General features: G+C 44.3%; 8 protein-coding genes, 1 long non-coding RNA gene, 2 other non-coding genes and 2 pseudogenes across 20 annotated transcripts; 5 read left to right on the forward strand and 8 right to left on the reverse strand.

Annotated features, from left to right (window-relative positions):
• Positions 1-2806: 2806 nt before the first annotated feature.
• Positions 2807-28787, reverse strand: LOC121578048 (rho-related BTB domain-containing protein 3). Its single transcript, XM_041892123.2, has 12 exons — positions 28242-28787; positions 27480-27708; positions 19992-20184; positions 17781-17938; positions 17224-17332; positions 15296-15700; positions 11339-11448; positions 10450-10555; positions 9141-9314; positions 7607-7773; positions 5173-5269; positions 2807-4328 (listed from the first exon to the last, which is right to left on the reverse strand). Coding segments are annotated over exons 1-12 (1869 nt in total). The 5' UTR covers positions 28244-28787; the 3' UTR covers positions 2807-4209.
• An 11988-nt stretch (positions 28788-40775) lies between these two features.
• LOC121578050 lies at positions 40776-42799 on the reverse strand. 2 transcript variants are annotated; one of them, XR_006002731.2, is made up of 3 exons: positions 42407-42799; positions 41382-41433; positions 40776-40864 (listed from the first exon to the last, which is right to left on the reverse strand). It is a non-coding gene; the product is annotated as an uncharacterized LOC121578050 (long non-coding RNA). The 2 variants fall into 2 exon arrangements; XR_006002732.1 differs by lacking the exon at positions 42407-42799 and adding an exon at positions 41872-41899.
• A 152-nt stretch (positions 42800-42951) lies between these two features.
• nudt2 (nudix (nucleoside diphosphate linked moiety X)-type motif 2) lies at positions 42952-47141 on the forward strand. Of its 3 annotated transcripts, none has more exons than XM_041892124.2 (3): positions 42952-43040; positions 45595-45727; positions 46268-47141. In XM_041892124.2, the coding sequence occupies exons 1-3, from the start codon at positions 43038-43040 to the stop codon at positions 46588-46590; spliced, it is 459 nt and encodes a 152-aa protein (XP_041748058.1). In that variant the 5' UTR covers positions 42952-43037; the 3' UTR covers positions 46591-47141. The 3 variants fall into 3 exon arrangements, with proteins under 3 accessions (XP_041748058.1, XP_041748059.1, XP_041748060.1); XM_041892125.2 differs by lacking the exon at positions 42952-43040 and adding an exon at positions 43092-43607; XM_041892126.2 differs by lacking the exon at positions 42952-43040 and adding an exon at positions 43092-43437.
• Positions 47142-61135: 13994 nt separating this feature from the next.
• Positions 61136-78421, reverse strand: LOC121578052 (ubiquitin-conjugating enzyme E2 R2). Of its 2 annotated transcripts, none has more exons than XM_041892128.2 (6): positions 78100-78421; positions 76961-77150; positions 73848-73934; positions 73644-73741; positions 72616-72750; positions 61136-64272 (listed from the first exon to the last, which is right to left on the reverse strand). In XM_041892128.2, the coding sequence occupies exons 2-6, from the start codon at positions 77135-77137 to the stop codon at positions 63978-63980; spliced, it is 792 nt and encodes a 263-aa protein (XP_041748062.1). In that variant the 5' UTR covers positions 77138-77150; positions 78100-78421; the 3' UTR covers positions 61136-63977. The 2 variants fall into 2 exon arrangements, with proteins under 2 accessions (XP_041748062.1, XP_041748061.1); XM_041892127.2 differs by having other exon boundaries at positions 77796-78421.
• Positions 63401-63561, reverse strand: LOC121578845 (annotated as a pseudogene).
• Positions 78422-81815: 3394 nt separating the features above from the next.
• On the forward strand, positions 81816-100589 carry LOC121578053 (ubiquitin-associated protein 1). The gene is made up of 7 exons (XM_041892129.2): positions 81816-81985; positions 93831-93871; positions 93985-94109; positions 94429-95193; positions 95378-95530; positions 96267-96368; positions 97959-100589. Exons 2-7 carry the CDS (start codon positions 93838-93840, stop codon positions 98097-98099), a joined length of 1320 nt encoding a protein of 439 aa, XP_041748063.2. The 5' UTR covers positions 81816-81985; positions 93831-93837; the 3' UTR covers positions 98100-100589.
• A 19194-nt stretch (positions 100590-119783) lies between these two features.
• On the forward strand, positions 119784-141718 carry dcaf12 (DDB1 and CUL4 associated factor 12). 3 transcript variants are annotated; one of them, XM_045223835.1, is made up of 10 exons: positions 119786-120220; positions 124693-124980; positions 125167-125433; positions 125585-125645; positions 125782-125975; positions 126094-126159; positions 135346-135508; positions 135676-135687; positions 136466-136644; positions 139363-141718. In XM_045223835.1, exons 1-10 carry the CDS (start codon positions 120158-120160, stop codon positions 139519-139521), a joined length of 1452 nt encoding a protein of 483 aa, XP_045079770.1. In that variant the 5' UTR covers positions 119786-120157; the 3' UTR covers positions 139522-141718. The 3 variants fall into 3 exon arrangements, with proteins under 3 accessions (XP_045079772.1, XP_045079770.1, XP_041748065.1); XM_041892131.2 differs by lacking the exon at positions 135676-135687; XM_045223837.1 differs by lacking the exons at positions 136466-136644; positions 139363-141718 and having other exon boundaries at positions 119784-120220; positions 135676-136067.
• A 295-nt stretch (positions 141719-142013) lies between these two features.
• Positions 142014-169727, forward strand: LOC121578055 (ubiquitin-associated protein 2). 2 transcript variants are annotated; one of them, XM_041892132.2, is made up of 27 exons: positions 142014-142102; positions 143627-143764; positions 143966-144043; positions 144532-144642; positions 147750-147915; positions 149953-150087; positions 150177-150243; positions 150380-150477; positions 150724-150776; positions 151073-151143; positions 151462-151612; positions 151781-152072; positions 152532-152794; positions 153137-153336; positions 153656-153926; positions 154251-154287; positions 154427-154589; positions 162481-162529; positions 162634-162955; positions 163061-163152; positions 166624-166674; positions 166787-166877; positions 167087-167455; positions 167565-167669; positions 168236-168306; positions 168555-168737; positions 168978-169727. In XM_041892132.2, exons 2-27 carry the CDS (start codon positions 143669-143671, stop codon positions 169071-169073), a joined length of 3681 nt encoding a protein of 1226 aa, XP_041748066.1. In that variant the 5' UTR covers positions 142014-142102; positions 143627-143668; the 3' UTR covers positions 169074-169727. The 2 variants fall into 2 exon arrangements, with proteins under 2 accessions (XP_041748066.1, XP_041748067.1); XM_041892133.2 differs by having other exon boundaries at positions 149953-150036.
• Positions 169728-171043: 1316 nt separating this feature from the next.
• On the reverse strand, positions 171044-176220 carry LOC121578445 (nucleolar protein 56). The gene is made up of 10 exons (XM_045224112.1): positions 176158-176220; positions 175943-176057; positions 175644-175697; positions 175119-175317; positions 174684-174862; positions 174238-174389; positions 173936-174036; positions 173491-173639; positions 173098-173257; positions 171044-171242 (listed from the first exon to the last, which is right to left on the reverse strand). The coding sequence occupies exons 1-10, from the start codon at positions 176218-176220 to the stop codon at positions 171044-171046; spliced, it is 1371 nt and encodes a 456-aa protein (XP_045080047.1).
• LOC121578838 lies at positions 171666-171733 on the reverse strand. Its single transcript, XR_006002839.1, has one exon. It is a non-coding gene; the product is annotated as a small nucleolar RNA SNORD57 (small nucleolar RNA).
• On the reverse strand, positions 174503-174628 carry LOC121578839. Its single transcript, XR_006002840.1, has one exon. It is a non-coding gene; the product is annotated as a small nucleolar RNA SNORA26 (small nucleolar RNA).
• Positions 176221-179271: 3051 nt separating the features above from the next.
• LOC121578446 lies at positions 179272-194562 on the reverse strand (annotated as a pseudogene).
• Positions 194563-246134: 51572 nt separating this feature from the next.
• Positions 246135-251230, forward strand: mlnl (motilin-like). 3 transcript variants are annotated; one of them, XM_041893007.1, is made up of 5 exons: positions 246135-246214; positions 247017-247152; positions 247904-248011; positions 248456-248564; positions 251102-251230. In XM_041893007.1, exons 2-5 carry the CDS (start codon positions 247033-247035, stop codon positions 251107-251109), a joined length of 345 nt encoding a protein of 114 aa, XP_041748941.1. In that variant the 5' UTR covers positions 246135-246214; positions 247017-247032; the 3' UTR covers positions 251110-251230. The 3 variants fall into 3 exon arrangements, with proteins under 3 accessions (XP_041748941.1, XP_041748942.1, XP_041748943.1); XM_041893008.1 differs by having other exon boundaries at positions 246163-246218; XM_041893009.1 differs by having other exon boundaries at positions 246165-246214; positions 247022-247152.
• The last annotated feature ends 11871 nt before the right edge of the window (positions 251231-263101 follow it).

Below are 263101 nucleotides of genomic sequence, written 5' to 3' on the forward strand. Positions count from 1 at the left end.
AAGAAACACGAGCAATGGACATTAGACCGGTGGAAATGTGTCCTTTGGTCTGGAGTCCAAATTTGATATTTTTGGTTCCAACCGCCGTTTCTTTGTGAGACGTGATGTGGGTGAACGGTTGATCTCCGCATGTGTGGTTCCCACTGTGAAGCATGGAGGAGGAGGTGTGATGTCAGTAGTGGTTTCTTTGCAGCAATTATCAAATCAAATCAAATTGTATTTGCCACATGCGCCGAATACAACAGATGTAGACATTACAGTGAAATGCTTACTTACAAGCCCTTAACCAACAATGCAGTTTTTTAAAGAAAACTGTAAAATAAAGTGTTAATTAAGAAAAATAAAAGCAAATAGCTATAGCAGTAGGGAGGCTATATACAGGGGGGTACCGGTACAGAGTCAATGTGCGGGGGCACCGGCTAGTCGAGGTAATTGAGGTGGGTAGAGTTAAAGTGACTATACATAAATAGTCAACAGAGTAGCAGCAGCGTAATGGAGGGGGATGGGGGGGGGCAGTGTAAATAGTCCGGGTAGCCATGGCTTGGGGGTAGAAGCTGTTGAGAAGCCTTTTGGACCTAGACTTGGCGCTCCGGTACCGCTTGCCGTGCAGTAGCAGAGAGAACAGTCTATGACTAGGGTGGCTTGAGTCTTTGACAATTTTTAGGGCCTTCCTCTGACACCGCCTGGTATAGAGGTCCTGGAAGGAAGCTTGACCCCAGTGATGTACTGGGCCGTACGCACTACCCTCTGTAGAGCCTTGCAGTCAGGGGCCGAGCTGTTGCCATACCAGGCGGCGATGCAACCAGTCAGGATGCTCTCTGGTGCAGCTGTATAACTTTTTGAGGATCTGAGGACCCATGCCAAATCTTTTCAGTCTCCTGAGGGGGAATAGGCTTTGTCGTGCCCTCTTCACGACTGTCTTGGTGTGTTTGGACCATGATAGTTCGTTGGTGATGTGGACAACTAGGAACTTGAAGCTCTCAACCTGTTCCACTACAGCCCGTCGATGAGAATGGGGGCGTGCTCAGTCCACTTTTTTTTTTCCCTGTAGTCCACAATCATCTCCTTTGTCTTGATCACGTTGAGGGAGAGGTTGTTTATCCTGGCACCACACGGCCAGGTCTCTGACCTCCTCCCTATAGGCTGTTTCATCGTTGTCGTTGATCAGGCCTACCACTGTTGTGTCGTCGGCAAACTTAATGATGGTGTTGGAGTCGTGCCTGGCCATGCAGTCATGGGTGAACAGGGAGTACAGGAGGGGACTGAGCACGCACCCCTGAGGGGCCCCCGTGTTGAGGATCAGTGTGGCAGATGTGTTGTTACCTACCCTTACCACCTGGGGGCGGCCCAGTAATTAATAGTAATTAACCCTTAGGATAGGGAGGGGAGGACATGTATGACAGCCAGGCACTTATATTTGCAATATAAGTAGTTATGAGCCAATGGGAATCTATTAGGCATTTATACAGTAATTTTTCTGCTTTATCTAATAAATGTGTTTATTCATTCACAACTAGGATGTTGCTGGGCCCAGCACAGGCATTGTGTTCTTCTGGTACCATTGCTGTGGGAATGGATGCTAAGCTTAGCAGAGACAGCTCAGGGGTGAATGCAGTGGAGGTAGGAATAAAAGAGAGACAGATGTATTGCCAGTTCCTTAATATGTTGGCTCTATATGTAATAGCAATTAACACTTAGGAGTGACAGACAGACCGAGAAGATGCAGAGACAGGGAGGTAACAGAGGCACAGTTATAGTGGTGAGTTGTATCTCCAGTGGTACTTTTACATGTTGTATTTTGTCTTAAACATGAGCGAGTAAAAAAAAAAAAAAATGGAAGACTGTTTCACTGGTATAGTAAATGTTTAGAAATGCTGTACTAAACATGTGTATGTGACCAATAAAATTTTATTTGATACTATAGTGTACTGCAGCCATACTCAACTGGTGGACCCAGAACAGGGTCAATACAGACCGCGGGTCCCGACTTAAAAAACTCAAGTCAGACTTTTAACTTGCTGCTGTTGACAATTGTAATAGTACAATGCACAAGCATCAATTTCGAAATTAATTTGGTAGTGCATAGGCATATTTCCTCTTATGTCATTTACTGACAGACCCTAGAGCTATTTTTAACCTGACAGAAATGTCCAGTTCAATTACTGGACATAGCTGGTTAGCTATCTAAATATTGTAGTTGTCATGCCCAGGGACCTTGACCTCCAGGGGGCCCACATTGATTTTGTTGAGTCGCTCAGGTATCATAACACACACAAGACATGGCAAAATGTGTAGAATTGCAAGATATTTGCTTTAAAACTGAAAGGTTTTCTCTCTGCCCCATGGCAAAATGTGTAGAATTGCAAGGAATGAGCTTTAAAATGGCAACATTTCTAAAAAGGGGTGGGAACAGTTTGGTGTCGCTTCGTCGCGACGTGGGGGTTTGTTACTGAGACGATAAATGACAATATCCATCCGGACCTTTGCCATCTAAGAAATATGTGTGACCGGACCTTCTCAAATAGTAGTAGAGTACCCCTGGTGTACTGCCTATGTCCTGTAGTATTACTGGCAGAGTGTGTAAGCGGCATTGGGGGGGTTAGAAATTCTTTGAAGTCATATATTGTGTGTATGAATGAATTTATACAGTTTAAATTCAAGACAAGCAACTAAGCTTCAGCCTAATCTTCAACACATGACGTACTGTATGTGCATTATTAATGCATACTAACACACACTCGTGACTGAAGACATCTCGTACCGAGCAGATGCACAATAATGATTCAGTAGGCGGTGTGCCAACGTGTTCTTCTAAAACATGTTTTTATTCTGAGTGAATCAGAGGTCACAATTATCACTGTACACAACCATCCCCCATAGCCGGCAGGCCACCAAATAAAACACGCTGCACCCTCTAGTCTCCACATGCTGGGTGCCTTACGCAGTTAGCTCTACTCCAGACATAACAAAACCCCCCCTGGTACAGACAGTACACATTACAAAAATAGTTGCAGCACTGTCAAATTATAATCTCATGGCAAAAAAAATACACATTTGAGGTGTGGTCAAACCAGAGGCGTTGTTTGGCTAGGGTTTCAATGAACGTGTGTTTTAAGTCTCCAGGTGCCCCAATGCTGTTAAACATAGGTGCTCTCTTATGAGGATTTAGCATTGCAGAAGAACCCAGTAAGACAACCATGTAGGACCACTATGTACTCACAGTTATGGTGGCCTCGTCCCAAATCAACTCCTATAGCTCTAGACATTTCTTGATGAACCATTACAGATATGAAAGAAGGGGACATTAACACATGTAGGGTGTAGTGCCTTGGGGTTGATTTGGGACAGGAGGATTGTGTCCATAGATTAAATAGACATCCTCTATAGACGCACAATCACCGGTCACGTTCATTAGACAGAACACTCCCAAACGTTTTAATGCGTTTCAGCCTGTTCCTTTGAACGTTTCCCGTGCACATATGTTCAATTGAGCACCGTATTCGCGTAAATAAAAATATATGTATCTCCTGTGTGGAGATGGCAAAGATGATCATTGTCCATTCTACATGGATACAGTTATTTGCCTTAAAGGGTTATGGTTAGTCATGGACACAGCCATTTTTCTACCGATAATCTCCAGGCCATAGATACAGTCCTCCATAGACAGGTCATGTTTTTTGCAGCTGCACAGTGCCTGGAGAAGGATTTACATCTCAGGAACCACATAAGTATGATATAGGAATCTTCTGAACTATGCAGCCACCACTACTGCCAAGAAGATAAACCTGGAATGTAGCCATTTTCGTTTTTCCACCCTAGTCTGCTGTCATTTGAAATTCTCCCTGGTTAAATAGATTGGTCATTTTGTCCCAAAGACACATTCACGTGTTGGTCTTCAAGGACCAGGGTGCGTCAGTCTTTTATTTCACCTCTCGTTGATGTCACCTTTTGACCTTTGCTCCATGCTCAACCCTCTAGGTCCTCTTTTCCCGAACTGTCTAGCTGTCTGTCCCCCTTATTCACTGTACAATTGAGGCAGATAGCTCAGAATTAAAGTCTGGTTTGTTTATAGAGTCTTCTCTCATTCTCTCGCAACTCCTCCCCGCCACCCTTCTCCCCCTCTTCTTTGTCCTCTGTCTCTCGCCCCACACCTTCCACTTCTCCTCTCCGCCTCTCACTACTTCTCCAGGGTGTGGCGGCGGGTGGGTGTCACATGACGAGGCAGCGGGACTTCTTGAGTTTGCGTCGGCGCTGCTGATACTCGCTCAGCTCCTGCAGGTAGCCTCGGGATGGCCAGCGCAGTCTCTCCACCTGTTCCCGCTCCTCATCTGTCGACCGAGACAACAAAAACACAAGGTTGCCGGGACGATATCACCATGGCGACATCATGTCAACCGCACACACACACACAGTGCCAGTATTTATTTTTCTGTCATTGCCTAAACCAACATTTTAATATAGCCATCGAGCCCCCTGCATGTTCTGCCTGATACCCCTGTGCTTCCACCTGAGAACTGCACCAGTGTGAATAATCATGTGTAGTAGGCCTACTGTCTAGTCTTTGTATTGTGTATCTCTTCACTTATGCCCTTCCAGACCCGTCCATTTGACCTTATATATGCACTTGTGTACGATGACAACATTGTTAATGGAAATAAACCTGTTCTAGATGCTACTAAAAGTGCCATGTGTGCTTATTTAACCAGTGTGTGTCTTCTAAATCTGTCATAACCAGGGATCTAGTGGCTTGACAGGCTTTAGGAAAGGTAAACGCCAATTTAGCATGGTAGGTTTGCAAGCCCTATTTACAAAATGGGAAGGACCTTGATATATATATTTTTTTTTTCATGCTTTAGAAATCCACTATTCCACCACATCTGCCCCCTTTCAGAATGTATATGTCTTCTACTTAATAATCTGCGCTATTATAACAGACAGTATGCCTACTGAATGTGTTTGCACTTCACCTGAACCCTTCATCATATGATATACAAAAAGCTGTTATTAAAAAGCCATTAGCTTTCACAGCTGGCATTAGCCTTAGCGTATGGTGACACTCATGCGGGTCCAATTGCTCAGTTGGTGGAAGCATGGGGCTTGCAACATCAGTCATACTTAGTCAGTAGCTTTGAGTTATCAATATGTCCTGTAATCTGCCAGATGGTTTCTCACCTGAGAGCTCCAGGAAGTCGGGCTTGTGGCTGAAGATTAGGTAGTTATTGGCTATGAAGTGGAGTAGCCATACATACAGCTGCTCTGCATTGTGGCACTGTGAGAGAGAAATACGGGGAGGGGAACAGTGACCACGTTTACATGCGCACAGTGTTCTTGATAGTAAGTAGCTCATCCAGTTTAAGGTCTTATTCGGGATAAGCTGTTTACATACACCTTTTGATATCCCGTTCACGAGTATCCCTGTATCGATGAATAAACAGAATATTCGTAATTTAAATGGCATAGTTACTGAAATATGGACACTGACTGTAGGCCTATAACCTCTCACATGTACCGTAATATAATTAACTTCTGCAGAATTATGCATTTCTTGCATTAAAATTATAGACAAATGTTAATTTTGTCTCGGGAACATGAGTGGAGAAATATGATTTCTTTCTTTCAGCATCTCTTGAGAAAATGCGAATGTGCTGTAATGTGTTATCTTTGACACTTGTGCAAGCAGACAGTATTTCAACCGCATAAAATATGCACACAAGACCTACTGAAGTCTTATCAGAAACGTGTTTCATCGTTTTCTCAGCTTTTCATTCCCTTAAAACCGGTCAAACTGATGACATTTGGACATTTTGCACAGGAAACTTTCCACTGTTTTTGAGTTATTGCGTTTTCTCCCCGGTCCCTAAACGAAAGACAACTTTACCGGTGTTAACTAGATTACTAATTAACTATATCGACGTAAGACATTATTCTAATGAGCACTACTTTATTTTAGTCTCATAGGGCAACAAGTTATGACAGAAGAGAAGCTGCATGTATCTAACTATAGTTGACAAATAAATGGCCTACCAAATGTCGGAAATTATAAACAGAAACGTGTCTAAATTAGGGGTGAAAGTAGGCTATATGGTCCAGTACGGAGTATCAGCAAAATAAATTATTATGGTGGATCGAACTGCGCAGGTAGCCTACTTTTTGAAATGATTTGTTTGACAATCAGATGAAAACGTCACCGCACAACATCCATGATATGCGGAACTGAACCTGCGCAGACCTTGAAAAACAACAGGAAACGGGCTAACATGTTTACATGCCATAGGATCAAGTCTAAAATAGGCATAGCCCAGGCTTCTTATTCAGGTTTCTCATAACCGGGATAAAAAAAATGCAGGGTTATTGTAAACGGGATATGATGTTTATATGCATCAACTCAAAAACAGAATACTTGAGTATCCCGAATAATAACGGGATATTGGTGCGCATGTAAACGTGTGTCAGTGTCAGCTATTTGGGAAAATATGTACTGTGTAACGATTGAAGATTATGTATTCTGCCCTGTGTATTCTAAAAAGAGAGTGATATGGAGAAGGGAAGTCAGCTATTTGCAGCTTTTAAAATTGATTCTGCCTTATATTCTAACACCAACAATGACTTCCACATGGAAAGTGTAATTTTCCAACTGTGTGCAATGTGCATGCATGCTTATGCTCTCCTTGCCTCAAGAGCTTTTTAACCAATGGTTTGAAAGAGCTGTATAGGTGACAGCGCAATGGTAGAAACGCTTCACAGTTTAGGATACAAGTGGCTTTCACCAACCAAATCCTGACAGGTTTGTGGTAAAAAAAAAATACTATCATTATTTAATTATTTCTCTCTTTATTGGCATAGTTATAAACCTTGTTGAAACCTTGGGGTGCATCTCAATAGTCTGAAGTGTTTTCCTCTCCTTGTCTCATCTCTCTGGAAAGCGATGTGGTGGATGCTGCTGGAGATAAGCTCGTGTGTCAGTGCAGATAAGGAATGGATACAAGCAGAGGAATATTATTTAGACCCATGGTCTTCGTCAGCTAAGGATAGACCCATGGTCTTCGTCAGCTAAGGACAGACCCATGGTCTTCATCAGCTAAAGAAAGACCCATGGTCTTCATCAGATAAGGAGAGATGCATGGTCTTCATCAGCTAAGGATAGACCCATGGTCTTCGTCAGATAAGGAGAGACCCATGGTCTTCGTCAGGTAGTGAAGGAAAGGAGGCCATTGAGGATTGTGGGAGCTAGCCACATACACAGAAGAGAGAACACATACACACACTCTCTTGCTGAATACCAAATCCTTCCCCTAGGCCAGGGCTGTTCAACTCTGGTCCTGGAGGGCCAAAACACTTCTGGTTTTCATCCCTCCATCAGACCAGAGACTGATTCAGACCTGGGACACCATGTGAGTGTAATTCACTACCAGGTAAAAACATAAACCAGAAGGGATTTGGCCCTGCTCTAGGCACTCCTGTATATCTGAATATGAGAATATGGGTATGAGAATCTTCACCATATTGCTTACACCGATCCAATGTTTCAGATCTATAGGAGTGTGGAGAGGGTAAGGGGTCGGGGTCGATTTGGAATTGAGAATATATCTCTCACACACACACTCACCTTAGCCCTGCGGAGAAGGCGGATCACACTGATGCCGGTTGATGCCAGCTCTCGGCTAGGCATGCTCTGGAGGTAGGCACACACACACACCTCACACAGGTGCTGTAGACGCTTCACCTGGTACATCTCTGCACAGACCATCACGGCCATGGCCTGCAATACACTGGCTGGACACACACACAGAGACTCTGTCAAACATACTGGAGCTTCGTTTAGAAAATGATCATACTCATATTTGATTGTAAATTGTGGTTGAAATGCACACTGTTGTGATTTATAACACACGCACACCGTGGTGAAATGCCTCCATTTGCTGTACTGTCAATCATATCACATTACACAGCTGGGAAACATATACCAACCCCAAGATAACATCACAAACACACAAAGTCCCCCCTTCAAACAAATCGGCCTATGGTACTATCCATCATATCACAGTGTCCACTCCAATTGCTCTTGATCTTCCCCCAGCCTGTCAATCATTTTGGGGGAACTGTCAGTCATATCCCTCTGGGCCTTACGAGACACTGTTTGTCCCATCTGAGAGTGTAAATCCACCGCCATTAATTTCACAGCCTGTACTGAGCAGCATTGAGGACCCGAGGCTTGTTCACTGATAGGTTGCAGATAGAAATACAACGCATGGAACAGGCGGTTCTCATTCTATCCACGTGACAGAGGATTGTGTGTGCTCTATTTATTACATTTCTATCTTAACTTTAGAATTCTGTTCAGCTGGGAGCGCAAGCTTTTGCTCCAGCCCTGCTGAATCACACCTGCTTCTAGGGAATCAGCTGCTCATAATAAGGACCTTCATTTGCTGAATCCAAGTGTTAGTTAGAGCAGGGTTTCCCAAACTTGGTCCTGGGCCCCTTCCTTGGTGCACGTTAAATTTTCTGCCCTATTACTACACAGCTGATTCAAATAACCAACTCATCAAGCTTGAAATCCTGAGTTAGAGCAGTGATTCCCAACTCCAGTCCTCGAGTACCCCCAACACACATTTTTGTTGTATCCCCGGACACAAAACAACTGATTCAACTCATTGAGGTCTTGATGATTAGTTGACAAGTTGAATCAGGTGTGCTTGTCCAGGGTGACAACAACAATGTATAATGTTAGGGGTATTCGAGGACTGGAGTTGGAAAACACTGAGTGAGATCAAGGCTGGAGCAAAAGCCTGCATACTCCTTAGCTGTCCAGGAGGAGGGTCAGCCACCCCTGGGCTGTGTGCGAAAAATGTTCTAGCCCTCAAATCCTTGCTTAATCCGTCCATGTTTCCTCCATTACTCACACTCCCCTCATAGCTCATTGGAGGAGAGGATCCACAGTCCCTCTCTCGGCCCTGCTCTTCCAATGAACTTAGAGAGTGAGGCGAGGAATTGAGGAAACAAGGGCGGAGGAAGCAAGGATTTGACACCTACCAGTAGTAATGTTTTCAGACACAGAAGTCTAAGGCCCACATCTACCCAGAAATGGGTGGGCCCCGGCCTATAATGTGCCTGTTTTTGTTACTGCACTGCAGTGGACCCACCGGGACAGCAGGTGTCAGTGTAAAGGTACTCCAGGAAGGAGAGGAAGGTGTCAGAGGAGACTCCGTGGATGGGCACCACCCGACTCCGTGCCTCCGCGTACTTCCCGCTGAACATAGCCGCCATGACATCACAGCGGGCCACCAGGACCGCCCGGTGAGCCAGTAACACACTCCCTGAAACACACAGTCTGTTTGTTAATTGAATCCTTATTTTGACCAGGTTACTGAGAATCAGAATCCATTCTCCTTTATACAGTCTCCTTCACAGCAACACCTCAAGGAAGAGTTGCTGGAGGAGAGGGGTTGAATGGTGGTTCAGGTGAAGAGAGCGCTTTTTCGGTAACCCGTTGCTAATCGTTTCCCTGACATACCCTGGTTATAAGAGGGAAGGTTTTCACAATCCAGCTGAGGATAATAGCTACAGCAATTGTCTGTTTCTTGTACTTTACTGACAAGCCTCCACATTACAGCTTCACATCAACCAATCACATCTACCGAATTATCTTCTCATACACAGTCTAGGTGCAAGGTGAATTTAATCTAAAACTATCATAGTTATGAATTGATGCCTTTCAGGAATGGGTCATTTGAATTCACCCGCTATAAAGCATGACATAATGGTTGTCCTGAAGTATTTTCCATCTAATGACAGGCATTGTTACACTTATGAAAGTGCTCTCTACAGTTGGATGCAGCGCAGGTGAAGAACGTGCAGCAAAGTGGATATTTGAAGTGTCAGGAGCATATAAAGAAAAATGTATTTCATTACATGGGTTATTGGAGATGATTGCTAATGCTTGGCGTCACCATGCAAGAGTTTCTCATATTAACAATGTACCATTACTGCAGCAAAGGAAGTTAAATAAATGAAGGCACACATCTGTAAACATAATATCAGGGTGTCTTTAACATTACTGAGCGTTTATACCCCCAAAAATATAAAATAATTGTACAAAATGACATGAATTGTGCATACATTTCTAAAGGACCTTCTAGCACTGTGGTTATTGTATAGCAAGTGTATGTCATATGAATCGCCCTGAATTATGTTGACGGCATTTTGTCTCTGTGGTGCAGTAATGAAATGGATTGCCTCCCTGAGAGCCCCCAATGAAGGAATCAGCTAATCATGTGTAATAAAAAAAGGTGACCTGGCACTACATTGTGTGTGGTGTGATGTGATGTGTGGTGTGATGTGATGTGTGGTGTGATGTGATGTGTGGTGTGTGTGATGTGTGGTGTGATGTGTGGTGTGATGTGCGGTGTGATGTGCGGTGTGATGTGTGGTGTGATGTGTGTGCGAACTTGCCTTGCACCATAAAAATGACATCAGAGTAGAGAGGAGAGTTGAAGAGGTTGACCAGAGACTGAGGACCAAGCTGGGCGGCCCGGGCGTTGGGCGTGTCCCTGGGGCCCTACAAACACACACACATAGATGCGCACATGCATACATACAGGCACAAGTGTTCACACACAAACACATACACAGGAACATGTGTGCACACAAACACAAAACACACACACACACACAGCATGGGTTAAGTCTGAAAATTCCGCCACTGTTGCTGTTTACTAGCATTAGTGCAATTTCATTCTGAGCTTCCACACCCAGCTCCCCCGTGGCATCGACATAGCCTGTCTAACAGCCTGTCTCAGCAGCAGGTAACTTCACTGTCCCTGGCCTCACTGCCAAGACCGCCTCAATGGAGCTGGCTAATGCTGAAACAGACTGGCAGGCAGGCTCGTTTCCAGAGCAGTCTGCATATCAAAGTCATGGCTTCATTATGCTGCATTTTGTTATAACATCGCACGGATCATTGATTTTCAGCTGCTTAGTCAATTCCAGTGATGGATTGAAACCAAACATATGAAATGCTCCTCGATAAGAACGAGTGCAAAAGTGACACTTCGCTTTTGATGGAATTGAAAAACAATTAACTTAATCCTCGTAACCAGATCTAATTATGACCCTGCATGTCACGTGTCTCTCCTGATGTTAAGTCCCACATCCCATTCCCTTGGCTCAATCTGAGAGTATACTCTATCCCAAATTAATCAGTTAGTGCACTGCTTTTGACCAGAGCCACGTATTGCGCTATATCAGGGATAGGGTGTGTGTGTGCACACGTGCATGCATGTGTGTGTGTGTGCGCGCACATGCGTTTGTGTGTGTGTATCTGTTCAAGCCTCTGGGTCACCTTGTCTCTGCCCAGGAAGGAGCGGATGCGGTCCATGAGTTGAGCCACGGCCAGAGAGTTGTTCAGCTTCTCCCCCATGGCTTCCTGGAGGTGCTCCCACTCCCACGCCCCTGGATCACACCAGAACCACAGGCACACAAACACTCATGTATACCACAGAAACAGACAGACATATATAAACACTCACATACACTACCGGTCAAAAGTTTTAGAACACCTACTCATTCAAGGGTTTTTCTTTAGTTTTACTATTTTCTACATTGTAGAATAATAGTGAAGACATCAAAACTATGAAATAACACATATGGAATCGTGTAGTAACCAAAAAAAGTGTTAAACAAATCAAAATATATTTTATATTTGAGATTCTTCATATAGCCACCCTTTGCCTTGATGACAGCTTTGCACACTCTTGGCATTCTCTCAACCAGCTTCACCAGGAATGCTTTTCCAACAGTCTTGAAGGAGTTCCCACATATGCTGAGCACTTGTTGGCTGCTTTTCCTTCACTCTGCGGTACGACTCATCCCAAACCATCTCAATTTGGTTGAGGTCGGGGGATTGTGGAGGCCAGGTCATCTGATGCAGCACTCCATCACTCTCCTACTTGGTAAAATAGCCCTTACAAAGCCTGGAGGTATGTTGGGTCATTGTCCTGTTGAAAAACAAATGATAGTCCCACTAAGCCCAAACCAGATGGGATGGCGTATCACTGAAGAATGCTGTGGTAGCCATGCTGGTTAAGTGTTCCTTGAATTCTAAATAAATCACAGACAGTGTCACCAGCAAAGCACCCCCACACCATCACACCTCCTCCTCCATACTTTACGGTGGGAAATACACATGCGGAGATAATCCGTTCACCCACACCGTGTCTCACAAAGACACGGCGGTTGGAACCAAAAATCCAGACCAAAGGACAAATGTCCTCCGGTCTAATGTCCATTGCTCATGTTTCTTGGCCCAAGCAAGTCTCTTCTTCTGATTGGTGTCCTTTAGTAGTGGTTTCTTTGCAGAAATTCGACTGTGAAGGCCTGATTCACACAGTCTCCTCTGAACAGTTGATGTTGAGATGTGTCTGTTACTTGAACTCTGAAGCATTTAATTGGGCTGCAATTTCTGATGCTGGTACTCTAATTAACTTATTCTCTGCATCAGAGGTAACTCTGGGTCTTCCTTTCCTGTGGCGGTCCTCATGAGAGCCAGTTTCATCATAGCGCTTGATGGTTTTTGCGACTGCACTTTGCGACTGCACTTTTTTGCGACTGCACAGTAATGATGGACTGTCGATTCTCTTTGCTTATTTGAGCTGTTATTGCCATAATATGGACTTAGTCTTTTACCAAATAGGGCTATCTTCTGTATACCCCCCCACATGATTCCATATGTGTTCTTTCATAGTTTTTATGTCTTCACTATTATTCTACAATGTAGAAAATAGTACAAATAAAGAAAAACCCTTGAATGAGTAGGTGTTCTAAAACTTTTGACCAATAGTGTATATATATTTATACCATAGAACCTCTATGATAATCATATATACAGTTGAAGTCGTAAATTTACATACACCTTAGCCAAATACATTTAAACTCAGTTTTTCACAATTCCTGACATTTAGTCCTAGTAAAAATTCCCTGTCTTAGGTCAGCTAGGATCACCACTTTATTTTAAGAATGTGGATGTTGGGCCCTCATACCACCCTCATGGAGTCTGTTTCTACGGCCTCCTCCACGTCTCCTGATGTACTGGCCTGTCTCCTGGTAGCGCCTCCATGCTCTGGACACTACGCTGACAGACACAGCAAATCTTCTTGCCACAGCTCGCATTGATGTGCCATCCTGGATGAGCTGCACTACCTGAGCCACTTGTGTGGGTTGTAGACTCCGTCTCATGCTACCACTAGAGTGAAAGCACCGCCAGCATTCAAAAGTGACCAAAACATCAGCCAGGAAGCATAGGAACTGAGAAGTGGTCTGTGGTCACCACCTGCAGAACCACTTCTTTATTGGGGGTGTCTTGCTAATTGCCTATAATTTCCACCTGTTGTCTATTCCATTTGCACAACAGCATGTGAAATGTATTGTCAATCAGTGTTGCTTCCTAAGTGGACAGTTTGATTTCACAGAAGTGTGATTGACTTGGAGTTACATTGTGTTGTTTAAGTGTTCCCTTGATTTTTTTGAGCAGTGTATAATACTCATATCACAGAAACAGACTCAAATAAACTATATAGACGCTAATACTAATATACGTATAGGCTACAACACAAACACTAAGGGCTCTATTCAATCTGTTTCGCTGAAGCGTTACAGATTGCGGCTAGAAATGTAAAGGTAATTTCTTATCACAGAGCCAAAGTCACTGCTGCTGAGAAAGTGCACTGCACACGCTGAGACATTTCCACTACTCACATTCACAACTGTTACACTGAGATGAATGGTCACAGACATATTTTAACCTTAATTCAGAGTAGATATTTAACTGAGTTTTTGGAAAACTTGACAGTTGTTTAGTCCCAGGGTCCTTAGCTTAGTGATAAGCTTTGTGGGCACTATGGTGTTGAATGCTGAGCTGTAGACAATGAACAGCATTCTCACATAGGTGTTCCTTTTGTCCAGGTGGGAAAGGGCAGTGTGGAGTGCGATTGAGATTGCGTCATCTGTGGATCTGTTGGGGCGGTATGCGAATTGGAGTGGGTCTAGGATTTCTGGGATGATGGTGTTGATGTGAGCCATAACCAGCCTTTCAAAGCACTTCATGGCTACCGACGTGAACGTTACGGGGCGGTAGTCATTTAGGCAGGTTACCGTCGCTTTCTTGGGCACAGGGAGATTTGTCCGTCAGATTGCCAGATGGTGAAGCATGATTCATCACGCCAGAGAACGCGTTTCCACTGCTCCAGAGTCCAATGGCGGCGAGCTTTACACCACTCCAGCCGATGCTTGGCATTGCGCATGGTGATCTCAGGCTTGTATGCGGCTGCTCGGCCATGAAACCCATTTCATGAAGCTCCCGACGAACAGTTATTGTGCTGACGTTGCTTCCAGAGACAGTTTGGAACTCGGTAGTGAGTGATGCAACTGAGGACAGACCATTTTTACACACTACGTGCTTCAGCACTCAGCGGTCCCATTCTGTGAGCTTGTGTGGCCTACCACTTCGTGGCTGAGCCGTTGTTGCTCCTAGACGTTTCCACTTCACAATAACAGCACTTACAGTTGACCGGGGCAGCTCTAGCAGGGCAGAAACTTGAGGAACTGACTTGTTGGAAAGGTGGCATCCTATGACGGTGCTTCGTTGAAAGTCACTGAGCTCTTCAGTAAGGCCATTCTACTGTCAGTGTTTGTCTGTGGAGATTGCATGGCTGTGTGCTCAGTTTTATACACCTGTCAGCAACGGGTGTGGCTGAAATAGCCAAATCCACTAATTTGAAGGGGTGTCCACATACTTTTGTATATATAGTGTACATGTACATATAACCTCAATCAATCACCCAACTACCTTGTACCCCAGTACACTGACTCGGTACCAGTACTCCTTGTATACAGCCTGTATATAGCCTCATTATTGTTATTTTATTGTGTATTCTATTATTTTACTATATTATTTTTATCTATTTGCTAATTTTCTTTCTTTTTAACTGCATTGTTGGGAAAGGGCTCGTAAGTAAGCATTTCACAGTAAAGTATACACTTGTTGTATTCGGCACGTGACAAATAAAATTGTATTTTATTTGAAACACACATAATGGAGACTGCAGATAGTCGTAACAGTAGGTTTCATACAGCGATGGTAAATGATTCATTGTAAAAGAAGACAACATTATCTCACTTAGCTACAGCCTCGCTCTCTATCTCTGCTCCACATGCTTAAAGCAATTGCAACGTAATTATTTTTCCAGTAACTTTTAAATTGAAGCTTGTTTCAAAGCGAACAGCACTTGAACCAGTCGTTTACCTCGGTAGAGGAACATGAGTGTCTCCCACAGGCACAGGCACAGCAGCGGGTCCTTCACCACCAGGCGTGATATCCGTCCGGCCAGATGCCCATCGGGCCGCGACCCGTCCTCCATGCCCATACCCCCATCCCAGGTGGAGAGCAGTGATGGGGGTCCCATGTCTCCCCGGCCGTCCCCCCGGCAGGCGCAGCGCGAGATGGGTCTCTCACTGGCCTTGGGCCCCAGCAGCAGCTGTCTGAAGTAGGGGCTGACAGCACAGAGCACGGCGGCGTGCCCCCAGCCCAGCTCCTTCCCAGAGTCCCCAGAGTAGAAGGCTACATCGGCAAACTGGACGCCGCGCTCCAGCAGCCACTGTAGGTCCTGAGAGAAGCTGGACTCCTCCACTCGGATGGGGGGAAGACGTGCTGGAGGGATGGAGTGAAGGATGGGTTCAGGGGAGGGGGAGTCAGGGGTGAAAAGGGAAGAGATGAGATGAGTGTCGGAATGAGAGCAAAGAGAGTAAAAGCATAGAGGGAAAATGAGAGTTAGTGTCAACATCATTAAGTATGCGGCTCAGAGAGAGAGATAATGGAGGGAAAGGGGTTGAAAGAGGGGGTGGAAGAACAAAGGATTAATGAGAGAAATATAGAGAGGGAGGGAGAACAGAAAGATCATCAGACAGTTAGTTTAGGGAGTTGGGCGTGGGAATGAGGGATGAGGGAAAAGCAGAGTATTAAGTAGAAGGTAAACAGAGCGAGAGACAGATTAGGGGGTTCCCAGTGTTAAGGTAAATCAATGTCCTATTATAATCCTATTTATGCTTATTCCACGCTGCACCCTTGTGCACCTCATCACTTTTTTTATTGCCACTCAGTTTTGCCCTGGTATACAGGAAAGGTTGTCCAGGAATCAATGCACTTCATATTTAATGGATGTTGCACTACACAGAGAGAGAGTTAAGTAGAGTTGGACGGGCCCCAGGCAAGCCAGCCAGCCAGCCAGCCAGCCAGCCCATCCACCCACCTACTTTGGCAGTGCTGCTCTTCACTGTCAATCACCAAGTCAAAGTTCATCAGACATAGTGGCTAAATGGCAAGGATGCTATATTTAGTATGTTTACTGTAGCTTAGCTGTGTGCTCTGTACATGAACACAGATAGGTGTAGTATTTGTACTACACATTTACAGGAATAAACAAACAAAGAATGAACACTATAGGGTGAGGGGCTGATTAACAGATCATTCTAAACTTTGATAAAGCAATGAAAGTTTGTGTTCTATATTGAGAAAAGGAAGCAAATGTCCACTCACAGTTTGCTACTCCCAAAATGTGATCTTCTATTGAAGCTTAAGATACAGCGACAACGTTTCAACAATGTTTCAACCAACATTATATGATCTTCGTCAGGTCACCTGTGTATTGATGTATTATCACTAAGCTTCAGTCGAAAATCCCATTTGGGGGCGGGAAACTCCCAAATAATTTGTTTAACTCCTCTGGCATGTTTGGATGTGCGCAATTGCTCTCTTTTCATAATTCCAAATTAATCTCATGAGCTAAAAATAGTCCTGGTATTCTCATTTCAGATCTCACAGACCTTGAATCCATGCAAAATAAATCCCCCAAAAGTAAGGCATCTATTATATTGGACCAGTTGTAGAAATGTTGTAATTTGACTATTCTGTGTCTACTATACATTTGGTTAAAACACCCAACTGTGTAATTGATTGGTTAAAATGTAGTCGCATACGGTTGGGTGATTATGAGAAGAAATAGTAAAATATAATTCTAAACATCTAGTAGCATGTTTATAACAACAGTAGCATGTGCAGTGAGAACAAGAAAGGGTTGAGAATTAAACCCTGAGGAACACCACAAGTAAAGTTGATATAATAGACACATAGAACTGATTTAAAGGTGCCCCTCTTCTAGTATTACAGTCTCTCACCTGGTTGTTCCAGATGAGGGGGGCGGGGCTCATTCAGCTTGTTGCCCCGCCTCTTTTCTGGACGCTCGTTGGCCTTCTGCTTCAAACATTGAATCATGAAGTACTCCAGCTGAATACATACACAAACACACCCTAGTTAGCATAAACATACACACCAAGATAAAATTGTGACATAATTGAAACACAGCAGGCAGTCCCATTCTTATCTCCACTAGCACTATGGCCAATAACATAACATTCTGCCATCTACATCAGGGATGAGCAAATCCAGTACTCAGGGGCCGGAATGGTGTCACACTGTTTCCTGATCCCTAACAAACACAGATGATTAAACTAATTGCATTCTATACTGAAGATCATATGATTAGTTGATTAATGGAGTCAGGTGTGTTAGCTTTGGCTGGGACAAAGGTGTGACACCAATCAGGCCCCTGAGGACTGGAGTTGCATCCCTGATCTACATCATCAATGATGAATGATAACATAGATTACACACCAGTCATAAATCACACCATCAAACAATGATCCGTTCATAACTGGCAGATGCTGACACTCACCACGCTGCCAAAGTAGCGGCTCACAAAGACATGGTTGAGGGAGGGTAGCTCCAGATAAGTGGCCCCCAGGTCCCTAGAGAGCTGCAGGCCCTCGCTGTGGGGGACACAGCTGCTCCAGTCTGATGCACATAGGGGGCATGTGCAGGGGGGCCCCTCATCTAGACAGTGAGGGGACAGGAGAGGTGAGTGAGACAGGATTAAATATACCTCCTCTAAACGTACACCACAGGAGGCTGCTGAAGGGAGGACGGCTCATAATTATGGCCGGAACAAAGCGAAAGGAATTGTATCAAACACATGGACACCATGTATTTGATGTATTTGATACCATTCCACTATTCCACTCCGGCCATTTCCAGAAGCCCGTCCTCCCCAATTAAGGTGCCACCAACCTCCTGTGACGTACACACACTCAGTGCACAAAAACATGGTCTCACCCACAAAACTTCCAGCAGAACATCTCAAAATTATATTTTATCCACCATAGATATAACCACATACTGACATTCAGATAGATTTACAATGCATGCATAGGCATACCCTGCATACGCATTCTGTAGCCTACATGCAGAGAAACCAAGTCAGAAAGCGAGAATATGAAGAAATAATTCAGTATCTATCAGAATCCAAAATGTGTGTACACACAGCAGTGTTCTAGAATATTGGACTGTTCATACTTTTCGAATTCTCAGCGTGGCTCAAGCAATTTCGCCAATCGTCACCCCATTCAAATGAATAGAGGACATGTACGCAGAGGCACGTTGGTTGGGAATTTTGGGGAGGTGTGCGGTTGGGCTTTGAGTCCCCAGCGGATGGTGGTCTCAGAGCCACGCAGCTATGTCACAATGGGACGCCGGATTATCGCGTCTCTGCGTCTGTGGACACTGGATTACGTTTAAGAGGGAAATGTAGGGAGAAGTAAAAATATGTGGCGAAGGAGCCAGAGAGAGAGACAGAGTGGGGCGTTCTGCTCAGTGCCAAATGCAAGGAATAAATAACTCTGCTAATAAAACTGCAGTCATAGAGAAAGGTAGACACTGTCTGTGGTGCGTTTGTGTGTGTGTGTGTGTGTGTGTGTTTGTTTCCGTGCGTGTGTGTGCTTGCGTGTGTGTGTGTACGGGACATGTGCTGCAATGATTTTGCCCTAGGTCACCTAACCAAGGCAACAGGAAACACAACTGCACACAGCTGTCATCAGCCACATTCATTTGGGGATAGCTTTAGCACAGACAATAAAGCAATTACAAAAAAATACAAAAACATAGTGTCAGATCCACCACTATCCCACAAGCCCCCTCTCTCACCACCAAAGAGTTAACAAATACTATTATCATCTTGCAATGAAGCTCTGGCAAGATCTTAAAGTATCTCACAGAGCTAAAAATAACCCATCATGAATGTGGTGTATTTGTTTACACCACTGAAATAAAAAAGATGGTGACACACAGAAGCACAGACATGATGATGGTTAATACTTTGCTAGTTTAACACCACTGACCTGGGCAATACCAGGTTCACTGTACCACTCAAAGCATGTGTGTGTGTGTGTGTGTGTGTGTGTGTGTGTGTGCGTGCGTGTCAGGGTTTGGACATTGCCTACTTCTTTCTTGCACTAGATTATGCTTGGTTTGTTTGTTGTTTTAGCCATGAAGACACATTACTTAAATGCAAAAGCCTGGGGCCTGTTTGAGATGTAATCATAAAATGAGAATCATCCTCTTAACTGAAAAGACAAATCCACTCCTTCAGCCATTTCCTCTGCTCCTACAGTATGTAATGTAGTCATATTTCCAAAAGACACAAAATGCTAAAGATTAGATTTTTGGATTATATTAGTTGAGTTTCAGTTTATTGCATCGTAACAGAGTTATGTCAGATGGCATTAACATGGTTGGAAGCCATAACCTATTATGACTGGTGTGAGAAGCCTCATATCCAATCAATGTCAGTGTTTCTATAAGTGCTATGAGGCAACCATTGACTGCAGTGGATTGTAAGACTGCCGAGCAAAACTTCCCCACTCGACTCATTATACAAAATGTCATCTTTATTTAACCATACAAAATGTCATCTTTATTTAACCAGGCAGGTCAATGATGATGACCTGGCATGTGGTAAGTACACGGCAATACAAATTACAGCACAAGCAGACAACACTTCACAACAGGACAAAATGGTGTTGTGGTCAAGGATAGACCAATGTTATCTCACCATTTAGGCGGGCGCCCACGGCAACCAGAATGACAGGCATGCCCCAGTGGTGTAGGAGGGGGCGGAGTCTAGGGGCGTATCCGTTGCGCACTTGCTGGAAGGCCAGCTTGTCGTTGACCGAGTACTTGATGACCAGGATGTCAGCCTGTTCTAGAACGCTCCGCACGCCAGTCCAGTCACTGTCCAACAGATCCTGTCCACACACACACACCAATCTCATTAGGAATGCATGAACATTACAGGGGCCATTTCCCGGACCCAGATTAAGCCTCATCCTGGACTAAAAATAAATGCAAATTGAGACTCGCTATCAGACCTGGGTTCAAGTACTATTTAGTTGTGCTTGATTCAGTTTGCCTGTCTTAAAGGAACCAATAGAGTGGCCTCAAAAAGTTATACCCCACCCATCTGGTACTCCAGGCAGGCTAAAGCCAACGCTCACATATTTAAGAGATTTCAAATAGTATTTGAACCCAGGTCTGGCCTAAACCAAACAGGCCCTAAAGGTTTTATACCGGAAAAAGATTGAAAATAGTAAAAGTAGCTGTGGTATGCTAAATTACATACTATCTCATCTACGCCCTCAGAGAAGAAGTGGTTAGATTTGTTACACTGCCCTTGCTGAAAACCGTTTTGGAATTCAAAATGCGGTTTCATCTCAAGAACACGTGTCAAAATCAAGCTAGCCGGGTAAACAAACACCAACGGTGGCTTGCAGAGTGACTCACTAACTCCTTTATGATGACAATGGTCTTGGGACAAAACAAAGGCCTTTCTTCCCTGCCTGCTTATTGGACTGGCTTGGCCCCTGATAACCTCCGTCTGTCTCCACTAATCAAATCTATCCTGAAAGGGAAAAGATTAGCCACCGTTGTGGAGAAGACAAAGCTCAGCTTATTTCCAGCCATTCTACACATTTTGTCATGGGGTGCAGAGAACATTTTGCAGTTTTAAAACTAATCTATACATTTTACCATGTCTAATGTGTATTCATGTGATATTTGAGTGACTTGAACATTACTACAAAATCTATGGGCTACAAAACCTAGCAAAAAAACGTAGCTGACATGGCCTAGTTAAATTTAAAAAATGTTTTAGTAATTTAGCAGACGCTCTTATCCAGAGCGACTTACATGAGCAATTAGGGTTAAGTGCCTTGCTTAAGGGCACATCGACAGATTTTTCACCTAGCACAACGCTCTTACCCACTAAGCTACCTGCCGCCCTAGTTGATCTGGATATTTCTGACAAGTTGTAAATAGCTCTCTAAGGTGCTTCATTCTATAGGACACCTGATATCTCCAGGAGTGATAAGTATATTTTCTGTCTTTATCTGTGGTTGTTTAGTACTGTCTTTTTGCTAGCTAGGGCCATCTACTTTAAGTGCTGCCTGTCTTCCCAGTAGTCTACTTGGTGTGTGAACTGCTGAAGGCTCATAACTTGCAGATGATTGTTGACACATCAACCAAGATTAAGGGGTAGTGCAATTTGTTACTTGTTTTGTTAACCAGTTGCTGTATTGGAGGGGGAGTGGTTTCTCCTCTCCTAGGCAATCAGCAATTAGTACAGGGAGGTGTGCTCTTCACCTCTGCTAGGCAATTAGCAATTAGTGTTAGTAATTCAGTCTGGTTTCTCAGCAGCAGGTGTAAGTGGTGGTCTCGTCGGCAAAACAAAGACTGTTCAGTGGAGTTATTTGAGGAAGGAAAGAGAGGAAGGCTCCACACCACTCTCTCACTTATCTTACCTAGTTACACTACATGACCAAAAGTATGTGGACACCTGCTTGTCGAACATCTCATTCCAAAATCATGGGCATTAATATGGAGTTGGTCCCCCCTTTGCTGCTATAACAGCCTCCACTCTTCTGGGAAGGCTTTCCACTAGATGTTGGAACATTAATGCAGGAACTTGCTTCCATTCAGCCGCAAGAGCATTAGTGAGGTTGGGCACTGATGTTGGGCGATTAGGCCTGGCTCGCAGTCTGCGTTACAATTCATTCCAAAGGAGTTTGATGGGATTGAGGTCAGGGCTCTGTGCAGGCCAGTCAAGTTCTTCCACACCGATCTAGACAAACCATTTCTGTTTGGACCTCGCTTTGTGCACGGGGGCATTGTCATGCTGAAACAGGAAAGGACCTTCCCCAAACTGTTGCCACAAAGTTGGAAGCACAGAATTGTCTAGAATTTCATTGTATGCTGTAGCGTTAAGATTTCCGTTCACTGGAACTAAGGGCCTAGCCCGAACCATGAAAAACAGCTCCAGACCATTATTCCTCCTCCACCAAACTTTACAGTTGGCACTAAGCATTCGGTGTTGTCTTGGCATCCGCCAAACCCAGATTAGTCCGTCGGACTGCCAGATGGTGAAGCGTGATTCATCACTCCAGATAATTAATTTCCACTGCTCCAGAGTCCAATGGCGGTGAGCTTTACACCACTCCAGCCGACGCTTGGCATTGTGCATGGTGATCTTAGGCTTGTGTGCGGCAGCTCGGCCATGGAAACCCATTTCATGAAGCTCCCGACGAACAGGTATTGTGCTGACGTTGCTGCCAGAGGAAGTTTGGAACTCGGTAGTGAGTGTTGCAACCGAGTATAGACGATTTTTACGTGCTACGCACTTCAGCACTCGGCGGTCCCGTTCTGTGAGCTTGTGTGGCATACCACTTTGTGGCTGAGCTGTTGTTGCTCCTAGACGTTTCCACTTCACAATAAGCGGGCAGCACAAATTTGAAGAACTGACTTGATGTAAAGGTGGCATCCTATGACGGTGCCACGTTGAAAGTCACTGAGCTCTTCAGTACGGGCCATTCTACTGCCAATGTTTGTCTATGGAGATAGCATGGCTGTGTGCTCGATTTTATACACCTGTTAGCATTGGGTGTGGCTGAAATACCCGAATCCACTAATTTGAAGGGGTGTCCACATACTTTTGTGTATATATAGTGTATTTTCTGATGATCTCCTTTTGCTCTTTTGTGGCTTTGTCAACTATGTGTATTTTCTCTATACCTGTTCGCTCCTCTCCCTGTAGGCTTTACAGACGCTCCCCAGCCCTTGGCTGCAACCCTTCTATACTTAACAAAAATATAAACACAACATGCAACAATTTCTAAGATTTTACTGAGTTACAGTTCATATGAGGAATTCAGTCAATTGAAATCAATTCTTTAGGCCCTAATCTAAGAATTTCATATGACTGGGAATACAGATATGCACCTGTTGGTCACAATGAGCCTCTGTGCATTCAAATTGCCATCGATAAAATGCAATTGTGTTCGTTGTCCGTAGATTATGCCTGCCCATACCATAACCACACCGGCACCATGGGGCACTCTGTTCACAACGTTGACATCAGCAAACCGCTCGCTCCCAGACGACGCCATACACGTGGTCTGCGGTTGTGAGGCGGCCAAATTCTCTAAAACGACGTTGTAGGTGGCATATAGTAGAGAAACTAACGTTCAATTTTCTGGCAACAGCTCTGGTGGACATTCCTGCAGTCAGCATGCCAATTGCATGCTCCCTCAACTTGAAACATCTGTGGCATTGTGTTGTGTGACAAAACTGCACATTTTAGAGTGGCCTTTTATTGACCCCAGCACAAGGTGCACCTGTGTAATGACCATGCTGTTTAATCAGCTTCTTGATATGCCACACCTGTCAGGTGGATGGATTATCTTGGCAAAGGAGAAATGCTCACTAACACGGATGTAAACAATTTGTGCACAAAATTTGAGAGAAATAAGCTTTCTGTGCATATGGAACATTTCTGGGATCTTTTATTTCAGCTCATGAAACATGGGACCAACACTTTACATGTTGCGTTTATATTTTAGTTCAGTGTAAATTTAGTGTACCCTGTGCGCACAACCCATGTGGAGTTCTGGGTCTTTGGCAGTGTTTGGAACTGCCGATCTGCAGTCAAGAACGCAGAGTTCATCTCAGCCTATGCTGCCCTCCAGTCCCTTGACTTTTTGGCCCTGACGGAGACATGGATGATCCCAGAGAACACTGCTACTCCAGCTGCTCTCTCTTCATCCGACTACGTTTTCTCTCATAGACCAAGAGCATCTGGTCGTCGCGGTGGTGGCACAGGATTACTAATTTCTCCAACTGGACATTTTCTCTTTTCTCCCTCTCTCACCTGTCCATCTCCTCATTTGAATTCCATGCTGTCACTGTCACTTGTCCACTCAAGTTTAACATTGTTGTAATCTATGTAATCTGTGCCCTTGGAGAGTTCCTCAATGAGCTTGACACCTTGATAAACTAATTTCCTAACGATGGCTCTTCGTACTTGAAGACATCAACCTCACAACGTTTCCCAATTTCTTTCCAACTCTCTCTTTGCCCTCCTTGCCTCTTTTGATCTCAGCCTTTCCCAATCCCCTCCAACTCACAAAGCAGGCAATACGCTTGACCTCATCTTTACTAGAGTCTGTTCTCCTACTAATCTCACTGCAACCCCCCTCCAGGTCTCTGATCACTACTTTGTTTCCATTTCTGTCTCCCTTTCTCCAACCCTAGCCACTCAGCCTCTACCCAGATGGTCATGCGCCGTCACAATCTTCGCTCTCTCTCTCCCACTACTCTCTCCTCTTCTCTCCTATCAACTCTCCCTTCTGCTAAATCCTTCTCCCTCCTGTCTCCGGATTCTGCCTCTTCGACCCTACTCTCCTCCCTTTCCGCATCCTATGACTCGCACTGTCCCCTTTCCTCCCGGCCGGCTCGGCCCTCTCCTCCTGCTCCATGGTTGAGTGACTCATTGCGCGCTTACAGGACAAGGCTGCGGGCAGCTGAGCGAAAATTTAGGAAAACTAAACTTCCAGAGGACCAATCATATTTTCCCTCCCTCCTCTCTACCTTCTCTTCCTATGTATCTGCTGCTAAAGCCACTTTCTATCACTCTAAATGTCAAGGTTCTGCCTCTAACCCTAGGAAACTATTTTCTACCTTCTCCTCCCTCCTTAATCCTCCACCCCCTCCCTCCTCCCTCTTTGTGGACGACTTTGTCATCCACTTTGAAAAGAAGGTTGACGACATCCGCTCCTCATTCACTCAGCCTATTGAGTCCACTGGTCCCAGTCACACAGAACTACCGTACGCCTTGATCTCTTTCTGCCCTCTCTCTCCAGACGAAATCCTGTGACTGGTGAGGTCTGGCCGCCCGACAATCTGCCCGCTCGACCCCAACCCCCCTTCCTTCTACAGACCATCTATGGAGATCTTCTCACTTCCCTCATCAACTCATCCCTGACCACTGGCTGCATCCCCTCTTACACTGGCTGCATCCCCTCTGGCCCGAGTCACTCCCCTCCTCAAGTAACCAACAGTCGACTCATCTGACGTCAAAAACTATAGACATGTATCCCTTCTTTCTTTTCTTTCCAAAACACTTGAGCGTGCTGTCTCTGATCAACTCTCTCGTTATCTCTCTCAGAATGATATTCTTGACCCTAACCAGTCAGGCTTCAAAACGGGTCACACAACCGAGACTGCTCTTCTCTGTGTCACAGAGTCTCTCCTCACTGCCAAAGCTGACGCTCTGTCCTCATCCTCCTAGATCTATCCGCTGCCTTCGACACTGTGGACCATCAGATCCTCCTCTCCACCCTCTCATGGCTGGGCGTCTCAGGCTCTGTACACTCTTCGATTGCATCCTACCTGGCAGGCCGCTCCTACCAGGTGACGTGGAGAGGATCTGTGTCTGCACCACGTACTCTCACTACTGGTGTCCCCCAGGGCTCGGTTCTAGGCCCTCTCCTCTTCTCTCTATACACCAAGTCACTCGGCTCCGTCATATCCTCACGTGGTCTCTCCTATCATTGCTATGCAGATGACACTCAACTACTTTTCTCCTTCCCCCCTTCTGACACCCAGGTGGAGATACGCATCTCTGCGTGCCTGGCAGATATCTCAGCTTGGATGTTAGCCCACCACCTCAAGCTCAACCTTGACAAAATGGAGCTGCTCTTCCTCCCAGGGAAGGCCTGCCTGCTCAAAGACTTCTCCATCACAGTTGCCAACTCCACAGTGTCGCCCTTCCAGAGTGCAAAGAACCTTGGCGTGACCCTGGACAACACCCTGTCGTTCTCTTCAAACATCAAAGCAGTGACTCACTGCTGCAGGTTCATGCTCTACAACATCCGTAGAGTACGACCCTACCTCACACAGGAAGTGGTGCAGTTCCTAATCCAGGCACTTGTCATCTCCGGTCTGGACTTCTGCCACTCGCTGTTGGCTGGGCTCCCCGCTTGTGCCATCAAACCCCTGCAATTTATCCAGAACACAGCAGCCCACCTGCTTTTCAACCTTCCCAAGTTCTCCCATGTCACCCCGCTCCTCCTCACACTCCACTGGCTTCCAGTTGAAGCTTGCATCCAATACAAGACTATGGTGCTTGCCTATGGAGCAGCAACTGCCTCTACACCCTCAAACCCTATATCCCAACCCGAGGACTCCGTTCTGCGACCTCTGGTCTCTTGGCCCTCCCACCCCTATGGGAGGGCAGCTCCCACTCAGCCCAGTCCATGCTCTTCTCTGTCCTGGCACCCCAATGGTGGAACCAGCTGTCATGTGTACCAACAGTGTATCATTCAGACTGTGTGGTGTGTATCAACAGTGTATCATTCAGACTGTGTGGTGTGTATCGTATCGCTCAGACTGTGTGGTGTGTATCGTATCACTCAGACTGTGTGGTGTGTATCGTATCACTCCGACTGTGTGGTGTGTATCATATCGTTCAGACTGTGTGGTGTGTATCGTATCGTTCAGACTGTGGTGCGTATCCTATTGTAGGTTTGGAGTATGGTTAGTTTCATTTGGCTGGACGCCATCTTTTCCAGACGACAGAGTGAGGTAATAATAATTTAAACCCACTAAACACAACATGAGGTATTGACTGAATAGAAGGTTTGACATGTTCCTGAGCCAACACTTGCACTTGACTCTTCCACCCCCCTCTAGCTCTGACTTTGCTGATAGCTACTTTATTGAGGAAAAGTGTACTTAATATGCCTGTGATATGTGGTTGTCCCACCTAGCTATTTTAAGATGAACGCACTAACTGTAAGTCGCTCTGGATAAGAGTGTCTACTAAATGACTAAAATGCAAATGACAAGAGAAAAACTGGTGAAATTGCACCTTGTGCATTCTACTATTACAATTTTCAAGAGTAAGTTGAAAGCCATACTGAGTTCCTTTAAATAAAAAAAAAGGGGGGGGACAACATTTATTAGGATGTCCTTGTCTTCCTACTTGTCTGTTTTAACTCTCAATCCTTTCTTATCACCATACAGAACTGTGCACGTCGTTTGGTCTCACTTGCATCACTCTCTAACCCTCTTTCTTGTACTGCCCCTTTTCCAGCCTCCCTTCCCTTTACTCTATCACAGCCCCCCACACACTCACCCACCCTAACAGCTCCAGGGCCAAACCTACATAACAACCCTGTGACTCACCACACACACACACACACACACACACCCAGCTAGGGCAGTCCTGCACCACCACAGTGACGTCTCCGAACACACGGGATGTGTACTCCATGAAGGCCGGGTTGGACAGACTGCTCTCCTCAGGTCCTCCAGCCACGGCTCCATGGCCCAAGTAGCTCCACAGCAGGCCCCCCTGGAGCTGGCCCTGACCCATGGCCTCTTCCCCGGGCCCCACTCCCCCGGGGGACTCGCTGCCCAGCGCAACAATATGAATGGACCTGTAAGCAAAGCACACCAGAGGGGGAAACCGTGAAAGTCAGACCCATTAGGAACCAGACAAGCAGAGATGACCTGACAGATAGGGTTTGCAGCCTGGTACACCATGGGGGTGAATGTGATGTATCTCTCAAATGCATTGATGTATGCAGCAAAGGAGGGAATGTAATTTAGGGGGAAAGTGTGGTGAACGTGTCTCTAATGCTGTGCCTGTGAGGGATGCAGCAAGGAGGGAATTAAGAAGTGCATTTTTCCCCTTATTATACATGTCTATCACGGAGACAATGCATCACATTGTGTCATTGAGCGAATGACACTGACAGGCGATGCTCCATCTGAATTTTTTAGATGAGAAAATAATTGGAGGAGAATTCCATTATTATTATTATTATTATTATTATAAATATTATTATTATTATCATTGGGCAATTATCCTATAGCCTATTTTTTTGGGGGAAAAAGTGTGGTGCAAGCACATAAATGCGAGGGGAATGCATCCTTTGCATCATTTCAGGAGGTACAGAGAGCAACTTACATGGTCACCACGGTTTTCCGCTGGTCAATGCCTCTTGAGCACGTTCTCCCCCAATGCGTTTTCACATGAGTCCGCAGTGAAAGGCTTTTCCGCAATGAGTCTCGGGTACAGGGACGCTAATCCCTCATATCGGTGGCTCGCTCCCCACGATCACGTTTGGATAGTTGTATTTCCTTCTCGTTTTTCATTCATAAAGCAAAACCTCCTACAGTTTAAGGTATTGTCCGGTCCGCATAGAGACGCTGCGTCCTGGCAGGCAATAATGTAAACATGGACTACCAATGCGCTAAAAAAAGAAACAAGTTGTAAATCGGTAAAAAAAAAAAATAGGCGGAGAAAGCAGAACCGGAGGATCATACCACCGCTCGATCCAATGAAAATTGACGTCACCTTATTAAACAAAGTCCCCTGGGCAGATGAAGAAAAGTGGGGAGATAATGTACAGAGAGAGACTGAGCGCAAGAGAGGGGAAGGGAGAAGAGACTGGGAAAGAGCAACAGACCGTGCTGCTGGAGAGAGTGGACGCGCCTGACTCAGCAACAAACATTAGACACACACATAGAGTACGTGCACACACATACACACACGACAACAGCAGCACACATCCACAAATGACGCGCAGCGCAAATTGCATTGTTTTTGTGGTCCTCTTAATTGATAGAGCATGGCGCTTGTAACGCCAGGGTAGTGGGTTCGATCCCCGGGACCACCCATACGTAAAAAGGTATACGCACATGACTGTAAGTCGCTTTGGATAAAAGCGTCTGCTAAATGGCATATTATTATTATTATTATTTATGTCCACTCATTTCGCGGCCCGCTCAACACACCCACTGTTTTCTCCATAGTCTGTACAAAAAAAAAATTTAAACTCGCCCGTTGGTTGACCTAATCTTATGTATTCTGATTATTCCAGCTGATAATAATGAATGCAAGGGATGGAGTTTCCCAACATGGTCTTAGATTTGCATTATTCAGTGGCTGTGAACACAAATGAATCCAACAACAGAAGCTAAATTAGGAGGGATTATCGTCAAAACATGGCACATCGACAAAATGACAAACATTGGACCACTCTATTCTCACTATAATAATATAGTGATTGCAAGATAATCGTCCATTCCAACATTGCGCCTCTCAGCAATCTATGATCATGTATAATGTTTAAGACTAATTTACTCTCCCAATCAATGTATGGAATTGACTTGCAATACCTGAAGTCGTGACATGATCGCCAATAGGGCCTATACACCAAGACACCATGCGCACACCGAGACACTGTGCCTTATGCAATGATAATGACGTGATAATGGCATGGTAATGGTATGATAATGAAGCAGTGTTGAAGCTAGTTTATATGCTAATTAGGCTTGAGTCTATGGAATTATTAGTATTGATTGATGCAGTGTCATACTGTAGTCACTTTTAATGAGTTATGTGTGGTAGGTAAAGTCCCCTTTGGACAAACCCCAGGATCTTAAGGGGGTTGTTCACTCTTGGGGACAGACTTGAAGACAAATCAAATCAAATTGTATTTGTCACATGCGCCGAATACAACAGGTGTAGACCTTACCATGAAATGCTTACAGGCCCTTAACCAACAATGCAGTTCAAGAAATAGAGTTAAGAAAATATTTACTAAATAAACTAAAACATTTAATAAAAAGGAACACAATAAAATAACAATAACGAGGCTATATACAGGGTATACAGGGGGTAATTTGTACATGTACAGTGAGGGAAAAAAGTATTTGATCCCCTGCTGGTTTTGTACGTTTGCCCACTGACAAAGACATGATCAGTCTATAATTTTAATGGTAGGTTTATTTGAACAGTGAGAGACAGAATAACAACAAAAAAATCCAGAAAAACGCATGTCAAAAATGTTATAAATTGATTTGCATTTTAATGAGGGAAATAAGTATTTGACCCCTCTGCAAAACATGACTTAGTACTTGGTGGCAAAACCCTTGTTGGCAATCACAGAGGTCAGACGTTTCTTGTAGTTGGCCACCAGGTTTGCACACATCTCAGGAGGGATTTTGTCCCACTCCTCTTTGCAGATCTTCTCCAAGTCATTAAGGTTTTGAGCCTGACGTTTGGCAACTCGAACCTTCAGCTCCCTCCACAGATTTTCTATGGGATTAAGGTCTGGAGACTGGCTAGGCCACTCCAGGACCTTAATGTGCTTCTTCTTGAGCCACTCCTTTGTTGCCTTGGCCGTATGTTTTGGGTCATTGTCATGCTGGAATACCCATCCACGACCCATTTTCAATGCCCTGGCTGAGGGAAGGAAGTTCTCACCCAAGATTTGACGGTACATGGCGCCGTCCATCATCCCTTTGATGCGGTGAAGTTGTCCTGTCCCCTTAGCAGAAAAACACCCCCAAAGCATAATGTTTCCACCTCCATGTTTGACGGTGGGGATGGTGTTCTTGGGGTCATAGGCAGCATTCCTCCTCCTCCAAACACGGCGAGTTGAGTTTATGCCAAAGAGCTCGATTTTGGTCTCATCTGACCACAACACTTTCACCCAGTTCTCCTCTGAATCATTCAGATGTTCATTGGCAAACTTCAGACGGCCCTGTATATGTGCTTTCTTGAGCAGGGGGACCTTGCGGGCACTGCAGGATTTCAGTCCTTCACGGCGTAGTGTGTTACCAATTGTTTTCTTGGTGACTATGGTCCCAGCTGCCTTGAGATCATTGACAAGATCCTCCCGTGTAGTTCTGGGCTGATTCCTCACCGTTCTCATGATCATTGCAACTCCACGAGGTGAGATCTTGCATGGAGCCCCAGGACGAGGGAGATTGACAGTTCTTTTGTGTTTCTTCCATTTGCGAATAATCACCAACTGTTGTCACCTTCTCACCAAGCTGCTTGGCGATGGTCTTGTAGCCCATTCCAGCCTTGTGTAGGTCTACAATCTTGTCCCTGACATCCTTGGAGAGCTCTTTGGTCTTGGCCATGGTGGAGAGTTTGGAATCTGATTGATTGATTGCTTCTGTGGACAGGTGTCTTTTATACAGGTAACAAGCTGAGATTAGGAGGACTCCCTTTAAGAGTGTGCTCCTAATCTCAGCTCGTTACCTGTATAAAAGACACCTGGGAGCCAGAAATCTTTCTGATTGAGAGGGGGTCAAATACTTATTTCCCTCATTAAAATGCAAATCACTTTATAACATTTTTGACATGTGTTTTTCTTTTTCTTTGTTGTTATTCTGTCTCTCACTGTTCAAATAAACCTACCATTAAAATTATAGACTGATAATGTCTTTGTCAGTGGGCAAACTTACAAAATCAGCAGGGGATCAAAGTGACTATGCATAGATAATAAACAGCCAGTAGCAGTAGTGTAAAAACAAAGGGGGGTTCAATGTAAATAGTCCGGGTGGCCATTTGATTAATTGTGCAGCAGTCTTATGGCTTGGAGGTAGCCATTAGGCCTATATGTAACAGGGGTTGTTCGGTGAACCACGCTCGTGTGATGAGTACCTTGTGAGACCTGATTGGTGTTCTGACTTGGATGGATCTCTGCGAGGAAGAAGAGGTCAAAGGGGGGTGAAGTGTAATGCAGGTGTTTCAGCTTTCGTGATGTGTAGCCTTTAGCTTAGTAGGCTAACACAGTCTTCTGCATAGAAGACCAGGGTTCAAACCCAGTTGGTAAACTCAGACCTGCACTATGACTGACATAGCTAATCATGTTTTCTATTTTATATTCATGCGAAAATGTAAAGTTTCCATCAACCTCGCGCGCAATGTAGACATTAAAGTACGCTGCAGTTCGCGGTAGAGTAGTGGGTGAAACCATTCACTTCAGGAAAAGGGGTGATATAAATAAAGTTTCCTTTAATTTTGTGTTACTGAATTCATACAAATATTTGCTGCCATTGTAGTAAGGTTGGTAATACGAGAGGTCTTCGGACTTACCATTTGTTGTACTATTTTATTTTGAAAGAACAACTAGTGGGTTTGGAGTGCTTCTCCCCTATTTGGGAAGTTGGTCTGCCTGCTCCTCAGTCTGAGAGAGATATTCTGAGAGAAGGTTCGTGTCTCCTTCCTCTGTATATAAAAACTGTTTAAAACTGTATAACGTAAGTGTTTTTGGAAAACAGGTTCATATATCCTAAAGTCAATAGCAAATGTGGCTATGTATATATTTATTTTGCCGTTAATGTATTGAAGACCTACACTGCTCAAAAAAATAAAGGGAACACTAAAATAACACATCCTAGATCTGAAATGAATGAAATAATCTTATTAAATACTTTTTTCTTTACATAGTTGAATGTGCTGACAACAAAATCACACAAAAATTATCAATGGAAATCAAATTTATCAACCCATGGAGGTCTGGATTTGGAGTCACCCTCAAAATTAAAGTGGAAAACCACACTACAGGCTGATCCAACTTTGATGTAATGTCCTTAAAACAAGTCAAAATGAGGCTCAGTAGTGTGTGTGGCCTCCACGTGCCTGTATGACCTCCCTACAACGCCTGGGCATGCTCCTGATGAGGTGGGGGATGGTCTCCTGAGGGATCTCCTCCCAGACCTGGACTAAAGCATCCGCCAACTCCTGGACAGTCTGTGGTGCAACGTCGCGTTGGCGGATGGAGCGAGACATGATGTCCCAGATGTGCTCAATTGGATTCAGGTCTGGGGAACGGGCGGGCCAGTCCATAGCATCAATGCCTTCCTCTTGCAGGAACTGCCACATGAGGTCTAGCATTGTCTTGCATTAGGAGGAACCCAGGGCCAACCGCACCAGCATATGGTCTCACAAGGGGTCTGAGGATCTCATCTCGGTACCTAATGGCAGTCAGGCTACCTCTGGCGAGCACATGGAGGGCTGTGCGGCCCCCCAAAGAAATGCCACCCCACACCATGACTGACCCACCGCCAAACCGGTCATGCTGGAGGATGTTGCAGGCAGCAGAACGTTCTCCACGGCGTCTCCAGACTCTGTCACATCTGTCACGTGCTCAGTGTGAACGTGCTCAGCTTTCATCTGTGAAGAGCACAGGGCGCCAGTGGCGAATTTGCCAATCTTGGTGTTCTCTGGCAAATGCCAAACGTCCTGCACGGTGTTGGGCTGTAAGCACAACCCCCACCTGTGGACGTCGGGCCCTCATACCACCCTCATGGAGTCTGTTTCTGACCGTTTGAGCAGATACATGCACATTTGTGGCCTGCTGGAGGTCATTTTGCAGGGCTCTGGCAGTGCTCCTCCTGCTCCTCCTTGCACAAAGATGGAGGTAGCAGTCCTGCTGCTGGGTTGTTGCCCTCCTACGGCCTCCTCCACGTCTCCTGATGTACTGGCCTGTCTCCTGGTAGCGCCTCCATGCTCTGGACACTACGCTGACAGACACAGCAAATCTTCTTGCCACAGCTCGCATTGATGTGCCATCATGGATGAGCTGCACTACCTGAGCCACTTGTGTGGGTTGTAGACTCCGTCTCATGCTACCACTAGAGTGAAAGCACCGCCAGCATTCAAAAGTGACCAAAACATCAGCCAGGAAGCATAGGAACTGAGAAGTGGTCTTTGGTCACCACCTGCAAAATCCGTCCTTTATTGGGGGTGTCTTGCTAATTGCCTATAATTTCCACCTGTTGTCTATTCCATTTGCACAACAGCATGTGACATTTATTGTCAATCAGTGTTGCTTCCTAAGTGGACAGTTTGATTTCACAGAAGTGTGATTGACTTGGAGTTACATTGTGTTGTTTAAGTGTTCCCTTGATTTTTTTTAGCAGTGTATTTCAGCAAGTGAACCAAGTTTTTTCTGGTTTAGCTAGCCATGTTAATGTTGAGCTAAGTAGCACCGATGGTCACTGCACTACAACGTCACGCTAGCTATTGCCAGCAGGTGATTCGCTAGCAGTTGACTTATTGAAATTAAGTGAATGTTTATTTTCTTACTACCTTGAAAGGTTTATATAAAAGGGTTGTACTTGTGCTCTGTATTTATGGATTAATTTTACCTCACATTGAGGGTATGTATCACTTGGCTCTGTCATATCCTCACATGGTCTCTCCTATCATTGCTACACAGACGACACACAATTAATTTTCTCCTTTCCCCCTTCTGATAACCAGGTGGCGAATCGCATCTACATGTCTGGCAGACATATCAGTGTGGATGTCGGATCACCACCTCAAGCTGAACCTCGGCAAGATGGAGCTGCTCTTCCTCCCGGGGAAGGACTGCCCGCTCCATGATCTCTCCATCACGGTTGACAACTCCATTGTGTCCTCCTCCCAGAGTGCAAAGAACCTTGGCGTCACCCTGGACAACACCCTGTCGTTCTCCGCTAACATCAAAGCGGTGACCCGATCCTGCAGGTTCATGCTCTACAACATTCGCAGAGTACGACCCTACCTTACACAGAAAGCGGCACAGGTCCTAATCCAGGCACTTGTCATCTCCCGTCTGGATTACTGCAACTCGCTGTTGGCTGGGCTCCCTGCCTTTGCCATTAAACCCCTACAACTTATCCAGAACGCTGCAGCCCGTCTGGTGTTCAACCTTCCCAAGTTCTCTCATGTCACCCCGCTCCTCCGCACACTCCACTGGCTTCCAGTTGAGGCTCGCATCTACTACAAGACCATGGTGCTTGCCTACGGAGCTGTGAGGGGAACGGCACCTCCTTACCTTCAGGCTCTGATCAGACCCTACACCCAAACGAGTGCACTACGTTCATCCACCTCTGGCCTGCTAGCTCCCCTACCTCTACGGAAGCACAGTTCCCGCTCAGCCCAGTCAAAGCTATTCGCTGCTCTGGCACCCCAATGGTGGAACAAGCTCCCCCACGACGCCAGGACAGCGGAGTCACTGACCACCTTCCGGAGACACTTGAAACCCTACCTCTTTAAGGAATACCTGGAATAGTATAAAGTAATCCTTCTTCCCCCACCCCCCCCTTTTAAAAATTGTTGTCCCACTGGCTATCATAAGTTGAATGCACCAATTTGTAAGTCGCTCTGGATAAGAGCGTCTGCTAAATGATGTAAATGTACTGTTGCTCCTATCTAAAAGATATCCTGTGTCCTACCTAACCAGTGAACGTGTGGCTGTGACCGTCCTGTCAATGCCTGTCATCACTGTTTGATATATTTTACTGCAGGTATGCTTTTCTGTATTTTTGTTATTTTCTAAACACAACGCATGTATACTATACGATCACTTTGTGGATTCAGTCTGAGAGAGATATTCTGAGAGCAGAGAACGTGTGGCTTTGACCGTCCTGTCAATGCCTGTCATCATTGTTTGATATATTTCATTGCAGATAAAAACCGAGTCAACCTGAAGTGTGGGTGTCCGTGTGCCTTTCTTCTGGGGGGTTATGTGAAGTTGGTTACACCTTCAAAAGAAACAGTCGCAAACTTTGCATTGGAATGGTTACCAAATGTGCCCTTGTCTGTAACCAAATAAAGCCTAAGAGCCTATTAGCCTACCTTTCCATGGCATGACTCCCCTAAAAATAACATATATAATTCAGCATTGTTTGATTGTGCACGCCTATGTTTGTGAATAGCATTACCATATTATAATATTTCATTTCTTAGTTATTATCGTGCTCAGCTTTATGTTACCTTGGGCATTTGTTATGTCTTGACGCAGTGCAATGCGTCACATAAGGGCTTGTGGCTCTATCCGCGTGCATCGGAGGTTACTGCAGGTCAGCAGAAGAAAACAGGATCATTCACGCACGAGAGCATATTAATATGCCCCCACACAAATTCCCGGACCACTGCCTTCTGCTTTTCCATGGGTGATAGAGTACAACTAGGCCTATCACTCTCAACTCTAAGCATAATAATGCTCCTTTGTGGTGAGAAATTGGCTGGTAATATGTGGATTCGATATTCAAAAGGGACAAAGGAGATAGTTTTATGCACAATTTTATTTTCTTCTAAATAGTACCAGATAGGGGTTCTTTGTCTTGTAACCATAGCGGAACTCTTTTTGGTGCTACAGTATACAGTTGGGAAAAAAAGTATTTAGTCAGCCACCAATTGTGCAACTTCTCCCACTTAAAAAGATGAGAGGCCTGTAATTTTCATCATAGGTACACGTCAACTATGACAGACAAAATGAGAATTTTTTTTCCAGAAAATCACATTGTAGGATTTTTTATGAATTTATTTGCAAATTATGGTGGAAAATAAGTATTTGGTCAATAACAAAAGTTTCTCAATACTTTGTTATATACCCTTTGTTGGCAATGACACAGGTCAAACGTTTTCTGTAAGTCTTCACAAGGTTTTCACACACTGTTGCTGGTATTTTGGCCCATTCCTCCATGCAGTGATGTTTTGGGGCTGTCGCTGGGCAACACGGACTTTCAACTCCCTCCAAAGATTTTCTATGGGGTTGAGATCTGGAGACTGGCTAGGCCACTCCAGGACCTTGAAATGCTTCTTACGAAGCCACTCCTTCGTTGCCCGGGCGGTGTGTTTGGGATCATTGTCATGCTGAAAGACCCAGCCACGTTTCATCTTCAATGCCCTTGCTGATGGAAGGAGGTTTTCACTCAAAATCTCACAATACATGGCCCCATTCATTCTTTCCTTTACACGGATCAGTCGTCCCTGGTCCCTTTGCAGAAAAACAGCCCCAAAGCATGATGTTTCCACCCCCATGCTTCACAGTAGGTATGGTGTTCTTTGGATGCAACTCAGCATTCTTTGTCCTCCAAACACGACGAGTTGAGTTTTTACCAAAAAGTTCTATTTTGGTTTCATCTGACCATATGACATTCTCCCAATCCTCTTCTGGATCATCCAAATGCACTCTAGTAAACTTCAGACGGGCCTGGACATGTACTGGCTTAAGCAGGGGGACACGTCTGGCACTGCAGGATTTGAGTCCCTGGCGGCGTAGTGTGTTACTGATGGTAGGCTTTGTTACTTTGGTCCCAGCTCTCTGCAGGTCATTCACTAGGTCCCCCCGTGTGGTTCTGGGATTTTTGCTCACCGTTCTTGTGATCATTTTGACCCCACGGGGTGAGATCTTGCGTGGAGCCCCAGATCGAGGGAGATTATCAGTGGTCTTGTATGTCTTCCATTTCCTAATAATTGCTCCCACAGTTGATTTCTTCAAACCAAGCTGCTTACCTATTGCAGATTCAGTCTTCCCAGCCTGGTGCAGGTCTACAATTTTGTTTCTGGTGTCCTTTGACAGCTCTTTGGTCTTGGCCATAGTGGAGTTTCAGGTGCCATTAATACAGGTAACGAGTGGAGGACAGAGGAGCCTCTTAAAGAAGAAGTTACAGGTCTGTGAGAGCCAGAAATCTTGCTTGTTTGTAGGTGACCAAATACTTATTTTCCACCATAATTAGCAAATAAATTCATTAAAAATCCTACAATGTGATTTTCTGTAGAAAAAAAATCTCAATTTGTCTGTCATAGTTGACGTGTACCTATGATGAAAATTACAGGCCTCTCTCATCTTTTTAAGTGGGAGAACTTGCACAATTGGTGGCTGACTAAATACTTTTTCCCCCACTGTATAGAACCCTTTTTTAAAGGTTCAATAAAGAACCATGCTCACAAGGTTCTAAATGGAACCTGTATGGTGCTATAAAGAACCCTTTCCTAAGGTTCTACAAAGAACCATTAAAAAATGTTCTATATACCACCAAAACAGGGTTCCACTATGGTTACAACCCTTTTTGGGCTATACAGAATCCTTTTTTATGGTACTTTATATAGCCTTTATGGAGAAGGGTTCTATAAAGAACCTTTCTCAATCTCAAAAGTTTCTTTGTAGATTATTTTGAAAAACCATACAGGGTTTTTTATTCTGGTCAGCCATATTATATTATTAAAATTCCATTGGTGTTATTATTGTGTTAAATTGAATCAAGTGAACTACCTCTGGAACAGCTGGGGGTCCCTGAGGAGAGAATTGAGAACCACTGACTGATTTAGTCAACCGTTCTCAATTGAAACAATTCCATTCACTGGCCATAGTCATATCTAATATAACGATGCATAACACAACAGATTAGATAAAACGGAATGAGCTGTGAGCAAACCACTCTCCAAAATATTCTAATGAGCTACCTACACTACATTTTAATTATCACTAAAAGATCAAAGAACCCTTTTGTGAGCTGCAAAGCACCATTGAAGAGCTCAAAGTGTTATTTGAGTCATTATGGTTCCACATTGAACCATCACCCTTCCCAAAGAACGCTCATCTTTTTGTGTGTACTGTCACCTCTTTAGTTTGAATTTGAAATCGCATTGCATTATTCTATAGGCTATAGCCTGGCAGGGAGATTGAAGCCTGGTGACTTAATCATGTCATAGGGCCATTTATTTGGCCTTGAAATTACACTGAACAAAAATATAAATGCAACATGTAAAGTGTTGGTCCCATGTTTCATGAGTTGAAATAAAAGATCTCCCAAAATGTTCCAGATGCACAAAAAGCTTATTTCTCTCAAATTTGTTGCACAAATCCATGTTAGTGAGCATTTCTCCTTTGCCAAGATAATCCATCCACCTGACAGGTGTGGCATATCAAGAAGCTGATTAAACAGCATGATCATTACACAGGTGCACCCTCTGCTGGGGACAATAAAAAGCCACTCTAAAATGTGCAGTTTTGTCACACAACAATGCCACAGATGTCTCAAGTTTTAAGGGAGCGTGCAATTGGCATGCTGACTGCAGGAATGTCCAACAGAGCTGTTGCCAGATAATTTAATGTTTGTTTCTCTACCATAGGCTGCCTCCAATGTCGTTTTAGATAATTTGGCTGAGGAGTATTTCTGTCTGTAATAAAGCCCTTTTTGGAAAGCATGGGACCAGTCTCACAACTCCCACGTCGACCGAGGACTGATGAGTTGCTATGCGCACTAGGTCAGGGTTTCCCAAACTCGGTCTTGGGACCCCAAGGGGTGTGGTTTTTGCCTTAGCACTACACAGCTGATTCAAATAATCAACTAATCATCAAGCTTTGAACATCTGAATCAGCTGTGCAGTGTTAGGGCAAAAACAAAACGTCACCTCTTGGTGTCCCCAGGACAGAGTTTGGGAAACCTTGCATTAGAGAACCACTTCAAATGTAGAATCATATATTTTTGTACATAGTTTGAATCAATGGGCTAGTTTTCCTTTCCACACATTCAGTTTAATGGTAACAATATAAATATGTATTCCTAAGAACAAGAGAGAGGGCATTTCAATGCTGCTGTAAAGCACTGAATACACATCTTATGTAGGCCTGCTTACTCATCCTTTTTGGAACATATGGTCCTCTGTAGCTCAGCTGGTAGAGCACGGCGCTTGTAACGCCAAGGTAGTGGGTTCGATCCCCGGGACCACCCATACACAAAAATGTATGCACGCATGACTGTAAGTCGCTTTGGATAAAAGTGTCTGCTAAATGGCATATTATATTATTATATGGCCATTAGATTATAGGCTGCTACAGATGTAGGATCTTAATTTGATCACCCTGTTGTTGCAGGAAACATCCTGTACAGCAGTATATACAAACTTGTAGTGTCTTCAAGGTTTTAAAAGGCTTATCAAATTTGTAATTTCCACTTTAAAATTTCAGACTTGATTTGCCCGAACTAAAAAGACATCAAACCATGCAAAAATGATAATTATAATCCACACACTAATTCACATTTCCTGTTGCTGCGGGATTCTTTTCCTTCTGTGAGAAACTGTTTGGAATCAGCACTCATTTTATTAGCTGAACCACAGGAGTCTTGTGCGTTCCAGGCAGTGGAGGCTGCTGAGGGGAGGATGGCTCATAATAATGGCTGGAACAGAGCAAATGGAAACCATGTGTTTGATGTATTTGATACCATTCCACTCATTATGCTCCAGCCATTATCACAAGTCTGTCCTCCCCAATTAAGATGCCACCAACCTCCTGTGTTTCCTGGTAGACTTAACTCATCCAACTTGAGAAGGCGATACAATTCACAAGTTAAATGTTCACAAAAAAAACAGAAACCCCTATCCCACACATTAAGGACGGAGACATGTAATTGGTAGCTTTTAGACTTAGTTCAGTCAAATCCTGCCTTTAGCATTTTTATGTCAGTGATCCGATTTGCCGCTTAAGCATCTGGACATGAATCAAATGTCAAAGGTCAATGTTGCCATTAATACTTCATCCCCATTTGAATACAAGCAAACTTTAGGAAAACCCCCAACTGTATATTAATAGTTTGACGTGGCTTCCTCTCCTTGCCTCCTTCACCTTCCCTTCAGATCAGTGCAGATGAGAAAGCGAGGAGAGGAAGCAACTTTAGACTATTGACTTGCAGCCCATCAGTCCATCAGGAGGTTGTGGCCTTAGATTTCTTAGCGGCATCTTCGGCCTCCATTCTCTCTCTCTCTACTTTGCCCTTCTCTCCCTGAAAGTAGTCAGATTCGATAAAACGGGACACGTGGGACAGTGTGACATAGACGTCCCCATCGGTCTCGGTCACAGTGTGGACTCTTTGCTTGATGCCCTTGGAGTACCACCTTGGTGTGGGCAGAGGGTCATAGGGGTTGGTGGCTCTGTAGATGCTCTCCCCCTCGGCGAGAGAGATCTTGTACTTGTGCTTTGGACACACAATGCACAGTTTGCCGTCAAATTCCTGCAAGAAGAACCAAATGAAGACGATAAGGTCTTTATCGATTTAGATTTAGATTGAGCGTATATGTACAGAGGAAAAGATATGTCGCTAGCAGAGGAGGCTGATGGGAGGAGCTATAGGAGGACGGGCTCATTGTAATGGCTGGAATGGAATTAATGGAACGGTATCAAAAATATTGAAACCATATGTTTGACTCCGTTCCATTCATTTGATTACAGCCATTATAACGAGACAGTCTTCCTATAGCTCCTCCCACCAGCCTCCTCTGGTCGCTAGTACCTTGTTTCCAACCAAGGTGCATGAATAGAGGAGCAAACTGAAAATGTGAAAGATATTCATCGATGTTGACAGTTACCAACCTGGCACACCACACAAACACAGACACAGACACACACAAACAGCGACCCTGGAGCCGTTTGGGGTTTGTGTGCCTTGCTCAAGGGCACCAGGGCTATAGGTGGCACCTGAGATATTGATTACAGCAAAGATTAAATAGATTTATCTGGATCAAGCTTACAATACTAGGTCATTCACCGCTATGTCTCCATTTTGCAACGGTCCTCCAGCATCTGTCCAAAGAGCAGAAGATCAGAGTATTGCAGAATAAGCAAACAGTTTATTTTACATTACATTTTAGTCATTTAGCAGACGCTCTTAGCCAGAGCGACTTACAGGAGCAATTAGGGTTACGTGCCTTGCTCAAGGGCATATCGGCAGACTTTTCACCTAGTCGGCTCAGGGATTAGAACCAGCAACCTTTCGGTTACTGGCACAACGCTCTTAACCACTAAGGGAAAATGACGTAAATCTACCACAGTGGTCGAGAGATACGCCCCAAGTGCATTTATTTACTTACAATAGATTGATAGCACTTTATTATTATTATGTATTTTTTAACACCTTTTTCTCCCCAATTTCGTGACATCCAATTGGTAGTTAGTCTCGTCCCATCAGTGGGGAGAACAAGTATTTGATACACTGCCGATTTTGCAGGTTTTCCTACTTACAAAGCATGTAGAGGTCTGTAATTTTTATCATAGGTACACTTCAACTGTGAGAGACGGAATCTAAAACAAAAATCCAGAAAATCACATTGTATGATTTTTAAGTAATTAATTTGCATTTTATTGCATGACAAAAGTATTTGATACATCAGAAAATCAGAACTTAATATTTGGTACAGAAACCTTTGTTTGCAATTACAGAGATCATACGTTTCCTGTAGATCTTGACCAGGTTTTCACACACTGCAGCAGTGATTCTAACATGCATTGACTGAGCGGGTTGAATACTAATCTAATCAAGATATATTAGTCTTTTATTTCCCATAAATAAAAAATTAAATATAGATATTTCTTCCACTTTACAGAGTATTTTGTGTTAATCGTTGACAAAATATTAGTAAAGGGGTGTGAATACTTTCTGAAGGCACTGTAGATACCAGCCCATAATCAGTTGGCTCTCTCCCTCCCTTTTCTCCTTAATAAAGTAAAAACACATTTCAATTTTTAAAAATTATGTCATATAGTCTTTTATTTTTACCTTGGTAGCAGCTTGTTCTCCTCTCTTACTGAAGTTGTAATTAACTCATTTGAGAAGCACCCAGTGGCCTGGTCTAATAAGGAAGTACCATGTTGTTATCTTGTCCCTCCAGCCCCTTTCAGTTGGCCATATCTACCAATTTCACTCTCCCGAGTGAGCACGTTGTTTTTATCTCTAACACAAGGTGGATATTCACATAGACAGACTAGAATGTTTGCTGTAAGATATATTAAAAAACATATCAGTATTATATAGTAAATGGGTTAATTGTTATCAGTCATTGCATGAATTCCGTGATTTCATAATACAAATACCATCTTAACTATCAACATATTAACTTTGTTAAGTCTTTGAGATATGCGCTGTCATTTTTGTTGTTTTTAATTAATTAATGAGTTTCTATTTTTATTTTTTATCCAACGTAATGATAACATTTTGAGAGCGGACCTTTCTATCAGTACTCAGCATGAACACCCCGGACTTATTTTTTTAGCGTACCCCGGACTTATTTTTTTAGCGTACCACTTGCCTTAGCCATTCCAGATATTAGAGAAAGGAGGAGATAGGAATCCCATTGGCAATGAATGGCGAAACATAACGCCCAATCGCCACGCAATCCCTTCTCAAAGTCATGGTGAGTCGAGAAACCTGGCATTTTCCTCGAAAATACGTAATGTCACGATTCCAAAGCTATACGATATTACAGAGAACAAGTTAATTATCTCACATCTCTGAAAATATTTGTAATGTTGTACTTCTTGTTCACAAAACTAATGTTGGGGTTTTGAGGTAGCGCCCAATGGACTCTCTTTCACGCCTTGAAGGAAAGCTCCCCTTGTCCCCAAGTTGCCCAAAATGCACCGCGCGGCGCATTGACGACGCATAGGCAACGTACACAATGGGCGTGAATACTAATCCATTGCAGTTTTCCATCTCCTCAAAAGTATCTCTGGACATTCAGCCTACATCCACGCTATCCTGGATTTGGGACATCCCTACCACCATTTAAATTGCAATTTAAATTGGTTAAGGTAAGGGATAAGGGTTAGGGGCGTCCCAAGAATAGCACGGACTATTCAGCCAATCGGAACGCGAAATTAGAATGAGGAAAGCTACGTTCAAGACTGCCTGAAATCAAGAAAAGTTCATCAACACCTGCGCTTCTTACAAGCATTTCTGATTTAACTTGAGTAATTTCACAGTAAGTCAGTGTAGTGAATGGTTATAACTTATTTTAGAAACTCATTGTAGACTATTGTGAGAACAAGCTAACCAGCAATGGACGAAATTCACTGCTTCCCAGCGACTATTTTTTCATGAGAATTTGTAATGCTAGTTACCGCAGTCAGTGTTAACCGTTTATGGTTATGGCGAGACATAATGTGGAATTATTGCTTTGTGTTGTATATGTTTATTTGGGGGCATTACTAAAATCCTGAAAAATTTAGCTATATAGCGTGCTGCATTTTAAAGATAAGCTACTGTATGTACAGTAACCACGAACTCATAGGCTAGTTTCAGTAGCCAATGATTCAACAACATATTAGTCATTCAAATCAATGTGTTCTCTACTAGGCCTAGTACAGCCCACCCTAATTGTTCAATAACAAAACGTAACCCCAAAACTACCTTGGAGTGTCATGAAGTAAATCATCATGAAGTTAATGTTTGAGTGACCATAAATGCATTTGTGTATTCGTAAAGAGAGAGGCGAATGCATAGTGCATTCGTAAAGTATTCAGACCCCTTAACTTTTTCCACATTTTGTTACTTTACAGCCTTATTCTAAAATTGATTATTGTTTTTCCTAATCAATCTACACACAATACCCCATAATGACAAAGCGAAAACAGGTTTTTAGAAATTTTAGCAAATGTATTAAAAATAAAAAAACATAATACAATACATAAGTATTCAGACCCTTTGCTATGAGACTCGAAATTGAGCTCAGGTGCATTCTGTTTCCATTGATCATCCTTGAGATGTTTCTACAACTTGATTGTAGTCCACCTGTGGTAAGGCACACACCTGTCTATATAAGGTCCCACAGTTGACAGTGCATGTCAGAGCAAAAACCAAGCCATGAGGTCAAAGGAATTGTCCATAGTGCTCAGAGACAGGATTGTGTCGAGGAACAGATCTGGGGAAGGGTATAAAAAAATGTCTGCAGCATTGAAGGTCCCCAAGAACACAGTGGCTTCCATAATTCTTAAATGGAAGAAGTTTGGAACCACCAAGACTCTTCTTAGAGCTGGCCGCCCGGCCAGGGAGGTGACCAAGAACAGGATGGACACTCTGACAGAGCTCCAGAGTTCCTCTGCAGCACTCCACCAATCAAGCCTTTATGGTAGTGTGGCCAGACGGAAGCCACTCCTCAGTAAAAGGCACATGACAGCCCACTTGGAGTTTGCCAAAAGGCACCTAAAGGACTCTCAGACCATGAGAAACAAGATCCTCTGGTCTGATGAAACCAAGATTGAACTCTGGCCTGAATGCCAAGCGTCACTTCTGGAGGAAACCAGGCACCGCTCATCACATGGCCAATACCATCCCTACGGTGAAGGTTGGTGGTGGCAGCATCATGCTCTGGAGATGTTTTTCAGCAGCAGGGACTGGGAGACTAGTCAGGATCGAGGGAAAGATGAACGGCGCAAAGTACAGAGGTCCTTGATGAAAACCTGTTCCAGAGCGCTCAGGACCTCAGACTGGGACGAGGGTTCCCCTTCCAATAGGACAACAACCCTAAGCACACAGCCAAGGCAACGCAGTGGCTTGATCGAACATCTCTGGAGAGACCTGAAAATAGCTGTGCAATGACGCTCCCCCTGACAGAGCTTGAGAGGATCTGCAAAGAAGAATGGGAGAAACTCCCCAAATACAAGTGTGCCAAGCTTGTAGCGTCATACCCAAGAAGACTCGAGGCTGTAATCGCTGCCAGACGTGCTTCAACAAAGTACTGAGTAGAGGGTCTGAATACTTACGTATTTTTTAAAAACATTTGCTAAAATTTCTAAAAACCTGTTTTTGCTTTGTCATTATGGGGTATTGTGTGTAGATTGATGAGGGGGGAGGGAACCATTTAATCCATTTTAGAATAAGGCTTAACGTATCAAAATGTGGAAAAAAGTGAAGGGGTCTGAATACTTTCCGAATGCACTGTGAGGGTAATGTCTATGTCTGTGCTTCAGGAGGTGATGGCGTTGCGTGCGTGTGGATTCATTGTGTTTCGTCGGATGTCACAGTCTTCGGTTCCCCAGGACAACATCGAGTACCTCCTCTTACAGACTTCATATGGCAAGCACCACTGGACCCCACCCAAAGGTATGGTGCATATCAGTGGCATGTTCGTTTTCATACCCTCTAGGCCTGTTATAACAGGCATAATATCACTCTTATGAGGGTCATAAGGGTCTATTGATGGCAGGCTACATATTTTAGTAGCTAACACTTTGCTTGAGGTGTAGCCTACTGTCAATAGTCCCCTTGTGAGAGTTTTATAAGTGTGACATTACATTATGCCTGTTAAAACAGACCTAGAGTATGAAAATCAACATGCCACTCATGGCATCTGACCCATGTCATGTTTTGTGACACGTTCTCTAATGTGCAGAATAAGGTGTAGAATTCATGCTCTATTCTACCTTGCACTATCTTTGGTCCCATACCAAATCGAGAAACACAACAATACATTTTGTTATGTCGTGCTGGGTCGTATTCATTAGGGCACACCGTAGCAAAACATTTTGTAACAGAAAATGAAAAAGAAGAGATTCTGATTGGTCAAGGCCAGGAAGTCCCTCCCTATTTGTCTGTTTTCTTTTGTTTGGTGTCCAATGAACACAACCCTGTGCTGGTCTCTAGGCCACGTGGACCCTGGGGAGGATGATTTCACCACCGCTCTGAGGGAGACGCAGGAGGAAGCAGGGCTGGGGGAGGAGCATCTGCAGGTGGTAGATGGCTTTCTCCAGGAGCTGTGCTACGAGGTGAGAGGGCGGCCCAAGACGGTTCTGTACTGGCTCGCGGAGCTGAGGGACCCCAAGATGGCCGTCACGTTGTCGGAGGAGCACCAGGACTACCGCTGGGCCAAGCTGGAGGAGGCCTGCTCCCTGGCCCAGTACAAAGACCTGCAGAACACCCTGAGGGCAGCACAGCAACACCTAGACGCAGAGCAGGGGAAACATTAAGACACTACTGCACACTATGCTGTGCTAGGAATTGTGAAGAGCAAGCTGCAAAAGCAAGTCTCTAGCTTTCAAAAAGCAGTGAGTAGATCACTTTATGAATGGAAAAGGGTTTGTTCATGTGTTTGTAACCTTGTCTCCAGGCTATTGGGCACAGATGCACGAGACTAGTGTCTGTGGGTCTGCACAGTCTTGATAATAAATGGAACAGAAAGTGTGAATCTAAAGTGAGTTATAATTCCTAATTCTATGGTGGGAATTTGGTCTGAGCAAGTCATTGGACCCCTGTGTCACATACTTATACCCCCAAGGAACTGCCACCAAACTAATAGTCAGAAAAGTTTTTAATGTGTTAACATTGTGTGATGACCAATAACCTATTTGTCTTGCATTTTAAACAAGATTAAAAACAATCCCTTAAAATATGGACCTTTCATTACATAACTTGAGCGTTGACTCACCAGGCTTTCACCCTTACTCCTGAGATATTTATGGAAAATATACAGTAATATGATTTTGATTTATGATCACAATAAATGAGTTGGCACATGTCAGCAGTAGTTGCCTTTTCCAATTAACTATCACATAGTTGTGTGTAAACCTCGGCTGCACTGTCAAAGATGTGATCCTGCAACAAAACATCACCACTAGGGGGAGACAACAAGTTGAATTTCACAGGAGGTGCACAATTCAGTCTCAGGTCAGCTAGGGCACCGTTCAACCAGTGGCTCATTTCATGCTTGAGAAACCAGATGGAGGTACTTTTGACAATGATGAATATTTAAGGTAAAATGAGCAGCCCAACATCCAATGGGGACTCATGCACCCCTGTTGCCCAACATCCAATGGGGACACATGCACCCCTGTTGTAAACTTATTCAAGAAAAGCCCTAGAGCATTGACTCAATTCAAGTCCCCAGACCTACCAGTTCCAATGGCTTCCTCAGCAAGTTCTCGTGAATGCAAAAGGACATGGTTAATTTCACCTGAAGTTAATTTTCTGTTAAACTGTTTGTTTCCTTTGAAAGTCGGACAAGAAGTTGCAGTAAACTCATTGTGGTATTTAATTTTTTTCCTACACCAGACCTTTCACTCTTCTTTCCATAATTGCATAGCCTAATAGTTAGGAATTGCATTACAATGGTGAGAGGTGGAGGGCTGAGAGAGGGAAGGAGGGAGAGGGGAAACAGAGAGAGAAAGCTTGAGAGAGGATGAGAGTTTAGATTGATCAGGGACCGACTATGTGTACTTAACTACTGTTGCCTTACAATGATTGAACCAGGAAAGAAAATAACATTCTTAATTTCCCCCCTTTTCCAAGTCCAAAGATTGAAACCTGAACAAATTTTTTTTAAATAGTTTTTTCCTGCTTTTCAGTGCAAGGCAAACAAAGAAACACCTGATCCTCAGGTGAGAAGGAATGTGATTTTGGGTAATGAAAGGAGAAAGGATGTCCAAAAAATAACTACTGTAGAAAAAAGGTATTGTCCACTGACTGACTGCTGCTTGAGCTTTAAATTAAGATTATAGTTACAAAAAAAATGCTTTGGCAGATTACCATGTGAGAGTTAGATTTTGACCCAGGAATCCGTTTTTTGCCAACCCATCCCACTTCAGGGTCCAGGCAGCGTCAGGTCAGGATACCCTTCAACCCTCTGTGAAGAACTAAGTAATATCCTGACTGCATAATCATAGAAAGGGCTACATGCTCTGAACTATGCTATAAAGATGTAAGAGTGCATTTTGTGCTGCCCCAAACAGGGATCGAACTAGTAACCTTCTATACAACACCACTTGTAAATCAAAGCCAACCATCTTGGCTTCTCTGTAGCTCAGCTGGTAGAGCACGGCGCTTGTAACGCCAAGGTAGTGGGTTCGATCCCCGGGACCACCCATACACAAAAATGTATGCACGCATGACTGTAAGTCGCTTTGGATAAAAGCGTCTGCTAAATGGCATATTATTATTATATCTTAGGCAACAGAGCAAGAGATAATCCGGTCACTCTATGCACAACAGTTGTCGTTAGATCTCAGGGTGAGGGTCACTGATTTACTCCAGCCAACATGCTACAGGCGAGTTTCACATCCACTATACAAACTATTGTTCTAACCAATGTTATTCATATAAAGTTAATGTTTAACTCAGGATGGCAGAAATCCACATCCAAGGAACTGCAATTAGGAAGGAGTGAAGACAACCTGGTCTCATAGACTTTGGATAAAAGCGTCTGCTAAATGGCATATTATTATTATTATTATTATTAGACGTAACATAGTAAAGGTAAATCCGGGAAAATCAAATTACTATGACATGTTACGTTTGGTATGGTTACATTTTACTTTTTAAAAAACATTTTTAGTCATTTAGCAGACGCTCTTATCCAGAGCGACTTACAGTTATACATACTGGCCCCCCGTGGGAATCGAACCCACAACCCTGGCATTGCAAACGCCATGCTCTACCAACTGAGCTACATCCCTGCCGGCCATTCCCTCCCCTACCCTGGACAACTTGTGCGCCGCCCCATGGGTCTCCCGGTCACGACCGGCTACGACAGAGCCTGGATTCGAACCAGGATCTCTAGTGGCACAGCTAGCACTGCGATGCAGTGCCTTAGACCACTGCGCCACTCTCCTTACATAAGGCAGATGGTTAGTTAAGGCAAAAACGAAAGTAGCTACTTTGCGACTACTTAGCATGTTAACTAACCCCAACCCTTTTAGCTAACCCTTCCCCTAAAACTAACCTTAACCCCTAGAGGGAGGCCCCGCTCTCTTGCTTTCCCAGATGTTCAGTTAATTTCATTCCGATCTCCTTTGCATTATTGTAGCCTTTTCTGTAGCCTGTCAACTATGTCTGTCCATCCCTGTTCTCTCCTCTCTGCACAGGCCATACAAATGCTTCACACCACGTGGCTGCTGCCACTCTAATCTGGTGGTCCCTGCCCGCACGACCCACATGGAGTTCCAGGTCTCCGGCAGCCTCTGGAACTGCCGTTCTGCGGCCAACAAGGCAGAGTTCATCTCAGCCTATGCTACCCTCCAGTCCCTCGACTTCTTGGCGCTGACGGAAACATGGATTACCACAGAAAACACTGCTACTCCTACTGCTCTTTCCTCGTCTGATCATGTGTTCTCGCATACCCCGAGAGCATCTGGTCAGCGCGGCGGTGGCATAGGAATCCTCATCTCTCCCAAGTGGACATTCTCTCTTTTTCCCCTGACCCATCTGTCTATCTCCTCATTTGAATTCCATGCTGTCACAGTCACTAGCCCATTCAAGCTTAACATCCTTGTCATTTATCGCCCTCCAGGATCCCTTGGAGAGTTCATCAATGAGCTTGACGCCTTGATAAGTTCCTTTCCTGAGGATGGCTCACCCCTCACAGTTCTGGGTGACTTTAACTCCCTACGTCTGCCTTTGACTCATTTCTCTCTGCCTCCTTCTTTCCACTCCTTTCCTCTTTTGACCTCACCCTCTCTCCGTCCCCCCCTACTCACAAGGCAGGCAATACGCTTGACCTCATCTTTACTAGATGCTGTTCTTCTACTAATCTCACACCAACTCCCCTCTAAGTCTCCGACCACTACTTTGTATCCTTTTCTCTCTCGCTCTCCTCCAACACTACTCACTCTGCCCCTACTCAGATGGTAATGTGCCGTCGCAACTTTCGCTCTCTCTCTCCCGCTACTCAATCCTCTTCCATCCTATCAACTCTTCCCTCTGCTAAATCCTTCTCCCTCCGATCTCCTGATTCTGCCTCCTCAACCCTCCTCTCCTCCCTTTCTGCATCTTTTGATTCTCTATGTCCCCTATCCTCCCGGCCGGCTCGGTCCTCCCCTCCTGCTCCGTGGCTTGACGACTCATTGCGAGCTCACAGAAGAGGGCTCTGGGCAGCCGAGCGGAAATGGAGGAAAACTAGACTCCCTGCGGACCTGTCATCTTTTCACTCCCTCCTCTCTACATTCTCTTCCTCTGTTTCCGCTGCTAAAGCCACTTTCTACCACTCTAAATTTCAAGCATCTGCCTCTAACCCTAGGAAGCTCTTTGCCACCTTCTCCTCCCTGCTGAATCCTCCTCCCCCTCCCCCTCCCTCCTCCCTCTCTGTGGATGACTTCGTCAACCATTTTGAAAAGAAGGTTGACGACATCCGATCCTCATTTATTAAGTCAAATGACACCGCTGGTCCTGCTCACACTGCCCTACCCTATGCTTTGACTTCTTTCTCCCTTTTCTCTCCAGATGAAATCTTGTGACTTGTGATGGCCAACAACCTGCCCGCTTGACCCTATCCCCTCCTCTCTTCTCTAGACCATTTCCGGAGACCTTCTCCCTTACCTCACCTCGCTGATCAACTCATCCTTGACCGCTGGCTATGTCCCTTCCGTCTTCAAGAGAGCGAGAGTTGCACCCCTCCTCAAAAAACCTACACTCGATCCCTCCGATGTCAACAACTACAGACCAGTATCCCTTCTTTCTTTTCTCTCCAAAACTCTTGAGCGTACCGTCTCTAGCCAACTCTCCTGCTATCTCTCTCAGAATGACCTTCTTGGTCCAAACCAGTCAGGTTTCAAGACTGGTCATTCAACTGAGACTTCTCTTCTCTGTGTCACGGAGGCTCTCCGCACTGCTAAAGCTAACTCTCTCTCCTCTGCTCTTATCCTTCTAGACCTATCTGCTGCCTTTGATACTGTGAACCATCAGATCCTCCTCTCCACCCTCTCCGAGTTGGGCATCTCCGGCGCTGCTCACTCTTGGATTGCGTCCTACCTGACAGGTCGCTCTTACCAGGTGGCGTGGCGAGAATCTGTCTCCGCACCACATGCTCTCACCACTGGTTGTCCCCCAGGGCTCCGTTCTAGGCCCTCTCCTATTCTCTCTATACACCAAGTCACTTGGCTCTGTAATATCCTCACATGGTCTCTCCTATCATTGCTACGCAGACGACACACAATTAATTTTCTCCTTTCCCCCTTCTGATAACCAGGTGGCGAATCACATCTCTGCATGTCTGGCAGATATATCTGCATGCATTATTTGGTGTTTTTCATTGCATACTACACTCAACGGAAAACCCCACACGTCATCACGCAACAGACGTCATCAGAGCGCGCAACAGAACCGTGTACTGCCTACACTCGGTTTGTTGTTTTTATGAAATCGTTTTTAAATCATAGCTAAAGTTTGCATTGCTACTGATTCCGCGACGCGGTCAGCCTTTACGGCTGGGACCGCAAGTTTGTGTCCCAGATTCCTGGTTACCAACAACGACGAGACGACCTACAGAGAGGAGCAAGCTGGAAGTTGGATGTCTCTCATGGCTTCGCTCATCCCTGGATGTACCACCTGCCAGTACCTGAGCCAGAGAGTCGCTGAACTGGAGGGGAGAGTATCTGTCTTGCGCCAGATCAAGGAGGATGAAGAACTCCTGGACTCCATGGTTGCACAAACCACCAAAATCGACGACGTCACCTGCCCCTGGCTCGGCACCTCCACTTATGGGGAGCCTGTAACGGAGAAACTCCATTCGGTTCCCTTAAATGAGCCATGGCCCAGGCTAGGAGCTAAATCGAAGGGCCCGGTCTGTTCCACCCCTTCTGCTCCGCCTCATGATGCCTGGATTGCTGTCCGGGGAGTAAAGCACCCCAGGAAACGGAATCCATCAAATGTTTCGGAAGTGCTACAATTGGGGAGGAGATTCAAGGTCCTGGAAGACCTGGAAGTGCATTCCAATCATACTGTACAGGGTCCCTCCGCTACATCTCTACTGCTGCCGTCTCACTCTCAGGTGGAAGTGCCCAAGCACACTCATCTGCGCTCCTTGCCTACCGCTAGATCGTCAGTCTCAGCTGCTAGCCCCCCTCAACCTGCTAGGAGGCAGATCACCCGGGAGAGGCCCCGTCATTTACCCAATAAACCCATCTGTAGTCCTTCCGTTCTCGTGGTGGGTTCATCCATGGTCCGAAACGTTTCAATCCGGAAAGCTGAGACTTTCTGCTACCCTAGCACTAGGATCCCTGACCTAAATTCCATGCTACCGCTACTTATTAGCAAGCACTCCGCCGCTTCAACTGTCATTGTCCATGTTGGGTCAAATGACATTAAACTCCAGCAGTCAGAGAAATTGAGAGACGATTTTAAAACATTGATAAATACGCTGCTGGAATCTAGGAAGCAGTGTGTTGTTTCCGGTCCTTTTCCATCCCCACGCTACACGGATATGGTTTTTAGTCGTATACGCCAATTACACACCTGGCTTAAGGGATACTGCTGCACGATGGGAATTCCTTTTGTGGATAACTTTGCAGCTTTTACAGACCGACCAGGTCTATTTCTTCGGGACAATTTACATCTTAACAGGTATGGCTCCAGCATCCTCTCCACCAACATTTACATTTACATTTACGTCATTTAGCAGACGCTCTTATCCAGAGCGACTTACAAATTATGTCTCTTACTCTTGCCTCATGTAGAGCCTTTGATACCTGACGTTGTGTATTTTCGGGGGTTGACTTTTGGGATTGTACGCTCCCCTATCAGACTATGTTCAATGCTCCTCTCCCAGTTTCATTAATTAGTCCCTCAATTGCAAATATGGAACAAACTTCAGCTAACAACCTTTCTGCAATTCCTAGATTATTGTCCAATCACCGTATTGCGAATACTACTTACATGCAGAGAGGTATTGTTAGTAGTAATCTTGTCCCCATAAAATTGAGCCCTGTCAATAGCTCAAAAATGGTTTATTGCTCATTCAGTGCAGCTTCAGGTGTTACCTTGGATACTCCATCTGATATGAATTCCCGTAGCAATGGCATTGGAATAATTCATTTGAATGCTAGAAGCCTGATCCAAAAGTTGGACTTTATTGAAATGTTGGTCTCACAATCAAATGTTGACGTACTGATTGTATCTGAATCGTAGCTGTGTGATTTTGTGCCTGATTCAGATGTTCAGTTGATTGGGTACAATATTTATAGAGCTGATAGAGTTGGTGGTATCGCGATTTATGTAAAATGCTGCTTAAATGTTTCTGTGTCCATATCAACCTCTGTCCCAAAGCAATATGAATGTCTAGTTTTAAATGTGGTACTTGGTAATAATGCTCATTTAACTCTAGCAGGGGTATATCGCCCCCCCCCAGCTCCTCCTTGTACTCTATGCAAAGTATCTGATATACTGTCTAATTATGCAAACTCAGAATTACTGATTTTGGGAGATTTTAACCTGGATTTCACCAGTATCCAATAAATTAAAATATATTTGTACTGAGCTAAATCTAACTCAGCTGATAACTAAACCAACCCGTCCCAACTATAAGAATCCAGTAAAATCTACTCTACTAGACATTATTCTAACAAATACCCCCCCATAAATACACAGCCAGTGGGGTTTTTTCAAATGATATTAGTGACCACTGCTCTATTGCTTGTATTAGAGATACCAGGCTGAAACACTCTGATCCCTGTATAATCTCTAAGAGAAATTATAAACATTTCTCACAGCAAGCTTTTATCCTTGACTTATATCACTATGAGCTTTTATCCATTTGCTGCTTTCTGGACCCAGTTTTAGCCCTTGCTTTTTTCTCTTCTATTGTTACCTCTATGTCTGATAAACATGCCCGCTTAAGATTCACAGAGTAAAAAACTGAACCAGTTCTTGGTTCTCTCCTGAATTGTCAGGTCTTTTTATGCAAAAGAATCGGGCCTGGGCCTTGGCGAGGAAAACAGGTACTCCAGCTGATTGGCTGTTTTTTAGGCAATTGAGAAATAAATGTACTGCAGCTGTCAAAAAGGCAAAATCAAATTACTTCCTTAATGCTATGACAGATTCTGCAGGAGATCCTGCAAAATTCTGGAAAACCGTTAATTCACTGAAACGGGGGAATTCTGCTGTTTCTCTTCCTAAGCAAATTATCTCAGACTCCTGTATTCTAAGTGAAAAAAAATGATATTTGTGATGCTTTTAATAAGCATTTCATCTCTGCAGGTTTTTTATTTGAAAAGAAAAGTAGCCATTGTGGTACTGGCCAGTTAGTAGATTTTTCGTCTTGCTTTTCAACCGTTGCTCTGAAAAATGGTAACCCTGTTTTTAGTTTCCAGAAAATAACTGAAGCAGAGGTTCTAGCTGCCCTGTGTGCCATTGATACTAAGAGATCCTTAGGCGCTGACAATTTAGACCCATACTTACTTAAGTGTGCTGCACCTATCATTGCTGGTTCAGTGACACACATTTTTAATCTAACATTAAGCACAGGAAATATCCCTAAGGTGTGGAAAGCAGCTTTTGTTCTGCCATTACATAAGGGAGGTGACGGTAGTGATTTGGATAACTATCGACCCATCTCTAGGCTCCCTTGTCTGGCAAAGATCCTAGAATCTATAGTCAACAAACAGTTACAATCTTTTCTTTCTGTTAACTGTATTTTTAGCACCAATCAATCTGGTTTTAGATCTAAACACAGTACCACATCGGCCACTATGCTTGTTGTAAATGATATTGCAAATGCCTTAGATGATAGAAAGCACTGTGCTGCGTTGTTTGTAGATTTGTCAAAAGCTTTTGACACTGTAGACCATGCTATACTTTTGAGTAAGCTGTCATCTATAGGACTGGGCACTGATGCCTGTCGATGGTTTTATGACTATCTTAAAGATAGAACTCAGGCCGTCATGGTCGACAGGGGGTCAAGTCTGACCCCTTACAGTTACCTAAAGGGGTCCCTCAGGGTTCAATAATTGGCCCACTATTGTTCTCACTTTATATAAACAACATTGGTGATGATATCAGATATTGTAAATTCCATTTATATGCAGATGACACAGTGATGTACTCTATTGCTCCAACAGCGGACCAAGCTTTAATGCAGTTGGAGTCTGATTTTAGGATACTACAGGAGTCTCTTTTACAGCTTAAACTTGTTTTAAACGCTAAGAAAACAAATGTCATGTTTTTTTCTAGGTCTAAACTCTCAATTAGAAACACTTTTGTAATCACTAGCTTGGATGGTACTCAAATCAAACAGGTCTCTGCATATAAATACTTAGGGGTATGGTTAGATGATAGGCTTTCTTTTAAAAAACATGTTACTGAATTGGGAAAAAAGCACAAATTCAAGATAGGGTTCCTTTACAGAAACAGGGCTTGTCTGTCCTCCGTAAATAGAAAACAAATTGTGCAGGCTACTTTTATGTCCGTTTTAGATTATGGTGATATTATCTATATGCATGCATCGGCAAACACATTAAAACCACTGGATGCTATTTACCATTGTGCACTCAGGTTTATCACAGGTGATAGTTAAAAAACTCATCACTGTTTCCTATATCAACATGTGGGTTGGGCCTCTCTATCTGTGAGGCGAGAGCAACATGCTCTCTTATTTATTTATAAAGCACTTCTTTTAAAGCTACCTCCAAATATATCATCATTAATTTCCACTAGATATACTAATTTTAAAACCAGATCACAGATGTGGATTACATTAGAGACTTCTGTGGTCTCCACAGAGTTGGGTAGGACTGCCTTCAGTTCTTTGCACCTTATTTATGGAACAAACTGCAGATCCAACTTAAGATAGACACTCTGGTGTCCCTTTCCCATTTAATTTTTTTTATGGAGGATCAATATGATGTTGTCTGTGATTGTTTCTGTTGAATTGTGTTTTTGTTTTGTATGTTTGAAATGTTCTTGTTTGTATGTCTAAAACTGTACATGTCAACATGTTTACACAGGGCACAGCTGTATAAGAGATCCAGGTCTCAGTCTGTTTTTCCCTGTTAAAATAAAGATTTTAAAAAATATATATATCAGTATGGATGTCGGATCACCACCTCAAGCTGAACCTCGGCAAGACGGAGCTGCTCTTCCTCCCGGGGAAGGACTGCCCGCTCCATGATCTCGCCATCACGGTTGACAACTCCATTGTGTCCTCCTCCCAGAGTGCAAAGAACCTTGGCGTCACCCTGGACAACACCCTGTCGTTCTCCGCTAACATCAAAGCGGTGACCCGATCCTGCAGGTTCATGCTCGACAACATTCGCAGAGTACGACCCTACCTTACACAGAAAGCGGCACAGGTCCTAATCCAGGCACTTGTCATCTCCCATCTGGATTACTGCAACTCGCTGTTGGCTGGGCTCCCTGCCTGTGCCATTAAACCCCTACAACTTATCCAGAACGCTGAAGCCCGTCTGGTGTTCAACCTTCCCAAGTTCTCTCATGTCACCCCGCTCCTCCCCACACTCCACTGGCTTCCAGTTGAGGCTCGCATCTACTACAAGACCATGGTGCTTGCCTACGGCGCTGTGAGGGGAACGGCACCTCCTTACCTTCAGGCTCTGATCAGATCCTACACCCAAACGAGGGCACTACGTTCATCCACCTCTGGCCTGCTAGCCCCCCTACCTCTACGGAAGCGCAGTTCCCGCTCAGTCCAGTCAAAGCTATTCGCTGCTCTGGCACCCCAATGTTGGAACAAGCTCCCCCACGACGCCAGGACAGCGGAGTCACTGACCACCTTCTGGACACACTTGAAACCGTACCTCTTTAAGGAATACCTGGAATAGTATAAAAGTAATCCTTCTACCCCCCCCGCCCCGCCCGCCCCCGCCCCCATCCCTCCATTTAAAAAAAAGTGTTTGTCCCACTGGCTATCATAAGTTGAATGCACCAATTTGTAAGTCGCTCGATAAGAGCGTCTGCTAAATGATGTAAATGTAAATGTAGCCTAGATAACGGTAGCTAGCTAGCTAACATTAGTCAGCCACCAATTGTGCAAGTTCTCCCACTTAAAAAGATGAGAGGCCTGTAATTTTTATCATAGGTACACGTCAACTATGACAGACAAAATGAGAAAAAAAATCCAGAAAATCACATTGTAGGATTTTTAATGAATTTATTTGCAAATTATGGTGGAAAATAAGTATTTGGTCAATAACAAAAGTTTCTCAATACTTTGTTATATACCCTTTGTTGGCAATGACACAGGTCAAACGTTTTCTGTAAGTCTTCACAAGGTTTTCACACACTGTTGCTGGTATTTTGACACATTCCTCCATGCAGATCTCCTCTAGAGCAGTGATGTTTTGGGGCTGTCGCTGGGCAACACGGACTTTCAACTCCCTCCAAAGATTTTCTATGGGGTTGAGATCTGGAGACTGGCTAGGCCACTCCAGGACCTTGAAATGCTTCTTACGAAGCCAGTCCTTCGTTGCCCGGGCGGTGTGTTTGGGATCATTGTCACGCTGAAAGACCCAGCCACGTTTCATCTTCAATGCCCTTGCTGATGGAAGGAGGTTTTCACTCAAAATCTCACGAAACATGGCCCCATTCATTCTTTCCTTTACACGGATCAGTCGTCCAGGTCCCTTTGCAGAAAAACAGCCCCAAAGCATGATGTTTCCACCCCCATGCTTCACAGTAGGTATGGTGTTCTTTGGATGCAACTCAGCATTCTTTGTCCTCCAAACACAACGAGTTGAGTTTTTACCAAAAAGTTCTATTTTGGTTTCATCTGACCATATGACATTCTCCCAATCCTCTTCTGGATCATCCAAATGCACTCTAGCAAACTTCAGACGGGCCTGGACATGTACTGGCTTAAGCAGGGGGACACGTCTGGCACTGCAGGATTTGAGTCCCTGGCGGCGTAGTGTGTTACTGATGGTAGGCTTTGTTCCTTTGGTCCCAGCTCTCTGCAGGTCATTCACTAGGTCCCCCCCCGTGTGGTTCTGGGATTTTTGCTCACCGTTCTTCATTTTGACCCCACGGGGTGAGATCTTGCGTGGAGCCCCAGATCGAGGGAGATTATCAGTGGTCTTGTATGTCTTCCATTTCCTAATAATTGCTCACACAGTTGATTTCTTCAAACCAAGCTGCTTACCTATTGCAGATTCAGTCTTCCCAGCCTGGTGCAGGTCTACAATTTTGTTTCTGTTGTCCTTTGACAGCTCTTTGGTCTTGGCCATAGTGGAGTTTGGAGTGTGACTGTTTGAGGTTGTGAACAGGTGTCTTTTATACTGATAACAAGTTCAAACAGGTGCCATTAATACAGGTAACGAGTGGAGGACAGAGGAGCCTCTTAAAGAAGAAGTTACAGGTCTGTGAGAGCCAGAAATCTTGCTTGTTTGTAGGTGACCAAATACTTATTTTCCACCATAATTTGCAAATAATTCATTAAAAATCCTACAATGTGATTTTCAGGATTTTTTTTTCTAGTTTTGTCTGTCATAGTTAACGTGTACCTATGATGAAAATTACAGGCCTCTCTCATCTTTTTAAGTGGGAGAACTTGCACAATTGGTGGCTGACTAAATACTTTTTTCCCCCACTGTATCTAGAATTCGTAACATATTGTACGTTTTGCAAATTCATAACATAATACGAATTGTAATTCGTAACATATCATACGAAATGTGTGATGGACATCCACAAATTAATACACACCATACGAAACGCAACATATCATACTAAATTGAGTCTCAGCTTTACGTACATAATAATACAAAATGCTTTGAGACCAGGTTGGTGAAGAATGTATTTATCGCATGGGTCTTTCCCTTCTTTATCTGATGCAAATTAATCAAAACTTCCTCCAGCCTTGCCGTCTCAAGGATCCTGTTGAAAACCTATTTAAAGCAGCCAGTCAAGACTCGGCTCTGCAGTCTACTCTACAAACTGGTATCAGCAACTAAACTTTTGTCTCAGTGGCATAGTATTCATGCAGGTGATGATGATGAGGGTGTTTATGCCATGCTTCTCTCTGCTCTTCTCCTTCTCTCTCTCCTCCCTCCTGTGATCTCTCATGTGGTGGAGATGTTCAGTGACGTTTCAGAGTGTCAGGGGTTCTTCATGGAGGAGATGACTCCAAATATCTCAGGTATTTTGGTTGATGGGAACGTCCTGGACCAGAACCGCTTCATGCCAATTTGCAAGTTGTACAAGAACAACTACAGGTATGCAACCCTCTACGACACCAAAAAATTGATCCCTGTGTTCTCAGCCTACACCTTCACTGGTGCTATTAAAAGGCAGACCAAAAGTACCATGGATGATAGAACCCCAGCTTGACGGGGGAAACAACGAGACAATGAGTCTGGAGTCAGAATTTGTAAATTACACACACCAGGCAGTGAACAAGGACTATAGGAACTCACCGAATACAACTGGGGTGAACAGAGGTCACCTGTTCCCAAATTTGCACACGTCTGACAACAACACCAAGATTTCCCGAGTGGCGCAGTGGTCTAAGGCACTGCATCGCAGTACTAGCTGTGCCACTAGAGATCCTGGTTCGAATCCAGGCTCTGTCGTAGCCGGCCGTGACCGGGAGACCCATGGGGCGGCGCACAATTGGCCCATCGTCATCCAGGGTAGGGGAGGGAATGGCCGGCAGGGATGTAGCTCAGTTGGTAGAGCATGGCGTTTGCAACACCAGGGTTGTGGGTTCGATTCCCACAGGGGGCCAGTATGAAAAAATAAAAAGAGAGTGAACATCCCGTCTCTCCTGTGGACTGCCTACTGTTGTTTCAATAGCAAGGTGGGACAGACTGGACAGTGGATGTCTGAACGACAGGGAGGAACCCCATAAAAAAGACTTGCCCCCGAAAACCCTGGCAGAGCTGCATGACATGCTGAACTCATTCTACCCAGGTGGTGTCCGGCTGTTTCCAGAGCACTGTCCGAGAGATTTTATGTCTGAGGACAGGGGACTTAAAAACCTTGAAGACTGTGAGTGTCTCTCTGCCTCCCCCTCCCGCCACTACCAGCATTGTTACTACTGCTCACTCTCGCGGACATCTGGGGTTCAAAGATCATCCCCTGCCTGCTCTTTGTTTGTGGGTCCTGGTGATGATGTGGTCCGCATTGTAAGCATAGAAATGTTTCTCATTTGACCTGTGCTTGAGTGAAGTTAATCAACCTCATTCAGAAATTATTTAAATATTTTCTTTAACATCAAGAGTATTTTAAATGCCAAGACGATCATCCAACTTTGTCTATGCAATGGAATTTGGTTTTAAATGTATATTTTTGGGGGGGTTCTAAATGTATATTCCGATACACCAACACCAATTAAATGTTTTCTTGTGAATGTGTAGTTAACATGGTTTGACTCATTTGATCGATCAGGGTAATGCCATTTTTTAAACGTCAGAAATTGTATCACTACATTATGAAGTAATAGATCTTAATAAAGTAATAAATAAATAAAAAATGGGCAGTTTTGTGTGGTAGATCCAGTGAGAAACGTGGGCGTTTTGATACTTCCAAGATGAGGATACCTTAATTAACTTGTTCCAACCTGTTTATGTCAAATCAATGTTTACTATGTAGTGGAACCCTTGCGTTCACCTATACAATTGTGTTGGATCTGTTATTATAGTTCAAGGAAGAAATATGCACATGAAAACTACAGGGCCTCTCTTTTCTACAACTTACTGCTTTTCAAAATGATTTGTCATTGTCATACTTTAAGAAATGGGAGAACCAAAGTACAGCAGCTGCTTTCTAAGAAACAGAAATGAGTTTCAGACAATTCTGTCCATTCAACAACATTTTTATAATATAAATTTTATAAGTGACATTTGCATCCTCACAACACAATAGGAAGAGGAAATTAAATGAAACAAACTACAAAACAAAAGGAGGACTGCATCGTCCATATCACTGGCTGTGGGAACAGTTGACAATTGTTATTCTTTGTCCAAATGTGACCATTTTCAGCCTCAGAGGGAAAAGCTCCTCAAAACACTAGTACACACACTTCGCAATAGTGCGATTCTGACAGCTTAGCATGTGGTCCTTCTAATCAAGTGTCATTTTGGCCTACGATTCAGAACCAGGTAAACGCTGTTCCAACTGCCTCCTCCTAGTCAATACGCAGAAGGCAAAGGTCAGTGAGAATGAGAACGATGCATCTCAATACTCAATGGCTTCCTTCCAAGTGGAAATGTATCCAATCCTTTCACCTATCAGTGATCATGAAGAAAAGGGGGTGAAGAGAGGAAGCCATTTTAGAGTATTGAGACACGGTTCACCCCGGTCGTTGACATCATATCCCTGAACGTCCAGTGGCTGAGGAGAAGAACAATCCATTTGTGATCCATCAGTCAACTCATTTTTTGACTTGAAGCCAGCCCCAGATCAACAGAGCAAGGGAGGAGAAAAGTTATTGTTTTGATTCTGTTAGTCTTCCTCAGACTGATTTGTCAAGTTTCTCCCTTATAGTTCTTAAAAACAGGACATACTTCACACATCCATAACTGACTGATGGTTGTAGCGTTACTGGAAGTGGTCATGAAACATTTCCTTGGCATACAATCCAGGCCAGCACCTACATGTGAGTGCAAGGTGTAACAGGTGTTCCATTGAACGGGGTAATGGTAAAACACACACGCACAGAAACACGTGAAAGCTGCAGGCCTAATGAGCACAGTTGATGGGTTGACTTGACTGTGATGTCACCTCACTTACACAACTTAAGCATTGCTACATAGGGCCTATGCTGTTCTTCAGCCCAAGTATTTGCAGAGGAGTTCCAAGAAGCATAATTTTTCACTCAGAAAATGCAATGGTGCTCCATGTGTAACTCTGAATCACAAATGCAGCATGTGCTCTGTCACAGCTTAGCAAAATCTACTTTCCTGGCTGATACATGTTGTTGATGACTAAATGTGCTCTTTTAGCTATATGTGCTAACTAACAAACAATGGCTAATGCCTTTTGGCATGTGTAAATAGTTTATTAAAATACAGAACACCACTTATTCAACTTCACTTTCCATTTTGACCACCTGACTGGCTTGCATACTAGAATTCCAGGAGTTTGCGCCAATTCCAAGAAAGCATATCAAGCATACGATGAGACTGGTCTAGTTTAGTTTTGTGAAGCATGGCCAACAGAACAGGGCAACACAGAAAGAACAAAGATAAGGAAACCCTGAAAGGAGGTTGGAGGGAAAAAAGGTAGAGGAGACATGTGGATCGATAGTGTTGTTGGAGATTTGAAGTTCCCTCTGTAAACACATACAACACCTGGAAGAATAAAAACACATCCATCAAAACAATACCAAGCTCAAGCTGAGGAGCAGTTTGAGTGTGAGCCCTCTCCAGGGATATAGTAGTAAAGAAATAAGGTGGGTAAACGCTGAATAGGTGCCAACAACGCTTTTCACAACATATAGAGGTGCGTAGACGGCGTTAAGGTGCGTTTATCCTCCACTACATCCCTAGTTCTCTCCCAGTGAGAGTCTATGGAGGCCCTGAGGTTTGGAAGTAGGGAAAGAATAGACGGATGGAGAGAGGGAAGGAGGGAGAGGAAGATGTAACACTCCTCTGGTTCTGTGTCCTAGACAGCACATCCTCTCAGTGCCCCATAAAGGCTCATAGTCATAAAGGAACATCGTAGCATAACGTTTTGCTACGGAAAACAAAAATGAGCATTTCTTACTGGACAATTGAAGATGGTAGTCCATCCCTGTTTCAGTCCATTTTGGTACCTAATGAACACCCCCCAGCTTTGGAGGGGTCAGAGTTCAGAGGTGAAACAGGAGGTGTGGTGTGAAGGCGTGGTCGGTCAGGGGGACAAAAAACAAAATGAAAGATTACCAGGGTATGAAGAGGCCAAGAGGGGACCAAGTTCGGTGAGTTTGGTTTGAAAAAGAAAAATTTAAGCCCGGAACATTCTTATAACAAATACATCTAGTGACATGACAAAACACAGACAGTTGTTGGACATACACAAAAGCAACCGCACCCAAAATTGTAATGCAACACAAACAACACATTTCATTTAGCAGCATCTTTTTTTGTGTGCTCCGTTCCCGGAGGCACTGCAATAACAGGTGGTTCCGTAGAGCAGACAGAGTAAGACCATTTTCCATCTCCCCGTTCTAAAATTCTGTTCAGATATTAAACTGACAAGAACAGATACTACACTTGATCTTAGCCTAAAGGCAGAGATTATCTGCACATTTTGCAACAAAACAAGCTCCCGTGGGCTCGGATGTTTGTTTGTGTTTATGTTCACCAACTGTCTTCTATCAAGCTATCAGACCAGGGAGGCAGGCTTTGAATATGTGACCATCGAATAAGGAAACCAAAAGCATGCGGTAAAGTCAAATTTCAAAAGGAGAAATAAATAAAAAATATCATTTAACTATACAAATTATATTCGCTGAGATATTCGCTTTTTTTGTGGTTGTAGACACCTTTAATTGGAATCCACTCAAATTGAGGAGTCCTAGTTGTCCAGTTATTATTTTGCTATTAATGCACCAGAAGATGTGTATTTTAGGGGATGTTCTAAGCTTAACAGGATCAGAAGGGAGGCTAGGATAGGACGTAGCAGGGTGTAAGGCGTCAATTTGGGGCGTCCATCATCATCAAGAGTCCTCGTTCCCAGAATCCTCCTGGTCATCGTCATAGCAGCGAGTAGTGACGCCTCCTTCTCCTCCGCTGGTCCCACCTGCCTCTCCTCCTGACTCCATGTCATTCTCTTCCTCATCTTCATCATCTTCTTCCTCCTCCTCCATGTCATCGTCGTAGAGATCGTCGTAGAGCAGGTCTGAGCTGCTGTCCTGGGAGGGAACCCGGGTCTGGACGCAGTACTCTGCCAGCGTGGTGGGAACCTTGACACCGTCGCGCTCCGCCTCTGCCACTGTGGACACCACCTGCTTCCTGTGGGAGGGGAAGAGGAGTCATAAAGGTCTCACTCACTGTGTATGTGTGTGTGTGTGTGTGTGTGCGTGCGTGCGTGCGTGCATGCGTGTGTGGTAGGGCTGTCCCCGACTAAAAACAATCTTGGTCGACCGAGAGTCGTCCTGTTCTTTCGACCAATCGATTGGTCGAAAGGTTTAAACTTAGACAGACACACCCTATGTGTTTGAATAAAACCAACTACATATGCACTGAGCTTGTCTGATGCTTTAAGCACAATTAAGACACAAATGACTCAAAGGGCCTGATGGTCACACTGTGTTAAAAAGATGACAGCGAGTGCCTGTGTGACTGGTGCATGTTGTCTCGCTCTCCTCCCTACTGCAGTGAAAAGGCACCACAGCACAGCAAGTGTTTATTGCGCTGTCCTGCTGAAGCTGCAACATAATTTCAGCCATTTCGTTTCTTACTTGTTTCTGACTGAAAAGTTTGTTTAGGAACAACATTCCCTATTCCCGCAACCCTTGCTTTCTTTATGTGAAACATGCAAGCGTCGCATGCATGTGACCAATAGGGCCTGACCTATAGCCTACCACTTTCACATCAAGCTAAATGGATGCGGAGGACATTATTTTTTTATTTAAACAGGCAAATGTTTACTGGTTGCTCAGGAGTGAAAAGGGGAGACATTTGACTTAGTTGTGGAAACTATTGGAGCTCTAGAAAAAGGGAGGGTATAGGAGCAAGCGTTGCGTGAGTATTGTGTGTGCCAATCAGTTACTGTTAGAGTACAATATTATTACTTTTTCCTGACCATTTGGAAGTGTAAACACTAAACAAATAACTGTACCAGAGAGAGTATGTTCTAAAAATATATATATATATATATATATATATATATATATATATATATATATACACACACACAGTGGGGAGAACAAGTATTTGATACACTGCCGATTTTGCAGGTTTTCCTACTTACAAAGCATGTAGAGGTCTGTAATTTTTATCATAGGTACACTTCAACTGTGAGAGACGGAATCTAAAACAAAAATCCAGAAAATCACATTGTATGATTTTAAAGTAATTAATTTGCATTTTATTGCATGACATAAGTATTTGATCACCTACCAACCAGTAAGAATTCCGGCTCTCACAGATCTGTTAGTTTTTGTTTAAGAAGCCCTCCTGTTCTCTACTCATTACCTGTATTAACTGCACCTGTTTGAACTTGTTACCTGTATAAAAGACACCTGTCCACACACTCAATCAAACAGACTCCAACCTCTCCACAATGGCCAAGACCAGAGAGCTGTGTAAGGACATCAGGGATAAAATTGTAGACCTGCACAAGGCTGGGATGGGCTACAGGACAATAGGCAAGCAGCTTGGTGAGAAGGCAACAACTGTTGGCCCAATTATTAGAAAATGGAAGAAGCTCAAGATGACGGTCAATCACCCTCGGTCTGGGGCTCCATCCAAGATCTCACCTCGTGGGGCATCAATGATCATGAGGAAGGTGAGGGATCAGCCCAGAACTACACGGCAGGACCTGGTCAATGACCTGAAGAGAGCTGGGACCACAGTCTCAAAGAAAACCATTAGTAACACACTACGCCGTCATGGATTAAAATCCTGCAGCGCACGCAAGGTCCCCCTGCTCAAGCCAGCGCATGTCCAGGCCCGTCTGAAGTTTGCCAATGACCATCTGGATGATCCAGAGGAGGAATGGGAGAAGGTCATGTGGTCTGATGAGACAAAAATATAGCTTTTGGTCTAAACTCCACTCGCCGTGTTTGGAGGAAGAAGAAGGATGAGTACAACCCCAAGAACACCATCCCAACCGTGAAGCATGGAGGTGGAAACATCATTCTTTGGGGATGCTTTTCTGCAAAAGGGACAGGACGACTGCACCGTATTGAGGGGAGGATGGATGTGGCCATGTATCGCGAGATCTTGGCCAACAACCTCCTTCCCTCAGTAAGAGCATTGAAGATGGGTCGTGGCTGGGTCTTCCAGCATGACAACGACCCGAAACACACAGCCAGGGCAACTAAGGAGTGGCTCCGTAAGAAGCATCTCAAGGTCCTGGAGTGGCCTAGCCAGTCTCCAGACCTGAACCCAATAGAACATCTTTGGAGGGGAGCTGAAAGGTGCGACAGCCCCCGAAACCTGAAGGATCTGGAGAAGGTCTGTATGGAGGAGTGGGCCAAAATCCCTGCTGCAGTGTGTGCAAACCTGGTCAAGACCTACAGGAAACGTGATGATCTCTGTAATTGCAAACAAAGGTTTCTGTACCAAATATTAAGTTCTGCTTTTCTGATGTATCAAATACTTATGTCATGCAATAAAATGCAAATTAATTACTTAAAAATCATACAATGTGATTTTCTGGATTTTTGTTTTAGATTCCGTCTCTCACAGTTGAAGTGTACCTATGATAAAAATTACAGACCTCTACATGCTTTGTAAGTAGGAAAACCTGCAAAATCGGCAGTGTATCAAATACTTGTTCTCCCCACTGTGTGTGTATATATATATACACAGTGAGGGAAAAAAGTATTTGATCCCCTGCTGATTTTGTACGTTTGCCCACTGACAAAGACATGATCAGTCTATAATTTTAATGGTAGGTTTATTTGAACAGTGAGAGACAGAATAACAACAAAAAAATCCAGAAAACGCATGTCAAAAATGTTATAAATTGATTTGTATTTTAATGAGGAAAATAAGTATTTGACCCCTCTGCAAAACATGACTTAGTACATGGTGGCAAAACCCTTGTTGGCAATCACAGAGGTCAGACGTTTCTTGTAGTTGGCCACCAGGTTTGCACACATCTCAGGAGGGATTTTGTCCCACTCCTCTTTGCAGATCTTCTCCGACCTTCAACTCCCTCCAGAGATTTTCTATGGGATTAAGGTCTGGAGACTGGCTAGGCCACTCCAGGACCTTCATGTGCTTCTTCTTGAGCCACTCCTTTGTTGCCTTGGCCGTGTGTTTTGAGTCATTGTCATGCTGGAGTACCCATCCACAACCCATTTTCAATGCCCTGGCTGAGGGAAGGAGGTTCTCACCCAAGATTTGATGGTACATGTCCCCGTCCATCGTCCCTTTGATGCGGTGAAGTTGTCCTGTCCCCTTAGCAGAAAAACACTCCCAAAGCATAATGTTTCCACTTCCATGTTTGACGGTGGGGATGGTGTTCTTGGGGTCATAGGCAGCATTCCTCCTCCTCCAAACACGGCGAGTTGAGTTGATGCCAAAGAGCTCGATTTTGGTCTCATCTGACCACAACACTTTCACCCAGTTCTCCTCTGAATCATTCAGATGTTCATTGGCAAACTTCAGACGGGCCTGTATATGTGCTTTCTTGAGCAGGGGGACCTTGCGGGCGCTGCAGGATTTCAGTCCTTCACGGCGTAGTGTGTTACCAATTGTTTTCTTGGTGACTATGGTCCCAGCTGCCTTGAGATCATTGACAAGATCCTCCCGTGTAGTTCTGGGCTGATTCCTCACCGTTCTCATGATCATTGCAACTCCACGAGGTGAGATCTTGCATGGAACCCCACGCCGAGGGAGATTGACAGTTATTTTGTGTTTCTTCCATTTGCGAATAATCGCACCAACTGTTGTCACCTTCTCACCAAGCTGCTTGGTGATGGTCTTGTTGCCCATTCCAGCCGTGTGTAGGTCTACAATCTTGTCCCTGACATCCTTGGAGAGCTCTTTGGTCTTGGCCATGGTGGAGAGTTTGGAATCTGATTGATTGATTGCTTCTGTGGACAGGTGTCTTTTATACAGGTAACAAACTGAGATTAGGAGCACTCCCTTTATGAGTGTGCTCCTAATCTCAGTTTGTTACCTGTATAAAAGACACCTGGGAGCCAGAAATCTTTCTGATTGAGAGGGGGTCAGATACTTATTTCCCTCATTAAAATGCAAATCAATTTAACATTTTTAACATGCGTTTTTCTGGTATTTTTTGTTGTTATTCTGTCTCTCACTGTTTAAATAAACCTACCATTGAAATGATAGACTGATCATTTCTTTGTCAGTGGGCAAACGTACAAAATCAGCAAGGGATCAAATACTTTTTCCCCCTCACTGTATATATATACACACACATACACACACACAGTTGAAGTCGGAAGTTTACATACACCTTAGCCAAATACATTTAAAAACTCAGTTTTTCACAATTCCTGACATTTAATCCTAGTAAAAAATGTCTTAGGTCAGTTAGGATCACCACTTTATTTAAGAATGTGAAATGTCAGAATAATAGTAGAGAGAATGATTTCTTTCAGCTTTTATTTCTTTCATCATATTCCCAGTGGATCAGAAGTTTACATACACTCAATTAGTATTTGGTAGCATTGCCTTTAAATTGTTCACTTGCGTCAAACGTTTCAGGTAGCCATTTTGCCACAACTTTGGAAGTATGCTTGGGGTCATTGTCCATTTGGAAGACCCATTTGCGACCAAGCTTTAACTTCCTGACTGATGTCTTGAGATGTTGCTTCAATATATCCACATAATTTTCCTTCCTCATGATGCCATCTATTTTGTGAAGTACACCAGTCCCTCCTGCAGCAAAGCACCCCCACAGCATGATGCTGCCACCCCCGTGCTTCACGGTTAGGATGGTGTTCTTCGGCTTGCAAGTGTCCCCCTTTTTCCTCCAAACATAACGATGGTCATTATGGCCAAACAGTTCTATTTTTGTTTCATCAGACCAGAGGACATTTCTCCAAAAAGTATGATCTTTGTCCCCATGTGCAGTTGCAAACCGTAGTCTGTCTTTTTAATGGCGGATTTGGAGCAGTGGCTTCTTCCTTGCTGAGCGGCCTTTCAGGTTATGTCGATATAGGACTCGTTTTACTGTGGATATAGATACTTTTGTACCTGTTTCCTCCAGCATCTTCACAAGGTCTTTTGCTGTTGTTCTGGGATTGATTTGCACTTTTCGCACCAAAGTACGTTCAACTCTAGGAGACAGAACACGGCTTCCTTCCTGAGCGGTATGATGTCTGCGTGGTCCCATGGTGTTTATACTTGCTTACTATTGTTTGTACAGATGAACGTGGTACCTTCAGGCGTTTGGAAATTGCTCCAAACATTTTTTCTGAGGTCTTGGCTGATTTATTTTGATTTTCCCATGATGTCAAGCAAAGAGGCACTGAGTTTGAAGGTAGGCCTTGAAATACACTGCTCAAAAAAATAAAGGGAACACTTAAACAACACAATGTAACTCCAAGTCAATCACACTACTGTGAAATCAAACTGTCCACTTAGGAAGCAACACTGATTGACAATAAATTTCACATGCTGTTGTGCAAATGGAATAGACAAAAGGTGGAAATTATAGGCAATTAGCAAGACACCCCCAATAAAGGACTGGTTTTGCAGGTGGTGACCACAGACCTCTTCTCAGTTCCTATGCTTCCTTGCTGATGTTTTGGTCACTTTTGAATGCTGGTGGTGCTTTCACTCTAGTGGTAGCATGAGACGGAGTCTACAACCCACACAAGTGGCTCAGGTAGTGCAGCTCATCCAGGATGGCACATCAATGCGAGCTGTGGCAAGAAGGTTTGCTGTGTCTGTCAGCGTAGTGTCCAGAGCATGGAGGCGCTACCAGGAGACAGTCCAGTACATCAGGAGACGTGGAGGAGGCCGTAGGAGGGCAACAACCCAGCAGCAGGACTGCTACCTCCGCCTTTGTGCAAGGAGGAGCAGGAGGAGCACTGCCAGAGCCCTGCAAAATGACCTCCAGCAGGCCACAAATGTGTATGTGTCTGCTCAAACGGTCAGAAACAGACTCCATGAGGGTGGTATGAGGGCCCGACGTCCACAGGTGGGGGTTGTGCTTACAGCCCAACACCGTGCAGGACGTTTGGCATTTGCCAGAGAACACCAAGATTGGCAAATTCGCCACTGGCGCCCTGTGCTCTTCACAGATGAAAGCAGGTTCACACTGAGCACGTGACAGACGTGACAGAGTCTGGAGACGCCCGTGGAGAACGTTCTGCTGCCTGCAACATCCTCCAGCATGACCGGTTTGGCGGTGGGTCAGTCATGGTGTGGGGTTGCATTTCTTTGGGGGGCCGCACAGCCCTCCATGTGCTCGCCAGAGTTAGCCTGACTGCCATTAGGTACCGAGATGAGATCCTCAGACCCCTTGTGAGACCATATGCTGGTGCGGTTGGCCCTGGGTTCCTCCTAATGCAAGACAATGCTAGACCTCATGTGGCTGGAGTGTGTCAGCAGTTCCTGCAAGAGGAAGGCATTGATGCTATGGACTGGCCCGCCTGTTCCCCAGACCTGAATCCAATTGAGCACATCTGGGACATCATGTCTCGCTCCATCCACCAACGCCACGTTGCACCACAGACTGTCCAGGAGTTGGCAGATGCTTTAGTCCAGGTCTGGGAGGAGATCCCTCATCAGGAGCATGCCCAGGCGTTGTAGGGAGGTCATACAGGCACGTGGAGGCCACACACACTACTGAGCCTCATTTTTACTTGTTTTAAGGACATTACATCAAAGTTGGATCAGCCTGTAGTGTGGTTTTCCACTTTAATTTTGAGGGTGACTCCAAATCCAGACCTCCATGGGTTGATAAATTTGATTTCCATTGATAATTTGTGTGTGATTTTGTTGTCAGCACATTCAACTATGTAAAGAAAAAAGTATTTAATAAGATTATTTCATTCATTCAGATCTAGAATGTGTTCTTTTAGTGTTCATTTTATTTTTTTTGAGCAGTGTACATCCACAGGTACACCTCCAATTGACTCAAATGATGTCAATTAGCCTATCAGAAGCGTCTAAAGCCATGACATTATTTTCTGGAATTTTCCAAGCTGTTTAAAGGCACAGCCAACTTAATGTATGTAAACTTCTGACCCACTGGAATTGTGATACAGTGAATTATAAGTGAAATAATCTGTCTGTAAACAATTATTGGAAAAATGACTTGTGTCATGCACAAAGTACAGTAGATGTCCTAACCGACATATATATATATATATATATATATATATAGCCTTTACTACAGCAGACTAAAAACAGTTGCATGCATTCGTGAAGTGCAGATTATTTATTGTTTAGGCTAATTATTCAAAGCTCCCTTTGTTATTTAATTGTAAAACTAAAATGCTTGATTTCATTTCAAAGCATGAATGTCTCATATGCTGTGTGATGGCATGAACAAATTAATAATTGATTGATACAGTTGCCTATACATTGAAATATAGGCCTAAGTAAGTTATGGTAATAAGACTAAACAGGACGCGCTCTTAGGCCTACAGCTCGATGGTGGTTATACAAGGCTACTATACAAAGCCTACTAATGATAACGACAATACTTATTATTATAATGATGATCATAATAGTAATTGTAATAATAACAATAAGAAGGAGACCAAGAAAAAGGAGGGTATAGGAGCGAGAGCTGTGTGCATATTATTTGTTACAAACAGGTGCTGTTAGACTACAGTATTATTTTTCTGCCTGTTTGGAACGGTGTAAACATTAAATAAATTATAAGTAATACCAGTCTGTTCTAACGGAAAGAAATTGTAAAGCCTTTATTACATTATAGCAATGATTAAAAACAGCCGAATCTGTGAAATTGCTTTATCCGACATTTTGCCTTTGCATGAGGCTTGGTGTTCACGGAATCATTAGGCTATTAAACAAACAGGCAACAGAAGCAAGATCTGTCTTATTTCTGTAGATATATGGATGATTTATAAAGCCAGGCACACACATTTAACAGTTAGGCTATTGATTATAGACCTAATTAAGTTGCGGTTTCTTTCCTCTCTCCTCAATTTTCTTAGATAATTAGGCTAAGGCAAGGGCTGTTTCCTCGTCTCTGCTGCTGCTGCCTCCGCCGCATTGTTCTCAAACCCAATATACTGGTTAACATTGCTATAATGCACATAGCAACATAGGGAACAAAATATTATGTTTCAGAACCGCAGACAGTGCAGGAGAAAGCGCATGTTATAAAATAATATTAGATTTTTTAGTGTTGCACCGTTATTCTTACATAATATAACCATATACAATTTCAGTATCACGTCTTAGAGTGATGGACTGTGCCATCCCCACAGCCTCCACAATGGATTAGTCCACTGAGACAGCCGCAAATCAGACAGGTGTCTTATGCACCATGAAAAAAATTGAAATAATTGCGACTGCTCGACTAAAGAAATCTAGGTCGACCAACAGCCTATCGACCAAACAATCGACTAGTTGACTAAATGGGGTCAGCACTAGTGTGTGGGTAGGCCAACTTGTTTCTTGTGAAAAGGGTAATCAATGGTTGGGTTAGTATGCTTGTGTTCTTCCTACCTGATAATCTCTGAGTATTCCTTGTCCTTGCCCTTGCTGTCCCTCCACTTGCGGAACATAACGGAGGCGTCCACGTTGGCCGGTGAGAAGGTGTTGGGCTCATTCAGCAGAGAGATCACACTCAGCAAAATGGTCCTGTACACACACAGGTTAATAATCTGACGTTATGTCCTCTAAAACATATCCATTACCTGACTATTACCTTTACAGTGTATCGTTTACCTTAGCTTACCTTCTAAGTAACGTGGCCTTCATTTCCTTGAGTGGGTGAGTTATCTGACCTGACATCCTCTGAGAGCAGTGTTACCTCACCATCCCCCCGTGTGGCTCCATTAGATGCTACTTCCTCTCTGGGTGGTTGGTTAAACACACACTCAGAACTTTCAACCTGCCCCGGGGGTTGAGGAAGTGTCTCACCGACTGCCATGTGTCATCTTTTGACACTTTTACTGCTGTTAGGGTCTGTGTCTTTCCTGAGCTCTGCATTTAAAAAATGTGACACGCATTTGAGCAGTTTTGATGACACTCCATATTGTCTTTTTGTCTCCCCCAAATATTTGGTAGGTTGTGATGTCAATGGCTCTTTCTTTCTGTAATCCAGTTTCACTTGTATCAACTTATATTGTAAATGTTGATTGTCTTTTTGTGGAAAAGTGTTAAAAATGGGTAAACGTAAAATCTAATTGTATTTGTCACATGCGCCGAATACAACTGGTGTAGACTTTACCGTGAAATGCTTGCTTACGAGTCCTTCCCAATGATGCAGAGTTTTAAAATAAAATAGTAACACAAATACACACGAATGGAGCACCAATGAAGTGAGCTAGACCAACCTACATCAAATACATCTAATCAATTATTTCAAATATGTAAAAACACTTATTGGTTTATAGCTTGACCCGCGTGCAAGGTGGGGGGAGTTTTTACTTTTGGGACTATGCCATTGGTTCTGTTGTTCCATTGAGCTAAATGAAGCAAACCTCAAGTATTTATATGTGTTGAACCAGGTTTGGAGCTAGGTGAGGTACCTGACATTCTGAGTGGGGTTCCACCTCTCTGAGGGGAGCTCCCCGCTCTGGGGGTCGTCGACGGGAGGGTGAAGGATGGAGATGCACACGTCGCCGTTCTGTTGGAACACAACGACCAGTCAATAACTTCTGGATGGAGAAAACTCTCCAAATATGTTTGGATTCATATACATTGGGAATACATTAACTAGGCTTAACTCTTACCTCGTAGATGTTGGGATGCCACATCTTGGTGAGAAAACGGAAGGTCGGAGGGGAGTAGGGGTAGTCAATGGGGAACTTGATGTGAGACTGACAGAGAGACACAGAAATGGGCATCAGCTTCAAACATTTAATTTATTTGACAGACAAATAACCCTGACAATTACAGTTAGATACAATTCTGCATGAGAATGATCCTGGTTTGTAGGTCATTTTAGTGTGTATGAGTTACTGGGTGCCAAGTGTGTGTGTGCCTGCACGTGTACATGCACAGAAGTACGTGCATGCATGTGTGACTAAATGTATTTCTCTATCGCTACCTCACACCTCTCTAAAATAATTGTGCCGATTCAGCAAAATCCAAATCACACAGAGCTTGTTACAGTGGGGAAAAAAAGTATTTAGTCAGCCACCAATTGTGCAAGTTCTCCCACTTAAAAAGATGAGAGAGGCCTGTAATTTTCATCATAGGTACACGTCAACTATGACAGACAAATTGAGGAAAAAAATTCCAGAAAATCACATAGTAGGATTTTTTATGAATTTATTTGCAAATTATGGTGGAAAATAAGTATTTGGTCACCTACAAACAAGCAAGATTTCTGGCTCTCACAGACCTCTAACTTCTTCTTTAAGAGGCTCCTCTGTCCTCCACTCGTTACCTGTATTAATGGCACCTGTTTGAACTTGTTATCAGTATAAAAGACACCTGCCCACAAGCTCAAACAGTCACACTCCAAACTCCACTATGGCCAAGACCAAAGAGCTGTCAAAGGACACCAGAAACAATATTGTAGACCTGCACCAGGCTGGGAAGACTGAATCTGCAATAGGTAAGCAGCTTGGTTTGAAGAAATCAACTGTGGGAGCAATTATTAGGAAATGGAAGGCATACAAGACCACTGATAATCTCCCTCGATCTGGGGCTCCACGAAAGATCTCACCCCGTGGAGTCAAAATGATCACAAGACCGGTGAGCAAAAATCCCAGAACCACACGGGGGGGACCTAGTGAATGACCTGCAGAGAGCTGGGACCAAAGTAACAAAGCCTACCATCAGTAACACACTACGCCGCCAGGGACTTAAATCCTGCAGTGCCAGACGTGTCCCCCTGCTTAAGCCAGTACATGTCCAGGCCCGTGCTAGAGTGCATTTGGATGATCCAGAAGAGGATTGGGAGAATGTCATATGGTCAGATGAAACCAAAATATAACTTTTTGGTAAAAACTCAACTCGTCGTGTTTGGAGGACAAAGAATGCTGAGTTGCATCCAAAGAACACCATACCTACTGTGAAGCATGGGGGGTGGAAACATCATGCTTTGGGGCTGTTTTTCTGCAAAGGGACCAGGACGACTGATTCGTGTAAAGGAAAGAATGAATGGGGCCATGTATCGTGAGATTTTGAGTGAAAACCTCCTTCCATCAGCAAGGGCATTGAAGATGAAACGTGGCTGGGTCTTTCAGTATGACAATGATCCCAAACACACCGCCCGGGCAACGAAGGAGTGGCTTCGTAAGAAGCATTTCAAGGTCCTGGAATGGCCTAGCCAGTCTCCAGATCTCAACCCCATAGAAAATCTTTGGAGGGAGTTGAAAGTCCGTGTTGGCCAGCGACAGCCCCAAAACATCACTGCTCTAGAGGAGATCTGCATGGAGGAATGGGCCAAAATACCAGCAACAGTGTGTGAAAACCTTGTGAAGACTTACAGAAAACGTTTGACCTGTGTCATTGCCAACAAAGGGTATATAACAAAGTATTGAGAAACTTTTGTTATTGACCAAATACTTATTTTCCACCATAATTTGCAAATAAATTCATTAAAAATCATACAATGTGATTTTCTGGAATTTTTTTCCTCATTTTGTCTGTCATAGTTGACGTGTACCTATGATGAAAATTACAGGCCTCTCTCATCTTTTTAAGTGGGAGAACTTGCACAATTGGTGGCTGACTAAATACTTTTTTTCCCCACTGTATATGTGCTAAATTCCAGGCCTGTGACATCATCACGCCATCATAGCCATTCAATTGGACACAAATATACTGCCTCTCTCCACTGTGTGTAATCCACTATATAACTGATTCCACTATCAAAATGAAACCAAAAAGAAGTGTGAGAACATTCTGTCAAGGAGCCCGAGCCCTTCGGGGAGCACTGCTCTGCTTCCACTCAGATAACATTATCACCATTTCAAAACATGCCCTGTGCAGACATGATGAGGTCAGTGAGCTTTACTTTTGATACTCTTCACTGTGCTCCCCTTTTGGATAAGTTCCCTGTACAGCGCCTAGATTTACTTTTCTAAACAGAGTACCTATAACATGTGCAAACAGTAGCTTACTTGTTATAGGCATACCCCTGCCTCAACCGCTAGCTGAAAACCTAGTCTACAAATCCAGAAAAGGTTGGAATGTGATGTCATAATGACATCATTTTATGATTGTAAACAGGATTTATGGTTGAGAAGGCATCATAACTAGATAACAGCATATTTGTGTTGTTATCTGGTAAGACCGGTTGTTATCTGGTCCGATAGCCAGACTAAAACCTGATAAATACACATTTGTGGTTGCTAAAAATACATTTACACAACTTCCTTTTACAACCAGTATACAACATGACCCTGACATCACTCACAAAATATGTTAGAATGATCATTGCATCGATGTCAATGCAATCAGTTTTGCCCAGTTGGAAGAGTCTGCATGCCCTGGCCTGGCCATGGGCACTCTCTCACCAGACTGATATGTTAATGTGGAGGACTAGCCACACTGAATAAGTTATACAGGGAAAAAGGAGAGGAGCCTCATCATGCCCTTCTCTCTCTACCTCTCACTCTCTACGCTGAGGTGCCATTTATATCTGTCCACAGCTAAAAATAGGAGTCTAGAGCATAACGATCACACTGCAAGGGGGAAAGAGGCTGGGTAGGGAGGGGGAGAGTGGGAGAAAGGAAGACTGAGAAAGAGTGACAAGGAGTGAGAGAGAAAGGAGGGAGAAACATCTGAACACGTCATACACACACGCACAAACATGTTACACAACTATGCAACAAAGCAGCGTGTTGTGCATCCCATGAATGACCCTCCTTTCCCTCCACAGTTGCCTCACCTTAAAGTAGCCTCCCTCGTACAGTGTGTTGGGGGGGCCAAAGATGGCCACCTCCCAGTTGTAAAGGTCTGACTCCTCCACCAGGCCGATGCGGAAGCCCTCCACCGGCTGCTCCTGCAGGGACTTGAGCTCCATCATCAGGGCCTTCTGGGAACTGGGAGTTGAATGGTGGGCCATGGCTATCCCACTTCTGACACCAGTCGGCACATAAAGAGGGTGAGGGGGGAATGAGGGAAAATGGAGAGAGGACAGAGGGATGTTCAGGTAACTTTAAAAAGTGTACTTCGCTCAAATTTGGGAATTTCCTCCTTGTGGGTTGGATAATTTATTTACGTTTAAATAATGGCACAACCAAATTAAACAATGCCGAGTTCACATGCCTGAACTAGGAAACTCGGAAATGTCAGACTTCAACCAGTTAGTAAGTCGGAAATTTCCGAGTTTCCTAGTTCCAACAAGCACATGAACGTTGCACAATAACTGGGCCTTGTTGGCTTACTGGCTACAATAAATACATAGGCCTGTAACAATATTAGACATGCATGTATAAGGGAGGCGGTCATGCTGGAAACTCTCCCGGGACCTAAGGAGCTATATCAACAAACAATAGTTTAACTTCGAAGAGATTTATGAATTAGGCTATTAAGGAAAAGTTGCATGCAGTTTGAGTACAGAGATGGAAATGACGAGACTGGCAAACGGCAACATATGTAATCATTAGTTACGAATTCAAAGCAGGACAAGCTCTGTATTCGTGTAGCAAAGCCTGGCGCTGTCTGCAACGATTAGGCATTTGACAACTCAAATGGATTCAAATTAATGAAACACGAATTACCTCTATCCACTCAGCGTTTGTACTATATTGTTCTGTTTCAATGGGATAAAGCGAGACGATTCTTTAGTAGCTAACTGTTGAAGTACATACACAGTCAAATCATTGGCACATAAAGTTTTGTGTTGACAGTGTTCTATCAAGCTAGTCGACAGGAACACAGTGAAACAATTGTCCTCGCGTGGTATTTTTCTTCTTTGTGCCACTGTTTGAACTTGGCGTGGGGGTAAACACAAACGTCAGGACACTATTTGAGCCATTCTTGGGTCCAAAACACTAGCGACGAATTGCTCTCGCTGACATTTACCCAGTCTCCCCTGGTTAACGTTAGCCCCCGTTTGGACAGACAGTCGCTCAGCTGACCCGCTGGTTGTTTGTTTGTTTATCTGCTCTTTTCTGGCAGCTCGAACTTCTCCCCACGTCAGCTCAACCCCCACCAAGTAACTTGAAAAAAGAAACAGCCTTCTCTCTCCACAACATTTCCTCCACCGCCAAGTCGAGAGGTCTGTAATTTATCGAGCTAACTTTCGTGGAAAAGGCAGTCCGTCGAAGCTTTGCACTTACGAACTACACTGAATTTGATCGATTTCTATTTCCACCCCATCGATGCTTCCGGCTATCATTGCGCGTGTCTGTCTCTCCACGACGTACTTGCGTAGCTAGACTCACGTCCGACATGCGCGGTCCTCTTAGATGTGCACATTTGTTCCTGTTTGGCAGGTTTTGTAATGCAATGACAGTTTACATCATTTAATGTAATTTAGGCCTATAGTTTTTCCTCATGTATAATTTACAGATATTGTTGAGACAATGGACTTTCAATAGTGACAACAAAATATGGTGAATTGGAACCCATGCACAGATTCTAATCTAGCACAGGGTTTCCCAAACTTTGTCATTTGGGCCTCTCCTGGGTGCACGTTTTGGTTTTTGCCCTAGCACTACACAGCTGATTCAAATAACCAACTCATCATCAAGTTTTGATTATTTGAATCAGCTGTGTAGTGCCTGGGCCAACATCAAAACGTGCACCCAGTGGGCCCCAGGGCCGAGTTTGGGAAACCCTGATCTAGGGGATAAAACCCTCAATGGTAATTGATCTGTATAGGCCTACCCCATTTCAAACTCGTACCATTAAAGCAAAAACAAAACAAGTTAGTCACTCTAGAACATGTTAGAATGCTTACCCTAGTCTTGTCACCAACGAGAGGTGCGTGTGTGATTATTTTTGGTGTGCCTGAGAAAGCATTATCGAATCCAAGAGATGGTGCATGCCAGAGCCTTCAGAAAGTATTCATACCCCTTGACTCATTCCAAACGTTGTTGTTACAGCCTGAATTCAAAATGGATTCAATTGATTTTTCTCTCTCACCCATCTACACACAATAACCCATAATGACAAAGTGAAAACATGTTCTTAGAAAGGTTAGCAAATTCATTGAAAATGAAATACAGAATTATCTAATTTACATAAGTATTCACACCCCTGAGTCAATACATTGTAGAAGCACCTTTTGGCAGTGATTATGTCTGTGAGTCTAAACTGTAACTCGGCCACTCAGGAACATTCACTGTCTTTTTGGTAGGCAACTCCAGTGTAGATTTGGCCTTGTGTTTTAGGTTATTGTCCTGCTGAAAGGTGAATTCATCTCCCAGAGTCTGGGGGAAAGCAGACTGAATCAGGTTTTCCTCTCGGATTTTGCCTGTGCTTAGCTCCATTACGTTAATTTTTTATCCTGAACAATTCCCTAGTCCTTAACGATTACAAGCATAACCATAACATGATGCAGCCACCACTATGCTTGAAAATATGGATAGTGGTACTCAGTAATGTGTTGCATTGGATTTGCCAGAAACATAACACTTTGTATTCAGGACAAAAAGTGAATTGCATTTTTTGCAATATTACTTAGCGCCTTGTTGCAAACAGGATGCATGTTTTGGAATATTTGTATTATGTACAAGCTTCCTTCTTTTCACTCTGTCAATTAGGTTAGTATTGTGGAGTAACTACAATGTTGTTGTTCCATCTTCAGTTTTCTCCTATCACAGCCATTAAACTGTAACTGTTTTAAAGTCACCATTGGCCTTATGGTGAAATCCTCTCCGTCAACTGACTTAGGAAGGACACCTGTATCTTTGTAGTGACTGGTTGTATTGATACACCATCCAAAGTGTAATTAATAACTTCACCATGCTCAAAGGGATATTCAATATCTACTTTTTTTTTTTTTTTAGCCATCTACCAATAGGTGCCCTTCATTGCGAGGCATTGGAAAACCTCCCTGGTGTTTGTGGTTGAATCTGTGTTTGAAATTCACTGCTCGACTGAGGGACACTTACATATAATTGTGTGTGTGGGTACAGAGATAAGGTAATCATTCAAAAATCATGTTAAAGACTATAATCGTACACAGAATGAGTCCATGCAACTTATTATGTGACTTGTTAAGCACCTATTTACTGCTGATCGTATTTAGGCTCGCAATAACAAAGGGGTTGAATACTTATTGACTCAAGACATTTCAGCTTTTAATGTTTAATTAATAAAAAATCAAATAAAATAAAAACATAATTCCACTTTGACATTTTGGGGTATTGTGTGTAGGCCAGTGATTTAATTGTAATTTTTTATCCATTTTAAATTCAGGCTGTAACAACAAAATGTGGAAAAAGTCAAGTGGTGTGAATACTTTCTGAAGGCACTGTATATGGCTCTGATGTATGCTACACAAATTAATGGGAAGGATAGACAATCCAAAATGATGAAATATATAGATTTCTCAATCATTAGGTATTGAGGGATTTTCCTTAGCTGGATCTTTGCATCATATAGGCTACTGTGGGACAGTACACTTGCATTTGACTGTTGATGATGATGACATCACCATTGATTTCATTCCATCAGTTCTGATTTTATCACCATTCTCCTTGATCAAAGCTTTGGAAGGAATGGAAGGCCAGTGTGGCTGATCTTAGTTTCATTAAACGCACAATCTGGGATATTACCTGCTGTTCAATGGTCATTTAAATTAGCATGTCATATTGTAGCGAATTTAGACTAACACCCAGCCATTTCGTCAAGAGACGCAGGATTGAGTTGGGCTTCCCCCCGAATTCGTTATGTTGGCATTAGAAGTGGGATGGTTCCCCGGTATGGCCATTGAAAGTATGTCCCAACGGTATGGGCACAAGGGACTTGTAAGAGTGAAGCATGGGGACATGTTTTTAAAATGAAGGGTGTAGGGTAGTGACCTTGGTACAACACCTTACCTGGACCTCTTTGTGTAACGCATAAGGTGTTGGACTAACAGTCGCATGGACCTGGGTTTGGATTTGAGAGTGGTTACATTTCCCCAGCCCCATCCCTTAACTTTATACCAAACCAAACCTCAGGATTGTGGCTTTAGTGCTATTTTGTTCTGAAAAGGTCTTCATGCATAATGCTGAAGTATCTCATGGTGATAGGCTTTTGGGCAATATCCTACCCACATTGGATCCCCAGCTAGTCACTGTTTCATGAAAATTATCAATAAACTCAACAACATTGGCATGGTTATGGTTAGGGCTCTCAAGGTAACACTAACCGTGCTTTCCATGTAAACACTTGACTGACTGGCCATCATGGTCTCCTGATATTCGAAGGGATTAAATAATTAATGAATCCAGAGTAGGATGACAAAAATTCTATAAAGAAAATGTCTGGGAACATCTCTTCAGTGTAGCCAAGGATGATAGACAAAAAAATACTATACATTGCACTGGCATGTGACATTTTTTGATTTAATTGTTTTATGTTTTTTCAATTACATTTAGTGTTTTCTGAGAGAAATTACATTCGTTGTCCAATTTCTGTTATGGTTGTATAATACAAAAGTGTATACATTTCCATTTCCAAAACGTACACAACCAACTTATGTGCAATTCAATGTAATGAGAGAATGCTGTGAATAAAATTGCAGGGCACCCTGTATGTTTATTTATCTACACTTGTGTCGTCATGAAGTGAAAACGTGACTTCAAACAGGAACCATAGGAAGGAAGGCGAATAAATCAAGATGGCGTCCCACTATGAGGCAGGAAAGAGATTTCGATTCCAATAACATTTATTTTAATATACAGTTTAAATAAGGTGTCTTTGCGGGGAAGTGTACATACGTTTTTGGAGAGGCAAGACGGAGCAGATACTACTGGTAAGAGGGTTAATGGAAGATGTTATCCCAGTTCTCTTTCAGGGGCGGTGGCAGAGAGGGAGTGAACGAGCCAGCAGCAGGCCACCAAACTAACGTTAGCTAGCTACCTAAAATGTGAACATCGGATATTGACCATTTCTGATTGTCTGTGTTCCAGACTTTTAGTTAAGGTCTACGTTAACTTGTGGGTTATTTCGTGTCAGCTATCTAACTAGCTGGTAATAAAGTGAGTTAGTTAATTTGTAGCTAACGTATTAACCTTAGCTAACTACTAGCTAGTCTGACTAAGTTGGCGCACTATTATGTTAGCGTGCTATCTTGCTCCTCTTGAATGATCTTAATCTAACAGTTACTCACTAATTGTTTTCCAAGCATAAATCACTCAAAATACCAGCAAACTAGGTAGACAACCGAGCTAACGTTTGCTAGCTAGCTCTGTCAGAATGGCTAGAAAAGTACCCCTTAATTTACATTTACATTTTAGTCATTTAGCAGACGCTCTTATCCAGAGCGACTTACAGGAGCAATTAGGGTTAAGTGCCTTGCTCAAGGGCACATCGACAGATTTTTCACCTAGTCGGCTCGGGGATTAGAACCAGCGACCTTTCGGTTACTGGCACAACGCTCTTAACCACTAAGCTACCTGCCGCCCATCTTAATGTAGACTGTCATAGCTAGTTACGTTTTCGACTACGTTCTTTACACATCACATCTATGTAATTAATTACTTAACTAGTTACTGGTATGTTACTTTATAAAAAGTTGTAGCTACTCTTGCTACCTCTGATGTGGATGAGTCATGTAAGTATGACTCGTTCAATGTTTCCAAGATAAGATTACAGTTGGCTAGCTATAGCTGCTTGAAAATGTCACGTGTTTTTGTTGATTAGGGTTTGAGTAAAGTACACTAAGTTATGTTGCTAAGGACGGTTGGACATTGCATCGACATTCAGACTGATCGAGCTATATCTTGCTCCATGGTACGCCAATGAGTCATCCCATGACTTGCCTAAAAAGTGTTGTGATCCCAAAGTACACAAATACTGAATTTGTGAATGAGGTCTGAGTGTTAGTGAGCCCCTCTGTCCGTAAATAATAATAATTTTCAATAAGAAAATCGTTGCCGTCTGGTTTTCTTAATATAAGGAATTTCATGTATACCTTTTACTGAGTACTGTTCCCACTACATTATATTTAAAAACAGATACTTTTAGACTTTTACTCAAGTATTATTTTACTGGGTGCCTTTCACTTTTACTTGAGTCATTTTCTATTAAGGTATCTTTACTTTTACTCAAGTATGACAATTGAGTTACTTTTTCCACAACTGAGTATAAAGGCAATGGATCAATGCTTGCTGAACAGTGGTGTGGGCTAGGAAACTAGTCTTGCCACTCACTAAACTATGTGCGTTGTTTCGTGCTGATATGCAGATTTTTACAACTCATCCAATCCATTGTATAGACTACTACTTGCTTTGTCTACGCAGTAGGCCACCAGACACCAGCCCTTAAACCTCAAGGTGTAGGCTAGAGCTATTTTGTTGAGTAAGGTGCATTACTGTCATCTCTTAGGCCTATTTATGTTCAGAGTAGACTCCTGCTGCCAAAAAGTGATTAAGTCTGCAATTTGTGGTTGGCTGGGGGGGAGCTCAAGCTTGTGTATTAGCTATTTTCTTGGTAGTAGTAGGCCTATTCATTGGAGCAGCTGCTTCTGTTTGTTCTGCCTAAGCAAATACCAGGCCAACATAAAACATATTTTACTTGTCACTTGATTTGTAAAACAACAGGTATAGACTAACAGTGAAATGCTTACTTACAGGCCCTTCCCAGCAATGCAGAATACAATAAAATATATAGTACCAGTCAAAAGTTTGGACACACCTACTCATTCAAGTGTTTTTCTTTATTTTTTACTATTTTCTACATTGTATAATAATAGTGAAGACATCAACACTATGAAATAACACATATGGAATCATGTAGTAACCAAAAAAGTGTTAAACAAATCAAAATATATTTTATATTTGAGTTTCTTCAAATAGCCACCCTTTGCCTTGATGACAGCTTTGCACACTCTTGGCATTCTCTCAACCAGCTTCACCTGGAATGCTTTTCCAACAGTCTTGAAGGAGTTCCCACATATGCTGAGCACTTGTTGGCTGCTTTTCCTTCACTCTGCGGTCCGACTCATCCCAAACCATCGCAATTCGGTTGAGTTCGGGGTATTGTGGAGGCCAGGTCATCTGATGCAGCACTCCAACACTCCGTGTTGGTCAAATAGCCCTTACACAGCCTGAAGGTGTGTTTTGGGTCATTGTCCTGTTGAAAAACAAATGATAGTCCCATGAGTGCAAACCAGATGGGATGGCGTATCACTGCAGCATACTGTGGTAGCCATGCTGGTTAAGTGTAAATCACAGACAGTGTCACCAGCAAAGCACCATCACACCACCTCCTCCATGCTTCACGGTGGGAACCATACATGCGGAGATCATCCGTTCACCTACTCTGCATCTCACAAAGACATGGCGGTTGGAACCAAAAATCTCAAGTTTGGACTCATCAGACCAAAGACAAATTTCCACCAGTCTAATTTCCATTGCTTGTGTTTCCTGGGCAAAGCAAGTCTCTTCTTCTTATTGGTGTCCTTTAGTAGTGGTTTCTTTGCAGCAATTCAACCATGAAGGCCTGATTCACACAGTCTCCTCTGAACAGTTGATGTTGAGATGTTTATGTTACTTGAACTCTGTGAAGCATTTATTTTGGCTGCAATTTCTGAGGCTGGTAACTCGAATGAACTTATCCTCTGCAGCAGAGGTAACTCTGGGTCTTCCTTTCCTGTGGCGGTCCTCATGAGAGCCAGTTTCATCATAGCGCTTGATGGTTTTTGCGACTGCGCTTGAAGAAACTTTCAAAGTTGAAATTGTCCAGATTCACTGACCTTCATGTCTTAAAGTAATGATGGACTGTCGTTTCTCTTTGCTTATTTGAGCTGTTCTTGCCATAATATGGACTTGGTCTTTTACCAAATAGGGCTATCTTCTGTATACCACCCCTACCTTGTCACAACACAACTGATTGGCTCAAACACATTAAGAAGGAAAGAAATTCCACAAATTAACTTTTAACAAGGCACACCTGTTAATTGAAATGCATTCCAAGTGACTACCTCATGAAGCTGGTTGAGAGAATGCCAAGAGTGTGCAAAGCTGTCAAGGCAAAAGGGTGGCTATTTGAAGAATCTCAAATATAAAATATATTTGGAGTTGTTTAACACTTTTTTTGTTTACTACATGATTCCATATGTGTTATTTCATAGTTATGTCTTCACTATTATTCACAATGTAGAAAATAGTAAAAAAGAATGAAAAACCCTGGAATGAGTAGGTGTCCAAACTTTTGACTGGTACTGTGTATACAAAAAATAGTAACACAAGGAATAAATACAGTAAGTTTACATATACCTTAGCCAAATACATTTAAACTCAGTTTTTCACAATTCCTGACATTTAATCCTAGTAAAAATGCCCTGTCTTATGTCAGTTAGGATCACCACTTTGTTTTAAGAATGTGAAATGTCAGAATAATGGTAGAATAATGTTATTTATTTCATCACATTCCTGCTTTTTCAGGTCTGCCCACAAATGTTCTATAGGATTGAGGTCAGGGCTTTGTGATGGCCACTCCAATACCTTGACTTTGTTGTCTTTAAGCCATTTTGCCCCAACTTTGGAAGTATGCTTGGGGTCATTGTCCATTTGGAAGACCCATTTGTGTCCAAGCTTTAACTTCCTGACTGATGTCTTGAGATGTTGCTTCAATATATCCACATAATTTTCCTTCCTCATGATGCCATCTATTTTATGAAGTGCACCGGCCCCTCCTGCAGCAAAGCACCCCCACAGCATGATACTGCCACCCCTGTGCTTCACGGTTGGGATGGTGTTCTTTGGCTTGCAAGCAACCCCCTTTTTCCTCCAAACATAACAATGGTCATTATGGCCAAACAGTTATATTTTTGTTCCATCAGACCAGAGGACATTTCTCCAAAAAGTATGATCTTTGTCCCCATGTGCAGTTGCAAACCGTTGTCTGGCTTTTTTATGGCGGTTTTGGAGCAGTGGCTTCTTCCTTGCTGAGTGGCCTTTCAGGTTATGTCGATATAGGACTCGTTTTACTGTGGATATAGATACTTTTGTACCTGTTTCCTCCAGCATCTTCACAAGGTCCTTAGCTGTTTTTCTGGGATTGATTTGCACTTTTTGCACCAAAGTACATTCATCTCTAGGAGACAGAACGCGGCTCCTTCCTGAGCGGTATGACGGCTGCGTGGTCCCATGGTGTGTATACTTGCGTACTATTGTTTGTACAGATGAACGTGGTACCTTCAGGCGTTTGGAAATTGCTCCCAAGGATGAACCAGACTTGTGGAGGTCTACAATACACTAAGGCACAGTCAACTTAGTGTATGTAAACCTCTGACCCACTGGAATTGTGATACACTTAATTATAAGTGAAATAATCTCTCTCTAAACAATTGTTGGAAAAATGACTTGTCATGCACAAAGTAGATGTCCTAGCCGACTTGCCAAAACTATAGTTTGTTAACAAGACATTTGTGGAGTGGTTGAAAAACAAGTTTTAATGACTCCAACCTAAGTGTATGTAAACTTCCGTCTTCAACTGTACACAATGAGCAATGATAGCTTAGCTATATACAGTGGGGAGAACAAGTATTTGATACACTGCCGATTTTGCAGGTTTTCCTACTTACAAAGCATGTAGAGGTCTGTAATTTTTATCATAGGTACACTTCAACTGTGAGAGACGGAATCTAAAACAAAAATCCAGAAAATCACATTGTATGATTTTAAAGTAATTAATTTGCATTTTATTGCATGACAAAAGTATTTGATACATCAGAAAAGCAGAACTTAATATTTGGTACAGAAACCTTTGTTTGCAATTACAGAGATCATACGTTTCCTGTAGGTCTTGACCAGGTTTGCACACACTGCAGCAGGGATTTTGGCCCACTCCTCCATACAGACCTTCTCCAGATCCTTCAGGTTTCGGGGCTGTCGCTGGGCAATACGGACTTTCAGCTCCCTCCAAAGATTTTCTATTGGGTTCAGGTCTGGAGACTGGCTAGGCCACTCCAGGACCTTGAGATGCTTCTTACGGAGCCACTCCTTAGTTGCCCTGGCTGTGTGTTTCGGTCGTTGTCATGCTGGAAGACCCAGCCACGACCCATCTTCAATGCTCTTACTGAGGGAAGGAGGTTGTTGGCCAAGATCTCGCGATACATGGCCCCATCCATCCTCCCCTCAATACGGTGCAGTCGTCCTGTCCCCTTTGCAGAAAAGCATCCCCAAAGAATGATGTTTCCACCTCCATGCTTCACGGTTGGGATGGTGTTCTTGGGGTTGTACTCATCCTTCTTCTTCCTCCAAACACGGCGAGTGGAGTTTAGACCAAAAAGCTCTATTTTTGTCTCATCAGACCACATGACCTTCTCCCATTCCTCCTCTGGATCATCCAGATGGTCATTGGCAAACTTCAGACGGGCCTGGACATGCGCTGGCTTGAGCAGGGGGACCTTGTGTGCGCTGCATGATTTTAATCCATGACGGTGTAGTGTGTTACTAATGGTTAACTTTGAGACTGTGGTCACAGCTCTCTTCAGGTCATTGACCAGGTCCTGCCGTGTAGTTCTGGGCTGATCCCTCACCTTCCTCATGATTATTGATGCCCCACGAGGTGAGATCTTGCATGGAGCCCCAGACCGAGGGTGATTGACCGTCATCTTGAACTTCTTCCATTTTCTAATAATTGCACCAACAGTTGTTTCCTTCTCACCAAGCTGCTTGCCTATTGTCCTGTAGTCCATCCCAGCCTTGTGCAGGTCTAAAATTGTATCCCTGATGTCCTTACACAGCTCTCTGGTCTTGGCCATTGTGGAGAGGTTGGAGTCTGTTTGATTGAGTGTGTGGACAGGTGTCTTTTATACAGGTAATGAGTTCAAACAGGTGCAGTTAATACAGGTAATGAGTGGAGAACAGGAGGGCTTCTTAAAGAAAAACTAACAGGTCTGTGAGAGCCGGAATTCTTACTGGTTGGTAGGTGATCAAATACTTATGTCATGCAATAAAATGCAAATTAATTACTTAAAAATCATACAATGTGATTTTCTGGATTTTTTAGATTCCGTCTCTCACAGTTGAAGTGTACCTATGATAAAAATTACAGACCTCTACATGCTTTGTAAGTAGGAAAACCTGCAAAATCGGCAGTGTATCAAATACTTGTTCTCCCCACTGTACATGGGGTACCAGTACAGAGTTGATGTACAGTGGTACGAGGAAATTGAGGTAGATATGTACATATACAGTGCCTTCAGAAAGTATTCACACACCTTTACTTTTTCCACATTTCTTAGTGTTACGATACTGTCATTTTCTTTTGGTTGATTTTTTTCAAAATTCTATAAGGTCTGACAAAATGGTTGTTGATCATTGCTAGACAACCATTTTCATGTCTTGCCATAGATTTTCATGCATATTTAAGTAAACTGTAACTACTCGGCCACTCAGGAACATTCACTGTCTTGTTAAGCAACGCCAGTGTAGATTTGGCCTTGTGTTTTAGGTTATTGTCCTGCTGAAAGGTGAATTAATCTCACAGTGTCTGGTGGAAAGCAGACTGAACCAAGTTTTCCTCTAGGATTTTGCCTGTGCTTAGCTCCATTCCGTTTAATGTTTTTATCATGAACAATTCCCCAGTCCGTAAGCTGGAAGATGGTCAGACTGTTCTCTCTGCTACCGCACGGCAAACGGTACCGGAGCACTAGGTCTGGGACCAAAAAGCTCCTGAACAGCTTCTACCCCCAAGCCATAAGACTGCTAAATAGTTAACCAAATACATTACATTACCAAAAGTATGTGGACACCTGCTTGTCGAACTTCTCATTCCAAAATCATGGCCATTAACATGGAGTTGGTCCCCCTTTTTGCTGCTATAACAGCCTCCACTCTTCTGGGAAGGCTTTCCGCTAGATGTTGAAACATTGATGCGGGGACTTGCTTCCATTCAGCCACGAGTATTAGTGAGGTCGGACACTGATGTTGGGCGATTAGGCCTGGCTCGCAGTCAGTGTTCCAATTCATCCCAAAGGTGTTGGATGGGGTTGAGGTCAGGGCTCTGTGCAGGCCAGTCAAGTTCTTCCACACCGATCTCGACAAAACATTTCTGTATGGACCTCACTTTGTGCATTGGGGCATTGTCATACTGAAACAGGAAAGGGCCTTTCCCAAACTGTTGCCACAAAGTTGGAAGTACAGAATCATCTAGAATGTCATTTTATGCTCTAGCATTAAGATTTCCCTTCATTGGAACTAAGGGGCCTAGACCGAACCATGGCCTAGCCCCAGACCATTATTCCTCCTCCACCAAACTTTACAGTTGGCACTATGAATTGGGGCAGCTAGCTTTCTCCTGGCATCCGCCAAACCCAGATTTGTCCGTCGGACTGATTCATCACTTCAGCGTGATTCATCACTCCAGAGAATGCATTTCCACTGCTCCAGAGTCCAATGGCGGCGAGCTTTACACCACTCCAGCCGACGCTTGGCATTTCGCATGGTTATCTTAGGCTTTTGTGCGGCCGTTCAGCCGTAGAAACCCATTTCATGAAGCTCCAGACGAACAGTTCTTGTGCTGACTTTGCTTCAAGAGGTAATTTGGAACTCGGTAGTGAGTGTTGCAACCGAGGACTGACGAATTTTACGCTCTTCAGCACTTGGCAGTCCCGTTCTGTGAGCTTGTGTGGCCTACCACTTTGCAGCTGAGCCGTTGTTGCTCCTAGACGTTTCCACTTCACAATAACATCACTTACAGTTGACCGGGGCAGCTCTTGCAGGGCAGAAATTTGTCAAACTGACTTGTTGGAAATGTGGCATCCTAAGACGGTACCACATTGGAAGTCACTGAGCTCTTCAGCAAGGCCTTTCTACTGCCAATGTTAGTCTATAGAGATTGCATGGCTGTGTGCTCAATGTTTATACACCTGTCAGCAACGGGTGTGGCTGAAATAGCCGAATCGACTAATTTGAAGGGGTGTCCACATACTTTTGAATATATAGTATAGCTACCCGGACTGTCTACATTGACTCTTTTTGACTCTGCACACACAATGTACTACACACACACAACACGTACACAATGCACACATTCGTCACGCACACTTTACACACTTCCACACTCATCACATACGCTGCTGCTACTGTCTTATCTATCCTGTTGCCTCGTCACTTTACTGGGGAGTTTTTCAGGATAAAAAAAGAAATGCAATGGTGCTAAGCACAGGCAAAATCCTAGAGGAAAACTAGTTTGTCTGCTTTCCACCAGGCACAGGGAGATGAATTCACCTTTCAGCAGGACGATAACATAAAACAAGGCCACATCTACACGAGTTGCTTACCAAGAAGACTGTGAATGTTCCTGAGTGGCTGAGGTAGATTTAAGTCAAAACTCCGTCAAGAACTGAAAGTGGTTGTCTAGCAATGATCAACAACCATTTTGAAAGAGCTTGAAGAATTTGGCAAAGAATAATGGGCTAAAGTTGCACAATCCAGGTGTGGAAAGCTCTTAGACTTATCCAGAAAGACTTACAGCTGTAATCGCTGCCAAAGGTGCTTCTGCAAAGTATTGATTCAGGAGTGTGAATACTTATGTAAATTACACATTTTTGTATTTCATTTTCAATACATTAGTAAAAATGTAAAAACGTGTTTTTACTTTGTCATTATGGGGTATTGTGTGTAGCTGGCTGAAAATGTTTTAATAAAAATCAATTTTGAATTCCGTCTATTGCTTTAACACAACAAAATGTGGAATAAGTCAAGGGGTATAAATACTTTCTGAAAGCACTGTAATATGCCCCCATGGACATGCCACTGTTTCTACAGAGGATGGCTGTATGGTAACTTTTTGGGAGAGGGGGCTCCCCAGTTGCCTGGCTACTCAGACTCCATGCTCTGGCTAAACACTGCGCTACGCCCACAGACTTTCATTTCTTCTCCGCAATGAGTCTGAATCTGAGTACCTCCCCAAAGGCTTCACCGAATGCGAACACATTCGGGGGCCATCTGATTGGTCCAGAAACGATGGGTTGGGCCAGAGCCAGAACATACGTGGGTAAAGCGACAGTTTGAAAATTCGTCATTGGCTTTTATACTCTGATTGGTTAGAGACTGTCCAATCGCCGATTACTTTGTTTTGTACCACACCACTCGTCACTACAAACAACTTCTATGATGTCAGACTAAAGTATGTAGCGAATGACAGAGCAGCGGAAGAATTTGGTGTGAGTCATCAGGCTAGGTCCCCAACAGCGCATCTTATCATCATGCTGCGCTGGTCAGGTATGGCCAGGCTGGGATAGAGTTTACAGTGCATTTGGAAAGTATTCAGACCCCTTGACTTTTTCCACATTTTGTTAAGCATTATTCTAAAATGGATTAAATAAATAAAAATCCTCATCAATCTACACACAATACCCCATAATGACAAAGTCGAAAACAGGTTTTTAGAAATGTTTGCACATTTATTAAAATATAAAAAATACCTTATTTACATAGTACTCAGACCCTTTGCTATGAGACTCGAAATTGAGCTCAGGTGCATCCTGTTTCCATTGATCATCCTTGAAATGTTTCTACAACTTGATTGGAGTTCACCTGTGGTAAATTAAATTGATTGGACATGATTTGGAAAGGCACACACCTGTTTATATAAGTTCCCACAGTTGACAGTGCATGTCAGAGCAAAAACCAAGCCATGAGGTCGAAGGAATTGTCCGTAGAGCTCCGAGACAGGATTGTGTTGAGGCACAGATCTGAGGAAGGGTATCAAAAAAATACTGCAGCATTGAAGGTCCCCAAGAACACAGTGGCCTCCATTATTCTTAAATGGAAGAAGTTTGGAACCACCAACACTCTTCCTAGAGCTGGCAGCCCGGGCAAAAAGAGCAATCGGGGGAGAAGGGCCTTGGTCAGGGAGGTGACCAAGATCCCGGTGGTCACTCTTGACAGCGCTCCAGAGTTCCTCTTTGGAGATGGGAGAACCTTCCAGAAGGACAACCATCTCTGCAGCACTCCACCAATCAGACCTTTATGGTAGAGTGGCCAAATGGAAGCCACTCCTCAGTAAAAGGAACATGACGGCCCGCTTGGAGTTTACCAAAAGGTACCTAAAGGACTCTGACCATGAGAAACAAGATTCTCTGGTCTGATGAAACCAAGATTGAACTATTTGGCCCCTAAGCACACAGCCAAGACACTGCAGGAGTGGCTTTGGGACAAGTCTCAATGTCCTTGAGTGGCCCACTTGAACCCGATCGATCATCTCTGAGAGACCTGAAAATAGCTGTGCAGCGACGCTCCCCATCCAACCTGACAAAGCTTGAGAGGATCTGCAGAGAAGAATGGGAAAAACTCCCCAAATACAGGTGTGCCAAGCTTGTAGCGTCATACTGAAGAAGACCCGAAGCTGTAATCACTGCCAAAGGTGCTTCAACAAAGTACTGAGTAAAGGGTCTGAATACTTATGTAAATGTTATTTTTCTGTTTTTTTTAATTCATTTGCCAAGATTTCTAAAAAACCAGTTTTTGCTTTGTCGTTATGGGGTATTGTGTGTAGATTGAGGGATAACATAACACATTTTTTTTCTTTTAGAATAAGGATGTAACAAAATGTGGAAAAAGTCAAGGGGTCTGAATACTTTCCGAACTCACTGTAAAATGGATATGGTGTTGATGTCTTGGTTTTGTCCTGTTTCAGGGTGTTTTCACACTTGGTCCCTTTCAGTCATTTTTTGTGTGCAGTGTGAACACTCCAAATGAACTCAGACCCTTAAAAAGAGCCCCCGAACTGAATTAATCTCGAGAGGTGGTCTGAGTTTGGTTCTCTTGAATTCTGCAGTCCGGTTCCCTTTTTTGTACAATGTGAACACAAAGCTCCCCAGGTTTGCTTGTCATTATTCCCGCACCACACACTAGACTACTGCAACACCTTTTCCCATAAACCCTCAAATTGGTGTAACAAAAGCAAGAAGATAATGTGCAGGTTCGGCTGAAAATATTTGCTGTTTTTGGATATTGATTAGCGATTGTCAACGACCCACAGAAATGTCAAAATTTGTTGAATTTATAGTTCAGATGATTTGTTTGCAATATGTGATCATAGGCTGTTTGTTGATTGTGGGGTTTGAATAGTGTGAAGACTACATATTTGGTTAGAATCACAATCTATTCTAGCTCTTTAAAGGGGTAGTAGCCTACCTTGGGTGTACAATTTTCAATTACAGCATTATTTATTCTGCAGTTATTCTATTGCTATTTATTCTGTTACCAATCCAGTTGACACATTAATAGCGTCTTCTGATTACAATTATTAGGTCTCATATTCTAACTAAATGCAGGCAATCTATTAGCTTTCAAAATGTAAGTACCTATATCTAGCTGTCCAATAATGTATTCCTACATGTTGTAAAAACCCAGAGTGCATGTTGGAAAAATCTTGGTTCCTTTCTAAACATAGCAATGTGAATGCAGAGGACTCTGTCCACAAAATAGATGAAGTGAACTGGCAAATAGTTGAATTCTCAAAGGCAAGGACAGTGTGAACACAGAGAACAGAGTTCTTTTGCTGTTTTTTTTTTTTTACTCCAGAGTTCATTTTAAGAGGACTGAGATCGGTTATTTTAAAGAGGACTGTGTGAAAACACCCTCACTGCTTCCACTAAGGCATCTCTCACTCATTCAAGAGCCCTGTGTGTTTTACAGACTCTAAATGGCTGCGAGGAAGTCTGATACCCACAACAATGGTGAGTGTGTCTGTCTTTCAGCCACTTCCTCTTTTCTCATTTTGTTTAATTTATTCCTGCGTTTGCATCATGGTGTCATTTTTCATTTAGGCCTTCTCAACCTGTTTTTCCAGGACCCATCAGCTACCTTGATGACGTTCCCTTTAAAATCAACAATAAGTTCCGCTGCCCTGCCAAAGTGGGCCTTCCTGTTGGCTTCTGCCTGCCTGACTGTGGCTCTGTGCTCGCAGACCTGCAGGTAAGTCTTCGGACTTATGGCATTGTTGCATTAAGCGTTTCAATGACTGTGATGCTTGGTGGTGATTTTTATTGCATCCCCGTAATATTAGTCTGTATTAGGGGGGCACCTCTGTAAATATTGAAATGTCTTGGTCCAATCCATCCCATTATTTGTTGGGCACTGAGCTGTGTCATTTGAACCCTGGTTGCATCAGTAATGTGGACATACCCATCAGACCTAATCACCTGGGTTGATTAATCTCCATTCCTTTAGTCCCGTGTCTACTGCTGCTCACTAACTAGTCCTGCTGGTTGTCTCTCTTCTCTGGGCACTGCAGTATGACTTCTCCCTGGAGAGGCGGAGTGTGCGCTGGGGGGTGGAGCTGGCCGAGGCCAGGGCAGCGGAGGTCCGAGCTGGAGAGACGGCCAGGACGGAGCTGGAGAGCAGGGAGCACTCGCCCCCCGCCCAGGACCCTGACGGAGGATTGGCCGGCGGGGGGAAGAGGCCCCGCCCCGCCGAGGAGCAGGACGCTCTCCCGCCTGCAATGAACCCGCTGATGGCCGCCCTGCGCCACAACGCTATCCTCACCCCGCTGCCCGCCCCCGCCAGGCAGAACGCTCCTAGCATCCCTGAGCCACAGTACCTTAACCTGGCTGACTTTGAGCGCGAGGAGGACCCCTTTGACAAGCTGGAGCTCAAGACACTGGACGATAGGGAGGAGCTGCGCAACATCCTCCAGAGCCAGCAGCAGTCTGAGGAACCCCAGCCCGAGCCGGCATCACGAGGCAGCACCCCTCCACCCCAGCTCTCCGCCACCAGCCTTCCGGCCAAAACGGCCTTTGCCCACAAACCCAACGGACTGGTGGCGCTACTGGACATGGACACAGTGGGGGGTATGGCCCAGGGACAGACAATGGATCCCGACCGGCCCTGCAACATCCGCTCGCTCACCTTCCCCAAGCTGTCGGACCCCGGGGACTTGTCATGTGACTCCTACTCTCCAGCCCCTGTACCACCTAGCCTATCCAACGGCAGCCCACCGGCACCCCAGCAGAAGACAGAGGAGCCACCCAGGCACACCCAACATGGGGCACCAAATCAGGTGATCTTACACACACACACACAAAGTGTAGTGGGCCTTGCTTAGTTTCAATGACTAAATGTATTGCTTAATTCTTTCAAACTTCTGAAAAGTTTAGAAGTTTTTGGACCAGAATAATAGGCTTTTTTTGGACTCTTAAACAGATATGATGCTTTAAAAACTCTCTCTCTCTCTCTCTGCATAGATAAATGCAGGTCCTCCCCCTCTCTCGTGCGGAGCGGCGCTGCTCAACTTGTCCCCCAGTGGGCGGCAATGTGTGGAGACCGTCGTGGCCATGGGCTACACCTACGAAGGGGTCCTGCGGGCCATGCAGAGGCAAGGCCAGAATGTGGAGCAGGTATGCCCCTCTGCTCTCCCTCATCCCTGCCACAGAAGCCTAGGCCCGTTTTCTCTACGCAGATCTCTTATAAAGAAATGTTCGATTTGATTCTGTGATGTCACCCACTCACTGCCTATTGCGCCCGAAGAATTCTCTGTGTGTCATGGATGACTGAAGTCATCAGGTGCCAGCATTATGTGATTGTCTGTGTTCACAAGAAGGTCCACCAGGCAACAAGATGAGGATGGTGGTTGTGAATAAATGAATTGCAAAACACACCATCCACGGCCTTGGTTTAATGCCTCAACACTATGATTGCATTGCAGTGAATGATTACAGTAATACTGTAGGAGACACTCGTTAGGGGCTTGTTAACTGTGAATAAACATTGGCTAACAATGTAATGACACACAGTGGTAGTTGATATGTTTGCCAGTTAGCTTTGTTGGCTACCTAAATGACTCAAATTGAAAAATGTATCCTCAAGCATCACGCAAGTACAATATTTTATGTGAATTTAGCTATCCCTCTAATCAACAAAGAATATTAATGTATTTCTATTAAATTCCAACAGTAGCTATTTCATGAATTTTGTCATTGGAAGGAATCTTGGAGGTGAATTTGGTCACCATCATATTTGCAGTCATAATTATCTTTCTCTCGGCTTGTAACACCACCTAGCAGATAAACAGTTTGGAATTGCACATGAAGCCCACACCTAAAGATCAACTTTGTCTGTCATCCTGTGACCCAGGTGCTGGAGTACCTGTTTACTCATGCGCGTCTTTGTGAGCGGGGATTTGAGCCCAGTGCCGTAGAGGAGTGCTTAGAGATGTACCAGTGCTCTGAAGAGAAGGTGAGTCCACCCACAGTCTCTACCATCACATACACTGATATGCATGTTTATACACATTAACTCAACATGCAGAATCAAAGACGCAGCTAGGACCGCTAGCTAACTCCATTATCTCTGATGATGAAACACAGAAATGTTGAGTGGCCTAAGGTAGGGTTCACTTCCAGTTTTCCCTGTACTTAAATACACCAAGCATGTGCCGCTCTCCTCCCTCCACCTTTCTTCTCAAATGTGTGGCGGTCTCGGGAAATCCTTCATATCGTGAAATTGACTATTTCTGAAAATTACAAACTGTCCCAAATCCAGATATTCTTAAATCACTGATGTCTTTTATCAGACTGAGTTGTGAGCTTTTTAAAATTGACTTCAGCCAAAATAAAATAAAAAGTATTGGTAGCCATTTGATTAGCAAGTCAAGGGGTGTGAATACTTTCTGAAGGCACTGAGTATACCAAACATTGCACTGTAGAGGCAAGTAAAATAGTACAGTACTAGTGTGCAAAAGCAAATAAAGTGACAGGGTAGTGTCGTGTGACTGCGACCTGGTGTTGTTGAAGGCCCGGATGGCAGTGGGCAAGAAGGTTTGAATTCATATTGATATTAATTCATTTGACTCTCTCTCTCTGACAAACACACAGATCTCTAACACACACAAACCACTAGGTCATCATTCTTACCTTAGCCGAGTGCTCCATGGTGAAGCCCGCCTTGGATCCAGCACTGGCCACCATATCCATGAGGCTGCCCATTCCCTTCACCATCTTGCCTTGAGACTGATTTTATCAGTCTTTATTTATTTGCGTCCATATTAAAGTAGATAGTCATGGAGACCCAAATGTTGAGACCATGCAAAGTAATTATTGATTAGAGGTAATTTGGAGCTCAAAGTAATGACAACTAACTAGCTAAATCAAACAAAATGCAACATCGCTATTTATCTGAGAAGTCCGCTGTCAGCTTCAACGATGATTGATGACTAATTGGAAAACGGGAAGACTGCGTTTGCTACTACTAGGCTGAAAGGAGCCCAATCCCAATTTGCACCCCTTCTCACCTGTGCGCTCGTTCCCAACACCTCAATGATTTAAAGCAGCGGCTCAAAATGACATGGCTAACGAATGACAGCAAGATGCTTCCAACAAGTTTAGGATAGGGATTTGATTGCATTGCTACCTTAAAATAAAATCAGAACTGCAGAAATGACTGCAATACTGTTAATATATTTAGTATAATTGTTCATGTCATTTTGGCGAGCTGATAGGCCTACATGCTGATCAAGCAACATCAGAAGGAAGTGTGAAGCTCTTTTATGAACGTTAGCGCCTGCGTACGGCTACTTGTAGGCAAAATGAAAATCCGACCCACATGTATTCATAACTACATTGTTGATTGTAAATGATAACTTTATATTACTAACTAGATAGCTTATTATTCTGTCTAATCCAGCCTAATTTCATTGATCTGTTCGGGTTCCTTGCAAATGTTTTTTTTTAAACAATCCATTTATCTGATTTTTCAAGTTAAATTGTACAGAAACAATCCGTAACAAGAATTCCCAATTACAATGTATGTTTTTCATGATTTCCTCAGTCCTTAGAGTTCCTGTCGTTGATGACGCGGTTTGGCGAGATGGGCTTTGAAAGGGACACCATCAAGGAGGTGCTGCTGGTGCACAACAATGACCAGGAAAAGGCTCTGGAGGACCTCATGTCCCGCGCCACAGCCAGCTGAGCCCCCCCAACCATCCACCCACATGCTCCTTGCTGGCTTCCTCCCAGTACTACCCTCCCACCCCACACACCCACAATCCCCCCCATGTTCCAAAGGTGTTACAGCACAGAGGGGAGAACTCCCACCCAACGCAGCTCATGACTTCCACTCATGATCCCACTCTGTTCCACTCTCACACAGTGACTCCAAGCGAGCATACGCGTACACTTCCACGTCTATTCTTCTGTTCTTAGAGTGTGGGGCAGGGGTAAATGGAAGAATATGAGCACCTGCGAATTGAGGGGGTTGGTTTGTGCTGACCACACCAGGGAACCTTGCCTGTTTTACTTTTCCTAGCTTGTCAATCAACGTGTGTGCACTGTGATGGTTGGAAAGGTGGTGTGAACTTCCCAAAGGAGCGTAGAGGAGGTGACCCAATGCTGGACAGCACTTTGATGAGTGTCTGACTCTGTGGGTGGGGACAATGGACCCAGAACTGGGAGGAACCACTAGCCAGGCTCTACTTTCTACAGATGCGCAGTTAACACTGACGCTCCCGGCTAACTAAGCTGCCATCTTCCGCTGCCCAGCGTAGGCCTACAAAATGGTAGAGGGGAGGGGACGCCAAGCGTGACTAACTGACCGACTGACGGCCAGAACCTAAAAACACAACTGGCATCATCGCAGAACAGTGAACTGACTCCAAGAAGTGCCCCCTCTGTTCCCGCGACTGGCGTTCACCGATCTCCCTCTGTCATATTTTCTCTGCTGTCGTTTTGCTTGTTAATTTGTCATTCTTTTTTCCTGAGTCCTTGTATAGAGATCCTCTTTCTTTGCTTTCTGTTTTAGGAACTGCATTAACAGACCCTTAAAAAAATATATATATATATATATAACTGCTACTACTGCCCGTTGGCTCATCTTGCACTGGAACGGACCAGTGGAGAAGAGGTGGTCATTTATTTAGCAGGAAACATCATGTCCAAACGCATACAAACACTCACTGGCACAGAGAAGTGTGACAAACTGCACAGACACACACACCTTACCAACATAGATATTGACTTATTTAAAATTACATTGACATTTAATAATAAAGAGATCAATGTGATAAAAAATGTGAACCTTGTATGAGAAGCAAGCACTATGATGCAAGTGGTGCTTTGAAACGGTCCCTATTGGTTTTGATTCAGACTGAATCAGAAAAATAATGGAAATGTTTAGGTTGTTTTGCAACCAAACCTTTTGTGCAATATGCTTTATGATATGTGACTGACTGGCATCTTTTTGAGACCCAGTGAGCTTTTGGGTCTGAGCAATGAGCAACTCCCAAAATGACGGATTGCCTTTGCTGGTGACACGCTCACTAGAGGAGGAAATCTGAAGAAAACATTTGATTTCATTGTTTGTCATTTACTCTCCTCATTATTGAAGTTCAGGCTCCGCTATCAACTATGATTGTGGTGTTTGTCTGACTCGTGGTCACACACATTCATGCTGATCTGAATGTGTTTTCGCCTCTGCCTGGTGTCATGCATAGGAGTCGAACTGGCAAATCTTCCAAGAACGGGTCAGAAGATCAAACAGCTTGTCAGTTAGATATTAACCAAATTTGTTAGGGTGATATTTTATTTTCTAATTGTACTACATATGTTTTCAACTCTCATTGACCCTTTTATTTTGACTACTGACCTGTGTGAGTCTACAGGTATTTTTGAAGTGCGATGATGATGCTCTTAATCTTGTGTGCAAAAATGTCCTCTCCCAACCAACCAGCCAGTTGATTCACGCTTCATGATTACTGTAATGGCCAATGTCTTTATAATACAACAGTCTTGATCTCTCTCTGGTAATCAAGGGGATCTCATGTGACACATTACAACATTTAAGAGTTGAATTTAAGATTAAGGGCTGAAAAGTTTAATGCAATACATGGGAACATGACTGAAAATTGGCACTAAGCTCCGAGGTTGTACCTAGTTCTACCATCTGAAGACGTGAACGAACGATTGTTACGAACGATTTACAAAATCACATAGGCCTACTATTGTAAGAAGAATCTGTTATTGGGAGCATACTGTCTGTAGAGTTTGATCTTTGTATTGATAATATGTTGCCAATATGTGTGTGAGTGACAGAGGAGAGCAGACAGAAGGGGCTTTCTGGCTTAAGACACTGGACCCTACGACGTTAACAGAGCGCTTTGTACACCAAAATGTCAGTCGGAACCGGTCCAGAACTACTCAAAGTCCTCTAAATGGGTGTCTTAACATCTGAGATAAAAACACCCCAGATTCCATTATGCATTAGGATAGCGTCTAAACGCGAGGCCACCTCCAGACCAACATGTTGCCTCCTGATAACTGGTACATTTCCTTTCAACACGACTGGCGTTCCTGGTAGCTCCTGAAATGTGATTTTAAAAATGTAAGTTTCCTCCTGAATCATTTGGCAGTTCTTCAATGTGATTAAACTTACACATCTTTTCAATGGTGTGGCTGTTACTATTTATTAGGTGTGTGGGTCGTTTTTAGCCGTGGTTATTGGAAAACAAGGAATTTGTTTGTACTGATGCAGATTAGAAATGATCAATATTTCATAAATGGGGTTAAGCAGTGTGGTGTTTCTCACCTGGTGTGTACAGCAACACAATGGTATGGCAACAATTGTTAGAAGCGACAATAACAATGCAAAGAGATGATTGTCCCCTGAACATTATGGGTAACGGCAAGAAAAAGTGGTCAGCAGAAAAAACAATAATGGAGCCTTATTTTTGCTGTCTCAGTCAAAGCAGATGAGCTGTTCTGTTCATATACCATTACTAACTTTGATATCACAGAGCATATAACAGCACGGTTCAGGCTCTCTGCTACTTTTGTTCCATACCTGGTTCCATTTTGGAACCTTACCTTTTGAAAATGCCGGAGTGTAAAATGCCTTCTAGGACCTGTGAACGCCACAAGTACTGTAGCCTGGTCTCAGATCTGCTTTTGTTCTCTTGCCAACTCCAATGCTGTCATTGTCAAGGCAAACATTAGGCATGATAATAGTGACGAGTTCGTATGATAGCACCGACAGACTGGCACTCAGGCACGACGGCACCGACAGACTGGCACTCAGGAAACACCAAAGGGAACTAGACCGAAATGGAACTAGGCTGAAAGTGAGCTAAAAGCCATGACATGACAATGTAGGCCATGACCTATATTTTTATTTCCTGTGCGCTTCCTAAATATGCCATTTTTCTTTTACTATTCCTGATCTTGACAGCAGTGTTGGGAATATAGACTTTGGTGATCAGACTAGATTATGTATTTTATTGGCATGTCGTGACCAGTTGCTCCAATGTTCCAAGGCAGCAGAGGTTGCCTCAGACTGATCAACTTTCCCAACCCTGACCCCTGTATGATCTAGTCACTATTCTCTTGTGTAATGTAGCCCAATATTGGACTAAAGGAGCCTAACATTACTCCTTATAGTCCAAGGACCTTACATGTTCTGTGTAAAGGGAAATTGGCTCTGGAAGCCAAAGCAGTCAAATACTCCATCTAAACGTGAATCGATTCTCAATTGCGGTTCTAGAAACACAAATCCCTCTACTTTCATATCACATCAAACTAATTTCACAAATGCTAAATACACACCTACTGTACACTGTTTTAACCGGGTTCAACACAGTTGCAGCCGACAGCATTTTTCAGTGACAACACGTTTGTGGCATCCTTCTTACGCTAATTGGTACAGGTTGTCCACGCCGTCTTCAGTCTGTTTTCCGTAAACAAACGCTGTAACATAGAAATATGACCGCGTGGGAACATTAACCCTAACCCTATAAAGGTGTGTATCCATTTTCTTTTGTTTTTTGAAAATTATTTCTCGCTGATATGAAAGATAAGGTCCTTATGCTTCCAAAACCGTGTTAATGTTCAGACCGAGCGTCGGAGTCTCTTAACAAAACTCTCCTATACAGAAGACGCCTTCATCCAATGATTTATGTGTAATGTAATGGATCTGAGAGTCATGATCAAGGGCTAGTGTAACGGTGCAATAACATCATGAACAGGCAAACGCCATTTGTTTATTTGGATCCCCATTCGCTTTTGCAGAAGCAGCAGCTACTCTTCCTGGGGTCCACAAAAAACACATGACAAAGTAACAAGTGGTACACTGATACACAAGGACAGTCACACAAATTTAAAATACAATGATATACAAACAATACAACAAGTTATAATACAAACAATACAACAAAACGTCACATCACAGTCCCAGCAGTTCTGAGATGTTTAGTAATATTTTTAAAGGTAATTTTGCTGTTTGTAAATGGAGATGGAAGGGAGTTCCATGCGATCATGGCTCTGTATAATACTGTGTATTGCCGTGAATTCGTTTTGGACTTGGGGATTGTAAAGATCCCGTGGTGACAACTCCACGGTGTCCCCATCCCAGAGTGCAAATAATCTTGGCGTGACCCTGGACAACACCCTGTCGTTCTCTACAAACATCAAAGCAGTGACTCGTCATCTCCCGTCTAGACTACTGCAACTCGCTGTTGGCTGGGCACTCTGCTTGTCCCATTAAACCCCTGCAATTTATCCAGAATGCTGCAGCCCCCCTTGGTATTCAGCCTTCCCAAAATTCTCCCATGTCACCCCGCTCCTCTCCACACTCCACTGGCTTCCAGTCGAAGCTCCCATCCACTAAAAGACCATGGCACTTGCTTATGGAGCAGCAAGAGGAACTGCCCCTCGCTACTTTCAGGGTCTGCTCAAAACCTACACCCCAACCCGAGTACGCCGTTCTGCCACCTCTGGTCTCTTGGCCCTCCCACCCTTACGGAAGGGCAAAATGTAAAGTGTCGGTCCCATGTTTCATGAGCTGAAATAAAAGATCCCAGAAATGTTCCATATGCACAAAAAGCGTATTTCTCTCAAATGTTGTGCACAAATTTGTTTACATCCCTGTCAGTGAACATTTCTCCTTTGCCAAGATAATCCATCCACCTGACAGGTGTGGCACATCAAAAAGCTGATTAAACAGCATGATCACTACACAGGTGCACCTTCTGCTTGGGACAATAAAAGACCACTCTCAAATATGCAGTTTTTTCACACAATGCCACAGAGGTCTCAAGTTTTGAGGGAGCGTCTAATTGGCATGCTGACTGCAGGAATGTCCACCAGAGCTGTTGCCAGAGAATTTAATGTTAATTTCTAGACCATAAGCCGCCTCCAACTTGGTTTTAGAGAATTTGGCAGTATGTCCAACCGGCATCACAACCGCGGACCACGTGTAACCACGCCAACCCAGGACCTCCACATCCGGCTTCTTCACCTGTGGGATCGTCTGAGACCAGCCACCCGGACAGCTGATGAAACTGTGGGTTTGCACACGAAACTGTCTCAGGGAAGCTCATTTGCATGCTCGTCGTCCTCACTAGGGTCTTGACCTTACTGCAGTTCGGCGTAGTATCCGACTTCAGTGGGCAAATGCTCACCTTCGATGGCCACTGGCACGCTGGAGAAGTGTGCTCTTCACGGATGAATCCCGGTTTCAACTGTACCAGGCAGATGGCAGATAGCTTGTATGGCGTCGTGTGGGCGAGCGGTTTGCTTATGTCAACGTTGTGAACAGAGTTCCCCATGGTGGCGGTGGGGTTATGGTATGGGAAGGCATAAGCTACGGACAACTAATTTTTGTTCAGTGTGTGTATGTGTGTGTATACAGTTGAAGTCGGAAGTTTACATACACTTAGGTTGGAGTCATTTAAAACTTGTTTTTCAACCACTCCACACATTTATTGTTAACAAACTATCGTTTTGGCAAGTCGGCTAGGACATCTACTTTGTGCATGACACAAGTAATTTTTCCAACAATTGTTTACAGACAGATTATTTCACTTATAATTCACTGTATCACAATTTCAGTGGGTCAGAAGTTTACATACACTAAGTTGACTGTGCCTTTAAACAGCTTGGAAAATTCCAGAAAATGTCATGGCTTTAGAAGCTTCTGATAGGCTAATTTACATTATTTGAGTCAATTGGAGGTGTACCTGTGGATGTACAGTGGGGAGAACAAGTATTTGATACACTGCCGATTTTGCAGGTTTTCCTACTTACAAAGCATGTAGAGGTCTGTAGTTTTTATCATAGGTACACTTCAACTGTGAGAGACGGAATTTTAAAAAGAAATCCAGAAAATCACATTGTATGATTTTTAAGTAATTAATTTGCATTTTATTGCATGACATAAGTATTTGATACATCAGAAAAGCAGAACTTAATATTTGGTACAGAAACCTTTGTTTGCAATTAGAGATCATACGTTTCCTGTAGGTCTTGACCAGGTTTGCACACACTGCAGCAGGGATTTTGGCCCAGTCCTCCATACAGACCTTCTCCAGATCCTTCAGGTTTCGGGGCTGTCGCTGGGCAATACGGACTTTCAGCTCCCTCCAAAGATTTTCTATTGGGTTCAGGTCTGGAGACTGGCTAGGCCACTCCAGGACCTTGAGATGCTTCTTACGGAGCCACTCCTTAGTTGCCCTGGCTGTGTGTTTCGGGTCGTTGTCATGCTGGAAGACCCAGCCACGACCCATCTTCAATGCTGGCCAAGGAGGTTGTTGGCCAAGATCTCACGATACATGGCCCCATCCATCCTCCCCTCAATACGGTGCAGTCCTCCTGTCCCCTTTGCAGAAAAGCATCCCCAAAGAATGATGTTTCCACCTCCATGCTTCATGGTTGGGATGGTGTTCTTGGGGTTGTACTCATCCTTCTTCTTCCTCCGGACACGGCGAGTGGAGTTTAGACCAAAAAGCTATATTTTTGTCTCATCAGACCACATGACCTTCTCCCATTCCTCCTCTGGATCATCCAGATGGTCATTGGCAAACTTCAGACGGGTTTGGACATGCGCTGGCTTGAGCAGGGGGACCTTGCGTGCGCTGCAGGATTTTAATCCATGACGGCGTAGTGTGTTACTAATGGTTTTCTTTGAGACTGTGGTCCCAGCTCTCTTCAGGTGATTGACCAGGTCCTGCCGTGTAGTTCTGGGCTGATCCCTCACCTTCCTCATGATCACTGATGCCCCACGAGGTGAGATCTCGCATGGAACCCCAGACCGAGGGTGATTGACCGTCATCTTGAACTTCTTCCATTTTCTAATAATTGCGCCAACAGTTGTTGCCTTCTCACCAAGCTGCTTGCCTATTGTCCTGTAGCCCATCCCAGCCTTGTGCAGGTCTACAATTTTATCCATGATGTCCTTACACAGCTCTCTGGTCTTGGCCATTGTGGAGAGGTTGGAGTCTGTTTGATTGAGTGTGTGGACAGGTGTCTTTTATACAGGTAATTAGTTCAAACAGGTGCAGTTAATACAGGTAATGAGTGGAGAACACTTAAATACTTATGTCATGCAATAAAATGCAAATTAATTACTTAAAAATCATACAATGTGATTTTCTGGATTTTTGTTTTAGATTCCGTCTCTCACAGTTGAAGTGTACCTATGATAAAAATTACAGACCTCTATATGCTTTGTAAGTAGGAAAACCTGCAAAATCGGCAGTGTATCAAATACTTGTTCTCCCCACTGTATTTCAAGGCCTACCTTCAAACTCTTTGCTTGACATCATGGGAAAATCAAAAGAAATCAGCCAAGACCTCAGAAAAGTCTGGTTCATTGTTGGGAGCAATTTCCAAACGCCTGAAGGTACCACGTTCATCTGTACGAACAATAGTACGTAAGTATAAACACCATGGGACCACGCAGCCATCATACCACTCAGGAAGGAGACGCGTTCTGTCTCCTAGAGATGAACGTACTTTGGTGCGAAAAGTGCAAATCAATCACATTTTTTGAGAAATTTCCTCTGGTCTGATTAAACAAAAATAGAACTGTTTGGCCATAATGACCATCGTTATGTTTGGAGGAAAATGGGGGATGCTTGCAAGCCAAAGAACATCATCCCAACCGTGAAGCACGGGGGTGGCAGCATCATGCTGTGGGGGTGCTTTGCTGCAGGAGGGACTTGTGCACTTCACAAAATAGATGGCATCATGAGGAAGGAAAATTATGTGGATATATTGAAGCAACATCTCAAGACATTAGTCAGGAAGTTAAAGCTTGGTCGCAAATGGTTCTTCCAAATGGACAATGACCCCAAGCATACTTCCAAAGTTGTGGCAAAATGGCTTAAGGACAACAAAGTCAAGGTATTGGAGTGGCCATCACAAAGCCCTGACCTCAATCCTATAGAAAATGTGTGGGCAGAACTGAAAAAGTGTGTGCAAGCAAGGAGGCCTACAAACCTGACTCAGTTACACCAGCTCTATCAAGAGGAATCGGCCAAAATTCACCCAACTTATTGTGGGAAGCTTGTGGAAGGCTACCCGAAACGTTTGACCCAAGTTAAACAATTTAAAGGCAATGCTACCAAATACTAATTGACTGTATGTAAACTTCTGACCCACTGGGAATGTGATGAAAGAAATAAAAGCTGAAATAAATAATTCTCTCTACTATTGTTTTGACATTTCTGATAGAAGAATTTGTATGTGTAAAGTAATGACTAAAGTATTTCCACCCCGATACTGTATAAATGTGTAAACTGTGTTAGAGTTATAAGACAATAAAACCACTAACAGGGAAGATGGGTAGAAACTGTTGGAGACGAACATTCCATAGTAAGGGGGACCTAGAAACTGCTTTAAATAAATATTATATTCTGTGGAAAATCACAGGCCGCCTAAAGGTGGGCGGAGCAAATTCCTTTGTGTGAAGGTATATAAAAAGGCTGTGTGTTTTTAGCGCCAGAGCTCTCATGAATAAAAATGCTGATCTATTGCAGACTGGAGAATTTGTTTAATTCATTATTAACTAGAGTCTTACAACCTCTGGGAATTATTCAAAGCTTAACAGTTGAGTTGAACTATTAGAGATATAAATTCTCGTGACAATTTCACATTCTTAAAATAAAGTGGTGATCCTAACTGACCTAAGACAGGGAAATTTTACTAGGATTAAATGTCAGGAATGGTGAAAACAGAGTTTAAATGTATTTGGCTAAGGTGTACAGTGTGGGAAAAAAGTATTTGATCCTCTGCTGATTTTGTACGTTTGCCCACTGACAGAGAAATGATCAGTCTATAATTTTAATGGTAGGTTTATTTGAACAGTGAGAGACAGAATAACAACAAAAATCCAGAAAAAACGCATGTCAAAAATGTTATAAATTGATTTGCATTTTAATGAGGGAAATAAGTATTTGACCCCCTCTCAATCAGAAAGATTTCTGGCTCCCAGGTGTCTTTTATACAGGTAACGAGCTGATATTAGGAGCACCACTCTTAAAGGGAGTGCTCCTAATCTCAGCTTGTTACCTGTATAAAAGACACCTGTCCACAGAAGCAATCAATCAATCAGATTCCAAACTCTCCACCATGGCCTCTCCAAGGATGTCAGGGACAAGATTGTAGACCTACACAAGGCTGGAATGGGCTACAAGACCATCGCCAAGCAGCTTGGTGAGAAGGTGACAACAGTTGGTGCGATTATTCGCAAATGGAAGAAACACAAAAGAACTGTCAATCTCCCTCGGCCTGGGGCTCCAGGCAAGATCTCACCTCGTGGAGTTGCAATGATCATGAGAACGGTGAGGAATCAGCCCAGAACTACATGGGAGGATCTTGTCAATGATCTCAAGGCAGCTGGGACCATAGTCACCAAGAAAACAATTGGTAACACACTACGCCGTGAAGGACTGATATCCTGCAGCGCCCGCAAGGTCCCCCTGCTCAAGAAAGCACATATACAGGCCCATCTGAAGTTTGCCAATGAACATCTGAATGATTCAGAGGAGAACTGGGTGAAAGTGTTGTGGTCAGATGAGACCAAAATCGAGCTCTTTGGCATCAACTCAACTCGCCGTGTTTTGAAGAGGAGGAATGCTGCCTATGACCGCGAGAACACCATCCCTACCGTCAAACATGCAGATGGAAACATTATGCTTTGGGGGTGTTTTTCTGCTAAGGGGACAGGACAACTTCACCGCATCAAAGGGACGATGGACGGGCCATGTACCGTCAAATCTTGGGTGAGAACCTCCTTCCCTCAGCCAGGGCATTGAAAATGGGTTGTGGATGGGTATTCCAGCATGACAATGACCCAAAACACACGGCCAAGGCAACAAAGGAGTGGCTCAAGAAGAAGCACATTAAAGTCCTGGAGTGGCCTAGCCAGTCTCCAGACCTTAATCCCATAGAAAATCTGTGGAGGGAGCTGAAGGTTCGAGTTGCCAAACGTCAGCCTCGAAACCTTAATGACTTGGAGAAGATCTGCAAAGAGGAGTGGGACAAAATCCCTCCTGAGATGTGTGCAAACCTGGTGGCCAACTACAAGAAATGTCTGACCTCTGTGATTGCCAACAAGGGTTTTGCCACCAAGTACTAAGTCATGTTTTGCAGTGGGGTCAAATACTTATTTCCCTCATTAAAATGGGTAGAAGGATTACTGTTATACTATTCCAGGTATTCCTTAAAGAGGTAGGGTTTCAAGTGTCTCCGGAAGGTGGTTAGTGACTCCGCTGTCCTGGCGTCGTGGGGGAGCTTGTTTCACCATTGGGGTGCCAGAGTAGCGAATAGCTTTGACTGGGCTGAGCGGGAACTGTTCTTCCGTAGAGGTAGGGGGGCTAGCAGGCCAGAGGTGGATGAACGTAGTGCCCTCGTTTGGGTGTAGGGTCTGATCAGAGCCTGAAGGTAAGGAGGTGCCGTTCCCCTCACAGCTCCGTAGGCAAGCACCATGGTTTTGTAGTAGATGCAAGCTTCAACTGGAAGCCAGTGGAGTGTGCGAAGGAGCGGGGTGACATGAGAGAACTTGGGAAGGTTGAACACCAGATGGGCTGCAGCATTCTGGATAAGTTGTAGGGGTTTAATGGCACAGGCAGGGAGCCCAGCCAACAGCGAGTTGCAGTAATCCAGACGGGAGATGACAAGTGCCTGGATTAGGACCTGTGCCGCTTTCTGTGTAAGGTAGGGTCGTACTCTGCGAATGTTGTCGAGCATGAACCTGCAGGATCGGGTCACCGCTTTGATGTTAGCGGAGAACGACAGGGTGTTGTCCAGGGTCACGCCAAGGTTCTTTGCACTCTGGGAGGAGGGCACAATGGAGTTGTCTACCGTGATGGTGAGATCATGGAGCGGGCAGTCCTTACCTGGGAGGAAGAGCAGCTCCGTCTTGCCGAGGTTCAGCTTGAGGTGGTGATCCGACATCCACACTGATATGTCTGCCAGACATTCAGAGATGCAATCCGCCACCTGGTTATCAGAAGGGGGAAAGGAGAAAATGAATTGTGTGTCGTCTGCGTAGCAATGATAGGAGAGACCATGTGAGGATATGACAGAGCCAAGTGACATGTATAGAGAGAATAGGAGAGGGCCTAGAACTGAGCCCTGGGGGACACCAGTGGTGAGAGCACGTGGTGCGGAGACAGATTCTCGCCACACCACCTGGTAGGAGCGACCTATCAGGTACGACGCAATCCAAGAGTGAGCAGTGCCGGAGATGCCCAACTCGGAGAGGGTGGAGAAGAGGATCTGATGGTTCACAGTATCAAAGGCAGCAGATAGGTCTAGAAGGATAAGAGCAGAGGAGAGAGAGTTAGCTTTAGCAGTGTGGAGAGCCTCCTTGACACAGAGAAGAGCAGTCTCAGTTGAATGACCAGTCTTGAAACCTGACTGGTTTGGATCAAGAAGGTCATTCTGAGAGAGATAGCAGGAGAGTTGGCTAGAGACGGCACGCTCAAGAGTTTTGGAGAGAAAAGAAAGAAGGGATACTGGTCTGTAGTTGTTGACATCGGATGGATCGAGTGTAGGTTTTTTGAGGAGACGTGCAGCTCTTGCTCTCTTGAAGACGGAAGGGACATAGCCAGCGGTCAAGGATGAGTTGATGAGCGAGGTGAGGTAAGGGAGAAGGTCTCCGGAAATGGTCTGGAGAAGAGAGGAGGGGATAGGGTCAAGCGGGCAGGTTGTTGGGGTGCCGGCCGTCACAAGTCGCAAGATTTCATCTGGAGAGGGAGGGGAGAAAGAAGTCAAAGCATAGGGTAGGGCAGTGTGAGCAGGACCAGCGGTGTCATTTGACTTAATAAATGAGGATCAGATGTCGTCAACCTTCTTTTCAAAATGGTTGACGAAGTCATCCACAGAGAGGGAGGAGGGAGGGGGGAGGAGGAGGAGGATTCAGCAGGGAGGAGGTGGCAAAGAGCTTCCTAGGGTTAGAGGCAGATGCTTGGAATTTAGAGTGGTAGAAAGTGGCTTTAGCAGCAGAAACAGAGGGAAAACATTTAGAGAGGAGGGAGTGAAAAGATGAAAGGTCCACAGGGAGTCTAGTTTTCCTCCATTTCTGCTCGGCTGCCTGGAGCCCTGTTCTGTGAGCTCGCAATGAGTCGTCAAGCCACGGAGCAGGAGGGGAGGACCGAGCCGGCCGGGAGGATAGGGGACATAGAGAGTCAAAAGATGCAGAAAGGGAGGAGAGGAGGGTTGAGGAGGCAGAATCAGGAGATAGGAGGGAGAAGGATTTAGCAGAGGGAAGAGATGATAGGATGGAAGAGGAGAGAGTAGCGGGAGAGAGAGAGCGAAGGTTGCGACGGCACATTACCATCTGAGTAGAGGCAGAGTGAGTAGTGTTGGAGGAGAGCGAGAGAGAAAAGGATACAAAGTAGTGGTCGGAGACATGGAGGGGAGTTGGTGTGAGATTAGTAGAAGAACAGTATCTAGTAAAGATGAGGTCAAGCGTATTGCCTGCCTGGTGAGTAGGGAGGGACGGTGAGAGGGTGAGGTCAAAAGAGGAAAGAGGAAAGGAGTGGCTGATAGCTACTTTATTGTGTACTTACTATGGCTGTGATATGTGGTTGTCCCACCCAGCTATTTTAAGATGTATGCTGTAAGTCGCTTTGGATAAGAGCATCTGCTAAATGACTAGGTGACCTTGGTTCTCTTCCATGTGTTACGAGAGCGTTTGTCTTTGACCATATTCAGAGCGGTTAAGTTTATGAAAAGGATTTGTGTATTATTTTCTATCAGTTCCTTGACAGTCGGCCATTTGAGTGCATTATGTAATTCTATGGAAGACCTCTCGTAACCACGTTGCAGAACCATTCTGGCTGCCTTATTTTGTGCTATCTGCAGTCTCTTTAGGTCACCAACACTTGCATTACTCTAGACGACATAGCAGTAGTTAATTTTACTATGGATGAAAGCTTATGAGGTTTGTTTTAAAATTTGCTCTGGCATATATTTCACAATCCTTCTGAGCATACAGGAGGTTCTGATGATTTTGTTGCAGAGCTGTGAAATGTGTGATGACCAAGAGAGACAGGTGTGCTGCTAAAGAACAAACAGCCGCGTCTCTAAAACCTCTTCTATGGGTGTCCCGCTAACTGTCAGCTGCAGGGAGGGTAGCGTCTTCCTTCTTCTCTTTGTAGCATTGCCTTGGTTGACTTTGTATTTAGCACTCATTTGTTTTGGGTTATCCAATTTGAAATACTTATCATGTCAGCTTCAAGACCCTCTTATACAGTGGGGAGAACAAGTATTTGATACACTGCCGATTTTGCAGGTTTTCCTACTTTTATGCAACCGGGCCCTGCGCTATTGATCTGTTAAATCAACCAGAGCTGTTGCAAAAGAGTGATCCGTACGGTATGCATGTTGGTTGCCTGTGATCATTTCATTTTGTTCTAAACTCAGCAAAAAAAGAAACGTCCTCTCACTGTCAACTGCGTTTATTTTCAGCAAACTTAACATGTGTAAATATTTGTAGGAACATAACAAGATTCAACAACTGAGACATAAACTGAACAAGTTACACAGACATGTGACTAACATAAATGGAATAATGTGTCCCTGAACAAAGTGGGGTAAAAATCTAAAGTAACAGTCAGTATCTGGTGTGGCCACCAGCTGCATTAAGTACTGCAGTGCATCTCCTCCTCATGGACTGCACCAGATTTGCCAGTTCTCGCTGTGAGATGTTACCCCACTCTTCCACCAAGGCACCTGCAAGTTCCCAGACATTTCTGTGGGGAATGGCCCTAGCCCTCACCCTCCGATCCAACAGGTCCCAGACGTGCTCAATGGGATTGAGATCTGGGCTCTTTGCTGGCCATGGCAGAACACTGACATTCCTGTCTTGCAGGAAATCATGCACAGAATGAGCAGTATGGCTGGTGCATTGTCATGCTGGAGGGTCATGTCAGGATGAGCCTGCAGGAAGGGTACCACATGAGGGAGGAGGATGTCTTCCCTGTAACGCACAGCGTTGAGATTGTCTGCAATGACAACAAGCTCAGTCCGATGATGCTGTAACACACCGCCCCAGACCATGACGGACCCTCCACCTCCAAATCGATCCTGCTCCAGAGTACAGGCCTCCGTGTAACGCTCATTCCTTCGACGATAAACGTGAATCCGACCATCACCCCTGGTGAGACAAAACCGCGACTCGTCAGTGAAGAGCACTTTTTGCCAGTCCTGTCTGGTCCAGCGACGGTGAGTTTGTGCCCATAGGTGACGTTGTTGCCGGTGATGTCTGATGAGGACCTGCCTTACAACAGGTCTACAAGCCCTCACTCCAGCCTCTCTCAGCCTATTGCGGACAGTCTGAGCACTGATGGAGGGATTGTGCATTCTGGTGTAACTCTGGCAGTTGTTGCCATCCTGTAACTGTCCCGCAGGTGTGATGTTCGGATGTACCGATCCTGTGCAGGTGTTGTTACACGTGGTCTGCCACTGCGAGGACGATCAGCTGTCCGTCCTGTCTCCCTGTAGCGCTGTCTTAGGCGTCTCACAGTACGGACATTGCAATTTATTGCCCTGGCCACATCTGCAGTCCTCATGCCTCCTTGTAGCATGCCTAAGGCACGTTCACGCAGATGAGCAGGGACCCTGGGCATCTTTCTTTTGTTGTTTTTCAGAGTCAGTAGAAAGGCCTCTTTAGTGTCCTTAGTTTTCATAACTGTGACCTTAATTGCCTACCGTCTCTAAGCTATTATTGTCTTAACGACCGTTCCACAGGTGCATGTTCATTAATTGTTCATGGTTCATTGAACAAGCATGGGAAACAGTGTTTAAACCCTTTACAATGAAGATCTGTGAAGTTATTTGGATTTTTACGAATTATCTTTGGAAGACAGTTTATATACTCCCATATATGGTTACTGACAATTGCTTCCAAAATCATACTAAATGATGACAGTAGGCTAATTGGTCTACTGTTTGATAGCCTAAAAGGTCATTTTGGTATTTTGGAATTGGACACAATTTTGCATGCTTCCATTCATCAGGAAACTTTCCTTTGAGTAATGAGAGGTTAAAAATAAGCTTAATTAGAGCTGCAATATAGGGTGCTGGTAGTCAAAGTAGTTTGTTATCAATGAGATCGAGCCCAGGTGACTTGTCCTCGGGTAAGCACATTAATGCTTTGAGCTCTTCATCAGTTGATACCTGTGGTAATGTGAAACTGCAGGCTTTTGATGCCATTATTATTATTATTATGATTTGGTCAATAGAATAAACAATGTCCTTTCATTGACAGGATGACTCATATTCTGCCTAAGACTGTTCACCTTATTTTCAAAATAATCTGCAAAATGATTAACAATGTCAATAGGTTTCGTTTTTATTTCCCCATTTACTTCCACACTAGATTGATAAGATGTGCTGGGTGTGCCCAGGAGGCCTTTTACAGTATTCCTGACTGATTTGGGATTGTTTTTTGCATTTTCATAAAAATTTGCTTTTTTCTGACAATTTAAGTTTCACTCCATAGTTCCGCAGTTTCCTGTAAACCATTATATCAGATTCAAGTTTTGAGTTAACAGCATGAATCTTTGCCTCATCTTGCTGAGTAAAAACCTCACGTAGCTTATTGCCTATCCATGGGGAAGGGCTGGCCTTAAGTTTATTTTTTATTGGGGCATGGAGATCAACCATCCTTGTAAATAGTTGTGAAACATTCTACTGAGTGATCTACAGTGCCTTGCAAAAGTATTCATCCCCCTTGGCATTTTTCCTATTTTGTTGCATTACAACCTGTAATTTAAATGGATATTTATTTGGATTTCATGTAATGGACATACACAAAATAGTCCAAATTGGTGAAGTGAAATGAAAAAAATAACTTGTTTAAAAAAAGTCTAAAAAATAAATCACGGAAAAGTGGTGCGTGCATATGTATTCACCCCCTTTGCTATGAAGCCCCTAAACAAGATCTGGTGCAACCAATTACCTTCAGAAGTCACATAATTAGTTCAATAAAGTCCACCTGTGTGCAATCTAAGTGTCACATGATCTGTCACATGATCTCAGTATATATATGCCTGTTCTGAAAGGCCCCAGAGTCTGCAGCACAACTAAGCAAGGGGCATCACCAAGCAAGCGGCACCATGAAGACCAAGGAGCTCTCCAAACAGTTGTGAAGAAGTACAGATCAGGGTTGGGTTATTTAAAAAATCAGAAACTTTGAACATCCCACGGAGCACCCTTAAATCCATTATTTAAAAGAAATTGAAATAATATGGCACCACAACAAACCTGCCAAGAGAGGGCCGCCCACCAAAACTCACGGACCAGGCAAGGAGGGCATTAATCAGAGAGGCAACAAAGAGACTAAAGATAACCCTGAAGGAGCTGCAAAGTTCCACAGCGGAGATCGGAGTATCTGTCCATAGGACCACTTTAAGCCATACCCTCCACAGAGCTGGGCTTTATGGAAAAGTGGCCAGAAAAAAGCCATTGCTTAAAGAAAAAAATAAGCAAACACGTTTCGTGTTCACCAAAAGGCATGTGGGAGACTCCCCAAACATATGGAAGAAGGTACTCTGGTCAGATGAGACTAAAATTGAGCTTTTTGGCCGTCAAAGAAAACGCTATGTCTGGCGAAAACCCAACACCTCTCATCACCCCGAGAACACCATCCCCACAGTGAAGCATGGTGGTGGCAGCATCATGCTGTGGGGATGTTTTTCATTGGCAGGGACTGGGAAACTGGTCAGAATTGAAGGAATGATGGATGGCGCTAAATACAGGGAAACCTGTTTCAGTTCCAGAGATTTGAGACTGGGACGGAGGTTCACCTTCCAGCAGGACAATGACCCTAAGCATACTGCTAAAGCAACACTTGAGTGGTTTAAGGGGAAACATTTAAATATCTTGGAATGGCCTAGTCAAAGCCCAGACCTCAATCCAGTTGAGAATCTGTGGTATGACTTAAAGATTGCTGTACACCAGCGGAACCCATCCAACTTGAAGGAGCTGGAGCAGTTTTGCCTTGAAGAATGGGCAAAAATCCCAGTGGCTAGATGTGCCAAGCTTATAGAGACATACCCCAAGAGACTTGCAGCTGTAATTGATGCAAAAGGTGGCTCTACAAAGTATTGACTTTGGGGTGAATAGTTCAGTTTTTTTGTCTTATTTCTTGTTTGTTTCACACAAAAAAATATTTTGCATCTTCAACGTAGGCATGTTGTGTAAATCAAATGATACAACCCCCCCCAAAAATCCATTTAATTCCAGGTTGTAAGGCAACAAAACAGGAAAAATGCCAAGGGGGGTGAATACTTTTGCAAGCCACTGTATCTTGTCTTCAAGGTAGACTAATTCCCAGGGCAAAGCATTTAAGTCATCCTGAATAAATTTGTTATAGCTCCTTTTTACAACAATTTTGGGTGGCTATTTTGGGACCTTTGTGTTCTTAGTTATTGTAATAATGCTATGATCGGTCCAGCCCAAAGGTACAGATTTAGCCTTTGTACGTTTTTCTGTATTACTGCAAAATATAAAATCAATACATGTTTCTGTTTGGTTGCCAAACCTGTTTCTGGATGATCTTGTGGTGGCATTAACGATTTGCATTAGATTTACACTGTCAGTGAATCTGGCAAGTCTGGATTTGTTGCCATCATTCTTGTCCTTCCAATTAATATTAAAATCTCAGAGAATGTATAGCTCTTTGTTTTCAGTGACATGGTCAATACTGTCACATATATCATCCAGGTAAGATACATTTGAACATGGTGGCCTGTACACACACCCCACCAATATTGGTGGTTGAAATGGTAAATGAACCTGTAGCCATAGTATTTCTATTTAATTTTTGCACAAGTCATCCCTCAGCTTAAACGGTAAGTGACTCTGTGTGTATATATATTGCTATGCCACCACCTTGTTTGTTCCTGTCCTTTCTAATAATAGTATAACCACTTATGCTGACCTGCCTATAAGTAATAGAATGGACCAGATGGGTTTATGTGATTGCTAGAACATGCTATTTGTTTTTATGCACCAAGTCATAGACGTCATGGATCTTATTAGGGAGGCTACACACGTTTATATGGTTCTCACAGTTAATTTATTTTTAAAAAATATTTTATTTTACCCCATTTTTCTCCCCAATTTCGTGATATCCAATTACGATCTTGTCTCATCGCTGCAACTCCCCAACGGGCTCGGGAGAGCCGAAGGTCGAGTCATGCGTCCTCCGAAACATGACCCGCCAAACTGCGCTTCTTAACACCCGCCCACTTAACCCAGAAGCCAGCCACACCAATGTGACGGAGGAAACACTGTTCAACTGATGACCGAAGTCAGCCTGCAGGTGCCCGGCCCACCACAAGGAGTCTCTAGAGCACAATGAGCCAAGTAAAGCCCCCCCGGCCAAACCCTCCCCTAACCCGGACGGCGCTGGGCCAATTGGGCCCTAAGGTTCTCCTGGTCACGGCCGGTTGTGACACAGCCTGGGAATGAACCTGGGTCTGTAGTGACACCTCAAGCACTACGATGCAGTGCCTTAGACCGCTGCGCCACTCGGGAGGCACCAAAGTTAATTTCTTAACAGGTGCATGCTTTGTCAACATTTGGCATGAATACTTTTACAAATACTTCAAGTGTTGCATCTGGAATCACTTCCTCATACACATCAAACCAACATACATGTTTTACATCATCAAAACATTTTGTATGATCTCTTATAAATTACTTTAGGCCCAAACTTTGTCACTTTGGCTTTCCTTGTTATTGCCACAATGTTATGGTCACTACAGCAAATGGGAATTGATATTGCTTTGGAGCAAAGCTCTGCAGCATTAGTGAAGATATGATCAATACAAGTGGATGTCACAGATACAATACTATTGGTATGCACTCTAGTTTGGTGAGTGATAACCTGGATCATATTACAGGCGTTAGTCACAGTTAGAAGCTTCCTCTTGAGAGGACAGAGTGTACCTAACCAGTCAATATTCAGGTCACCCAGAAAATAGACCTCTCTGTTAACATCAAACACACTATCAAGCAGTGCCTTCAGAATGTATTCACACCCCTTAAACTTTTTTCACATGTTGTGTTACAAAGTGGGATTAAAATGGATTTAATTGTTTTCTTTTTTGTCAACGATCTACACAATGCTCTGTCAAAGTGGAAGAAACATTCTAACATTTGTAAGAAATTAATTGGCCTCATGGTGAAATCCCTGAGTGGTTTTCTTACTCTCCGGCAACTGAGTTAGGAAGGATGCCTGTATCTTTATAGTGACTGGGTGTATTGATACACCATCCAAGAGTGTAATTAATATCATCCATGCTCAAATGTCAGCTTTCTTATTTTTTAATGTATCTACCAATAGGTGCCCTTCTTTGTGAGGCATTGGAAAACCTCCCTGGTCTTTGTGGTTGAATCTGTGTTTGAAATTCACTGCTCGACTGAGGGACCTTACAGATAATTGTGTGTGGGGTATAGAGATGAGGTAGTCATTCAAAAATCATGTTAAACACTGTTATTGCACACAGAGTGAGTCCATACAACTTATTATGTGACTTGTTAAGCACATTTTTACTCCTGAATGTATTTAGGCTCGTCATAACAAAGGGGTTGAATACTTATGGACTCAAGACATTTCAGCTTTTCATTTGTAATTAATTGTGGAAAATGTTGGAGAAAAAAAATTCCACATTGACATTATGGGGTATTGTGTGTAGGCCAGTGACAAAAATTCAGGGTGTAACGCCATAAAATTTGGAAAAAGTCGCGGGCTGTGAATATTTTCTGAAGAGACTGTATTGTCCAAATACTGACTGTTAGCACTTCGTGGTCAATAGCAGCACCTCAAAAGAAGAGGCTTTAGATGAGGCAGGTGAACTTGCAACCACAACGCTTCAACAACATTTTACATAAGATCCTCACTAAGCTTTACAGGAATATGGTTCTGAACATATACCACAACACCTCCCCCATAGGCATTCCTGTCTTTTCTGTAGATCATTGTATTGCTACTGCTGTATAATCAAAGGTATTGCAGAGTGGAGTGAGCATTCTGATGATCACCACTTGTCATGAAATAACCAATGATAAGCTTCATATTAAATGTAGCTTCATATTCAGATGTATCACATGACTTGTCATTCTAAAAGGTCCATGCTCTTTAACCCTTAGCCTACAATTTCCACGGACCAGCGGAAATCTAATGAACATAATAAAATCCCCATCAAAATCTGTCTGTTTAAAATAGGATCTGATTTGCATGAGCTGCGTCTTAATCCACCGCATCCATCGATATCGCCCTTCCGCATTCGGTGAAAGGTGGCAGAGCTAGAGTACTGTTTGTCAGACCATGCGACATCCTGGAAATCGGTCTTCTCACAAAAACTTCTGTAGAGTCCGAACGGTTTGGGCTACACACTAATATGATTTCAAATATTTTACTGAGTTACATATAAGGAAATCAGTCAATTGAAATAAATTCATTAGATATGGATTTCACATGACTGGCAGGGGCGCAGCCATGGGTTGGCCTAGGTGGGAATAGAGCCACCCACTTGGGAGCCAGGCCAAGCCAATCAGAATGAGTTTTCTCCCACAAAATAGCTTTATTACAGACACTTCAGAACAAACTTCCTTTAGATTTTTTTTATTTTTTTTTGGGGGGGGGGGGACTATCTGTTGTTTCATGTAGTTAATCTGTTATTCAATGTGTTTCTATTGGCTAATAACAGTAATGCCATATTCAATGTTTCACCAAATAATTTTTGGATATATATTTTTGGATACTTTAAGGGGTATTCAAATTTAAAATCAAATAGCTAAATGGTGCTTGGTATGGCCATCTTAAAACAATTCCCTTATGTTAGTTTAGAACATAATCTGACACTGGGAGACTAGTCAGGATCGAGGGAAAGATGAACAGAGCAAAGTACAGAGAGATCCTTGATGAAAACCTGCTCCAGAGCGCTCAGGACCTCAGACTGGGGCGAAGGTTACCTTCCAACAGGACAACGACCCTAAGCACACAGCCAAGACAACGCAGGAGTGGCTTCGGGACAAGTCTCTGAATGTCCTTGATTGGCCCAGGCCCTCAAGGAGCCCGTACTCCCCTGGTTTAGACAGGGCTTAGTCTGTAGAGGGTTTTTTGGGATTCCCTGTCCAGGAAATATTACATTATCTTCTATGTAATGCGCATTTCTTTTGGCACGATCAATGTATCTGTTAGTCTCATACATGTGATGGTTGCATGAAATCTGAACTCTGAATTGACAGAATTGTGTGCTTTTTCAAAAAATCATTGCAACAAAGAGTTCCGAATCGTAAGTATGACGCCAATGACGAATGGTTCGTGAACGCGCACGCTTTGGCGTATGCATGCACGTTCGACCTTGTTTTTATTGACGTTTAATTTTCTGCGGCTGCGCGCGGCAGAATGTTGTTGCCGTTGGTGATTTGTAAAGAAAGAAGAATTTGAGAAAATATAAAAAGAGTACTGTAGGGGGAGTTACACATTTTGGCTCCTCAACCGAAACAAATTTTAGTAGGTTAAAAGCTAACCTACGCGCGTAGTTATAGTTTGAGTTTCGGAGTGGAGGGGAAGCTAGCGTTAGCTAGCTAGTCAACCTCACCCTTATGTGATCGTCCGTCGCCGGCCACTGCTACACTCAGAGCAAGACAACAAAATAGCTAATCGCCATTATATGACCAAGTACTTAGCGTCATTATTGGCCTTCATGTGGGTGAGGGATTTGTGTGTGTCAGATTATGGCGAGAAAAACAGTTAGCAGGAAAAGGAAGGCAGGGGAGTCCAAGGACCAACAACAACAGGTAGGAGGAACTAGACTGGTGTTTCAGTCAATTGCCGTTAGCCTTTCGAGCAAATCTTGGTTAGCTTAGTTGGCTAGCTAACGTTACCACTTTGCGTTGACTGGTTGAGCTAGCTACTAACAGATTCGTAGCGAATTTAGCTTGATAGTTAACGCCACGCAGCTAAAAAGCACGTTTAATTTTTTAAAAAAACTTTACAGTAACTAGATGGCTATAACTAACATTAACGTTAGTTTCCTAGCTTGCTAAAGAACTCAATCCGTGTTACTAGCTAGTTTGTTAGCCAAGAATGGCTAACGCGTTAGCTAGCTCACTGGCTAGTGTAGTTAGCTAATGTTAGTTCATGTTTCTATTTTAAATGTTTTATTTCGTTTGACTGTCCCTAATTTTTTTATTAAATGGACCGTTTCACTAACTAGTTAGTTAAGTTAGACTTTTGAGAGTGCGTGTTTCTGGTTAGGCCTAGGCTTACAACCACTAATGCTTTTTCCTAAGTAAGCACCGGATGTACAATTGGATTTTAGGGGATGTGTGGAAAAATATATAGAATAATCATTCTGAGAATGGCATACAATTTCAGTAGAGGTGTAAAATGATAGCAATTTAGCTAGGTTATATCCTATTCGACTGGACAAGGGTGGGTAAGCCATGTGTTGTACACTGACTGCAATTTAATTCAACTAAATTTCAGTGCTTATTGGTTAGGCTAAATGTATGAAAAATGAGAATTATTTCAGTATTGCCCCCAAATCCAGTGCCACATCCGGCATCATGTTCGAATGTTGATGTACCACGGCCACATACAAAGCCCATACTGCAGAAATGTCCAAGTAATCAAATCAAATTTTATTTGCCACATGCACAGAATACAACAGGTGTAGACCTTACAGTGAAATGCTTACTTACAAGCCCTTAACCAACAATGCAGTTTTTAAGAAAGAAAAAAAAGTGTTAAGTAAAAAAAGAGATAAGTAAAAAATAGCAAATAATGACATTTTAGTCATTTAGCAGACGCTCTTATCCAGAGCGACTTACAGTTAGTGAGTGCATACATTTTGATATATATTTTTTAATACTGGTCCCCCGTGGGAAATGAACCCACAACCCTGGCGTTGCAAATGCCATGCTCTACTAACTGAGCTACACAGGACTTTAAAGAGCAGCAGTAAAATACAATAACAGTAGGGAGGCTATATACAGGGGGTACCGGTACAGAGTCAATGTGCGGGGGCACCGGTTAGTCGAGGTAATTGAGGTTATATGTACATGTGGGTAGAGTTAAAGTGACTGCATAAATAATTAACAGAGTAGCAGCAGCGTAGTGGGGTGGGGGGGCAATGCAAATAGTCCGGGTAGCCATGATTAGCTGAGAGATGAGGCAAATATAAAGAAGAAACTATACTATGAAACAAAGATGAATGATAGTAAAAGCTTTGGAGCACCTTAAATGACATTTTGGGCAAAAGGGCAAACTCAGCTCCATCATTCATTGAATCAGATGGCTCATTCATCACAAAACCCGCTGATATTGGCAATTACTTTAATGATTTTATTTCATTGGCAAGATGAGCAAATTTAGGCATGACTTCATTGTGGCTTTTGACATTATTGATCATAGTCTGCTGATGGAAAAATTTATGTGTTATGGCTTTACACCCCCTACTATATTGTGGATCAATAGTTACCTGTCTAACAGTACACAGAGGGTGTTCTTTAATGGAAGCCTCTCCAACATAATCCAGGTAGAATCAGGAATTCCCCAGGGCAGCTGTCTAGGCCCCTTACTTTTTGAGTAATCTCCCGAGTGTCGCAGTGGTCTAAGGCACTGTATTGCAGTGCTAGCTGTGCCACTAGAGATCCTGGTTCGAATCCAGGCTCTGTCGTAGCCGGCCGCGACCGGGAGACCCATGGGGCGGCGCACAATTGGCCCAGCGTCGTCCAGGATAGGGGAGGGAATGGCCGGCAGGGATGTAGCTCAGTTGGTTGAGCATGGCGTTTGCAACGCCAGGGTTGTGGGTTCAATACCCACGGGGGGGGGCAGTAAAAAAAAAATATATATATATATATATATAAAAAAGAATAATGTATGCACTCACTAACTGTAAGTCGCTCTGCTAAATGAGTAAAATGTAAATGTAAAATGAGTAAAGCCAGTATGTCTATGTGTGCGGATGACGCAACACTATACACGTCAGCTACTACATCGAGGGAAATCACTGCAACACTTAACAAAGAGCTTATTAATGTTAGCTCTCCATGTACAGTGGGGAAAAAAAGTATTTAGTCAGCCACCAATTGTGCAAGTTCTCCCACTTAAAAAGATGAGAGAGGCCTGTAATTTTCATCATAGGTACACGTCAACTATGACAGACAAAATGAGAAAAATAAATCCAGAAAATCACATTGTAGGATTTTTTATGAATTTATTTGCAAAATATGGTGGAAAATAAGTATTTGGTCAATAACAAAAGTTTCTCAATACTTTGTTATATACCCTTTGTTGGCAATGACACAGGTCAAACGTTTTCTGTAAGTCTTCACAAGGTTTTCACACACTGTTACTGGTATTTTGGCCCATTCCTCCATGCAGATCTCCTCTAGAGCAGTGATGTTTTGGGGCTGTCGCTGGGCAACACGGACTTTCAACTCCCTCCAAAGATTTTCTATGGGGTTGAGATCTGGACACTGGCTAGGCCACTCCAGGACCTTGAAATGCTTCTTACGAAGCCACTCCTTCATTGCCCGGGCGGTGTGTTTGGGATCATTGTCATGCTGAAAGACCCAGCCACGTTTCATCTTCAATGCCCTTGCTGATGGAAGGAGGTTTTCACTCAAAATCTCACGATACATGGCCCCATTCATTCTTTCCTTTACACAGATCAGTCGTCCTGGTCCCTTTGCAGAAAAACAGCCCCAAAGCATGATGTTTCCACCCCCATGCTTCACAGTAGGTATGGTGTTCTTTGGATGCAACTCAGCATTCTTTGTCCTCCAAACACGACGAGTTTAGTTTTTACCAAAAAGTTATATTTTGGTTTCATCTGACCATATGACATTCTCTCAGTCCTCTTCTTGATCATCCAAATGCACTCTAGCAAACTTCAGACGGGCCTGGACATGTACTGGCTTAAGCAGGGGGACACGTCTGGCACTGCAGGATTTGAGTCCCTGGCGGCGTAGTGTGTTACTGATGGTAGACTTTGTTACTTTGGTCCCAGCTCTCTGCAGGTCATTCACTAGGTCCCCCCGTGTGGTTCTGGGATTTTTGCTCACCGTTCTTGTGATCATTTTGACCCCACGGGGTGAGATCTTGCGTGGAGCCCCAGATCGAGGGAGATTATCAGTGGTCTTTTATGTCTTCCATTTCCTAATAATTGCTCCCACAGTTGATTTCTTCAAACCAAGCTGCTTACCTATTGCAGATTCAGTCTTCCCAGCCTGGTGCAGGTCTACAATTTTGTTTCTGGTGTCCTTTGACAGCTCTTTGGTTTTGGCCATAGTGGAGTTTGGAGTGTGACTGTTTGAGGTTGTGGACAGGTGTCTTTTATACTGATAACAAGTTCAAACAGGTGCCATTAATACAGGTAACGAGTGGAGGACAGAGGAGCCTCTTAAAGAAGAAGTTACAGGTCTGTGAGAGCCAGAAATCTTGCTTGTTTGTAGGTGACCAAATACTTATTTTCCACCATAATTTGCAAATAAATTCATAAAAAATCCTTCAATGTGATTTTCTGGATTTCTTTTCCTCAATTTGTATGACATAGTTGACGTGTACCTATGATGAAAATTACAGGCCTCTCTCATCTTTTTAAGTGGGAGAACTTGCACAATTGGTGGCTGACTAAATACTTTTTTCCCCCACTGTACGTTTAAGGGCCAGCCGTGCTGAGCCAATTGTAATTTTCCGAGGTCCCTCTGTGGCACCTGACCACACGACAACAGTAGTCCAGGTGTGACAAAACTAGGGCAGCCTAGACAGCTGCCCTGGGGAATTCCTGATTCTAGCTGGATTATGTTGGAGAGGCTTCCATTAAAGAACACCCTCTGTATACTGTTAGACAGGTAACTATTTATCCTTAATATAGTAGGGGGTGTAAAGCCATAACACATGTAAACCTCAGTACTACATAGAGCCATGGCAACATCAGGTAACTGATGCAAGCATTAGAATCAGATAAAAAAAAAAAAAAGATAAAAATACACCTTATGGAACAGCGGGGACTGTGAAGCGACACACACACACAGGCACATACACATAAATTTAAACTGTCAAAGACACTTCCTCTAGCCTAAAATACAATTTTGTGTACTGAATTGCAGGAGCATGGGAAATTTCATGAACATTTTGTTCCATATTCACTTGGAATGACCCCATTCTAAATAGTCAGTGTTCTTGATGTACTTGGTGCTGTTCATCTCATTTAAGCCTTGTACAAACCTTTCTCCTTCTCTTTTTCTCTCTCCTCCGTCAGGTGGCCTGGTGCCAGTCGGCGAGCAAGCGAACGCGTGTGTCCTCATCCCGGCACGCTCAGCAGTGGTGGCGTAGTCAGTGCTCAGTGGTGTGTGCAATCCGGGGCCGCGAGTTTCGGCCGCAGCAGCAGCATGAGTGGCGGCTCCAGCGTAGCCTGCGGGGCTTTGCCGCCGGCCGCCTCCCGGGCATCCTTAAGGAGCGGGAGTTCTCCCTTGGCCGCCTCAACAAGGTGTTCGCCTCCCAGTGGCTCAACCACCGCCAGGTGGTGTGTGGAACCAAGTGCAATACGGTGAGACATTGCCCTCTTGTTTTACTCTACTCTGCTTTCTTCTTTCAAAATGGAAAAAGGTGTAAAAACATTTACTGTTAACTGGAAAACCTCGAACTGACCTATTATGAATAATAAAGCTACCCCCACATGATTCCAGACCATTTAACTTTTTCTCTAACCAGATTTCTTTGTTCCTCTCCCCAGCTATTTGTGGCAGATGTTCTGACAGGGCAGATCACTCGCATCCCCATGCTGAAGGACCGACAGGGCGGAAGAGGGGGGGTCGGGGGGACAATAGGAGCCCCCTTCCTCTCCGGTAGTGGCTCAGTGTCTGGGCTGGACCAGCAAGGCTGTGGGATCCACGCCATCGAGCTTAACCCCTCCGGCACTCTGTTGGCCACCGGCGGAGACAACCCTAACAGCCTGGCCGTCTACCGGCTGCCCACCCTGGACCCCGTCTGCGTGGGGGACGTGAGTTGTTCCTCTCTCTTCTGGGTGTTTTGTTACTGAGCTACACAGTGGCACAGCAGTAGTGGCTGAGACAGCCTAAGCAAGGCTGATCATACGATGAAAATAGTTGTTTTTTAAAATCCTAATCATGGGAGGGTTCTCTGTTTTTCAGGATGGCCATAACGATTGGATCTTCTCAATTGCGTGGATCAGCGACAGCATGGCTGTGTCTGGTGAGTGTTAAGTGACACAAACTGCTAAGCCATATGGAGAACTTCACACTATTGTTCATCCGCAATAGTTTTTTATGTATGTAATATTGTCTCCGTATAAAATCAACAAACCAATCAATGTGCTGCTACTCTACAGGGTCCCGGGACGGTTCAATGGGCCTGTGGGAGGTGTCTGAGGAGGTTCTGAGCCACTCCATGAGACAGCAGGACGAAGAGGGGGTCCCCTGCTACTCCCACATCTCCCACCGTGCCCTGGAGGACATCCCCAAGGAATACACCAACCCCTACAACTGCAAAGTGCGCGCCCTGGCCTTCAACAACAACCACAAGGTCAGCCACACCTCCCTCCTAGCCCTCTGAGACAAACCACAGCCAGTGTTCTCTAGTAGAAATCTGTGTTGTACTTCAGCCCTGTACCTACACACTATCTTTTATTGCCTTCTCTCAGGAGCTTGGTGCAGTGTCCCTGGATGGCTATTTCCACCTTTGGAAGGCAGAGCAAAACTTGAGCAAGGTCTGTTTGAGTATATCTGTTTCCGCTCTGCATAGCAATGCTTGTTTGGTTCTGTGACTGTACTTGCTTGGGGACATGTGGTCCTCTGTAGCTCAGCTGGTAGAGCACGGCGCTTGTAACGCCAAGGTAGTGGGTTCGATCCCCGGGACCACCCATACACAAAAATGTATGCACGCATGACTGTAAGTCGCTTTGGATAAAAGCGTCTGCTAAATGGCATATTATTATTTATTATTATTATTATATTATTATTGGAGAGTATGAACACTTGGCTGGTGTCGTCATAAGTCAATATTAAACAGTACTGCATGTTTGTTGAATGTCCTCACATACCAAACATTTCTGGTCAAGACGATTGGGTGCGTTAGGGTTGGGCGATGTTACGATGGTATCGGATATCGAAGATGATTGACAGCCATATCGACGACATCGTAATGTGACAGATGATGTATAGCCTATTACAATTTGTCTGGTACCACGCAGTAGAGAGCTGACCGGGCAGCCCACAGCAGGGCCCTGCCAAGTGGCCTATTCCTTTGCTATAGCATGCATAACCTACAGTTCATTTGGAAAGTATTCAGACCCCTTCCTTTTTTCCACATTTTGTTACGTTACAGCCTTAATCTAAAATGGATTTAAAAAAAAAATATCCTCATCAATCTACACATAATACCCCACCCATAATGACAAAGCGAAAACATGTTTTCAGACATTTTTGCTAAATAAAAAAACAGATACTTTATTTACATATGTTATGAGACTCAAAATGGAGCTCAGGTGCATCCTGTTTCCATTGATCATCCTTGAGATGTTTCTCCAACTAGATTGGAGTCCACCTGTGTTAAATTCAATTGATTGGACATGATTTGGAAAGGCACACACTTGTCTATATAAGGTCCCACAGTTGACAGTGCATGTCAGAGCAAAAACCAAGCCATGAGGTCGAAGGAATTGTCCATAGAGCTACGAGACAGGATTGTGTCGAGACACAGATCTGGGGAAGGGTACCAAAAAATATCTGCAGCATTGAAGGTCCCCAAGAACACAGTAGCCTCCATCATTCTTAAATGGAAGAAGTTTGGAACCACCAAGACTCTTCCTAGAGCTGGCCGCCCGGCCAAACTGAGGATTCAGAGGAGAAGGGAGGTGACCAAGAACCCGATGGTCACTCCGACAGATCTCCAGAGTTCCTCTGTGGAGATGGGAGAACCTTCCAGAAGGACAACCATCTCTGCAGCACTCCACCAATCAGACCTTTATGGTAGAGTGGCCAGACGGAAGCCACTCCTCAGTAAAAGGCACATGACAGCCCACTTGGAGTTTGCCAAAAGGCATCTAAAGGCCTCAGACCATGAGAAACAAGATTCTGTGGTCTGATGAAACCAAGATTGAACTCTTTGGCCTGAATGTCAAGCGTCATGTCTGGAGGCAACCTGGCACCATCCTTACGGTGAAGCATGGTGGTGGCAGCATCATGCTGTGGGGATGTTTTTCAGCGGCAGGGACTGGGAGACGACTCCAGATCAAGGGAAAGATGAACGGAGCAAAGTACAGAGAGATCCTTGATGAAAACCTGCTCCAGAGCGCTCAGGACCTCAGACTTGGGTGAAGGTTCACCTTCCAACAGGACAATGACCCTAAGCACACAGCCAAGACAACGCAGGAGTGGCTTCGGAACCAGTCTCTGAATGTCCTTGAGTGGCCCAGCCAGAGCCCGGACTTGAACCCAATCAAACATCTCTGGAGAGACGCTCCCCATCCAACCTGACAGAGCTTGAGAGGATCTGCAGAGAAGAATGGGAGACACTCCCCAAATACAGGTGTGCCAAGCTTGTATCGTCATACCCAAGAAGACTCTAGGCCAGGGGTGTCAAACGTCCGGCCCGCAAACGGGTTTAATCCGGCCCGCGAGATGATTAAAAACATTTTAAATAAAAGGAACAAAAAAAATTTAAAAAAATTGTAAAGTATAAAAATGCGCTGCAATTTTTCTATAAAATAAACTGCTGTTCCAATTGCGTCCACTGGATGGCGCAAAAGCAATTGTGTTAAGTAAGCAAACTGTTTATACCGGGGCAGAGCAAGTAGGTCAAGCACGGGCAGCCAATGAGCTACTTTGTTTTGCCCGCGATATTTATTACGGCTTCTACTTTTAACATTATGTGCTTTGGCACCCTCATTGCCCCAATATGTCTCTGTCAAAAAAGAGAAAAGTGGACGCAGAGTGTTCCAAGAAAAATGGTCATCCTATTTCTTCACGGAATTGAATGGGAAAGCTGTATGTTTGGTGTGTTCAGAGCATGTTGCAGTGCTGAAAGAATATAACCTTCGTCGCAACTATGTGAGTCTTCATGCCGACAAATATGACAACTTTCAAGGACAGCGGAGATGAGAGAAGGTGAATGAGCTGTTGGCAGGTCTGAAGAAACAGCAGTCTGTGTTTACTCACAGCCGAGACATCAGTGACGCTGCAGTGAAAGCTAGCTACCTCATTGCTAATGAAATCGCAGTGGCTTCAAAACCATTTAGTGAGGGTGAATTTGTAAAAACATGCATGATGAAGGCAGCGGAGATTGTGTGCCCTGAAAAGCGGCAGGCTTTTGCAAATATCAGCCTGACAAGAAACACAGTTGCAGACAGGATTTCCGATCTTTCAGTGGATTTGGACAGCCAGTTGAAGCAAAAAGTAGTCATTTATTGCGTTTTCGGTTGCAATTGATGAAAGCACGGACATTACAGATGTTGCACAACTGGCCATTTTCATCCGCAGAGTTGATGACACATTGACCGTCACTGAGGAGTTCGTGGAGTTGGTGCCGATGACAGATACAACGACAGCAGCTGATATTTTTACCGCACTCGTCGGCGCGCTGGACAGGGTCGGAGTGGACTGGTCCCGCGCTGTCAGCCTGGCTACAGATGGTGCGCCCTCAATGATCGGGAAAAAAGCAGGCGTTGTGACAAAGTTCAGAGAGAAAGTGCAATCTGCAAATGGAGGACGTGATTTTTTGACTTTTCACTGTATTTTGCACCAGGAGGCTTTGTGTTGCAAGTAATTAAAGATGGATAACGTCATGAAGGTGGTCATCCAAACTGTTAATTTCATCCGATCCAGAAGCCTGAATCACCGTCAGTCTGACAGCCTTCTCAGAGAGAAAGACCACATCTATGGCCTGCCATACCACACTGAGGTAAGATGGTTAAGCCGAGGTGCTGTGCTGAGGCGTTTCTTTGATTTACGAGAAGAAATTGAACAGTTCATGGAAGAAAAGGGCAAACCAGTGTTAGAATTTCATTCCGCAGAATGGATGCAGGACCTTGCATTTATGGTGGATGTTACAGAGCACCTGAATAATTTGAACAAACAGCTGCAAGGGCGCAACAAAGTTGTCACGCAGTATTATGACAGCATACGTTCTTTCAAGTTGAAGCTGTCATTGTGGGGGACGCAACTTGCCGGTGGTGATGCAGCTCACTTCCCCTGTCTGAAAAATGTGTGCGCGACCCAACATGTGGCAGACATGAAGCGGTTCAAAGATAAAATAACGGGACTGTTACGGGAGTTTGAGCAACGCTTTCAGATTTATGTTTATATGTTTTTATGTTGATGTGCTATTGTTTTTAATTGATTTTATTTTATTTGTATATTTAACCTATTCTTGACTCTGTGGTTCTTGCACTTGTTTGGGGAACAGGATGTCATTATTTTTATCTACATTTCTGCCTGAGAAATGACACCCTGATATAGTTCTGTGATCTGTGAAACAGTTCTGTTAATCACTGAGGCATTGTGTGTTTGTGTGTTCTTTTTCTTTAGAATTTTCAAATAAACTTGACGTGTTTTATGATTAATAGTGATCTTGTGCTTGTACTATTTTGGACACACTGTCCTCAGGCTCCAGCTTTAGGTTGTATGTTGATCGTATTAAAACAAAGAAAACAATCTGAAGTTGTTGTTTTTAAGTTATATATACCATGATTTTTCCGGTCTGGCCCACTTGGGAATAGATTTTCCTCCATGTGGCCCCTGAGCTAAAATGAGTTTGACACCCCTGCTCTAGGCTGTAATCGCTGCCAAAGGTGCTTCAACAAAGTACTGAGTAAAAAGTCTGAATACTTATAGGTGGGGTATTGTGTGTAGATTGAGTATTTTTATTTATTTAATCAATGTTAGAATAAGGCTGTAACGTAACAATGTGGAAAAAGTCCAGGGGTCTGAATACTTCCAGAATGCACTATATTTCAAGAAATATTTTAAAACAATTTACAGAATGCAACAAAATAATGTAGACAGCTAAGATTTTCACCAAAGCAGCGCAAAATGTCCAGTCAGATTTTCAATTCCCCCCCCCCCAGTGATCTGAAGCCTGTTTTTATAGCGGACACTCCGGTGTCTTAATAATTTTAAAAGCCTCATTTTGTATTTTCTCTCCATTTGATATAAATATGACTTAAGTTTTTATGCATGCTGTCTTTCTCCCGCTGCTCTAATTCATTATTAAACAATTAATTTATCTAACAGAGTTCTATCTCAGAAAGTTTGAAGTTGTTTTTAAGTAACCTAAAAACATGATAGGCCTATGGTAATAATGAGAGGTAGAACAAACAATAGCAAGAAAGAAAAATTGAATGAGTAGTTTGAACAAACCTTACAGTTGAGCAAAGCTTAGTCTAATATATAATAAATTATGCATGCATCCCTCCTCCTTCCCGTTGCGAACCAAACGGCCAAAAGCCAAATCCTACTGATAGCCTATCAAAACCATTAAGACAAGTTAGTTATTTGAGTATTTCCCAAATAGGCTAATAAATAGTGTTTAATGTCCTAGTGTTGCAGCTTTCAAATGGGAACAATTGTAAAAGTCAGTCAATAGGCAATGTTCTATCACAGCTCTATTTTGAATAAAAAATATGAGGCAACAATAAGTGAAATTTAGCAAACATTATCAAGATTGAGTTGCACCCGCTCTTTTTCCCTTCAAAACAGCCTCAATTCGTTGGGGCATGGACTCTACAAGGCGTCAAACGTTCCACAGGGATGCTGGCCCATGTTGACTCCAATGCTTCCCACAGTTGTCAAGTTGGCTGGATATCCTTTGGGTGGTGGACGATTCTTGATACACACGGGAAACTGTTGAGGGTGAAACCCAGCAGCGTTGCAGTTCTTGACACACACTGTTGTGTCTGGCACCTATTGTCATACTCATTCTCAAAGGCACTTACATTTTTTGTCTTGCCCATTCACTCTCTGAATGGCGCACATACACAATTCACGTCTCAATTGTCTCGAGGCTTAAAAATCCTTCTTTAACCTGTCTCCTCCCCTTCATCTACACTGATTTGAAGTGGATTTAACAAATCAATAAGAGATCATAGCTTTCACCTGGATTCACCTGGTCATTCTATGTCATGGAAAGAGCAGGTGTTCTTAATGTTTTGTATAAGCCTAGGCAAAAATGTAAATCATTGAATATAATTATACAGTTCTGGGGACAGCAGAAGTGCTACAACCCAACACACGACGAGGCTCCTTGACTGTCACTTGCGCGTCGGCACATACCTCTTTCGTGCCACAGCAGAGAGGAATAGGCTGCTAAAAAGATTTGGCCCCAAAAATATATTTTCATGATTTCTCATGTCCCTCCCGTAGCATGTGAGCTTGTGCTAGCGGTCCTTTTTAGCAGTCTTTTTTTCCATTTAGTTTCTATTAAAACATTTTGGGGGTTGGCTAATAGGGGTCGATACCATCGTATATCACAATGTTTGATGGGTACTTAATCAAGATAGGACATTTACATTTACATTTTAGTCATTTAGCAGACGCTCTTATCCAGAGCGACTTACAGGAGCAATTAGGGTTAAGTGCCTTGCTCAAGGGCACATTTACGTCATTTAGCAGACGCTCTTATCCAGAGCGACTACAAATTGGTGCATTCACCCTATAGCCAGTGGGATAACCACTTTACAATTATACTTTTTTTTTTGGGGGGGGGGGTAGAAGGATTACTTTATCCTATCCCAGGTGTTCCTTAAAGAGGTGGGGTTTCAAATGTCTCCGGAAGGTGGTGAGTGACTCCGCTGTCCTGGCGTCGTGAGGGAGCTTGTTCCACCATTGGGGTGCCAGAGCAGCGAACAGCTTTGACTGGGCTGAGCGGGAACTATGCTTCCGCAGAGGAAGGGGAGCCAGCAGGCCAGAGGTGGATGAACGCAATGCCCTCGCCTGGGTGTAGGGACTGATCAGAGCCTGAAGGTACGGAGGTGCCGTTCCCCTCACTGCTCCATAGGCAAGCACCATGGTCTTGTAACGGATGCGAGCTTCAACTGGAAGCCAGTGGAGTGTGCGGAGGAGGGGGGTGACGTGAGAGAACTTGGGAAGGTTGAACACCAGACGGGCTGCGGCATTCTGGATGAGTTGTAGGGGTTTAATGGCACAGGCAGGGAGCCCAGCCAACAGCGAGTTGCAGTAATCCAGACGGGAGATGACAAGTGCCTGGATTAGGACCTGTGCCGCTTCCTGTGTAAGGCAGGGGTCGTACTCTCCGAATGTTGTAGAGCATGAACCTGCAGGATCGGGTCACCGCCTTGATGTTAGCGGAGAACGACAGGGTGTTGTCCAGGGTCACGCCAAGGCTCTTCGCACTCTGGGAGGAGGACACAACGGAGTTGTCAACCGTGATGGCGAGATCATGGAACGGGCAGTCCTTCCCCGGGAGGAAGAGCAGCTCTGTCTTGCCAGGGTTCAGCTTGAGGTGGTGATCCGTCATCCATACTGATATGTCGGCCAGACATGCAGAGATGCGATTCGCCACCTGGTTATCAGAAGGGGGAAAGGAGAAGATTAGTTGTGTATCGTCAGCGTAGCAATGATAGGAGAGGCCATGTGAGGATATGACAGAGCCAAGTGACTTGGTGTATAGGGAGAAAAGGAGAGGGCCTAGAACTGAGCCCTGGGGGACACCAGTGGTGAGAGCACGTGGTGCGGAGACAGCTTCTCGCCACGCCACTTGGTAGGAGCGACCGGTCAGGTAGGGACGCAATCCAGGAGTGAGCCGCGCCGGAGATGCCCAGCTCGGAGAGGGTGGAGAGGAGGATCTGATGGTTCACTGTATCAAAGGCAGCAGACAGGTCTAGAAGGACAAGAGCAGAGGAGAGAGAGTTAGCTTTAGCAGTGCGGAGAGCCTCCGTGACACAGAGAAGAGCAGTCTCAGTTGAATGACCAGTCCTGAAACCTGACTGGTTTGGATCAAGAAGGTCATCCTGAGAGAGATAGCAAGAGAGTTGGCTAAAGACGGCACGCTCAATAGTTTTGGAAAGGAAACAAAGAAGGGATACTGGTCTGTAGTTGTTGACATCAGTGGGATCGAGTGTTGGTTTTTTGAGAAGGGGTGCAACTCTCGCTCTCTTGAAGACGGAAGGGACATGGCCAGCGGTCAAGGATGAGTTGATCAGCGAGGTGAGGTAGGGGAGAAGGTCACCGGAGATGGTCTGGAGAAGAGAGGAGGGGATGGGGTCAAGCGGGCAGGTTGTTGGGCGGCCTGCAGTCACTAGTCGCAAGATTTTATCTGGAGAGAGAGGGGAGAAAGAAGTCAAAGCATAGGGTAGGGCAGTGTGAGCAGGACCAGCAGTGTCATTAGACTTAACAAACGAGGATCGGATGTCGTCAACCTTCTTTTCAAAGTGGTTGACAAAGTCATCCACAGAGAGGGAGGGGGGATTCAGCAGTGAGGAGAATGTGGCAAAGAGCTTCCTAGGGTTAGAGGCAGATGCTTGGAATTTAGAGTGGTAGAAAGTGGCCTTAGCAGCAGAAACAGATGAAGAAAATGTAGAGAGGAGGGAGTGAAAAGATGCCAGGTCGGCAGGGAGTTTAGTTTTCTTCCATTTCCGCTCAGCTGCCCGGAGCTCTGTTCTGTGAGCTCGCAATGAGTCATCAAGCCACAGAGCTGGAGGGGGAGGACCGAGCCGGCCGGGAGGATAGGGGACACAGGGAGTCAAAGGATGCAGAAAGGGAGGAGAGGAGGGTTGAGGAGGCAGAATCAGGAGATTGGAGGGAGAAGGATTGAGCAGAGGGAAGAGATGATAGGATGGAAGAGGAGAGAGTAGTGGGAGAGAGAGAGCGAAGGTTGCGGGCGGCGCGTTACCATCTGTGTAGGGGCAGAGTGAGTAGTGTTGGAGGAGAGCGAGAGAGAAAAAGGATACAAAGTAGTGGTCGGAGACATGGAGGGGAGTTGCAGTGAGATTAGTAGAAGAGCAACATCTAGTAAAGATGAAGTCAAGCGTATTGCCTGCCTTGTGAGTGGGGGATGGTGAGAGGGTGAGGTCAAAAGAGGAGAGGAGTGGAAAGAAGGAGGCAGAGAGAAATGAGTCAAATGTAGACGTGGGGAGGTTGAAATACCCCAAAACTGTGAAGGGTGAGCCATCCTCAGGAAAGGAACTTATCAAGGCGTCAAGCTCATTGATGAACTCTCCAAGGGAACCTGGAGGGCGATAGATGACAAGGATATTAAGCTTAAATGGGCTAGTGACTGTGACAGCGTGGAATTCAAATGAGGAGATAGACAGATGGGTTAGGGGAAAAATTGAGAATGACCACTTGGGAGAGATGAGGATTCCTGTGCCACCACCCCTCTGACCAGATGCTCTCGGGGTATGCGAGAACACATGGTCAGACGAGGAGAGAGCAGTAGGAGTAGCAGTGTTTTCAGTGGTAATCCATGTTTCCGTCAGCGCCAGGAAGTCGAGGGACTGGAGGGTAGCATAGGCTGGGATGAAGTCAGCCTTGTTGGCGGCAGAACGGCAGTTCCAGAGGCTGCCTGAGACCTGGAACTCCAGGTGTGTGGTGCGTGCAGGGACCACCAGGTTAGAGAGGCAGCAGCCACGCGGTGTGAGGCGTTTGTGTAGCCTGTGCGGAGAGGAGAGAACAGGGATAGGCAGAGGCATAGTTGACAGGCTGCAGCAGATGGCTACAATAATGCAGAGGAGATCGGAATGAAATGAACTAAACATCAGGGAAAGGAGAGAGCAGGCCTCCCTCACCAAAAAAAAAAATATATATAACTCTCCCAACTGACAAAGGTTGACAAAGGTTGACATCTCCCAACCCTAGTGTGCGTACGCATGTTTGTCAGGAGACTTGTCTAGCTAAATGTCTAGCCCCGTCCAACAAGCCTGTGTATCTGTTGTTCATAGCTGCTGTCCACGAAGTTACCTCACTGCAAGGAGAACGTGTGTCTGGCATACGGTCAGGACTGGTCGGTGTATGCGGTGGGCTCTCAGGCCCATGTGTCCTTCCTAGACCCCCGACAGCCCACTCACAACATCAAATCAGTCAGCTCCCGGGAGAGGGGAAGTGGTAAGGAATTGACACAACACTACAGTGTTTGACACATATACACACACACACACACACAGGGCGTATTGGTGAATATATATATATATATATATATATATTTCAGAACACTATAGCATACATGCTTTCTGTAAACTTTCTGTAACTTTCATTTCATTCCATTTTTCCAGAGGCAACACGAGGTACTGCAAACACATTCCACCAAGAAGCAAAACAAAACCCAAACATTCGCCAAGACCCGCCCTGCACTTATGCTGCCTTCAAGTGGTATCGGAAATAGGAGTTACCGACTCTGAAATTTCACTTGAATGACCCTCCAAGTCAGGATTACGAGTTGGAAAGGCGGGAGTAAATTATGAAACCCGAGTTTACGAGTTGTGCCGTTTCATCACTGGCCTTTTCAACCAAAAGATGATAAAACAAAACCATTTACATTATTTGTACATTATTTTAATGTGAATAATGTAGCTAGTTTGGCCATATTGTCAACGTTAGCCAGCTAGCTAAAATATTATTAGGAACGTTGGCTAGCTAGATACATTATTATTATTATTAGCAACGTTAGCCAGATAGCTAAATTATTATTATTAGCAATGTTAGCAAGCTAGCTAAATTATTATTATTATTATTAGCAACGTTAGTTAGCTAGCTAAATTATTATTATTAGCGTCGTTAGCCAGCTAGCTAAATTATTGTTATTAGCAAGGTTAGCTAACTAGCTAAAATACCATTGGTTGAGAAGAGTTGTTCCGAATTCAAAAGCACTTGGACACACTGATGTCGTATTTACGACTTCACCAACTGGGAAATGCGAGTTTCCGAGGAGCATTTGAACGCAGCATTACGATGAAGTGCAGAGGCAGTACGTTTGAAAGGAAAATTTGTTACAGCTTTTTTAAAGACGTTTATAAAGCTATTAAAAGGCAAGGTATTAACTTGTTTGTGTGTGTTCGTTCCCAGGCATCCGCTCGGTGAGTTTCTATGAGCACATAGTGACTGTGGGCACAGGCCAGGGCTCTCTACTGTTCTATGACATCAGAGCCCAGAGGTTCCTGGAGGACCCTTCCAGCCTGGCCGGCGGGTTCCGGCAGCGCCCAGGAGAGGGCATCCTCAAACTCACCACAGGGAAGGGCTGGCTGGTACGATTATTTTATTTATTGTTCCCCTTTTGTATACCCCTTTCAGGAACTTTTAACTTGAAGTGTCCTGCTATTACTATATATGCTACATGACCAAAAGCATGTCGACACCTGCTCGTTGGAGATCTCATTCCAAAATCATGGCCATTAATATGAAGTTGTTCCCCCCTTTGCTGCTATAACAGCCTTAACTCTTCTGGGAACATACTGGACATATATACTGGACCTCTGAGACCCTGAAGCGACATTTGTCTGGATTTAGTTTGAGATTAAGAGCTTTTATCCTGTCCATGACCTGGCGGAGGCGCTCGTCGTGTTCCTGACCAGGATGTCGTCCACAATGATTTTGACATGGTTGTTCTGCGAAAAGCTGCTCCATGCACCTCTGAAACACTTCACTTCCTGTAGAGATTCCACAGGGCATGTGTAGGAAGTGATATCTGCCCACTGGGGTCATGAAGGTGGTGAGCTTTGATGACGCTTCACCAAGTGGGCTCTGCCAGAACCCACACTTGGTATCCAACATGAAGAATACCTTTGCATCAGGCATGTCGGAGATCACCTGCTCCACTGTTCTCATGGGATGATGTGGCCTGAGGAGCGCTTTGTTGAGATGGACTGGATCAATGCATATTCTCACTCTTCTAGCCTTTTTCTTTACAGACACCATGGCTGAGACCCATTCCATGGCCTCCTCTTCTCTCGTGATGACATCCCGTCCTTCCATTCGGTCCATCTCCGTGACCACTTTTTCCTTCATTGCGAGTGGCATGCTTCTGGGAGCGCACACTGTGGGGTGCACAGAGACATCCTGCCGCATGTTGTAAACGACTGGTAGCTTACCCACTGTGCTGGAGTCAAACAGGTCTCTGTATTCAGTCTGCTCAGGGGCTTCATGCTGGACTGCATGCACTTCAGGTCGGAGACTAACTAAGCCCAGTCGGATACTGTCAGAGAGGGCAATGAGTGGTTTGACTTCACAATACACCACATGGAATTGTAGCTTTCCACATGTAAAGTCCAGAGTGGCATTGAAAGTCTTACTCACCTGTCCTCCATAAGCCACTAGATTCACTGTGTTTGAGTGGTCAACAGGAGTGCTTGGGTCAACGTGTTGTAGCCCCAGTGTAAGTTTTTACTTTAATGTTCTCACCACTGTTGATGGCTGAGAGATCTGTGAATATCTCTCCCCTCTCTAAGGTTATATCCACATTTTCACAGTTCAGTAGATCTACTGGTTCAGGTGTCTCCTGTGTCCCCAGTTCATTAACCCTGTGTGAATACCTGCCTCTGCATGGATTGGGAGGAGCAGCCTCCGCTCTTCTGGGAAGGCTTTCCACTAGATGTTGGAACATTGCTGCGGGGACTTGCTTCCATTCAGCCACGAGTATTAGTGAGGTCGGACACTGATGTTGGGCGATTAGGCCTGGCTCGCAGTCAGTGTTCCAATTCATCCCAAAGGTGTTCGATGGGGTTGAGGTCAGGGCTCTGTGCAGACCAGTCAAGTTCTTCCACACCGATCTCGACAAACCATTTATGTATGGGCCTTGCTTTGTGCACGGGGGCATTGTCATGCTGAAACAGGAAAGGTCCTTCCCCAAACTGTTGCCACAAAGTTGGAAGCACAGAATCGTCTAGAATGTCATTGTATGCTCTAGCATTAAGATTTCCCTTCACTGGAACTAAGGTGCCTAGCCCGAACCATGAAAAACAGCCCCAGACCATTATTCCTCCTCTACCAAACGTTAGTTGGCACTATGCATTCGGTAGTGAATGTTGCAACCGAGGACAGACTATTTTTACGCGCTTCAGCACTCTGCTGTCCCGTTCTGTGAGCTTGTGTGGCCTACCACTTTGCGGCTGAGCCGTTGTTGCTCCTAGAAGTTTACACTTAACAATAACAGCCCTTACAGTTGACCGGGGCACCTCTAGCAGGGCAGAAATTTGACGGACTGACTTGTTGGAAAGATGGCGTCCTTTAACGGTACCATGTTGAAAGTCACTGAGCTCTTCAGTAAGGCCGTTCTACTGCCAATGTTTGTCAATGGAGATTGCATGGCAGTGTGCTTGATTTTATACACCTGTCAGCAACGGGTGTGGCTGAAATAGTTGAACCCACTAATTTGAAGTGGTGTCCACTTCACGTATCTACATAATGCTGTTGTAAGAATGACATGAAATACCGGCTACTCTAGAATTTCTAGATTGTGACTATTGACAACACTATCATGAAACGGAACATATTTATGAACAGCTGACTTTAGAGTACACCTCACCTAATGTGTTGGTAGTCTTTCTTGGACCTGCCTTGAAAGATGCTAGCACAAGACCACAAGAACCATTTACATTTTAGTCATTTAGCAGACGCTCTTATCCAGAGCGACTTACAGTTAGTGAGTGAGCTATTTACCCATCAGTGTTTTCTTTCACCCTTGTTTCTGGCCTTTTGTAAGTCGAGTGTTCCCCATAGGATTTTCTTCAGCAGCGGTGTTAGTTCTCAAAAAGGATCTTATGAAAAAAATATGTTGCTCCATTATCATTTTTCTACATACTTTATAGCTGGTTTTAGTTGTTTAAATTTACAATGGAAAACTTTTTACCATCCTGAAAATATATTCCCCCCCACCCCCCCAGTGGAGGCCACGATTTAAATGCATATAGGTTAAACACTGATGTCACCCACTCCCTCTCACACCTGTTTCTCTCGCTCTCCCTCAGAATCACGATGAGACGTGGAGGAGCTACTTCTCGGACATCAACTCGTTCCCCAACGCCGTGTACACACACTGCTACGACGACTCCGGCACCAAGCTGTTTGTGGCCGGCGGACCGCTGTGCTCGGGCCTTCACGGCAACTACGCAGCCCTCTGGAGCTAGCCTTCACTTCTCCTCCTCCTCTGTCTTGCCATCTCTCCTTAACCCACTACCCAGCCCCCCTCTCTCCTCTTCCTTTGTCCCTCCAGTCTTGTCCCTCCCTCGTGGACTCAGGAGCATGATCTTGACCCCCCCCCTTTTCTTATCACGGCTTCCATATTGCCACTGTGTATCTCATCAACACCTCGTTGCATCCCTCCATCCTCCCTTGCACTTTGCCCTGTTTTCTTTCAGTTCTTTAGTCTCTGCTCCCCCTTTTTTTATATAGATGATTAACCAGTGATGTAACGAGCTGGGAGGTCCGCCTCTGAGAAACTAAAATGAAAGTATAAGGTTTTATTACAATTTTCAACAGGTTTTGTATGGTGATTTATTTTGTCTGTTTTTTGGGAGTATGTCATACTGGCATAGACCGTTTCCTTGTGCGGACATTTGCGACACTCCTTACTGTTCCCCTTCTCTTTCTCTCTCCGAAACTGACGGCAATATAAAATATTGAGGATGGGGGAATATGAAAGAGACAATTAAGTTCTGAAGGAAGGAACAGGAGTATAGTTTGACTTTTCTAAGAAACTGAGAAAGGACATGCTCGTTGGTTGGTAGCGGACCACCCTGTGCCATGGCAGCCAATAAGAGCCGTAGCGATGAAAAACAAGGTGAGAAGAAGCAGAGGATGAGTGCAACCAATCAGACAGCGGCAGCCACTTGTTCTTTTTTTTCTTCCTGACTGATGATGTAAAGGAGTGATGACTGTAGATGCTAAATTCCATAGGTATTCTGCAATGAATAATAATCCTGAAGAATGTTTATTTTATTTTGATTCTGACTGTGTGATTTGACATAAACGTACACCTGTTGATATTACTACTATCTTTATTATAATTTATTTTCCTCCTCTCACTATCACCCTTAGTTAAGGTTTACGGCAGGGGCGTTCAACGCCGGGCCCTTGCAGAACGCAGTGTCTGCTGGTTCTCTTTCTTCCCAGTTACTGGTCCATTCATGTCAGTGGTTGTGTATATCACAAAGCACGATCAATAAGTCAGCCAGCTAACTTGGTTAAACATTCATACATGGCTGTTGATGTTGTGGATTATCCCTTACTTAGACCATTTCAAATTCAACACCATCTTGCTTTTTGAACTAGGAAATATGAGGTTGTTTGAGAACATTTTAGAAACATTAGCTTGCTAACTATTTGATCCTGCTTAGTGACACAGCCCCGTGGTTTCCATGGTCTAAACCAGTTGCTGATTTAAAAACAAGGATGAAACCCTGCAGACAGTGCTGACCTTAAGTCCCTGAATCCCAAATCAGCCCCTTGCTCGTTCCTCCTAGGCACTTGTGTAGATTTGAGAGGATTTAATAGGTGTAAGCAATATGGTGACAGCTCCATCAATGCCCTCTGATAGGCCAGATGGTGGTGTTGCCATTTTGCCAAGACATTCCCAATACTAACAGATATGAGGTGTATTCACTAGAAGCCAACAGAATGAAGCAGGGAGGGACTTACCTGAATTAGTCAAATAGAAACTCTTGTTTTTGGAGTAAACAGTTTCCATTGCAAAACGGTTTGCTATGGTCTTGGTCTGAACGAATACATCCCTGGACAAGTGCGTAGAATGTAGGGGCAAGGGGTTGGAGTTGAATACCTCTGGAGGCACCATAGTTTTTGTCACTGTTGGTTCTAATACTCTTTTTTTCCCTCTCTCTTTTTCTATCAAGGGGTGAGTGTAGCTGCTCTTTTCCTTGTGTGCTAAGGCAGGGTAGATTTGAGTGACTTTGTTGCCTTTCTATAGTCTTTCTGTGAAAGACTGTTGTAGGCTGACATTGTTTTGCTTGTTGGAACTTTGAGTGTTTTCATGATAATGCGAGAACAAAATAAAGAGACCCCAATTATGACCATAAGTTGAACAAATAACCATCACTTTTAAAGTGTATTTTATATATAAATGTGTGTATGAAATGCATAGGGATAAATGCATACATTTTTATGTATATGTTCCAGGAAGTGTGTGGACTAACCCTTGTCTTTCCTTTGGTGACCTATTTTGTAACTTTACACACCTCATGAATGTTTTAAAAAATTACTGAACCTGGGGATATTGTATGATGTCAACAACAGCCGAAACCAACCTATAAATCTTTAAAATGAAAATAATGATGAAAATAAAGTATATGTAATATTTCTCTTATTTCATATTGCTGTTTGTGTGTGGTTTATTTAATTATATTTGGGCGGTGTGTACAGTGGCTCAATCACTCTGATTGCTCATTGAGTGATTCAGTAGGCCTACAGTATTTACGAAGTTCAATTCATTGTACAGACAGGGTTTCTATGTTACTGACAAATTACTGATAAATTATTCAAAGACATCATAGGTGGCCCTGGCCATACTCTAAAAATATTCCTTCTATCAACGACCCACGATCGCTTGTTGTGAAATTCAATGACCCCAAGAGGACGACGCGCGTCTGCGCAGTTGTCTCTCGCGAACCACGGAGGAAAGCAACTACAGCAGCTACGCCGTATATCACGTGACCTTGTCTGCTGCTGGCTGAGTAAAGTGTTAGCGGTTAGCAGGTAATACAAAAAACAAATCTCGTTCTGGCGCTCAATGTTTATCTTTATACTTGAGCTAATTTAAACCGTTTCATAGTATTGTCCCTCTTGAAGTATAATATCATCGATTCATTAGTCTCTTTAAACCAGCTTTTCATTCTTTATTTCGTTATTTTCTATTGGCTTGTTCCCCGGCAAGTAATGTCGGAGCTTGCTTGGATCGTACGCTGTGGCCATTTTCGTCAGAATTGAATTGAAGCTTTGTGGTTAGCTAGCAAACTAGCATGTTTTGATACCTGAAGAACGGTTGTTTATTATTGTCACTTGGGGAGAACCCCCGTTAGTAAATATTCAATAATGTATGAACAAGAATGTCCATTCGTCGTGTTTTGGTATATTTTTTGCAATAGTCTAAATTGCATTGCCAGCTAGCTAGTTAGCTAGCTACCTACTTAGCTAACTAGGACAAAGGGGTCCAACTGTCTGTCACTGTTGTGTATTATTTGGCAGCTAGGACTAGAATCCACATTCGTGTATTTGAAATGCTCGCGCTTGTATTTGAGTTAACATATCGAACGTGTCAAGACAATTAAACGGAATTTATTGTAAATGTCATATTTATAAAGGTATGCATTATTTATAAATTATAACTTAATTATGGCAAGCTATCCATAACACAAGTATTGTTTGCGTTGCACCCATTTGACGGCCGTGATTATATTTGCTAACAGTTCTATATTTTTACCGTTCGATGGTGTTTATGTCATATATTGTGTAGCTAGATGAATGATTTATGAGTAGCCAGCTAGAGGTGATGAGGCCAAATTCGATAATGTGGTAACTTGTTTTGTCGTTGCACAACAGCAGTGAAATCTCTTGGCGAGTGATTTGACCCAATATCTCATTAGCTTTCATGGCAATGCACTCGTATGGGGTTTAAACAAAAATATAGGCCCTGGCAGGCTATTTGCTAGGTATCCGAGTGCACTGCTTTCGCAAAGGCAAATTGGCAGCATACAGAAGCTGAGCTATGATCACTTAGCCACTGACATGCAGCTGCATTGTCCGATATGAACCAAGCAGTGTAATTAATGTGTGAAGATCTCACTATTCATTCTCAGTATTCAACGCTCAGTTTATACAGTTTAGTTTAGAAAGTGTATATATAGGGTTACTGGTCACTGTAGATTTATGCCAATACAGTCACATCACTGTGTGTGTTCAGACTTGGTGTTGCACAATCCCATCCAACTTTGTTGATGTGTGGATGTCTGATACAGGTTACTCGTGTCCAGACCAGGGAATGCATTTCAGCTCAAAATATACTGCAATAAAAGAAAATCTGGACAATCCTAACAACCTAGGCCTAAAGTTAAATAACAGTGTGTCTTATTTACATTTACATCATTTAGCAGACGCTCTTATCCAGAGCGACTTACAGTATATACCTGTCTGCAGTGAGTAGGGAAAATACTGATTGAGTTATTGATGTGACCTTCTATCCCCCTCACCCCAATCCCTCTTTCTCTCTGTTTTGTCATCCAGATTTTTCTATTTTGTACATACATTGTTTTGTATATACTGTATATGATGACCTCGTTGGGCGGCGACAAAGCCCGGGGCACTCGGGACAAAGTGCTGCCTGCTGCCACCCACACAACTCAACCACAGAAACAGCTCCAGGTGAGGGAGACACATACACACACACACAGTACAATTCACTTGATCAATCATACTTAGCAGGTCTTCAGGTGTTAAGGAATTTCTTCAAAACATTACTTCTCTTCCCTCCCTTCTCTCCTCTCTCTGTTCTTTTCCTCCTCCCCCACCTTCCTCTTTTCCTCCTCATCCATCCTTCCTCGCTCTACTTCCTCTTGTCTGCAGGCGACCGCAGAGCAGATCCGGCTCGCCCAGATGATCTATGACAAGAATGATGCTGATTTTGAGGACAAAGTGAACCAGGTGAGTGGGCGGGCGTTGCAGAGGCCATTATGTCAGTGCTGAATGCTGGCGTGTGTGTGTTGTGGTGTTTGTTTCCCATTGAGGCCTGCATGATTCCACATGAATCAGCAGTAATGAACACACTTGTGCTGTGCTCTCCTGTTAACTTTGGAAACCATTCTAAGCCTGTGTGTGTATATTTGTGACTGCATGTACTATAAAAATAGAGGGTCCGCACTCATATCATTTTATTTAAAAAATATATATATATTATGCAATTTGAATTAAATTGCACACCTCAATTCTAAGAGTGCAGACCTTTTCTAAAACTTTCTGTGCAACTAGAAGTGTGACAAATATTTCCTTCTCTGACTGTATGTACAGCTTGTGTGTGTCTATGTTTCTAACAAGTCATACATCAGTGTAAATAGGGTCCTTGTATATTTTGTCATGTTTTATTGTGGATTCAAATGAAGCACTCGTGTATATTTGTGTGTGTACGTCCACAGCTGATGGAGGTGACGGGAAAGAACCAGGACGAGTGCATGGTAGCGCTCCACGACTGCAATGAGGATGTCAACAGAGCCATCAACTTCCTCCTTGAGAGCACCTCTGACACGGTAGGGCACAGGGGACTGACGCTAATGCTACCTTTCAATTTCCTTCAACCACTTTCCTTCCCTCTCTGGGTGATGGGCAGCTAGTCGTAGCTAGCTTAGTTTTGCACAGTCGCCTCAACTTGTGCAATAAGAAAGGCTCATTTTAGTTTTCTGGTGGAAAACGATGCGCTACGTTTTCATATGTTTTGTGCTCTAATGAATACGACCCCGAAGTAGATGTCTCCCCCGAAACATAACAGCTGCCTTCGTTTTCTGGTTTATCCAGGGATGCAAAGTAGTCACTTTTCGGCGATATTTGCCGTTTTGATCTCAGAATAAGTCATCCACGTGAATCGTGTAGATCTGTAAAAATACTTTTGGGGTTGGTGGTGGTGGGGGGGAATTGGGTCTGATGAAAAGTGAGCAGACTCAGTGTATCACCCATTGAGCTATAAAAGTGAGGCGCGAACAGATTTTCTCCCTGTGTGATCACAAAATAATGGTATGTTACTCACATCTGATCAGAGGCCGTCTGCCCTTTTTTAAGGTCCATACTACTGGAAAGTGTCTGTTCCAGGTGCGTAGGAGTCAAAATAAGAATACTGGAAGGAATAGAGACCTGCACACTGTCGAAAAAAGGAATAGATCCAAAACTGAGGCTTGAATGCAAAATTAAGATGTTTATTGAAACATCATGGTGTCCAAAGAATATATCATAGTACAAGAAAGTGCATCAATAAAATGTGAAAACAAAACACGTTACTCATATCGAAATTAATGACCGAGCACAGAATGCATCCCTACGTGTCCTACAAATAGAATATCAGAGTTCAGAGCGTGATGTCAAATCAGAATGAGTTCTTCATCCAATATCACGTGACCGCTGTAAAACCAGCTATATCCTACTCCCAGGAAAAAGTAAAATTGAATGTGTTGTATTGAGTAGAGTTGTGAATATCAGGGACAGGTTTTTGTGCAGCACAATTGCAGAACGTGTAGAAAATGGGAACAGGAGTCGTCTGGGGAGGGGTGGGGCTGGCAAACTTGGTATCGTGATACTTGGCCTGGTATCACATCGTTAGTAAAATGTTGGTATTGTGACAACCCCACTCTGAAAATTGGCACATTTTCTACACAGATCTTTTGTGTGTTTTGAGCAAAACAGTGTTTTTGAGACACAACTGCAAACTTCAAGGAGTAGGCCATTCAAGGAGTTGGTCTGATGGTGCCCTCTGTCATCGGCCTCCCCACTTGCTTGCAGCAGCAATAGAAAAGCTAAATTTGCTGTAGGCAATGAATCGCTCAACGACCCTTGCCACAGTCCCTTCCAATCAAGGCCAAGGGTGCCATGCCAACGCTATACACTATATATACAAAAGTATGTGGACACCCCTTCAAATTAGTGGATTTGGCTATTTCAGCCACACCCGTTGCTGACAGGTGTATAAAATCGAGCACACAGCCATGCACTCTCCATAGACAAACATTGGCAGTAGAATGGCCTTACTGAAGAGCTCAGTGACTTTCAACGCCTGCCCTGCTAGAGCTGCCCCGGTCAACCGTAAGTGCTGTTATTGTGAAGTGGAAAAGGCTAGGAGTGGTAGGCCACACAAGCTCACAGAACGGGGCCGCTGAAGCGTGTAGCGTGTAAAAAATCGTCTGTTCTCGGTTGCAACACTCACTACTGAGTTCCACACTGCCTCTGGAAGCAACGTCAGCACAATAACTGTTCGTCGGGAGCTTCATGAAATGGGTTTCAATGGCCAAGCAGCCGCACACAAGCCTAAGATCACCACGTGCAATGCCAAGCGTTGGCTGGAGTGGTGTAAAGCTCATCGCCATTGGACTCTGGAGCAGTGGAAACGCGTTCTCTGGAGTGATGAATCTGGGTTTGGCGGATGCCAGGAGAACGCTAGCTGCCTCAATTCATAGTGCCAACTGTAAAGTTTGGTGGAGGAGGAATAATGGTCTGTTGCTAGGCCATGGTTCGGTTTAGGCCCCTTAGTTCCAGTGAAGGGAAATCTTAATGCTACAGCATACAATTACATTCTAGATGATTCTGTGCTTCCAACTTTGTGGCAACAGTTTGGGGAAGGCCCTTTTCTGTTTCAGCAAGACAATGCCCCCGTGCACAAAGCGAGGTCCATACAGAAATGGTTTGTCGAGATCGGTGTGGAAGAACTTGACTGGCCTGCACAGAGCCCTGACCTCAACCCCATCGAACACCTTTGGGATGAATTGGAACGCCGACTGCGAGCCAGGCCTAATCGCCCAACATCAGTGCCAGACCTCACTACTGCTCTTGTGGCTGAATGGAAGCAAGTCCCTGCAGCATTGTTCCAACATCTAGTGGAAAGCCTTCCCAGAAGAGTGGAGGCTGTTATAGCAGGAAAGGGGGGACCAACTCCATATTAATATCCATGATTTTGGAATGAGATGTATGACGAGCAGGCGTCCACATACTTTTGGTAATGTAGTGTATCTATGAAAGGAAACTGTGAAAAGAGGGTCTTGTGCCAACTGAGCCAGAGGGACTTGTCCAGTAGCATGTTGGGTGATTGAATAAAAACATGCTGTTGTATAACTGTTTTCTACTCTGAGGGCAATAGAAAAAGTATTATATCCTCTGAATCTAGGATGAACACTTGTCACTTGTTCTGTCAGCGCCTGATTCAGTCGTAAAATAATCCAGCCATTTCAGAGGAGGGAACAGCAGCAAAGATGGCGAAATGGGAGAGGTCTTTCACTCCACCACAGCCCAGCCAGTCCCCGTCCCCCCCATAGTTACTCTCTTGTTGTTATTTCTTGGAAGTCCTGAAATAGAAAGCGGGCCATTTTGCTCCTGAGTGTGAAACTCACTACTGTAATCGTTCTGTGATATAATCTGCTGCTGCGGTCATGAATCCTTTATGATGTCTCTCTTTGTCAGTGACATTGTGACACTGCAGTAGGAGATGTATACAGGGTCGCAACCACATGTACCGGTATGCCGATTCCATAAAGAAATTATCTCACATGGACTATTTTGTACTTTGAAGTTCATGGGAAAGAAAGAAGTTCAAGCACTAAGTAAAAAAGTATCTCTCTCTCTCTCTCTCTCGCTCTCTCTCTCTCTCTCTCTCTCTCAGACCTCGTGGGAGACAGTGGGGAAAAAGAAACCCCTAGCGAAGGACGGCCCGGCGGAGGGCAAGGAGAACCGGGAGAAGAGAGGAGGAGAGAGGGAGGGCAGCAGGGGCCGGGGAAGCAACCGGAGAGGCAGGGGTGCCAGCAACCGCAGCCGCCAGGGGGAGAGAGGTAGGGGGCCACGGAGTCTCTCAAATTCTATCCATGTTAATAAATGAGGCACTGTCACCTAAGCGCCAGGGTGAATGATAAGTCAAAGTCTGCAGCTCTCTAGGATTTGAGTTGTTTAGTACAGTTCTACACCTTTCAAACCAAGACGTTTTCCCGCCAACTTTAACATCCCACCAACTTTTTTTTGCCTTTTCTTTTATATCTGAAAGGTGTTGCCGGTATCAAGGCCTAAACTTTTATTTCCGCAAACCGATCTAGTCATGATTGCGGTAAAGTTCTGCCTTCGGCTTAGTATGAAATGTAGCTGTAATATTGAGGTGGGATTGGCACGCACTACGCTCTTAAGCTCTTGATGGTTGCTAGGCATCGCCCGTTACTACTCTCCTCTAAACTTTGCGAGGCATGTCACTTCACCCATTTCTTTGCATAGCCCACCACATGCACTGTTCTCTTAGTCACAACTGGATGGATCCATAAAGAATAACTGTGGGAATAAATATTACAGAATTACAAAAAATATGGGAATAAAGTAGGCTAATGCAATTGAAGGCATCAAATTGTTGCTTACTGAAACTCCCATTATAATACATTTTGAAGCAATAGCCTAATGTGTGGTCAGCTATTTGAGCACCGTTTCCCGCTGCTTTGAGACAAGCGTGGGGACTCGTCTTGATAAATCAATCAATGTCAGATTTTTATTTTCACTGATTCGCCGTTTGGATATTGGTTATGCTACAGTCAGGCTGTGGAAATGTTAGCTAAATTGAGGTAAGTGCTGCTCATGATAATCTTGTCCAGTTGGCTCATTTATTAGCAATGATCAGAACATTCTGTTAGCATGTTATGTAGCTTAACAAGTGGATCATTTTGCTCTTCACTTGCAGTCGTAGCCTAGGTCTACTCCCAACCAAAAGCCTGTGACTTGTCTTAATCAATCAATGTGCTTTTGTTTAACTGACTCTCAGTCTGTATATTTGGTTAATTATCTGGCTGGGCAAATAAGTGGAGGTGGTATAACTCATCTGTTCGTTTGCTCATCTATCACTGATCATAAACATTTAGCATGCAATAATGTAGCCTAAATAAAGTTTAGGCCTATTATTTTGCTTGATCGCGTATCGGTAACTCCAAAAGCCGGCAGAGGTTGTGAAATATGACTCGCATACTTTTGAAATTGTAGATTGATGATGAAGATACTCTCAATGTAAGACCCTACGCCTGCTCCCTACAAAGCGGAGTGCGGGTAGGAAAGGGATGAAACGTGGATCAAAAAAGAATGGGCTTGCCTTGGGGAATCTGTTTCAAGTATCACTTTTCTTATATGGGGTTGCCCTGACGGAAGTTGTGTGGGAAAATATTTGTATTTTATTCTGTTATATTTCATTATATTCTTAGCCTACTATAAAATGTGTGTTGACTAAGATCAGGGTAAGTGGGTCTTGTCTGTTAAAATAACTGTTGATTTCATGTGCATGGCGTAGCCTATAGGCTACACAGACCAGTAATATAATTAAACTCAAAATATGCCATTCTGTTCTTTTGAAAATATAATATTTCTTAGGACCTGCCTAAAACGCATTAATAATGGATTTCTTTGTGATGGCGTATATTTAATGGATGTATTAAAGTAGACATCCACCCACATCGCCACCGCCTTCTCCCATTCCTGAACTTGGGAGATATAAAAGGTTTATCCCGGCAAGAATGTTTAAAATGGGACTGTATTAATTGGGTTCTATAAAACATTGCCAGTTTTTGTTTTTATTGCCAACATACCATATAATCTGTCTGGAAAGGGTATTAGAGTCTGTGTGTTTATTTCATTGGCGATACCTTGGATTAGGGAACACTGCATGGAGCAGTTACTAAGAATATATTGGCAGCCTATTTGTCACTAAGCCATAATTAGTCATCAATGCACTATTTAGCAGAATTGGTTAAAAGGCAACACATAATTTTACCCAGTTACTAAGTCCTGTCCCTTTCCCTTTCTCTCTCGCGGTCTCTTTCTGTCTCTCTCTCTTTCTCTCTGTGCAGTGCGGCCAGAGGAGAATGGTGTGGAAGTGGGCCCTGTGGACAGAGGGTCAGAGCGAGGCCGCAGGGGGGGAAGAGGGGGTAGAGGTGAGTGTCATTTAGTGGCACTTTCTCATATGTTCCAGTCAACACTCCCAGGTAACTTGTGGTATCTTAACTACACACAATTTCTTCGGTGCCATGCTTGCTGTGTGTTGACCTAGTGTGTGTCTGTGTGTGTGCTTCAGTCGGATCTGGAGGCAGAGGAAGGGGCAGGGTGCCAGCTGGAAGCAGGTTTTCAGCCCAGGGAATGGGGTGAGTTATGGAATACCCACACCTACACACACAAACTCTTACACACACACACACACACACACACACACACACACAACTGTCCTTCTCTGGTTCCTCGTACACTGCTTTGTCTTAAATCTACCCAACCCCCCCCAAGGACCTTTAACCCAGCAGACTACACCACAGAACAGGGAACAGGGACCACACAAGATGACTCCTGGGAGTCAGGGGCCAACAACAGCACAGACGGGACAGGTGAGGCCTCATGCACAGACCAGGACCATGAAACACTGGGCTTTTCAAAAAGTAGTGTGCACACATCCACCAGTTTCCCCAGGTGCAGAATAGAAACATCATTACTGCAACGTTTTGAATGTTGTCAAGATGTGTTCATTGTTTTCTTTTAATGTTCATTGTAGACTGGTGCTAGGGAAATGTCCCTGGACTTGTATTGACCTGTATTCTTTAACCTCTAACCCCTCTATGGTGTGCCCCCTGCAGTGGCCTGGAGGAGTACTCTGGAGGACTGGGCTGCTGAGGACTGGAGCGAGGATGTGAGTCTGAGTACTGGGGAGTAGTTGCCAGGGGGTGGAAGGAGCTGTGAGTCTTATGTTCACATTTTGGAGATTTATCTTCAGATGGAACAAATACAATATACTAGTTCATCGTACAGAGTTAGTTGTTTGTTAAAAAGGTTTATGCTAGTTGATATGGAGCTTTCCTTGAAGTGGACAGTGTTAGATCGGCCATTTTGGATGGTAATTTAACAAAACCATAGTTTGGCTTGCACCTCACAACTCTGCCTATTGCATTTGTCACCAACCCAGTAACCCTCTCTGTCTCCCCTCAGCTCTCTGAGACCAAAGTGTTCACTGCTTCAAGTGCACCTGCACCTCAGAACCACATCACACCTGGGCAAAGGTAACTCCCTGCTCAACATCCGCACAACCAACTAGGGCACATTTCAACACTGATTTTTGTGTTGTGTTTGTATATAGGACAATACTAGTGCTCAGTGGTGCACAAAACAACAGTTTTACCTCTGCCAGGTTTATTCCTTGGAGTGATATGTTTGGCCCTGCTCTATACATGCACAATATCCTGAATGTATGGATCCTTCACCTGTAGACAGGGTTCTCATAGTGGCTGTGATGTGTATCTCTAAAGCAGGTCCCCATTCTGACTGTGTATCATAGAAATAGTATTATGTTGTAATAATTGTATGTGTTACTCCTGTAGTCTGAACCTGGCCTCTATGCTGCAGAAGCCAGTGGGAGGAGGAGAGGCTCCCTCCTCTCAGAGCCTGGTCTTCACCAACTCCCACCATCACCCCACCCACAACGGGTCAGCCATCGGCACAGGCAGTACCAGCTACGCACATGCCGCCCTGGTGAGCCATACACTCGTTTCCTTTACAGTTTTCAGATACATATTTCCCGTACTCGATCGCTGTATTTAGCTTGTATTACCATAGCGCACCATTAATTCTGAAAATATGTCTTAAACAATTTACAAGCACCCCAATCTAACTCTCTCTATCTCTCTCGCTGCCTGCCAGTCGTCAGTGCTGGGGGCAGGTTTTGGGGACCTGGGTCAGTCTAAGAGGAGTCAGTCCAGTCCGGGGGCCCAGATCTTGGAGCAGCTGAAGGGCCCAGGCCTGGGTCCTCTCCCTTCCTCCCAGGCAGCCCCCCCTCCCAGCACACAGGGGGCCAGCAGCACCTCTCTGGGGAGTAGACTCCCAGGGTTAGGAGTAGCACCCCCGGTCCTCCCTCCACCTTCCACTTCCAGCTGGGACAACAAGGCCCCTGAGCCCAGCACCACCACCTCCTCACTCACCTCCCACTTCAGCCGTGAGACACACACACTTGTTTTTCTATCCTCGTGGGGACCTAAACATTATTTCCATTCAGATCCTATTTTCCCTAACCCCTAAACCTAACCTTAACACCTAACCCTGATTCTAACCCTGATTGTAACCCTAACTCTCATTGTAACCATAAACCTAACCTCTAAGCTTAAAATAGCCTTTGTCCTCATGGGGACATGGTAAATGTTCCTTAGAGGGAGAATCTTCCTTGTTTTACTATCCTTGTGGGGACATTTGGTGATTTCACATCCCCACGAGGATAGAAGAACAAGACCACACACTCAAACACTTTTTATCCGATTTTGTTAGATTTATCAAATTCACCTATCATTTCAAATACCTGGCATATGGTTCAAAAAATAAATGACCATGTGTCTTTATGTGGTGTTTGTGTCAATATGCCTGGCTGATCTGTATTTGTGTGTGTGTGTTGGCCCTCCAGGGGAGTTTAGGCTGCAGCCTGAGCCATCCCTGGTGCTGAGCCATCTGGCCCAGAGACACAGCGCCCCCTCCCTGCCCCTGGTGTGCCAGTCCAGCCCCCCGCCAGCCCAATCCCCATCCCCCAGCCAGGGACCCCCCCTGGCCGCCATCGGTGCCAAGCCTGCCCCCAGCGCAGGGCCGGACCCTCAGGGCAGCAGCTCGCTGCAGCAGCACCGCATTCCGCAGCTAAAGGCTCAGAAACGAAGGATACCTCCCACCTCCAAGGTAAGGAACCATAGCCAAGTCTTTCCTCGATTCCCTGTGTGAAGTCAAGGAATTAAGGACAGGGTGAATCAAGGAAATACTTTTGAGATTCACCCAGTGTGTAGGACAACCTTGGCTATTAAGGCTCTTAGCCCAGTTCTAACACATCTGATTGATCTAATCAAGGTCTTGATGCTTAATTGATCAATGCCCAGCATTGTAGAGCACTGTTCTAAATTAAGAAGGGTATTGGGTATCAAGATAACAGGCTGATCTTCTCAGATACAAGGGTTGTGAATGATAATGAAAATGTTAGACAGTAAGCCCACTCTGAGTGAGAGCTTTCCCTCCCCTCCTGTCCAGATCCCCTTGTCGGCGGTGGAAATGCCTGGCTCTGCCGACATCCCCGGTCTAAACGTTCAGTTCGGAGCGCTGGACTTTGGCTCGGAGGCAGCCCTGCCGGACTTTGGCCCTGTGGAGACATGCGTCAGCGTGGCCTCCAGGGAGTCCACCAGGGCCCCCGCCCCACAGAGCCAGACCAACCTCTACTCCAAACCCCTCAGGTGGGTCACAATTACCACCACAGGTGTATTCAGTGAGGTTAAATGTTGCGAATAGAAAAGTAACACGTTTACGTGATTCCTCTTTGTGCCTGTCAGACAATCCTATCTGTTCTGCACAACATTTCTATGTTATTCTATGTCTAGCTATATGTATATTCTGTTATGTTGCACTCTCCTGAAAGGACCCCAGGGGTGGCCAACAGATTGAAGACTATGCTAGCACACCCCTTGGACTAGAAGTCTATTTGAAGTCATTATACTATGTACTTGTTCTTATGGCATGTTTATAACTAAAACCTTCTTCTCTGTTTGTCACCAGTGAATCTATGGGCATCCCTCTCTCCGTTCCCCTCCCTCTGTCCTCCTCTGAGCCCATCTACCACTTCCCGTCGGTGGCCATGCCCAGCCTCGCCCCCTCCTCTATGGGTACGGTCAGCTCCTCCACTCCCTCCTCCTCCATCTCTTCCTCGGTGCCCTCCTCCTCCACATCTCCCTTCGTCTCACTGGGAAGCGGTTATGACTGTGGGCCTGTGGCCCCTCACTCACGCCTGGCCTTCTCCCAGAGCAAAGAGGCCCCCGGACCAATCATGGTGAGTCAATGTTTGGGTTATCTATCTAACATTGAAGGCCATCGGGGTCATATTCATTAGGCACCAAACGGACTGAAACATGGAGGAACTACCTGAACTTGTCCAATAAGAAGCGGTTGTTTTTGTTTTCCGTTGCAAAACGTTTTTCTACATGCTCTAATGAACAAGACCCTCCCACACAGTGTCCTGGCTTGTGTAATAGTGAGACGCATCAGTTGTGTATGAAATAAATAAACATGATAAAATAATTTCCCACTGTTGGATAATAAAGATAAATTGACTTGAGTGAAGAATCCAAACTTGGTCGTTTGCTCGTCTCAACAGAACGGTCTGAACGGTGTGAGGACGTCTGCTATGGACAGTAAGTAACACATTTCATTCAATCATTCATTCATTCAGTGCTGCTACTTTTGTAGTTAAATTATATGGGATTGTTTCTCTCTCTCTCGCTCTCTCTCTCTCTCTCTCTCTCTCTCTCTTTTTTCTCTCTCTTTTTCCAGCTTCATCAGCCTCCTCCACGCCAGAGTCTCCCTCTCCGAGCATCAGTACCAGCAGTGCTCCTGCCCCCTCTGCCCTCATGCCCTCCTCCATACCCCCCCAAAGCTCAGCACTTCCCAGTCTGCCACATGACATGCCCTCTGCCAGCCTGGCAACACAGAACAGGTAACACACACACCTACTCGCTCTTGCCTTGACGTCTTTGGATGTGTGCTTGTATTGACGTGAGTGAGAGGCAATTTATACATACAGAATTCAAGTTTGCCGCTATAGGCTAGAAATGCAGTAACCTTGAGATTAATAAACTTGATCATGAATATACAGTGGGGAAAAAAAGTATTTAGTCAGCCACCAATTGTGCAAGTTCTCCCACTTAAAAAGATGAGAGAGGCCTGTAATTTTCATCATATGTACATGTCAACTATGACAGACAAATTGAGAAAAAAAAATCCAGAAAATCACATTGTAGGATTTTTTATGAATTTATTTGCAAATTATGGTGGAAAATAAGTATTTGGTCACCTACAAACAAGCAAGATTTCTGGCTCTCACAGACCTGTAACTTCTTCTTTAAGAGGCTCCTCTGTCCTCCACTCGTTACCTGTATTAATGGCACCTGTTTGAACTTGTTATCAGTATAAAATACACTTGTCCACAACCTCAAACAGTCACACTCCAAACTCCACTATGGCCAAGACCAAAGAGCTGTCAAAGGACACCAGAAACAAAATTGTAGACCTGCACCAGGCTGGGAAGACTGAATCTGCAATAGGTAAGCAGCTTGGTTTGAAGAAATCAACTGTGGGAGCAATTATTAGGAAATGGAAGACATACAAGACCACTGATAATCTCCCTCGATCTGGGGCTCCACGCAAGATCTCACCCCGTGGGGTCAAAATGATCACAAGAACGGTGAGCAAAAATCCCAGAACCACACAGGGGGACCTAGTGAATGACCTGCAGAGAGCTGGGACCAAAGTAACAAAGCCTATCAGTAAGTAAGCATTTCACTGTAATGTCTGCACTTGTTGTATTCGGCGCATGTGACCAATAAAATTTGATTTGATTTGATTTGATTTAACACACTACGCCGCCAGGGACTCAAATCCTGCAGTGCCAGACGTGTCCCCCTGCTTAAGCCAGTACATGTCCAGGCCCGTCTGAAGTTTGCTAGAGTGCATTTGGATGATCCAGAAGAGGATTGGGAGAATATCATATGGTCAGATGAAACCAAAATAGAACTTTTTGGTAAAAACTCAACTCGTCGTGTTTGGAGGACAAAGAATGCTGAGTTGCATCCAAAGAACACCATACCTACTGTGAAGCATGGGGGTGGAAACATCATGCTTTGGGGCTGTTTTTCTGCAAAGGGACCAGGACGACTGATCCGTGTAAAGGAAAGAATGAATGGGGCCATGTATCGTGAGATTTTTGAGCGAAAACCTCCTTCCATCAGCAAGGGCATTGAAGATGAAACGTGGCTGGGTCTTTCAGCATGACAATGATCCCAAACACACCGCCCGGGCAACGAAGGAGTGGCTTCGTAAGAAGCATTTCAAGGTCCTGGAGTGGCCTAGCCAGTCTCCAGATCTCAACCCCATAGAAAATCTTTGGAGGGAGTTGAAAGTCCGTGTTGCCCAGCGACAGCCCCAAAACATCACTGCTCTAGAGGAGATCTGCATGGAGGAATGGGCCAAAATACCAGCAACAGTGTGTGAAAACCTTGTGAAGACTTACAGAAAACGTTTGACCTGTGTCACTGCCAACAAAGGGTATATAACAAAGTATTGAGAAACTTTTGTTATTGACCAAATACTTATTTTCCACCATAATTTGCAAATAAATTCATTAAAAATCCTACAATGTGATTTTCTGGATATTTTTTTCTCATTTTGTCTGTCATAGTTGACGTGTACCTATGATGAAAATTACAGGCCTCTCTCATCTTTTTAAGTGGGAGAACTTGCACAATTGGTGGCTGACTAAATACTTTTTTCCCCCCACTGTATCTAAAGATATCTAAATCAAGAGCAGAAGGCAAATGGTGTATAGATAAATTAATGAATGTCCTTTATACAGTGCATTCAAAGTATTCAGACCCCTTGACTTTTTCCACATTTTGTTACGTTACAGCCTTATTCTAAAAAAAAAAAATCCTCATTAAACTACACAAAATACCCCGTAATGACAAAGCAAAAACTGGTTTTTAGAAATTTTTGCAAATGTATAAAACATTCAAAACTGATATAACATTTACATAAGTATTCAGACCTTTTACTCAGTACTTTGTTGAAGCACCTTTGGCAGCGATTACAGCCTTGAGTCTTGTCGGGTATGACGCTACAAGCTTGGCACACCTGTATTTGGGGAGTTTCTCCTATTCTTCTCTGCAGATCCTCTCAAGCTCTGTCAGGTTGGATGGGGAGTTTCGCTGCACAGCTATTTTCAGGTCTCCAGAGATGTTTGATCGGGTTCATGTCTGGGCTCTGGTTGGGCCACTCAAGGACATTCAGAGACTTGTCCCAAAGCCACTGCGTGGTCTTGGCTGTGTGCTTAGGGTCGTTGTCCTGTTGGAAGGTGAACCTTCGCCCCAGTCTGAGATCCAGAGCGCTCTGGAGCAGATTTTCATCAAGGATCTCTCTGTACTTTGCTCCGTTCATCTTTCCCTCGATCTGGACTAGTCTCCCAGTCCCTGCCGCTGAAAAACATCCCCACAGCGTGATGCTGCCACCACCATGCTTCACCATAGGGATGGTTCCAGGTTTCCTCCAGACATGACACTTGGCATTCAGGCCAAAGAGTTCAATCTTATTTTTTATATTTATTGAATATTTAAAACATACAATATACTTGCAGTGAAGCCGCTCAACAACTACATCACATTAGTCATCTAACAGACTCACAGGAGCAATAAAAAAAAATAAAAAAAAATATATATATAATAGAATTATTGTAAAATTGACTCTGTCCATGGGGTGTAGGTGGTGGGTATGGACCGGAAGTGGAGGCCTGGGCGTTGTTGTTCACTAATTTACTCCAAGTAGGGAAAGGATGGTGGGGTTGAAAAGTAATAAAGGGGAGTATATATATATATATAAAAACATGGGGGATTGGAAGTGATGCAGACAATTACATTGATAGAAGATACAATCTATCTGCAATATTAAGCTGATCCATTCCCCCCATTAAAAAAAAAAAAAAAAAAAAACAGACTCACAGAAGCAACCAGGGTCAACGCCCCGCTCAAGGGCACTTCGACAGATCCTCCCACAAGGTCAAAAACAGGGACCCAAACCAGCGATCCATCAGCCACTGGCCCAAGCCACTGGCCCAAGCTCCCAACCGCCAGGCCACCAGCCCTCCAAGATCCCCCCCCCACAGTTCCCCAAGAGCTGCCCCTCATTCATTCGAGTAATTGACTGACCCGGTCTCTCCAGATCTCCCAACGGTACTATTTCTAGGGTCAATTTTAGGTCAGTGTTATGCATTTTGAGCCATTCTTGAACCTGAGACCAGAAACAGGCTACCTGAGGGCTATACCAAAATAAATGGTATCTTGATTCTGTATCCTCACAACAAAATCTGCAGAGCTTCGATGATTGTATGCCCCAAATATTCAACATTTTGTTGGTGGCAAGAATTCTATATAAGTTTAGCTGAAAAGCACGAAGTCTTGAATCTTGCGTCGTTTTATATATCAACTCATATCAATCAAATGTATTGATAAAGCCCTTTTTACATCAGCAGATGTCACAAAGTGCTATACAGAAACCCAGCCTAAAACCCTACACAGCAAGCAATGCAGATGTAGAAGCACGGTGGCTAGGAAAAACTCCCTAGAAAGGCAGAAATCTAGAGAGGAACCAGGCTCTGAGGGGTGGCCAGTCCCCTTCTGGCTGTGCCGGGTGGAGATTATATTAGTACATGGCCATTAAGGGAGACACTGTGGCCCCGTCCGACGGTACCCCCGGACAGGGCCAACCAGGCAGGATATATCCCCACCCACTTTGCCAAAGCACAGCCCCCGCACCACCAGCGGGATATCAACAGACCACCAACCTACTACCCTGAGACAAGGCTGAGTAAAGCCCATGAAGATCTCCTCCACTGCACGAGCCCGAGGGGGCGACAAACCGGACAGGAAGATCACGTCAGTGACTCAACCCACTCAAGTGACGCACCCGTCCTAGGGATGGCATGGAAAGCACCAGTAAGCCAGTGACTCAGCCCCCGTAATATGGTCAGAGGCAGAGAATCCCAATGGAGACACGGGAACCGGCCAGACAGAGACAGCAAGGGCGGTTTGTCGCTCCAGTGCCTTTACGTTCACCTGCACACCCCTGGGCCAGACTACACTCAATCATAGGACTTACTGAAGAGATGAGTCTTCAGTAAAGGCTTAAAGATCGAGACAGAGTCTGCGTCTCTCACATGGATAGGCAGACCATTCCATAAAAATTGAGCTCTATAGGAGAAAGCCCTGCCTCCAGCTGTTTGCTTAGAAATTCTAGGGACAATAAGGAGGCCTGCGTCTTGTGACCGTAGCTTACGTGTAGGTATGTACGGCAGGACCAAATCGGAGAGATCGGTAGGAGCAAGCCCATGTAATGCTTTGTAGGTTAGCAGTAAAACCTTGAAATCAGTCCTAGCCTTAACAAAGGGCTAACACTGGAGTAATATGATCCAATTTTTTGGTTCTAGTCAAGATTCTAGCAGCCGTGTTTAGCACTAACTGAAGTTTATTTAGTGCTTTATCCGGGTAGCCGGAGAGTAGAGCATTGCAGTAGTCTAATCTACACTGCTCAAAAAAATAAAGGGAACACTAAAATAACACATCCTAGATCTGAATGAATGAAATAATCTTATTAAATACTTTTTTCTTTACATAGTTGAATGTGCTGACAACAAAATCACACAAAAATTATCAATGGAAATCAAATGTATCAACCCATGGCGGTCTGGATTTGGAGTCACCCTCAAAATTTAAGTGGAAAACCACACTACAGGCTGATCCAACTTTGATGTAATGTCCTTAAAACAAGTCAAAATGAGGCTCAGTAGTGTGTGTGGCCTCCACGTGCCTGTATGACCTCCCTACAACGCCTGGGCATGCTCCTGATGAGGTGGCGGATGGTCTCCTGAGGGATCTCCTCCCAGACCTGGACTAAAGCATCCGCCAACTCCTGGACAGTCTGTGGTGCAACGTGGCGTGGTGGATGGAGCGAGACATGATGTCCCAGATGTGCTCAATTGGATTCAGGTCTGGGGAACGGGCGGGCCAGTCCATAGCATCAATGCCTTCCTCTTGCAGGAACTGCTGACACACTCCAGCCACATGAGGTCTAGCATTGTCTTGCATTAGGAGGAACCCAGGGCCAACCGCACCAGCATATGGTCTCACAAGGGGTCTGAGGATCTCATCTCGGTACCTAATGGCAGTCAGGCTAACTCTGGCGAGCACATGGAGGGCTATGCGGCCCCCCAAATAAATGCCACCCCACACCATGACTGACCCACCGCCAAACCGGTCATGCTGGAGGTTGTTGCAGGCAGCAGAACGTTCTCCACGGCGTCTCCAGACTCTGTCACGTCTGTCACATGTGCTCAGTGTGAACCTGCTTTCATCTGTGAAGAGCACAGGGCGCCAGTGGCGAATTTGCCAATCTTGGTGTTCTCTGGCAAATGCCAAACGTCCTGCACGGTGTTGGGCTGTAAGCACAACCCCCACCTGTGGACGTCGGGCCCTCATACCACCCTCATGGAGTCTGTTTCTGACCGTTTGAGCAGACACATGCACATTTGTGGCCTGCTGGAGGTCATTTTGCAGGGCTCTGGCAGTGCTCCTCCTTGCACAAAGGCGGAGGTAGCTTTCCTGCTGCTGGGTTGTTGGCCTCCTCCACGTCTCCTGATGTACTGGCCTGTCTCCTGGTAGCGCCTCCATGCTCTGGACACTACGCTGACAGACACAGCAAACCTTCTTGCCACAGCTCGCATTGATGTGCCATCCTGGATGAGCTGCACTACCTGAGCCACTTGTGTGGGTTGTAGACTCCGTCTCATGCTACCACTAGAGTGAAAGCACCACCAGCATTCAAAAGTGACCAAAACATTAGCAAGGAAGCATAGGAACTGAGAAGTGGTCTGTGGTCACCACCTGCAAAACCAGTCCTTTATTGGGGGTGTCTTGCTAATTGCCTATAATTTCCACCTGTTGTCTATTCCATTTGCACAACAGCATGTGAAATTTATTGTCAATCAGTGTTGCTTCCTAAGTGGACAGTTTGATTTCACAGAAGTGTGATTGACTTGGAGTTACATTGTGTTGTTTAAGTGTTCCCTTTATTTTTTTGAGCAGTGTAGAAGAGACAAAAGCATGGATTCGCTTTTCTGCATCATTTTTGGACAAAAACTTTTGCGATGTTACGAAGATGGTATCCCTGTACCATGGTACCATGGAATCGGTACATCAAAAATCTCTTCCGAACTATTTTGCAATCTGTATGGCACAGCTGTCAACATCCTGGTCCTCAAATGAAACTGGTATACTTTCCTATTTATGCTATTTTTATTCCTGTCTTGATCCTTTATATTGGGCAGACAGACCAGTTCCCTACCTCCTCCCACCGCCACCTGCCTCCTCCATTTTTGGGGTAATGCTGTAATCAATTGGTTGTAATCTTGGATTGAGCAGACCTTCCCATACAATTCTGATAACTCCATGAAAGACACAACTCTACCATTCAAATGTACAATATAATTTAAAAACAAAAATCTTTCCCATAAATACAGGTCTTTTATCAACCAGCACATTTGAGTTCAGCCATAATATTTGTTGTAATATTTGTTATATCTTTTCATGGGGAGGAAATTGTAGCCAGCTCTGCAATGCTTGTTTGAAAAAGAGATACTTTGAAAAAAATATCATTTTCAATTAATCGAAAATGAGACATGGCAATCTGCAAAAAGGCCATTTTAAAAACAATGGATGAGCTTTTCTTTGTAATCTACTTGAGAACCATTTAGGGTTCAAGTAAAACTTTTGAATAAGTAATGCTTTTAGAGAGAGGTTTAGTGCTTTTATATATAATAATCTCAACCCACCCAATTCATATTCATTATATAGATAGGCACGCTTTATCTTGTCTGGTTTAGCATTCTAGATAAAGCAAAATATTTTCTGCTCATATGATTTGAAAAACGAATCATCAGGAGTAGGCAGTGCCATAAGTGAGTAAACTGAGATATGTTTCTCATGGTCTGAGAGTCCTTTAGGTGCCTTTTGGCAAACTCCAAGCGGGCCGTAATGTGCCTTTTTACTGAGGAGTAGCTTCCGTCTGGCAACTCTACCATAAAGGCCTGATTGGTGGAGTGCTGCAGAGATAGTTATCCTTCTGGAAGGTTTTCCCATCTCAACAGAATAACTCTAGAGCTTTGTCAGAGTGACCATTGCGTTCTTGGTCACCTCCCTGACCAAGGCTCTTCTCCCCGATTGCTCAGTTTGGCCGGGCAGCCAGCTCTAGGAAGAGTCTTGGTGGTTCCAAACTTATTCCATTTAAGAATGATGGAGACCACTGTGTTCTTGGGGACCTTCAATGTTGCAGACATTGTTTGGTACCCTTCCCCAGAACTGTGCCTCCACACAATCCTGTCTCGGAGCTCTACGGACAATTCCTTCGACCGCATGGCTTGCTTTTTGCTCTGACATGCACTGTCAAATGTGGGACCTTTTATATAGACAGGTGTGTGCCTTTCCAAATTATGCCCAATCGATTGAATTTACCACAGGTGGACTCCTATCAAGTTGTAGAAACAACTCAAGGTTGATCAATGGAAACAGGATTCACCTAAGCTCAATTTCGAGTCTCATAGCAAAGGGTCTGAATACTTTAAATACATTTGCAACATTTTGTCTTTATGGAGGATTGTGTGTAGATTGAGAAAAAAAAAAAAAAAATCAATTTTAGAGTAAGGCTGTAACATAACAAAATGTGGAAAAAGTCAAGGGGTCTGAATACTTTCCGAATGCACTGTATCGATTTCTCTCTCTACATTTTAGCCATGGCAGCAGTAGTCATTCCTCAGCACTTGGCTCCAGCTCTCTCACTGTGAGTATGGCTTAACACACACTTGCACGCACGCACTTTTATTTTAGTTGTCTATGCCGAGTACAACCTCCTTGTTAACACTCTCTCTATCCCCCTCTGTGTAGTACACCAGTGTGGAGAGTAGTGTGAGCTCTCTGGCGCCCTCGTCTGGCGCCTACTCATCTGGTCATGCCATGGCCCAGTCGCTCCACCAGGCCCCGGCCCAGTCGCTCCACCAGGCCCCCGCCCAGTCGCTGCACCAGGTCAACAGCAGCATGGCTCACATCATGGGCACCATGAGCCACATGAACAGTATGGTCAGTAGCATGGGTGGCACCAGCGGGCTACACGCCAACCAAGCACTGGGGCTCAGCGCCAACGGAACCACAGCCCAATCGAACCTCTGCTCGGCCCCCAGGACCGCACCGCTGCTCTCCTCCTCAACTGGTACACACAAATATAATCATACGTACACACAGTTAACCAGAAACATAAAGCATACAAGTGAAACTGTAGTTGTCTAGATAGCAGGTGTGTCCTTGTGTTATCCAGGTAAAGCTCCTCCTAACCTGTCCCAGGGAGGGCCCCCACTACTGCCCAACCAGTACATCATGGGCCCAGGAGGCCTGCTGCCTGCCTACCCGGTAATGAGTGTGTGTGTGTGTGCGTTAGTGTTGCACGGTATACCGAAACTTCTGTACTTTATCGATACTAGAACATGAAAAACGGTTCGGTACTAGATTATTTTCAACTTTTGGTACTTGCGAATGAGCCACTTTTGAGAAGCAAGCGAGAGGAGAGAGAAAATGCAGACAGCATGTCTTCTAATGAAAACATCATACCTCCACACCCGTAACTTCTTGACAAAACTGGCTCCAGAACGAACTATGGAAATGCTTAGAGCATATGATGGCCAGTATTCAAAAGGTGTTACAAAGCAGTGCAGTGCAAGAGAGGTTTAGTTGCAAAACGACAAACTATTTTACACGACATTTGCATTGTAACGTTATTCTACAAGCAACTAAATTCCAATAATTTTAGTGACAATGACATCAATAAATATTTAGCATGACATTATAATGTAATTACAACCCAAAAGTAATGTGAAATGCACTCATAACTTAGCTATGATAGCAATATATTTAGACTACTTCACATTTGTCTGGGCTTGCTAGCAGTAGCCACTAGCCAGCCAGCAGCCCTGGCTGTGGACCATATGGCTGTGGACCATATTTGAGCTGTTCTTGCCATAATATGGACTTGGTCTTTTACCAAATAGGGCTATCTTCTGTATACCCCCCCTACCTTGTCACAACACAACTGATTGGCTCAAACACATTAAGAAGGAAAGAAATTCCACATATTAACTTTTGAGAAGGCACACCTGTTAATTGAAATGCATTCCAGGTGACTACCTCATGAAGCTGGTTGAGAGAATGCCAAGAGTGTGCAAAGCTGTCATCAAGGCAAAGGGTGGCTATTTTGAAGAATCTCAAATATAAAATATATTTTGATTTGTTTAACACTTTTTTTGGTTATTACATGATTCCATATGTGTTATTTCATAGTTTTGGTGTCTTCACTATTATTCTACAATGTAGAAAATAGTCAAAATAAAGAAAAACCCTGGAATGAGTAGGTGTGTCCAAACTTTTGACTGGGGGTGTGTGTGTATATACAGTGGGGAGAACAAGTATTTGATACACTGCCGATTTTGCAGGTTTTCCTACTTACAAAGCATGTAGAGGTCTGTAATTTTTATCATAGGTACACTTCAACTGTGAGAGACGGAATCTAAAACAAAAATCCAGAAAATCACATTGTATGATTTTTAAGTACCGTATTTTCCGCACTATAAGGCGCACTGGAGTATAAGCCGTAGCAGCTAAATTGAATGATGTGTACATATATAAGCCGCACCGGAGTATAAGCCGCAGCAGCTAAATTGAATGATGTGTACATATATAAGCCGCACCGGAGTATAAGCCGCAGCAGCTAAATTGAATGATGTGTACATATATAAGCCGCACTGGACTATAAGCCGCAGGTGTTTTAATGTTTAATTACCATATGTAAGGGTTCGTGCACAGAGGGGATTGTCGGGAAAGAGATGGCTGCTTGAGGAAGCTCCCATTTATTAACATTTCAACAAACAAGTTGCATATTTGCATAACGTATTCAAGTGTTACCATCCCAACCGTGAAGAATGGAGGTGGAAACATCATTCTTTGGGGATGCTTTTCTGGAAAGGGGACAGGACGACTGCACCGTATTGAGGGGAGGATGGATGGGGCCATGTATCGCGAGATCTTGGCCAACAACCTCCTTCCCTCAGTAAGAGCATTGAAGATGGGTTGTGGCTGGGTCTTCCAGCATGACAACAACCCGAAACACACAGCCAGGGCAACTAAGGAGTGGCTCCGTAAGAAGCATCTCAAGGTCCTGGAGTGGCCTAGCCAGTCTCCAGACCTGAACCCAATAGAAAATCTTTGGAGGGAGCTGAAAGTCCGTATTGCCCAGCGACAGCCCCGAAACCTGAAGGATCTGGAGAAGGTCTGTATGGAGGAGTGGGCCAAAATCCCTGCTGCAGTGTGTGCAAACCTGGTCAAGACCTACAGGAAACGTATGATCTCTGTAATTGCAAACAAAGGTTTCTGTACCAAATATTAAGTTCTGCTTTTCTGATGTATCAAATACTTATGTCATGCAATAAAATGCAAATTAATTACTTAATAACGTAACAAAATGTTGGAAAAGCAAAGGGGTCTGAATACTTTCCGAATGCAGTGTACGTCTAGCTGTTTTTTCTATGCATCGGCAGGATTGAATTTCAGCCTCGGTTAAACTCAAGGGGGAGGTGTGTGTGTCTGTTAACAGCTGGTGCGCAATCTCTAATATTAAGGAAGTCTCGGTTCTGCTCGCCTAAGTAAGAATACCTCATGATTAAGCATAGACTATACTATTTACTAATATATTGTTCATTGCTGTCTATTTACCACCACCAACTGATGCTGGTACTAAGACCGCACTCAACGAGCTGTATAGGGCCATAAGCAAACAAGAAAATGCTCATCCAGAGGCATCGCTCCTAGTGGCCGTTGATTTTAATGCAGGAAACTGAAATCAGTTTTACCTCATTTCTACCAGCAATGTCACCTGTGCAACTAAAGGAGACAACTCTAGATCACCTTTACTCCACACACAGAAATGCATACAAAGCTCTTCATTTGGCAAATCTTACGACAACTCTATCCTCCTGATTCCTGCAAGCAAAAACTCGAATGACACGCTCAATGCGGAAGTGGTCCGATGAAGCGGATGCTAAGCTACATGACTGTTTCGTTAGTACAGACTAGAATATGTTCTGGGATTCATCCGGAATTCATCCAGTTTACCACATCAGTCACCGGCTTCATTAATAAGTACATTGACGACGTCATCCCCACAGTGACCGTACGTACGTACATATCCCAACCAGAAGGCATGGATTACAGGAAACATCCGCACTGAGCTAAAGGCTAGAGCTGCCACTTTCAAGGAGTGGGACACTAATCCGGACACTTATAAGAAATCCTGCTACGTCCTCCGAGCCATAAACAGGCAAAGCCTCAATACAGGACTAAGATCGAATCCTACTACGCCGGCTCTTACGCTCGTCAGATGTGGCAGGGCTTAAACTATCACGGATTACAAAGGGAAACCGAGCTGCCCAGTGAGGCAAGCCTACCAGACAAGCTAAATGCCTTCTATGATCGCTTCGAGGCAAACACTGAATCATGCATGAGAGCACCAGCTGTTCTGGACGACTGTGTGATCGCACTCTCTGTAGCCGATGTGAGTAAAACCTTTTAAACAGGTTAACTCTCATTTAAGACTGCTTTCTGGAGTCTCTTTGCATTTCCAATGTCTCCATCACGTGATTCTCTGCCGCAGGGCCAGACGGATTACCAGGGCGCATACTTGGAGCAATTCTGATATCGTGACAACACTAGTGTGCGTGCGTGCATTTGTGTGCAACTGTCTCTCCTGTCCCATCAACTACTTTCAAAGCCTCTTTCTTTTATCTGGATTTATGATTTCTCCAATTGACTGTACTTGCCCTGTGTATTCCACAGCAGATCTATGGCTATGAGGACCTCCACATGCTACAGTCCAGACTGCCTATGGTGAGTCTCAACCCTTTACCCTTCACTAATCAATGGGAGTGTTTGTGAAAAGACACAACAGGCAGTAGAAAGCAGTAGGATGTCCTTTCTGATTCTGTCTCTCTGTGTAAAGCCCTCTTTGCAGGATTATTACGGAATCACATTCCCTGGCCCCACAGCACTCTCTGGCAGAGATGGGAACCTCGCCAATAACCCCTACTCAGGTAAGCAACTCTGTCAGTGCTACTGTCAAACCCTGTTGGTCAACTTATTGGAATCAGCCTATTGAAATGTTCCAGAGAAACAAGGTCCTGAATTTTTTTATTCGTTTTAAAATAATTCCAAGACTAATAGCGGCCGGTGCAATCACAGACCCCTAGCGGACACCTCCATGTCTCCCGCTTACGCCAACTTCTGCCCCCCCCTTCTGCAGGTGAAGTCACAAAGTTTGGCAGGGGTGACTCCACCTCCCCTGCACCCCCCAGCAGCTTGTCAGCCCAACAGCAGCCCCAACAAGGCCAGCCCCAGGCCCAGACTCAACCCCCCCAGCCTCAAGGCCAGCCCCAGCCTCAGGGCCACCACAGCAGCCAGCAGCAGCAGGCCTTCCTCCCGCCGGGCTACAGCTACACGGGCCTGCCCTACTATCCCGGGATGCCTGGTGCTGCCTTCCAGTACGGCCACACCATGTTCATGCCCCAGGGACAAGGGCCAGCCAAGCAGCATGGTGTGGGTCTGGGCAACCCCTCAGCAAGCCCCTTCCAGCAGCAGCCCAGCGGCTACGGCCAGCACACTTTCAGCTCAGGTCGGTTACAGTGAGGGAGCGAGCGAGACGCACACAAACACCAACAATCTAGTCGACCTCTTGAGGAAAGGACAGAGTTGATGTCAGTATGTTGTTGTGGTGTTCTCAGGGTATGAGGACCTGACCCAGGGCCAAGCAGGAGTGGACTACAGCAAAGGCTACAGCAACTCCTCCCAGAGCCAGGCCAAATCTGCTGCTACAGGTGCTGGTAAAGGTACATCACCCACCCATCACTTCACTGTCATGTTACCTACCATCTGTCCCCCTATTGTTACCATGCTTGAACTATTTTATCTCTTGAATTGTCCACGTTTCTGTCTTCTTTTTAATTATTGAAAAAGATAACAGGTTCTCAACTAATTTGCCTGGTTAAATGAAGGTTAAATAAATACATAATATTGTCAGTAACTTGTCATTTCAATAACATCTGATACATTATCTTTAAAGTATAGCGTCATAAGCTGTCCTGGCATGATTTAAGAGGCATTATAAACTAGGTGGTTTGAGCCCTGATTGGTTGAAAGCTGTGGTATATCAGTCCGTGTACCACGGGTATGACCCAAAAAATTGTTTTACTGTTCTAATTAAGTTGGTAACCAGCTTATAATAGCAATAAGGCACGTGGGGGGGCTGTATCATGCATAAGAAGAGCCCTTAGCCATGGTATATTGGTCATATACCACACCCCCTCAGGCCTTATTGCTTAATTAAGTAATTAATTTGACTGTGATATGAATGTTTGTTTTCAACTACAGTATTGTATATTTTGTCGTACGCTAGGCGGCATCTCTGTGACATCAGGCAACACCGGGATCCCAGAAATCAGTGGCAGTGTTTACAACAAGACCCAGGTGAGATCTTCGATGTAGCCATGTTTGTATTTCTAATTTTGTTTAGTTCATTACGATACCCGTTAGTCCACCAGATCTTATTTTCCTAGGATCATACACCAACACATAATAATCTCTTGTCAATTAGGATTTAAATTCAAGTCCTTGCCAGAGCTTAACAGTGATGGTATTTGTTTCTCCATGGTTGTTTTCCACCAGAGAAACCTAATCGCTGAACCTGACTTTGCTCTCCTTCTGTCCCTCTCCAGTCCTTTGATAAGCAAGGTTTCCATGCGGGGACTCCCCCTCCCTTCAACCTGCCCTCAGCTCTGGGGGGTCCTGGAGGGGCCCCGGGGGGCTATGCTCCTGCCCCCTTCCTCCACATCCTGCAGCCTGCCCACCAGCAACCCCACTCCCAGATGCTGCACCATCACCTGGCTCAGGACGGACAGGTAACACACACACTCCTCTCAAACACTCACCTGCCTGTAGTGTACAAGGTAGTGTATAAACTTACTTTAACATGCCACACAACGGCACTGGTTAGATCAGGGGTGGACAATCCTACTGTGCTGGTGCGGTTGCAGGCCTGCACCCACACAAGCCATCACATAGCCCACCTCTGGTTTATATTCCCATTACGTCTTTGTTGTGTATCAGTGTGGTACTTTACTGGTCTCCTCCGTATGCAGGGCGGTCCTAGCCAGCGAGGCCAGTCTAGCAGCATGCAGCAGAAGAGCCAGGTGAACAAGTCCAGCTACGGCAGCTCCCCATACTGGGGCAACTGACAGGGCTGTGTGTGTCTGAGTGTGTACACGTACTGCATCGTGCCCACCTATCTTGACTGATCAGACCATAGAAGGACAAACCATTTTACAGCCCCAAGCTAAAACACACTACCACCCCCCCTACTCAATATTCCCCTTTTCAAATTTATGGCTGTTGTATGTAAAATATATTTATGTATTTATACAGTATATATGTATTGGTAGGAAATGAAATGTGATTTTCTGCATTTGTTTTATTTTTTCGAAGGATGTTTTGTTTTATTTCAAAATGTCGGGAAGATGAGTGCATCAAAGATCATGAGAAGTAATTATGAAGTTGGTGAATATACTTGAACCAGAACAAGCATCATGTGGCGTCGACGATTTTTGTATGCATACATGACCCTGATGTACGTTACTGCTAAGCATCATTTTTCATGGTGAAGCCTTTTTTTTAAAGCTGTCTTTTTGTTTTGTAACTTGTCTCTCCCATCTGAACTCTTTTCTATTGAGGGTGACATAAGTTGATAGCTTGAGTTTTATTTTTACCCCCTATATCCCACCATTTGATTCCCACCTTAAGTTGGCTGACGTGTGACAGCCAGGCATTGGATTTGATGTCAATAACATTGGTTTAATCTTCATTGTCCAACAAATAAAAGTTCTGAACAGTTATGAATTATAAACTTTTTGCTCTCTAGAACCACACATTTTATTGGATTATTATACAAAACATTGCAGGTCCACATGATACCGTACTGTAAACCAGTCAATCATAGCATATTCTTGAAATGCAACATGTACTCAACCATTGGTTTAGTCACTCACAGGGTGAAATAAACTCCTTCCCCACTTTGAAACTAGAGGCTTGTTTACATGTAGTCACAACATGCCTTGTACTTTGTTTGGATATTCAAAGATCAATAAAGTTCCCTTCAGGAATTGTCTACTCCGCAACCATCAAGGATAAGCAAGCAGGGACTTGATTTGCTTAATTCAATGAACATTGTCTGCCCATACCATAACCCCACCATGGGGCACTGTTCACAACGTTGACATCCGGAAACCGCTTGTCTGCCCGAAACCAGAATTAATCCGTGAAGAGCACATGGAAGGTGTGCATTTTCCCACTTTAGTCAATTATGACGCTGAACTGCAGTCCGGTCAAGACCCCCGTGAGGACGAGAACGCAAATTAGCTTTACTGAGACTGTTTTAACAGTTTCTGTAGAAATTATTCGGTTGCGCAAACCCAGTTTCATCAGCTGTCCGGGTAGCTGGTCTCACAATCGTGGAGGTCCTGGGCTGGCGTGGATACACGTGGTCTGCAGAGGAGGCCAGTTGGACATACTGCCAAATTCTCAAAAATGTCAGAGGTGGCTTATGGTAGAGAAATGAACATTAAATTCTCTGGGGGACATTCCTGCAGTCAGCATGCCAATTGCACACTCCCTCAAAACTTGACATTGTGTTGTGACACTACATTTTAGAGCGGCCTTTTATTGTCCAAAGCACAAGGTGCATCTGTGTAATAATAATTCCGTTTAATCAGCTTCTGGATATGCGACACCTGTCAGGTGGATACATTAGAAATGCTCACTAGCATGGACGTAAACAAATTTGTGCACAAAATTTGAGTGAAACTAGCTTTGTGTGTATGTAACATTTCTGCAAACTTTTATTTCAGCTGATGAAACATGGGACCAAGATGTTACATGTTAAGTTTTATATTTTTGTTCAGTATATTTCAGACACAGCAGGTAGGTAACGTATATGATCTTTGGTTTAAAAATGGTTGGAAGCAAGTTGACGGTGAACAGATTTGATAGAGAAAATTGACATATTTACATAAAAGGGATGGGATTACATTAACGTCAAGGCACTGAGCCGAATATTGACTTTCAGTGTAAAGTGCGTTGAGGCTAAGGAAGGGAAAGTATAAAATTCAGACAAACACTGGTCATAATCACACACAAAAAACTCTAGAATCCTCTAGTCGGCATATTTTTTCTTTTTCTTCTCAGTCTGGGGTGTTTCTGGGGCCACCACCATTGCCTCACTCTTTCGTTTATTTTTCTTCTTGGCTATGGGGTCTCCGTTCTCTGCTGCTGGAGCCTCTTCCTCCATTTGGACAGCCTCTGCTGCATGCTTCTTTACCACAACGATCACCGTCTCCGTTCTCACCATTAGCCTAAAACCATAAACAGAAACACATTAGGATGTTGCATAATTGCTCCATGGCTTAAGTTCATTTCAGTATGACAAGAGTTGTAATGTCCGACTCACTTCAGTGATTTGGTCTACTGTAGGAGACCAGCCAATGGTTCGGAGTAAAGTTAATTTAGCATGTCGTACACTGAGACAGGACCATGTGGAAGGGTCAAATTCCAAATCAAAACATGCTGTGCTGAACCAATACATACATCTTCATCGCCTGTGGAAAGGGCTGCCAGCTTCTTCTCCTGCTTCCTACGTTTCTTCTCCTTTTTCTCCAATTTGATCTTTATCTCAGCTGCCACCTCTCCTGCTTTGGAGTGGTAAGCCAAACAGCATGGTTAAACATCTAACACTTCTAGAAGACTAGCTGCTAGTGGCACTGATGCGCTTCAGTGCTGTGTCAGGCTCATTAAATCAGTTAAACCCCCCACGTTTGAGTCGGGGAAAGTGTCGTCATCACTCACAGCAGGTTAGCTAAACATCTACAAGGAAAGAGTTCTAAACACAGGGTACATACACATTGACAGATGACTTGAAACCAAACTTCCATGACCAACGTATTAAAAAACGTACACGTAATGTGGTATTGACACTGGGAGGCAGCTCTCTGATCCCATGTACCATCTGTCATTGTGCAAGGCACTTAACCCCCCACAATACCTGTTAGGCAAATGTATAACACATGGCCAACCCTCAATCTGGAGAGGCTTTTGATCAAGCCCTGCTCAAACAGAGCCAGTTTATCAAGGTCTGGTTGAGCAGCTAATTTCTAAAATGTGGTTTGTTCGAAGGGGACTGGAATAAAAGCCTGCATTGTCATTAGCGCTACTGGAGGATGGTTGACCACCATGGCTGTATAACATTGCAACCAATATGTCTCATTCAATATATCAAAGATCAAATGGCTTTGGTAGGCTACAAATCTTTGTATTCAGCTGAAGCAAGCCCATAGGAAATTTACATTTTAGTTTGGGCATTTATCTTAGCTGCCTTAGAAGTGTTTACTTTGCAGGCTGACTAGCATCTATTGAGTTGCAATGTCCCATACATTGGAAGCCCCAATCAACTTGGTGTATCTACAAAACAAGTTGAAGCCACATAATCCAAATGAAAGGCTATAGCAAATCAAATTGTTTCATATGATTTGATTTACTGCGATTGAACCGAATCCCAACTAATACAATGGCAAAGTGAATGTGTCGTCAAATAATGTAAATTAAATTGTTCAAAAAAAAGTAAAATCAAGTTTGTATGGCCTTATTTGAGTGTCAGCGGAAAGTTTTGGAACATGACAACATTACTACATGCTCTTAATAGCTTAACAGTTATCTAGTGGGTACAATGTTTTGAATTGGCTACCTAGTTATTAGTCTGTTCTCCATCATATTTTAATAAACTAGGCATACCTGCTGCAGCAATGTCGGACTGTCTCCCTCTACTTGAGCAACGGCCCACTCGTCTCCCACACATGCAGATGATGCGCACAAGTATACAACGGGGTGGGTCTAATCCTGAATGCTGATTGGTTAAAAGCACATTCCAACAAGTTGCCACTGCCTAAATCTACGACGTTAAAATGCTCATTTACTCTGTTCCACCTGACTGCGAAATCCACTGTCTCATCAGCCCAGCCAGGCAACTTATCCTGGCTGATGTTGATTTTTGATAAAATATTTTACAACTGCGCCTAAAATTACAAATAAAATGTATTATGCTTCAGATATTTATAATTTTCTAAAACCCTTCTAGGCCTGGAAATCACAATTTTAAAATTCCATTACTTTTCCGGGATTTTGATGACCGTACGAACCCTGTAAAAGCATGCTCACAAACACAAGATGAATCCCATGTCAGTGTCATAGCTCACCTGTATCACAGCCTCTTTCATGACATCCAGGTTCTTGCGAGGTGCCTCGCCCGTCTCGTAGAACGACAGGCGCTCCTCCACCTGGTCACGCAGCTTGTCACCAAACACACAGGTGGGCACCTCTGTCAGAGGGATGGTGATGAAATGTCAATACCACCGTTAGCCAGCAGGGGGCACCAATAGTCACGAGACCAAGGCTTTGCTCAGTATTTAGCTAATCACCATCATCCACCCAGAGGTGGCTTACTGTTGACGAAAAATAAGAACATCATTGCAAATAATCCAGAAGGGTCATAATAAACAGGACACAATTGAGCACCTTTATCTACTAGGCCCGAGCAATGTTAACACTCACCAGAGAAGGCATCAATTCGTGAGGCAATTGTGCACTTGTTGGCGAGGTAACGGGAGATACGCCCTTTGTTCTTGGCAGCAGCACGGCCGATGAAGGTCGAGTGGAAGATGAGGCCATACTTAGGAGTGTTGCCACGGGTCTTCAGAGCCCTGTGTGTGGGGAATGGATTTTGGGTTTCCAGTGAAAGTGAACTTCGCTTTGGAAACAGATGTTCCAACAGTTAATTGTTGATTCTTCTGCGCAATCATTTATTGGTTGAGTATGGCATGTCGGAGTCACAGTATCTACCTCTGTGCACTGGGCGGCTGCTCAGACTGTGGGGGTGCGTAAGGGAGAGGGATCACTCTGAGGGGGTCACCCCCTCAATCACCCTTCTCTGCTTAGCCCCAGCCCTGCCATCACAGTAGCCGCCTGTTTCCCCAGCAGGGAGTGGGTGCCCCAGTACCTGAACAGGGCCTTCTCAGCGCCCAGGATCTGCACGGTGGAGGCTGGGTACTTGGCCAGGTTGGTCAGGCTGCCAGCGTGGGAGATCAGACGTGCTCCCACCTGGAGAAGGAAGAAACACCACGTCAAGAGGTTGGCCGATGAACATTTCACCATGAGCTATGAGGTGTCAGGGACTGTCAGCACCGATGGAAGCCTCAACACAAAGAATTCAGGGGATTGACAGATTTGGTATAAACATCATTCGGTCCCGTGAGGAAGAGTATGTAGATTGGACAGTTGCTGAATCTAATTACTACGCACCACATCTCCTATGAGTGCAGCCAGGTTGGGGGCCACCTGGCTCATCTTAGAGCGCAGGTACTCCTGGAGCTCCAGCCTGTAGGCAGCTAGCGAGACTACACGGTTGGAGAACCTCTCAATGTTGATCAGGTCGATGGGAGAGATGTCCATGCCTACAGAAAGCCAGGGGAGAACAGTTTCAGCGGAAGTCTCGATACCCAGACACGGGCATTCATTGTACAAACATCTCAACTTTGAAGACAAGGGAAGATGACTGAAATATATGTTCTGTATCTCCCGACAGGATCCGCAGTGAGGATTTGAGCACACACCACAGGTTTATGAGAGAACTATCATACTCTTCCCCTCTGTGTTGGTCATATAGGACACTTGAAAAGTCCTAGATGGGCAAAAAAGGGGTTGGTTTTATAAGAGTGTATAATATACTGTGTGGTGTGGCTACTGACCCATGGAGCTGCGGGATGCCTCCAGGACAGCCTGGGCCTTGGCACCGTCCATCACCACCTCCTCCAGGCTCTCCTCGCTCAGCTCCTTTCTGTTGCCGATCAGCTGGGCCATCTTGCAGTACGTAGAGTTGTCAGTCACTATCTTGATCAGCTCTGGGAAGTGGTAGCCATACCACTCACTATAAACCAGAGGGGGAGGGGCGAGCAGAAGTTTTGAAATGTTAGGATAGTCTCAACCAGGTTGAGGGCATACCTGACATTTATACTGCGGGACTGTCAGCACCGATGGAACACTCAACATAAAGAGTTCAGGGGATTGACAGATTTGGTATAAACATCATTTGGTCCCGTTAGCAAGACTGTCGAGTGGATGGTTGTTGGGTCTACTACTACGTACCCTGAGGGAGACTTTACATTCACAGCAGCTGTACGTACCGCACACGCATGGAGAATGTGTTGATGTCCTTGTCCAGCTGGTCCAGGAGGGCGATGGACTGGATGATCATGTTGTCAGACCTGTTGACGTTGAACTTGACCTTGGCTCTGGAGTAGCTGTGGCCCAGACCCAGCTGGGCCTTGGAGGCAGCCTGGGCAGTCAGCCCCTTCACCCGGGAGTGGAAGTGGAGACGCACACCTTCAGGGGAGAGATGGGTAGTGACGGTGAGTATGCACGGTGGAGGCACTTTCACGACCCTAGGTCATTGGCCCTGGCGGCTGTTCAGATTTTCAGTATAAACCATCACGAGGGTCAGGGGTTGATTATCTTGACATCACCACAGGCCAGGTATCGCCACCTACACACAAGTTACAACATAAAAGACGAGATGACAACCCCCCCCCCACTGTAGTCCAGGTTAGTCCTCACCTCTCAGTTTCTCTGACACCACTCCACCAGTCTGGATAGACAAGCCAAGCTCCTCCTGCAGAGCTCCCCCTATCTTGGCATCACCTTCTTCTTACCCCCTACGGGCAGGTTAGTCTCCAGAAACAGCTTCAGGTCAGCGTGGACCACACCTGAAACAAGTCGGGGTGTCATGAGGAAAGATTGAAATGTATAATACACTACAAATAACAAATCAGTTGGGGGTGTGTTGAAACATACATACTGCCTAATGCCATCTGGTATTATAAAGATAGCCAGGCCCAGATGTTCAGGTTTGATGATAGGTGTCAGCACAGTGATTCAGTGGATTGACAGATTTTTGATACATCATTACATCTGAGCAAGGACTACAACGGAGTAAATTAAAGCAACTCACCTTCTGATATGGCGTTAATATTTTCTAGCGCAGCCTGAGCAGACTTGAATGGGAAGAAAGCAGCTAAGCTCACCATACCATGGAATTTCCCAATGTTTAGAACGCAGTCTTCAACCTGTGGAATATGGGTAATTATTAGCTTGGCTCAACTTTCATCAAATATGGGTAAATCCTAATAAAAATGTTAGCATATTTGGATAAGTGGTTATTCGTACCGGTGGCAAAAGCATGCCAATTTCTTCCACCTCCTTGACGACAAAGCGCATACCCTGCTGCATGCTCGAAGAGCACGTGCAACAGCACCTGCGGAAGACACATCAGGTTAAAATGTTAGCCACATATTATACACTGAAAACACAATGACAAACTAATGAAATCACAATGCAAGTAGCGAACCACGCAAAAAAGGATGGAGCTTGGGCAATAACGCACTGCTTGCATATACCTGAGGACCGTGCAACTCAGTTCATATATATATTATAGACGCAGTCAAATTTTGATAACGCGATCCCCACAAAAGGGCTTTATTTATTACAAATTGTTTACATGTTGCGTTTATTTTTGTTTAGTGTAGATTTATTTTTTTTACTTATGTGAACCTATATGAATTTGCGTGCCAAAAATCGCTCACCAAGACTACCTTCACCACTTGTTGTGGAGACCAACACGCAGTACGCATTTACGTACTACGCAGTTCGCTTAACTGGTATCGCAAATGTTAATCAAATGATGCTTTGTTATCAATATCTATGTTAAATATGTTCATTAAATCACATTTATGCTTTCCTTTCGCAAATCTGGCTTTTCAACGAGACTGAGGCCTAGTCGTGAGGTTGCCAACACATTTCCAATCTTTGCTGAGAACGGTAACGACCGTCTCAATTTGAAATATAACGCCAATTGCATGCAGTAAATGTTTTATTCAGATATGATAAGTCATGCACGTTTTTGTAACCATTAACTTGCTAACTCGTCACCTTTCCACACTGAAATTGAATATATATGCCATATAACTGAGTTAGCTAGTTGGGCAAGCTAACGTTAGTTCAGCTTTTCTAAATGTCATGAAAATTTGACAACAAAAATCGTATTTCCCAAAGCATGTTTACTCATGAGTTATTTGTTGGTATTTTAAATTCTGAAACTTGCAAAAAATACCAAAATATCTTACCATATTTGCACGATCTCTGCCACGACACTCAATGCGTGTCCTTTCCTCTGCTAAACGACTGTAGAGAGACTTTTTTAGTTTTCAACACGCGGCCACATGACTGAAATACCGTGGGGTCGACTTTGTATCGCGAGATTCAAGAATTTTGCCTCATGTCGTGCGCCACCTGTTGATTGGTGAATGATGAGCTCAGCTGGGCGGGCCTGAGAAGATGGAAAGGATGCTGCGAGCGAGGTTTATCATGGGCTTTATCCAAATGATTGCAATGGAGATTATATACCTATAGATCTGCAAATAAATACAATCTTTACTAATACGTTTTTAGCTTAATCTGATTCGAATGTCATTCATTAAAATCAGTCATTCAAATTGTATTCTATACTATTATTTCAAATGACTTTTAATGACTGATGTCAATGGGAGATAGCTTCTGCAATTCATCACTGTTCACACATTGCCAGTATGAAAAATGTATGCACTCACTAACTGTAAATCGCTCTGGGTAAGAGCGTCTGCTAAATGACTAAAATGTAAAAATGTACTTGAAATTAAGGGGATAATTCGAATAGAAGTGTCTTTCAATCAATTTAAACAAATCTTTGTGCATTGTAATTTAATCAGCTTTGACATAATCAGACAGAAGAACTAGTGCTTTACATACATATTTAATTACAAACTTAAATATGTACAAATCATAGGGAAATTAAAATACATAGGCCTAAATCTGTCACATTCAAAGTCAAACAACTATTAGATTAAATCCACATAATTACAATTTCATTCATTATGTTTCTGACTGCAACAACAACAACCAAACGTTTTTATTCTAACTGTCAGTGATAAAAAAACAATGCCCCCTTCAATTTTGTCATGAAAATGTAATAGAAAAAGCAGTGAAAATATCCTCCAAAAGTGCTAAATTTTGGAGCCGAGAGGGGGGTGACATGGGGGGCTCTGAGGTACCAGAATGCATGAAAAAAACTAAACTTTATAATAAAGCATTGCATGTATTATCATCGCTTTTGTGTGCTGGCATAGAGCAATAGAGTAGAGGCACTTCCAGAACTTGCACACATGGGGATTTTTTAAAAGCCTTTTAGGCCTTTTATAAATGCATTTCATGTGATTCTACATTAATTTTAGAGGACTGGATTTTTTAATACCTCACACATGATCGAAATGACAGGCTACTTTGACACTGACAAACTGAGAATCTGACATCAATAAAAACGACCTTGTCTTGAATCCATCAATTCCCAATAGGCCTGGGTGTGTGGAGACATATAGGAAAGTTTCAGACTCACCCAATGATGCTCAGCTCACTCACCAGCGATGGAGATGCGCTCATGCCAAAAGCCTATCTCTCTCTTGTTTTACTTTGTCAAACATATTTGGTTGCCTACACATATTAGTCTTCTCTTTTCAGCAGAATCCATTTGCTTTCCAACCTGTGTTTTCCCGCGATTATATTTTAAATGTTGCGCAAGGACTGTTTTTGCTGCATGCTGCTCAATGACATTTGCCGCGCATTCCCTACATTAGGCATGCCTTGTGATTGGGCTACACACAATCAACAGCTAGGGTTTATTTTTTAAATAAACTATTGATCCTCTGTGGCTAAATTATAGGCTTACTCTTAGTGTAGTCTTCTGAATTATTTTATTTATTTCTGAACAGACAGCAGTCATTCTATAACTTTGGCAAATGCATTTCAATTTATTTGGCCGCGGCTATGATTCTATAAGGGAATAACTTATGAAGTACAACGCTGGAGAGATGACAGTTGCAGGCTCATGTCATGTTTATCAGAGCAGAGAGTGGGAGAGAGATCATAAAAAGTTAATCTCATTCTAATTCTGTGAGAGATAGGCTACAGGCGCCCTTCTCTCTCCCACCACAGCAATGGCCAGTGGTGGAAGAAGTACCCAATTGTCATACTTGAGTAAAAGTAAAGATACCATAATAGAAAATTACTCAAGTAAAAGTGAAAGTCAGATTTTATTAGAATTTTTAAATTGCACACAGTGAAAAAAAATCGGTGCCATGAGGATCCTGGCAAATGGTTTCCAGAACAAAACAGTCCAAAATTGAAAGAAGCCTGATCCTGTTTCGGCTTAAGCACTGTCATCCAACATAGGGAATTCTACTTAATTCAATACTAAATGGGATTCTCAGCTGGCACTGGACTGCTGGTAACCACAAGGGACACTGAAGAGTTATGTAAAACACCAAAAGCTGGGTAGAGGGGCTCAGTGAATGTGGCCTGGAATGTGTACAGGTGGGTCATGGCGTCAGAGGAGACGCTGTAGAAGGACAGAGTGCCATCTGGCCAGTCCAGATACACTCCTACTCTCTGGGGTTCGGGTCTGGGGGTTGGGTCAAGAATATTAATCTCCTTATTATTGTGGAAGGCAAGGTAACAGTTATCTTCTTCGAAGTATATACACCAAGACTTGTCATTGCTTCCCAGTTTACAATCCTTTCCATCTCCCCACCTGCTGATACTTTTATATGCCACTCCTATATCACACTTCCCAATCAAATCTGCCTCCCAGTAATGGCGTTTGGTAAGAGGTTCTCTACACAGCACCTGTGACATATCCTCAAATCTCCATGGGTCATCAGGATATGGCTGTTCCTCTTCCACCCATGTCCCCTTTCTGTTCTCCTCAGTCAGTGAGATATTTATGTTTGCTGTGTTTGGGTCTAGTGTGACCTCAGTGACATCTGCACAACTAAGAGCAGTCAGAGAATTGTATCAGAAGCAGTGGGTTAATAGCAATTAGATTAAATTGCAATATCATTAGCAAAGTCACTTACACTTTTTAAGCAGCTGCGGTTTTAACCACAACTCTTCATTTTGGGTCAAACTGTGTGAGAGACAAAGGAATATGCACTGCTCAAAAAAATAAAGGGAACACTTAAACAACACAATGTAACTCCAAGTCAATCACACTTCTATGAAATCAAACTGTCCACTTAGGAAGCAACACTGATTGACAATAAATTTCACATGCTGCTGTGCAAATGGAATAGACAAAATAGAGCAAAAACCAAGCCATGCGGTCAAAGGAATTGTCCGTAGAACTCCGAGACAGGATTGTGTGGAGGCACAGTTTTGGGGAAGGGTACCAAACAATGTCTGCAACATTGAAGGTCCCCAAGAACACAGTGGTCTCCATCATTCTTAAATGGAATAAGTTTGGAACCACCAAGACTCTTCCTAGAGCTGGCTGCCCGGCCAAACTGAGCAATCGGGAGAGAAGGGCCTTGGTCAGGGAGGTGACCAAGAACGTGATGGTCACTCTGACAAAGCTCTAGAGTTCTTCTGTGGAGATGGGAGAACCTTCCAGAAGGACAACCATCTCTGCAGCACTCCACCAATCAGGCCTTTATGGTAGAGTGGCCAGACGGAAGCCACTCCTCAGTAAAAAGGCACATTACGGCCCGCTTGGAGTTTGCCAAAAGGCACCTAAAGGACTCTCAGACCATGAGAAACATATCTCAGTTTACTCACTTATGGCGCTGCCTACTCCTGATGATTCGTTTTTCAAATCATATGAGCAGAAAATATTTTGCTTTATCTGGAATGCTAAACCAGACAAGATAAAGCGTGCCTATCTATATAATGAATATGAATTGGGTGGGTTGAGATTATTATATATAAAAGCACTAAACCTCTCTCTAAAAGCATTACTTATTCAAAAGTTTTACTTGAACCCTAAATGTTTCTCAAGTAGATTACAAAGAAAAGCTCATCCATTGTTTAAAAATGGCCTTTTTGCAGATTGCCATGTCTCATTTTCGATTAATTGAAAATGATATTTTTTTCAAAGTATCTCTTTTTCAAACAAACATTGCAGAGCTGGCTACAATTTCCTCCCCATGAAAAGATAGAACAAATATTACAACAAATATTATGGCTGAACTCAAATGTGCTGGTTGATAAAAGACCTGTATTTATGGGAAATATTTTTGTTTTTAAATTATATTGTACATTTGAATGGTAGAGTTGTGTCTTTCATGGAGTTATCAGAATTGTATGGGAAGGTCTGCTCAATCCAAGATTACAACCAATTGATTACAGCATTACCCCAAAAATGGAGGAGGCAGGTGGCGGTGGGAGGAGGTAGGGAACTGGTCTGTCTGCCCAATATAAAGGATCAAGACAGTAATAAAAATAGCATAAATAGGAAAGTATACCAGTTTCATTTGAGGACCAGGATGTTGACAGCTGTGCCATACAGATTGCAAAATAGTTGGGAAGAGATTTTTGATGTACCGATTCCATGGTACCATGGCTCAGGGATACCATCTTCGTAACATCGCAAAAGTTTTTGTCCAAAAACGATGCAGAAAAGCGAATCCATGCTTTTGTCTCTTCTACACTGCTCAAAAAAATAAAGGGAACACTTAAACAACACAATGTAACTCCAAGTCAATCACACTTCTGTGAAATCAAACTGTCCACTTAGGAAGCAACACTGATTGACAATAAATTTCACATGCTGTTGTGCAAATGGAATAGACAAAATAGAGCAAAAACCAAGCCATGCGGTCAAAGGAATTGTCCGTAGAGCTCTGAGACAGGATTGTGTGGAGGCACAATTTTGGGGAAGGGTACCAAACAATGTCTGCAACATTGAAGGTCCCCAAGAACACAGTGGTCTCCATCATTCTTAAATGGAATAAGTTTGGAACCACCAAACTGAGCAATCGGGGACAACAGGTGGAAATTATAGGCAATTAGCAAGACACCCCCAATAAAGGACTGGTTTTGCAGGTGGTGACCACAGACCACTTCTCAGTTCCTATGCTTCCTGGCTGATGTTTTGGTCACTTTTGAATGCTGGTGGTGCTTTCACTCTAGTGGTAGCATGAGACGGAGTCTACAACCCACACAAGTGGCTCAGGTAGTGCAGCTCATCCAGGATGGCACATCAATGCGAGCTGTGGCAAGAAGGTTTGCTGTGTCTGTCAGCGTAGTGTCCAGAGCATGGAGGTGCTACCAGGAGACAGGCCAGTACATCAGGAGACGTGGAGGAGGCCGTAGGAGGGCAACAACCCAGCAGCAGGACTGCTACCTCCGCCTTTGTGCAAGGAGGAGCAGGAGGAGCACTGCCAGAGCCCTGCATAATGACCTCCAGCAGGCCACAAATGTGCATGTGTCTGCTCAAACGGTCAGAAACAGACTCCATGAGGGTGGTATGAGGGCCCGACGTCCACAGGTGGGGGTTGTGCTTACAGCCCAACACCGTGCAGGACGTTTGGCATTTGCCAGAGAACACCAAGATTGGCAAATTCGCCACTGGTGCCCTGTGCTCTTCACAGATGAAAGCAGGTTCACACTGAGCACATGTGACAGACGTGACAGAGTCTGGAGACGCCGTGGAGAACATTCTGCTGCCAGCAACATCCTCCAGCATGACCGGTTTGGCGGTGGGTCAGTCATGGTGTGGGGTGGCAGTTCTTTGGGGGGCCGCACAGCCCTCCATGTGCTCGCCAGAGGTAGCCTGACTGCCATTAGGTACCGAGATGAGATCCTCAGACCCCTTGTGAGACCATTTGCTGGTGTGGTTGGCCCTGGGTTCCTCCTAATGCAAGACAATGCTAGACCTCATGTGGCTGGAGTGTGTCAGCAGTTCCTGCAAGAGGAAGGCATTGATGCTATGGACTGGCCCGCCCGTTCCCCAGACCTGAATCCAATTGAGCACATCTGGGACATCATGTCTCGCTCCATCCACCAACGCCACGTTGCACCACAGACTGTCCAGGAGTTGGCGGATGCTTTAGTCCAGGTCTGGGAGGAGATCCCTCAGGAGACCAACCGCCACCTCATCAGGAGCATGCCCAGGCATTGTAGGGAGGTCATACAGGCAGGTGGAGGCCATACACACTACTGAGCCTCATTTTGACTTGTTTTAAGGACATTACATCAAAGTTGGATCAGCCTGTAGTGTGGTTTTCCACTTTAATTTTGAGGGTGACTCCAAATCCAGACCTCCATGGGTTGATACATTTGATTTCCATTGATAATTTTTGTGTGATTTTGTTGTCAGCACATTCAACTATGTAAAGAAAAAAGTATTTAATAAGATTATTTCATTCATTCAGATCTAGGATGTGTTATTTTAGTGTTCCCTTTATTTTTTTGAGCAGTGTACATTAAGTTAGTGACAGACACACTGCTTGTAGTGTAACAACCCTTGCTTAGGTACTAGACTTGGGCAGTGATTGAGGAGAGTGGGACCTAAGACACATTTTGCACAGTTATCATACAAACTTTAGTTTATCCAATCTACAGTGTGGATCCTCCAGTCTAGCAGAGAGCAGCTTCACTCCTGAGTGTCCTGGGTGATTGAAGCTCAGGTCCACCTCTCTCAGGTGGGAGGGGTTAGAACTCAGAACAGAAGCCAGAGAAGCACAGCTTTCCTCTGTGATACCACAGAATGACAGCCTACAGCGAGAGGTCATCATGATTTTACAACAGGACTGCTGGAGGTTGAATACAGTTATGTAAGCACAGCTAGTCCAGTGGCATACCGTCAGGGCCTTCAAAGCCTGATATTTACAATTCAATTGAAATGTATAACACATATATTTAAATGTATTTTTAATTATTGAAAATTTAGCCATCTCTACTTTGCCCACCTATGTATTTCTCACCTCAGTATCTCCAGTTAACAGTGTGGATTCTCCAGTCCAGCAGAAAGCAGCTTCAATCCCGAATCCTGCAGGTCATTGTTACTCACATCTAACTCTCTCAGGGGAGAAGAGTTTGAGCTGAGAACTGTGGCCAATGTGTAACATGTCTCTGTCAGAAAACACTGACTCATCCTAAATGTGAAACAAAGATACTGTGGTATCTGGACAATTTATGACTTTGCTAATGGTTGCAAATGGTCTTAGAGGATGTTGACTCAGCTTAAGGGAGCATCTGGAGAGTAGTTCTATAGGGGCACCCTAAAGCAGAGGAAGTCTGTTAGGTGGAGTCCTGGGATTGGTCTGTAGGGGAAAACACCCATATCAGGTTACATAGGATATATACTATGGTTTGGGACAAAGGACGGGGAGAAAAACATATTAGAGATTGGAGCCGGTTATTCTCCAGATATCGGCAGATGTCTGTAAATTGACGCTGGAATCCTTTGATATAATAAACCTTTATAATCAAAGTACAGAGTCAGTGGATTTCCTTGTTCTCACAGCATAATTAGCATCGTTTTCTCAACACAACAATACAAAAATACAAGAAGCAAGATATAACAAAATATTAAAGTTGCACTATGCAGAAATCACTCCGCCATTTCCTGGTTGCTAAAACTCTAATAGTTCACCTAATTTCAGTTTATGTAACAAAATAAGATAGTATAGTGTAGAGAATGATGGTACCATCTAAACCGCTGTGAATTATATTTTCTATAACCAAAAATATTGTATTTTCAGCTGTTTGAAGCTGGTGTACAAAACCGAAAGTAAAAGACGCAAAAACAAAACTTAAGAATGGGAAGCATAGAAATATCACACATAGAACAGATCTACCGCTTCTTAGACTTGCTTTCAAGTAGAATGATACATCTATAACTCACATTTCTATGTGAATTTGGTCAGGGTCGCCCAAAAAGTTACATATTGCCACTTTAAATATAGATGAGAGCAAAGGCCATGCTTTGAATGCTTTTTGTTGGTGTTGTTGATATCAACACCAAACTTGGTATATACCTTCAAGGTCATACTTTCCATCAACATGAGATTTAAGCTGATTGACCAAAGTAGCATGATTGTAGCCATTGGAATTTTGAGAAACCTTTGTCAGAATTTAATTGGCTTGTCAAGCTGCAATTTTTTGACATACCATCATATTCTTTGCAAAGCATTTAGGGACTAGTACAATGAGTATACATATCAAATGTGGTGTCAATCTGGGAAGCGGTTCATGAGAAGAAGATTCATAACGATTTTTCCTAAATTCCAAGATGGCGGAAAATCCATCATGGTGGATGTTATAGGTCGCAGGGGCAATATTCTGGGGGAGCTGTAGGTCAAACGTGATGCCTGTCCCAAATTTGGCACCATAGTTAATCTTGATGGGTTCTACCATCCTGCCAAATTATACAACTTTTTACAAATCTCTTGTTGAGATATTGTCTGGAAGGAAGGAACTACCAGAATAATAATAAAACAAATACATGATGTGCTAGGACCTCTAACAAGCTGAGTAACAAGAAAAAAGTGAAAACAAAATCACAATAGTTCTGACCTCAGTTTTTCCAATTTACAGTGTGGCTTGTCCAGTCTAGCAGAGAGCACCTCCACTCCTGAATCATTCACTGTTGAAACTCAGGTCCAGGCCTTTGAAGGCCTAATTGGTCAATTCTATGCCCCCTGTGGTAATACAAGAAAGTACTCAAATGATTGAGGATGAACTATCCTTACAAAAAAGCAAACAAAGGTACATTCATGTCAATCAGTGCACACTAAGTGTACAAGGCATGCATCAGGCAATACTTTTTATCCAAAATTAAACTCACCGATTGCGTCTGGGCTCACTGGCATTAGAGCAGTAATCAAAGTTGCACAAGATGGTTCAGTGAGTTTACAGCCAGAGAGTCTACAAAGACATCAATTGGTTAAAACAGTTTGTCTTATTCTATTTATTTATTGTTTGATTGAAGAAACTCTTTCAGCATAGAAAGCATCTGTGTGAAGTGAAGCTGAACATAAAGCATTATAAAAACAACATTTAATTTCTGTATGTGTGCCCATTACTTAAAGGTGCAATATGCAGAATTCGCGCCGCTATTTCCTGGTTGCTAAAATTTGAATAGTTAGCCTAATTTCAGTTTATGTGACAAAACAAGCAATATGTAGTATAGAGAATCATTGTACCATCTAAACCGCTGTGAAATATATTTTCAATAACCAAATATTATGTATTTTTAGCCGAAAGTAAAAGAAGCAAAAACGAAACTTAAGAATGGGAAGCATGGAAATAGCGCACATAGAAGAGCTCTACAGCTTCTTAGACATGCTTTCAATGAGAATCAGATCTATAATTCACATTTCAATGTGAATTTGGTCGGGTCACCCACAAAGTTACATACCGCAGTATTAATGCCCAAAACCCACGCTCAATTTTAAACCTTGTTGAACAGCTTGTTAGAGTCAATCTTTGGGTTGTTGTCATGATATCATACTTGGACCCCTCCAAAAGAACTGACCTCAGTGTTTCCAGTTTACAATTTGGAGGTTTTAATCCAGCAAAGAATAACATCTCTTTGTAATCATCAAAGGCATTGTTACTCAGGTCCAGGTCTCTCAGGGGTGAGTCTGCAAATTGGAGAATGGAGGCCAGTAATTTGAAGCACTCATTTGAGAGTACAATGCCAGATAATCTGCAGAAATAGAGAAAATACAACTAATTTAGCTTGTGATGTAGTGTATGTCAGGGTCGCTTAACTGCTGTATTGAAGGTAGACTCAGCGAAATAACGTTTCCACGAGCAGCACACACAGTATCTGCGCATGTGCACAGGTTCGCTTCACACTGTTCACAGCGTGGTAACCATGTGACCAAAACAGCTGAGAAGTTGAGCCTCACGCTTCAATGCTCTTAGTTGTTGCGGAAATTGACCCACTATGCTGTTTACTTTCTGCATCTATTGCTGAGTCTACCTTTGAGTATTATTTTGATTTACCAGGTAACTGTAAGCCATTGACAAATGAAAACCCAGTGCTACTAACAACTAGAGGTATCAGAAAGGCTCTCACTATAGCAAAAATGTCAATTTATGGTAAAATCTGATTGTGTGACATGTGAATACTGGATTAATACTTGCATTGCCTTTCTGTAGTACCTCACAACTGGAAGCAGTCTCAGATCACCCATAATGCCCTGTTGTATCCTTTCACGTCAAACTCATCCAGCACCTCGTCTGACATTTCAAACATGTAGGCCAGTGCTGAGCAATGAGCAGGTGACAGTTCAGTTTCTGCATGATTTTCTGACTTAAGGTACTTTAGAATGTCCTCTTGTACTGAATTGTCTTTCATCTCAGTCAAGCACTGGAGAATATTGATGTATCTTTCGGGTGAGTAATCCCCTACAATATCCTGATCTCTAAAATATGTCCTCATTTTCTCAACAGATTCAGAACCGTTCTCACTTTGTGGCAAGAGGCCTGGCAAGAGTTTCTGAGTAGCCTCCAGTCAGATGCCAACAAGGAAGCGGAGAAACAGGTCCAGGTGTCCATTCTTACTCTGCAAGGCTTTAACAACTATCATCTGCAGAAGCCTGTGCAAGGGAAGCTCATCCAAGGGGCATTCTTTTGGCACATTTTCCAGGAAAGGCTCCAGCTCCTTGACGTTCTTGGTCACACAACAGTGGAACACGTACAGAGCAGCAAAAAACTCATGGACACTCAGATGCACAAAGCAGTAGACCTTATTTTTGTACAATACAGACTCTTCTTTAAAGATGTCTGTGCACCACCCACAGTACACTGCAGCTTCACTGACATCAATGCCATACTCATTCAGGTCCTTCTCATAGAACATGCGATTGCCTTTCTCCAGGTGCTCAAATGCTAGCCTCCCAATTTCAGAAGTCTTTCCTTGATTCCAAGATCTTCTGTGCATCTCTCTCATTTTGCCCCAGATACTTTTCATTTGCCAGGTTTGTCTGAATGAGTAGGAAGTGAGAGTACATCTCAGTCAGAGTTGTAGGGATCTCTCCAATCTCATTTGTCATCAGCGATTCTTCAAGGACTTGGGCAGAAATCCAACAGAAGACTAGTATGTGGCACATGATGTAGCAACTCCTTGATGTTGTAAGGTGTGAGATGATTCTTCTGGCAAGGTTCTCATCACTGATTATTTTCCTGAAATATTCCTCTTTCTGTGGGTCATTGAATCCTCGTACTTCTGTCACCTGGTTGATGCACTTACAGGGAATCTGATTGGCTGCTGCTGGTCAGGAGGTGATCCAGAGGAGAGCTTTGGGAAGCAAATTACCCTTGATAGTGATAGTAAGCAACACATCCACTGATGATGTCTTTGTAACATCAGTCACCCTCTTGTTTTTATGGAAATCCAATTCAAGTTGGCTTTCATCCAGACCATCAATTATATTACAGTTTTTCTCCATTGGTTTGGCTCATTTCTTGAAACAGAAATTACATTCTCAAAACTACATGGACAAACCTCCAAACCACTTGGCAATTGTTCACAACAGAATTGAATTTCTCATTCATTTCATCAAATTGCAAATGTCTAAGTACATGTCTCAATGTCTCAGTACATCTTTGCAAATGATTAAGTACAGGTAGCCTACATTTAGCACAATTTCCAAGTGAATAGATCTTGTTGATCTAAACTGATTGTTGATTCTCAGTCTAATGGTTGTTCGCTCCAAAAACGTGTCAGCGTCATTTCATTGTATAAGTCATCACATGCACAATAGTCTGTTCAATTGTCAAAATTAGTCAAGAACATAATACCATGAATACCATATATGAATCCCTTGGAACATTTGATAAATTTATTACAGCAATTGACAGTCAGGTGAAACTAGAACTTGACTAACGAAGGAGGAGTTTCACACATCTCAGATGACCAATCAAACAGTATGTTTAGTTACCTGACAGGTGCTGTCCATGACTGTGAATGCTGCCAAACATGTATGTAAAGAGCTTGACCATGCAGGACCAGTACAATTTCTGAACATGGAGGCACCTGGCCAAGTAAATGAACAAGGGCAACTGCCTGCTCGAGGAAGAGGAAGAAGAAGAAGAGGAGGAGGAGGAGTAAGGGTGCGTGGTGGTGGAATAGGGGGAAGAGGCCGAGGAGCACGAAGACACCATGCTGTCCCGGATGAAATTCGGGCCACAATTATAGACCATGTCATCAACCATGGCCTCACAATGGCGGAGGCAGGTCGCCGAGTGCAGCCTAATGTGCCTCGCTCAACAGTCTCCTCCATCATCCAAACCTTTCGCAGGGAAAACAGGTATGTAGTCAGTCAATGATGGAATTATATGTTGTATAGGACAGGACACTGTGCATAGAGCAAGAAATATATTTATTTACATATTTACCTATTCATTTAGTGTGTGTGTGTGATAGGCCTACAGTAATATCTTACCTCAATGGGATGTTATGATACTAAAAATGACAAGAAAAACATTGGAGAAAATAAACTATGGAATAGTTTATTTTCTACAGTATTGATGATACAGTTTACAGTAGTATTCCAGTCACTGTGCAGTGATGCATTAGAATTGTGGTAAAGTTACTGTAAGTAAAACAACAATACAATTACATAGGTAACTCATTCTGTAAGGAATACATAAGGTATACATTACGAATGGAGTGTTGTCCTTTGACTTCTATATCTAGGATTGGACGACAACCTTGCACAGGTGGCAGAGGAAAACTTCTCAATGAACAACAAGAACAAGAGATCTGTAACATGGTGATGGCAAATAATGCCATCACATTGAGACAGATCCGCGCTGCAATCCTACAAGACAATGCCATATTCCAAAATGTCAACTCTATAAGCATCTCCACAATAGACCGGATATTGAAGAAGCATCAGATGACAATGAAGCAAATTTACAGGGTACCATTTGAGAGGAACTCTGATAGAGTGAAAGAGCTGCGGTACCAGTATGTACATGTAAGTCAGTTACTGGTTGTCCATCATTATAACATTTTTACAATTAAGCAGTGGTTCCCAAACTTTTTTGGCTTCAGTACCCACTTTACCTGATTTGTGTATCCAGGTAATCCAGGTATGGAAGTATTTGATTTATCTGACTTCAACATTTCGCCTAAAAACTGCAGCTTACTGTATGATGCAATTATCATTATAATCCTTATTTTGAAGAATATAACATACAATAAGAAAAGGGGTCAAAGAGCTGCAATTAGTGCCTCCCATGTAAATCTATCTAATACTGTGGGTTTTACTGTAACATTTCAGTAAGTCTAGTCATTGATGATTTCCCCCTCCCCTTTCTGTCAAATACCCCCTGTAGTACCTCTGCATAGGGGGTACATGTACCCCAGGTTTGGAACCACTGGAGTAGTGGCCAGTAGTATATTGAACTTGTGGAGAACATAGAACATTCCTATGTAATTGTCTGTAACTGTAGTGTATGACTCTTCTGTATGACTGATTTGATGTTTTCTTTTTTTACGCTATTGTAGAGAATAATGGCATTGGAAGGAAACGAGACCCATCACATCCTCGTGTTTGTGGATGAAGCTGGCTTCAACCTGGCCAAGGGCCGAAGACGTGGCCGTAATATTATTGGCCACCGGGCCATGGTGGATGTCCCAGGCCAGCGAGGGGGCAATATAACTATGTGTGCTGCCATATCGGAGAATGGTGTGGCCACTCACATCCCCAGTCTTGGCCCATACAATACACAGAAGCTCCTCATCTTCTTGGACCGCCTTCATGTTGATTTGATCCCTGAAAATGAGAGCGGTCTCGTAGGGCCTCACCTACCACAATATGTCATTGTATGGGACAATGTGAATTTCCACCGTGGCCCGCTCATCAGGGCCTGGTTCACTACTCATCCAAGGATGGTCATGGTGTTCCTACCACCTTACTCTCCTTTCCTCAATCCTATTGAGGAGTATTTCTCCGCTTGGAGGTGGAGAGTGTATGAGCATCGGGCTCAAGATCAGAGGTCCCTGCTCCATGCAATGGGCGCTGCGTGTGAGGATATTACAGGAGATCAGTGTAGGGGATGGTTGCGACATGCACGCCGTTTCTTCCCTCGTTGCATCGCAAGGGAGAATATACGCTGTGATGTGGACGAGAATCTGTGGCCAGACAGACAGCAGCGTGTGGATGGCCAGGAGGGTGAGGACAGCGACCAGTGAAGAACTGTTAGTTGTGAAACTCCAGCTTTATTTACAGCACTGTAGGCTGCATATAATTTTCATTGTTTTTTGTTTGTGTGTTTATATTACAGTATATTATGCTGTATACATTTTCTTTTACTCTGATGTATGGAAGTTACTTTATGTGTGTGAATGATAATGGTTACAATTTCCTTGGCAGTATGAGTGCAATGTGTGATGTCAAACCTTGGAGGCTACTCTTACCCTAAAATCCTATTTATTTTTTTTCAGTTTTATACACAATTGTATTCTGTTAGCTAGACAAAAAACAGTACAGTAACCATTGTCAATGAAGGACTGGGCTAAGACTGAAAGGTGGACATGAGGGATATTTCAATGGTCCTCTGCCATAGTGACAAAACATCTAAACATTTTGACTTGCAGTGCTTACACAATGCCAAAGGGGACGAAGCATTTTGGGGGGCACTGACTGTTTAAATGAGAAGGAAATTTAGTTTTGACACATGCGTGAACTGTTTTGGGAGAGGTATGAGCTTTTGCAGGTGAACCATGGTGTTGTGCCGAACCATCCACGTTATTTTGGCTAAAGCACCAAGAGTGTTGAGAACGTCCGGTCTGTTTCAAGAAATGAGCCAAAGCAATTGAGAAGGATCTTTGCCATTTTCGTGGCACTGACTCCTTATATGGGAAAGGAATTTAGTTTTGAAGCATGAGTGAACAGTTTTAGGAGAGATATGAGCTTTTGCAAGTGAGCTATAGTGTTGTGCTGAACTGTAAGACTGTTTTGCCAAATGATCTTAGAGTTTTGAGAATGTAATTTCTGTTTCAAGAAATGAGCCAAACCAATGGAGAAAAACTGTAACAGAACTTTACAAGCAGCAAATGTCTTTGTGTCTTTTATTACATTTACATTTTAGTCATTTAGCAGACGCTCTTATCCAGAGCGACTTACAGTTAGTGAGTACATACATATTTTTATATATTTTTTTATACTGTCCCCCCGTGGGAATTGAACCCACAACCCTGGCATTGCAAACGCCATGCTCTACCAACTGAGCTACATCCCTGCCGGCCATTCCCTCCCCTACCCTGGACGACGCTGGGCCAATTGTGCGCCGCCCCATGGGTCTCCCGGTCACGGCCGGCTACGACAGAGCCTGGATTCGAACCAGGATCTCTAGTGGCACAGCTAGCACTGCAATGCAGTGCCTTAGACCACTGCGCCACTCGGGAGGTGCAAGTTCAGGGTGGAAGTCATTCAGAAGTTCAGAAAGACTGTACTGGTCATCTTTGATCAAATTCAGCTCTCGGAAAGGAAGAACAAAGATGAAATCTACATCCTGATTGGCTTTTCTTTCTGCCCAGTCTAGGATGAACTTATGCACTGAGACCGTTTTTCCGATTCCAGCGATGCCTTTCGTCATTACTGTTCTGATGGGTCTCTCTTGTCCCAGTAAGGGTTTGAAGATGTCATTGCAGTTGATTGGAGTGTCTGGTGCTTTTTTTCTCCCGGATCTTTTCTCAATCTGCCACATTTCATGTTCATCATTAACCCCTTGACTTTCTCCCCCTGTGATGTACAGCTTTGTGTAGATCCTTTCGAGATGAGTTCCATTGTCTGTGTTGCCTTCAAACACAAACTGAAACTTCTCCTTCAGACTGGCTTTATGCTCCTCTTTAACTCTTTGCATCACATTGTCCACTGAAAGTAAAAGTTATATAAAAGCCACAATAAGTGAAGATAAACGTTTCATGGTGACATTTTTATAGTGCAAAAGCATTATCGTTAATGTCGCCCTCAATCTAATATACACGTACCCTACTACTACACTTATCACAATCATCTAAAATAAAATACAAGTACTGTTTTATTGTCACATACACCAGATAGGTGCAGTGAAATGTGTTGTTTTACAGGGATAGCCATAGTAGTACAGACTTCTTATTCATTTGCTACTCTACAAGGTAAAATGCTATTGGTTTTTCATTGAAATGTCATCCCTCTTTCAGTAGTTTTTCTCTTCAATGTTTTTTTTCAGTTAGGTTCATATTACATGTAAGGTACAGTATATTGTTTTTAAATACAAATGCTGATTTAAATGCATAATGAGTAGATGTGGGAGAAACACAATTTGTGTCCTCTAAGTTTGTGTGGTAGTGCGTAATGTGTTCTGGGTCTCAGTACACTGAGGGCTGGCATAATGGATGACCCTCAACTCACTGAAGAGAGAGAGAGAGAGAGAGAGAGAGAGAGAGAGAGAGAGAGAGAGAGAGAGAGAGAGAGAGAGAGAGAGAGAGAGGAGAGAGAGAGAGAGATAGAGAGAGAGGGATAGAGAGAGAGGGAGAGAGAGAGAGAGAGAGAGAGAGAGAGAGAGAGAGGGATAGAGAGAGATTTAACCACAATTGTGCGCTCGCGCACACACACACAGACACATGCAAATACATGAGATGATTCAGTTACAATAGTAACCAGGATTAATTTTTGGCTCCTCACCCTTGTTGTTTATCACTGCTTTGTGGGGCCTGTGATGTGTGCTCTGGAAATATAATGAAAAACACAATGGAGCTTAAGACTGTACCGTTCTCAGGGTGACTTGATTGAATGGCATCATCCCTGTGACTTAAAGTGTACATAACAGCAACACACAACTGACCTTTCATCTGAGGTTGCAGAGTGACATTGATGTTCATGGAGCGTCCTAAATTGGAGTTAATGCCTCCAGTCTGAGCTGCGATGAAGGTTGGGAGAGGGGCTGGTCTGTGCTCCTCAGCACACAGGTAGCCTTTTTTGACACCAAAAATAAATGAGACTCCACTTGCCAACAGAAGCTCACATTAGATGGGCCTGCATTCAATCCGTAGAGCACTGTCGACAAAGCACCTTTTACAGGCAATCTTACGCGTTCGCGGAGATGGCATTCACAGGAAACGCTGAAGATATTGGCTCAATCGGAAAATACCTTTAACTGTCAATTCTGCTACAATGCGGCATCGGATTGAATCCGGACCATGAACTTAGCCGACTTTTAAATTAACTGTTTGTTCTTATAAAGACGCTGTCTTATTCTCTTGTTGTCTAACAACAGATTGCTGTTGTGGATGTAGGTTCAATTCAGGATGTGTTCGGGATCTCTTTCCACACTGAGGACAGGCAGGGTCTCCTAATGGACCAGGCTGGTCCCTGTAGCTGCCAATGCACTGTCTGCACACTCTGTGTCCGCAGATGAAAGACACTGTGTTTCTCAGCCCATGTTCGCACACTGGACAGACTAGACCAGCCCTCAACTCACTAGAGAGGGAGAGAGAGGGATTTAACCACAATTGCACATTCAGTTTGACATCATTAAGAAAAGTCCTGTTTTTAAGGCTACAGGCTGACAGGAAAACTGAACACAAGAGTGTGAGCTTTTGTGTTAGTCAGAGGTAGTTAAAGTGAGATTATAATGTTTGTATAAATGCAGTACAAAAACCCACCTTTTCATCCCCCTCTCTTGCTCCAGCACCTGATCATTGTGGCAGCTCTTCTGATCCTGCTCCAAGTCATCCAAGAGGTCAAGGGAGCGTGCCATGGTCACAAGCTGAAACACACACAGTACTGTCATGGCCGTCAATTTGATTTAGTATATTGCATTGGGATTTAAAACTTTCATGGATCTGACTTACTTGATTTATTCCTTTCAGCTCCAAAGGGCTTCAGCGGTGCATCTTCAGCAAACTCTGTTCTTTGCAGTTTTCTTGATCTCATTCCAGGTGGTTCCTGCCTTCTTCATCTCTTCCTCATTCGTCCTTCTCAATGTCTTCTTTGGGCGGTCAACTTTCCTTTTGCCCTGTGGGTTCCACTCAAGCGCCTGCCTGGTTTTTGGTGTTTTGAGGTTTCGTTAGTGATGAATCATGATCATGGAGGCTGACATTTGCTTTGCATTGCTTGTGAGGTACATTTCACTTCAGAGCAAAATTTGACCTTTGATATTTTGTCAGGTTTAGAGTTACAAAGGGTACAGGGCTGTAGCTATCTTTGAATATCTTACGTAACATACTGTAGGTCAGGTTAAATATTACTGTAACTCTTCACCTGGCTTAGAAAGACAGGTATATATATGATCAGGGTGCCCCCTACAACCTATATGCTAATAATGTCACAGGATTGCAAAGGTACATAAGGGTTGGGGCCAATTCCATAAAACATTCCAGTAAATTCATACAGTAAACCAAATACCAATTCCAAATTTTCCTCATTGAAAAGCATTGAAGAGAATTTTAAATGGATTGGAATTTCAGTGTACTTCCTGAATTGACTGGAATTTAAATGTAATTGACCCCAACTCTGAGGTACATGCAGCTATACCAGACTGAAATGTAATATTTCTGGTTCTGTCATGTTGGCTGCTTATTGTCATGCAACGTTTCCTTATTCCTGTTCTAATTTTGCCTGCTACTGTGTCTGGTGTTTGTTTTTCTACGGCTCACATCTCTTCCTTGACAGAGAGTTTGTTAACTAGCGCTGCTATTCTACCGGTCAGTAGGTTGGTCAAATGAGTCTTTCAAATCACAGATAACAGCTTTACAATTCCTACTTTATGATGTTTGGAGCACTACTACTTTACATAGTTGAGGTATTACTACATTATGTCAACATCAGTGATCAATGCTTCATAGTATAGGGCCAATAACACAAAAATGAGAACTTTCCAGTCCAACCCGCCATTTTAGTATGTGCCCACAGCTTATTTCCAAAGACAAAATGTAGCCTAGTGAGTCTTGTTATATCAAAACAAGGAAACAGTAAACATGTCGTCCCCCATGATGCCGCGCCCCTTTGGGCCAATCAGTGTAATTTTGTAAATGTCGGATCTCTATGGCAAGATGCATCATTCACCCAAGTATTGTCAAAATCGGGCCAGTGGTGTCGGAGATATTGTGTGGGTTAGCTAGACTCCAATCGGTCATTCAGTGCCAGAAGAGTAGCATTTTAAGTGTTTTTCACACAATTCTAAATGGCGGAAAATCCATAATAGCGGACCTTATGGGTCCCGGAGTCAAATTTGTTGCTTGTGAGGAGAGGGATATATGTACCGAATTTCATGACTTTAGGTCAAACGGGGTGAAGGGCGTAACCTTTAAAAATTTGCATTTTCAATCTCTTGTTATAGTGCCACCATCTGGCCAATCAGTGTAATTTTGTAAATGCTGGATCTCTATGGCAAGATGCATGATTTACCCAAGGTTTGTCACAATCGGGCCAGTCCTAGCTGAGATATCGCGTGTGAGGAACGTACTCATCTCAATTAGCAAAATAACTATTACAGTCACATCCAAAATTATTGGCACCCTTGATAAAGATGAGCAAAAAATAATGTATAAAATACTGAAATATATTGTACTGAAAGTTAAAAAACATTTAAAACAAATATATATATATATTTTTAAAAAAAGGTGTCAAAATGATTGTTTTGGAGAACACATTGGGAGGGATCTTAGACCGTCCCACCATACAGAATATTTCCAGATGCTTGATATCCTTTGTCTGCACTTACAGTATATACTGGCCTCTTCAATTTAAATCACAGGTTTTCATTGGGGTTAAAGTACGGAGACTGAGATGGCCATTGCAAAATGCTGATTTTATGATCAATTAACAATTTCTTTGTGGATTTTTATGTATGGTTGGGGTTATTTTCTGGCTGGAAGATCCACTTGCAGCTAAGTTTCAGCCTCCTAGCAACCTGGTTTTTGGCTAAAATGTCCTGGTACTTAACAAGGGCCCCAGGACCAATGGAAGCAAAATAACCCCATAACATCAAAGATCCACCACCATATTTTACAGTAGGTACGAGGTTATTTTCTGCATATGTATCCTTCTTTCCACGCCAAACCCACCACTGGTGTGCCGTTGCCAAAGAGCTCTATTTTCATGTCATCTAACCATAGCATTGTTCCAATCCAAGTGCCAATGCCGTTTAGCAAACTCCAGGCGTTTACATTCGTTGGTTGCTCTCAACAAAGGCTTTTTTCTGGCAACCCTTGCAAAGAGACTATTGGCATGGAGGGGGCGTCTAATTGTAGATTTGGAGACCCGAAAATGAGACCACGTTCTGTAATTCTCCAACTTGGCCTTAGATTTTATTTTGCCTCCCGAACCTTCTCCCTCAGTGCGTGGGGACAAGATACACATGCGTCCAATACCAGGCAAGTTTACCACTGTTCCAGTTTTAAACTTGTTAATTGTTTCTCTAATAATGGTAAGTGGTATACTGTATGTGTTTTTTTTGCAATTTGTTTGTACACATTGCCAGATTTCTGAAGGTCAACAACAATTTTTCTCTTTTCGTTTGTGAGTTCTTTGCCTTTTCCCATGGCAATGGATGACAAACAGATTTTACATGTGTATTACTTAATTTTTACACCCCAGTGAAATAGGAAGCCATGGAAGGCCACAATACAGTTCCTTAAAGTGGAACTGACAGCGTTTTAACAACTTTGCAGTTATGAAATCAAACAGACAATCATAATATCAGTCAAAAATATCAAATGATCAGTTTATGCTATAAAACAGACTTTGTAAGAGGTTTAAAAAATAGGTTATATTTATGTAACAGTTTTATTTCCGTCCCTCTCCTCGACCCTACCTGGGCTTGAACCAGGGACCCTCTGCACACATCGACAACAGTCACCCTCAAAGCACCGTTACCCGTCACTCCACAAAGGCCTCGGCCCTTGCCGAGCAAGGGAAACAACTACTTCAAGGTCTCAGAGCGAGTGACGTCACCGATTGAAACGCTACTAGCGCGCACCGCTAACTAGCTAGCCATTTCACACCGGAAACATTTACTCAAAATTCCATAATGTAGAGTAAGGCATTGTTGGCAGAATAGATGGATGCAGTTCAATGCATGAATAATTTAATTCACCAATAAATGTCTTGTTAGTCCAACAAATATTGCTATCAGGTAGTAAATCACAGCTGGCCTGGTACATTGTTTAATTCTTCGAGCCATTCAGGATGCATTGTCAATTTCAATGACTCAATATTTTGTAAAAGAACGGACGAATGTAACCAGGGCTGGGAATGTCAATACTGTAACGACCCGGTATTGTGTTCTGTGTTTGTGGGTGTGTTATTGTTCTCATGGGTGCTAGCAGGGGTTAAATATGCCAGGGCAGACGGAAAGGTTGGGGGGGTATGATGGGTAATCCTGCAGGGTTTTGAAATGCATAAATAGGGGTTACTGTCTCATCTCTCTCTCTTTCTATTCGGGATCCTGATCTGCTCCTATGAATCTGCCACTTAACTTGACATTGTGTATTTGTGTACGTTCGGAATTTAGCGGCGTGGGCTGTGGCCTGAACAATAGCCCAGTTTAGGAATAAACCTGTGTTCTGCCCTGCACATCTGGTGTCCATCTCTTTTTCCTTTATGACCCAGCCCGGGTCATTACGTTGGTGTCAGAAGTGCTTTCGAACTACGGGACGAATTGAGATTAGGCGAGTTAGCTGTTTAAGTATAGGCCGTAGTTGGCTTTAGCGTGGCTCGCATCTACGGTCATGATACTCGGGGGGCGAGGCGGAAAATTAAGGAAGAGTCGGACAAAGTGTCCATTGTGGGCTCGGGGGTACCCGGTCGGGAGGGTCAAGCGTTACAGCTTGCCCTCAGCCTGGCAGAGGAGGCGTCGGAATGCCTGCTAACGCTAGCCCCGGACGAGAGGGGCAACTACGGTGCGCTAGTGGAGGCATTGGGGGGCCGTTTCGCCCAACATGCTGCGGATTGAACTGAGTAACAGAAAGAGACTTCTGGGGGAATCATTAAAGGCATTGGCGAGTGATATTCTGAGCCTGACCCGGCGGGCTTATGCAACTATGCCGATTGGGGTGCAAGACGAGCTGGCACGGGACAGTTTTATTAGAGCGCTCTCTTCCACCGAACTGGGTAAGCATGTTCAGATGGCGGACCCACCATCTCTGCGGGCTGCAGTAGAGATAGCCAGGAAGAGGAAGCTGATCTGGGGTGATGGAGTGAGAGTGGAGGTTGCCAGTCAACCGGAGGTGAGAGCAGCGGCGGCCGGGGTGCCGGGGGTCGCCAAACCAGAGTGGGTCGGCGAGTTGGGCGGTTTAGTCAAGACTGCTTCGCTTGTCATTGAGAGGGGCTCCAGGCAACATCACATTGTCAACTCAACTCCCATTGTCTGCTGGAGTTGTGGCCAGCCTGGCCACATTCAGCGGGAGTGTGGCAGATTCTCCCATCACCAGGGAAACGACAGCGGGTTCTCGCGCAGGGGGCAGCGCGGGCCCACCCCCCGCCCCCGAACCCACAGTAAACAGAAGAGGTACCCAGCAGCGCAGGCAAGAGGGTGGGGACCTGCTCCCCCAGGGTGTAGCTGCCGCTGCGTTTCCTAGTCCGGTAGTTGTGGTGGGACGTACCACCGCGGGGGACTTCTGCAATGTCATCGTCAAGGTAGAGGGGGTGGAATGTTTGGCCCTGGTCGACACGGGCTCTACAGTAACCCTGGTGAGACCAGACATACTACCTGTTGGGGTGCGGGTGGAGCCGACCCTTGTCCAGCTGCGGACCGTCATGGGGGAGCTAGCCCCCATGTTAAGGAAGTGTCAGCTGTCTGTGACTGTGTGGGGGGTCCGGTGTGGGTAGCAGCGGTGCAGGACCCCTGTATACTGGGAATTGACTTTTTGAAAAACTTTGGGGCTCAGTTGGACTTAGCTTCGGGCACTTTGAGGCTGTTGGGGGGGCCCACAGTGGGGATGTCGCCTTCGAGAGGGCCAGCGGGGGGCAGGGCTGTCCCTCCGTCTTCCCCCAAGCTTGCCAAAATTCCACGGGTCGTCCCGGCTGCTCCCTTGGTCGTTGTGCCATCCCAGCAGCTCTCCGGTGGCGATGGCCTTCACTCCCCATAACTGTGCAAGCACAGACAGCCCAGTAGCCCAAAACACACTGGCTTCTTCACCCCATCAGCCCGACGGGGGGAAGGAGGAAGCTATCGACGCCGTCGAGGCTGTGTGGCTGAAAAACTGTCAAGGTCTGGATGAGAGACAACAGAGACAGTTAAAGCAGCTGCTGTTGGACTTTAAAGATAGCTTCGCTTGGGGGGAAGATGAGGTAGCGCAAACGCACCTAGTTCAGCACGAAATAGACACTGGGGACGCCCGACCCAATAACATTCGGCCCGTCGTATTCCCCTTGCCCGGAGGGAAGCAGCAGACACAGCTATTGTTGACATGTTGCGGGCTGATTTCATTGAGCCATCAGATAGCCCATGGTCCGTGCTGGTCATCATGGTGCCTAAGAAAGGGGGTAAACTGTTTTGAAATGCATAAATCAGGGTTACTGTCTCATCTCTCTCTCTTTCTATTCGGATCCTGATCTGCTCCTATGAGTCTGCCACTTAACTTGACATTGTGTATTTATGTACGTTCGGAATTTAGTGGCGTGGGCTGTGGCCTGAACAATAGCCCAGTTTAGGAATAAACCTGTGTTCTGCCCTGCACACCTGGTGTCCATCTCTTTTTCCTTTATGACCCAGCCCGGGTCATTATAATACAATCAAACTAGCATGGGCAATGATCACAAGTCAGTCATAAGGTGGGTAATAAGCTAGTTTATCTATTTATGTAGCTATTTATTTAGCAAGCTAAAAACTCGGAGCCTAACGTTAGCTAGTTAGCTAGCTGCTGTGAGGATGTTGGATGACTTTTTCCCTCCATGTCGTTTTTCTGTGGCTACAGCTAGAGACGCAGGTGTCATTTGGTTACTTTGCTATCTAGCTATACTGCACTTGAACGACTGTTATCATATCTGTTAGTTGTCAATCAAATGTATTTGGCATCGATCAAATGGGTGGGCAGGCAAGTTCCCATTCAAAACATGGGTTGGGACAAACATGCATGCATGGCAGGCAGTGCTGTGAAGTTACCTTTATGTTAAATATTCTGACTTTGCTCATCAATACCTCTTCAATGGAACATGCCAGGATGATATAAATGTCATATTTTAACTCAGCTGACGATGGCGAACAAGTTACACCCCATTGATTTTGCTGTTACATTCCGTTTTCCAAAAATTATTTTACGTTCATTTCTATGGCTCATTCTCCAAGTAGTCGCAACTAAGGGACAGTGATAAAAGTGCTATATATATATATATATATATATATATATATATATACAGTGAGGGAATAAAGTATTTGATCCCCTGCTGATTTTGTACGTTTGCCCACTGACAAAGACATGATCAGTCTATACTTTTAATGGTAGGTTTATTTGAATAACAACAAAAAAATCCAGAAAAACGCATGTCAAAAATGTTATAAATTGATTTGCATTTTAATGAAGGAAATAAGTATTTGACCCCTCTGCAAAACATGACTTAGTACTTGGTGGCAAAACCCTTGTTGGCAATCAAAGAGGTCAGATGTTTCTTGTAGTTGGCCTCCAGGTTTGCACACATCTCAGGAGGGATTTTGTCCCACTCCTCTTTGCAGATCTTCTCCAAGTCATTAAGGTTTCGAGGCTGACGTTTGTCAACTCGAACCTTCAGCTCCCTCCACAGATTTTCTATGGGATTAAGGTCTGGAGACTGGCTAGGCCACTCCAGGACCTTAATGTGCTTCTTCTTGAGCCACTCCTTTGTTGCCTTGGCCGTGTGTTTTGGGTCATTGTCATGCTGGAATACCCATCCACGACCCATTTTCAATGCCCTGGCTAAGGGAAGGAGGTTCTCACCCAAGATGTGATGGTACATGGCCCCGTCCATTGTCCCTTTGATGCGGTGAAGTTGTCCTGTCCCCTTATCAGAAAAACACCCCCAAAGCATAATGTTTCCACCTCCATGTTTGACGGTGGGGATGGTGTTCTTGGGGTCATAGGCAGCATTCCTCCTCCTCCAAACACGGCGATTTGAGTTGATGCCAAAGAGCTCAATTTTGGTCTCATCTGACCACAACACTTTCACCCAGTTCTCCTCTGAATCATTCAGATGTTCATTGGCAAACTTCAGACGGGCCTGTATATGTGCTTTCTTGAGCAGGGGGACCTTGCGGGCGCTGCAGGATTTCAGTCTTTCACGGCATAGTGTGTTACCAATTGTTTTCTTGGTGACTATGGTCCCAGCTGCCTTGAGATCATTGACAAGATCCTCCCGTGTAGTTTTGGGCTGATTCCTAACCATTCTCATGATCATTGCAACTCCACGAGGTGAGATCTTGCATGGAGCCCCAGGCAGAGGGAGATATACAGTTTTTTTGTGTTTCTTCCATTTGCGAATAATCGTACCAACTGTTGTCACCTTCTCACCAAGCTGCTTGGCGATGGTCTTGTAGCCCATTCCAGCCTTGTGTAGGTCTACAATCTTGTCCCTGACATCCTTGGAGAGCTCTTTGGTCTTGGCCATGGTGGAGAGTTTGGAATCTGATTGATTGATTGCTTCTGTGGACAGGTGTCTTTTATACAGGTAACAAGGTGAGATTAGGAGCACTCCCTTTAAGAGTGTGCTCCTAATCTCAGCTCGTTACCTGTATAAAAGACACCTGGGAGCCAGAAATCTTTCTGATTGAGAGGGGGTCAAATACTTATTTCCCTCATTAAAATGCAAATCAATTTATAAAATTTTTGACATGCGTTTTTCTGGATTTTTTTGTTGTTATTCTGTCTCTCACTGTTCAAATAAACCTACCATTAAAATTATAGATTGATCATGTCTTTGTCAGTGGGCAAACGTACAAAATCAGCAGGGGATCAAATAATTTTTTCCCTCACTGTATATAGTACTAGTCAAAGGTTTGGATCACCTACTCATCCAAGGGTTTTTCTATTTTTTTTAAACTATTTTCTATATTGTAGAATGGTGAAGACATAAACTATGAAATAACACATATGGAATCATGTAGTAACCCAAAAAGTTTTAAACAACTCAAAATATATTTTATATTGGAGATTCTTCAAATAGCCACCCTTTACCTTTATGACAGCTTTGCACACTCTTGGCATTCTCTCAACCAGCTTCACCTGGAATGCTTTTCCAACAGTCTTGAAGGAGTTCCCATATATGCTGAGCACTTGTTGGCTGCTTTTCCTTCACTCTGCCATCCGACTCATCCCAAACCATCTCAATTGGGTTGAGGTCGGGGGATTGTGGAGGCCAGGTCATCTGATGCAGCACTCCATCACTCTCCTTCTTGGTAAAATAGCCCTTACACAGCCTGGAGGTGTGTTGGGTCATTGTCCTGTTGAAAAACAAATGATAGCGCCCTTTTCTTGAGAGCAAAACAATTCACATCTCTTGCCCCCATTTGTTTAAAGCGGAGCGCCTGCTCCCTCTGAGGAGCAGAAACACAAACAATTATCACAAGACCACTTCTGGTTACCCTCACCGATTCCACAGCACCCAACTCTGTTTTCACCACCCTGAAACCACAAATGGATCAGCCAAAAGACAAGGTTCCACTTTTTCCAAAAACTTCACTCCTACTGTCACAGACACATCTTCATCCTGACCCTCGGTGAAATCTTCGGGCTCCAAGAACTCCACCACACCTACCACCTACTTTCTCCTCCTGTCTTCAGCTCACTGCTTATACTTTCTACCATTCTTCTTTAACAAACCATCTCCCTTTTTCCCGCCATTTTCCCCTGACTCAATCTCATCCTCTTTCTCCCTCTCTCTCTTAGACCTCCTCTGCCTCTCTTTTCCCCTCCATTCCTCCTCCGTATTCCAAGTATACGTCTCCTTATAATAATACTTCACTTCTCCTGACATACATTTTGTCCTTGCCTTCTCAAGGGACGCCATTTAACCGGTTGTCACAATCTCCGTACAATCAGCACGAATCCCTCGGGATGTAGCGCTCAACAGTGCATCCTACAGAGCGCGTCTTGATGTTCTTCTTTATCAATAGCTACCGCAACGCTTTTCCATTTCAAATAACCCGCTCTTCCAACCAGCATCCACCATCACTCGTTACCGACACCCTCCGTTTCCACTAGTTCTGAATAGCTCCTGCCTACTCCCAATTGAAACCTAGTGTTAACTGGAAACTTTAATAGCTTTGTAACGATATGACAGAAATCTCAAACCAACTGTAATATGTTCAGGGATCTCTCCAATCCATGGCAAATTATTATTATTATTATTATTTTTTTATTTTTTTTACCTTTGGCTGTTATCTATAAATTTAACTTAATATCACTTGAATACAACCAACTGTTATTGGTTCAGGGACCTTGTCTGTACAATCTACGGCAATTATATTAGTATTTTTTGACTTTGGGTATTTTCAATAAATGTTATATCATTATGATATAAAATACTGGGGTAAAACTTCAATACCTTCCATCCCATGACTTTCATCAAGATAACCAACTGTTATTGGTTCAGGGACCTCGTCTGTACAATCTACTGTAATTACTTTTGTATTTGTTTTTACGTTCGCTATTTTAAATGAAATATCTCTCATTATATGTCAAAAATACTTGCTTAAAACTTAAATAGCTTCCACCCCATATCACTTGCATGAATACAACCAACAGTTTTTGGTTCAGGGACCTTGTCTGCACATTCTACAGCAATTACATTTGTGTTTTTTGACTTTGGCTATTTTCTATTAATATAATGTAATTATAAGTAAAAAAAATATGTATATATATTGCCTTAGATTGTATTGACAAGGTCGCGGGACCAATAACAGTTGGTTGAATTCATTCAAGTGATATGGGGTGGAAGCTATTGAAGTTTTAAACAAGTATTTTTTATACATAAAGAAAATAAATTATTTGAATACAGCCAAAGTAAAAAATTACAAAGATAATTGCCGTAGCTTGGACAGGTGAGGTCCCTGACCCAATAAAAGTTGGTTGTATTCATGTAAGGGAATGGACAAGTTCATACAGGGCACGGGAAGACATTTAGGGAGAAAACTCTCTTCAGCTGGTGGTGCTAATGGGAAACAGTGTGGTAGACCATACAGGTTGGTACTCAGGGTGTGGGGTACTATGGTCAATGTCTCCTCCTAGTGATGAAATACAGAAGTGGAACCAGTAAAAAACTATTGGTTGTCACTGGACCAACAAAGGGATGGGGCCCTTCACAAAAGCATACTATAGTCCTTCTCTAGGTTAATACCTCTGGAGACTAAAGTATCTAAGGAATGGATCCAGAACGTCTCTCTGGACCTTAGGTGTTTGTCAACATCGCCACCTCATTTGTTTTTACTGACTTGTTCAATTCCAAAATAAAATAACTCACAAAGCGAGTGTCCTCGCTCTTTGAAACGGGGGCCACTGGGCTGTTGGGGTCAGCATGTCAAATGGCACTTCGGTGCTCACACATTCTAGTGGGCAACTCCCTTGAGGTCTCTCCTACGTAAAATAAGCAGCACAGGCAGTGAATCACGTAGATCACATTGTAGATCACATTTCTCCCTAACAGTCTTCCCCATGCCCTATATGAATTTGTCTATTCCCTTTGTGATTATTCTGAAGAAGGCCATTGAAGGCAGAAACGTCAATGGCACTTCGGTGCTCACACATTCTAATGCGCAACTCCCTTGAAGTCTCTCCTACATAAAATAAGCCGAATAGGCAGCGAATCACATAGATGACATTGTAGATGACATTTCTCCCTAACTGTCTTCCCCATGTCCTACAGTATATGAATTTGTCCATTCCGTTTGTGATTATTCTGAAGAAGGCCATTGAAGGCCGAAACATCAATTTTTTAAACTTGCTTAATATTTTTATTTATTTATGTTTCACCTTTATTTAACCAGGTAAGCCAGTTGAGAACAAGTTCTCATTTACAACTGCGACCTGGCCAAGATAAAGCAAAGCAGTGCGATAACAACAACAACACAGAGTTACATATGGGGTAAAACAAAACATAAAGTCAAAAATACCACAGAAAATATATATACAGTGTGGCAAGTTATGGAGGTAAGGCAATAAATAGGCCATAGTGCTAAATAATTACAATTAGTATTAACACTGGAATGATAGATGTGCAAGAGATGATGTGCAAATAGAGATACTGGGGTGCAAATGAGCAAAATGAATAACAATATGGGGATGAGGTAGTTGAGTGGGCTAATTTCAGAAGGGCTGTGTACAGGTGCAGTGATCGGTAAGGTGCTCTGACAACTGATGCTTAAAGTTAGTGAGGGAGATAAGAGTCTCCAGCTTCAGAGATTTTTGCAATTCGTTCCAGTCATTGGCAGCAGAGAACTGGAAGGAATGGCGGCCAAAGGAGGTGTTGGCTTTGGGGATGACCAGTGAGATATACCTGCTGGAGCGCATACTACGGGTGGGTGTTGCTATGGTGACCAATGAGCTAAGATAAGGCAGGGATTTGCCTAGCAGTGATTTATAGATGGCCTGGAGCCAGTGGGTTTGGCGACGAATATGTAGTGAGGACCAGCCAACAAGAGCGTACAGGTCACAGTGGTGGGTAGTATTTGGGGCTTTGGACCTCTTCCTGGGGTCCAAACACATTAAGGCACTTACATTACATATAAATCAAAAGATAAAACAGAACATCATATAACATTATTACACTACTACATATCTACAATACAAAATGTATAATACCACCATACAACAATATTACAATGTACGTGTGTGTAGAGTGCGTGTGCTAGCGCTTGTGTGCGTATGCGTGTGTCTGTACCGTTGTGTGTGTCTCTCCACAGTCCCCGCTGTTCCATAAGGTGTATTTTTACCTGTTTTTTTTATCTGATTCTACTGCTTGCATCAGTTACCCTATGTGGAATAGAGTTCCATGTAGTCATGGCTCTATGTAGTACTGTGCGCCTCCCATAGTCTGTTCTGGACTTGGGGATTGTGAAGAGACCTCTGGTGTCATGTCTTGTGGGGTATGCATGGGTGTCCGAGCTGTGTGCTAGTAGTTTAAACAGACAGCTCGGTACATTCAGCTTGACAACACTTCTTACAAAAACAAGTAGTGATGAAATTAATCTCTCTTCCACTATGAGCCATGAGAGATTGACATGCATATCATTAATGTTAGCTCCCCATGTACGTTTAAGGGCCAGCCGTGCTGCCCTGTTCTGAGCCAATTGTAATTTTCCTAAATCCCTCTTTGTGGCACCTGACCACACGACTGAACAGTAGTCCAGGTGCGACAAATCTAGGGCCTGTAGGTCCTGCCTTGTTGATAGTGTTCTTAAGAAGGCAGAGTAGCGCTTTATTATGGACAGACTTCTCCCCATCTTAGCTACTGTTGTATCAATATGTTTTGACCATGATAGTTTACAATCCAGGGTTACTCCAAGCAGTTTAGTCACCTCAACTTGCTCAATTTTCACATGATTCATTACAAGATTAAGTTGAGGTTTAGGGTTTAGTGAATGATTTGTCCCAAATACAATGCTTTTAGTTTTTGAAATATTTAGGACTAACTAGTGTTGAGTCATCCGCATACATAGACACACTGGCTTTACTGGCTTTACTCAAAGCCAGTGGCATGTCGTTAGTAAAAGATTTATAAAAGTGAAAGGCCTAGATTGCTGCCCTGGGCAATTCCTGATTCTACCTGGATTATGTTCCATTAAAAAACACCCTCTGTGTTCTGTTAGACAGGTAACTCTTTATCCACAATATAGCAGGGGGTGTAAAGCCATATCACATACGTTTTTCCTGCAGCAGACTATGATCGATAATGTCAAAAGCTGCACTGAAGTCTAACAAAACAGCCCCTACAATATTTTTATCATCAATATTTCTCAGCCAATCATCAGTCATTTGTGTAAGTACTGTGCTTGTTGAATGTCCTTCCCGATAAGTGTGCTGAAAGTCTGTTGTCAATTTGTTTACTGTAAAATAGCATTGTATCTGGTCAAACACGATTTTTTCTAAAAGTTTACTAAGGTTTGGTAACAGGCTGATATTCTTTACATCATCAACATAAGAATCGCTACAAAACTTATTGAATGACCTCTTATACACTATATTAGGTCCAGCCTTTGTAACTTTGGTTTTCTTATATATGGCTACTATATTGTGATCACTACATCCTATGGATTTGGATACTGCTATAAACTCTACGGGATCGGTGTCCCGTATACAATGCCTTGCAAAAGTATTCATCCCACTTGTGGTCCTCTGTAGCTCAACTGGTAGAGCACGGCGCTTGTAACGCCAAGGTCGTGGGTTCGATCCCCGGGACCACCCATACACAAAAATGTATGCACGCATGACTGTAAGTCGCTTTGGATAAAAGCGTCTGCTAAATGGCATATTATATTATTATATTACTTGGCGTTTTTCCTATTTTGTTGCATTACAACCTGTAATTTAAATTGATTTTTATTTGGATTTCATGTAATGGACATACACAAAATAGTCAAAATTGGTGAAGTGAAATGAAAAAAAGAACTTGTTTAAAGAAATTATAAAAAATAAATAATGGAAAAGGGGTGCATGCATATGTATTCACCCCCTTTGCTATGAAGCCCCTAAATAAGATCTGGTGCAACCAATTAACTTCAGAAGTCACATTATTAGTTAAATAAAGTCCACCTGTGCAATCTAAGTGTCACATGATCTGTCACATGATCTCAGTATATTTACACCTGTTCTGAAAGGCCCCAGTGTCTGCAACACCACTAAGCAAGGGTCACCACCAAGCAAGCGGCACCATGAAGACCAAGGAGCTCTCCAAACAGGTCAGGGACAAAGTTGTGGAGAAGTACAGATCAGGGTTGGGTTATAAAAAAATATCCACAACTTTGAACATCCCACAGAGCACCATTAAATCCATTATTACAAAATGGAAAGAATATGGCACCACAACAAACCTGCCAAGAGAGGGCCGCCCACCAAAACTCACGGACCAGGCAAGGAGGGCATTAATCAGAGAGGCAACCAAGAGACCAAATATAACCCTGAAGGAGCTGCAAAATCCACAGCGGAGATTGGAGTATCTGACCATAGGACCACTTTAAGCCGTACACTCCACAGAGCTGGGCTTTACGGAAGAGTGGCCAGAAAAAAGCCATTGCTTAAAGAAAAACACATTTGGTGTTCGCCAAAAGGCATGTGGGAGACTCCCCAAACATATGGAAGAAGGTACTCTGGTCAGATGAGACAAAAATTGAGCTTTTTGGCAATCAAGGAAAACACTATGTCTGGCGCAAACCCAACACCTCTCATCCCGAGTGGCGCAGTGGTCTAAGGCACTGCATCGCAGTGCTAGCTGTGCCACTAGAGATCCTGGTTCGAATCCAGGCTCTGTCGTAGCCGGCCGCGACCGGGAGACCCATGGGGCGGCGCACAATTGGCCCAGCGTCGTCCAGGGTAGGGGAGGGAATGGCCGGCAGGGATGTAGCTCAGTTGGTAGAGCATGGTGTTTGCAACGCCAGGGTTGTGGGTTTGAAAAATACAACAAATAATGTATGCACTCACTAACTGTAAGTCGCTCTGGATAAGAGCGTCTGCTAAATGACTAAAATGTAAATGTAAATGTAAAATCACCCCAAGAACACCATTGCCATAGTGAAGCATGGTGGTGGCAGCATCATGCTGTGGGGATGTTTTTCATCGGCAGGGACTGGGAAACTGGTCAGAATTGAAGGAATGATGGATGGCGCTAAATACAGGGAAATTCTTGAGGGAAACCTGTTTCAGTCTTCCAGAGATTTGAGACTGGGACGGAGGTTCACCTTCCAGCAGGACAATGACCCTAAGCATACTGCTAAAGCAACACTCGAGTGGTTTAAGGGGAAACATTTAAATGTCTTGGAATGGCCTAGTCAAAGCCCAGACCTCAATCCAATTGAGAATCTGTGGTATGACTTAAAGATTGCTGTACACCAGCGGAACCCATCCAACTTGAAGGAGCTGGAGCAGTTTTGCCTTGAAGAATGGGCAAAAATCCCAGTGGCTAGATGTGCCAAGCTTATAGAGACATACCCCAAGAGACTTGCGGCTGTAATTGCTCCAAAAGGTGGCTCTACAAAGTATTGACTCTGGGGGGTGGTGGTGGGGGGGGGGGGGGGTGAATAGTTATGACGCTCAAGTGTTCTGTTTTTTTTTTCTTATTTCTAGTTTGTTTCACACAAAAAAAATGTTGCATCTTCAAAGTGGTAGGCATGTTGTGTAAATCAAATGATTCAAACCCCCCCAAAAATCAATTTTAATTCCAGGTTGTAAGGCAACAAAATAGGAACAATGCCAAGGGGGGGTGAATACTTTCGCAAGCCACTGTACGGGATGGTTGAGCTAACGTGCGCTAATGTGATTAACATGACTGTTGTAAGTAACAGCAAACTTTCCAGGACATAGACATGTCTTATATGGCCAGAAAGCTTACATTCTTGTTAATCTAACTGCACTGTCCAATTTACAGTAGCTATTACAGTGAAAAATACCATGCTATTGTTTGAGGAGAGTGCACAACAGCAAAAAACCTATCACGGCAACTGGTTTGATACATTCACCTCTGAAGGTAAATAATGTACTTAAAGTTGAAGTCAGAAGTTTACATACACCTTAGCTAAATACATTTCAACTCAGTTTTTCACAATTCCTGACATTTAATCCTAGTAAAAATTCCCTGTCTTAGGTCAGTTAGGATCACCACTTTATTTTAAGAATGTGAAATGTCAGAATACTAGTAGAGAGAATGATTTATTTCAGCTTTTATTTCTTTCATCTCATTGCAAGTGGGTCAGAAGTTTACATACACTCAATTAGTATTTGGTAGCATTGCCTTTAAATTGTTTAACTTGGGTCAAACGTTTCGGGTAGCCTTCCACAAGCTTCCCACAGTAAGTTGGGTGAATGTTGGCCCATTCCTCCTGACAGAGCTGGTGTAACTGAATCAGGTTTGTAGGCTCCTTGCTCGCACACACTTTTTCAGTTCTGCCCACAAATGTTCTATAGGATTGCGGTCAGGGCTTTGTGATGGCCACTCCAATACCTTGACTTTGTTGTCCTTAAGCCATTTTGCAACAACTTTGGAAGTATGCTTGGGGTCATTGTCCATTTGGAAGACCCATTTGCGACCAAGCTTTAACTTCCTGACTGAAGTCTTGAGATGTTGCTTCAATATATCCACATAATTTTCCTTCCTCATGATGTCATCTATTTTGTAAAGTGCACCAGTCCCTCCAGCAGCAAAGCACCCCCACAGCATGATGCTGCCACCCCCGTGCTTCACGTTTGGGATGGTGTTCTTCGGCTTGCAAGCACCCCCTTTTTCCTCCAAACATAACGATGGTCATTGTGGCCAAACAGTTCTATTTTTGTTCCATCAGACCAGAGGACATTTCTCCAAAAAGTATGATCTTTGTCCCCATGTGCAGTTGCAAACCGTAGTCTGGCTTTTTTATGGCGGTTTTGGAGCAGTGGCTTCTTCCTTGCTGAGCAGCCTTTCAGGTTATGTCGATATAGGACTCGTTTTACTGTGGATATAGATACTTTTGTACTTGTTTCCTCCAACATTTTGCACTTTTCGCACCAAAGTACGTTAATCTCTAGGAGACAGAACACGTCTCCTTCCTGAGTGGTATGACGGCTGCATGGTCCCATGGTGTTTATACTTGCGTACTATTGTTTGTACAGATGAACATGTTACCTTCAGGCGTTTGCAAATTTCTCCCAAGGATGAACCAGACTTGTGGAGGTCTACAATTTTTTTTCTGAGGTCTTGGCTGATTTGTTTAGATTTTCCCATGATGTCAAGCAAAGAGGCACTGAGTTTGAAGGTAGGCCTTGAAATACATTCACAGGTACACCTCCAGTTGACTCAAATTATTGTTTGATAAATCCATTTTTATATTCAAATGTAGGAACTGGGTTCTACAGTTTGAACCCATGCTGTCTCTGGCTCCACACCCACCCCATCTAGATGTGTGAAAGTTAGTGTATAAGCTAATGATCCATCATAATATCATGTATGACATTCCTGGGGGTGTGCAAACTTACATTTTGTATTACCATATCATTTTTGTATGTTCTCTATGGTTATGTACTTTAAAATGTATCAATTGACCAATTCGGCACATTTGGGCAGACTTGATACAAAATAGTCCAGTATTGCAATACTTCACTGGATAAATCTGAAACGTTGCACACACACTGCTCCCATCTAGTGGCCACAATGTAAAATGCGCCTAAACTGCAATATTATATTGTGGCCTTTCTCTTTTGATTTGTTTAACACTTTTTTGGTTACTACATGATTCCATATGTGTTATGTCAGTTATGATGTCTTCACTATTATTCTACAATGTAGAAAATAGTAAAAATAAAGAAAAACACTTGAATGAGTAGGTGTGTCCAAACCTTGGACTGATACTGTATATATACATCTATTTTTTAAATCTATTCTTTATTAATTTCCCCTAACCATAGCACCCCTCCCCTAATTGGAGTAAACTAATGGACAACAACACTTAGGCTTCTACATACTATATACATTTTATTGACACAATGTATTTTACAATAATTATCTTTTGTTTGTTTTAAATCCCATTCTTCAGCTACCATCATTTACATTTTAGTCATTTAGCAGACGCTCTTATCCAGAGCGACTTACAGTTAGTGAGTGCATAATTTTTTTTGTTCATACTTTTTTCATACTGGCCCCCCGTGGAAATCGAACCCACAACCATGGGGTTGCAAGCGCCATGCTCTACCAACTGAACTACAGGAGGCCATCAAACCCTTCCATCTATCTCTGAAGCCCACCCAGTTTGATTTCTATTTTGCCATATATTTTTAACTGTGCTGTTTCACAAAAGTTCTGAACCTATATACATTTTACGGACACAGTATATTTTACATTAGTTATCTTGTTGTTTTTAATCCCACCCTTCAGCTCCACTCAACCCCTCCCATCTATTTCTTAACACCATCCATTTTTTATTTATATTTACCATATATTTTTCAACTGTGCTGTGATGTTTCACAAAAGTTCTCAATCTTTCTATTGTCATATTTTCTGCAGATTGTAAATTAAATAAATATTTTTGCTAAAAGTATCATTATATTATTGATCGATTGAGTATGACTTGGACACACGTGCTTTGTTTAATGCCAGTTGCAGGTCATTGGTAAAAATAAGAGGGCCTAGAGAGCTGCCCGGCAGTACGCCACACTTTACATGTTTGACATTAGAGAAGCTTCCATTAAAGAAAACCCTCTGAGTTCTGTTAGATAGATAGCTCTGAATCCACAATATGGCAGAGGTTGAAAAGCCATAACACATACGTTTTCTCAACAACATGTTATGTTCAATAATATCAAAGGCTGCACTGAAATCTAACAGTACAGCTCCCACAATCTTCTTATTATCAATTTCTTTCAACCACTCATCAGTCATTTGTGTCAGTGCAGTACATGTTGAGTGCTATTCTCTATAAGCATGCTGAAAGTCTGTTGTTAATTTGTTTACAGAGAAGTAGCATTGTATTTATTCAAACACCATTTTTCCCAACAGTTTGTTAAGAGCTGGCAGCCAGCTTATAGGTCTGCTGTTAGAACCAATAAAGGCTGCTTTACCACTCTTGGGTAGCGGAATGACTTTGGCTTCCTTCCAGGTCTGAGGACAAAGACTTTCCTCTAGGCTCAGATTAAAGATATGACAGATAGGAGTGGCTATAGTCAGCTACCATCCTCAGTAGCTTTCCATCTAAGTTGTCAATGCCAGGAGGTTTGTCACTATAATAATTTTTCCACCTCTCCCACACTAACTTTACAAAATTCAAACTTGCAGTGCCTATCTTTCATTATTTGTTTTTTTATACAAGAGTACGATGGCTCACTGTTCATTGTTGGCATTTCCTGCTTAAGTTTGCCCACTTTGCCAATGAAGTAGTCATTAAAATAATTGGCAACATCAAAGGGTTTTGTGATGAATAAGCCATCTGATTCAATGAAAGATGTAGTTGAATTATTTGTATTTCTGCCCATAATTTCATTTAAAGTACTCCAAAGTTTTTTTCCATCATTCTTTATATCATTGAGCTTGGCTTCATAATACAGTTTCTTCTTCTTTTTGTTGAGTTTAGTCACATAATTTCTCAATTTGCAGTAAGTCAGTCAGTCAGATATGCAGCCAGACTTATTAGGTACTCCTTTTGCCCCATCTCTTTCAACCATACAGTTTTTCAATTCCTCATCAATCCATGGAGCCTTAACAGTTCTAACAGTCCGTTTCTTAACAGGTGCATGTTTATCAATAATTGGAAGAATCACTTTCATAAATGTATCAAGTGCAGCGTCTGGATGCTCCTTATTAATCACATCAGACCAACACATATTTTCACAACATAAACTTTTGTATGATCTCTTATACACTATTTTAGGCCAAGCTTTTGGAACTTTGGCTTTCCTGGATATAGCCACTATATTGTGATCACTGCATCCAATGGGTACAGATACAGCTTTAGAACAAAGTTCTACAGTATTAGTAAAAATGTGATCAATACATATGGATGGTCTTGATCCTGTAGTGTTTGTAAACAGCCTGGTAGGTTGAATAATAACCTGAACCAGATAACAGGCACTGGTTACAGTGAGAATCTTCCTCTTGTGTGGACAGCTTGTTGAAAACCAGTCAATATTCAGGTCCCCAAGAAAGTAGACCTCTCTTTTACATCACATACATTATCAAGCATTTCACACATATTATTTAGATACTGACTGTTAGCACTTGGTGGCCTATAGCAACACCCCAAAAGAAAAGGCTTTAGATGTGCCAGGTGAACCTGCAACCAAAACACTTCAATAACACCTGACATAAGCTCTTCTCTAAGCATTCCAGGGATATGGCTCTGAATTTATACAGCAACACCTCCCCCATAAGCATTAATGTCTCTTCTATAGATGTTATATACTTGTATTGCTACTGCTGTATCATCAAATGAATTATCTAAGTGAGTCTCAGAAATGGCTAATATATGAATGTTATCTGATGTTATCTGATGTTAGCAAGTTATTGAATTCATCGCAGGAAATCGTTTGCGAGCTATTGATGTTTAATGGCCCGAATGTCTGGCGAATATCGAAACTCAACAAGATTTTCGCTTTGGACGTTTTTATCTACTCTACCACGCACCTGCCTGGTAAGATTGAATGCTTCCTCTCCTACTCAGCCTCCCCAAAAAAGCTTATCCCAAACGGATGTGACACCTTCTCCCGTTGCCTGCCTTAAACTTGACATGGTTTAGATCCTTTCTTCTTTAAGGCTGCAGCCCCTATCATCGCAGAGCCTACTGTCGTGGAAATTCAACACCAGGGACATCTGAAGTCAATATTAAATAAATCATTCTTTATTATCAGCAAGCTGGAGAGGTTCCAACAAACTTAATGCACCATAGTACACGTCGGTCGGGAGCTCCTCCGGGGCAGTCCCGTTAGTTCTCTTATATACGGCTATACAAAAATGTCATAAGCATGATTTACATTATTCGTTATTCATCATTAACTTTGTATTACCTGGGTGGAGGAAATCTCATAAACATTTATACTTTTATTTGTTAGGGGTAAGTAAAGTCTCGTACCTTTACCAAAAGTGAATATGTGCCGGAGACTTTATTTCCCAGACCCTTTAGACAGTCATACAACGCTTTAACCTTATCTTTATCAAATGATCCATAATGGGATCAATCTGAACATTTCTCAGAGTACTTTTTATACCACTTACGTACGTCTACGTGTGGGTATGCAAGTTGTATATTATTATAATTTATTCCATTGTTACTTTATCAAATCTCTAGTAACCCATTATACCTCCTTTACACTAGTGTTCTATTTAAACAGCGTCTCCTTTCATATCTCCACATACAGAATCCCTATATAACATTATAAATCAACATAAATGCCTACAGACAATTGTCAGTGGGGCTTAGGTATTCACATCCACATGTGCATCTTCAACGATTCCTAAATGCCTACAATAACAATTACACCTCATGCTATTACTCGTGCTCAATAACACCTTGTGCTATTATCCTGTATCAGCGCCGGAGAAGATGGCTGCCGTTTTACAGCCCTCTAACCAACCCTCTAACCAATTGTACTATTATGTGTGTTTTTCCGCGTTATTTGTAATTTATTTTGTACATAATGTTTCTGCCATCGTCTCTTATAACCAAAAAGAGCTTCTGGATATCAGGACAGCGATTACTCACCTCGCATTGGACGAAGATTTTTTCTTCAACGAGGCGGCCGCGAAGGATATCATACAGACACCCGACAAGGCCCAAATCCCCGTCATTCGCGTGAGGAAGAGACGGAGATATCGCGGACGCAGATCCGGGTGCCTTGTAAGGATCCGGACGGCGGCCGAGTAAACTGCCTCTTCCATCAATCCTATTAGCCAACGTTCAAGCTTTTGAGAATAAAATGGACGATTTAAGATTACGGTTATCCTACCAACGGGACATTAAAAACTGTAATATCTTATGTTTCACGGAGTCGTGGCTGAACGGCAACAATGATAACATTCAGCTAGCAGGCTATACGCTACATCGGCAGGACAGAACGGCTGACTCTGGTAAGACAAGGGGTGGCGGTCTGTGTATATTTGTGTTATGTGGGCAGCTTGTCTCTCCCTTTTCTGTTTCCCTTCCTCCTTGTTTTGTCCCCTCTTTGTCTGTTGTATCTGTATGTGTGTTTGTCCCCTTTATGTGGGTGTGTCTGGAGTGGATCAGGGGGCGTGCTCAGGATCTGCCTCTCCTGTGCAGCTGCGGGTTGTTTCCAGTGATTCCTGCCTACGCAGCTGCATCCTATTCTCTCATCAACCTGCACTACTAATTCCTGGGCATGGCTCTCCACCGGCGCCAGATCGTTGTTCTTACTAGAGCGGTAACTTGGCTCACCAGTAAAGTTATATTATCTTAGTCTTCAGCCTGGCTTTTTACTCTCCTTAACCTGTCGTTGTCACGGTTTCGGCCGAGGCTGCTCCTCCTCCTGGTTCGGGCAGGCTTCGGCGTTCGCCGTCCCCGGAATACTAGCTGCCACCGTTGTATGTTTCGTGTGTTGATTGCTTTGGTCTGTCTGGTACACCTGTGTCTGTTTGTGTCCTAATTACGTGTCCTATAAGTTCCCTGTTTGGTGTTAGTTATATTGTGTGTTGTTGTCCGCGTGTCTTTTGAGCTGCGTGTTGTGCGCTCTTCATGTTTTTTGTTTTACGCATGTTGCGTACTGTTTCTCGCCTCTGTATTTTTCGAGGTCGTGTATGGATTATTGTGCACTTTACTAATAGTAAAGTTTGTTGGACTAAACCTCTGTGTCCTGCGCCTGACTCCTCATCACACCCACATCGGTACCATACTGACAGAACAACACACCATCTATGGAGTCAGCAGGATCAGCGACGACAGCCTGGTCACTAGAAGAACGGCTCAGTCAGCAGGACTCCATGATCCGGCAACTGGAGGCCGTTCTAGGCGAGGTGTCCAACACTCTGCACCGGTTGGCTAGTGGAGAGGTGCCCACGTCCACATACACCATCCCATCGCCACCGGTCAGTCCTCCTCTCTCAGCGCCGGAACCCAGTGGTATTCGGCTCTCGCTCCCGAGGGCATATGACGGTTCTGCAGCCGGGTGTCAGGGGTTCCTCCTGCAGATAGAACTATACCTGGCTACTATACACCCAGCGCCCTCGGGATACGAGAGCGTCTCCGCCCTCATCTCCTGTCTATCCGGAAAGGCGTTGGAGTGGGCCAACGCCGAATGGAGGAGAATAGACGCAGCTACCATCACCTACGCTGAGTTCTCCCGCCGCTTCCGGGCAGTCTTCGATCACCCACCTGAAGGGAAGGCGGCGGGGGAGGCGTCTGTTCTACCTCCGACAGGAGAAGAGGAGCGCACAGGAGTTCGCACTGGAGTTCCGGACGTTAGCTGCGGATGCAGGATGGAATGAGAGGGCCCTCATCGACCAGTACCGGTGTAGCCTGCGAGAGGACGTTCGTCGTGAGCTGGCCTGCAGGGACACCAACCTATGCTTCGACCAGCTGGTGGACATCTCCATCCGGCTTGACACCCTGCTGGCCACCCGCGGACGTCCCGAGTGGGGGGTCGTCCATTCCATCCTCCAGCACCTCCGAGCCAATTCCTATGGAGCTCGGGGTGCTGGCGCTAGAGAGAGGAGGAGGGAGAACCCGAGGAGGGCCACCCCCTGCACCAACTGTGGCCGTGGAGGACACACCGCGGCCAGGTGCTGGGGAGGGTCTTCTGAGAGAGGGGACAACAGGTCACGCACTGGGGAGTCATTTCAGGTGAGTAGGCGCCCCCACTTACCCAGAGCTCTCTGTTGGTCACATGAGTATTCCTGTGCGTTTTCCACAGGTGGCACCTCATTCCCAGCATAAGGCGCTAGTAGATTCAGGCGCAGCTGGGAACTTTATTGATCGGGCATTTTGTGCTAGGTTAGAATTCCCCTTCGGCCGGTAGAAGTTCCATTCCCTGTCCATGCATTAGACAGCCGGCCGTTGGGGTCGGGTCTGATCAGGGATGTCACAGCACCGCTGACGATGACTACGCAGGGGGGTCATGAGGAAATCATTCAGTTCTATCTGATTGACTCTCCTGCGTACCCAGTGGTGTTGGGGCTTCCCTGGTTAAGCACCCACGATCCTACCATAGCGTGGCAACAGAGGGCTCTTATGGAGTGGTCTGCCCAGTGTGTAGGGAGATGTCTAGGTGTTTCCATAGGGCGACCTCGGTGAGAGTCCGAACCAAGTGCCCGCACTGCGCATTCCCCCGAGTATGAGGATTTAGCACTAGTGTTTAGCAAATCGAGGGCAGCACGGCTACCTCCTCATAGACAGGGGGGACTGTGCGATAAATCTCCAGACCGGAGCAGCTCTTCCCAGGAGTCATGTGTATCCCCCTGTCTCAAGAGGAAACTGCGGCTATGGAGACTTACATAGCCGAGTCCTTGGCACAGGGATACATACGGCCCTCTACTTCTCCGGTCTCCTCGAGTTTCTTCTTTGTGAAGAAGAAGGACGGGGGATTGCGCCCGTGTATTGATTACCGTAGTCTCAATCAGATCACAGTAAAATACAGTTACCCACTTCCACTGATTGCGACGATGACGGAGTCATTACGCGAGCGCGGTTCTTCACAAAGTTGGATCTCAGGAGCGCGTACAATTTGGTGCGCATTAGGGAGGGGGATGAATGGAAAACAGCATTTAGCACCACCTCGGGTCATTACGAGTATCTCGTCATGCCGTACGGGTTAATGAATGCTCCTTCAGTCTTCCAATCCTTTGTTGATGAGATTTTCCGGGACATGCATGGGCAGGGTGTAGTGGTGTACATTGACGACATTCTAGTGTATTCTTCTACACGAGCCGAGCATGTAGCCCAGGTGCGCCGAGTATTGAGACGACTGTTGGAGCATGACTTGTATGTCAAGGCAGAGAAATGCCTGTTCTTCCAGGAGTCCGTCTCCTTTTTGGGTTATCGGTTGTCCGCGTCTGGCGTGGAGATAGAGGTAGATCGGGTATCGGCTGTGCGTAATTGGCAAACTCCAACCACCGTAAAAGAGGTGCAGCGGTTCTTGGGTTTTGCTAATTACTACCGGAGGTTTATCCGGGGCTTTGGACAGGTTGCAGCTCCCATTACGTCCCTGCTAAAGGGGGTCCGGTGCGCTTGCAGTGGTCAGCTGAGGCGGACAGGGCATTTGTCAAGCTGAAGAACCTGTTCGCCTCGGCCCCGGTGCTGGCGCATCCGGATCCCTCTTTGCCTTTCCAAGTAGAGGTGGACGCGTCCGAGACCGGTATTGGGGCAGTCCTGTCACAACGGTCCGGCACGCCACCTAAGCTCCGCCCCTGTGCGTTCTACTCCAAGAAGCTCAGCTCGGCGGAGCGCAATTATGACGTTGGGGACAGGGAGCTGTTAGCTGTAGTCCAGGCCCTAAAGGTGTGGAGGCATTGGCTTGAGGGGGCTCAACACCCCTTTCCTCATTCTGACTGATCACCGTAACCTGGAGTACATCCGGGCAGCTAGGAGATTGAACCCTCGTCAGGCTAGGTGGAACATGTTCCTGACCCGGTTTGTTTTTAAGATCACATACATCCCTGGGTCCCAGAACGGTAAGGCAGACGCCCTGTCCCGGCAGTATGACACAGAGGAGAGGTCCATTGAGCCTACTTCCATACTGCCGGAGTCTTGTCTGGTGGCTCCGGTAGTATGGGAGGTCGATGCGGAAATCGAGCGGGCGCTGCGTACCGACCCTACTCCCCCGAGTGTCCTGTGGGGCGGACGTACGTTCCGATCGAGGTTCGTGATCGGCTTATTTCTTGGGCTCATACATCACCCTCCTCTGGACATCCTGGTATTGGTCGGACGGTGCACTGCCTTAGCGTGAAATACTGGTGGCCAACGTTAGCCAGGGGATGTGAGGGTTTATGTCTCCTCCTGCTCGGTGTGTGCCCAGTGTAAGGCACCTAGACATTTGCCCAGGGGTAAGTTACATCCTCTGCCCGTTCCACAACGACCATGGTCCCACCTCTCGGTAGATTTTGTGACCGATCTACCCCCTTCCCAGGGTAATACCACCATTTTGGTCGTTGTGGATCGGTTTTCTAAGGCCTGTCGTCTCCTCCCACTGCCGGGTCTCCCTACTGCCCTACAGACCGCCGAGGCCCTCTTTACCCACGTGTTCCGGCACTATGGGGTCCCCGAGGATATTGTGTCCGACCGAGGTCCCCAGTTCACCTCCAGAGTCTGGGGGGCTTTCATGGAACGCCTGGGGGTCTCGGTTAGCCTTACCTCGGGGTACCACCCAGAGAGCAATGGGCAGGTTGAACGTGTGAACCAGGATGTGGGTAGGTTTTTGAGGTCCTATTGCCGGGACCGGCCGGAGGAGTGGTCGAGGTATATCCCTGGGCAGAGATGGCCCAGAACTCTCTCCGCCACTCCTCCACCGGATTAACACCTTTTCAGTGTATTTTAGGGTATCAGCCGGTCCTGGCACCGTGGCACGAGAGCCAGACCGAGGCCCCTGCGGTGGACGAGTGGATTCGGCGCTCGGAGGAGACGTGGGACGCTGCCCATGTCCATCTGCAGCGTGCCATCCGTCAACAAAAGGCGAGCGCCGATCGCCACCGCAGTGAGGGGCCGGTGTACGCACCGGGAGATCGAGTCTGGCTCTCGACTCGAAACCTGCCCCTCCGCCTGCCCTGCCGGAAGCTGGGTCGGCGGTTTGTGGGGGCCCCTTCAAAGTCCTGAGAAGATTGAACGAGGTGTGTTACAGATTACAACTGCCTATTGAGTACAAAAATATTAACCCCTCGTTCCATGTGTCTCTTCTCAGGCCGGTGGTAGCTGGTCCACTCCAAGAGGAGGAGATAGGAGAGACCCCTCCACCCCCTTTGGACATCGAGGGGGCACCGGCGTACAGGGTCCGGACTATATTGGACTCGAGGCGCCGGAGGAGTGGTCTCCAGTATCTCGTGGAGTGGGAGGGGTACGGTCCGGAGGAACGGTGCTGGGTGCCTAGGAGGGACATCTCGACCCATCCCTCCTGACAGAGTTCCACCGTGGGCATCCCACGCGCCCGGGTCCGCGTCCTCCTGGCCGTCCCCCGAGACCGGGGGTCGGCGCACGGCTGGAGCCGCGCGTCAAGGGGGGGTACTGTCACGGTTTCGGCCGAGGCTGCTCCTCCTCCTGGTTCGGGCAGGCTTCGGCGTTCGCCGTCCCCGGAATACTAGCTGCCACCGTTGTATGTTTCGTGTGTTGATTGCTTTGGTCTGTCTGGTACACCTGTGTCTGTTTGTGTCCTAATTACGTGTCCTATAAGTTCCCTGTTTGGTGTTAGTTATATTGTGTGTTGTTGTCCGCGTGTCTTTTGAGCTGCGTGTTGTGCGCTCTTCATGTTTTTTGTTTTACGCATGTTGCGTACTGTTTCTCGCCTCTGTATTTTTCGAGGTCGTGTATGGATTATTGTGCACTTTACTAATAGTAAAGTTTGTTGGACTAAACCTCTGTGTCCTGCGCCTGACTCCTCATCACACCCACATCGGTACCATACTGACAGTCGTTTGTTTTGTCTTCAGTTCAGACATACCTCCCTGCCTGCCTGCCTTCGTGCCTGCCTGCCTGCCTGCCTCAGCCTCTCCTTCCTCCGGAGCCGACTAGCCCACTCAGTTCCTTTTCTTCAGTTGTTTTTTGGACTAAGACAAATTGAACTTTTATTAAAATAATTTTTGTTTCCTCCACTCCCTTAGTCGTGTTTGTTTCTCTGAGTGCTGGGTTGAACCATAGCGTAACAGAACGATCTGGCCCGACCGGAAAGAGAGGCAATGGAGCAGTATATTGGGGATTCTCTGGCCTCGGGCATAATCCGTCCCTCGTCGTCTCCTTTGGGTGCAGGGTTCTTTTTCGTGGAAAAGAAAGACAAGTCGTTACGCCCCTGTATCGATTTCAGGGGTTTAAACAACATAACTGTTAAAAACAAGTATCCCCTTCCACTCATCAACTCAGCTTTTGAACCTCTGCATGGCGCCACAGTTTTTTCCAAGCTCGACCTCAGGAACGCTTATCACCTTGTCCGAATCCGAAAGGGAGATGAGTGGAAAACCGCTTTCAACACTCCACTGGGACATTTTGAGTATTTGGTCATGCCCTTTGGGCTCTCAAACGCCCCTGCTGTTTTCCAAGCCATGGTGAACGATGTTCTTAGGGATTTTTGAACCGTTTGTCTTTGTATACCTGGATGATATTCTTGTTTTTTCCAAGTCACCCGAGGAGCATGAGTCACACGTCCGTCAAGTCCTTCAACGGCTCTTGGAGAACAAGCTGTACGTCAAAGCAGAAAAGTGTGAGTTCCACAAACAGTCTACATCGTTCCTTGGTTTCATAATTGAGAGCGGGCAGGTGAAGGCGGACCCCGAGAAGATCCGGGCAGTGACGGAATGGCCCACACCCACCACCCGTAAGCAACTTCAACGATTTTTGGGCTTTGCTAACTTCTACCGTAGATTCATTAAGGGTTTTAGTAAAGTTATGGCACCCCTTACTAGACTCACATCCCCAAAAGTCCCTTTTCTGTGGTCCCCTGAGGCGGAGCAGGCGGTAGGGGTTTTGAAGGAACTGTTTTCCACCTCCCCCGTGTTGATACACCCCAATACCTCTCTGCAGTTTGTTGTGGAGGTGGACGCGTCGGACTCAGGTGTGGGAGCAGTCCTCTCCCAGCGCTCCCCCACTGACCAAAAGCTTCACCCCTGTGCTTTTTTCTCCAAGAAATTGTCACCCACAGAACGGAATTACGACGTTGGAAACCGGGAACTGCTGGCGGTCAAGCTAGCACTGGAAGAATGGCGGCAATGGCTGGATGGAGCTGAACTGCCGTTTGTGGTCTGGACAGACCACAAAAACTTGGCTTACATCCAAGCCACTAAGAGACTCAACTCACGCCAAGCCAGATGGGCCCTGTTTTTTAGTAGGTTTAACTTTATTCTTACATACAGACCGGGGTCAAGAAATGTTAAACCAGATGCTTTGTCCCGCCAGTTTGCTGACCCTTCGGAGACCAGCGAGCCTGAGGCAGTCCTGCCTTCCTCATGCGTCGTGGCGGCAGTACAGTGGGAGATCGAGTCTCTTGTGAAGACTGCACTTGCCACGGACCCGGGACCGGGTGATGGACCTCCCAACCTACTCTTTGTTCCCGAGACGGTCCGGTCTCAGGTGTTGCAGTGGATTCACACCTCCCGTTTTGCTGGTCACCCTGGGATGAGACGCACGTTGACGCTGCTTAGGAGACATTTTTGGTGGCCTTCAATGGAAACTGACGTTCGGGCTTTTGTGGCAGCCTGTTCAACCTGTGCTCGGGGCAAAGCCTCCCATCAGTCCCCTTCGGGGCTGCTGCTACCCCTCCCAGTTCCCAGCTGTCCCTGGTCCCACATTGCCATGGATTTTGTCACCGGCCTACCCAAGTCTGAAGGTAATGATACTATACTTACCATTGTGGACAGATTCTCTAAACCTGTCCACTATATAGCATTACCAAAATTACCGTCTGCCAGTGAGACAGCGGACCTCCTAGTCCAACATGTATTCCGTCCCCATGGAATACCTGTGGACATCGTATCTGATAGAGGCCCACAGTTTACTTCCCGTGTTTGGAAGGTTTTCTGTTCTGCTTTGGGTGCTTCCGTTAGTCTGTCCTCAGGGTTTCATCCCCAGACCAACGGTCAAACAGAAAGAGCCAATCAAAACCTCGAAGCAACCCTTCGTTGTGTGGCTGCTCAACATCCATCATCCTGGGCCAAACATCTGCCTTGGATAGAGTACGCCCACAACTCCCTCACCACCTCTGCCACCGGTCTTTCACCCTTCGAGGTTACCATGGGTTATCAACCCCTCTGTTTCCTGCTCAGGAGAAGGAATTGGCTGTTCCTTCGGTTCAGGAGAACCTCCGCCGCTGCCAGAGAGTGTGGAGCGACGCTCGGGAAGCATTGCTTCGGACCACCGACAGGAACAAGACGACAGCGGATAGGAGCAGGACTCCCGCACCTGTGTTTCATCCTGGTCAAGAGGTTTGGCTCTCATCAAAGAACGTACCTCTTCGTACCAAATCACGCAAGCTGTCTCCTCGGTACCTGGGTCCGTTTGTGGTGGAGTCCATCATTAACCCCGCTGCGGTTCGTTTGAAGTTGCCTTCAGCCATGAAGATACACCCTACTTTCCACGTCTCCCAACTGAAACCTGTGTCCTCCAGCCTTTTGTGTCCGCCGGCTGATCCACCTCCACCTGTTCGCCTCATTGACGACCATCCGGCCTACACCGTCAGTAGGCTCCTGGACTCTCGGAGGCGGGGTAGGGGTCTCCAATACCTAGTCGATTGGGAAGGTTATGGACCAGAGGAGAGGTCTTGGGTCCCTAAGCGTTTTGTGTTGGATCCTCAGCTGATCACGGACTTCCATCACGACAACCCTGAAAGGCCTGGTGGGTCGCCAGGTGGCGAACATTGAGGGGGGTACTGTTATGTGGGCAGCTTGTCTCTCCCTTTTCTGTTTCCCTTCCTCCTTGTTTTGTCCCCTCTTTGTCTGTTGTATCTGTATGTGTGTTTGTCCCCTTTATGTGGGTGTGTCTGGAGTGGATCAGGGGGCGTGCTCAGGATCTGCCTCTCCTGTGCAGCTGCGGGTTGTTTCCAGTTATTCCTGCCTACGCAGCTGCATCCTATTCTCTCATCAACCTGCACTACTAATTCCTGGGCATGGCTCTCCACCGGCGCCAGATCGTTGTTCTTTCTAGAGCGGTAACTTGGCTCACCAGTAAAGTTATATTATCTTAGTCTTCAGCCTGGCTTTTTACTCTCCTTAACCTGTCGTTTGTTTTGTCTTCAGTTCAGACATACCTCCCTGCCTGCCTGCCTTCGTGCCTGCCTGCCTGCCTGCCTGCCTGCCTGCCTCAGCCTCTCCTTCCTCCGGAGCCGACTAGCCCACTCAGTTCCTTTTCTTCAGTTGTTTTTTGGACTAAGACAAATTGAACTTTTATTAAAATAATTTTTGTTTCCTCCACTCCCTTAGTCGTGTTTGTTTCTCTGAGTGCTGGGTTGAACCATAGCGTAACAATTTGTAAACAACAGCTGGTGCACAAAATCAAATACTAAGGAAGTCTCGAGGTTTTGCTCGCCTGAGGTAGAGTATCTTATGATAAGCTGTAGACCACACTATTTACCAAGAGAGTTTTCATCTATATTTTTCATAGCTGTCTATTTACCACCACAAACCAATGCTGGCATTAAGATTGCACTGAATGAGTTGTACATGGCCATTAATCAACAGGAAAACGCTCATCCAGATGCAGCGCTCCTAGTGGCCGGGGACTTTAATGCAGGGAAACTTAAATCCGTTCTACCTAATTTCTACCAGCATGTTAAATGTGCAACCAGAGGGAAAAAAACTCTAGACCACCTTTACTCCACACACAGAGACGCATACAAAGCTCTCCCTCGCCCTCCATTTGGCAAATCTGACCATAACTCTATCCTCCTGATTCCTGCTTATAAGCAAAAACTGAAGCAGGAAGCACCAGTGATTCGGTTAATAAAAAAGTGGTCAGATGACGCAGATGCTAAGCTACAGGACTGTTTTGCTAGCACAGACTGGAACATGTTCCGGGATTCTTCAGACAGCATTGAGGAGTACACCACATCAGTCACTGGCTTCATCAATAAGTGCATCGATGATGTCGTCCCCACAGTGACCGTACGTACATACCCCAACCAGAAGCCATGGATTACAGGAAACATCCGCACTGAGCTAAAGGGTAGAGCTGCCGCTTTCAAGGAACGGGACTCTAACCCGGACGCTTATAAGAAATCCCGCTATGACCTCCGACGAACCATCAAACAGGCAAAGAGTCAATACAGGTCTAAGATTGAATCATACTGGCTCTGACGCTCGTCGGATGTGGCAGGGCTTGAAAACTATTACAGACTACAAAGGGAAGCACAGCCGCGAGCTGCCCAGTGACACAAGCCTACCAGACGAGCTAAACCACTTCTATGCTCGCTTCGAGGCAAGCAACACTGAAGCATGCATGAGAGCACCAGCTGTTCCGGATGACTATGTGATCACGCTCTCCGTAGCCGATGTGAGTAAGACTTTTAAGCAGGTAAACATTCACAAGGCCGCAGGGCCAGACGGATTACCAGGACGTGTACTCCGAGCATTTGCTGACCAACTGGCAAGTGTCTTCACTGACATTTTCAACATGTCCCTGACTGAGTCTGTAATACCAACATGTTTCAAGCAGACCACCATAGTCCCCGTGCCCAAGAACTCTAAGATAACCTGCCTAAATGACTACCGACCCGTAGCACTGATGTCTGTAGCCATGAAGTGTTTTGAAAGACTGGTCATGGCTCACATCAACAGCATAATCCCAGAAACCCTAGACCCACTCCAATTTGCATACTGCCCCAACAGATCCACAGATGATGCAATCTCTATCGCACTCCACACTGCCCTTTCCCACCTGGACAAGAGGAACACCTACGTGAGAATGCTATTCATTGACTACAGCTCAGCATTCAACACCATAGTGCCCTCTAAGCTCATCACTAAGCTAAGGATCCTGGGACTAAACACCTCCCTCTGCAACTGGATCCTGGACTTCCTGACGGGCCGCCCCAGGTGGTAAGGGTAGGTAACAACACATCTGCCACACTGATCCTCAACACGGGGGGCCCCTCAGGGGTGCGTGCTCAGTCCCCTCCTGTACTCTCTGTTCACCCATGACTGCATGGCCAGGCACGACTCCAACACCATCATTAAGTTTGCCGACGACACAACAGTGGTAGGCCTGATCACCGACAACGATGAGACAGCCTATAGGGAGGAGGTCAGAGATCTGGCCGTGTGGTGCCAGGACAACAACCTCTCCCTCAACGTGACCAAGACAAAGGAGATGATTGTGGACTACAGGAAAAAAAGAGGACTGAGCACGCCCCCATTCTCATCGACGGGGCTGTAGTGGAACAGGTTGAGAGCTTCAAGTTCCTTGGTGTCCACATCACCAACGAACTATCATGGTCCAAACACACCAAGACAGTCGTGAAGAGGGCACGACAAAGCCTATTCCCCCTCAGGAGACTAAAAAGATTTGGCATGGGTCCCCAGATCCTCAAAATATTCTACAGCTGCACCATCGAGAGCATCCTGACTGGTTGCATCACCGCCTGGTATGGCAACTGCTTGGCCTCTGACCGCAAGGCACTACAGAGGGTAGTGCGTATGGCCCAGTACATCACTGGGGCAAAGCTTCCTGCCATCCAGGACCTCTATACCAGGCGGTGTCAGAGGAAGGCCCTCAAAATTGTCAAAGACTCCAGCCACCCTAGTCATAGACTGTTCTCTCTGCTACCGCACGGCAAGCAGTACCGGAGTGCCAAGTCTAGGTCCAAAAGACTTCTCAACAGCTTCTACCCCCAAGCCATAAGACTCCTGAACAGCTAATCATGGCTACCCAGACTATTTGCACTGCCCCCCCACCCCATCCTTTTTACGCTGCTGCTACTCTGTTAAGTATTTATGCATAGTCACTTTAACTCTACCCACATGTACATATTACCTCAACTACCTCAACTAGCCGGTGCCCCCGCACATTGACTCTGCAACGGTACCCCCCTGTATATATAGCCTCCCTACTGTCACTTTATTTTACTTCTGCTCTTTTTTTCTCAACACTTTTTTTGTTGTTGTTTTATTCTTACTTTTTTTTTGTTTAAAATAAATGCACTGTTGGTTAAGGGCTGTAAGTAAGCATTTCACTGTAATGTCTGCACCTGTTGTATTCGGCGCATGTGACCAATAAAATTTGATTTGATTTGATTCTCAGACCACATAGACTTTTCTATCGTTACATCCTATGCATCATATGTATCTTCAACGGTTCTCTGCCACTACTTCCTATACATATAAAACAACACCCTGTCCTCAATTACACCTTGTGCTATTACTAGTAGTACCACTCTACGATGGGCGGTGGTGGACGGAACCCCTAGATAACGTTATAGTTTGAAAAACTCAGCTCACAGAACTGGTTGGGGTATTCATTCAGACATGCACCTCTTTCACACCGGAGCTAGTCCCCTGACAGCTCTAATTCACTCCGTACTTAACAGTAATAATATCTCTTATTATCTAAATTCCAATCCTCTTATTATAAAAATGTCAATCAGCTTATTATCCACATTTCAATTATCTTATTATCCAAATTTCAATCAGCTTAATATCCACATTTAAATCCTCTTATTATCCCAAATGTAAATCCTTTGTTGAACTCAGTTTACCACTTATTAACTCAAATTTCAATCTATTAACACTAATATCTCTTATTATCCAAATTTCAATCATTTTAATATCCACATTTCAGTCATTTTATTATCCAAAATGTAAATCAGCTTAACATGTCATTTCCACACTCACACAACTCTCACATCCACATTCACTTAGTACTATTCCCAAACACACTCCGTGATCTCCCTTATTACTCCATGTGCATCTTGAACAATTCTCTTGTCGTTACTTTCTATGCACCATATGTATCTTTCTATACAGTGCATTTGGAAAGTATTCAGACCCCTTAACCTTTTCCACATTTTGTTACGTTACAGCCTTTTTCTAAAATTGATTACATTAGTTTTTTCCCTTATCAATCTACACACAATACCCCATAATGACAAAGCAAAGACAGGTTTTTAGAATTTTTGCAAATATATTAAAAATATAAAACATAAATACCTTATTTACATAAGTATTCAGACCATTTGCTATGAGAATCGAAATTTAGCTCAGCTACATCCTGTTTCCATTGATCATTCTTGAAATGTTTCTACAACTTGATTGGAGTCCACCTGTGGTAAATTCAATTAATTGGACATGATTTGGAAAGAAACACAGCTGTCTATATAAGGTCCAACAGTTGACAGTGCATGTCAGAGCAAAAACCAAGCCATGAGGTCAAAGGAATTGTCCGTAGAGCTCCGAGACAGGATTGTGTCGAGGCACAGATCTGGGGAAGGGTACCAAAAATGTTTTGCAGCATTTTCACAGTCCCCAAAACCAGAACAAATTCAAGAAAGCGTACAGTATTATATAGAGCCATTTTTGCATGGAACTCCGTTCCATCTCATATTGCTCAAATACACAGCAAACCTGGTTTCAAAAACAGATAAAGCAACACCTCACGGCACAACGCCTCTTCCCTATTTGACCTAGATAGTTTGTGTGTATGTACTGATATGTAGGCTACGTGTGCCTTTAAAAATGTTTTATGTAGTTCTGTCCTTGAGCTGTTCTTGTCTATTAATGTTTGTTCTGTATTATGTCATGTTTCATGTTTTGTGTGGACCCCAGGAAGAGTAACTGTTGTTTTTGCAACAGCTAATGGGGATCCTAATAAAAAAAATTAAAAAACAGTGGTCTCCATCATTCTTAAATGGAAGAAGTTTTGAACCAACAAGACTCTTCCTAGAGCTGGCCGCCCGGCCAAACTGAGCAATCGGGGGAGAAGGGCCTTGGTCAGGGAGGTGACCAAGAACCTGATGGTCACTCTGACAGAGCTCCAGAGTTCCTCTGTGGAGATGGGAGAACCTTCCAGAAGGACAACCATCTCTGCAGCACTCCACCAATCAGGCCTTTATGGGAGAGTGGCCAGATGGAAGCCACTCCTCAGTAAAAGGCACATGACAGACCGCTTGGAGTTTACTAAAAGGCACCTAAAGGACTCAGGCCATGAGAAACAAGATTCTCTAGCCTGATGAGACCACGATTGAACTCTTTGGCCTGAATGCCAAGCATCACGTCTGGAGGAAACCTGACACCATCCCTACAGAGGGACTGGGAGACTAGTCAGGATCAAGGCAAAGATTAACGGAGCAAATTACAGAGAGATCCTTGATGAAAATCTGCTCCAGAGTGCTCAGGACCTCAGACTGGGGCGAAGATTCACCTTCCAACAGGACAACGACCCTAAGCACACAGCCAAGACAACGCAGGAGTGGCTTCGGGACAAGTCTCTGAAGGTCCTTGAGTGGTCCAGCAAGAGCCCGGACTTGAACCCGGTCGAACATCTCTTGAGAGACCTGAAAATAGCTGTGCAGCTACGCTCCCCATCCAACCTGACAGAGCTTGAGAGGATCTGCAGAGAAGAATGAGAGAAACTCCCCAAATTCTTTAAAAGTGCTTTCCTCTCAATCTTAAATAAGCATGCCCCATTCAGAAAATTCAGAACTAAGAACAGATATAGCCCCTGGTTCTCCTCAGACTTGACTGCCCTTGACCAGCACAAAAACATCCTGTGGCGTACTGCATTAGCATCGAACAGCCCCCGCGATATGCAACTTTTTAGGGAAGTCAGGAACCAATACTGTAACGATCCCGGCAGTCTGAGTCGGGTCCGGTCTGTGTACTAGTTTTTCTGCTCGTGATCTCCAGTTTCCCGAGGGTTCTGGAACGCTCCCTGCCTGGTTGCCGGGCAACGTTGCTAGGCGGGAGCTCTCTTGATTTCCGCACCTGCATCCCATCAGCAATCTGCACACCTGGTCCTGATCATCACCCTTCTTAGGCTCTGGCCTAACATCCATTCCCTGCCGGATCGTTAGCCATGAACAGTATGTTTATCAGCGGATCAGTCTTAGAGCTTAGAGCATTAGTTTTGTTGTTTTGCACCTTGTTTGCTTGTTGTATGCTTACCTCCGTTTTGTTCTCCCTGCAGTCACTCGTCCGGAACCTTCACCCAACCTCTGCCTGATGGTCGGCGGCTGCCGAGCCCTCATTGGACCAACTACGGCACCCTCAACAACTCATCCACGCCGCCCGCTCTGTTCCCTGGATTATTCAGCAGCACTCGTGGATCAGTTAAATAAACACTCACCTTTGACACCACTTACCTTGTCCTGGTCTGCTTCTGGGTTCTGGCTTAGTAAACCGTGACAGAACGATCCGGCCAGTAATGAACCCAGCGGACCTGGACTCTGTTCGCCATGCCATTACCCATCAGGAGAAGATGTTGGGTCATCATAGCACGGTACTACAGGAGATCGCGTTGTCAGTTCGGAACCTTTCTACCGGTCTGACGGAGGTCCAGAACCAGCGCAAGTTTCCGGTGGAGGATCCACTACCGGTTTCACCCATCTCGCCTGCCGCTTCTGGAGCTGTGTCCTTCCGTGAGCCCAAGGTTCCGACGCCGGATAAATATGAGGGGGAGCTGGGAAGATGCCGTTCCTTCCTTATGCAGTGTGGATTAGTGTTCGATCTACAGCCCTACTCTTATGCCACAGACAAAGCTAGGATAGCCTTTGTGATTGAGTTGCTGCGTGGTCGAGCGCTGGAGTGGGCTTCAGCCGTTTGGGAACGACAGGATCCCTGCATGGCTTCATACCAGGGGTTCACGGCCGAGATGAGGAAGCTCTTCGACCATTCCGTCCGAGGGAGGGACGCAGCTAGGCGCCTGTTTTCGCTTCGCCAAGGAACTCGCAGCGTGGCCGACTTCGTGATCGAGTTCAAGACGTTGGCTGTGGAGAGTGGGTGGAATGAGGAGTCTCTGCAAGCGGCCTTTTACCAGGGTCTGTCGGAGCAGCTCAAGGATGAGTTGATCTCCTATCCGGAGCCTAGTGACCTGGACAGCTTGGTAGCCTTGTCTATTCGGGTGGATAATCGAGTCCGAGAGCGAAGGAGGGAGAAGCAATGGGTCCCGTCCAACCGATCAGCTTCTCAGGTTCCAGTCGGGTCGGGGATTGGACCAGAATACGTCGATCATCGTCCACCACACAGGATTAGTGGAGAGGTCCTGTCTCCCGATTCTGAACCCATGCAAGTGGGGCGGCACGGGTTAACCAAGGAGGAGCGCCAACACAGACGTAGGACTAACTGTTGCCTCTACTGTGGTGGTTCGGGACATTACCTCGCCACTGGTTCCCGGCGGTCGTCCAAACTGCGCGGCTCGCTAAAGTTGGGAGGACTTTTAGCGAGCCAGTTTCGACCTCTCAATACCTCTGTCAGACCCCGTTTCCCGGCTACCCTTATGAACAGGAATCAGAGCTTAGCGATTAACGCTTTATCGATTCAGGTGCCGATGGAAGCTTTCTTGATGCCGAGTTGGTGGAACAGCTGGGGCTTTCCAAGGAGCAATTGCCGGAAGCCATTGAAGCTACCACTCTGGACGGCAGTAGTCTGGCACGTATCACGATGAGGACTGAACCGGTTAAGATGCTGTTGTCGGGGGAATCATTCTGAGATGATTTCATTCTTCATTCTGCCGTCTTCCCATGTTCCTCTGGTCCTTGGATACCCCTGGCTGAAGGAACACAATCCCACGTTCGATTGGGTGACGGGCAAGGTAACGAGTTGGAGCCTTGATTGTCATGCTAACTGTCTCAAGACTGCCTGTCCCCATTCGGTTCCCAGTCAGGTGATTGAGGCTAAACCCCCAGATTTGTCCCTGGTTCCCGAGACATATCACGATTTGGGGAAGTGTTCAGTAAGCAGAAGGCTCTGTCACTCCCTCCCCACCGACCATATGATTGTGCCATCAACCTGTTCCCTGGAGCTGTCTACCCCAAGGGAAGGTTATACAGTATCTCCCGACCTGAACGTGAGGCTTTGGAGACCTACATCAAGGAGTCCCTAGCTGCTGGTCTCGTTCGTCCCTCGTCATCACCCCTGGGGGCAGGATTCTTCTTTGTGGGTAAGAAGGATGGCTCTCTTCGACCGTGTATTGATTATCGGGGGTTGAATGACATCACGGTCAAGAACAAGTATCCCCTGCCCTTGATGAGTTCTGCCTTCGACTCCTTACAGGGTGCTACGGTGTTCACCAAGCTAGACCTACGCAATGCGTATCACATGGTCCGGATCAGAGAGGGGGACGAGTGGTTGACGGGTTTCAATACACCGATGGGTCACTTGGGTATCAGGTGATGCCGTTTGGACTGACCAATGCTCCAGCGGTATTCCAGAGTATGGTGAACGACGTCCTGAGAGATATGATCGGTCTCTTTGTGTTTGTTTACCTGGATGACATTCTGATCTTCTCGAAGGAACCTTCCGACCACGTCCAGCATGTCCGGCAGGTTCTGCAGCGATTGTTGGAGAATCGCCTGTTCGTGAAGGCCGAGAAGTGCGAGTTTCACGCCCACCACGACATCCTTTCTCGGGTACATCATCTCCAGGGGAGAGATTAGGATGGACCAGGAGAAGGTTAGAGCGGTTCTGGAATGGGCCCAGCCCGGTACGAGATTGCAGCTCCAGAGATTTTTGGGGTTTGCGAATTTCTACCGCAGATTCATCCGGGATTACAGCCGTGTGGCCGCTCCGTTAACTGCCTTGACTTCCAGTATCAGGACCTTCAAGTGGAATCCGGAGGCGGATCGAGCGTTTCTGGATTTGAAGAGGCGATTCACCAACGCACCGATTCTCTCTCAACCGGACACGGCCCGTCAGTTCGTCGTTGAAGTGGGCCGCGTCTGATGTGGGAGTTGGCGCCATCCTGTCGCAGCGATGCTCCACGGACAGTAAACTCCATCCCTGCGCCTACTACTCTCGTCGCCTTTCGCCTGCGGAGAGGAATTACGATGTGGGTAACCGGGAGCTTCTCGCGGTGAAACTTGCCTTGGAGGAGTGGCGCCACTGGTTGGAGGGGCGGAGCAACCGTTTATTGTCTGGACTGACCACAAGAATCTTGCTTACGTGCAATCGGCTAGACGTCTCAACTCCCGTCAGGCCAGGTGGGCGTTGTTTTTCGGACGATTCAATTTTTTCCCTGACGTTCCGACCTGGATCTAAGAACGGCAAGGCGGACGCCTTGTCCCGGATGTTCTCCAAGACGGAGGAGAGTGGGTCCAAGACCGAGACAATTCTCCCCCGGAACTGCGTCGTGGGAGCAGTTATGTGGAAGATTGAGGAGGAGGTGATGGCGGCCCTTCGGACGCAGCCCGGTCCCGGTAACGGTCCACCCGGTCGGTTGTTTGTGCCTGAGTCGGTTCGTCCTGCTGTCCTCAAATGGTCCCACGCCAGCAAGATGGCTTGTCACCCTGGCGTGGCTCGGACGATGGCGTTTCTTCGCAGACGTTTTTGGTGGCCTGCCATGGCCGAGGATACTCGGGGTTTTGTTGCTGCCTGTCCAGTGTGTGCGCAGAATAAGAGTACCAATCGGCCCAGCTCTGGACTACTTCACCCCCTTCCTATTCCCCGGCGACCATGGTCGCATCTGGCCCTGGACTTTGTCACTGGGTTGCCCGCTTCTGAGGGGAACACGGTCGTTCTGACTATCGTGGACAGATTCAGCAAGTTCGCCCACTTTGTGCCAATTGCCAAGCTTCCCTCTGCCTCGGAGACGTCCGAGATCCTGGTTAGGGAGGTTTTCAGGGTCCACGGTTTGCCCAGTGATATCGTTTCCGACCGTGGCCCTCAGTTTACCTCTGCGGTCTGGAAGTCCTTCTGTTTGGCCATTGGAGCTACAGTCAGTCTCACATCTGGTTTTCACCCCCAATCTAATGGTCAGGCGGAGAGAGCCAACCAGAAGATGGAATCCACGCTACGCTGCCTGGTCTCTTCCAACCCCACCTCCTGGGTCTCTCAGTTGCCTTGGGTTGAGTATGCCCACAATACTCTCCCCTACATCTGCCACTGGGATGTCTCCCTTCCAGTGCCTGTATGGCTACCAACCTCCCTTGTTCCCTTCTCAGGAGAAGGAGCTCTCAGTGCCTTCTGTTCAGGCCCATATTCGTCGTTGCCACCGGACCTGGCATCGGGCCAGAAAGGCACTCCTTAGAGTTTCGGACCGGTATCAGCTCCAGGCGAATCGTCGCCGGATCCCCGCTCCCACCTATACCATCGGAGATAGGGTCTGGTTGGCCACACGGGATCTTCCTTTACGGACTGAGTCTAGGAAGTTGTTACCGAAGTTCATTGGTCCGTTTGTGGTGGAGAAGGTGATCAATCCGGTGGCAGTTCGACTCAAACTACCGAGGACGCTCAGAGTCCATCCCACCTTTCATGTCTCCTGCCTCAAGCCTGTTTTCCTCAGTCCTCTGTTGCCTCCTCCGCCTCCTCCTCCTCCTCCTCGGATGATCGGAGGTGGTCCTGCCTACACGGTGCGACGCATCATGGATTCCAGACGGCGGGGCCGGGGTTTCCAGTATCTCGTGGACTGGGAGGGGTATGGTCCTGAAGAGAGGAGTTGGATTCCGCGGCGACAGATCCTAGATGCTGACCTCATTCGGGACTTCTACCGCCTCCATCCTGGCGCTCCGGGGAGTCCGCCCGGTGGCGTTCGTCGGAGGGGGGGTACTGTAACGATCCCGGCAGTCTGAGTCGGGTCCGGTCTGTGTACTAGTTTTTCTGCTCGTGATCTCCAGTTTCCCGAGGGTTCTGGAACGCTCCCTGCCTGGTTGCCGGGCAACGTTGCTAGGCGGGAGCTCTCTTGATTTCCGCACCTGCATCCCATCAGCAATCTGCACACCTGGTCCTGATCATCACCCTTCTTAGGCTCTGGCCTAACATCCATTCCCTGCCGGATCGTTAGCCATGAACAGTATGTTTATCAGCGGATCAGTCTTAGAGCTTAGAGCATTAGTTTTGTTGTTTTGCACCTTGTTTGCTTGTTGTATGCTTACCTCCGTTTTGTTCTCCCTGCAGTCACTCGTCCGGAACCTTCACCCAACCTCTGCCTGATGGTCGGCGGCTGCCGAGCCCTCATTGGACCAACTACGGCACCCTCAACAACTCATCCACGCCGCCCGCTCTGTTCCCTGGATTATTCAGCAGCACTCGTGGATCAGTTAAATAAACACTCACCTTTGACACCACTTACCTTGTCCTGGTCTGCTTCTGGGTTCTGGCTTAGTAAACCGTGACAAATACACACAATCAGTTAGGAAAGCAAAGGCTAGCTTTTTCAAACAGAAATGTGCATCCTGTAGCACTACCTCCAAAAAGTTTTGGGACACTGTAAAGTCCATGGAAAATAAGAGCACCTCCTCCCAACTGCCCACTGCACTGAGGCAAGGAAACACTGTCACCACAGATAAATCTACAATAATCGAGAATTTCAACAAGCATTTTGCAATGGCTGGCCATGCTTTCCACCTGGCTACCACCACCCCTGGCCACCAGCTCTGCACCCTTCGCTGCAACTTGCCCATGCCCCCCCCGCTTCTCCTTCACACAAATTCAGACAGCTGATGTTCTGAAAGAGCTGCAAAATCTGGACCCCTACAAATCAGCTGGGCTAGACAATGTGGACCCTTACTTTCTAAAATTAGCCGCCGAAATTGTCGCAACCCCTATTACTAGCCTGTTCAACCTCTCTTTCGTAACGTCTGAAGGTCCTAAACGATATTATAACCGCGATCGATAAAAGACAGTACTGCGCAGCCGTCTTCATCGACCTGGCCAAGGCTTTCGACTCTGTCAACCACCGCATTCTTATTGGCAGACTAAATAGCCTTGGTTTCTCTAATGACTGCCTCGCCTGGTTCACCAACTACTTCTCAGATAGAGTTCAATGTGTTAAATCGGAGGGCCTGTTGTCGGGACCTCTAGCCGTCTCTATGGGGGTGCCACAGGGTTCAATTCTCGGGCCGACTCTATTCTCTGTGTATATCAATGATGTCGCTCTTGCTGCTGGTGACGCTCGGATCCACCTCTATGCGGACGACACCATTTTGTATACATCTGGCCCTTCATTGGACACTGTGTTAACAAACCTACAAACAAGCTTCAACACCATACAACACTCCTTCCGTAGCCTCCAACTGCTCTTAAACACTAGTAAAACTAAATGCATGCTCTTCAACCGAACGCTGCTTGCACCCGCCCACCCGACTAGAATCACTGCTCTCGGCGGGTCTGACCTAGAGTATGTGGACAACTACAAATACCTAGGTGTCTGGTTAGACTGTAAACTCTCCTTCCAGACTCACATTAAGCATCTCCAATCAAAAGTTAGATCTAGAATCGGCTTCCTATTTCGCAACAAAGCCTCCTTCACTCATGCTGCCAAACATGCCCTCGTAAAACTAACTATCCTACCGATCCTTGACTTCGGCGATGTCATTTACAAAATAGCCTCCAACACTCTACTCAGCAAATTGGATGTAGTCTATCACAGTGCCATTTGTTTTGTCACTTAAGCCCCATATACTACCCACCATTGTGACCTGTATGCTCTTGTTGGCTGGCCCTCACTACATATTCGTCGCCAAACCTACTGGTTCCAGGTCATCTATAAATCACTGCTAGGCAAATCCCCGTCTTATCTTAGCTCACTGGTCACCATAGCAACACCCACCCGTAGTCTGCGCTCCAGCAGGTATATCTCACTGGTCATCCCCAAAGCCAACTTCTCCTTTGGCCGCCATTCCTTCCAGTTCTCTGCTGCCAATGACTGGAACGAACTACAAAAATCTCTGAAGCTGGAGACTCTTATCTCCCTCACTAACTTTAAGCGTCAGTTGTCAGAGCAGCTTACCGATCACTGCACCTGTACACAGCCATTCTGAAATTAGCCCACCAAACTACCTCATCCCCATATTGTTATTTATTTTGCTAATTTGCACCCCAGTATCTCTATTTGCACATCATCTTTTGCACATCTATCATTCCAGTGTTAATACGAAATTGTAACTATTTTGCACTATGGCGTATTTATTGCCTTACCTCCATAACTTACTACATTCGCACACACTGTATATATATTTTCTGTTGTATTTTTGACTTTATGTTTTGTTTACCCCATATGTAACTCTGTGTTGTTGTTTTTATCGCACTGCTTTGCTTTATCTTGGCCAGGTCGCAGTTGTAAATGAGAACTTGTTCTCAACTGGCTTACCTGGTTAAATAAAGGTGAAATAAAAATAAAGAAAAAATAAATACACGTGTGCCAAGCTGGTAGCGTCATACTCAAGACGACTCGAGGCTATAATCGCTGCCAAAGGTGCTTCAACAAAGTACTGAGTAAATTGTCTGAATACTTATGTAAATGTGATATTTCCATTTTTGGATTTTTAATACATTCGCAAAAATTTCAAAGAAACAGTTTTTGCTTTGTCATTATGGGGTATTGTGTTTAGATTGATGAGGGGAAAAAACTATTTAATCAATTTTAGAATAAGGCTGTAACGTAACACATTTTTGAAAAAGTCAAGGGGTCTGAATACTTTCCGAATGCACTGTACAGATAGAATAGCACATTGTGCTATTAGTAGTGGCTGCAGACAACATAGACACTTCTCTTATAAATGCCTACAGACAGCTGTCAGTGGGGCTCTCCCATGGTACCGTTACCTGCCCTCGCTCTAGTCTTCTCTATAAGACTAGCTCTAGCCTTCTTCTGTCATATGTATCTTCAACGGTTCCTCTATCGTCTCTACAGTCGCCATAGTCTCTACAGTATCTATACTCTCTACAGTAGCTATAGTTTCTATAGTCTCAGTAGTCTATGTAGTCATAGATGCTATAGTCTCTATAGACTCTATGGTCTTCCCTAAAAAGGGAAACCCAGCCTAAAGGATTCAGCTTTATTTCTCATTGTAATTTTGTATTACTTTCAGCTTATGCAGTTAGCTAGTTTAGACACACCCTCAAACACCCGGCTGAAACAGAGTTTGATGCTATGTTAGCTAGCTGGCTATGGCTATCCAACACAGGAACTCTTCCATGTCAAGGTAAGCTTTTGGTTTTATTAATTTATTGCCATCGGGACCTGCCGGTGTAACTGCTAAACTGCTTGCTGACTGTGCATGATACTGCATGATTGTAGCGGGTTTACTAACGCGTTAGTTCTAATAGCTATGTTGACTAGCTATGACGTTAGATAATATGGTAACAACAATGTAAGCTGTGTGTAGCGGTTAGCGGTTATGATATGAAGGTTTGGCTCGGAAAGGTTTCTTCGCCTGGTCACAGACAGCTGATGTGTTGTGCACTAAAGTCCACAAGTGAAGGGAAAAGGTGAGAGGAGGAGTGCTCGTAGATGCAAGAATGAATACAACAAGCAAATTGATCATGAGGTTTGTATGTGGCTGCTTTGAAAGTGAACTGTGTTTACGTGTGATCAGGGGTGTGTGTATTCATTCCGCCGATTCTGTTGAAAAATAAATCTTCAACGGAACGAAACGGGGATAAACATACCTGAATTTGTCCAATAGAACCTTGTTTACAACTATTGGACTAATGATTACACCCCAGCTAGATGCAGGTAAGAGTGTGCAAGGCAGTATTGAATATGTCACTGTCTGTCACCTTGATTAATAAAAATGATCTCGACATTTGCACCTACATTGTAAACTGCGGTTCATAGGCTAGGTTGTAGCAACCTCATGATGGGTATAGGCAGTGGCGGCTCCTGAAAAAATTCTCAGGGGGGGCAATTTTTCTGATGATTTAGGTGACCTACACACATTTAAAAAAAGATATGTCCAGCAACAACATGAAGACAGGGGCAGCATATAAGTCAATAATGATATACACATTACTTGCTTCAAAAAGGCCTCATGGTTGAATTGGAAATATGTGCACCTGAGCATAATTCACAACAAGCAAGCAGGAGCTTTTGATAGAGGCTACTGAAAACATTGATGCAAGTTATTGGTAATAAGAAATTTTTATAGACTTCCATATTCTGCCCTCTTGTATAGATTTGTGAAAATGAACAGTGATAGACATTTTGCCTGAAAACAGAATTTGAAAATAATTTATAGAAAAGGTAAACACAGCTATCTGTATGGCTTTGTAAATATGAACAACCATATTCTGGCCAATTGTATAGATTTGTAAAACATTTTTTAAACATTTTTTTAAATGAAAAATAACTATTTTAAACAACATCAACTGTGAACTGATTTGGGCGTGTGTGTGTTAAAGAGACAGACAGGGAGGGACAAAGAGAGAGAGAGGCTACATTACTTGTACTGAAACTGTTCTCTTCTCTCTTTCAATGCAGCAAAGCGGTCAATGACTTTCTCATTGAAATCAGGCATGCTGAGGACTAGTTTACTAGTTACTTTTTAGCTTGCTGCATGATCAAATTCAGCTGATGCGCATAGCAATGCGCGTAATGGGCATTCTTGAAATGCTCACGTACCTTTTGCTGCACACCAGCCTTCTCTCGCCTCATCACACTGGCTCCACCGTAAGCTTGCGCAATGAGTTTGCCTTTCTCGTCGTCGGTAAAAAGACCGTTCAGTCTCTCCAAAAGCACACTGGCGATTGAGACTGAGGTTGATTCCAAGATGGGAAGGAACTCAAAAAAGCGCTCCTGCACTTTGTGGTTGCTATCTATGTACCTCAGCACCAGCTGTGTCTGTGTAGAAACGTCCGTGGTCTCGTCAGCTTGGATAGCTACGAAGTTCGCCGACTTCACCTCCTCCACAATATGTTCCCTCATGACCGCTAGCATACACTCCAGTAGCTCGTTTTGAATGGTCTTTGATGTGAACTTCTTTCAAAGAGACAATCGAGTTGCACTGAACGCTAGCCATCTTGATAGTAGTACATGAATTGATTGACGCTGCTACCCGCTCTTTTCTTAGTTACGTTCATGGTTATGTTACGTATGACGAAAGCGCGTAAGTGCAAGCCCTCAGAAACCCATAGAGATTGTATTGAAAGCTCTGATATTTGAAAAAAATAGATTTTACATGAGAGGCTATGAGAGACTTCTGGGCGATTTTCAACCTGACTGAAATCGCCACAAAACGGGCGGGGACATTTGAAGCACGACTTTAGCCTGATTGGACATTTAGTGGCAGATCAGACGTCTAGATTAGAACACTGATAACTACTGTTGCCGTGATATAATTGATTAGAAAAAAAATCCCTTGCTTTTCCCGTTTGGCAGTGCGTCGCCCATATCGCCCTAATGAACACACCGCCCCTGGGTATAGGGGAACATTTTGTATAATGTGTAGTAGCCTAAACCTATTGATATTACATTGAGCTGGGTAAATGGAATATGAATCACAGTCATCCAATATGCTGAAATAGAAATAAGGCCATGCTCATAAAAAAATGATCGTCCTCCCTCATGGTAAATGGCACCAACCGCCACTCAATCAATTAATCAAATGTATTTATAAAGCCGGGTCAAAAAGTGCTATACAGAAACCCAGCCTAAAACCCCAAACAGCAAGCAATGCAGATGTAGAAGCACGGTGGTTAGGAAAAACTCCCTAGAAAGGCAGAAACCTAGGAAGAAACCTAGAAAGGAACCAGGCTCTGAGGGGTGGCTGTGCCGGGTGGAGTTGTGCCAAGCCACTGCTTTGCATCTCTACTTTTCTTGAACCGGATTCAAAATCACCTGGAGGAAACACGTGAACACTGTCACCTTGATGTTGTGTGGTATTTGCCATTTTGTATTCTCCATAAAAAATGTTAATATTAAGATTAAAAAACAAAGAGCCTGATTCAAAGTCTGGAGTCCATTGGAGACGGGGGCCATCTTGGTGTCACTTTAGCTCTTTAGCCACACCTTGCTCTCCCTGAGGACTGCTGTCTGGAGGGCGGATATGGGGTAAACTTAGCCTTCTGCTGAACTAAAGTAGCTGTACTGAGACCATGTTGTGAGAACAGCTCCTCTAGTTCACTATTTATCTTTGTCATCCAGATGATCACCTGGGGCTGGTTGCACCAGTTGGTCGTATGTGGGTCGTAACTCTACATCCAACGAGAATGCGCTCTACGCTTGACCTAAACATTATACCTATTGCACCACCTGGGTGTAAACCATCTACAGTATAAGCTACGACTGGGCATAGATTCTACACCTAGTAGGGAGCAGGCGTAGGGTGTTATATTGGGTCTTGGGTTCATACTTTATAACCGCAGGCTTTTGGAGTTGCCTATGTGCGAGTCAATAGCAATATAATACACTTGATTTATGCTGATTATATCATGCTAATTGTGTCTGATCAGTGATAGATGAGCAAACGATGGATGAGCTACCACCTCCACTTATTTGCCCAGCCAGAGGTCAAATAACCAAGTATAGCCTACAGACCGAGATTCAGTGAAATAAAACACATTGATTGATTATCTGACAAGTCAAGGGCTTTTGGTCAGTGTAGAATGTGTTGTTGTTCATGGTTGCTTGGTTATGAGGACATCATTAGAGCATCATGGGTAGGTCACCCTCACTCGGATGTACCACTGTATGCTAGCCAGTAATATGTACTAAACCACCGGACTACGGCAAGTAAAGTTAAACTATTTCCTTATCATTACACACATTGACATGGTGTCAGAAGCTAGAGGATTATTATGGCACAAGGACTCCGACGCATTGACCCCTCGTCTTTGACGAAAATATTGCCGATAACTGGCTGAAATACAAGAGAGTATGACAAGTGTACTGCATCGCGGGACTATCACACAACTCCAAAAGGGTGCAAGCTCGCATGCTGCTGAACCTAGCTGGCTTGAATGCGCTTGACAAATATGACACTTTCGTTATTCAAGAGGGGGAGGAAAAGATGATCCAGAGAAACTGATAAAGAAATTCGAGGAAATATGCTTACCAGCAATAAAAATTTAATGGACATGCCTGATGCAACGGAATTCTTAATATTAGATGCCAAGTGTGGGTTCTGTGGGATCTTGATCTGTGTAGGTTTGTGGTGTTTAACCTTTAGACTTCACATATCGTTTTGTTGTTTTTGTCATTGTATTAAAGTACTCATTAAAAGATGTACGCCTATCAAGCTGCGCCTTGGTCCGGTTCTTACAACGATCGTGACAGTCCACAATGATTTTGACAGGGTTGTCCTGCGAAGAGCTGCTCCATGCACCTCTAAAACACTTCACTTCCTGTAGAGATTCTACAGGGCATGCGTAGGAAGTGATATCTGCCCACTGGGGTCATGAAGGTGGTGAGCGTTCAATACTGCGGGTACATATGCAAAACTCTAAATACAGTTATCACAACAACACTATGTGGTAACCTGTGGATCATTTGTCATTGCTTTGACACAAAATGCATTCAATGACAACATCTTTAAAATGACATAAATACTTGTCTCACAAAAACATATTTACCAACAAAACTCTATGTATCTACAGACCATTTTGCAAATGTTAAGATACCCTTATCAAAACTGTTAAACTCAAGTTCAAAAGCTACTGAAAATAATTATAATAACTCTTAATTATTCACAGCTGATTTTCATTCTACATTACGTAACTGAAGACCTACCCAGGTGTTTTCCATTTTTATGTAATTACCATCTCTACAAAAGGTGTCAATATTTTAGTGTCATGGAGCTTGAAGCCAACATCCCACATGTTTGTCTTTTTGGATGAGGCTGGTTTTAACATGGCCAAAACACGCCGACGTGGAAGGAATGTGATTGGGAAAAGGGCAACCGTGAATGTCCCGGGCCAGAGGGGTGCCACCATCACAATGTGTGCCACAATATCCTCTGAAGGATTGCTGTTACATAAACCACTAATTAGGCCATACAACACAGAGTGCCTAATTTCATTAAGGGATGACCTCTATGGAAGGCTTTTGCCAGGTGAAGAAAGAGGACAAGTCAGAAGAAATATGGAAACCTGGGTGATTGTAGGGGACAATATGGCATTTCACCACTCCCATGCAGTCACTGAGTGGTTTGCAGACCATCCCGGGATGGTGTCACTTTTCACCCCCCCTTACTCTCCCTTCCTCAACCCCATAGAATCATTATTTTCCTCATGGAGGTGGAAAGTTTATGACCACCATCCACATGATCAAATGTCACTCTTGGATGCAATGAATGCAGAATGCCTGGATATCTCTGCAGAAGATTGCCAGGGATGGATCAGGCATGCAAAGAGATTCTTTCCCAGGTGTATTGCGCGAGAGGCCATACAGCAGGGTTCTTCAATTCCGGTCCTGGAGGGCCGAAACACTTCTGTTTTTTATTTCTACCTGGTAGTTAATTGCACTCACCTGGTGTCCCAGGTCTGAATTAGCCCCTGATTAGAAGGAGAGGATGAAAAACAGAGGTGTTTCGGCCCTCCAGGACCGGAATTGAAGAACCCTGCCATACAGTGTGATGTGGATGAGAACTTATGGCCCAATGCAGCAGACAGGGTTGACTAGCATTGTTATATATCTGTTTCATTTGGACAATATGCTATGCATATTAATAGTGTGTATACACTTTTTGTTTGTTTAACAGTACTGGAATTATTTATTTTTGTGTATTTTGGAATTACTCTGCAAAAAGCAAAATTCAGTAATTTGCAAAAAGACAGTAAATTGTATTGAAGCATATTGCAGCCTTTCTGCTTTATTACTTTACATATCTTGCAGGACATTCTATACAGTACAGGTGTTCCACTCTTCTTTTGTAAAAATGACTGTTGGTTCATCTAAAAAAATATGATATTAGACAAATTGACACATTTTCAAGTGGTTTTTAGAGTTTTGTAGGTCATGATACTATGAATTACAATGTGTGCATGTCGTGAGAGACTGTTAGCTTTCATTTGGAAGAAAGTTTTGTTTTTGAGACATGTAGGATGTGCATTGCCAAGTTGCATGTTGTTTTGATAACTGTATTTAGAGTTTTGCAAATGTATCCGCAGTATTAAACTGCGGCAGGTAGCTTAGTGGTTAAGAGCGTTGTACCAGTAACCGAAAGGTCGCTGGTTCTATTCCCCAAGCCGACTAGGTGAAAAATCTGTCGATGTGCCCTTGAGCAAGGCACTTAACCCTAATTGCTCCTGTAAGTCGCTCTGGATAAGAACGTCTGCTAAATGACCAATTTTTTTATTTTTATTTAATGCTTGTTAGCAAAAACTGTAAAGGTTTCCTGATGCTCAGTCAATCATGCCTATTGCATAAAAATAAATAGAGAAAGTTACAACACTGTCAGAACAAGCAGAGGATAGCCTACAACTCAGACCAGTCACTTTAAATACATTTTACACTTATCATTATGAATTTATTATGTCCATCTACGGTCCATTTAGACAAGGTCCACGTCACATGAAGGATATCTAAAATGTTTTTTCTAAAATTCCATGCAGAATGATTAAATAGTAAACAAGTGAAGTGTTACAGCAGGAAAAGGAATGGTAAAAGCCATCCACGGTAACCTGTTACCAAGAAATGAATGTATGTAGTGCCATGTGTGGAGCTGAGTGTTACAATGCCAGGTCATAAACGTCACGGTAGACAGGATATTACTGAAGAGCTGAGAATGTATTACTGGCTATAGCTCAAGTAGCCCCCCCCACTCTCTCTCTCTCACACATACACACACACACACACACACACACACACACACACACACACACACACACAAACATACATATACAGGGATGTCCCCAGGATAAGTCAAAAACAGCATGTACAATTGGCATAGAATTTTCTCTCTCAAAACGTTGCCGTTAATCAGAATTTTCTGTGCTCTGACATTATCTAGCAATAAGACTATAACAAGGGAAATAGTACTGGAAACGCATAATAAATCATATAAAAACATATGACACTACTTTCCTACTCTTTCTTCCACAGTAACCCCCTTCAAGAGGAAAGGCAGTCCATTCCCATTAAGACATGCCTCTGTTTCCGGGGAGCTGGAGGAGAGTGGCTGGTGGATCTGTTGAGGAGCAGACGTCAGAGGGGACAGTAAAAGAGACCAGAGGATGGGGATCCATATAAAGAGCAGGGTCTCTAGCAGGGTGACAGAACGACAGGACACAGCCAGCTAGCTCATCACCAGCAGGGACTCACACAGGAAAACATCAGAGTGGGTAGTACAACAAGCTGACTATATGGATCTGTCTGTGTGTCTGTCTGTGTCTGTCTGTCTCTCTTTCTCTGTTGGTCTTTTTCTTTCAGTCTGTCTCTCTTTCCCGGTTGGTCTCTCTTTTTCTGTATGTTTGCCTGTCTCTGTATTTGTCTCTGTCTCTCTCTCTCTCTCTCTCTCTCTCTCTCTCTCTCTCTCTCTCTCTCTCTCTCTCTCTCTCTCTCTCTCTCTCTCTCTCTCTCTCTCTCTCTCCCGCTCTCTGTGTCTCTGTCTCTCTCTCTGTATATTTTTCTGTATATGCCAATCTTTGCTTGGTAAGTCTATCTTTCAATGTGTCTTGTCTGTTTTCCGCTTCTTATCTCTTTCTGCTTGCAGACTTCCCTGCAGAATCTCTTTGCTTCTCTTAGCCTTTGCTCTTCTCTCGCTCTTTAATTGAGTGCATACATCTATGTAAATAGAATGTACATGTTCAGTTTCCAACTATAGATATGAAGACAAGTGTAGAAAGATGTATTGAGTGTGGACAGATATGATCTGTTGAGACCTTTTGTTGCGTAACGACAGAAGTAAAAAAAACAAATCCCACTTCTGGAAGGACTCACCGTGTTTGTACGTGTGTGTGTGTGTGTGTGTGCCTGTCTGCGTATGTACGCGCTTGTGCTTGAGTGTTTGTGTGAGCAGCCATCTGTGCAATCAGTTTACTTTCATTACATGACATTTACATTACACAAGTCAATTGTCTTGGTCATGATCATTATTCTTTAATGGACAAATAACATCGTACAAACGTGTGTGTGTGTAGGACAGGAGTAAGCAGAATGACCATGCATGGAGCGGTGACAGGCTGTGTGGTGCTGGTGTGTCTGGTGGCCATGCTGGGTGAACGGGCAGAGGGACACTTCTCCTTCTTCAGCCCCAAAGAGATGAGGGAGATGAAGGTGAGAAGCGGGAAGTGAGGCGCAGGAGGGGGGGTGGGAATAACAGAGGTAAACAAAACAGCCAACCCACTGGGAAAAAACTTGTTGAATCAACAAAACAATCTGATGATCAACGTGGAAAACTGATTGGATTTGCAAAAAGTCATCGACATAAGGGAATTTAGTCTTTTTTTCTAACCTAAATCCAATGACAGGGTGACATTTTTTGTTAATTTCACATTCAATTCACGTTAGTTGATAATTCAACCAAATGTAAATCAAAACTAGACGTTGAACTGACGTCTATGCCCAGTGGGAAGATACCAGGGTCACGTTAAGAAGGGTGCACTGTACTGTATTTTGCAGATAGAAATGCCATGACCAGAGCTGATATGATTTCTAAAGCTGAGGCATGTCTGTTCTACACAATATTTCTATCTGAGTCAGACCTGGGTTCGAACTATTAAGGGTATTTCAAATACTTTCAAAGACATTTGGAAGTAAGTATTTTGATATTCTTTTATTTAAAACAAGTAGTTGAATATTGGAATGTATTTGTAAATATACTCAAATACACAACATGAATAAATACTCCCATTAATTTGAACCCAGGTCTGTTTGTTATTTGATATAAGTATTTAAAAATATTTTCAAACAGTATGCTTTTTTGGGAAATTATTTGAAAATACTTGAAAATACTTCCAATGGAAGTAGTTGATTCTGACAGATTATTTGAAAATACGTGTGTTTGTGTATATGTGTATGTGTTTAGGCCCTACAGGATAAGTTGGGGAGGAAGGACATGAAGCCTCGGTCAGGGGACGGACAGTTTCAGGATGTCACCATCCAACAGCTTCCTGAGGACGATGGTGGTACTCCTGTAAACACACAAACACACACACACACACACACACACAGTCCTGTACAGCTAACCTTGTGGGGACACACAATTCAGTCCCATTCAAAATCCTATTTTCCCTAACCCCTAACCCTAAACCTAACCCTAACCCATACTTTTACCCTAAACCTAACCTTAACCCTAACCCTAACCTTAACCCAAAAACCTAACCTTAACCCTAAACCTAACCCTAGCTCCTAACCCTAAAACAAACCCTAGCTCCTAACCCTAAACCTAACACTAACACTAATTCTAACCTTAACCCTAAACCCCCTATATTGCATTTGACCTTGTGGGGACCAACAAAATGTCCACAGTTGGTCAAGAATAGTTAAACATGTCCACACACACACACACGGAGATACAGAATGTTTTTTGTTATTGACTGTTTTGTGTTATAAACCTCTAATAAATGTGTGTGGCCAGGAAAAGACAGTGGAGATAAGTGTTCGACTGACAGCCAAACAGCTGGAGCATGTGGCCCCTGTGCTGGAAGAAATCATCCATGAAATGGTGGAGCAGGCAGAGAAGAAAGGTACCCATGACCATAGAAATATAACACATGAAATTAGATGCACATAACAGCCACAACTGTCTGTCCTTACAGGTGATTATGGGACATTTACAGCCTGGTTCAAATACATATTTAAATACTTGAGGTGTGCTTAATTTCCCTGGTGGAACCAATGGAATAGTCCCCAACAAACTGTACAGTTACAAAAAAAAAAAAAGCTGAAACATCACCCTTTCTTTGTTTAGACTAGGTTAAATGTCTTAAACATCAAATCAAATCAAATCAAATTTTATTGGCCACATGCGCCGAATACAACAGGTGCAGACATTACAGTGAAATGCTTACTTACAGCCCTTAACCAACAGTGCATTTATTTTTAACAAAAAAAGTAAGTGTTGAGAAAAAAAGAGCAGAAGTAAAATAAAATAACAGTAGGGAGGCTATATATACAGGGGGGTACCGGTGCAGAGTCAATATGCGGGGGCACCGGCTAGTTGAGGTAGTTGAAGTAATATGTACATGTGGGTAGAGTTAAAGTGACTATGCATAAATAATTAACAGAGTAGCAGCAGCGTAAAAGGATGGGGTGGGGGGGCAGTGCAAATAGTCCGGGTAGCCATGATTAGCTGTTCAGGAGTCTTATGGCTTGGGGGTAGAAGCTGTTGAGAAGTCTTTTGGACCTAGACTTGGCACTCCGGTACCGCTTGCCGTGCGGTAGCAGAGAGAACAGTCTATGACTAGGGTGGCTGGAGTCTTTGACAATTTTGAGGGCCTTCCTCTGACACCGCCTGGTATAGAGGTCCTGGATGGCAGGAAGCTTGGCCCCTGTGATGTACTGGGACGTACGCACTACCCTCTGTAGTGCCTTGCGGTCGGAGGCCAAGCAGTTGCCATACCAGGCGGTGATGCAACCAGTCAGGATGCTCTCGATGGTACAGCTGTATAATTTTTTGAGGATCTGAGGACCCATGCCAAATCTTTTCAGTCTCCTGAGGGGGAATAGGCTTTGTCGTGCCCTGTCTTGGTGTGTTTGGACCATGATAGTTCGTTGGTGATGTGGACACCAAGGAATTTGAAGCTCTCAACCTGTTCCACTACAGCCCCGTTGATGAGAATGGGGGCGTGCTCAGTCCTCTTTTTTTTCCTGTAGTCCACAATCATCTCCTTTGTCTTGGTCACGTTGAGGGAGAAGTTGTTATCCTGGCACCACACGGCCAGGTAGCTTAGTGGTTAAGAGCGTTGTGCCAGTAACCGAAATCCCCGAGCCGACTAGGTGAAAAATCTGTCAATGTGCCCTTGAGCAAGGCACTTAACCCTAATTGCTCCTGTAAGTCGCTCTGGATAAGAGCGTCTGCTAAATGACTAAAATGTAAAATGTAAATATGTCTCTGACCTCCTCCCTATAGGCTGTCTCATCGTTGTCGGTGATCAGGCCTACCACTGTTGTGTCGTCGGCAAACTTAATGATGGTGTTGGAGTCGTGCCTGGCCATGCAGTCATGGGTGAACAGAGGGTACAGGAGGGGACTGAGCACGCACCCCTGAGGGGCCCCCGTGTTGAGGATCAGTGTGGCAGATGTGTTGTTACCTACCCTTACCACCTGGGGGCGGCCCGTCAGGAAGTCCAGGATCCAGTTGCAGAGGGAGGTGTTTAGTCCCAGGATCCTTAGCTTATTGATGAGCTTTGAGGGCACTATGGTGTTGAATGCTGAGCTGTAGTCAATGAATAGCATTCTCACGTAGGTGTTCCTCTTGTCCAGGTGGGAAAGGGCAGTGTGGAGTGCAATAGAGATTGCATCATCTGTGGATCTGTTGGGGCGGTATGCAAATTGGAGTGGGTCTAGGGTTTCTGGGATAATGGTGTTGATGTGAGCCATAACCAGCCTTTCAAAGCACTTCATGGCTACAGACGTCTGTGCTACGGGTCGGTAGTCATTTAGGCAGGTTATCTTAGAGTTCTTGGGCACGGGGACTATGGTGGTCTGCTTGAAACATGTTGGTGTTACAGACTCAGTCAGGGACATGTTGAAAATGTCAGTGAAGACACTTGCCAGTTGGTCAGCACATGCTCAGAGTACACGTCCTGGTAATCAAACCTTCATATTGCTTTATGTTTTACCTTTAATATATATGTATATTGTGCAATGCATGTGCAAACTTTGTACTATACCGCAACAAACCTCAGGTAAAAACACAAATGAGGTATACAGCGCTTAAAGTTGAGAGGCTGTTACATGTTTGTACTATCTCTCCCTCTCTTGTTCTCGTTCTCTCTCTCTCCCTCACTCTTTCTCTCCTCTCCTCTCCTCTCTCTCCTTCTCTCTCTCTCACTCTTTCTCTCCTCTCCTCTCCTCTCTCTCCTTCTCTCTCTCTCTCTCTCTCTCTCTCTCTCTCTCTCTCTCTCTCTCTCTCTCTCTCTCTTCTCTCTCTCTCTCTCCCTCACTCTTTCTCTCCTCTCTCTCCTCTCCTTCTCTCTCTCTCTCTCTCGCTTCTTTTCTCTCCTTCTCTCTTTCCTCTCTCTCTTTCTCTCTCATCTCTCTATCTCTTTCTCTCTCTCAGCCAAATGAGAAGACAGAAGACCACAGGAGACATCAAAGCTACCAATTTACTACAATTGACCAGGAATACATGCACAGATAGTTTATGTTTCAATGATATGAATAAAGGGAAATTATCATTTAAACAGAACTTTGCTTGTCTTGTGAAATTGCTGTATATCCATATGTGTCACACTTCCATATCATATCTTCTAGATGGCAGTGTCTATGTAATGTGAGGAAAAAACCACTTCATTGCTGGTAGTGAGTTAATTGACAACATTCCCTCTTTACACACAAGCACGCATGAGCACGCACACGAGCACATACATTTACATTTTAGTCAATTAGCAGACGCTCTTATCCAGAGCGACTTACAGGAGCAATTAGGGTTAAGTGACTTGCTCAAGGGCACATCAACAGATTTTTCACCTAGTTGGCTCGGGGATTCAGACCAGCAACCTCTCGGGTTACGGGCCCAACAATCTTAACCGCTAGGCTAAACACACACACACACGGGGCATCATGCACCCCGGAAATCTGAGGGACACATAGTATGTAAGGATGGCTGGGGGGTGGTGGGCCGGAAGGGTGCTAGGCCCCCGTTTGGAAGTTGGAGTATTTTGCATTTTTCAAACACCTGAAGCAGCTTTTTTCTGCAATCTAGAGGCATAATCATTATGCTTAATTCTATGTCAAAAATGTTTATTTTTCTGCATATCTGTGCATACACTACATTACCAAAATTAGGTGGACACCTGCTCGTTGAACATCTCATTCCAAAATCATGGGCATTAATATGGAGTTGGTCCCCCCTTTTCTGCTATAACAGCCTCCACTCTTCTGGGAAGGCTTTCCACTAGATGTTGGAACATTGCTGCGGGGACTTGCTTCCATTCAGCCACAAGAGCATTAGTGAGATCGGGCACTGATATTGGGCGATTAGGCCTGGCTCGCAGTCGGCGTTCCAATTCATGTGTTGGATGGGGTTGAGGTCAGGGCTCTGTGCAGGCCTATCAAGTTCTTTCACACCGAACTCGACAAACCATTTATGTATGGACCTCGCTTTGTGCACGGGGGCATTGTCATGCTGAAACAGGAAAGGGCCTTCCCCAAACTGTTGCCCCAAAGTTGGAAGCACAGAATCGTATAGAATGTCATTGTATGCTGCAGCGTTAAGATTTCCCTTCACTGGAACTAAGGGGCTAGCCCGAACCATGAAAAACAGCCCCAGACCATTATTCCTCCTCCACCAAACTTTATAGTTGGCACTATGCATTGGGGCAGGTAGCGGTCTCCTGGCATCCGCCAAACCCAGATTAGTCCGTCGGACTGCCAGATGGTGAAGCGTGATTCATCACTCCAGAGAAAGCGTTTCCACTGCTCCTGAGTCCAATGGCGCTGAGCTTTACACCACTCCAGCCGACACTTGGCATTGCGCATGGTGATCTTAGGCTTGTGTGCGGCTGCTCGGCCATGGAAACCCATTTCATGAAGCTCCCGACAACCAGTTCTTATGCTGATGTTGCTTCCAGAGGCAGTTTGGAACTCGGTAGTGAGTGTTGCAACCGAGGACAGACAATTTTGTGTGCTCAATTTTATACACCTGTCAGCAACGGGTGTGGCTGAAATTGCCAAATCCACTAATTCGAAGGGGTGTCCACATACTTTTGTATATATAGTGTACCTCTTAAGCTGTCTATATCCTCTTGACTGGTTTTTTTTTCTTTTAAGAAACTGAATATGATTATCTGCATTTCTGCTAAAATCTGGGTAAAAGATTGAAAGGAGTCTTATTCAGTACATTTAGTAATTGCTTGCTTTTCTGAAGTCTACCAACCTTGCCAGCAGGCATACCAGCTAAGCAGATAAGATAGCTAGACAAGCTAGCTACTCTAACTTCATTGATAGCCTGAGATATGTTCTTTGTAGCTAGTTACTGTATGAGGTTGAGAGATTGGGAACCTATCGGCTAGCTAAAGCCAACTTCATCAAATTGCTACAGATGTAGGATCTTAATTTGATCACCCTGTTGCAGGAGAACTTTCTTGCAATGCAGGAAATGTAAAACGTATACTGTATTTGAGGTTTAAACCTCTACAAAAATGTCCGTTAATTATAATCCACATAATAATTCACATTTCCTGTTGCTTCAGGATCATTTTGAAACGTTTAAAGTTTCTTCAAGTATAGTCGCAAAAATCATTAAGCGCTATGATGAAACTGGCTCTTATGAGGACCGCCACAGGAAAGGAAGACCCAGAGTTACCTCTGCTGCAGAGGATAAGTTCATTAGAGTTACCAGCCTCAACATCATGTTCTAACCGGACAGCACTATAGTGGACAGAACCAAAACCAATCAGCATTAAGTACATAGAGGGTGAGGGTATATCCAGCCAACCCCAGAGACGAGCTCCAGCTAGCCGTTTTTACAGGCTTATTGAGTGAACTTGTTTGTTAACTCATTATATGCTGTAGTGTGCCACTGTTCGGTTGGGTCCCCACCGAAGCAAACCATCATCTTTAGGATCATGACAAATGATCAGAGACTCCTCTCTGTCCCAAAGACCTGCCTCAAAACGATGGACCAAGCATTCTACTCCTTTGGTCCCCAGCTGTGGAACAAGCTTCCCCTCCATCTCTGCATGGCCCAGACCAGCACTGCCTTTAAGTCTGGGCTAAAGACACATTTTTACCACGTGGCTTTTGTTTAAATGTGGCCATATGTTGTGGTGCCCTTGGTTGACTCAGTTCATTATGAACTAGTTATTTATTTAGCAGTTACAGTTTTAAATGGTTATTGTGTGAGGGATAAACAACGAGGGGCTACGAGTACTATGGAAATAATGCAAAACGCAGAAGGTGTGCCACGACGTGCAGCGGAGTGGCAGTAACCTTCTGCGGGGGTTGCATGATTTTGCTAACATTCAAACACTACTAATGCTCACATTTGCCCGTAGAAATTTGTGTTGAAATCTTTCAGTTAAGGGCTCTAATTCAATGCGTATTGCGGAAATTCAGTGTTACAGCGTGATTGAAATGTAAAGGCAATGTTCCCGAATCCCGCGTTAGCGGAGACTGCATTCACGGTAAACGCTGCATATGCTCAATAGGAAATTACCTTTACATTTCTACTGCACAATCTGTAACGCTTCAGTGATACAGATTGAATACAGCCCTTAGAACCAGAAAGTTAGCCTGGTCCCAGATCTGTTTGTGGTGTCTTATTATAACCATAGGAGCTGGCAAGACAACACAAACAGATCTGGGAACAGGGTCACCAGAAATGTTCCACTGTTAACTTCTTACATGAAACAGGACTGTAAAATAGTGTTAAAAGCATTTTTTTCTTCAAATTTTCACCAGAGTGTTACGATTCAAAGTATTCACCTTGAAGAAAAAGATTCCAATCAAGTTAAAGAGGAACAGAACCAGGAAGTTATAGTGTCTCATCACTTCTGTCATCACCACCCCAGGGTGGAGGGAGTTGTCCCTGTGAGACACACACACACACACACACACACACACACACACACACACACACACACACACACACACACACACACACACACACACACACACACACACACACACACACACACACACACACACATACACACACACACACACACACACACACAGACACAGACACAGACACACACTATAACACATTATAAACCACACTAAAGCCCATAAAGCCCTTCCCCCTATCCCTCCATTAACCTGCGTTGCTATCCCTGAGTCTGATTTCATGGGAAGTTTGACTCACACAGGGAAACTCCATCTCCATCTCCAGCTGCACAGAAGATGTTTGGTGCCTAACTTTTCATTATATCACCACGTTCCCCCTTAGACCCCTCAGGAATGATGCTCATTGTAAAATGTTACTTATGCACGTACACAGTTGTTTTAGGAGCAGTGAAATAGCTTATGGCTATACTATGTGTTCTAAACAAGGACTGTATCACTTTTCCAAACATTACCAATACACACTCCGGTAATATAGCCAAAACAGTATCAGATGTGCTATGAATGGGATTCAACTGTGGGGTAAGGGGCCAGGCTAGAGCAATTGTCTACAAGCTAAATGGAACCAGGGCCCTTATTCCAAAACCATCTCAGAGTAGGCTTGTTGATCTAGGATCAGGTACTCTCTGTCCATGTAATCTTATTCATTATGAACCAATGCCAAAACTGATCCTAGATCAGCACTCCTACTCTGAGACGCTTTATGAATACTTGCTGAGGCATTCTTACCCACCTGTGCCTTGTAGCCTTTGCGCCAGCTCGTTAGTGCAGATGACATTGTGCAGCTTGGTGTGGTTGTACACGCTGTCCATGGTGTAGGCCAGGTTCTCAATCACTGAGTCACTGGAATTTAACTCGGATCATCACAACTAGCTAGCTGCAACCGAATGGCTGTTGTTGTTGTTAGCTAATCACCACTCTCCCGAAGCAAGCACCAGTTAGCCTTGAGCTAGTCTCGAGCCAGGCCCATCTCCTGGCTATCTACCTCTCTGTCAACCGGACGGGACCTCCTAGTGTTGACACGGAGCCCCGCCGATCCATTACGACTCGTCAGCCGACATAATCGTCTGATGTGGTGTGGTATCTGAGGAATTTATGACTTTGCTAATGGTTTCAAATGGTTTTAGAGGATGTTGACTCAGCTTAAAGGGATCATCTGGGGAGTAGTTCTATAGGGGCACCCTAAAGCCGAGGAAGTCTGTTAGGTGGCCTCCTCGGATTGGTCTGTAGGGGAAAACACCCATATTATGTTACATAAGGCATAGGATATAAATACCACGGTTAAAACAGAGGACAGAACAACATATTATTTTGGGTCGTTGTTCTCCAGATGTCTGCAGATATCTGTAAATTGACGCTGGAACTCTTTGATATAATAAACCTTTATAATCAAAGGACAGTGTCAGCGGAATTCTTGTTCTCACAGCATCTCAGCATAGCTTTCTCGACACCACAGTGGTTTCAACAGGCTTCTTGTTGCGACGACCACGAAGATCCATCTGCTAGCCCCGGCCCGCTAGCACACGCAATCAACTGCCGTGCCTCCTGCTTGCCTGTGCCGTAGCAGCCACCGAACTGCTCCCGGACTCACCTATTGCTGTTCACTGGACTTTATGATCATTAAGCTACACAGCTGATGCCTGCTGGACTGATGCCTGCTGGACTGGCCTACCCCATTCTGTTTATTTGTTTAGCCTCAACCCAAACTTTCGTCGCCATTACTAGCTGTTGTTTTAGCTCTCTCAAATAACACCTGTGATTGCTTTATGCCTCTCTCCCATGTCAACATGCCTTGCCTATTGCCGTTTCAGTTAGTTCTTATTATACTATTTCACTGTAGAGCCCCCAGTCCCGCTCAACCTGCCTCAGATAGCTCCTTTGTCCCATACATGTGGAGACCGGCTCAATCGGTGCCTCCAGTGATGCTATCTCTTTCATCGTTACCCAACGCTTAGGTTTACCTCCACTGTACTCATATCCTTCCATATCCTTGTCTGTACATAATGTCCTGAATCTATTCTACAACGCCTGGAAATCTGCCCCTTTTATTCTCTGTACCCAACGCACTAGAAGACCAGTTCTTAAAGCCTTTAGCCGTATACTTATTCTATTCCTCCTCTGTTCCTCTGGTGATGTAGAGGTTAACCCAGGCCTTGTAGCCCCCAGTATCACTCCTACTCCCCAGGCGCTATCATTTGTTGACTTCTGTAAACGTAAAAGCCTTGGTTTCTTGCATGTTAACATCAGAAGCCTCCTCCCTAAGTTTGAGTTATACACTGCGTTAGCACACTCCGCCAACGCTGATGTTCTAGCAGTGTCTGAATCCTGGCTTAGGAAGGCCACCAAAAATTCAGAAATGTCCATCCCCAACTACAACATTTTCCGTCTAGATAGAACTGCCAAAGGGGACGGAGTTGCAATCTACTTTAGAGATAGCCTGCAGAGCTCTATCATACTATCCAGGTCTGTGCCCAAACATATGGAGCTTCTACTTCTAAAAATCCAAGGATGGCTGGGGGGATGGGCCGGCCCACGTTTGGAAGTTGGAGATTTTGCATTTTTAGAGGCAATCTAGAGGCATAATCGTTATGCTTAATGTCAAAAATATGTTTATTTTTCTGCATATCTGTGTATACACTACATGACCAAAAGTAGGTGGACACCTACTCGTCGAACATCTCATTCCAAAATCATGGGCATTAATATGGAGTTGGTCCCCCCTTTTCTGCTATAACAGCCTCCACTCTTCTGGGAAGGCTTTCCACTAGATGTTGGAACATTGCTGCGGGGACTTGCTTCCATTCAGCCACAAGAGCATTAGTGAGATTGGGCACTGATGTTGGGCGATTAGGCCTGGCTCGCAGTCGGCGTTCCAATTCATGTGTTCGATGTGGTTGAGGTCAGGGCTCTGTGCAGGCCTATCAAGTTCTTTCACACCGAACTCGACAAACCATTTCAGTATGGACCTCGCATTGTGCACGGGGGCATTGTCATGCTGAAACAGGAAAGGGCCTTCCCCAAACTGTTGCCCCAAAGTTGGAAGCACAGAATCGTCTAGAATGTCATTGTATGCTGCAGTATGCATTGGGGCAGGTAGCGGTCTCCTGGCATCCGCCAAACCCAGATTAGTCCGTCGGACTGCCAGATGGTGAAGCATGATTCATCACTCCAGAGAAAGCGTTTCCACTGCTTCTGAGTCCAATGGTGCTGAGCTTTACACCATTCCAGCCGACACTTGGCATTGCGCATGGTGATCTTAGGCTTGTGTGTGGCTGCTCGGCCATGGAAACCCATTTCATGAAGCTCCCGACAACCAGTTCTTATGCTGACGTTGCTTCCAGAGGCAGTTTGGAAATCGGTAGTGAGTGTTGCAACCGAGGACAGACAATTTTTATGCGCTACGCGCTTCAGCACTCGGTGGTCCCGTTCTGTGAGCTTGTGTGGCCTACCACTTCGCGGCTGAGACGTTGTTGCTACTAGATGTTTCCACTTCACAATAACAGCACCTACAGTTGACTGGGGCAGCTTTAGCAGGGCAGACATTTGACAAACTGACTTGTTGGAAAGGTGGCATCCTATGACGATAACACTTTTTAAAGTCACTGAGCTCTTCAGTAAGGCCATTCTATTGCCAATGTTTGTCTATGGAGATTGCATGGCTGTGTGCTCGATTTTATACACCTGTCAGCAACGGGTGTGGCTGAAATTGCAGAATCCACTAATTCGAAGGGGTGTCCACATACTTTTGTATATATAGTGGATAAGAGCGTCTGCTAAATGATGTAAATGTAAATGTAAATAGTGTACCTCTTGAGCTGTCTATATCCTCCTGACTGGTGTTTTTTTCTTTTAAGAAACTAAATATGATTCTCTGCATTTCTGCTAAAATATGGGTAAAAGATTGAAAGGAGTCTTATTCAGTACATTTAGTAATTGCTTGCTTTTCTGAAGTCTACCAACCTTGCCAGCAGGCATACCAGCTAAGCAGGTAAGATAGCTAGACAAGCTAGCTACTCTAACTTCATTGATAGCCTGAGATATGTTCTTTGTAGCTAGTTACTGTATGAGGTTGAGAGATTGGGAACCTATCGGCTAGCTAAAGCCAACTTCATCAAATTGCTACAGATGTAGGATCTTAATTTGATCACCCTGTTGCAGGAGAACTTTTTAAAAATGTAATGTAAAACTTATAGTGTATTTGAGGTTTAAAAGGCTTCTGAAGTTTGCAATTTCCACTTTGAAATTCCAGACTTGATTTACCATTACAAAAAATGTATCAACCTCTACAAAAATGTCCATTAATTATAATCCACATAATAATTCACATTTCCTGTTGCTTCAGGATCATTTTGAAACGTTGAACGTTTCTTCAAGTACATTCGCAAAAACCATCAAGCGCTATGATGAAACTGGCTCTCATGAGGACCGCCACTTTTGGTATGATGTTCTTACTGTGGAATGCAGTGTTTGGTTTTCGCCAGGCATAATGCGACCCATCTCGTCCAAAAAGTTGACTCAAGTTTCCCAAAAAGCACCTGGATGATCATCAAGACTCTTGGAAGAACGTTCTATGGACAGATGATTCAAAAGTATAACTTTTTGGACGACATGGTTCCAGTAATGCCTGGCGAAAAAAAAACAACACTGCATTCCACAGTAAGAACATCATACCAAAGGGCAAGCATGGTGGTGGTGGTGTGATGGTTTGGGGATGCTTTGCTGCCTCAGGACCTGAACGACTTGCCTTAATAGAAGGAACCATGAATTCTGCTCTGTATCAGAGAATTCTACAGGAGAATGTCAGACCATCCGTCTGTGAGCTGAAGCTGAAGCGCAGCTGGGTCATGCAGCAAGACAATGATCCAAAACACACAATCAAGTCTACATGAAAATTGCTAAAAAGCAACAAATTGGAAGTTTTGGAATGGCCTAGTCAAAGTCCAGACCTAATCCCAATTGAGATGTTGTGGCAGGACTTGAAACGAGCAGTTCATGCTTGAAAACCCACACGTCACTGAGTTAAAGCAGTTCTGCATGGAAGAGTGGGCCAAAATTCCTCCACAGCGACGTGAGAGACTGATCAACAACTACAGGAAGCATTTGGTTGGAGTCATTGCAGCTAAAGGTGGCACAACCAGTTATTGAGTGTAAGGGGGCAATTACTTTTTCACACAGGGGAATTGGGTGTTGCATAACTTTGTTTATGAAATAAATATGTAATTGTTGTGTTATTTGTTCACTTATGTTCCCTTTATCTAATATTAGGGTTTGGTTGAAGATCTGATAACCTTCAGTATCACAAATATGCAAAAGTAGAGAAAATTAGAAAGGGGGCAAATACTTTTTCATAGCACTGTACTTATTATGGACACAGCATATCTTACACTAGTTATCCTGTTATTAGTTGTTGTTATTAGTCCCATCCTTCAGCTCCATTCAACACCTCCCATCTATCTCTTAACACCATCCATATTGGATTTCTATTTGCTATATATTTTTCAACTGTACTGTGATGTTTTACAAAAGTTCTGAACCTTTCTATTCTCATTGTTTCTACAGTTTGTGAATTGAAAATATTTTTTTTTGCTAAAAGTATTATTATATTATTAATCGATTGACTATGACTTTTCAGATCACCCAGTAGTGCTATCTGCAGGGTCAGCTCCATGCAAATATTGCAATCCTTCAGCCATTCCTGGACCTGTGTCCAGAAACAAGCTACAAATGGACAGTACCAAAACAAATGATCTAATGATTCTGTCTCTTCACAGCCAAATCTGCAGAGCTGGGAAGATTGTATCCCCCATACAAATAACATTCTATTGGTAGCAAGAATTTTATATAATAATTAAAATTGAAAAACTATACGTTTTGAATCCGGCGTCGTTTTGCATATCAGTTCATAAACACTATGCCATGGAATCGGTATGTCAAAAATCTCTTCCCAACTATTTTGCAATCTATATGGGACGGCTGTCAATCTTTTCGTCCTTAAATGAAACTGGTAAACTTTTTTATTTATCACAATTTTCTTTAACCAATTATGTTCTTTAATGCAAGGCCGACAGACAAGTTCCTTACTTTTTCCTCCTTCCACTTTCCTCTTCCATTTTTCGGGTAATGATGCAATTATTTGGTTGTAACTTTGGGTAGAGCAGATATTTCCATATGTTTTTGTTAGCTGCATGCATTACTCCACCATTCCTACCGATAATATAATTTACGAAGATTATACCTTTTTTAAACATTTTCTCAAAAAAGAAAGGTTTTTTAACAATTAGTATATTTGAGTTTAACCACAATATTTGTTGCAATAATTGTTCTGTCATTTCTGGAGGATTAAATTGAAATTGCAACTAACTTTCTATGGCTTGTTTTAGAAACAGTGATATTTGGGAGATTATTTCCTTTTCAAATACCTGAAAGTGAGGGGTTGTAATATGAATAAAGGGAAAAAGTCCCTTCTTGAACATTGGGTGAGACAATCTTACTAATTTGCTATAGAACCAGTTCGGATTTAAGTATAATTTTTGTATGACTGAAGCTTTTAGTGATAGGTCTAATGCTTTAATATTTAATAATTTCTGTCCTCCGAATTCATATTCATTATATAAATAGGCCCGTTTAAAAAAGTCTTACTCACATCGGCTACGGAGATCACATAGTCATCCGGAACAGCTGGTGCTCTCATGCATGCTTCAGTGTTGCTTGCCTCGAAGCGAGCATAGAAGTGGTTTAGCTCGTCTGGTAGGCTTGTGTCACTGGGCAGCTCGCGGCTGTGCTTCCCTTTGTAGTCTGTAATAGTTTTCAAGCCCTGCCACATCCGACGAGCGTCAGAGCCAGTGTAGTATGATTCAATCTTAGACCTGTATTGACTCTTTGCCTGTTTGATGGTTCGTCGGAGGTCATAGCGGGATTTCTTATAAGCGTCCGGGTTAGAGTCCCGTTCCTTGAAAGCGGCAGCTCTACCCTTTAGCTCAGTGCGGATGTTTCCTGTAATCCATGGCTTCTGGTTGGGGTATGTACGTACGGTCACTGTGGGGACGACATCATCGATGCACTTATTGATGAAGCCAGTGACTGATGTGGTGTACTCCTCAATGCTGTCTGAAGAATCCCGGAACATGTTCCAGTCTGTGCTAGCAAAACAGTCCTGTAGCTTAGCATCTGCGTCATCTGACCACTTTTTTATTAACCGAATCACTGGTGCTTCCTGCTTCAGTTTTTGCTTATAAGCAGGAATCAGGAGGATAGAGTTATGGTCAGATTTGCCAAATGGAGGGCGAGGGAGAGCTTTGTATGCGTCTCTGTGTGTGGAGTAAAGGTGGTCTAGAGTTTTTTTTCCCTCTGGTTGCACATTTAACATGCTGGTAGAAATTAGGTAGAACGGATTTAAGTTTCCCTGCATTAAAGTCCCCGGCCACTAGGAGCGCTGCATCTGGATGAGCGTTTTCCTGTTGATTAATGGCCTTGTACAACTCATTCAGTGCAATCTTAATGCCAGCATTGGTTTGTGGTGGTAAATAGACAGCTATGAAAAATATAGATGAAAACTCTCTTGGTAAATAGTGTGGTCTACAGCTTATCATAAGATACTCTACCTCAGGCGAGCAAAACCTCGAGACTTCCTTAGTATTTGATTTTGTGCACCAGCTGTTGTTTACAAATATACAGAGACCGCCACCCCTTGTCTTACCAGAGTCAGACGTTCTGTCCTGCCGATGTAGCGTATAGCCTGCTAGCTGAATGTTATCATTGTTGTCGTTCAGCCACGACTCCGTGAAACATAAGATATTACAGTTTTTGATATTACATGGCTGATTGCGGAGGATAGGGGCCGAGCGCGCAAGCGCACGCGCGCGTGCCTGCATCCCACACCTGCCGCAAGGGGGAAAGGACGCCAGGGAGAACACAGGACCAACCACAACAACCATCCGCCAAAACAACAATTGCCTGCCAAAAATGCAATGTTATCTTTTCTTGTTATATCGTCTTATCCTTTTATAAAATACTATACATGTTCTTTAATATTACAATCCCTATCATGGCTAGTATTGGGTGTTCCATTATTCAAATCAAATCAAATCAAATCAAATGTTATTGGCCACATGCGTCGAATACAACAGGTACAGACATTACAGTGAAATGCTTACTTACAGCCCTTAACCAACAGTGCATTTATTTTTTAAATAAAACATCAACAAAAAAAGTGTTGAGAAAAAAAGAGCAGAAGTAAAATAAAATAACAGTAGGGAGGCTATATATACAGGGGGGTACCGGTGCAGAGTCAATGTGCGGGGGCACCGGCTAGTTGAGGTAGTCGACTCCTCTATTAGAACTTTCAGAATAGCCATGGAGTAATCTTTGTGTCTCGGAACATTTGGTTGTCAATATACAGTTAATCGACAACGAGTACAACATGTTTCCCTTTTAATCTATTTTCCTTGAAGATTGGGTACAGAACTTTGCGCCTTTCTGCAATCTCCCTCAGAAA

This window comes from Coregonus clupeaformis, chromosome 12 (assembly GCF_020615455.1).
Source record: "Coregonus clupeaformis isolate EN_2021a chromosome 12, ASM2061545v1, whole genome shotgun sequence".
In the NCBI taxonomy this organism is placed as follows: Eukaryota; Metazoa; Chordata; class Actinopteri; order Salmoniformes; family Salmonidae; genus Coregonus; species Coregonus clupeaformis.

What these genes read in the sequence shown, in the direction of transcription:
- LOC121578445 (XM_045224112.1), bottom strand. Translation starts at nt 176,220, where the DNA reads ATGCAGCAGGGTATGCGCTTTGTCGTCAAGGAGGTGGAAGAAATTGGC. An exon ending in GGCATCCCGCAGCTCCATGG is followed by an intron (nt 174,390 to 174,683) that starts GTCAGTAGCCAC and finishes GGCTTTCTGTAG; the next exon opens with GCATGGACATCTCTCCCATC. An exon ending in ACGAATTGATGCCTTCTCTG is followed by an intron (nt 173,258 to 173,490) that starts GTGAGTGTTAAC and finishes TCCCTCTGACAG; the next exon opens with AGGTGCCCACCTGTGTGTTT.
- nudt2 (XM_041892124.2), top strand. An exon ending in CCACTGGACCCCACCCAAAG is followed by an intron (nt 45,728 to 46,267) that starts GTATGGTGCATA and finishes GCTGGTCTCTAG; the next exon opens with GCCACGTGGACCCTGGGGAG.
- mlnl (XM_041893007.1), top strand. Translation starts at nt 247,033, where the DNA reads ATGACCATGCATGGAGCGGTGACAGGCTGTGTGGTGCTGGTGTGTCTG. An exon ending in AAGAGATGAGGGAGATGAAG is followed by an intron (nt 247,153 to 247,903) that starts GTGAGAAGCGGG and finishes GTATGTGTTTAG; the next exon opens with GCCCTACAGGATAAGTTGGG. An exon ending in AGGACGATGGTGGTACTCCT is followed by an intron (nt 248,012 to 248,455) that starts GTAAACACACAA and finishes GTGTGTGGCCAG; the next exon opens with GAAAAGACAGTGGAGATAAG.
- LOC121578055 (XM_041892132.2), top strand. Translation starts at nt 143,669, where the DNA reads ATGATGACCTCGTTGGGCGGCGACAAAGCCCGGGGCACTCGGGACAAA. An exon ending in AACCACAGAAACAGCTCCAG is followed by an intron (nt 143,765 to 143,965) that starts GTGAGGGAGACA and finishes TCTTGTCTGCAG; the next exon opens with GCGACCGCAGAGCAGATCCG. An exon ending in TTGGCTCCAGCTCTCTCACT is followed by an intron (nt 162,530 to 162,633) that starts GTGAGTATGGCT and finishes CCCTCTGTGTAG; the next exon opens with TACACCAGTGTGGAGAGTAG.
- LOC121578048 (XM_041892123.2), bottom strand. An exon ending in TGCAGGACTGCCCTAGCTGG is followed by an intron (nt 20,185 to 27,479) that starts GTGTGTGTGTGT and finishes GTGTGTGGACAG; the next exon opens with GATCTGTTGGACAGTGACTG. An exon ending in GCCGCTACTTTGGCAGCGTG is followed by an intron (nt 17,333 to 17,780) that starts GTGAGTGTCAGC and finishes GTATGTATTCAG; the next exon opens with CTGGAGTACTTCATGATTCA.
- dcaf12 (XM_045223835.1), top strand. Translation starts at nt 120,158, where the DNA reads ATGGCGAGAAAAACAGTTAGCAGGAAAAGGAAGGCAGGGGAGTCCAAG. An exon ending in CGACAGCATGGCTGTGTCTG is followed by an intron (nt 125,646 to 125,781) that starts GTGAGTGTTAAG and finishes GCTACTCTACAG; the next exon opens with GGTCCCGGGACGGTTCAATG. An exon ending in CAGAGCAAAACTTGAGCAAG is followed by an intron (nt 126,160 to 135,345) that starts GTCTGTTTGAGT and finishes TGTTGTTCATAG; the next exon opens with CTGCTGTCCACGAAGTTACC.
- LOC121578053 (XM_041892129.2), top strand. Translation starts at nt 93,838, where the DNA reads ATGGCTGCGAGGAAGTCTGATACCCACAACAATG. An exon ending in GTCTGATACCCACAACAATG is followed by an intron (nt 93,872 to 93,984) that starts GTGAGTGTGTCT and finishes CTGTTTTTCCAG; the next exon opens with GACCCATCAGCTACCTTGAT. An exon ending in AACATGGGGCACCAAATCAG is followed by an intron (nt 95,194 to 95,377) that starts GTGATCTTACAC and finishes CTCTCTGCATAG; the next exon opens with ATAAATGCAGGTCCTCCCCC.
- LOC121578052 (XM_041892128.2), bottom strand. Translation starts at nt 77,137, where the DNA reads ATGGCCCACCATTCAACTCCCAGTTCCCAGAAGGCCCTGATGATGGAG. An exon ending in ACGAGGGAGGCTACTTTAAG is followed by an intron (nt 73,935 to 76,960) that starts GTGAGGCAACTG and finishes TCTCTCTGTCAG; the next exon opens with TCTCACATCAAGTTCCCCAT. An exon ending in AACCCCACTCAGAATGTCAG is followed by an intron (nt 72,751 to 73,643) that starts GTACCTCACCTA and finishes GTGTGTGTACAG; the next exon opens with GACCATTTTGCTGAGTGTGA.